Here is a 274,362-nt window from a genome sequence, read left to right on the forward strand (position 1 = left end):
TACCGGTCTGAGGAAGATAAGAGAGTTCTCCTAGCTGGGAGAAGGCCCCCTGACTCCCCTTCCAATTCACCCCCCTCCCACTGACCTCTAATTCCAGATGTTTTTGGCTTGCATTTTACACACACAAAGTGACATGCAGTGAGCACATCTTACACTCTTAAGAGGACAGTTTGGAGGTCGTTTACTTATTATGTACCCATGTAAAATCCGAATCAAGTCACAGGACATTCCCAGCAGCCCAGGAGGCTTCCGGGAACCTTCCGGTCAACACCTCCCCCGCAGAGATCGCCAGTCTACTGACGTCTCTCCATATGGGGTTCTGTCACAGGCTTCCTTGGCTTCCGGCTTCCCACCCCCTCTCTCTCCCAACTCGCTCCACCGCAAGCCCCTGCTCCTGCTGACGCCCCCCCGTTCCCGGATTAGCTTGCGGAGGTTCCCCGCAAGCCTCAGGGGTCCCTCCTTTCCATCAACGTTCTTGTCCTTCCCCAATCACCCAAATCCTGAATAAACCAACAGTCTCAGTAAAGGTGGTGCCTGCTTCCTACCGGGCTGGCACCTTAAGAAGCAGTCTGAACAGTGTAATCTCAAATGGCCACTGTGGGGCATGGCGAATCCCCAGAGGAGACTGGCCACCGGGTTGCGCCCCTCCAGCAGTTCCGGGGGGTGGGGGACAGAGGCCGCCAGGGCCTAGTCTTCTAAGATCGTTATCAGCTGATAGGCCCCGACACCATCAAGAGCTGCTCCCGCGGGGGCCCTAGGCACCCCCCTCGCCAGGTTGGATGGGTTCCGAGGCCCCGCGGCAGGTCAGGACCAGCGGCCACTCCTCCCGAGCCAAGAACCTTTTGGCTCTTAGGCGCGCGCACGCGCAGCGCGGCCCCGCGCCCCGCCCGGGCCCCTCTGCGCACGCGCGAGCCGCAATCTCGGCGACGCACTCGTCGCCCCGCCCGGCTCCTACGGCGAGCCGCGAGGCCCGATCCATCGGGAATCGCCGTGGGGCGAGGGCGGGGCGGCGCGCTGAGGTCAGCGCGGCGGTGGCCGGTCCCGCCGTGGTTGGCTGCGCCGCGCTGGCCGCGCCCTGGTTGGCTGTGGGCCGCAGGCTGGGAGGCCGACCGGGCTGGCTGGGGTCGGGGCTCGGGCGCCGGCCGGGCTTGCGCAGCGCTCTGCTTCGCGGCGCTCCAGGTCAGCGGCTGCCCGCGGGAGGGCGCGGCCGGGCGGCTGAGGGCGGGGACGGCGGGCGGGCCGCGACTCTGGGGAGGGCGGCGGCGCCGAGGGGAGGAGACCGGCCCATGGACCCGCGGGGCCCGGCGTCCCAGACTCCGTGCCGCCGGGACGGAGCCCAAGATGTCGGCCTAGGCCGGGACGCGACGAAGCGGACGGGGCGGCGACTGGACGCCGCTGCTACCGGGGCTCGCGGCCGCCTGGCCCACGAGGACTGGCCCTGACTCCTGGACGCACGGGCGGCGAGAGGCCGGCGCGTGGGGAGCGGGCCGCGCAGCACCATGTCGGCCAAGGTGCGGCTCAAGAAGCTGGAGCAGCTGCTCCTGGACGGGCCGTGGCGCAACGAGAGCGCCCTGAGCGTGGAGACGCTGCTGGACGTGCTGGTGTGTCTCTACACCGAGTGCAGCCACTCGGCTCTGCGCCGCGACAAGTATGTGGCCGAGTTCCTCGAGTGGGGTGAGTGACCTCCCTGCCCTGCCCCGGGCGTCCCGGCTCGGTCCTCTTCCCTCCGTGCCCCCCGGCCCTCGAGCCCGCGCGGGGTCTTCCCGCCCCCTCACCCTGCGCGCTGCAGTCACATCCTCCGTTCCCACTCCCCCCGCTCTCGGCCATCGCCCTGGCCGCTTCCTAGACCCACCCTCCCAGTCTGGATATCATTTCCTGCAGCGCTGCCTGGGACATCCGCCCCGCCCCCGCCTTTGGGGTCTGGAGTCAGCCTGGAGTTACCCCCTTTTCCCACCCGGGGGTCAGCCGCGTGTGCCTTTTGCACCTACTCTCCCGCCCCCCGTGGGCCGCCTGTGGACATTCCCTGGGAGCCCAGCTCCCAGAGCCCCTCCCCGGTGACAGCCTGACCACATCCCCTTAGTGTCCAGGGCCTGTATAACCCCTTTCCTGTACTACCTCCAAGAAAAATTCTAGGTTAAAAGCTTTGTTTTAAATAAAGAAAAGCAGGGCTGTGGAATGGTTCAAGTGGTAGAGTACCTGTCCAGCAAGCACGAAGCCCTGAGTTCAAACCCCAGTACCATCAAAATAAAAAAAGAAACTATCACTTAAATAAAGAAAAGCAAAGAGCAAGAGCAAATTGATAAGTTTTTTTCTTCATTGTAATCGTGCCAGACCTTATGCTATTTGGAGAGTAGCTGGGACTGCCTCTGAAAAACTTCATCTGATATTTGCAGGCTCCCTGTAGCTCATTCAGGGGGATCTATAATGGCTGTAACCATTGATCTGCTAACATATTATGCTTTGTTAGGACAAACATTCGATTAAGCTGTTTAGTGATTTTAAAGTCTTTAAGACAGGTAAAAGTGTAAGGGGAACTTTTGCCTCACCTATCCCAAGACTCAGTTCCCTCATCTGCAGGGACTAGGTAGGAAGAAGCAAGGCTCAAGAAGTCTTGACGTTCAGGCCAGACTCTGAAAATCTTATCCTTGGGTGTATTGCATCATTGGGCTAGGACTGTGTAATATTTTCTAATCTTTGGAGCTAATATTTACAGGAGGAACCAAAGAATGTGTTCCACTCTCTGCCTTCTACTCTGTCACAGTAGTGGCTACGATTTGGAATTTTGTTTACAAATTAAAACTTAAGTTGCAGTATTCATTAGAAGGCTACTGTCCCTTGCACACACACACACACTTACTCTCTCGCTCTCGCTTTTTTTTTTCCTCCTTCCCTTCCCCTCCTTTTCTCTGTCCCTTGCTCTTTAGACATGATCTGTTGGGTCAGGATTGTGTTCAGGGTGGTATGGCCACAGACTGTCTCTTGCTCTTCAGTGAGATGTTACTCCATGCTCTGGATTGCAGCCTCGAGAGGTCCCAAGCCATAGGACAGTCTGTGGTGCTTTGTTGTGTGGGGTCACCATTCTTGGGTACTAGTTTTTGGGGAACCTTTATCAGTGACAGAATTTCCATCTGGATAGTTAACTGACTCCACAGTTGCTTTGAAATCTTTGGTGCATGTTAAAATCTGGGACTTCTCAATATTGTATTGGCCATCCTTTCTTAGCATTGGATCTTGAAATCCAGACAGTTCCACGGTCAGGTTCAACTGAGTTGCATGGATATGAACAATATGACCGAGGGGAGGAAGCAGAGGGAAGATCAGTTTCACTGGTGAGGTGCGGTCCAGGTGGCCTCTGACCTGGGACTTTGTAGCACTTGGGCTGGGATGGCCCCGAAGGCTGGGATACTCTGGGCTTTACTGGAGGAAGCTCTTCTCAGCATGTGAGGTGGTTAGAGTTTTTAAGATTGGACCTTTCCAGGTCTAAACAGAAACATGCTATAATGTAGACATATTTTCAAAATTGTGTTCTGACTCTTGGAGATTACAAATAAATTACATTATTTTCTTTGCTCAGTTTGTGCAGAAGTGTAAACTTTAAATTACAGAGCAGAATGAACTTAAATATAAGGTGGCATTTTAATGAAATACTAACAAATTTAGAAGTGCTGCGTACTGTCGTGTATGATAATATATATAATACCATCGTAACACCAAAGTGGTGTGTTACTAGTTAAGATACGTGTACAATTATTGTTTAGTATTACTTGAAATTATCTAGTTATTTTGATGGGAAAGCAAAGACTGGTCTTTATAATAAAACTTTATGTAAAGCATTATTAGCTAGCCCAACTTCAAGAGGAATGACTTCTGCTCAGGGGCCATATGGAGGCTCTCAGTTTGTGTATTATTGAGCTTTTGGATTCATCACTCTGCGGTGTTTGAACCTTGGATGTATTAATTCCTGTCATGCAGAGAGGCATCCTCCCTCCACTTCTCCAGTCTTGTCAGGTATCTAATGACAACTATGTAGAATTCTGGAAACTTAAAGAGAGGAAAGCAGCTGATTCAGCCCAAATCTTGACTTTTTGGGAAATCTCTGAAGAAAAATGGAAAGTGTAAATAGTAAAAGTTTTTAAGTTTTAAAAAGAGATTATTTCTGTCTCTTACTTTCTTATTGCCACAGTGGTTGCACAGGACAGGTCATTTCAGCTTTCATAGTAAGATTTTGTCTTTAATTTCCCTTTGATTATGTTTGTAGTTTGATTGATTTCTTCTATGAAATTCTGGACCTCAAAAGTTGGAAATACTCTGCTTTGTGTGTATTTTTCTTTAAGCTATTTTTTAAAAAATATAAATTGGATATTGTTTGAAGCACAGCACATGAAACACTTTAAAATTTCCACTAGTAAGTAGCAATAACCAAATGAGGCGAATGTGCTATCTTTCCTCTTTGTTATATAAAAATGCTTTTTCATATGTTAAGCATCTTTTTCACAGCTCAAGTAGAATTGCTAGTGTCCCATATGGACCGAGCTGATGTTTGAAGTTACAGCCTGTGGCACTGGACAGGCCACAAATGGTTCTCTGCTCTGGTCTCTCTATGTGATCTGTAGGTCAGAAGGCAGGCTTGGGGTGGGGAAGACGTGCCCCAATTGGTTTCCCAATTTCCAGACCTGGCATCTTCTCTTGCCATGTGCTTCCTTGCCCTGAGTAGAACTAATCTTTCTAGCCTTCTGGTTAGTTTCCTCACTTGTGGTTTTTTCATCATCAGTGATGATGATGAAGCTCTCCTTCATGGATGTGAGTGTGCGTAGCTGTCTGTATGGGGATGCGCAGTCCTCTGTGGGAGTGGACAAGGCCACTGAATTTAATAAGTAAGGCTTAATTGTGGTGCTGACTTTCTCAATGTATATTTTAAACTCAGTGATTTCCCTGAATAATATGATTGTGGAACACAGGGACACCTTTTTTTTCCCCATAGCCCAGGTTAGCCTAGAACTCGCTATGTAGCCTGGACTGGCCTCAAACTAGTGATCCTCCTGCCTCCACGTCTTTAGTCCTGGGATTACAGGTGTGTCCTGTCCACCATACCTAGCTAGGAAACAGATCTTTTACTAAGCTCCAAATTACAGGGAAATGTTGGGATTGCATGATAAAAATTAGATTAACAATTTAGATTTTTATAAATAGCTCTTTGAGATGTACATTGACTGACTATGTCATGAGACAGGACAGTTGAAGATTAACAAGTCGGTACTTACTTTTTGTCTCCTCACACCTCTTCCTGGATAGTTGGGCTGTAAAGTGGGCAAACAGCACTGTGTATGTGAAATCTGTAAACTGAGGTTGGAGTTGAGGACAGTGTTCTCACGTCAGATGCTGCTGTGTGGGCTACCTACCTGGGAGAGTTTATACTGTGTTGTAAATTACTCCTGAGCAGAGCATTCAAGTGTGAGTTAAAGAACCCACAGTATTTCAGGGTTGGCAGGCAGCACCACTCCTGTCGCTTGTCTGTGACATCAGTGATTCGAGGTCAACAGGTGAGTAGTAGGCCTGTTAATTCCCAACTCCATTAAATGTGCTGAGATGATCCAGGCATTTCTTGGTAAAGAGCAGAGAGTATTTTCTGAGACTGATAAGTAAAGGGCTCTTGGACAATTCCAGACACAGGTTTTTACTTTTGTTTTAATCAAAAAGAAGATAATATAAAGTTAAAAGAAATTTTGAAGGAATTAAAAAAATCCCTTAAAACAGTGTAACCATGTAGTATCTTCTCAACCCCCATAGCAACTCTTTAGATCCTTTTCCACTTTTAGATTTTATTCTTGGATTCCTAGGATGTTGTGGAATGCTAAGGTTTCCTTAAATTTGTGTGAGAAGCTTTACTGATAATCTAAGTCTAAAATCACAAGTGTTTTGACAATATGAACTATTTATGGTAAATTTTTTTTTTTTTTGGTGGTGCTGGGGATCAAACCCAGGGCCCTATACTTCTGGTTCCCTATATGGTAATCTTTTGTAAGTTCTATTTGGATTTAAAATCTACCAGAAAAACTTTGTGTGTGTGTGTGTGTGTGTGTGTGTGTATGTGAATAAATTAGATACTACCTATGAGGTAAAGTTCACCCTTCACCAGCTTGGTTTTAAACAAAAACAATTATGTTTTTGGTTAGTTTTATTGATTGGTGGATAACTGTGGCAACAAAATTGTTTTTAGATTAAAATTTTCCAAAAAAGATCAATTATATAATAAGGAACTTTGGATTTTTTTTTTTTGTTGTTATTCTTAGGAAAGAATTAGAAATTCAAAGAGAAATTTGAATTGTTATGTAATTTCATTCAGATTCTGTCCTTGGGTTTCAGCCTCTTTGGAGAACATGTGGAATGTCTTCTCAGGTGATTTCCTAATGTTTTTGAACCCATGATTCCAGCAACCTACAAATGTCTGAAACATTTAGGAATTTTGAGAGATCATGTGATCCCTCTCCTCCTTTCCCCCTCCCCATATAGTACTGTCCCTTAGGTAAGCCAGTTTCTGGATATTTTTCCTAATTATTTCTGAGCAGTTAGCCTTGTAGCCATGGTATGTCTCTCCCCTCAGGACCATGGTCAGCCTCTGGCCTTCTTGCTGCTTCCTGCTTTAAAATAGCTTAGGTTTTCTTTTTTTTGTTTTTCTTCTTTGGTGGCACTGGAGTTTGAATTCGGGGCCTCATGCTTGCTAAACAGGCACTCTACCACTTGAGCCACTTTGCCAACCCTTTTTTGTGATTTTTTTTTTTTCTGAGATAGGGTCTCTCGAGCTTTTTGCAGGGGCTGGCTTTGAATCATGATCCTCTTGATCTCTGCCTCCTGAGTAGCTAGGATTACAGACATGAGCCATCAGAGCCCATCTAAAATATCTCAGTTTATTTTAGTCTTTTCTTCCCATTGCCATCAGCACTGACCTAGCAGAAGCTCTCAAGCCTTCACCTAAATGAATGTCTTTTTCATGTGAAGTGGTCAGTGCCTTGGCCGGGTTAGTTTTACACATTGCTTCTTGTTTCATCACTTCCTCTTTCAAAAACTTATACAATGGCTTCAAATTCTGTTGCCTTTTTACAATATCAGGCTTAAATCCACAGTTCACTTTTAGAATTTAAAACTGACCTAAAAAGATGTGTGTAATCTTAGTTTTAGAAGTTAATATTAACAGCATTTCTGACCATACCCTCTGGGCTGATTTCCTTTAAATACAACTCTACCTTTATTAACACACATTTTCTTAGTTTTAAAAGCCAAATAGTACTACTGAATTTATAACACAAAACAGCAGTCCCTTAGTCATCCTGCCTGCTCTGAATACTCCTGTAGACTGCCACTTTTCTCTCCTCTGTACTTAAAAAATCATTTTAAGTTAGAACCATACTTAGCTGCCAGTGATGGAGAAGAAAACCAACTTAACAGGGCCTTGCAGAAATCCACAGCTGATTTTATTGTGGTGTAAAACTGGGATGTCAGCAGTCTAGGTCTAGTGGACACCAGTTCCGAGAAGTGCTGAGGGACCTGAGCCCTTCCTGATCTCAGTCCTCATCTCCAGTGGTGGTTAGGTGGAATACATATTAGCTAGATTACCATGGAAGGTCCTAGGACATTGATGTAACTTATTTAACAATTCCTGCCTTAAATTCCATATATAGTATGGGTGTACTTTTAATTTCCGATTTTTCCATTTTAGACAAGTTTCCATTTTCTTGCTCCCTAGTGTGGAAGATAGGGCAGGACTCTTGTACATCCCGTTTCCCTGCACTGCCCCAAACATACTCGCCCCTTCCTCTCTTTTCCCAAATACATAATTTTGCTTAAATTGCTATTTACTGTTTACATTATTAGATGAATATCACAGTTAAGCTACACAGGGTACCATTAATTTGTGGTCTTTACTAAGACAGAATTTTTTTGTGCGTTATCTGCCTTTAGCTTGGTTTTTAGTGAACAGTCATGAATTTAGTCCCAGGTTTTTAAAATAGAACACCTCAATAACAGTCAAACACCTCAAGTAATCTATCACCTTTCATTTCTTCCAGAACCCACCATATTTCTGCTTCAGTTAGGCTGCTTTTTTTTGTGGTACTGGGGTTTGAACTCAGTACCTCACGCTTGCTAGGCTTGCTAGGCAGGTGCTCTACCAGTTGAATCACTCCACCAGCCCTAGTTAGGCTCTTTTTTATGTGTGCTACTGAGCAGTCATCCTCAGATTTTTTTCTCATTCTTAATGGGGATTCTTTTTGTTTCTCTCTGTTGAATTCCCCTTTCTGGATTTCATACTTTTTTCTCTAAGTGGAGTGTTTTTCCTGGTAGCTTCCTGAGAGAGTTCATCAGAGGTAAATGCTTGAGATCTGATCTAAGATGCTTTTTCTCCCCCTACACTAGGATTACAGTTTGTCTGGGTTTGGAATGCTAGGCTAGAAATAATTTTCCTCAGTTGCTCGAAAGCATGTTCTATTGCTGTCTACCTTCTGTGTTGTTGATAAAGGGAAGTCTAACACCACTGACTTCCAGAGCCTTTACCTGTGGCTTTGGGGAGTTCAGCTGATTCCCAATGTCCTTGGTGAATCTTTCTAATTGGGAGTCTTGGGTTCTTTAGCTCCAGGAAAGTTATTTTTGTATTCTTGATAAGTTCTTCTTTCCTTTCTCCATTCTTTCCTTCTTGAGTTCGTTTTTAAGATGTTGGACCTCCTGGAGCTCTGCTAATTTTCTGTTCTACATGTTTTCACTTCTTTATCTCATTCCTTCGGTTTTCTTTGTTCTGATTTTTTGGGGGGAGAAGACCTCAATTTTATCTTTCACTCTTTTTTTGTTTGATTTGGTGGTACTGGGGTTTGAACCCAGGGCCTAGGCAGACACTCTACCACTTGAGCCACCCTGCCAGCCCTGTGTTTTACTTTTTTTGGTAACATTTTAATTAACATATATTAGTTGCACAGGAGGGTTTCATTGTCACATTTCCATATATGTTTACAATGTACTTCAGTTGGATCCATCACCTCCATCATTCTCCCTCACCCTCCTCTCTCCCTATCTTCTACTCTATGTTGTGTTTTTATTTCCATGGTCATATTTTTCATTTCTAAGTGTTTATGTTCTTTGGGTTTTGTGTGTGTGTGTGTGTGTGTGTGTGTGTGTGCGCGCGTGTGCTACTGGAGTTTGAACTCAAGGCTTCATGCTTACTAGGCAGGTGTTTTACCTCTTGAGCCACATCTCCTAGCCCTTTGTGCTCTGATTATTTATTGCTTTTTTTTTTTTTTTTAAATATAGTCTTCCTTTTTGCCCAGACTGTCCTGGACAATGATCCTCCTATTTGTGCTTGCTGCTATAGCTGGGATGACAGTCATGTGCTGCCACAAACTTGTCTGACTGGCGTGGAAATGTGATCTTCCTCTTCTCTTCCTAGTAGTTAGGATTCCAGGCATGAGCCACCACACCTGATATCTTTTTAGTGTTCATTTTTATTACATCCTGTTTTTGTCTCATGAAGGCAATACTTTTTAAAAACATTTTTCTTTGTTAGTATTTTTATTGATTTATGTACACACATTTTTGTTGCCTAGACATTTTTTCCTTTTTCTTTTCTGGACAGGCATCTATGTTGCCCTGGCTGACATTGAACTCTCCTCCTGCCTCAGTATCCCAAGTAGCTGAGATTTCAGATGTATACCACCCGATCTGGTGACATATTCTTTTGTTTCTTGTGTTGTCTCTTTTGAGTTCTTTTTCTCCTGCTCCCTGCTTTTGCCCTTGGTAGAGGCTTTTCTCTGACAGCTGGTGGTTATTGACCATCTTTCTATAATTGTATGTGGGCTGATAGGAATTTTTTGTATGCGTGGGCAAACTTCCAATGCTATCTCACCTTTAGGAAATAGGGTGTGAACTCTGTTGATTTGAGGGGCAGTGCCAGAAGTTGGTAACTTGATAATGTTCTTTCTCTTGATATTGAAAGTTTCTCCAGAGAGGAATTTCCCATCTCCTGTCTGGGAGTCAGATAGGGAGTAGCTGCCAGCTTTCTGGGAAGGTGTGGTGAGGTGGAGGAGGGCAGGTGGGATGAATTGGGGTAGTGGCAGCTCTGGATGTGACTGCTTCTGCAGATGAAGCCAGTCCTATTTTTTGCCCACTGCAGGTCAGGCCTGAGAGATACCTCTGATGACCCTGAACCTTTCCTATATCCACATGCATGGTTAAGCTTCAGGCTTGCAGCTCTGCTAAATTGGATACCACTTGTCCATTTGCTTTTCCTCACTATGCAGAATTGTGTTGACATTGCCACTCTGCTATCATCCTCTGCCATTCATTCTTCAGCATCAGCAACAAGAACAGTTTTGGTGCTGGGGATAGAATTCAGGGTCTTGTGCATACTAGGCAAACGCTCTACTACTGAGCTATATCCCTAGTGCCATAAATACTTTGGAGGATTCAGGATGTGCCAGGTACTACAGAGGTGAGTGAAACAAAATTTCTGTTCTCTTAGGGTTCAGCTTGCCCTTGAAGCTCATCCCCATATAGCTTGTGTGCTCTGGTGGGGATGGGGTCTCCAGATGGTGTGTAGGTAAGGTGGTGAGTTGTGCATCTGTGACTAGAAGGTGCCCCAGCGCCTTGCTTCCTGAGATTCTGATGCATGCTCTTTCCTCCCTGTGAAGAAGGAAGAAATGAAAGTAGGGGAGTCAAGCTTGTACAAGCATTGGAGGAGACAGGGGAATGGGGTTAAGGGGCTGGGAAGGAGGGGTATTGGAAGTCTAAAAGGGTGCCTCCACTGGGTCTGCTCCTTCAGATAGCTGGGAAGGCAGGGAGGGGAGCATGAGTACTGTTTGTGCACTATATATGAATTAATTGTATCTTGACGTGATGTAGAGTGAGTTTGCTTAGTGCCAATGCTTTTGGTATGTAGGAAGAAATCAATTGAAAAGAAACAAGAACGGAACAAGAAATACTCTTGCCACTCATAATTTTCTAAAAGCATAAATAGCGGAAATGAAATATAAGGTAAATAGACCTTCCTTACCACAATACCCACAGCTATGTTTTTAAGGAGATTGCCCTGTTCATCACCCTTGTTGGTGTGAGAGAAGTGAGTTGAGATGATTGGGTTTCTCTGTCATTTTGTTTAAACAAGTTAAATCTGTGGAATTTATTCTTTAACGTACTGTATTTTTTATGTGAAATACTGTTTTTTATTGATTGTTCACTATTGAGAAGAATGTTGATTTTTGTAATTAATAGGTATGCAGCAGTCTTTAAAGTAATTTTTCCTTTTTGTCACAAATGGATGTTTTCTAACCCAAAGTATTTGAAATCAGATTGTTGAACAGCCTTTAGTGTATTAACAAGTAGCTTGCTAATGTACATTTAAAACAAATTTTGGAAATCCTTCTATCAAATATATAGAAAATATTGTCTTGTAGAAGCAAATTGGGAAGTTGCTGGGATTGCTGTATTCCAGTTTCTCTAGTGAGTTAAGGTATCAAGGATAGTATTTATATTATAAATACAAATAATGTTTGAAAAATCTCTCAGGACCAAAAGTGATACCCCTGGATATATTTCCTTTTAAATACTCAGTTTTTTGGAAAAGCAAGGTTTGTATATGAAGTTTAGATAATTCTTGTGAAATATGTTAAGAGGGTTATTGAGTGTATATATATATATATATATAGAGAGAGAGAGAGAGAGAGAGAGAGAGAGAGATAGAGAGAGAGAACATACATATTGTACATGTGTGGGGTCAAGGATGGTAGCCCATTACATGTCCAAACATGTCTTATTGTGCCCTCAATTCAGTGGTAGTCTGACTGTGTATGGACTCTAGGATCGAAATGCCTGTCTTGAAAACCCTGCCTGGTGATCATGTGGCTACCGAGATGGGCGGCTATTAGCTCCTTCTTTTTCCTGGAAAAAGATTAAAATTTTAAAGTTTTCTTCTGCTCTCTGATGTGTCTGTTTCTTTAGGGGGGTCAATATTTTGTTCACTTTGGGACTTTTCCTTCTAATTATTTTCCTTCAAAGACTGGTAACCCTTGGTTGTCCGTTTTGACATGGATTATTTAGAAAATTTTCCTACATGGTGTGCTAGTTGTCCCTAGTTAATAGTGATATTCTTGAGTATTGCTAGGTCCACAGTTGGTCAGATTTTAGAGTTTTTCATCAAAAGAAAGTATTTTGATAACTATTGGTTGTAATGTAAATAAAACTTACTAGCATTAGAGAAAAAAAACCTTACGTATTCTTACTGTCCATGTCATAGTCCCACCTACTCCCTCACCTTTTCTTAATGGTTTATTTCTTCCCTGCTATAGTAGTTCTTGTTGGTTATATTGCAAGGTTAATAAGGCTTAAAATATTACATTTATATCTTAGAGAAATATTCTTAGTAAAATGGACTTTAAACATTTTTAGAAATAAAATTTGGTATGAAGAACTTTAATGGTGGTTTCTCACTTTTCCTGAAGTGTTGCACAGCACTGCATTTGAAAGGAATTCTGAGGTAAATGTTTGGCAGTAAGAGCACCTCCACAGACCTTTGGAAAGTCAAGTCCAAAGTGTGACTGGGCCTGTGTTGTCTAGGTTTGGGAAGTGTAGATATATAGTTTATTCTGAATGCTGAAACCATTAGTCACGTTAGCTTTGCAGAGTTTGCACAGAAGTTTTACCAGCTCATAAAACTTTTATGACCCAGAAGGAACGCTAGCAATAAACAAAGGAACTCATAGCAACTATGCTGGGCACAAAGCGGATCGTCCTGCTGCGATAATGCGTCCAGTGAGAGGCTGCTGTGGGGCTTGCTGCAGGGCCTGGCAGTCCTTGGTGCTCAGCCTGTTGAGAGCATTGATAAAAGGAAACTTGTTTTCAGCAATTTCTATCATGGTACCCCATGGCATGCCTTCCTCCATTTAGATAGTAATAAAATAGATGATCCCATGTATGAAAATATCTTTGTGCCTTTTTTGTAGCGTCTTGAGATTTTCATATGTTGATTCTCTCTCTCTCCTTTTTTGTTTTTTGGTGGTACTCAGGTTTGATCTCAGGGCCTCACACTTGGTAGGCAGGTTCTCTTCCATTTGAGCCATTCTGCCAGTCCTATTTTGTATTGGGTATTTTTTGAGGTAGGGTCTCTTGAATTATTTACCCAGGCTGGCTTCAAACTATGATCCTCCTGATCTCTGCCTCCTGAGCAGTCAGGATGACAACCATGAGCCACCAGCACCCAGCTATATGTTAATATTTTTTATTTGTGTAATCAGCATTAATAAAATGACAGTAATAGGTAGAATTTCCTATTGGATTAAAAAAAAATTACTATAGAGCCAAACACGGTGGCTCATGCCTATAAAACGTAGCTATTTGAGAACTGTGGTGTGAAGCCAGCCTGGTCAAAAAGTTCATCAGACCTCATTTCAACCAACTAAAAAACAACAACAAAAAAAAACTGGGTGTGGTGGCATGGGTCAGCCATCTCAGGCTGGCCTGGGCATAAATACGAGACCCTGTTCAGAAAATAACTAAAGTGAAAAAGACCAGGGTGCGGCTCAAGTTGTAGAGTGCCTGCCTAGCATGCGTGTGAGGCCCTGAGTTCATATCCCTGTCCCCCAATTTTTTTTTATTATAAGAATTTTCAGATATGTTAAAAATGAGCAGTGTAGTATAGTGAACATCCGGTTTCAATAATTTTTGACATGTGATCAGTTGTGTTTCATTTTAATTCTCTATTTCCAAAAAGGTTCACTTTATGGAAATACTAAACACTTGCCATCTCATTAGCAGCTGTTTAGGTATATGCCTCAAGAAGACAAGAGCTTTTTTTTAAAAACAGCCCCAATAAGATTATGATGCTGAAACAAATAGCAGTACTTCCTTAGTGTCATCAAATATTTAATCATTGTTTAAATTTCTTCTTTTTTAAAAAGTTGATTTATTTTACAGGAGCCAAAACAAAGTCTGCACATAGCATTTGGCCTATATGCCTCTTAAATTTCTTTTACTCCTTCTCCCTCTTTTCCCTATTTGTAGTTTATTTGTTGAACAAATTGGATCGTTTGTCTTGCCCTCCTCACATTTTAACTAACTTCTAGTGTTTTCTAGGCTGAACAGACTTGGCATTTAACAAGTCATTTCTATACTGTTGCCAGTGTATCTGCAGGAAGTAAGCTATTTGGGGTTAAGGTGATGTAAAACAATAAGCAGTTCTGATTTTCAGAGTTAACGTCCTGGGGTATGTTCTTCTGTCAGTATCTGACCTGGCTCCAGAGCCTGTATGGGACCCATGTGGGTCTGTCAGGACTGAGGGCCTAGTAAGTCAGTTATCGCCTCCTTTTTCTACTGCCCCTGTGAGTGGGTCAAAGCCTCTGAGTTGGCTTTGGGCTGCCTCCTCCCTGGGCCCACATGTCCCATTGGCTTTTCTATGTTTGTGGGGGGCATTTTAATGAAGCTGTATGAACATCTGAAGGGTTGGTTTATGTGTCTCTACATCCTTCCCTCTTCCTTACCCCTCGTGTGACTTGGTCGGCTTTTCCTTTTAGTTTCTGAGAACTCATTACATTAGGGACATTAGCCCTCTTCTGATAGTTTTTCTTAGTTTGCTGTAGCTCCTGCTGGTGGTGTGTCCTTCTGCAGGTTGCATTGTAGGGTGCTGGAACCTATGCTCTCAAGGGTTGCTCCTGCTCTGTGTGGGTTGACTGGTGGGGTCTGCACAGAGGCCTGTGAGTTGCCTACATGGAGCTGAGTAAAATGCTACCCCCTGGATTCAGAGTAGCTTCCTCTGCCTGGGGGATTGGAAAGGGCCTCCCCCAGGCAGCACAATTGTACTGAATCTGGCCACAGAATTGACTGGCGTTTTCTGGATGAGGGGCTGTGCAGAGTGGGCTGCAGGGTCCACTACTGGAGAGTGGTGTGAGGTTCTGGACAGGACCTGGGAAGGTCTGATAGGCCAGGGTATGAGGTAAAAGTGACTGTCAGAAGACATGGAGGTAAAAGTGACTGTCAGAAGACATGGAGGCAACCCAGGATGGAAGGAGGAGTAGGGGCCATGCCTGCTTCTTAACTCCATATTTCATTAGACCAGCCCTTGTCTCCAAGATTTCTTTTGGGAGCTACTTCCCTCTCACCATCTAGACCATGTGACTTAATCAGGCCTTCCTAGACATCTCCTCCTGTGCAGTTGGGATCTTCTACAGCAGGCATATCCCTTGGGACACCTGGGGACAAGTGCTCAGGTCTCTTCTGACTGGCAGCACCCTGGGATTTTGGAGAATTCTGGGATTTTGGTTGGGTCAGCCCCTTGGGTGTCAGGTGAAGCCAGGGCATGCCAGAGGGACCAGCAGACTTCCATGCTTCAGCCCTCCCCTTCCCCAGCTTTCATTTGTAATGGGAAATTTGGGGTCAGGTGATGCTGCCTAGAGTGCCTTCCACTCTTTTTCCCAGCCCTCAGTGTCTCTTCCTAATATTGGCCAAGTGCTCATTGGAGGGCTGTAGGGCACCTTCTGGAACCTCCTGTCTGATGGAGTCACACCGATGTTTTAGCAGACCTCTGTTCCTTGCTGTATTCTCCTTTGTTCCACGGGAAGCCACTGCTGTTTGTATCTGTTGGGGCAAGGAGAGACTGCAGGCAGGTTAGAAAGCCACGATTGCTGCCTCCCTGCTGCAGGGAGTGGGGATTGGTTGGACTTCAGACTCATTCTGAGACAGCAGAGGGGACAGGAGAGATAATTTCCAGTCCCAGTGGTAGAAGCACTCCTGTGGCCTGAGGACTCTGGGAAGTAGCTTCCATGACCAGTGCTGGAGGTCCTTGCACAGGCAGGCTTTTCAGTGCAAAGAAACTGGCTTGTGGTATGTGTCTTACAGAAATGACACGGGGTACTTAATGGCAGGTCACACATATGCAATGTAAGAGCACTTCTAGAGACTCTTTAGAATTGACATTAGGGAGGACTCCGTCTTTTAAATCAGGTCTTGAGCTTTGTGGTTTTAGTTGAACTTACCCCCTGTGAGTGGAGTTGTGTACTTTTACTCTGATGTGTTTCTTGTCTAGCTCTTTGAGTCAGTGGGTCTGAGTCAGACATCTACCTGTGAGTGAGCCCAGACAGAAGGGTTGGGGCTGGAACAGCTTCCTTTGGAGAGCCTGGAGAAGCACCAAGTGTGAGTGTGTGAATGGAGCATTCTGCAAAATACCCTAGTTGTAATTTGTATTATAGATCTCTTTATTTTTACTAAAGCATTGTTTAGGGAGTAGCAGTTTGGACAGCTCTTTTTGTCTTATGGAAAGAAATGCAGATTTCACAAAGCTAGAAGCCCTTTTGCAAAATGCTAAACATTGACTAGTCTTTCCAGAAATTTTTATAATTTGCTTTTTTTTTTTTTTTTTCTCCCTTCAGTGGTAAGGATGGAACCAGGGCCTCATATATGCCAGGGAAGAGACTCACCACTGAGCTTACCTCCAGCTCCACATTTTATAATTTGGAAAGCTCTTTTCATTTGCTTGTTTTCAGGATCTTATCAATAAGCAGCTAGTGGGTAGGAATGGCTCTGTGAAATCAGAGTAACATAAAAGTTTGACATAGAAACATCTTCCTTCCTTACTATTTATCCATTTATTTGTTTGCAGATGGCATGCTAAAGGTAAAAGAGGACACTTACCCTCCTTGTCTATTTAGTGTCTGGATAATTTCCCTTTGTGTTTCACTTCCTTTATCCTGACATTTTATATTACTAAAAAAATATCAAGCACTGAGGGTTTTATTTTTAAAAAGGTATCTCAAAATGCATAGGTTCTGTTGGATGACAGGCCATTTGAAGTGGACAGCATGGCACCCAATCTGGACAAATTTATTTGTTGAGGCTGAAATAAATAGCATTTAAAATGAGTTAAGTGCTAGGCGTAGTATTGGCATGCCTGTACTCTCAGCACCAGGAGTCAGGGCCAGCCTGGGCTACGTGAGTAAAGCCATTTTTATTCCCAATATTTCTGCTCCTCAACTTTATATGCCTCCTCTTTAAGAAGGACTAGATTCTTCTGTAGATTCTTAAATGTTTTGAAAAGGCCATTTTTGCATCAGGGTCTCACTTACCAGGCAGAGGGCTTGATACTATTCGGGGAGTCCTTGGAGACAGAGCCCCAGAGGCTGAACGGGGACAGCCTGTGAAGGTAACAGGACAACAGGGCCTCCTCATGGAGAGCGGCAAGGGAGGCAGGATTGGCAGCTCCTTGTTTCTGTTTTTACAAGAAAAGTGAGTGCCTTTCTGAGTAGCTTGCTTTGTAACTTTCTCTGGTTGAGAAGCAAAATTCCTTGAAAATTAGCTGGATGCCAGAAATGATGAGTGGCTGGCTATTGCACTCATATATTCAGGTCTGGCCACTGGGGGCTGCAGTCCAGGGTTTCTTCGTAGTCTCTGGTGTCTGGCATTGGATTAGGTTCTAAAAGGGTCATGTAATTTTGATAGAAACAGTTCTTTTCCCTCCTTCCAGAGTCACTTATTCCTTGTGTAAAAATTACAGAGCTAGTCACTAACCACAGTAAAAATTTGAAGGAGTTTTGGATAAGAGATTTTACATAAAAATGATTATGGGAAACAGTTTTCCTATAATAATAGTATATCAACTCTCCAATTCAGAAAAATTAGGAGTCAGTCTTAGATAATTCAATATTGGGCTCTGGGCAGTTATTAAAAACATTGATGAAAATTGTTTTTAATGCAGGATAGCAGTTTCAGTAGACTCTTAATCCCAAGATGTAGGCTAGAATTAAAAAGAAGAAATCCTTGACATAAACCTGTTTTTCTTATTATTAGTGTCTTCCAGTTGAATGAAGGTCAGAAACAGATAAAGTCCTGTTAAGAGAGAACTCCATAAACCTCTATTCAGATAGGAGTGTCTGCCCCTCATTGTGTAGGCCATGAGCACAGAGTATTAGAATGAAGGAAGAAGAGGAGACTGAGGCAGCCGTCAAGGCAAGGGATCTCATTTCGCTCAAGGGAAGTCAGCCGGAAGGCAGCTGAGCTCATGACTACAAGTCTTTAGGGCCTGACGGGAATGGCTGCTGGAGAAGTGCTGTGGACAAGACGGGAAGGGAGGGAGCGAGGGAGGGGGACCTGATGGCTCAGAGGGGCGAGGAAGTTTCCTAGGCAAGCTTTGTAGCCCATCTTGCAAGGAGAAGTGGGCTGAGGGCAGATGTTAGCCATTCACCTGGTAAGTGTCAGCTGTAGCCAGTTGCTGTGTACTGTCCTTTGGGCAGGTGTGTGTCCCAGGAGTGGCTTTGGTGACATTCTGTGGGAGAAACAGCATTGTGATGATTGTCCAGTGAGTACGTGATTACAGCACTGGAAATAATGACTCTGCTGGTGCTTTCCAAGCCCCTGGCCCTGTGCTCATTGTGTACCTCCTTTTTCCCTTCGTGATCCTCCCAGTGGCCCTCCACCCTGGACCATCCATAATTTGCTGTTGAGGAAACTAGCTCAGATGAAGTATCTTGTGACATAGTGGGGCAGCTGGTCTAAGTCCAGCGCTTTCTCCTCCTGCTCTGTTTCTTTTTTTCAGTAATGTCTTTATTTTACTTTTTTTGATGGCACGGGGGTCCGAACTCAGGGCCTCACACCTGCTTTGCGGGCCATCTTACTACTTGAAACACTCCACCAACCTTTTTTGTGATGAGTTTTTTTGAGATGGGGTCTTGTGAACTTTTTGCCAGGGCTGACTTTGAACTGCAATCCTCTTAATCTCTGCCTCCTGAGTAGCTAGGATTATAGGCATGAGCCACTGGCGTCCAGCTCTCAGTAACATCTTTAAGCATTTCAATGCCCTTTGCCCAAAAATGACTGCATGAATCATGTACCTAAGGAGGCCCCACTGTGAATCTCCCTCTCCCAGAGGTAAGCACTCCTGTGACCCATACCACAGATTAGTTGTGCCTGTTTTTTTTTGTTGTTGTTCTTTATTACTTTTCAAGTGTACAGTTTAGTGGCTTTTAGTGTATTCATAAGCTAGTGCCTCCATCACCACCATCTAATTCTAGAGCACTTTCATCACCCCTAAAAGAAGCCGCGTACTCATGAGCAGCTGTGTCCCATTTTCCCATTTCCCCAGCCCTTGGCAACCCCTAGTCTACTTCCTGTCTATGGCTTGGCCTCCTCTGGACATTCATACAAATGGAACCATGCAATCTGTCATCATCTTTTGTGATTGGCTTCTCTCACTTAGCATGATGCTGGTTTCAAGGTTCATGCTACATCATTTTGTAGCATGTATCAATGTCTCAGTCCTCCTCATACAGACATTCCATGTTTTGTTCAGTCAGCTGATGAGAGACCACTTCCACTTTTTAGTCTTATGATTGATGCTGCTGGGAGCAGTCACGAACAAGCTTGTGGGAACATAAGTTTTCACCTCTTGCATGCACACCTATGACTGGGTCATGCAGTGGCTCTGTGCTTTGGTTGCTTTTCCATATTAAAATTTCTTTGTATATTTTTTTTCTGTTTCTCTGACTTTACTTTTTTTCTATTCTGTTAGTATTTTGAGGAACTGCCAGACTGTTTTCAAAAGCAGCTATGTCTTTTTTACCATTCCATTAGCAAGCTAACACTTGAACACTTGCTATTGTCTCATGTGCGTGCGTGTGTGTGTGTGTGTGTGTGTGTGTGTGTGTGTGTGTGTGTGTTACCACATGCTCTCAACTGCAGAGCTACATACCATCTTCTATTTGTCTTTTGATTTTGGCTTTGATTTGCATTTCCCTTGTGGCTGGTGATGTTGAGTTTTTTCATTTGCGTGTTGGCCATTTGTATACTTCCTTGGAGAAATGTTTATTCAGATCCTTTGCCCATTTTAAATTGGGATACAGTATTTGTCTTTTTATTAGTCAATTGTGAGAGGTTTTCTCATATATTCTAGATGTAAATCCCCTATCAGATATATGATTTGCAAATACTTTCTGTGACCCTGTAGATTATCTTTTTCTTTTTGTGCTTTTAGTTCAGAAATACAAAGCCAGGTATGATAGTACAAGTCTTTAATCCCAGCATTTAAGAGACTGAGGCAATCTGAGCTATATATTGAGACTCTGTTTCAAAATAAAACAGAAGATTTTTTGTTTTGTTTTTTGTTTTTGATAGTGGGATTTGAACCCAGGGCTTCAGAGTGCTCTACTACTTGAGATACAACCTCAGCCCTTTTGTTTTTGAGATAAGGTCTCACTAACTTTGCCCAGACTGGCCTGGAACTAGAAATCTTCCTGCCTTCGCATCCTGAGTAGCTGAGATTACAGGCATTCACCACCATACCCAGTCAATCTGTTTTTTTTTCTTTTTGGTATTGGTGATTGAACCCAGGGCCTTGTACATGCTAGGCAAGTGCTGAACCACTTGATCCAGTGCCCCACCACTTGATCCAGTGCTCCCAGCCCTGTGATTTTAGTTTTGATGAAGTCTAATTAGTTTATTAGTTTTTGCTTATATAACTTTGGTGCCATATTTAAAACTACCACCTAATTCAAGGTCACAAAGATTTTCTTCTAAATGTTTTAATAGTTTCAGCTGTTATGTTTAGGTCTTTGATCCATTTTGAGTTAATTTTTTTAAAAATACAGGGCGAGATAGGATCCACATTTATTCTCTTTCATGTGGCTCTCGGGTTGGTTGCCATACCATTTATTGAAGAGACTGTGTTTTCCCCATTGAGTTATTTTGGATTGTGTCTGTTTTTGTGCTTCATAAGGAATCATGTGGTGGTTTGTGTCTTGTTTCTTTAGATGTATTAGGGTTGTGTGTAGCAGTAGTTTTTGTGTATTATTTATTATGTGAGTACTGCAGATTACCCATTCTCCTATTAGGGAACATCTGGATTGATCTTAGGTTTTTACTATTACAAATAAAGCTGCTTTGAACATTCTTGTGCATGTATTTTTGTAAATGTACTCACTTGTTTCCCTTGGTATTACCTAGGATGAAATTCCTGGGTTGTAGGCTACACTTCCTTTAGCCTAAGAGCTACCTGCACAGATGTGGGAGTGGAATGGTGATAATCAGATGTTATGTTTCAGAGGAGAGTGAAAAAACTGGGGTTCGAACTCTGCCTCATCCTTGCTAGTTAGGTACTCTAACACTTGAGCCACACCTCCAGCCCCAGAAGAATTGTTTACTGGAAGACCAGTTCTCAAAGAACTTGAATATTGCGCTTGAACAGGACACTGCCTCCACTGATTGTCGGTGTCTCGGGTGATGGACTCATCGTGAAATGAGAGTACTGTTCAGAAAAATCCCAGACTCCTCTGAACTCACAGCAGCAGCACAAAAGCTTCATAATACACTCTACCAAATGACTTTGTTGAGAACAATAAGAAAATAGGGAGCTAATTTTTTCTCTGAATTTTAAAATGGAAAAATTTTAATGTCTTAGGAAATCTATATGGGAAATGAAGATAGATAACAAGGATAAAATACAAAATGTTTTTATGAACTCAGGCCTTGTGTTTCCTCAGTCTTCTTATTTCTCAGAAGGGGATAGTATCCTACAGGCATTCCAGATTAGTGTGCGACATCTCTGACACTTAACATAGATGTTCAGAAAGTGGTAGCTGTCATTAGCAATGGGGCAGATTTAATATTTATCAAGTATTTGGGATGCAACAAGTAAAATGAAAATTTAAAGTAGTAGGTCAAGCTCCTACTTTTCATGTCAAATAGGAAGGACTATCTTGTAAGTATGAATTAGTCCTCTAAGAGGCTAGAGGATATTGTATGTGGTTGGTAAAACTTCCCCAGACTACTGAAGTTAAGTTGTCTACATTTGAGTTGCCTTAATTTGCTGATGTTTTGCATACTTCTACCTTCTGTTTCTCAGTTGTAGTTTCTTTGCTAGATGCCATTTTATCAACTGTACTTTATCCTATGTCGTATGATTACTGTCACCTGGAAATGTGTTAGCAAGTCTCAGTCTTAAGGGTTGCAACCAGGAAGAGGAGGATAGCGTCACAGATATCCAGGGCCAAAACTCAGAGCTCTTCTTTGTCCTCTATCCAGCAGAGAACTCAACCTGAGGCATTCTGGGAGGAAGAGGTGCAGACAGTTCCTTCCTCACTGTCACGTCGTCCTTCCTGTCCCACAGGCCCCAGCCTGTTCTTGTGGAGGGGAGCATCTTTGTATCTATTTAGGTCAGCCCAGCCTTATGCTGGGAGAGTGAGGAATTGACTCTCCATCTCTCCTTCTGTGCTAGCACAGTGGCTAAGCTCATTTCCCACGTTGTTGATGGATGTTGTCCTGCATCAGTACTGCCTGTGTGCTGGTCCTGCTCTAGCAGTCTAAGGAACCTATCTGTAGTGACGCTTTTTGTTTTTAAGGCACCATGACTCCACATACTTAGTTCACACACAGGATTTGGAATTAGAAAGTCATCTGCAGTGTTACCTCCATTGTGTCTTGCTGAGCTAGTGAGAGGCTGTACTTTTTTTTTTTTTTGTGGTACTGGAGTTTGAACTCAGAGCCTATACCTTGAGCCACTCCACCAGTGCTTTTTTTGAGATAGGGTCTCATGAATTATTTGCTCAGGCTGGCTTTGAACTGCAATCCTCCTGATCTCTGCCTCCTGAGTAGCTAGGATTTCAGGTGTGAGCCACCAGCACCTGGCGAGAGCATAGGATCCAAGATGCCTCCATTCAATGTGTTCTGAAATCCTTTATTACCCTGTAGGTGGCTTAAGGAAACTGTGTATGTTTATGAGTATATTTTCTTTACCAAAATTAAAGCTTTTATTAAAAATTCAGTTAACGATCAGAAAAATGGATAAAAAATTAATGAGCAAAATCATTAATTTACACCAAGAAAAAAAAGTTAATCATGTCTGTACAATTACTGCTTTATTCATGGTGTGGAAATGAACTAGTGTGGGTTGGTGCAGTGGGAATAGTGTAGGTGAGCATCCCCTTAAGGGGCGCCATTCACTTACTGAGCATCTAAAGGAAACGCTGTGTTCTATTGATGGCTTACTGACACTTGAGATGCATATTTTGTAACACTTGAATTTAACATTAGGGTTCACCGTCAGCAACCAAACCATGGGCATGAACTTTCCACTTACAACCTCTGATTTGTTGGTGGACCATGACCTCCCCATACCTTGGCTCAGGTGGGTAGGTTGAGTGGGTCGAGGCCAGCACAAGTTTGGAGTGGGCTAGTACTGCCTTTATTCCAAGATAAGTGCTTTGTTTGTTTAAACATTTGGTGAAAATACTTTCAAGCGTTTGTATTTTTTTACTATAAAACTTTTCAGGGTTGTCTGTCCTCATTGATCCTGGGGGCCCCCTATTCAAAGTCTCAAACTCAGTCCCATCAGACTTGTCTCTCCCCCGCCCCCCCAAATTGCTTCTTTTGTCAAGGCTACATGGCAAAACCAGTGGGTAATTAATTCTCAGTCTTCACCTGCCTTCCAGGACAGAGTCCATACCTTGCTGGTTCTTTCTCTTTTGTCTCCTGAGTCAAAGCACCGCAGGGTTCAGACCTTGGTCTCGCCTCACTCTGCTGACTCCCTGGGTGATCCCATCCTGGCTTTTGACCTTAGTCCCCACTGCACACCAGCACCCACCCTCTACCCAGCCTCCACCACCTCCCTTCTCTGACCACTCTTCTGCATCTCAGCTGTGGGTAGTTTGGCTTCCTAGTTACCCAGGCTAGCATACTGCATGGCCAGTCCAGCAGGAAATCCTGAGGTTCTGCCTTCCAAATGCAGCTAGGACCTGATGGTTCTTACCATCCCAATGGCCTCTGTCCTGACCAGTGCCACCTTGTGATGTGTACCCCACTTCCTGCCCCCACCACAGTCCCTGTTTTCTTTTATCTGTAAAACTCACTACTTTCTGTATATTTTACATGTTCCTTCTATTGTTTCTTCTCTGTCTTACTCTACTTGACAGAGTAGAGTATATATATAAGCTCCTTGAAGGTTGACCTGTGTTCATGTACAGATCTATCTCTGTGGGCAAGTAGTACATGTTTACAATATTTGTTTAATTGATTCTGATGTATTTTAGACTGTGAAGTGCTTTTGTGTGTTATCTCATTTAAATATGTATTCATTCCACATAGACTTCAGTTAGCATATCATACATCTGTAGAGAATCATTTGCTTCATTGCCGGGACCTCATTCAGCCTTCCCATGTTCCCACTGGCTTTCTCTACATCCCCCACATGTGGTTTGTACCACACCTAAGCTGTGTGATTTGCTCTTTCAGACACGGATGCCCTTCTTCATGTCTTTGCCCTTAAAGCTGTTCCTTTCTAAACTATCCTGTGAGATACACTTGTATACATACACACACACACATACCCTCTCTTCTGTCTAATACAGGAGCAAGACTCCAGGGTTGGTTTGAAAAGTCTTGTCCTTAAAAGCTTTTTCTCTGCTTTCCCTCTATGCCTGTCCATATCTGCCCTTGAAAAAATTAACTCCCCTTCCCTTACAGCTGGTTTCCTTTCTCTTTTTCATAACAGCTTTATTAAGATAAAGTTCCCATGCCATAAAGTTCACCTGTACAGCTTATTTCTCAAAACTGGTCCTGATTCTTGGCTTGTTCATCCAGGTGCTGTGTGCCCACCCCCTCACCCCCTGGGAGGGCTCTGGATAGCAGGTAGGGCCTCATGTAGGGTTCCCAAAGGACTTAGCTGAAGGCCTGTATTCCTCAGATCAGACATTGAGGTATGTAAGAAAGTAGGGCCCCTCTCATAGGGCTGAGAAGGGACAAAGTCAAGGGCCTGTGTCCTTGGGTCACCATTAGATGACACTGTTTATAACAAAAGATGACTTGCCAGCTAGCAGGTGTCTACAGACTTTAGTGGTCCAGGTGTGCTCAGCAAAAGACTGCAGCCAGCCTCAGTTTCTATCTGCCCTCATAGCCTGGCCCTTTTAATTTCACCCTTATGGTGAATAATCACAGATGTTGAGAGAAATTTCTTCAGAATTACTGCATTTGAAGAGTGATGTAGGTGAAGAGAAGTAGGGAGATTTGTGGTTTGAAGAAAAGTAGAAAGATGATTTGAAAGGCTCTGGAAAATTGAACAGTGTTTGAAGGAACAAGAAACTGTGATTGTCTCATCCAGGAAGGAGAAGTGATCTCTGAAATCCTTTCACTCTACCATTGGGCTCTTCCTCATCCTGAAAACTTAATTGAAAGAAACAGACAGGTTAGCACATTAAGTTACAGTTTTTCTCACTGAGTTAAACTTGGGGGAATGGGTTTTCATTATAGGGTAACAGAAACCAAAGACTTTTCTTCCTTTTATCCTGGCTGGTATAATCCTAAAGGTGAGAAAGCATCTTAGGAGAAATTCAAGATCACTAGAGCTGGTCCTTGTGACAAGGGTGCATCACTCTAAGCTGGCACTTTGTTTTCCATGTACCCTCTCAGCAAGGTGAAGTGCAGCATACCTGGCCCATCCCCAGGCACTGCCCCCAGTGCCCAGGAAGGAGAAGGTGGGCCAAGGCTCCAAACATTCAGACCTTTGGAATGCTTCGGCCCTGTGGTCAAGAACCTCTGCTATCAGATCTGAGATTTGAGGGGGCTCCAGATCTGTTTTTTCATTGTCAAATGTGAATAATGATGCTGATGCTGCTGGGTAGGTGGGGACGCTACACCCTGACTCATGGCCACTCAGATGCTCTGGGCCATTTCAGTGGCACATGTGCTGGGAAATGCTACACACCCATGTGGCATTGTTTCAGCTTCGTGTGCTATTTAAGTAGTACCTGTTCTAGTAAAGAGAGGTCAGACAAGCAAAACAGCATTAAAGCTCTTGCATAGCTAGGCGGTGGTGGCTCACGCCTGTAATCATAGCTACCTAGGAGGCAGAGATCAGGAGGATCACAGTTCAGAGCCAGTCCTGGCAAATAGTTCATGAGATCCCATCTTGAAAGAAACCCTTCACAAAAAATGACTGGTGGAGTGGCTCAGGTGTAGGTTCCGAGTTCAAACCCCAATACCACACACACCAAAAAAAAAAGCTCTGGCATTAAAAATTCTACTTGCTTTAATGGTTTTGTCCCATGTTCACCAAAAGCAGTAAGGCACCAGACCTTCTTGTGTCCTTCCAGCATGACTTCAGTGACTGCCTTTGCCACACCTTGCAGGAAGGAGAAGCCTGTAAGGTTGAAAGCTGACTTTTAAGTGACCTTTTGTGTTACTAAGAGGAAATCCTACAGCTGGGCACGACAGAAGGAAAGTAGCCACCTGTGTGAAAATGTGGAGGTGGAATTGATCCAGAAGCTCTGCCATTCCTCCACACAATCACCTCAGATTCGAGCCAATGCTGAGCTCTTCTGCCTGGGGAGAAGATGGGACAGAGACCAGTGTCAGTGTGGAGGGTTAGAATGCACAAGTGGAAGCCCTGCTCCCCTAATCTAGCAGCGTCTTGGAGCCTCTGCTCACTGCAGCTGCTTATCGTAGCCCTGCTGCCTAAAGTCTGTTCCCCAAAGGAAGCTGCCCCAGGACCCGCCTGGAGCCTATTCTGTGTACATGGTGTATGGAGCTGCTTAGTGGCATCTATTCAGTGGTGCTTCAGTGTTGTCCGTGTGTGACCTGCCTTATGGAGTTTGTTTGTAACAAGGGTACCTTCTTGCTGAATTAGCTGAATTCTCTGATATGTTTGGTGATATGATTTGTTTACTTGTTAAATGTAACATAATACTAATATAACTACTCAGAAAACAAAATGTCACTCAGTAATATTGGCAGTACCTATTCAAATGAGAGCTTACTGTCTACTGGATAGTGGGCTAATTACTTTGTAGGGGGGGGTCACCTAATTGAATACTGCCAAAATCTCCTTGAGATGCTTGCCATTCTCCATTTGCACGTGAGGAAACAGTCTCCTAGAGGCCAAGTAAATATGCACAGGGGTGGAGTGGTGCTAATAACTGCTATGTAGGAGGATGCACCTTTACTTAATAGTGTGATATTGGGAGGCCTTTGCTCCCTGCCCAGCGTGCATCAGGATGACTTGGAGGACCTATTAAAACAGTTAGGCTTCTAATGCAGTAGATGTGAGATAAGACTGGATGACTGTTTCTCATAAGTTCTAGTTGCTGCTGACACCATAGCATTTGATTTGGCACTTCATTTCTAAAACCACTGATTTGTACTCAGGGTAGCTAGGATCCACTGGCCCTTGGCAGCATATCCTTTGGTTAGCAGGCAAGGAGGGCTGGCAGGTCTTGATGCTCCGGGGGAAGAGGTATTTCAGAGTGGAGAAGCCTAACTTCTAAACTCAGGTGCTTCCACTAGGTAAGAAATGCTGGTAGGGCTGCCCACCTTCTCCCAGCAGATGCTGCGATATCTGAGGAACTCACTTTGACAACCAGTGTTCTCACAGAGCAGTTGTTACAAAGACATTGTAATTTTGCTGGGCACAGTGACTCACATCTATAAATCTCAACTACTTAGGTGGCAGAGGATTATGGTTTGAGGCCAGCCTGGATACAAAGTGAGCTCCCATCTCAACGAATAAAAGCTGGGCATGGTGGTGTGTGCCCATCATCCTCTCTATGCTGAAAGCATGAATAGGAGGATTGTGGTCCAGGCTGGCACTGGCATAAATGTAAGACCCTATTAGAAAAATTCCAAAAGCAAAAAGGGTTGAGGGCATGGTTCAAGTGGTAGACCACCTTGCTTAGCAAGTGTGAGGCCTTAAGTTCAAACCCCAGTACCTCCTCCCCCCAAAAAAGACATTATAATCTTAACTAATTTAAAACTTCTCTGAGCTCCTTGATAACGATCACTTGTCCACACTTTTTTTTTTTTTTTTTTTTTTTTTTTGAGTCAGGGTTTCAGTATATAGCCCAGGCTTGCCTGGTGAGTACTGGTGAGTCTCCTGAGTACTGGGATTACACATGCGTACCACCATGCCTGGCCTGGTGCTCTCATTCCTTACTTCTGACATTCCTTTTTCTTAAATTTAGGGGCAGGCGCTGGTGGCTCATGCCTGTAATCCTAGCTACTCAGGAGGCAGAGATCAAGAGGATTATGTTTCAAAGCTAGCCCTGGGCAAATAGTTCAGGAGACCCTATCTCGAAAATAACCAACACAGAAAGGGCTGTCAAAGTGGCTCAAGTGGTAGAGTGCCTGTCTAGCAAGAGTGAGGCCCTGAGTTTAAACCCCAATGCTGCCAAAAAACAAAAAAATTTAGGATATATGTAGACAGGATGTTTCTAGTGACTCGTGGGAAAAAAAAATGGCCTGGAAACCGGCCATCTTGCTGGTGTAGCACCAGAGTGAGGTCTGTGATGAAACTTTTGCTGCATTTCTGTGACTTGTCCATATGGCACTGTTGGCTCCATCCTCCACATCACTCTGTTGTACACCCAAGGCCTCATGCATGCTAGGTAAGCACTCTACTACTGAGCTACACCTATAGCTCTTGAATTTTTAAAATTAAGACATACTTTATTCACAACAGCAGGAGCTGGCTTTATGTTGTGAAGGTCATCCACTTTGCATAGACTCTTTGCTTTGCCAAAGAACTGAAGGACAGTGTTATGTATGGCTCCAGTGACATTTGCTGTCTGGGGGTCACTGCCTCTTTGATTGGGGGCTTCAGAACATTTCAAGATGATGTGCAACAGTGAGACAATGGGATTTTATTTCAGTAATTCAGAGGAAGTTCCACCAGGTGGGAATGCATGGAGAAAAGAAATCTGTCAAAATCAAGTGAAAGCCTAGTGAAGGGCTGTGTTGCCAACCCCAAGTTCATCTGGAAACTCGCTGAGGGGTGCCTTGAGTCTGCTCATGACAGCACGCAGCTGGAATGAGGGTTTCCTGGTCTGGTGTTGACTCAGTGAAGCCTCCCCGCCCGCTACCCCACCCCAGCTGCTGGGCTTTCACTGCCTAGTTTGTAGCTGGCTTGGCTTCTGTTCAGAGTATTATAAAGGGTTTCCTTTTCAGTCCTCTAAAATCTCATATTGCTCTCAGTTAAAATTTAATGTTTGTTGTAAGCATTGCAGTCCCATCAGGCTGGACGGGAGGGTTTGCACTCAGAGAGCCTTGACTTGGATGCCAGTAGTGCTTCTTAGAAGAGTGGGTTCAGTTTCTCCAACTTGTGATTCAGGATGGGGAATTTGTAACTGCCTGCTTATGAGAGAAGGAGTTAGTACTTCGCATAAAAAAAGTCTTAGTTATTGGAACAAGTGAACACGTTTTTTGTAATTTGAGCATATTTTCCAGAAACTTTATAATGTGTGTTAATCTTCTGTAGGTATCAGTCACCAGAACTGTAAGAGTAAACCTTGTGCTGTTTTGGAACTGTAAACTCATTCTGAGATAGGGCTATGGAAGTGCTTGCTTTTCCTGCCACAGGCTGGATGAGAACCTGAGTCTCAGCCCTTTTGCTGGGTGCCACGTTGATCACCTCCCCCCACCTCTGGCCTGTGGATGCAGGCCCTTGCTGCCTGCTACCAGCTGTGCTTCCGGCTGTAGGTCCTTCTGCCTTGGGCAATAAGTATCCAGCCTGTTGTCTCTGAAGGGACCAGAGCAGAAGTGGCCATGGTGAGAAAGGGCACCCTTAGGACAGGGAGCCCATCGGGTAGAGTTGAGTCTCTCCTTCTGGTGTGTCAGTGGCTTTTGTGGTCTCTGTTTCTTCAATTCAATGTGGTTTTTGCTTTTAGTTTGTTTTTTTGTTTGTTTGTTTGTTTTTTGTTTTGGTGGTGGGAGGTGTTGGCAGTACTGGCGTTTGAACTCAGGGCCTCATGCTTGCGCTTGAGCCACACTCTCAGCCCTCAGTGTGTTTCTTGTACTGAATAATCTGCAAGACTGCCCCCATTTCCAAATGAATTGATTGTGACTACAAAACTGTGAGGCCAGAACAGTGAAGAGACAGATAGGGAGGACTGATCACTGTGAAGGCCAGAGGAAGGCTGATGGCTGGCACTGGATAGGACAAAGTAGTTGGAGAGGGCAGAATGGGCCATCTGTCCTACTTGGCTGCCTGTGGGCCACTGCACTACACATGGCCCTCCTTCCTCTGACTAGCCCTGTGATTAGCTCTCTGTCCAGCTAATCTGATTTTATTTCCTCTCTTGGTAAACAAGCAGGGGTGGGAGGTCATTAGTTCCTCATTTTATAATGATTTTCAACCAGGGATCCTTTGTCAGTGGTTACCCTTGATTGAAAAATTGATTGTCTTTTAGGGCATCAAGAGAAGTTCAGTGGGGTCTGGGTTGCAGAGGAATGGGAAGATTAGGAGAATATTTCTCCTAATAGAAGTTTAGCTAACTAAAGTCCGGTGTAATGGCACACACCTGTAAGTGGCAGCTCTTAGGAGACAGACAGGAGGATTGTGAATTTGAGGCCAGCCAGGACTACGTAGTGAGACCTTGCTTCTCTCCCTCCCATCTTCCCCAAAGATTGGTCATTTAAGGCTAAAACATTGTAAGATGTTCAGGGGTTAACCTGGTGATGGTAGATCTGCCTTCTTGGACTTTAGATACAGCGAGGAAGATAGCCAGGACAAGGTAGTTCTGTGAGTAGGGGGGCATGGGTATCTGGGAGCATCTCAGGACACCCAAGGCTGTAGCTAAAGCAGCACACCTCACTCCCATCCTAGCTGTCACTGGCCAGTCTGGCCCAGCTCTGAGCTACATGGCTGTGTACCTATCTGGGCCTTAGCACTTTGCAGGTGCCTGGTGGGTATTTGCTGATCCAGTAGCATTTAGTATTTATTGATGGAGCATAACAGCTTATTTTCCTCCTTTGCTTGTTTTTTAAGACAGGCTCTCCCTCTGTAGCATGGGGGGTGGGGCTCAAACTCACCATTCTCCTTCCCACTGGGATTACAGGTGTAAGTTACTATTCCTGGCTAAAATTTTATCTTTCTGAAATTTAAAAGTTATGTTTGGTTTTAATCTATAGTTCATTATCATCATGAGAGTTTAACAGCATTTCATGTGTTACAGCTGATCTGTTTTCCTCAAGCTGTCTATAATGTTTGCCTTCAGTGAGTCTTAGTATAAATTATGTTTAAAATAAGTCCCTTATATGTGTGTGTGCATGCATGTGTTTTGAGATAGGCCTCAAGCTCGAGATCCTCCTACTTCATCCTTCCAAGGGCTGGAATTACAAGTGTGTACCACCATGCCCAGTCCTAATGTTTTTTTGGTTGTTGTATTTTGGCTTTTCATCCACATGGTTTAAGAATGAGAAGTGTGTCTCACCCCACTGGGTGTAATTTATAAAATTTTGTGTAGCATTTTATTCTAAAGTGCATCCCAGATGCTAAGGTGATGAAGTAACATTGGCAGATTGGAAAATGGCTTTAAGTAAAACTGTGTTCTGCTTCCTCCCAGCAAACCCTGTCCTCAGTGGCTTGGCATTAGCAGTTTCTTGCCTTACCAGCTCTTACCTCTCTCCTCCCTCCCTACACAAGCTAGCATTTGATCCTTCTTTGAAAATGCAAGACAGCAATAAGTTAAAAAATAAAAATCACATTGGCCTTTTTAACCTCTCAGGCCATGTAGCAATAGCCCTCCTCCCTCCCTCCTTCCCCTCCTTCCTTCCTTCTTCCTTCTTCCTTCTTTCTCTTTCTTTTTGTGGTTTTGGGGATCAGCTATGATGTTTTGTGATTCCATTACCCTAGTCCCTCCCCTCCTCCCCACCCCAGCCTGCCTGCCATCTCTGTGCTCGTTTTGTTAAGTGCTGAGGCTAAAAGCCTAGCCAGTTCTCTTCCTAGGGACAGCAGACTCTGTTCCAAGCATATGTTGGGTGCCCAGTGCTCCTCTGCTCCAGGGCTGAGAGCCCTTCTGAGTCACCCTGGTTCTCTTGAACTGTTGGTGGTTGTATCCACTGGCCTTCCTGGCTCTTCTCACTTCCGGACTTGAACCTCAACTCTACAGTTTGTTTCCAATTAGCAACAAATGACCTTTTACAAAATATTCCAAAAATGTTTTTGAGAAAGTTTCAAACTTAGAGAAAGGTCATAGATAATAGAATAAGGAGCTCTCCTCCCCACCTATTTAAGGAAAGTTCTCATATGATACCCTTTGCCTTTGAGTACTTCATTGTGTGTTTCCTATAAACAAGGATATTCCACGTTACCTCAAAATCTGGAAGATATCCGTTGCTCCCATCTCATCTTTGGATGCCAGCCAGGTGTGCTAACCCCTCCTACTCTCCCTGGTGAGGGTCAGAGCAGAACCACTCATTGCATGACCTTGTCCGTATCCTGGGGCGTTTCCTTTTGAGCAAACAGCTCCTTAGTCTTTCTTTGACTTTCATGACCTCCACACTGTGAAGATGTGGACAGTCATTTTGAAGCATGTACCTTCAATTTGGGTTTACTTGATGTTTCTTCACGATTAGGGTCAGGCTTGTGTCTTGGGAAGGAAAACCACAGAAGTAATGCTGTGTTTTCCTTGTTACGTCCTGTTACATGATGTGCAGTTTCATTTCATCACATTACTGATGATATTCACTCCATCACTTAATTTAGGTAGTTCTTGCTATGCTTCCGTGCAGAGTGGCCCCTTTCCCTTTGTAATTGATGTTGTTTTCTTGGGTGAACTGTGAGATAATAAATACCCTATTTTTTTGCCAGGTTTAAGATTTTATTTATCGTTATCAGTACAGATTCCTCCTGGTTTCCTGTGTCATTTGTTGCATTGCATTCTGTGATAATCAGTGTATGTTTTGGTATGCCGTGTTTTCTGAGCATGTCCTTACATATACCACAGGTCACTACAGGCCCACTTTGTACTTTGCTGACCAGCTCTGGACTTGCCTGAGGGGACCTAGTTCCTTTGGTGGAGAATGGGGTTTAGAAACCAAGTTCTGGCACTGGGCGTGCTTGTTGTCTGGGTGTTGCTTCCAGGCCCTTCAGAGGACAGAGCTTGGGCCATATGTGTGTACATACCCATTTATGTCTATGCTCATTTCTGTATATATCTGGCTGGGGAAACTGTAAGTTCATGCTCACTTCCCTGTTACACTTGGTCTTAAGAAGGTGCTATAGAGAGCCAGGGAGGAGGGAGAAGGGCTTTGCTGCTTCCTATTTCTTCTTCTCGCTGTGATGCCTGGCAACACCTCATCCTGGCTGTTGCTTTCTAGTAGTAAGCAGTTGGTTCTACTTTGGGATTGTCCCCCACACTTGCTGAACTGCCTCTTTGCAGACCCTCAGAAACCCAGCATCAGCTGGCTGGCATTCCCTCCTTGTCTCATATCCAGGTCCCAGCCTTTGTAGTCAGAGGCTCCAGGACTGGCAGCACCATCGTATCCTTGGAGGCCTGTTTTCAGCTTTACACGGCCCTTGGCCAGGTGTCTCTACCCTCTTCCTGTCATCTTCCTGGTCCGAAGGGCAGTGTTTTCTGCACCTGCTGATCATCTGTAGTACCTGCTGGTGTCGTTTCTGCCTCCTGGCTGTCCCCAGTCCAAATAATGGGTTACCTCATTCTTGTTTTGATGCTGATTGATGCTGTTATTAGAAAGTTACTTTTGCCAGGTGCCAGTAATCCTAGTCAGGAGGCAGAGATCAGGAGGCTCACAGTTGCAAGCCAGCCCCAGGGAAATAGTTCCCAAGACTCTATCTCGAAAATACTCAACAAAAAAAAAAAGGGCTGGTGGAGTGGCTCAAGTGGCCTTGCAAGCATGAGACCCTGAGTTCAAACCCCAGTACCAAAAAAAAAGAAATGTCATTCTTTGTCCTTTCCACCTGCTATACCCCATCCATTTTTCTTCACTGGGCTTGGCATCTTTCTTGGTCTCCTCCTCTCAGCCCTTGTGAGGTGAGCAGGATGGTGTACCTCTGTGATTGGTCTGTCTCTTCTGGATTCAGCTAGTGCAGTCTCAGTAGGTTTTTTTTTTTTTTTTTCCAATTAGTACAGTGTTGTTATTATGGCCTCAAACTGTTTGAAAATACTGAGGGTTTTTTTTTCCGCTCCCCGGTACTGGGGCTTGAACTCAGTCCCTACACCTTGAGTCATTCCACCAGCCCCTTTTTTTTTTCCTTTTTTTATTATATTCATATGTGTGTACAATGTTTGGGTCCTTTCTCTCCCCTTCCCCCCCAACCCCTCGCTACCTGACAGAAACTATTTTGCCCTTATCTCTAGTTTTGTTGAAGAGAGAGTATAAGCAATAATAGGAAGGACCAAGGGTTTTTGCTAGTTGAGATAAGGATAGCTATACAAGGAGTTGGCTCACATTGATTTCCTGTGCATGTGTGTTACCTTCTAGGTTAATTCTTCTGGAACTAACCCTTTCTCTAGTTCCTGGTCCCCTTCTCCTATTGGCCTCAGTTGCTTTAAAGTATCTGCTTTAGTTTCTCTACGTTGAGAGCAACAAATGCTATCTAGTTTTTTGGGTGTTTTACCTATCCTCATACCTTCCTTGTGTGTTCTTGCTTTATCATGTGATCAAAGTCCAATCCCCTTGTTGTGTTTGCCCATGATCTAATTTCTACATATGAGGGAGAACATATGATTTTTGGTCTTTTGGGCCAGGCTAACCTCACTCAGAATAATGTTCTCCAATTCCATCCATTTACCAGCGAATGATAACATTTCGTTCTTCTTCATGGCTGCATAAAATTCCATTGTGTATAGATACCACATTTTCTTAATCCATTCATCAGTGGTGGGACATCTTGGCTGTTTCCATAACTTGGCTATTGTGAATAGTGCTGTAATAAACATGGGTATACAGGTGACTCTTGAGTAACGTGTGTCACAGTCTTTTGGGTATATCCCCAAGAGTGGTATTGCTGGATCATATGATAGATCAATGTTTAGATTTTTCAGAATTCTCCAAATTTTTTTCCAGAGTTGTTGTACTAGTTTACATTCCCACCAGCAGTGTACGAGGGTTCCTTTTTTCCCCACATCCTTGCCAACACCTGTTGTTAGTGGTGTTGCTAATGATGGCTATTCTAACAGGGGTGAGGTGGAATCTTAGTATGGTTTTAATTTGCATTTCCTTTATTGCTAGGGGTGGTGAGCATTTTTTCATGTGTTTTTAGGCCATGTGAATTTGTTCTTTTGAGAAAGTTCTGCTTAGTTCACTTGCCCATTTCGTTATTGGTTCATTAATTTTGGGAGAATTTAGTTTTTTGAGTCCCCTATATATTCTGGTTATCAGTCCGTTGTCTGATGTGTAGCTGGCAAATATTTTCTCCCACTCTGTGGGTGTTCTCTTCAGTTTATAGATCATTTCTTTTGTTGAGCAGAAGCTTTTTAGTTTTGTGAAGTCCCATTTATCTATGCTATCTCTTAGTTGCTGTGCTGCTGGGGTTCCATTGAGAAAGTTCTTGCCTATACCTATTAATTCCAGAGTAATTCCTACTCTTTCCTGTATCAACTTTAGAGTTTGGGGTCTGATATTAAGATTCTTGCTCCATTTTGAGTTAATCTTGGTATAGGGTGATAAACATGGATCTAGTTTCAGTTTTTTGCAGACTGCTAACCAGTTTTCCCAGCAGTTTTTGTTGAAGAGGCTGTCTTTTCTCCATCGTATATTTTTAGCGCCTTTGTCAAAGATAGGTTGGTTATAGTCATATCTGGGTCCTTTATTCTGTTTCACTGGTTTTCATGTCTGTTTTTGTGCCAATAGCAGTTTTTATTGCTATTGCTTTGTAATATAGTTTGAAGTCATGATAGTTTGGATACCTTCAGCGTTGTTCTTTTGACTGAGTATTGCCTTGGCTATTCGTGGCCTCTTGTGTTTCCATATAAATTTAACAGTAGATTTTTCAATCTCTTTGATGAATGTCATTGGAATTTTGATGGGAATTGCATTAAACATGTAGATTACTTTTGGGAGTATTGACATTTTTACTATGTTGATGCTACCAATCCATGAGCATGGGAGATCTCTCCACTTTCTATAGTCTTCCTCAATCTCTTTCTTCAGAAGTGTATAGTTTTCCTTGTAGAGGTTGTTCACATCCTTTGTTAGGTTTACACCTAGGTATTTGATTTTTTTTGAGGCTATTGTAAATGGAATTGTTTTCGTATATTCTTTCTCAGTTTGCTCATTATTAGTGTATAGAAATGCTAATGATTTTTCTATGTTGATTTTATATCCTGCTACCTTGCTATAGCTATTGATGGTGTCTAGGAGCTTTTGAGTAGAGTGTTTTGAGTCTTTAAGGTATAGAATCATATCATCTGCAAATAGGGATATTTTGACAGTTTCTTTACCTATTTGTATTCCTTTTATTCCTTCTTCTTGCCTAATTGCTCTGGCTAGGAATTCCAGTACTATGTTGAATAGGAGTGGAGATAGTGGGCATCCTTGTCTCGTTCCTGATTTTAGAGGGAATGGTTTCAGTTTTTCTCTGTTAAGTATAATGCTGGCTGTAGGTTTGTCATATATAGCTTTTATAATGTTGAGGTACTTTCCTTCTATTCCTAGTTTTCTTAGAGCTTTTATCATGAAGTGGTGTTGGATATTATCAAAGGCTTTTTCTGCATCTATTGAGATGATCAAGTGGTGTTTGTCTTTGCTTCTGTTAATGTCGTTTATTGATTTTCGTATGTTGAACCACCCCTGCATTCCTGGGATGAAGCCTACTTGGTCATGGTGAATGATCTTTTTGATGTGTTGTTGAATTCGGTTTGCCATTATTTTATTGAGGATTTTTGCATCAGTGTTCATTAAGGAGATTGGCCTATAATTCTCCACTTTGGAGGTGTCTTTGCCTGGTTTTGGGATAAGTGTAATACTGGCTTCATAAAATGTGTTAGGCAGTTTTCCTTCCCTTTCTATTTCGTGGAACAGTTTAAGGAGGGTTGGTATCAGTTCTTCTTTAAAGGTCTGATAGAATTCAGCAGAGAATCCGTCAGGTCCTGGACTTTTCTTTTTAGGGAGACTGTTTATTGCTGCTTTAATTTCATTCTGTGTTATAGTTCTATTCAGGTGATTAATTTCCTCTTGGTTCAGTTTTGGATGATCATATGTATCTAGAAATCTGTCCATTTCATTAAGATTTTCGAATTTATTTGAATATAGGTTCTCAAAGTAGTCTCTGATGATTTCCTGGACTTCCATGCTATTTGTTGTTATCTCCCCTTTTGTGTTCCTGATTTTACTAATATGGGTTTTTTCTCTCCTCATTTTAGTCAGGTTTGCCAGGGGTCTATTGATCTTATTTTTTCAAAGAACCAGCTTTTTGTTTCATTAATTCTTTGTATGGTTTTTTTTTTTTTTGGTTTCTATTTCATTGATTTCAGCTCTTATTTTTATTATTTCTCTCCTTCTATTTGTTTTGGGATTTGCTTGTTTTTGTTTTTCTAGGAGTTTGAGAATTGGGTCATTGATTTGAGATCTTTCAGCCTTTTTAATTCTACCAGCCCTTTTTTGTGTTTTGTTTTTTTTCTCTTTTTTTAGATAGGGTCATGTGAGCTATTTGCCTGGGCTGCTTTCAAAGTGTGATCCTTCTGATCTCTGCCTCCTGAGTAGCTAGGATTACAAGTGTGAGCCACTGGTGCCTGACCTGAGTTTTTTTTTTTTTTTTTTTTAACAATATTTCCCTTAGACTTTTCTTTCTGGAGCTGTTTTTGAGTGCCTTGGCTTTCATTAATGTTGATTTCCTGTTGCTTGAGTCTTGTAAGTTTTTTTGAAGTTCTTATCTTGTATTTTGTTTCTATAGTTATGTTTATCATACTGGCCCTGATAAATACACATCCACCCATTTAAGGGACAGTCCTGTTCAATGTTTTGTCAAAAGAGTAGAAAGAAAGCTTGACAAGGATGGTAGAGTAACTTTAAGACAGTGGGCATGAAAGACAGAGATGAAAGAGGGACATTGAGGTGGCAGCTTGGGTGCATGCTACTTTCTCCATCATATCTAACTTGATTCATACTGCTAATGAGTCCCAGGAAAGAGCTTTTGCCATTGTATGGATGAGGAAATCTAGTCACAGAGGATGAAGTGATTTTTCTCAGATGGCATGACTACCAAATAGTACCTTTAGGACTTGAATCTCTGAATAGAAGCCAGAGCTTTTCCATGGAGCCCCACAATGGATGTGGCCTCCTCCTGACCAAGTAGGGAGGAACAAATAGACTAGGCAAGCATCTTTAGAACATTTGACTACATGTGGATGTTAAAACTCAGGATTAAGGTCAGCACCTCATGCTATACTATACAGTAAATAACAGGTGACATAAAGGGTTAAGTGTCTTGCAAGGTATTTAGCAGAAAATAGGATTCAATATTAGATTCACAAAGGGTTGATAAGTTCTTAAGCCTTAATAAAATGGCAAAGGAGAAAAGAGGTACCTCAATTTTATTAAATCATATTATTTAAAAGTAATTTCTAGTGGAGTGTGGTGGTGCATGCCTGTAATCCCAGCTACTTCAGAGATGAAGAGAGGAGGTTCTTGAGTTTGAGGCCAGTCTGGAAAAAGTTGGTGAGATCTTATCACAAAAACATCATAAAAGGAAGGGAGTGGGGGAATACCACCATATGAATAAAACAAAAACAAAAACAAAAACATCATAAATACAAAAGGACATGAGGTGTAGAGCAGAGGCCCTGGGTTCAATCCCCAGTACCAAAAAAGGTGAAAAATGGCATAATTGATATGAAAAGAGACCATGGCATGGAGGAATGTCATTTACAACTGATGTGTCCTATGTAGCTAAAATAAAGCAGCCACCCAACCAGTAAAAAGAGCAGGATGTCAGCAGTGAGCAAATGTCAGAAGTGGATATTCAACCAAATAAGGCATACAAGTGGGTGAGGGAGAACACCTAGCCTCACCAAGCATCAAAGGAGGCAAAGCATCAGTGTATTGCGTTGCAGTGTGTTCATTTTGGAAGGCAGCTTAAGAACCATAAAATAGTGGCCTTTGTAGAGTCCTGGAATTTCACCCTAAAAATTAATTAAGTAGTAAAAAAAAAAATCAGCATGCATGAAAATGTTCATTGCAAATGTATTCATCCTAAGAAAATAATTTTTAAAATTAAACAAATGTGTTCACAAGCACATTTAAAATTTCTGGTGTGTTGACTCAGTTCATAGATCTTTTAAGTGACTATCAGGTGGTATGGAAACCTGAAAATCAAAAATAAAATAAAAATGAAACATAAGAAATATGCAAGCATTGAATATGTATAGGAGCAAGAACTGGGGTTGGAGCATGGGCAAATGAAACCGGCTCATGGTATGTTGCAGGCAGATTTTCTTTGGTTTCCATGAACGGTGCTGTATGGTCTGTGCTGCTTATGCAACAGCTAGCAAGTCTGTGAGTCTTTGGGGTTTTGTAGGAGAGTCCAGGATGCTGTGTTATGCCGTGGCTTCCGGGAGCTTTTCTGCACTTGTCCTCTGGGTGGCTTGTGGCATAGTTGATTGGGCTCTTTCTCTTTCCAAACTCCCTTTCTCTGCTGGGAAAATAGAACAAATCAAATTTGTGGTGACTGTTTTCCCCTAAAAGCTGTGTTTGTTTTACTTCCTTTAGGAATTTTAGGAATGGTTATTTTTGGTGATATTTAAAAGAAATAAAGATGATCTATAGATGACCTTAAGTTCCAGCTCAAGGGTTTTCTTTAGCCTGACGTTAAAAAAAAAAAAAAAAAATCGAGGCCTTGTGTGTGCTGTTTCCTGAGGTCTGTGACGATGGCACGCATGGCGACGGAGGGCCAGTTCATAACTCACCATCCTACAGGCACTGAGAACCTCAGTTACTCCCACCGTTGCTGAGAACAGTAAACCATAGGAATCTCACCTCAGGGGTACCAAGGCACTACTTAAGGAGAAAAAGTATAGAAATAAGATTAATAGTATGGAATTCAGTTAAAAGCCCGTAAAATGTCAGGCCACACATTTTGGGGGAGCTAATTGTAGTTGTACATGAAATGTAAGAGATAATACACTGCTGGTTTCACCATGGTAGCATTTTACAAAACTGTAGTAATGGTGAATTTTCAAAAGAGCTATATAGAACAGATAGAAATTAACATAAAACAAGTGGATTTGGGCCACTTGTGAAAATAAAGACAGGTGTAAGTGAAATAGGTAACATCTCTGCCTCTGGAACCAGACAGAATGCCTCTGGGCCTGGCTCTGCCACTCATACTGTGTCCTGGGAAGGAGGTTCCCAACTTATCTGAAAGTTTGTCTGACTGCTATAACAAATGGCCACAAACTGGGAGGCTTAAAATGGCAGAAATTTCTCACAGTTTTGGAGGCCAGCAGGTGAAAGTCAAGGTGTGGACTGGCCTTGTTTCCTCAAAGGCTCTGGGAACAACCGTCCTCATTTCTTCCAGCTGGTGATGGCTGCCTGCAGTCCCCTGGGGTTAGTGGGCTTTAGGCTGCCTCCCTCCAACCTCTGCCTTTGTCTTTATGTAGCTCTTTTCCCTTCTGCCTCTGTTTCTTTTTATAAGAACACTAGTCTTCTGGGGTTAGTATTTAACTCTGTAGTACACTATCCACCAGAAACCCGGCTCAGTTTCCTCATCTGTAAACTGTGGACCAAGAATAGAATTACTCTCAGAGTCAGTGTAAGGAGTACGTGCCTGATTGCTGTCAGAGACACCCAGTAGTTTATAAGGACCTTTGTGGATGTCCCGGGCCGCCTGAGGCACCTCTGCCTCTGCAGGTTGTCTCTTTGCTCCTCTAGCTGCCCTGTGGCTCCTGCAGTGCAGTCCAGGGCTGTCTCACTCAGTGCTCTGTGGTCATCAGTGGAGCTGTCCCTGAGGACAGGAGGGATAGCCTAACATGCCCATCAGTTGCTCTCTCAGTGGGTAGACCTTGACTTTGACCAAGGTGAACAGATTTTCACCAGGAGAATTTTTGTACATAGTTTTGGTATAATAGATAATGATGTTGTTGATAAATATCCACACTAATTAGCATAAATACAGACTTCCTAAAGCCTTTCAAGTAGTAAATATTTTTTTAAATAAGCATTTTTTTAAAAAGTATAACCTAGTGGAATGCCTCAATCAGTTAAGTTTTAAGATAGCATCAGCTTATTAGACTAAATTGTTCATCTTACTTTTTCTGTTTATAGCTAAACCATTTACACAGCTGGTGAAGGATATGCAACTTCATCGAGAGGACTTTGAAATAATCAAAGTAATTGGAAGAGGTGCTTTTGGTGAGGTAAGAGAAACTTCCCTATGTTAATTTCATCTAGATGTCCAATGCAGCAACAGCTCTTCTTACCTTCTGGGGGACCTGTTTGTTGGTATCATCTAGAGAGCTCTGGATGGGTAAAATCTGAGAGAGTGAATTAAGCGGGTAACAAAAATGAAAAGAGAAAGCTTATGATTGGTGACCAAAAATAGTTTCTAAAAGATATAAGTAAGTTTGGAAAAGTCCATTTGGTAATTGAAAAGTATCTTGGCATTTTTTTAAAAGCTGCAGAGAAGTTAAGTGAGGTTTGCTCTTGGGCTCTGCAGCTTGTTGGCCATCTGCACCACCCATGTTGGCAGTGGTCAGGTCCAGCTGGAGCAGCTTCCCAGGTCTGTACCTGTGGTAAGCCTCCACCTGAGCTCTGCTTGCTTGGGGCTGATGTTGGTTACAGAGGAAAAGCCACAAGGAAGCACTCTTGTCTCATCCCGCTGGACGTCACTGTGAAATGCTGTCGAGTGTGAAATGGCTTTTGTTGTGCCGGACTCCTGTTTTCCTATGTGCAGATGTGAAAGAAAGCAATGCAGGAGTTTAATGAGGTAGCTTCTTTGCTCTGCAGTATCATGTGACTATAGAGACTAAAGAGGGCCTATCATCTATTTCAGAAAATGTCTCAGTATTTTTTCTGAATATTTTCTTCTGCTAAAGGCACTTGATGACACCTCTACTTTATCTGCACATCTTCAGTGGGAATACACAGAAAATATTCCTAGGAAAATTTCTTAAAAACTACTAAAGTGGCCAGGTATGGTGGTACAGGCCATTAATCCCAGCTACTTGGGAGGCTAAGGCAGGAGGATCACAAGTTTGAGGCCAACCTAGGCAACATAGTGAGACCCTGCATCAAAAATAGGTAAATAAATACAAACATTGGCACAAGAAAGCTGTGTTGCTCCTGCCTGAGCATGCAGTGGTAGCTGTGTCATGCTGCATTGCTTTCTTGGAAATTACCCCAGGTCTCAAATCAGATTCCAGCTCCAATTCCTGAAATGGACCCTATGTCTCTTGTCCTCCATCTCTGCTCTATCTTCCCACCATCCCTTGTGTAAAGGGAGGGAGGTGGTCAAGTCCAGTGGCTGCTTATCACAGCTCCAGGTTTATCTCAGTACCACCCTGAATGAAAGAATCCCAACCAAATTCACTTTGCGTGGGCTAGGCCAGAAAGCTTTTTGAAAGTATTGGAATGTGTAATAGATTTTGGGTATCTGTGGGTCTGTGGTTCTAAGCACACCACTGATGAGGACAAACGGCAAATGCTTAGGACGCAGCTGTACTGCAGATGCTGGATTCATTTTTTCCCATAACACTGTCCAAGCTCTGCTGACGACATGCCGCTTTTCACCATGTAAGCACACTACATGCCCTTTTTGGCTTGGGAGGATTACCATAACTTTAATCTTGCTTTTTGGTGACCATTTGCTTTTTGGGAGGCATATTTTCACAAAATGAAAGGCAGGGAAACACTCAGCAGATGACAGAACAATTTAATCATAACTGACTGAGAGCTGCTCCACATTTGCTGAGCTGCATAATACTCACACAGGAATTTAAAATTGCTGTTTCTGAAATTTCATTTGATTTCTTTTTAGTTATTACTATTTTTTGACCATGCTTGACCAAAGCTACATGTAATATGTCCAGGAATAAAACATGCTTACTGTAATTCCATATAAGATGCACAGTTCTAGGTATGCAGTTTGCATTTTGACAAATGTCTGCAGCCTGTAACCAGCACCCCAGTCAATGCAGAGTATCTCTGCCCCCTCCCAGAAAGTTCTCACCTGTCTCTTTCCACAACCCAGGCTCTTTGATTGCCACCATTTAACAGAGACACTTGAAAAACTTGAGTTCCACATAAAGTAAAAATCTCCTAAGAGGTAAATAGTTTGTTGATGACGTAAGTGTGGTTTTTTTTGTGTGTGTGGTGAGAAGACAGAGAAAGCCTTTAACATTAAAGGCAGCTTCCATCCAGTGCACATTTTGGCTGCCTGTCTTGCTGGGGCAAAGGTGAATCCATCAAGCCCATCCAGAGAGCTGCAGCCACAGCTACACTGGCCAGAGGGTGTTTGGAGAGGGAAGAAGGGATATTGCAGGGTAGGAGGTGATAATTAAGAGGAAAAATGAGAGAAGGAAGGGAAAATTGCCATGCCAAAATAGTTTATGGTTGTTTTTAGTGCTCTTCTTTGGAAAATAATACAGTATAAAAACTCAGTATTTCATGGGTCTCAGAGAAGATGGCATGGACCAGCTTCAGGCCCTCCTAGATTAAAAGAAGCCTGTCTTTCTTGCCCAGTATTCCCCTCAAGGCTTTGCAACTTCACTTGCTTTTTTTTTTGGTGGTGTTGGGGCTCAACCCAAGGCCTCTCATGAAGGCTTTGAGCTTCTAAGCTCTTCTCCTGACATCCCCCTCCGTCATCCCTCAGTGACCTCAACACCATCCACCAGTGTCCTCCCAGGTTTCTGGGTTCAGCACCCACCTTTTCTTGCTGAACCTCTGTAACTGTCTGGCCGACCTCTTACTCACTCTCCTGAGGCACTTACCAAGCTTCCCTTCCATTTGGACTCTGTAACTAATGTCACCATCACCCCTGTAATTCCTGGCTGTTCTTGTCCTCATGTCCCTGAAATGTGCCAATTTCAGCCTCTGTCTCTGAAGGTACCTAGTAAGTCATAGAAGTGAGGACATTTGTCAGCCTTGGGAGCAGAAGTGTTGAGTTATGTTTTTATTAACATGTAATAATTGTACATATAAATGGGGCATCGTGTGGTATTTCATCTCATGTATACACTGTGTCCTGATCAAATCAAGAGTAATTAGCATTTTCTTCTCCCTATTTCTTTGGAGCCTTTAAGCTCCTTTCTCTAGCTCTTCATAAAATAATATGTTACTGAGTTAGGTCTTTCATGCCAAGCCAGAGTCTACAATATAGTCCAAGTGTGACCTGTGGCACTTAAATTGTGCACAGTGTGTAGCAAGTGCAGGAAACACAGTCACAATTAAAGCCTTCTCCTCCCCAGCATGGAAGAACATTTCCAGCTTGTTATTAAAGTGAGGTTCAGGATCTATGGGGTGTTGCCTTTTTCTGGAACACAGTGGGTTTGAAAACACCTGCTGCTTCTCCTTTGTATCTTAGTAGCAGCTCAGTCCATGGTGTTCCTGTGACAGGGATGTCCCCTGAAAGGGCAGTGCCTACTGATGTGAAGGGCCCCAGACCTGTGTCTGGGGCCCAATGGTGGCCAGGAGTGACTGGGCCTTAGATAATACCAGAGCTTACAGAAACTCTCCACTTGCAGCTGCACCAGGTGCAGCTTCTGCTGCATTGGTAAGAGAGCAGGACCCAGAGCAGCAAGCCTGGGTGGAGCTTGACTTGAATCTCGTGAGCCTAGGTACTGCCGTGCTCGCTCTTGTTCCTGGAGTGATTTTAAAAAAGCAAACACACAAAACTTCATTTGGAAACCATTTCAAAGGAATAGAGCAGCTGCATGGGTAAAATGGTTCAAAAAACAGCAGTGTCACTCTTCACCTGGTTTTGTTTTAAGTCTTTCATTTCTTCATCACATGCTTCTGTCTCCCTTTTCCTCTCCCTGGCTTGTGTGTCCATGAGATTTTTTTTCTTTTTGAAGCAGTGAAAGTAAGTTGTACCACCCTAATGCTTCAGTGACTGGTTTTGTTTTTTAATTTTTGTGGTGCTGGGAATGGAACCTAGGGTCTCAAGAATGCTAGGCGAGTGCTCTACCCCTAAGGCCCCTTCCTCACCCCAGGGACTGTTTTCTAATAGGGGCTGTGTCTTACATAACCACAGTTCATGTGTTTCAACTGAAAATGAATGGAATTTTTTTGTCTTCTTTTTCCCTCCAGCACAGGGCCAATATCACATGTTCACTTTCTCCTCATACCCTAGGGCCATTTTTTAATGTTTTGTATAATTATTTTGTATTCTTTTGCTGAACTGTCTAAATTTGGAGACTTTCAGGATGTGTCTTTGAAACAATTAAGATTGAAGTTGGGGCAGGTAAAAATTTCTGATAAACCAACAACTTTTTCTACAAATTATTTATTTTATAAGTTGATTTTGCATGTCACATTAAATTTTACTTACACATTTCACTTCTACTTTATTTGTTTATGTATTTATTTATGGTTGGACTGGGGTTTGAACCTCAGGGCTTCTTGCTTGTCAAGCAGGTACTCTACTGCTTGAGCCACACCTCCAGTTCATTTTGGAGATGAGGGTCCCGAGAACTGCTGGGGCTGGTCTCAAACCTCAGTCCTCCCAATCTAAGCCTCCCAAGTAGCTAGGATTACAGGCACAAGCCACCAGCATGCAGCTATGTGTTCTTGATATGACAAGAATTTTTCAGTGAAGGGTATATCTGTCCATGCGTTTTACCAGCCATTTTGCATGTTTTCTGGCAATAGGCTGTGCCTATTATTCCCCTCCCCCCTTTTTTTTTAATGGGACTGGGGTTTGAACTCAGGACTTCATGCTTGCAAAGCAGACTCTGTACTGTTTGCACTACACCTCCAGTCTATTTTGCTTTGGTTATTTGGGAGATGAGGTCTCAAACTATTTTCCTGGATTGGCCTTGAACCACAGTCCTCCCGATCTCAGCCTCCCACGTAATTGGGATTACAGGCATGAGCCACCAGTGCCTGGCTCCTAATATCTCTCTTCTGAGAAATTGGGTCTCTGGCAAGAGTTGTAAGTTACGGGTCTTGTTCTGAGATCCGGTTGTTCTTGTAACTTGTCTTCTTCAGAAGATCAGCTCTCCCATCCTTTTGCTGCTAGACCATTCCTGTAGTGAACACTGGTGGCTCTAAAGTGATAGTGCTTCCTTCATTAGACTCCAGAAGGGAGTGGCATTCCGGCACAGTGATGCCTGGCCCCCGCTGTGTCCTCTGCAGACATCGTTCATTCTATTTCTTTGGATTGTAGCAAGTTTCGTTACTAGTTTGTAAGCCATACATAATAAATAGGACAAGAGGCCACCATTGCAGAGCTGGCTGGGATCCTTGCAGTGTAGGGCAAGTGCCCTTGATCCTCAGCAGGCCTGGGGTCATGTCGGCAGGCTCATCTTGGAACTGCCATCACCACTAGGGAAGATGACACTGAATCACGACTGTTGGTATAGTGTAGGCTTTACCAGCGTGTGCCTGGGAGTGAGGCTACTACTTCCTGGGCTGTTAATTAGATCCCCAGCCTCCACATCTGTAAGACACAGGCTCAGTAGCCCACTGTATGGATCTGTTGTGAGGACTGAGTGAGGGGGCAGACAAATTGCTTAGCCCCACTCCTCACACATGGAACGTGCTCAGGACACTCCAGCTCTCATGGCAGCTTTGATGCTGGTCCTATATGGGATTTAGACAAGGAAGTGGTGGTTTTATCCATGACTCTTTGTTCCCAGGCTCCTATGTGCAAGGAGACACATTGCCTGCCTGCCACTGGCCACCAAAGCTTCAGAGTCACTGTCACTGCTAAGGAGTAGCCTGCAGTGCTGACATAGGCCAGCAAATGGGATTTATAGAGGGTAGAATGTGCTGTGCAATAGTGCAGTGTCATGACTGGTACTGGTAGTGACAGAAAAGTTCATTTAGGATTTAGCAGAGATTGAAAGGTCAAGAGACTTCCTGGAAGAGGTGGCATTGGAGTTGGGCCTTGAAGGACTGGCCAACAGCTGGTATGCTGACAGCTGACTATGCCTAGCACTGCTCTGAGCATGCCAAATGCGGTGATGTGGCTTGTTCTCAGCAGTCCAGAAGGCCTGTCCTGCTGTTAGCCCCTTGTGTGGTTGTCCATGGATACTGAGACCCAAAGAAGTGAGTTGCCCAAGTTACTCCAGGTCCCATACACTATCCCCTGCAAGGGCTGGCAGGGGAGTGAGAAGTGGGAACAGGCACCTCTGGATGGGAGCAGGGAAGGAATGAGAGTGAGATGGGCTCTGAGTGTGGGGAGAGCCCTGGGGAACAACAAGCAGATTTTAAACAGGTGTTCATTTTCATGAAAATCTCCAGACATAATTCCAGTAGGGGATTGTGAATCCCAAACACCCATTACTCAGTATTGAAGTTTTTGAACTGAGCCAGGTGGCACCATCCAAGTTGTATGTGGTTAAAGTCAAGTTTTGTTGCCTAAAAGGACCAATCTTTGTTTATGTAGAAAGCTTCACTTCCTGGACCACTGGTTTTCCAAGGTTCCCAGGCACTTAGGATTTCACTGTAGCAATACAATATACGAGGCTTTTGTTCTGTTAACTAAATTTTTGTTAAACTCACATTTGTGTTCCAGGTTGCTGTTGTCAAAATGAAGAGCACCGAACGAATTTATGCAATGAAAATTCTCAACAAGTGGGAGATGCTTAAGAGAGCAGAGGTGAATATGGAGTATAAAATAAATATGTAAATAAAGGTGGGATGTGTGTGAGATGAAGTAACAATGGCCTTGGGTAGACACTGCAGCCACCTCGTCAACCTGGGCCTCCGCTGTGTAGTGAGCCACTCTGCTGGCAGATTGCAGCTTTCTCCTGGCTCATTTTCCAGACCCTCTGCTTGAGTCCTCACCCTCAAGCCTACCAGCCAGGGTTTTATCTATTGCAAAGGCTAATGGAAACCTTCATGGGAGTTGTAGACATGCATTGAGGTCCTGTTCCACATGCAAAAGGATTTGCTTAGTCTGGAGCCCATTTAGGTGCAGAACTGGTTTTGTACTCCTCATAGAGGGGGTGAAGACTCTAAATGGGGGTGGCTGCTGCCTGGCAGTCTTTTTTTTTTTTTTTATTGTTGTTTTATTATTCATATGTGCATACAAGGCTTGGGTCATTTCTACCCCCTGCCCCCATCCCCTCCCTTACCACCCACTCTGTCCCCTCCCTCTCCCCCCCACCTCCTGGATACCTGGCAGAAACTATTTTGCCCTTATCTCTAATTTTGTTGAAGAGAGAATATAAGCAATAATAGGAAGGAACAAGGGTTTTTGCTGGTTGAGATAAGGATAGCTATACAGGGAATTGACTCACATTAATTTCCTGTGCGTGTGTGTTACCTTCTAGGTTAATTCTTTCTGATCTAACCTTTTCTCTAGTTCCTGGTCCCCTTTTCCTGTTGGCCTCAGTTGCTTTTGAGGTATCTGCTTTGGTTTCTCTGCGTTAAGGGCAACAAATGCTAGCTAATTTTTTAGGTGTCTTACCTATCCTCACCCCTCCCTTGTGTGCTCTCGCTTTTATAATGTGCTCAAAGTCCAATCCCCTTGTTGTGTTTGCCCTTGATCTAATGTCCACATATGAGGGAGAACATAGGATTTTTGGTCTTTTGGGCCTGCCTGGCAGTCTTGATCCCTTTGTTCTCACTATCCCCACCCTGCCAGCCCATGCTCAGCCTCTTTTCTCACCTACTGCTCAGCCGAGCAAAAGAGACTGCTGGACAAGCCCAGGCATTTCAGCCCTGTTCAGCTGCAGTTTCCTGCCTCCCTCAGAACCCTGTTCCTTCTGCCCCACCTCAGAACCAAGAAGTCTTCCTTGCTGGTGGACCTCCTGGCCTCACCCTCTCACAAAGAAGAAAGAATTTAAATCTTGAAATGTCCTAAGCTCAATAAAGAGGAGAGAGACTCTATTATATCACAGATCTCATTATCTTTAAACAGAGGTTCCACATGTGTGCATATTATAGCTCACTCCCCCCTCCCCCCCCGCCACCTCTCTTTCTCCTCCCTCCTCCCTCCTCCCTTTCTCTCTTTATGGTACTAGGTTTTGAACTCAGCTTCACACTTGCTAGGCAGGTGCTCTATTGCTTGAGCCATGCCTCCATTCACTACCCCCCCCCCCCCACTTAACCATACTGGCTAAAAATTAGCCTTTTCTCCCTGCACTCCCAGCCATAGGTCTCCATAGGAGCATCCAATTATCAGTATATATTGTTCATCATATATGCCAGTATTACTGTTCTTCAGTATACTCTGAATTTAGTCATGCTTCAGGTCAGTACGCAAGTGTGTCCCTGTACTGCCATCCACGTGACTTCTCAGCAGTGGCGTAAGACCAGGTGGCTGTGACATGGGAGGAGGCTGATCTAGTAGAGGAGTCAGGTTGTGTTGTGTGGAGTCCTGTTAGGATGCTGCAGCTGAACCCACATGTGAGAGCAGGATGATTGTAAAGTGTGGGCCATAGGAATGGCCCTTGGGGAAAGAAAGGGTACTTGCCCAGGGCTCAGAAAAGGAAAAGAACAAGCTGCTTAGCCTCTTGACTCTTGCCAAGGTCATTGGGGGGTGATGGTGCATTTGGTTCCATGTGAGGTAAGAGACCAGGCTCCATGTAGTCATGAAGGCAGGTGGCACAGTCTCGAGTCACTGTCACAGCAGGGCCCCCTGGTGTTAAGGACAACTATGCTCCGGAGGATATTTCCTCTAGTGGACACAGGCTGACTGTCTTCCCCAATCTCTCACAGACTGCTTGTTTCCGAGAAGAGCGAGACGTGCTAGTGAATGGCGACTGCCAGTGGATCACAGCACTGCACTATGCCTTCCAGGATGAGAACTACCTGGTATGTCGGGGCCACAAACTCCTACAGTCTTCCTCTCATGGTTTTCATTCCTTTATACTGTAACTAAGAAATATAAGAGTGTGAAATGGACACTTTTTAAATATATGTTCAGCTGGATAATTCTGAGGGATTCATTTTGTAGTAATCAGCAGGGAGAATTTTTTTTTTAGCAATAGACTTGTGAAAGTTTGTACGTTGTTTTTCTTTTTGTTTTTTTGCAGTACTGGACTCAGAATCTTGCATGTGCTGGGCAAGCACTCTACTGCTTGAACCACATGCCCAGCCCTTTGTTTTTATTTTTTATTTTTGAGACAGGATCTCTAACTTTGCCTGAGCTGGCAAACTATTCAGCTACCACACCCGGCTTATATGTTGTTTTTCTCTAATCACTAGTTTACTGGATTACTTTTTCCCTGAGTATATTACATTTAAATGAAGAGGGGGTTTGAAACATTTTCTAACTTGAATTGCATATAAGAAAAAGATACTAGGCTTGGTATGTAGCTCAGTGGTAGAGTGCTTGTGTAGCCTATTGCCTTGGGGTCAATCCCCAGCACCACAAAAAAAAAAAAAAAAGGAAAGAAAGAAACTGAGCTGGGCATGGTGGTGCACAGTTGTAATCCTAGCACTCAGGAGGCAGAGGAAGACACATTTTTGTTTTGTTTCAATTTTTTTTTTCAAAATATGAACTTATGCTGCTGTGTGAAATGTGAAACAAGTATTTCCAGGTGTCTAAATTCAGTCATGAATTAGGAACCCCAGTGAAGTGCCGTCTTCTATGGTGAGAATTCAGGATGGTAGGAGAAAGTGAGGGCATGGGAGCTTTATGGTGTAGGACTACAGGGACCTGCAGGCCCCCTGCTGTGAGCCAGGGTGTGTAGGAGGTCCCTTCTGTGTTGTGAGGGTGGAATGAGGCAGATGTGCTTTCTAGCACACTGCTGAGGTCTGTGCGAAGTGTGGGACTGAGTGTGGCTTCTATCCTGAGACTTGTCATGTTGGATACGTGGTTCCTGCTAGCACCCATGGAGCTAGTGAAGGTCATAATAGATGTCTAATTTAGAGTCTTGTAAAAATTAAACCTGTTTCACCACCAACTAAAAGGGTGTTGCCTTATTGTCCTAATTTATAATCCTACATTACATGACAGAAAAGAATTGTTATAGCTCTTATTCTATGCTGCTAAGTTTCTATGTGTCTGCCCTATGACCCCTTGCATTTACTTTTCTTATAAGCTTGTTTTCCAGGCAACTGTCAATTAAATTAGCATAATATGCATTTTGTTTTTGGGTTTTTTTAATGTTTTGTCACATTTTGTGATTGGTTCACTGCACATCAAGGTCACCTCTAAAGCTGAAGTTTTGATTTTTCTTTAAGATAGCCCTTTTTCCAAGATGCTTAGTCCAGTTGTTTTATCAGCCCCACATAGTAAGACTATGAGATGATCAGATCACACAGTAACCAGGAAAAAGCCTGGCACATACAAATGTTACAATGTTAAATTTTTAAGTATATACTGTTGTAAAGAATAGCTGTTAGAAAAGTCCTGTGGCTTGCAGTTATTTCTACTGGGTGAAACCGATTTCTACTGGGTGGTACTGTTCCCAATACTGATTGCTAACAAGGTAGCATATAGAAAACATAGAAAATTTTTTATGGTCACATCCACACAAATGAGAAACTACATTTTAAAAGCCTTGGTAATAACCAATTCTTTTTCCTTTCTCTTCCTTACCCCCAGCACCCCCCCCGCCCCGCCACGCACCCCTTTTTGGCAGCATTGGTGTTCTTTTTCTAATTTTTATTTATTTATTTTCTTGGCATTGGTGTCAGGGCCTTATGCTTGTTAGACAGGCATTCTACCACTTGAACCATGCCTCAGCCCTTTATGCTTTAGTTATTTTTCAGATAGGGTCTTGTACTTTTTGCCCAGGGCAATCCTCCTACCTCTGCCTCCTATATAGTTGGAATCACAGTGTAATCCACTGCTCCTGGCTTGTTCTTTGAGATGGGGTGGGTGGGGGGGTTCTTGCTAACTTTTTGCCTAGGCTGGCCTCAAACCTTCAGATCCTTCTAATCTCTGCCACCCAAGTAGTTGGGATTACAGAATGCATCACCACATCCAGCTTTGTTTTTCTTTTCAGACTTCAGGTAGACATGTAAACTGATGGAGTTCAGCTACATGTGATGCGTAGCTCCTATGACTGACTGTTCAGTACCATAGGTTCCCTCCCAACTGTGCCTATCAGCAGCTGCTGTCCTCCCTTCCTCCAGGGTATTTGTGATACCCGCCCATTGCCTCACTCTCACTACCTCTAAATACACAGCCCCTTCACCTGTCTGAACCACCTCATGGCCTCAGTAGGGAACTCAGTGGTCCCCATCATCGCCAGTGGGCCCTCCCCACAAGCTCTGACTCCCTTCCTCCTTGCTCACCAGGCTCTGATACTATCATCATGGTTCATCTCTCCAGCTGCCACATTCATTCTCCTCCCTTCTGGCCTCTTTGCACATACCCGTCAGTCTGGAACATGAGCACTGGTTGTCCCTTGGCCTCAACTCAAATGCCTTGATGGTCTGTGCTCGGTAGCCTCCTCATCACAATGCATTCTAGACGGGCTTTTTGCCTTTGGCCCTTTACACTGCTCTCCATGCTTGCTGTTGTCTGATTTCCTTCATTAATGTGAGCCCACTGAGCAGGGATCTTGTCTGGATTATACACTCCAGGGTCCCCTTCACTCAGGGGTGCCAGCAGGCTTGTTGAGAGAATGAACATGTGACCCAAAGAAGTAACTTGGCAGATGTCCACTGAGAGGCTTCTGTGTGGTGGGAGTTGGGGGAGATGTTGGAGACAGGAGAGCAGTCATCACAGAACACTGCTTTGAAGACCCTTTTGGTTGGAGAGGGGGCAGGGAATGGGCTTCAGGCTGACTTGGGGAAGGGGAGGCAGAGGTGAGAAGGCTTTGGGGAGGAGGGGACAGATAACTAAGGGGAGTCTTTCAAGCAGGACGAGAGACCTGCTGGTTAGATTTCTGTTTGAGTACAGGACCTACACACCCACACGGTCACTTTCTCAGACAGTGTTCCTTTCTTAGTGGACATTACCTGTGCAATGTTGTGTTGAAGATGGTGGCCCTGCTGTCTGTTCTAGCTCTTATCAGTTACTAGCTGGGTGACTTGGGTATGTCACCAGGGCTCCCCTGTGAAATGGGATGTGGATTGTACTTGAGGATAGGGCTGGTGTGAGAACTAACAGGTGACAGGCCTAGGTGAGGTAGCTGATGGCACAGAGCACAGTAGTCTCACAGTACATATTAGCTGTTTTTCCTTTAGGTTTATCCCCAGGCTCAGTTCACCAGACAGTGAGTGGTATTTCCTTCCTGTGTTGATGAGTTAAAAGTTAATATCCCGATGATAGTGTTCTTGTCTGAAAAAGAAATCAGCTCCTGCGGGACTGAGACCACAGTTTCCCTAGGCATTCCTAAGATTGTGTGGACCCCCAGCAGCTGAGTTGTTAACTGCCACCTGGATTCTGGCTGTGGTGGTCTTGCCTATTCTGGGTCTCTCTGACCCAGTGGGATGTCCCACTGGGTGTTCTACAGTCCCTGGGCTTCCATAGCCTGAGCCTTCTGAGTGCTGCATGGGTGAGGCCATCCTTGAGAGTAATGTTTAGGTAGGCACATCTCTTAGTCTCCAGTGGCTGGCACACAGTGGTCCTGTCACTGTCCAAATTGAAGGAATGAGCTCAAAAAATGTCTCTTCACATTGCTCCATTTTTGCAGAAGCAGGAGCTTTTCTGACTTATCTGTGGGTGAGCTCATAAATACTTCTTTCCTATTCTTGGATGACACTATCTTTCCAACAAGAGCTACTGGTGTCCTACGTGGTTTTAGATAATGCTCCTATGACACAAGGGCCTGGAGAACACAGTCCCAGAGGGTCATTGATTGTGTTCCTGCTATGGGTCACCAGCTCTTTGAGGGCTTTCTCCAGCAGCCATGCCTCCACTTGTTCTTCATCAATTAAATATATTCCTTTTTGAATTCTGCTGCCTGCAGAATTCAGTTGCAGAGCATCACTGTGCATTGGTACATTCTGTAAGGGGACATCATGGTGACAGAGGGACAGTTAAGAAGCCACTGACCCAGACTGGTGGAGTCAGATGGCTTCCAAGATGGAGGTTTGGCCTCTAATTGTCAGAGTTAGTAGTGACTAAGTAGTACATTCTCTCTACTCTCTTCCCAATTTGTAGTACTTGGTCATGGATTACTACGTGGGTGGTGATTTGCTGACACTGCTCAGTAAATTTGAAGACAAGCTTCCAGAAGACATGGCAAAATTCTACATTGGCGAAATGGTGTTGGCCATTGACTCCATCCATCAGCTACACTACGTGCACAGGTAACCACCTTCTCATGAATTATGGAAACCACATTTAACAGGTTCAAATACTCTTTGGAATTCCCAAGTCTCCCATCTAAGGGAGGCCTATAAGTGGTGAGTTTTCTCTGTGAGTGACCAAGCACAGAATGATATGTCCACAGCCGTTGTGAGCCTCAGTGCCAGATGCCCAGGAGAGGTGTCAGGCTTCCACTGCTCTGGCTGTGATGGTCTTAATCCTGACAGCTGAGCCACTTGGCCTGTCGTGTCCCTGCAGGAGCCCCTCCCCAAATGCCTGTTCCAGTCCACTGCATCTTGGCCCTCTCCTCACCCCTGCTCTTCCTGTGTCCATGCTGCCCCTCAGGGTGCCCACAGTAGGTCACCCCACACAAGGGGAGGATGGAGTGGAGGAAGAGGGAAGCAGCAGTGGGAAGGTCCTAATGGGAGGTATTGGTGGTCCTGCTGTAAAGGTGCCCTGTGGAAGGATGTGAGGCAGCCCCCCCCCGTTGCCTTCCCTGCTCCCCCTGCCATGCCCCCTCTTTGCAGGGAATCTGCTCCCTCAGGACCACAGTCCTTACTTTACATCTTAATCATTCAGAGACGAAGAGATTCAGCCTGTGGTTTATTTTGTCTTTTTTTTTTTTTTTTTCAAAAACTAGTTTCACTTTTATCAAAGTAGTTTTGTGGTAACAGTTTTTATTTATTTAATAAACATTTTTTGGCAGTACTTGAGATTGAACTCAGGACCTCATGATTGCTAGGCTCTACCATTTGAGCTGTGCCCCCAGGTCTTTTTTGCTTTAGTTGTTTTTCTGATATGGTTTCATATCTTTGCCCAGGGCTGGTCTTTGGACCATTCCTCCCATCTACACCTTTTAGCTTGACTTACAGGCACACCACCATGCCCAGCTTATTTGTTGAGATGGGGTCTCACTAACTTTTTGCCTGGGCTGGCCTCAAATCTTCATCCTCCTAATCTCCACCTCCCAAGTATCTAGGATTATAGGTGTGAGCCACCTCACTCAAAGAATTCTCTCTTTTTTTTTTTTTTTGACAGTTCTGGAGTTTGAACTCAGGACCTACTCCTTGAGCCACTCCACCAGCCCTTTTTTTGTGATGGGTTTTTTTTGACATAGTGTTCCAACCTTGATCCTCCTGATCTCTGCCTCCTGAGCAGCTAGGATTATAGGCATGAGCAGCGCTGGGGTTTGAACTCAGGAACTTGTGCTTACTAGACAAAACACTTTACCACTTGAGCCACCTTATCCCCCCGACCAAGACTTTTTGGTAATAGTTTTTAAAAGTCAAGTAGTTCTACAAGGCTTATCTTTCAAACAAACACACAACAAAAAACAGTTCCAGCCCTACCCTGCCTGGATTTCTCTTAGGCAGCCAGTGTGCTAGCTGTGCTTCCTAGGTTTGCCTTCATGTTTCTAAGTAACCATCTTATGTCGCTAATTTCTTTCTTCCCTCCCTTCCTCCCTTCTTCTTTTAGATAGCATCTATTAAAATGGAAATTTAACTCTTAGAAAATCCACCCCACACCTGCACGCAAATACTCACTCTGCCCTCTCCCACATTGTCCCAATTAAATAAAGTAACTTTTGGTGGAGTCAGTATTTGGTGTTTATAATGTAATCACTGTTTAAATATTACAGCTGAGCCTTGTGGTACATGATAGTTATACTTCGTAAGTCAATTTCTGTTTTCTCTGGAGTTAATGATATCTTGGATTTCCTATTAGCTTACTTTTCTATGTAGCTGTTACTAACTATCCCCAGATATCATGGCCTTGTTATGAAGCTGTATGCATTTAGAGGGAATGGGTAGCTCGAGTGTGGTGGGGTTTTTTCCCCCCTCAATGTCCTCTCCATCTTCTCTTCCTTTTTGCTTTGATTTTCTTTAATGTGGCACTCCTGCACTTGTCCTAGGAGTGCTTTTTGAGAGAAAAGCTGCCTCTCATGTCTTGAACTGGACACTGTTTACTGCGTGGTTTCCTTTTGCCAGGCTCATTCTTCGATTTGGTGGGACACCTCCTCCAGTGGTTTCTGGAGAAGGGGACTGATAGGGCCACCATCTTTATTCCATCCACATCCATTTTGGGGTTCATGCTGTGTGGTGTTTCAGGCTACAGGTCACCTTGCCCTGGAATTTTGGTGATGCAGCTCCTGTGAGGCCTTTATGGTCTCTGTTGCTTTGCTTTGCTCTTTGCTTGGTGGGTGGTGCTGGGATGGAAGTTAGGGCTTTGCGTGAGCTGAGCATCACTCTGCCCCTCTCCACCCTGCCCCTCCACAGCTCTGTAGCATCAGCTCAGCCTTTGTGGCCTGTCATGAGGCTCCCTAAGGGAGCATGGCAGCCACTCTGAAAGGAAAAGCTCTTCAGTCTTTCTGGGAGGAAGCTGAACCCAGGGGTGCCTATGCCTGAACCTATGACACTGTACTGCACTGCACTGGCCCAGTGGGCTCCAGGACATCAGGGGTACTGGTCTGTAGCAGTACAGCTGCTCCTTTAGGGCCAGGGTGTTTTGATGTTTTGTTTTTTTTTTTGCAGTTCTGGAATTTGAACTTAGAATCTCATGCTTGTTAGGCAGATGCTCTACCACTTAAGCCACACCTCCAGGCCTTTTTTCTGTTGGATATTTTTGAGATAGGGTCTCACTTCTTTTTTTTTTTTTTTTGGGGGGGGTGGCCTGGCCTGGCCTGGCCTCAAACTTCAGTCCTCCTGATCCCTGCCTCCCAAGTAGCTAGGAATATAGGCATGAGCCATTAGTACCTGGCCAGATCAGGAAGTTTTGGATGGAGCTTTTCTTTTTTCCTGTGTGCTCCTTACTGTGTGTGTACTTCTCTAAGCTATTGCAGTTCTTAGTTGTTGTGGGTTTTTTTGTTTGTTTGTTTGGTTTTTTTTTTTTTGTGGTGCTGAGAATCAAACCCAGAACCTCAGACTGTTACTACTGAGCTATATTCCTAGCTCTTTTGATTTTATTTTGAGATAGGGTTTTTGTTGTTGTTTGAGACAGTTGCTCAGATTGGTCTTGAATTTGTGATCCTGCTGCCTCAACCACCTGAGTATCAGGGATTGCAGGCATATCTCACCATGCCTAACTATTATCATTCTTAACTTTTAGATTTTATACTCTGTCCCAGTGATAAAATGTTGCCTAATTCAGAGTGAAGAGATAAGCATCCTTGTATTTGTCACAGGTCTTCAGGGAAATGAACTTAACCACCTTTTTAGTGGTTTATTCTTTTCTTGTTTTCTCCTAATTAGAAAATCTCCTCATTTTCTTAATTGACCATGGAGAAGCTCTGCTGTCTTTTAACCTTCAGGCATAGTAGGCATGGAATTATGTAATACAAACCCTTTTTCCTCTCAATCTCACACTATTCAGATTAAGTACAGGGATGACCCAGTCTAAAGTGGAACAAAGTCCAATTGTATAAGAAGCCAGTTTTCCCCCAGTCTCAGGCATGTTGTGGTGAAGTTGAAAACTTCATTTAGTGGGCTAAGGAGTAGCTTGGTTTTCCAGGCATGTGAATAGTTGCACTGTGAACTCATCAGCAAGTGGGCCCCACTACTGAGTGAAGTAAGCAGTGGGAAGCTGGGACCCAGGAGCACCCAGGCAGGTGTGTGCTCCCTTTCCTCAGAGGTCAGCCCCAGGAGTACTGGAAAAGCAGAGACAAGAGTGACAGATTCACTGAGTTTGGGAACATGGAACATGTTGTACAAAGGAGAACAACAGGGTACAAATTAGTAAGGGGATATTCAATGAACAAAAAGGGCCTTAGAAAACAAAATAATGAAAACTAGAAAATGAAGTAGAGGAAATTCAACTAAAATCGGAAACTGGAGTGAAAGGTAATGTGGTCAGAGTGGCTGTGGTGCTTCCTCCAGGGGGTAGCAGACTAGATGCTGAAGCCCATCCTGGGTGGCACTTGGCACCCACACCTACTGTGGAAATCAGACCCAGAACCTCCACAAGATACAGATTTGACTATTACTCAAATGGGATGAGAAGCCCTGCTCTCCAACCACCTTATTTTTGAGATAAGGTCTAGCTCTGTAGCTCAGTCTGCCTGGAACTCATGATCCTCCTGCCTCAGCCTCCTGAGTGCTGGAATTATAGGTATTTGACATCATGCTCAACTCAGGTCTCCCTTTTCAATGTATCAGAGGAAGAACTTAAAAGCAAAACCCATACAAATATTGAGAAATGACCATATAAAAATATATGTAAAGACATTTATAATTTTTTGTGATACTGGGTATTATGCTTGCTATGAAAGTGCTCTACCACTTGAGCTATAACCCTAGCCCTTTTGTTTTGCTTTATTTGTTTATTTAATTCAGAACAAGTCTGTCATGGCTATATTAAAATCAAGCAAAGTAGACGTCAAAGAATTGACAGGATGGTCACATGTTGTGGTAGAGATCAGGAGGATCATGGTTTGAGGCAGCCTGGTCAAAAAGTGTTGAGATTGCTATCTCAATCAATAAGCCCAGAGCAGTGGTGCACAACTATTCAGGAGGCTGTAGGTAGGAGGATCTTCATCTGAGGGCAAAATCGTGAGACCTAAGGGCTGGTGGAATGCCTCAAGTGGTAGAGTGCCTGCCTAGCAAATTCAAGGCCCTGAGTTCAAATCTCAGTACTGAAAAAATTTTAAAAATTGACAGGATGAAGGAGACACTGCATATTGACAAAGAGGGTCAGTTTACATGATGACATAACAATTCTAAAATATGTTTGCCCAATTACAAAGCCTTAAAATACATGAGACAAGAAGTAAATCTGAAAGAAGAGGTTTGCTTACAAGATGTCTCCCTGTCGTTCTCATTGTTGTTCTCATTGAATGGATGAATCCCAGTGTATTCATCCATTCTCCTGCAAAATGGATGGTTCCTGCCTGGCTGTTTCAAGTAGTGCTGCTGGGAACAGACTGAAACATACCTTGCTGGACATCTGGCCTTGCTTTGAGAATCAGTTGAGCCTATAAGCTTACTGTGCTGAAAGGAGGGGGAGTGCTGTGGTCGCTCCCCCTGCCTCCCAACAGCTGACAAAATGGCCTTGAGCAGCCAAATGTGCGATGTCTGCTGCACTACTTGCTACAGCTGTAGCTGTGTTCAGTTGCTCAGCCATGGTGAGCCTGCAGCATTTGGTCCCAAGTCTTCCTCAGTTCCGTGCTCCTCAGTATGTAATTCTTTGGCACTTTGCATAGACACTGCACTGTGCGATGCAGTGTGTGATGACATGAGATGAGACTGCACATTGACACATTGCATGTTCGTTTTCTGACCCTTGGCTAGTTGCAAGCCTCACGAAGGCAGGGGTAGTGCTATCTGGGTCCCAAGGTCTATGCAGAAGGTATGAGGTGGATGGAGTAACAGTGCTGCCTCATGGGTCAAGTGAGATTAAATGAGCAACCATTCCTGCTGAAGCACACATGGAGGTGCTTTACTCAGATGTCACAGTTGTTCTGGGAATGATGGTGGCATTTCCACAGTGAACCCACTGGCAAGGGCTTTGACCTACTCAGTGTGTTGCATGGAGATGGTTAACTTAATTTATTTATTTTACTAACAGAGATATTAAACCTGATAATGTCCTTTTGGATGTGAATGGTCATATCCGCCTGGCCGACTTTGGATCGTGTTTGAAGATGAATGATGATGGAACTGTAGGTATCTTTTTGGAGATTTTCCATTTGATTTTGGGTTTGATTTATAGTTAGAAAGAGGTTAAGTGAGACACGTGTAGATTAAGAAAAGAAATCCATTTAGGAGACAATAGAATTCCCTATTTAGGGAATATTTTTGGAAGTTTAAAGGTGTCTTTTTGTTTTTATGTTGACACAAGTCATGTGTATGCCTTCAGGGGAGTTGTCAGGCTCCTCAGACCCCTAGGCCAATAAAGCACAACAGCATTGCAGCATGTAAGAGGAGCTCCACTCCTGTCCTTCCTTGAAAAACCTTGTCCTGCTGCAGGGGAGGGGGTGGTGGTCACAGCCCTGTAGCTGTATCCCTACTGTGCTTGGCAGGTAGGTAGCTTCCTGCCAGTCAGGCTTGCTCTCATGAATGTTGCAGGTTTAGAAACAGAGCTTCTTGTACACAAGACGTTGTGAGCACCAGCTGACTCTCCCACTGCCAAACGGGAGGTTACCTGTCTCTGCCTGGACCCCAAGTCAGACCAGTATAGTGGCCAGGTGGCCTGTGGATGGTTGTCCCAACTCCATTCACCATCTAGTCACTTCAGTGCCATCTGCATTCTGCCCTATGGCCACAGTTGTCACTTCACTCTTGTATGTTTGAGAGGCTTTTCTCCTTTACAGCCTATACTTAAAGTGTAATATAAAATGCTTCCAAAAGCCATCAGCCTGAACTTTTCCTACTAGTGTGTTTTCAGGTAGCTCTACAGCTGGCACCAGCTGACTGTGCGGTACAGGATGCGGAGCCATTGGCTCCCTCCCTCTCCACAAGCCGGTCTTTCCTGTTATTAGAAGTCTTGACCACCTGATGACTAGTCGTTAGGTTGGTGCTGTCCTCAAATCCAGACTCCTAGTGACTATAGTGGTGTCTTTAGTTACCCTCATGCACATCACCCCATCATAGCAAGTGTTTGTTTACCCTAAGGAGCCACTAATATGCCCAGCCATCAGGCCACTCACGATGGAGCTCCTGCAAGCTAGGTGACATACTGTACAGAGCAGTAACTGTTGCACGAGGCTTGCGGAATTCCTGCTGTTCTTTCAGACTAGAGTTCTCACCTCTAGTGAGCCTGGGGTGACCCCAGGTGCCTTTTCCAGAGGTGACCCAAGAGAGTCTGGCCTCTCTCCAGACATGCCTGTGATTGCTGCCCTGGTTCCTACCTGAGCCTGTCTTACAGACACAGCAACTTCGGTGACCCCTGCTCTCCTTGTATCCTGTCTCACGTTAGCCATTCCCCTCCGCTCTTGCTTTCCTGTGATGATTGGTCCTTGCTGATGGCAGCTTTTGTGAGAGGTGCCACTGCATTTATGCACAGAGAATCTTTCTCTCTCCAAAGGTGGTGGTTACTACTCTCCAGGGCCCCTGTCCAAAAAATGCTTGAGCACCCAGATAATGCCTGGACAAATTTGCCTGTGTTCCTCCTCAGAGGCACAGAGCAGGCTGCATGCTGAGCAGCCTTAGCATTCCCTTTTTGAAATGCAACTTCCAGGCAAGACACCTCCTACACACACACCGTCTCTGTTCTAGCAAGGGACTTCTTAACAAGGATCTTTGCTGATCTGGACACATAGGGTCCCTGGACACTGGGAACAGGGACAGAGGGTGTCTGAATGCTGCCTCTGGGGCCAGAGAAATTGCCACTTGGGGCTGTGGAGGTTATTAGGTCTTGAGAGACCATTTATGCAGGGTCTTGGGCATCCAGGGAACTGTACAGTGTTTATTGCTGCAAGACAGTATTCATCTGCACTGAATTTGAATTATTAGGTGTTTTTTGTTTGTTTGTTTTTGAGATAGGGTCTCCCTGTATAGTCCAGGCTTGTCTCAAACTCATGATCTTTCTGCCTCAGCCTCCTGAATGTTGGGATTGCAGACATGTGCCACCATACTGCAGTGCATACTGCAATTATTAGGTCTTTAAGTCCTTATCATTCACTACTTTTAATTCATTTTTTGTTGCTGCTAGATTTTAGAGAAAGTGGTTAGAAATACGCAGTTAGAGATGCTATGGGGTTTTCCTTAAACATCTCTTCCTCCCCAAGGTTCAGTCCTCTGTGGCTGTGGGCACACCTGACTACATCTCACCGGAGATCCTGCAGGCCATGGAAGATGGCATGGGCAAATATGGGCCTGAATGTGACTGGTGGTCCCTAGGCGTCTGCATGTATGAGATGCTCTATGGAGAAACGCCATTTTATGCAGAGTCACTGGTGGAGACCTACGGGAAGATCATGAACCATGAAGTAAGACATCACATTCCCATGTCCTATACTTTTCAAGTACCTGGCAGAATCCTAGAGGGAGGGAGGCAAATGCAAAAGCTGATGGAGTTTAGGCCTGGTGGGGCAGAGAGGACGAGAAGAGATGGAAGAGTATAGGGTGCAGTCACCGCAGATGCTGACATTGGAGATGCGGGCCTGAGGGGAAGGGAAGCTCAAGGTGGTTTCTAGTATCTGATGGAGGGGTGAGGGGCTGGCATTTTCTGGGCTCAGACTCCCTCGAGGAGAAGCGAATTTCTGTGGAAAGACCTGGTGTCTGCATGACTGTGTGAAGCATGAGGAACCTGGGATGGTGTGAGGTGGTGGTCCATGTGGGAACCTTGGTGTGTACCTCTAGATCATTGGTTAGATGCCAGTTGCTTCTCAGGTCTGTTCTCAGAGGTCAGCCACCATAAGTGATCACAGGATGTCCCCACATAGGGGAGCCCTTAACCCTGCCTGGTCCTATTTCTTGTCTCTTTTCCTTTCTGTGCATTCTTTACTTTTATATTGTCTTCCCTATTTTCCTTGTTATTTCCTCCTTTTAATTTTTCATCTTTATTTTTCTTAGGCATGTAATTCCTCTCTCCCTCCCTTCCTTCTTTCCACCTACCTACCTACACTCTTACCTTTTTTTTCACTGAGGTTTGAACCCAGGGCCTTGCACATGCTAAGCAGACTCTCTACTACTGATTTTCACCTCCATCTCCTCCAGTACATTTTTCTAATGCCAGTTTCGCCCTCTCTAGCAGTATACATGTAGCATCCTTTTTTCTTGCCTGCTTGCACACTCTCTTGCACACGTGGACACGCACACTCTTGAACATACATGTGCCCCCAAACACATCCCAGAAATCTCGAAGTTAAGTGCTGACCCATCCTCTAGTTAGTTTCCCCCCAGTAATTTCTTATATGGGGAGCAGATTAAAATGAAAGCTGTAAATGGGTTTATATTTAACTCTGAATCAAAGCAAAAACTATATATAAACATTTTCCCCAAAGTGGAAATAGATTTTCCATTTATAAATTAGCACTTTCTATGACGATGTCCTACGATGCGCAGCGCATGCAGTAGATTGCGAACCCTCCTACACGCGTCTCAGTGATAGATGCTGAGATGGTAACAGTGAGGACTTAGTAGGTGCTAAGTCTTGTTACTGAGTACTGGCCACCTGTGGGGCACAGGCCAGGTGCTTTTTATGTACTCACTTATTTAATCTTCTAACAGCCCCGTGAAGTAGGTAGTATATATTGTTCCTTTGTGTAGATGACACAAGTGAGGCCTTGACCCTGCATGGTGGCTAAGAACTCAGGCCCACTCCATTATACAGAAGGGGTTTGTGTGTGTGTTTACACATCACATTACATACAAAGGAGGATTGTAGATACATTTATTTTTGGCATCTTTCTGTATCAACACACAGATACTTTTCTCCTGTGAATATATGTATATATTCATATATTCTGTATCTCTTTTTTGGGGGTGGAGGGAATGGCACCTAGGGTTAAACTCAGTGTTTGCTAGGCAAGCACTCTACCACTGGAACAACACCATGATCCCTTTTTATGTTGGTTATTTTTGAGATAGGTTCTCACCTTAACCCTAGGCTGATGTGGACCTTGATCTTCCTGTTTGTGCTTTCCTGTATAACTTGGAAGACAGGCATGCACCCTCATGTCCAGGTTGAGATGGAGTGTCATGAACATTTTTGCCCAGACTGGCCTCAATCTGTGATCCTCCCAACCTCCTCCTCCCAAGTAGATAGGATTATAGGTTTGAGGCACCATGCTCAGCCTTCTATATTTTTTAAAAAACGAGTTCCCTTTTGATGAGAATTTAGATAACTGCCATTTTCTTTGTCAAGATCTAATGTAATCATGAACATACTATAGACTCAGCTTCTGGACATGGACTTGCCCCAGATGCTGGCCGAATGTACTGTGAGAGGCCTGTCCATACTCTTTGCCCCTTTGATAGACAAAAATCTATCATTGTTGTAATGTACAAGCAATGTGGTGACAAATCAGTTGTGAATAAATCCAGAGAGATTAATGATTTTCTTGTTTGCCTTTCTTGAGTTAATATTCACTAGCTTTGGTTTACATTTGGTTACCATGAAATAAGGACGGTTACTTTGAAAGGAGCTGTTTTTTTTTCCATACTGTCTATACATGTTAGAGTTCTCTGACTTATGTCCTGTTGTCTGCTACTATTTGCCTCCACCCAGGAGCGATTTCAGTTCCCTTCCCATGTCACAGATGTCTCTGAAGAAGCCAAAGACCTTATTCAGAGATTAATCTGCAGCAGAGAACGCCGGCTAGGGCAGAATGGAATTGAAGACTTCAAAAAACATGCATTTTTTGAAGGTCTGAATTGGGAAAATATACGAAACCTAGAAGCACCTTATATTCCTGATGTGAGCAGTCCTTCTGACACATCCAACTTCGACGTGGATGATGATGTACTAAGAAATATTGTAAGTGTCCCTTGTTCTCGCTGTTGCTTCCCTGTGGGTCTGACAGCCAGCATTGTTAGAGCAAAGGTGTTGCTTGGCAAGTTAGTAAGTTGCAGAACTGTTCTGATTCTTGATGGATTGGCAGTTGCCGTAATGTGTACTCTAGCCTTCAGCTTGGTCCCTCATGTTCCTTTAGAAAGCACTGAGTAAAGTCATGCTCTTATGCTCTGGAACTCATCCAAAGTCTCTGCAGTTATTTCATCATGCATTCTACCTTTTCAGGTATTACTGCATGCATTTTGTATGAAAGATTCATTGCAGCCCTGTTGCCCATACTCCATAGGTGGAGTTGGGGCTTGGTTTCTGGCCAAGAGCACACAGGCCACATTTGTTTCTTTATGCAACAGGAGTTTAGAGCAATGACAGCAATAATAGATTTTGAGTTTGACCCTTGGTCCTTCCTATTACTGCTTATACTCTCTCTTCAACAAAATTAGAGATAAGGGCAAAATAGTTTCTCCCTGCTAGCGAGGGGTAAGGGAGTGGGGGGGTGGGGGTAAGGGAGGGGAAAGGGGGAGAAATGACCCAAACATTGTATGCACATATGAATAAAATAAAAATTAAAAAAAAAAAAAGATTTTGAGTTTGAAAGTCATGGGTTTCTACACTGGGTCTTGACTAGACTGTTGCCCAAATGCACAAGCCAGTACCTTTCACCATGGGAAATTTGTTTATATATATGTGCATCTCACACACACACGTGCTCTTGGCTAGAAACCAATGTAATTATGGAAGTAGGGTCTCACGAACTATTTGCCCTGACTGGCCTCAAAGTGCAATCCTCCTGATTTTAGCCTCCCAAGTAGCTAGGATTACAGGCATGAACCACCAGTGCCCAGCTCATTTTATTTTTTTATTAAAGAAAGATCCTCCACCTAAAAAATAGAGTTGAAATAAATTTATCTGTAACAGGCTACCTTTGGGTTCCGGAGCACTTTTATTTTTCAGGCTAAGAACCCGAGAGCCCCAGCATGCTCCATGTCACCACAGGGCTGCATATATACACACTGATGGTCTTTAAACACATTTATGGCTTTAAAAAGTTTGACTGCTGGGATGTAGCTCAGTAGTAGAGTGCTTGCCTGTCATGTGTAAGGCCTTGGATTTTATTCTTAGCACCACACACAAAAAACTTTGGAAAATCACTAGCCTAATCCAAGTTTGGCATCACAGTTAGTGCATCTATCCTCTTAACTACATTGTATGTATGATGAATAAGCCATGTGTGAGAAATACACATCTGCTGGTGTCAGGCTCTCTTGTAGACCCTACTATGGAATGCACGTTTCAGACCACCCAATTCTGCCCAGCGCACTCTTGCCCGCCCTTACTATAGCATTCATTTTTCTTTCTGTGTGTTTGAATGTAGATTTCACTTGTGTCATTTGTGTTCTTATGCAGGAAATATTACCTCCTGGCTCTCACACGGGCTTCTCTGGATTGCATTTGCCTTTCATCGGTTTCACGTTTACAACAGAAAGGTGTGTCTGAGTTTATCCTTCCTTAGCATCCTGGTGAGATGCACAGTTGGGAGTGGGCTTCTGTCATGTTTGTGGAGCCAAGAGGGCTGTAAGGATATTACTTGAGTACTTTTTTGTCCTTCAGAAATGCACACTTGATTACTGCAGGTGTGTATCAGGATTGGCTGATTTGTTCTATAAAGGGCAAAATAATAAATACCGTCCTGTACCGCATCACAGTGTTTGCGTCCATGACAGACCACATACTCCATCTGTGATTGCACAGTGGAGCTGAAAAAGTCCTAGTGCCTAGTGATGCATGGCCCTTATAAAGTATGAGTAAAGTAGCACAGCTCTTTTAGTCACGTGTTTGTGATGGTGCAGGTGTAAACACACCTTCTGCACTGCCAGGCATACAAAAGTAAGCACATATTGTGCACAATACTTCATACTGATAGTAAATGACTGTGTTACTAGTTAGGTACTTACTGTACTGTACCCTACTGCATTGTGGTGTGTACTTCTACTTATCAAAAGAAAACTCGCTGTACAACAGTCTGCTCCAGCGCACTGGCTGCAGCCTTGCACAGCCAACTGGTGTGAGCCCTGTCTCTGATGGCATCTTTCTCCTTGTACTTGATTTACACTCATGTTGTGAAAGTACACCCTGATAAAGTTTGCACAACACAGTCACCTAACAACACATTGCAAAGAATATGTCCCTGTTGTTAAGTGACACATGGCTATAATTTAGGTTTTGTGGTCTCTGTTGAACATTCTCCTTTCACCACCCTTTAAAAACAAAAACCATTCGTAGCTCATGAATGATACAAGAGTAGTCGACGGGTGGGATTTGGTCCACAGGCTGTAGTTTGCTAACTGCTGCCCTATTGGCCATTAATGCTGGCAAGATTTATTCTGACAAAGTCAGTGGCCACAGCAAGTTCTCACTCACGCTCAGCTGAGAGCCATTCCCCTTGAGAGCACTCAGCTTGCTTTTGAAAGGACTGTGGCTCTACTCGTATCTCCCATCAGTGGGTCCAGAATATAGTCTCCGCTGCTGTGTGACTTCTGCAGCACCAAGAGTACCCACCCATATGTGGCGCAAGTCTTACAAGTGCCAGGATGGCGTTCGTGTCTGTCACCTCTGTTCTCAGTGGGCCTCTACTATTGACTGAGATATTCTGACCCAATTTTAAAAGGAAGCTGATAAGATGAAGTTGTTCAGAAAGGACTCTTCTGCTCAAGCTGTTGGGACGTCTCTGTAGGTGTGAGGTGCAAGGTGCCCAGTACGCACGCTAGTGATAGCTGACGCCCTCTCCCCACGGAGTCATTCCAGGTGGACATGTTGACTTAGTGCTCTCACCAGTAGACTCTTAGTCTTCCTGGTACATCCCAGCTTACTGAGTGTTGGTCATACTTGCAGGTCCTGGGTCTGCCTGCCAAATTGGAATTTGCAGGATGGACCTAAGGCTTTCCTCCCTTGCTAGATGCCCCTGCAGAAACACTGGTCAGTTTATATTTTATAACAGATAATGTGTGCCCTGTGCTGTTACCAGGTTCAGCATAGGATATCAGAAACATATTCCTGATGTCACATCTCATAATAGCTAAGCAGAACTGAATAACAAATGCAACTATCCAAGAATTGTCACTGTTCAGTGATAGAACCATGTAGTGCTTCTATCTGGGCAAAGAATGGTCCCCACACACACATGTACATGGTGATGAGGTGACTGGTCCTCAGCCGTGCTGGCCAAAGTCCTGCTATGGACTGTTCAGTCTGCAGGACAAAAAGATAAACCCAAAAGGGTTGACAGTGCTCCACGTGGCACAGATAGTAAGTGGCAGAACCAGGAAGCCCTCGATGACCTGCACTACCCTGGTCACCCAACCAGGGAGCCATTGGATCCTGCTGCTCCAGGAGTCCAGCTCATTAGACAAGAGGCCTTGTTTCTGTTTTTCTAATTAAGTGTGAGTGATGACTTGGAATTAGCTTCCCACCCTCGCAGAGGCCTGTGGGGTTTTCCCTCATCTAGCTCTGAGGTGTGTCCTTTTCAAGGCATCTGCAGTGAGGAGGGCTCTTGTCTAGCTTTGGCTCCATGTACAATGAAGTCTTTTCACAGGTATTTTGTTTGCCACTTTATAAAGACTATCTCTCACCCCAGGAAGTCTTTAAATGCTAATGAAATCACAGTTGGGTCTCAGTAGATGAGAAAACCTGTTGCTTTGTTTCCCAGCTGTTTTTCTGACCGAGGCTCTCTGAAGAGCATGATGCAGTCTAACACACTAACCAAAGATGAAGATGTGCAGCGGGATTTGGAGAACAGCTTACAGATTGAAGCTTATGAGAGAAGGATACGAAGACTGGAGCAGGAGAAGCTGGAGCTGAGCCGGAAGCTGCAGGGTGAGTGCCTGGGGAGGCCTGGCGCAGGCTGCGGGGGCTGCCTTGAAAGCATGCACGACTGGCTATGCTCACACTGTGTTTCCCTCAGAGTCCACCCAGACTGTGCAGTCCCTTCATGGTTCCACACGGACCTTAGGCAACTCAAACCGAGACAAAGAAATCAAGAGGTTAAATGAAGAAATAGAACATTTAAAGAATAAAATGGCAGGTAAGTATTCTCAAAGGTACCTACTCAGTCTTTGTTCTTGGACAGTAAATCTCTTAAAAGGAAATTTTCAGAGTTGTTTTCATAAGGTAGAAAAGCAGAGAAAAGCTCAAGCTTGCCAACCTATTTAGAATTGTGGCATTTTGCCTGTATGTCTAAAATTACTTTCCCGCTTGCTTAGTTCTAAAGTTACCAACTACAGTCAATTCCTTATGCTTTCTCCATATACTCTTCTCTGTGTAGTTCTTGCATCAGCAGCCATGCCTGTTTTTCAGTGTTTTAGGCACTGGGCCTTCCGTCACCACCTTCTTTGTGGTTCCTGGTTGTTAAAGCTTCCTGAAGATTCAGCTCACTTCTAAGCCGTAGCACTTAACTCCACATGGGCTGGTTCTGTTGTCAACCCACATCTCCAAATCATACGTGGGGCCTGTCCTTGTTTCTCATTTCCCATGGGAACCCCACCACCCTGATCCAGAAAAAGGCTTGGCTTGAGTTGATTATCCACTTAGACTCTTATTGTCTAAACTGAGCTGGTGACACAGTTTACAGGGACTGAAGTAGATGGGCATATGTGTCCAACGCTCACAGTCCTTGGGGGCCAGTGATCTGAATGAAGCATAAACAGAGTGCTGAAGGCATGGCTCAAATGGTAGAGTGCCTGCCTAACAAGCGTAGGGCCTGAATTCAACCCTCAGTACTACCACAAAAAAAAAAAAAAAGTCTTTCAATGAAAAAGACATTGTGAATTGGTGGATCATTTCCTATCAGTAAGTCAGTTGGCATCAGAAGTCACTGCATAGAAGGAACACAGTTCATTTCTCTTCTGTTCAGATTCAAACAAGCTCGAGCGACAGCTGGAGGATACAGTAACACTTCGCCAGGAGCATGAGGACTCCACACACCGGCTAAAGGGCCTAGAAAAACAGTACCGCCTGGTGCGTCAGGAGAAGGAGGACCTGCACAAGGTAGTGTGGTTAGCCTATGGGAAGCTGGGTGAATTTGCAGTTTCCTTCAGCTGAGCTTTCCCAGATGCTTACACACCTCCTCAGGGCCCTCAGCATGGACCCCTGTGTTGCATGCAGATGGGTCCCTGCTGCTCCCAGCTGCTGCCCAGTCCCCAGTGTTGGCAGCAATGCTTGGGCTCTCAGGGCACCTGTGAACTTATGTGTCCTGGCTGTGTCTGGCACCTACTTTGTAGTCATCATCTTCTGTCTGCAACCCCAACCATGCAGAATGAGCAGTATCTCATCCCACTCTGAGTGAGCTGGATGAACATACCAGAGGCCTTCACCTTCCCTCTGCATTACACCCCTGTGTGGTGCTTCTGCCACCTTCTCTGAAGTAACTTCTCAGTTACATCAGGGAGCTGCAAAAGCAGTAGAATGTTCTGCTGGGTGCAATGGCTCACATCTGTAATCCCAGATACTTGGGAGGCAGAGATCAGAAGTATTGAGACTTGAGGTCAGCCCACGCAAGAATTAGCAAGACCCCCATTTCAACATGACTGGCATGATAGCACAAAAGCTCCTGTTAGCCAAGCTTCAAGAGAAGTGTAAATGGGAGGACCATGGTCCAAACCGGCCCCGGGCAAAACTGCAAAACCCTGTTAGAAAAGCAGCTAAGGCAAAAAGGGATGGGGGAGTGGCTCAAGTTGTAGAGCACCTGCCTAACAAGCATGAGGCCATATGTTCAAACTCCAGTGCCCTTCCACCAAATTAAAAATAGTAATAAAAAAGAGGTGATGTGTTCTACTAGGCACAATCCCCCCAGAATGCCTTTGTAAGTTTGATTCCAGTGGGCTTTGTCAAACTTTATGCTCAACACCAATATGTTAATGCACCAGGTTTTCTAAAATTCCTTTGTACGTCTAAGTTCTTGAACCTTTTGATTGTTACCAGTTTTCTAGAATACACAAGATATCAAGCCCGAGTTATTTCTTAAGTTCATTTGTGGTGTTTTAATACTCGTAAGTTGTCTAGGTGCATTGTGGTTACAGTAATACCTGAACTGGTCCAGAGAGGCCTGGGATGTCCTCCCCACCTTACTGCAGAGCTGCCTTGTTCTAGATTGTGTTTCTGCCAGCCTCAGACCAACAGGTGCAACAGTGACTGAACAACCGGATTTTTGACCTGCTGTGGGGAGGTAGGGCTATTAGCACAGACAGTGGCAGTGGGTCTGTCAGCACCAGTCACAGCAAGGCACGGTTATGACTTCCATTCAGAGGGATGACTTGGGAATTCATACCTTAAACTCTAGTGAATTATTTTTATGCTGTTCTTCACTTTGACTTAAATCTGAAGCATTTTCATAAACAGTAATGGGCTATATAACTTTTGGGTCAATGGTAGACTACATGTATAGTGATGGTCCCATAAAATTATATCTCCTAGTGATGTCATAGCCATCTTAGTTTGTGAAAGCTCACTCCATGGAGTTCACACAATGAAATCACCTACCAGCACATTTCTTAGAGCCTGTTCTAGTCACTCAGTGAGTGATGCATAACTCTGTGTGCTCTTTCCTGGGTCTGCTGTGCCTCAGTAATTGAGTGCCTGAGTTCATTTTTCATCCACCTTTGTGATGTGTAGATGACTTTGGGAGGAAGTAGAGATATCCTGGGAGCCAGTTGCTCTATGAGGTGTGGTGTGTGGACTTGGGGCTCAGCATCTGAGCCCAGTGAACTTCTTCTAGGCTGCCTATGTGACTGGAGGGACAGAGCAAGGGATTTTTTTCCAAGAAGGCAGGTTCTTGGATGACTACATGGCTGTAATCTGTAACCAGCATTTACATCACTTTTACCTCTTTTAATACAACAGAAGACAGCTTACGGCTTTCTAGATCTTTGCTAAGCGAATGTAAAACCTCATACTTCTTTCCCTTTCAGCAATTGGTTGAAGCTTCGGAGCGATTGAAATCCCAGACCAAAGAACTCAAAGATGCCCATCAGCAGCGAAAGCGGGCCCTGCAGGAATTCTCCGAGCTCAATGAGCGCATGGCAGAGCTCCGCTCCCAGAAGCAGAAGGTGTCCCGGCAGCTGCGGGACAAAGAGGAGGAGATGGAGGTGGCCATGCAGAAAATTGACTCCATGCGGCAGGATATCCGCAAATCCGAGAAGTTCAGGAAGGAGGTACTTTTTTAGATGTTTGAAAGATTTTATTTACTGGACTTTGGTGTGATCTTAATAAAACATCTTTGAAAGCCTCGATTGCCTTACCTAAATTACCGTAAGTGGATCTTAAATTTTATATGAAGTCAAATAAGTTGAACTGCCAGGCATTTATTTTGTAGTTCTTATTCCTCACTGTTTGTGAAATTATTATTATAATTTATTTTTGCAATTCTGTGGATAGAACCCAGAACCTCACACATTGTAGGCAAGTGCTCTACCACTGAGCCATATCCCAGCCGATATTTGTGAAATTCTTAGAAGAGATTCCTGTAGTGCTAATTTTTAAAAATTCCATCTTTAAGTAACATCTTAAATGATATTCTTTTCATGATGTGGCATGTAGTCAGTGAATATGTACCCTGTAGCCCATCCAGAAGAGATGGGAAATGGAAACACACCAGTCTCCTATCCCTGGAGTTTATGAGTTTCAAACCTTTTGGTCTCAGCACTCCTTTTATACTCTTGAAAATTATCAAGGGCCCCAAAGAGCTTTTATTGAAGTAGGTTATTACCTTACGTAGAAATGTTAAAAGAATTTTTCAATACAGTGATAAACCCATCACACGTTAACGTAAATCACACTTTTCTGAAAAGTAACTATTTAAGAAATTTAATGAGCAGGGAGACTTTTTTTGTTAACATTTGTATACTTTCTTTTGACATCTAGCAAAATAGAAAACACCTGGATTCTCTTACCTACACAGTTTGGATTAAGTATATGAAAAAAGCCTGGTGCCCATTGATAGCTATTTAGAAAGGAAGGGACCTCTGGACAAGGTTTCAGGACCCCAGGCACCCTTAGTGTCCACTGGGAGCACTGCTTTCCTGGTATCCTCAATGCTCTGCTGTTAGCAAGTGATATATTTTAAGCAATGCTTAATTTTGAGTTTTAAAATTTAGTTGATGAACCTATGAACTTGGGAAGCCTGGGTGTGCATGCTCTTGTTGCTTCCAGTTCAGGCTTTGTGTCATTTAGCCTCTAAAGACCTATTTGTTTTTTTCTTAGACTGTCTATTTTGCAACCCAAATATATATACAGCTGTAGTCAACTGTAGCTCAAGTTAGTGAAACCCTAACTTATGGGTGAAATGATATGATGCCAGGCTTTTCTTTAAAATAACCTGCAAATAGGCACATGGAGAAAACAGACTTGGCCTTCAACAAGTTGCCACCTTTCAAGGCTGCACGGGTACATGGGGCTCTTGTTACTCTCTATTTTTGAGAATGTTTTAAACTTTGATTAAAAAGATGAATCATGGCTGGGTGCTGGTGGTTCATGTCTATAATCCTGTCGACTCAGGAGTCATGTTCTACACATGTCAGAATTACTTGTTGTCTATTGGGGATGTGGCTCTGTGGCAAGAGTACTTGCCTTACATCTGCAACACCCCTAGGTTCCATCCCCAACACCAAAAAAAAAGAACTACTTGTTTTCACAAATCAGTATCCTTTCTTAAAATGTACTCTGAAATTAACCTGTTTAAGGTAGAATTTAAGCTTGTTTTATGAATACCCAGCCATTGCAGTTCGAGTAGCCCTTAGCCTTTAGCTTGAGTGGATGTGTGTAAAGACCATTCCACGCTCTGTTCCCTGAGTGGCCCTTCAGAGGGGATCTGACTATAGCAGAGGGGCTTGTTCTGCATTCATCAAAAGCGAGTTTTGCTTTTTTCTAGCTGGAAGCTCAGCTGGAGGATGCCATGGCTGAGGCCTCAAAGGAGCGCAAGCTTCGTGAGCATAGTGAGAGCTTCTGCAAGCAGATGGAGAGCGAGCTTGAGGCCCTCAAGGTAATACTGATGGAAAGCTACTGCTTGCTGGTGGGCTGTGGGGGACACCATCTATTTAACATGCTTTTTTGGGCCCAACATCACCCAGGCAACCTGAGACAGGATGCAGGGTGTGGGGAGGTGGGGGACATGGCCACTGCCTTTGCAACAGCTTTCATTTTTAAAAGCCAAGTTCATTTCTTCCCTTCCTATGTAAAAGTTTTAGGTGTGTATAGTAAGTCATGGTAAACTAGTAGCTGATACTTTCTTCATATCCTGGTTTTCTAAACTTGGCCAAGTCCAGTTCTGGAAAAGCCCCCGAAAGCCCACAACCTGCTGCTGACAGTGGCAGAGACAGGCTTGTCCACCCAGAGCCAGCCAATGGGCCAGAGGCCGAGAGGAAAGAGCAGAGGAGGCTATAGTGTAGGGCACAGGCCAGGAACCAGTGTCTGCTTAGTAGTTTGATGTGATCTCAGATGAGTGACTTCCTTCTTCTGAGCCTGGGCTTCCATATCTGTGGCATGAATATATTGGGTCTCTCTCCTTTGAATTCATATGCCTGATATGTCTGTTTCTCATTCATCTTTGCTACCACCTGGACCCAGCCATCAACAGCACTGTTTGCTAGGCCTCTGCATGCCTGTGATCAGCCCTCCCTGTCCCTTTGTTGTCAGCTCTCTGTGTCAGCATTCTCCACACAGCAGCCACATTGAGCTTGTCAGACCCATCAGAACACCATATTCCTTAACGCTCAGTGCCTCCTTGCAGTTCTCCACACCTGGACTGCGGCCTAACATGTGCTGCCACCTCAGCCAAGCAGCCTCTCCCCACACCTCCCCTACTAGCCTCACTCAGCCGTGTCAGCCTTTGCATGCCCCAGCAGATCAGCCCAATGTCCCACCTTTATGCTTGTGTCCATTACCATTTCAGTACTGTCCCAGTACTGAAAGTCCTCCTGGCCTAACATCTGGTTCACATGCCATTGCCTCAGATACCTCTCCAGTTGTACTTTGTCTTTCTATTCTTCATCATGTTGCCTTTTGCTACCACCTTGTTTTTCATTCACTGATTTGGTGACAGCTCCTCCCCCTCATGAGAACAGGGGCTTCAGTGTCACCTCAGTCACCCAGAAGGGCTTGTGACACACTGTCAGCCCTTGAAATAATGTTGCGTGAATAGATGAATAGCATAAGGTCATGGGAGAGTGTAGGAGAAAGCCTGTGGGGGCCCAGGCATCGCTTGGCACACCTCCCTGCAAGGCAGATACTTTGCCCCCAAACTGCCTTGTGGTTAGAAGGATCCCATCACCTGAATTGACTGTGCCATCTGGTGCAGTCCTGGAGCACCACCTGCTAATGAAGGCAGAGAAGTTGTGTTTGCAGGTGTCTGTACATGGTAGGGACGGAAGGACACATGACCCTGGAGGGAGGAGACAGATCTTTCAAGTTCTTTCAACTTGTATCTGCAGATGAAGCAAGGAGGCCGGGGACCAGGTGCCACATTAGAACACCAACAGGAGATCTCCAAAATAAAATCAGAGCTTGAGAAAAAAGTCTTATTCTATGAGGAGGAGTTGGTCCGACGTGAGGCCTCCCATGTGCTAGAAGTGAAAAATGTGAAAAAGGAGGTGCATGATTCAGAAAGCCATCAATTGGCCCTGCAGAAGGAAATCTTAATGTTGAAAGATAAATTAGAAAAGTCAAAACGAGAACGGTAAGCCTTTATGAGCTCCTCAGCGCTGACAATGGAAGTGTATTCCCATGCAGAAGGGCCAGCATCAGCAAAGGTGAGGACTTTTAAACCTTCTCTTTGCTTCACCTCCTCAGGCACAATGAGATGGAGGAGGCAATAGGGACGGTGAAAGACAAGTATGAACGGGAAAGAGCAATGCTATTTGATGAAAACAAGAAACTCACCGCTGAAAACGAAAAGGTGACTTGAAATATCTGAATGATTACTTCATTTGGAAGTTGTGATTTTTCATTCTTGAGCCTTTCAGAAGTTTAGTATCTGTAATAGTTGGTCTTTTATACGGAGTGTTTTCATTTACTGAGAAACTGCTACTTGAAGTCACTATTTCTGTCACTTTTAGAGTTAGACTTGAATGGGAATGTGATTTAACTTAAAGACAGTCAGAAGTCCTTATCCTGAAATTTGTTTGGAGAAATGTCCTAACAATAAGAATCTCTAGGGAAGGGGGGAGGCGGGGATCGCGGAGGCGGGGACAGGGTGGGGGTGGGGGCAGGAGGGAGAAATGACTGAAACAATGAATGCACATGTGAATAAATGAATAAAAAAAGAAGAAGAATCTCTAGAACAACTTCCAATTTCAATTACGCTGCCCATGGGAATGCCAGACTAACAAATGATGTGGTAAAATTGCTTCATTTCAGCTTTGTTCCTTTGTGGATAAACTCACAGCCCAAAATAGACAGCTGGAGGATGAGCTGCAGGACCTGGCATCCAAGAAGGAGTCGGTGGCACACTGGGAAGCTCAGATTGCAGAGATCATTCAGTGGTACGTGCAGGGCAGGACACGAGAAGCCTCTGCCTTTTGCACTGTGCTGTTTGCTGAAGTCTCACGGTTGCCTACCTGAATCCCTAGTCTGGGCAGCCATTCTGTCAGTAGTTACCACGGTGGATGAAGGTGGGGAGACCCTGCCAGCTTACTCAGGACTTGAGTTGAGCTGTTTGTACTCCTCATTCTGAATGAAACACAGGTGGAATACTTCCTAGACCAACCATACATGGGACTGCAGAGAGCCTAAGAGGGAACCGGAGACTGGGCTCCTGTGGCATAGCAGGAATTGGCTTGTAACTGGTACTCTGGCTTCCATGACACTGTCCCAAGGAAGGCAGGAAGTATTCATCTTATTTGACTCCTCTTACCAATGGTAATGCCTCCTAAAACAAGCATCTCCCCATCTAGGGTCAGTGATGAGAAAGATGCCCGGGGTTACCTTCAAGCCCTTGCTTCTAAAATGACTGAAGAGCTTGAAGCTTTGAGGAGTTCTAGTCTGGGATCCAGAACACTGGTAAGATTTCTTCCAAAACCTGCATGCTTACTACTAAAGAATTCATTAGTAGTAGTATTTTAATTATGAATGTGGCACTTAAGTACCATTCTGGAATTCCAGTGAAGAGAGAGACTTATTTGGCCAGTGAGCATTAACCCTGGTTTGAAGAGTGTGTTGTCAGCTGTCAGGAGGTGACGATTTCTAATGCCATTCACACGCTTCGCCAGTAACTGTTGACCACAAGGCTCTGTGGCATGGTCTTAAAGTAGCAGGACTGGGCTCTGCCACAGGAAGCTGTGTTTATTGACTTGCTCCTCTGTCCACTCACTCAAGAGATCTGTGTTTTGAGTGCCAGAGTATGTGGCATGCTCTGGGCTCCTTGGGGACCCAGTGCCTCCTGTCCTGTTCCTGTGTGGTGGCCCCTTGGCAGAGGCTTCTTGCCACCATTATTCTGGGACACATTCCTTTCCTTTCCCTTTCCTTCCTCTCTTCCTCCCTCCACCCCAGGTGACCTCAGACTCTTGATCCTCCTGCCTCAGCCTCCTGCGTGCTGGGGTTACAGACATGTACCATCATGTTGGGTTCTCAGTTTCTGCTTTTTAAATATATGTGTGTAAGTTACTTTGCATTTTGTGGATTCTTATTTAAAAAACAATACAGAATTATACCTAGAACTTAAATTGGTGAACCCACATTTTATTTCTCACTCTCCTGGTTGAAAGTATGTTAACCCAAAAGGGGCAGCACCTTGCCTGCCACATATGAGCCTGGAGACCTCCACCCTGGGAACCCATTGCTAGACTCCAGACCCAACTCTGATAAATGATAGCACATTGTCACTTCACTTTCTGCATTTGCACTATCAAAACTCAACACTTCTGAAAACATGGACGAGACTCAGTTCTGCAAAAGGAAGGAATGTGACCATGTTCCTTTCTCCATAATGGAAAACATTTTGGTTTTTAGATTTTATGTTGATAAATACCAATTAGAATGCTCAGAGAGTTTTTTCCATTTTTCCATTTTGTTTTGATTCCAGTTATGTTTACACAAACATGTTCATAGTCAGGCTTACCAGTACTTATGAAAAGTGTTAAATAAACTGTTCACAGTCCTCATAAAAGATGAAAGTGTTGTTATAGGTCCTTTCAACAAAACAGGGTGGTCAACAGTTCTTCATATTGAAGGGCCCACTGAATGAGAATTTTTTTCCCTTTTTTCCCTAAGAGAAGTATATTGTTTGCCCATCAGTTCTTGAAATACATCCAGTGTGTAGCTGAGTGAGAACTCACTGAGATTTTCTTGTACAGTTGTTTTATCATCATCAGTAGCATCTAGTGAGGAGTTCAACGTACGTCTCTCCCTCCTCATCCAGTCCTGATTGGCACTTGTGAAACATCTTCCTTTTGTCAGTTTTCTTCTCTCTACTGTGGGTGGGAAATGAAAAACTCTCAAGTGAAAGCTTTAAACAAAAACCCTTGGGATGGTATTTCTAGATTTCTTTTATGTCTCTTAGAGGTGCAGTACTTTGGATGGATCAATAAGAAAGCAAAAGAATGGAATCATCAAGCTAGTTTGCTTCACTTTCCTTCCCTCTTTCCAGACCATTCCATCATGCCAACCCCAGCATTTTGTTTTTATCACTTTAGTCTTAGGTAGGAATGAGTAATGATAATAATCCCTAGGATACGAAGGAGGAAAATGTTTCCAGTTACGGGATACAGTTGATGTTACCGTAGTATAGTGGAGGTTTATGAAAGCGTCCAGTGGATCCACACAGAAATTGTACCACAGAATCAGGTTTATTCTTACTTAAAAATTTAAATAGGTGTGGTAGGATAGGCCTGTAATCCCAGCACTTGAAAGGCTAGGGCAGGAGGGTCCTGAGTTTGAGGCCAGCCTGTGATACATAGTAAGACCTGGTCTCAAAAAAATACTCTGATTTTTAGAAAACTAATAAAAAAATAAAAGTTACAAAACATCAAACTAAATGCAGATCTCATGGACCTTGACGATATCTGAGGGTTATCACTAAACATAGTAAAGGTTTAAGAGTAGAGAAGAGATGAATTACTTGTTTGCATTCATTTTATTTAACAAATAAATAATTTAAAATGTATTTTGAATATTTTAACCAATGTCAAAAGGATCCACTTTGGAAAGTTCGCCGTAGTCAGAAGCTGGACATGTCTGCACGGCTGGAGTTGCAGTCTGCTCTTGAGGCGGAGATTCGCGCCAAACAGCTTGTTCAGGAGGAGCTGAGGAAGGTCAAAGACACAAACCTCTCCTTTGAAAGGTATTTTGTCCTGTGGTCTACTCCTCAGGAGAAACTGGGGCCATGTGACCTTGGGCATACACCGAACTTTCAAGCCCTTGTTTTCCCCGTGTGAGAAATTGGCACAATGGAGCTTGCTGTCTGCAGGACCACATGAGGGCAGGAAGTCAAGGTGACTTGGAAGAGCTCGAAGGAAAGTAAAGGTTCCAGCACTTAGTAGGTTCTTTATAAGGATTGGGTTGAAGGAATATACGAGTGGTCTCACCTGTGGGGAGTGCTTAACGTTCTTAAGAAATAATGTTGACCCAGGCATGGTGGCATATGCATGTAGTCCCAGAATTTGGGAGGTAGAGGCAGGAGGATCATGAGTTCAAGGCCACCCTGGGCTATATAATGAGACTCTATCTCAAAAAAAAAAAAGAAAGAAAAGAGCCAGGCATAGTAGTGCACCCTCATAATCCCAGCTACATGGAAAGTGTAGGTAGGAGGATCACAGTGATAGGAAGATCACAATCAGAGGCCAGCCCAAGGGAAAACGTGCAAGACCCTATCTGAAAAATAATTAAAGCAAAAAAGGACTTGGGGCATGACTCAAATGGTAGAGGGTTTGCCTAACTAGTGTGAGGCCCTGAGTTCAAACCCTAGAACTGCCCCCTTTCCCCCAAAAAAAGAAAAAGAATGAGGGCATGTGGGGGCTGAGCGATTGGTGGCTCTTTCCTTGTGTGCAAGGTGGATGCTTGTCTCTCCTTTGCTGGTGGTGAGATTCATGGCCACCAGTCATGAGAAGTATCTGACAGGTACCTCTGGCTGCCATTCTGTTTGTCAGCTCAGAACTTGTCTTTCTAAGCTAAAGCTAATAATATATTAAAATAGAGATTGAAGATGGTGTGCCTGTTAGGATTTTTCTCCAGCTTGAAGCAGTTACAAGAAGACCACTTTTACATGGCAAGTGACACATAATTGCCGGTTCTGCTGTTTGCAGGGGCTGTTTCATAGGCTCAAAACATGGTCTTGAACTGCAGTTCCATAGAAATTGTGCCTCTTCTGCCATGAAGGGGTGACAGGTCACTGACAGGATTCAGAGTCCCAAATCATATCAGTTAGGGGCTAAAAATATTAGTAGTAGCTGCCATCTAAATTTGCTTCCTTTGTGACAGGAACTGCTCTAAGAACTGTGTTCTGTTCAGTTATGTGACCCACCGTGAGGCAGGTGCTCTTGTTATCCTTCTTTACAGATGATGAGACCCAGGTGCAGATGTGTGGAGGTGCATCTGACCTCCTGGCCAGATGTTACCTATGGCGGCCTGGCTCTCTCTGGCCCCTCCACAAAAGCACGAAGCTCACAGGGCCCTCGCACTGGGCAGTAGTGGTGCTCCTGGTGCAGCCCAATGTTCCAGTGTGGCTTTTAGGGTTCTGACAGCTGAGGGATCTGGGCTGTATGTCCGCAGGGGACAGAGGACTCATCTGGAAGTAAGATTTGGAGTGTCAGAAGCACACCTAGGGATTCATGAGATACACCTTTCTGACTCAGGACTTTTAAAGCCACATTTGAATGTTCACAGTTAGAAACATTTGTGTTGAGTAGAAAGGGTTCCCTGAACCCTGCCATGCTTTGGCCATTCTCAGGAGCCAGAGGGAAAGCCCCGCCATTGTGCCTGGCATGCCCTGATCCATGTAGACATGGCCTTGTTGCAGTGCACTTACAACCACTTCACCTTCTATTTCAGCAAACTAAAGGATTCCGAAGCCAAAAACAGAGAATTGTTAGAAGAAATGGAAATTCTGAAGAAAAAGATGGAAGAAAAATTTAGAACAGATACTGGTAAGTTAAATCACAAATACTTGAATTATTTACATATCAGCCTTTTCTAATAAGTGGCTTTGTTTTCTTTTAGAGTTAATAGGTTTTTTTTTTTTTCAGTTATGTAAAGTACTTACATAATTCCAAGGTCAAAATTTTGAAACAATACAGATACCTTCCCCAATGTAACCACTGTTTTTTGGTTTATTCTTCCTTTGTTTTATCCTGGAAACAAAGCAAATACATATGTATAGTTATGCATTTGTGTCCCCAGGTCACACAAAAGCAGCATGCTCTGTGCTATTCTATGCTGGGGAAGTCACTAGGCCACACCCTGGGAAGCTCTTTCACGTCTGTGCTCTGCCCTGCTCTGGGTTGTGCCAACCTTTGTGGATGGTGCGGGGCTATTTCCTGCTCCTAGAAAGTGCTGCAGTGAGCCAGGCATGAAGGTACACACCTGTAATTCCAGCACTCAGGAGGTGGTCCTGGAAGTGAGGCAGGAAGATCATGACATGAGGCCAGCCCATCTCAAGGAAACAAAATCAAACAGCTGGTTATAGTGGCATATACTTATAATACTAGCACTCAGGAGGCAAAGGCAGGAGGATTGGGAGGCAGAGGCCAGCCTATTCTACGTAGTGAGACCCTCAAAAAACTAAAACAAAAGTGTGTGATTTGCTTTTTTTTTTTTTAAGTACTGGGATTTGAAATTAGGGCCTTGTAGTGTTCTACCACTTGAACCATACCCCCAACCAATATTTTATATTTTTGTCAGTGTATTTTTGGGGTAGAGTTCTAGAAGTGGAGCTGCCAGGTCAACGACTGATGGATTATCAGGGATCTCTGTACCACAGCCCATGCTGAGAGTCAGCTTCATACTTTGGGATTTTTGCCACCCCGAGTATGCGAGAAATAGCATCTACTGTAAATTCAATTTACATTCTTTACCCATGTTTTAGAATTCAGATTATTAGTCTTAAGTCTTAGGAACTTTTTATATATACTGACAGTAAAAGCCTTCTGTTTGTGATGTTAAGTTGCAGGTATTTTTCCTACTTTGACTTTGCTTATATATATATATATATTTTTTTTTTTTTTTTTCTAAAAAAAATATTTTTCTTTTTTTGCAATTTTGGGAATAGAATCCAGGGCCTTGTGCATACTAGCAAGCACTCTACCACTGAGCTACAACCCTGGCTCAGAAAGACTTTTTCTGTTTTTGTTGGTCAATTTTTAATCAGCCTTGCCTGTCTTAAGTCATAGTTACAGAACCATTCCTGATTCCTAGCTGTTCAAGGGATCATAAGTGGGCTTTTGTTCCCCTAATATGCTTGTAGGGTCTCTCTCTCGCCCCTCCCTACCTCTGTCCCTTTTTCTCCTTTTCCCTCTCTTCCCCCCCTTCTCTCTCTATCCTCTTTCATTCTTGCTTTTTTTTTTTTAATTTTTACTTCTGAGTGGAGAGATCTCCCATGCTCATGGATTGGTAGCATCAACATAGTAAAAATGTCAATACTCCCAAAAGTAATCTACATGTTTAATGCAATTCCCATCAAAAGTCCAATGACATTCATTAAAGAGATTGAAAAATCTACTGTTAAATTTATATGGAAACACAAGAGGCCACGAATAGCCAAGGCAATACTCAGTCAAAAGAACAATGCAGGAGGTATCACAATACCTGACTTCAAACTATATTACAAAGCAATAAGAATAAAAACAGCATGGTACTGGCACAAAAACAGACATGAAGACCAGTGGAACAGAACAGAGGACCCAGATATGAAGCCACACAACTATAACCAACTTATCTTTGACAAAGGAGCTAAAAATATACGATGGAGAAATAGGAGCCTTTTCAACAAAAACTGCTGGGAAAACTGGTTAGCAGTCTGCAAAAAACTGAAACTAGATCCATGTATATCACCCTATACCAAGATTAACTCAAAATGGATCAAGGATCTTAATATCAGACCACAAACTCTTAAGTTGATACAGGAAAGAGTAGGAAATACTCTGGAGTTAGTAGGTATAGGTAAGAACTTTCTCAATGAAACCCCAGCAGCACAGCAACTAAGAGATAGCATAGATAAATGGGACCTCATAAAACTAAAAAACTTCTGTTCATCAAAAGAAATGGTCTCTAAACTGAAGAGAACACCCACAGAGTGGGAGAAAATATTTGCCAGCTATACATCAGACAAAGGACTGATAACCAGAATATATAGGGAACTTAAAAAACTAAATTCTCCCAAAACTAATGAACCAATAAAGAAATGGGCAAGTGAACTAAACAGAACTTTCTCAAAAGAAGAAATTCAAATGGCCAGAAAACACATGAAAAAATGCTCACCATCTTCTAGCAATAAAGGAAATGCAAATTAAAACCATGCTAAGGTTCCACCTCACCTGTTAGAATAGCCATCATCAGCAACACCACCACCAACAGGTGTTGGCGAGGATGTGGGGAAAAAGGAACCCTCTTACACTGTTGGTGGGAATGTAGACTAGTACAACCACTCTGGAAAAAAATTTGGAGGCTACTTAAAAAGCTAGACATCAATCTACCATTTGATCCAGCAATACCACTCTTGGGGATATACCCAAAAGACTGTGACACAGGTTACTCCAGAGGCACCTGCACACCCATGTTTATTGTGGCACTATTCATAATAGCCAAGTTATGGAAACAGCCAAGATGCCCCACCACTGACGAATGGATTAAGAAAATGTGGTATCTATACACAATGGAATTCTATGCAGCCATGAAGAAGAACGACATGTTATCATTCGCTGGTAAATGGATGAAATTGGAGAACATCATTCTGAGTGAGGTTAGCCTGGCCCAAAAGACCAAAAATCGTATGTTCTCCCTCATATGTGGACATTAGATCAAGGGTAAACATAACAAGGGGATTGGACTATGAGCACATGATAAAGCAAGAGCACACAAGGGAGGGGTGAGGATAGGTAAGACACCTAAAAAATTAGCTAGCATTTGTTGCCCTCAACGCAGAGAAACTAAAGCAGATACCTTAAAAGCAACTGAGGACAATAGGAAAAGTGGAACAGGTACTAGAGAAAAGGTTAGTTCAAGAATTAACCTAGAAGGTAACACCCACGCACAGGAAATCAATGTGAGTCAATGCCCTGTATAGCTATCCTTATCTCAACCAGCAAAACCCCTTGTTCCTTCCTATTATTGCTTATACTCTCTCTACAACAAAATTAGAAATAAGGGTAAAATAGTCTCTGCTGGGTATTGAGGTGGGGGAGAGGGAGGGAGAGGAGTGGGTGGTAAGGGAGGGGGTGGGGGCAGGGGGGAGAAATGACCCAAGCCTTGTATGCACATATGAATAATAAAAAGGAAAAAAAAATTTTTACTTCTAGCAGTACTGGGGCTTGAACTCAGGGCCTCACGCTGGCTAGGCAGATCCCTCTACCACTTGAGCTACTCCACCAGCCCACTCTACCCTCTTTCCTCAGCCTCTTGAGTTGTTGGTATTACAGGTATACACCACTGTGCCTAGCTTAGTTTCACTTTTTTAAAATAAAAAATGGTTGGTCCATTTGGAATTCATTCTGATCCACAATCTGAGGAGTCTGCCCAGTTAAATCTCTCACCTTAAGCTCGTTTCCCTTCTGATTCCATTTGTGGCTCTGGTCATATGAAGTCCCTGTGGCACTGTTCTGTTTCTGAATTCTCTGTCCTATTCCATTGTTCATTGTCAAAAACTACTTGGTTCTAATCACAGTGCTTCCATGGTTCTGTTGTTGTAGCGTCACTCCTCCACCCTCCCAGCCCACCTGCCTCCTCGTTCCTAGTTTTTCTAGAGAGTCTTTCTTGAGTTTTCTTACAGGCAACCATGCTGATTCTCTTTCTCATCCTGGGAAAGGTCTCCCTGGGGTTACATCACACTTGTCATGTGTTTTGTTTTGTTGTGTTGTGTTTTTGCCACACTGGTGCTTGAACTTTGGGCCTTGTGCTTGCCAAGCAGGTACTTTAATACCACTTAAGCCATACCCCCATCTCTTATTGCTGTATTTTTCAAATAGTGTCTCACATTTATGCCTGGGGCAGCCTAGACCTCCATCTTCCTATTTATGCCTCCTGTATAGCTGGAATAACAGAAGTGTACCACTGTACCCAGCTTTTATTGGTTGAGATGTGGTCTTGTGAACTTTTTGCCCCATCTGCCCTTGAGCCACCATCTTCCCTAATCTCCACCTCCCGAGAGGCTAGGACTATAGGTATGAGCTGCTACTCCCAGCCAAGCTTATCAATTTCTTTCAGAAGAACTGAAGTCTGGACCACAAGTCTTGATATTTAACAATAAAATCAGTCTCTTTAAAATTTTTACCTGAACTATTCTCTTTCTCTTGCAGGGCTCAAACTTCCAGATTTCCAAGATTCCATCTTTGAGTATTTCAACACTGCACCTCTTGCACATGACCTAACATTTAGAGTGAGTAATTACTTTTTTTTCATAGTGATAAATGAATTTATATAATTTAGAAATGATCTACCAGTGAAGCCACAAAGATACCAGTGCATTAAAACTTGCTGTTCCTCTCAAAACTGTGCTGGCCACATAATTGACCTGGAATGTTATTTTGTGAGGTTAGAGACACTTAAAGGTATTTGAACTGCTCACAACAGAACTTTCTAATGCTCATACTAAGTGTTTGATGAAGAAAGTGCTCAATGCCTTCAGAAAAGAAGTCTACACTGGCCTCTGGCTGTGTAGTGAGTATTTTGGGCAATTTAAAAAATAAAAATAATAAAGCCATTTCTGTGACTTTCACATGGATATATTGTTCTGTCCCAGTGACTGGTGGAAAATGGTGCTAAGACCTGGCCTTAGTGACCAGTGAGCTTGTAAGCTGACCCCCCCACAGAATGAGTCCCACTTCCTCCCTCCACAGATGCAACTTCCTATAGCATTCCAGGAGGCAAGATGTTCATTCCCTCCCTGAAACAATAACATAGACTTACTCTAGCAGTCATTTGAAGCAAATGGAACAATGAAAGCAAATGATGTCATTAATGAAGCTTCAATGAGGTGCCCTTTTTGGGTTTCCAGCTTTTTATTTAGAGAATTCTGATCCTATAAGAAAGTGGAAAATACAGTATTATGAGAGTGTACACCTGGCATTTTGCTACATTTGTGCTCTTGCTATCTCTCTCTCTCTCTCTCTCTCTCTCTCTCCCTCCCTCTCTCTCTCCCTTCCCTTCTCTCTCCTTCTCTCCCCTCTCTAAATCCCATATACACATATTTATTCTTCCTGAGCTATCCGAGTGACTTGTAGGCATCTGTGACCCCAGGATATCCCAGCATTTCTTTCCTGAAGTCAAGGGTGTTCTCCCGTGGACTGCAATGTCACCATAGGGCATTTTGCACCAGTGCTGAAGTTCCATATATGTGTTTGATCCTTGTGGTCCAGGCAGAGTCCTGGACAGCTGTGGTTCCTCCTAGTTCAGGATCTACCAGAGGTCATGGGTGGCAGCTAGTCCTCAGGGCTCCCTTGATCTAGAACAGATCTCCTGCCCTCTACCCTTATGACATTGCAGAATGTCCTACACTCTGTCCCATGTTTCCTCTTGATTACATGTCGGTTGGACATTTTGTCATGAATTCTACATCAGAGATGTGCACTTTTCTGACATAGTTTCACTATTAGGGTGAGGTGGTGTCTTCTGGAATGGGCCCACTGTAAAAGGGAGTGGCCAGCAGGTAACCTAGTGGGCATCTGTCTAGCAGTAGCTTTCTTACAGGAGTTGGCTCATGAGCCATTTTGGGCACATGCCTGTTGTTCACCCATCGGAAAAATTTGGGTTTGATCAAATTGGCAATCTTTGTCCTTTCCCCCAAGTCCTCAGTTTTTAAGAAGCAAATATATTTAACCATATTTGCCCTCTCATTCTTCAATGGATTTGCTGCAATACCCCTTTCTGGTCACTGTGGTGCCAGACCTCATCAGGGTGAGGAAGAGGTAAAGATTCAAAAGACTAGTTGCGGGCTGGCAGAGTGGCTCAAGTGGTGGTCGCCTTATTGTGTTTTCTTACCAGGATTTACTGGGTGGGAAATGATGGTTTTGTTCCTCCTGTCTGTCACACCATGAACTCCCTCTCTCTTCATCTGCATCCTCTCTGGTGGCCTTTTTGGAGGAAGTAAGCAGCTGCGGTGCTGCCTCCCCTGGCCCTGTCAGCAAGCAGCACCCTAAATTCCTCAAATTGAATCTGTTTGATTAATTAACCAACTAAAGAAACTAATGGGATATTACATGACTAACGTTAAATGACTCCGTTTTCTTCTCAGTTACCAGATCGCTAATTCATTTAACATTCCTTATTTGTGGGGAATGTTTGGCTTACATTTTCTAGTTTTGATAATTATCTAATTGACCCATTCTGCCCCTAGAAAATTTGATTACAAATTCAAATACTTTGCAGTATACAGTTGTGTTTTTGCCTTCCCGTCTGAATGTGGCTCCTTACATAGCAGCCTGATTAATTGCAGCTGTGGGAAGGTGCTCACCTGATTTGGGCCTTTGGGATTCTGATACAGAATCAAAGCACAATGGTAAACTGCTCTCTGCACCCTCCTCAGCACTCTTGGGTTTAGAATGCTGCTTCCTGTGCTGATGCTGGCACCCGTTCTCAGGATTGTTGAGGGCTGTGTGTATAGCAATAGCCTGAGATAATGGAGTGCTAGTTACAAGAAGTAGCTGCTAGTGGTTTGGAGTGCAGCTTCATATCAGCTGGATGGTTGTGGGGTGCCTTTGGAGCTCCTAAGTTCCTAGAGTAAAACACTGTGTTCAGAGAAGTACACACTTGCTCATAGGCCACAGACCTCTATGGATGTTAGAAACAAGGGTAAGAAGCACTTGACTATTTGGTCTGAAGGCTGCCAATTCCAGATAGAATTACTTGTAACTAAGTCAAAGGATTAATATTCCCCAATTTCTACCTTTAAATGGCCAGGGGAGAGAAGGCGACAGAAGAGTGGGTGGTAGGAGCTCACACAGGGAGCAGTCAGATGATGCCTCACTTTGGTGATAACTGGTGGCTTGCCAGACTCCACCTACTTATGCACTCACCACTGTAGCCTTACAGTGCCAAGGACAGTAGTCCTCAGGAAAAGTAGGACAGTTATGAGTAGACTGGGGGTCATTATGAGACCTGGGGTGACTGGGATACAGGGGACCCTAGTCCTTGACAGAATGTGCTCCTCAAGTAAAGAACCTTGTCTTTTTCTTTACACAGACCAGCTCAACTAGCGATCAGGAAACACAGGCTCCAAAGCCAGAAGTGTCCCCACCAACTTCTGTGGCTGCAAGCACAGACCAGCAAGAGGTAAAGTGGTATGCCCTGTGGGTGCTCTGAGGGCCTGTGATCTGCCCCATGTCCACATGACAGATGTTGCCTTGCTGACCAGTAGCCACACTGATTCCAAGGCTGACCCACCTGTCACTGCTGAGCCACTCCCAGGCTCTTAGTCCAACCTCTTGTCTTCATAATCCTGTCAGCCCATCAGCTGGATGAGGAAGGCTTTGGCAGGTGTTTCAACAATGCAGTAAATTAAAAATGCAGAAAGTTAATTATTAATAAATTCTAGAAAGAAATAACACCAGATGGGGCCTAACAGCTAAGTTTCAGTGCTGAGACAGGATGGTGCTCACCTTACTGCACTTGTCTCCCAGGACATGGCTCGACCCCCACAGAGGCCACCTGCTGTGCCACTGCCCACCACTCAAGCCCTTGCCCTAGCTGGACCAAAGGTAAGGCCTTGCTTGTAATCTAGGTGCCTTCTGAGCTTTACAAGATGACCTTTGGGTAAATAAGCACACGTGTTACTTTTGTGTATATGGTAGGGCCCTTGTATTCTGGAGTTGAGGGTGTTCAGAATAGCATGAATTCTAGGACCTGAGTCATCACAAGTGTGTTGCAACTGGAAGCTGAGTACAGTCTCCCTTCCCTACCCCTCAACCCCCAGTTGTGTGCCATCTACAGTGGGAACCTTTCATACATCCAGTTCCTTTCACGTTTATTGTTATTTATCTGTCTGCACTTAAAGAAACATGTGGTCTGTGGGCAAGAATTTTTTCCCCAGCATAAATGGAACTATACAGAATGCGCAGTTTAAATTTTGCCTTTCTCATAAGCCCATCCTGGAGAACCTTGCACTCTGTGCATACAGCTCTGCCTTGTTTACTATACCTGCCTGGGGGTCAGTCCCCTTTTCTTGTGTATAAATATCAATGCAGACCTAAGTCTTCCAATTGTGTTCAGTCTCTGAGTGAAAGCTTAGCATTTAGCTGTACCTGTTTGTATTTTGTCTTTTTTTATTGTTGTTGGTTGCACTGGAGTTTGAACTCAAGAGTTTTAAGCTTGCTAGGCAGGTGCTCTACTGGCTCTCTCCCTGCCCACCTCCTCCATCCTCCTGGAGAGTGTCCCCTTCCCCCTTCATACATGGTCTTGCCATGTATGTCTTCCTGAACAGTCTGTCACTTTTGTTGCTGTGGGTAGGCTTTGTGAACACACTGTCCCATGCTAGCCTCATACTTCTGTCCTTGTCGGTTGCATCCTAATGTGTCTGTTTTCATGGCTGGGGACAGTGAGTCTTCCCAGACTTTTGCTATTAGGAACAGGGCTTCTGTGGACATTTCTTGCATGTGTCACTCACCTAAGGGCCACTATAGGTGACAGCCCAACCCAGACGTGGCCCGTGGCCAGTGAGCAGCACATTCCTAGAAGAGAAATAACACATTGCAGCTTTTTAAGATGACACCCAAGTTGTTTATGAAGCAGTCAAAAGCAGACTGGCCCACCTCTCCCCAGTTCCTGGTCCACCTGACTATTCTTAATGTCTCTTGCAGCCTAAAGCACACCAGTTCACCATCAAGTCTTTCTCCAGCCCCACCCAGTGCAGCCACTGCACCTCCCTGATGGTTGGACTGATCCGACAGGGCTATGCCTGTGAGGGTGAGTGTTGACTGTCACGCCAGAGGTCACCACGTGACTTTACACATGCTGCTTTGGGCATCAGTGTCTGGGCAACAGTTCTCACACAGGCTAACCATTGAAAGTGAGGTACACCTGTGGGTTATTTGGGGGCAGGCTTGTTGCAGTCCTGGATCTCTGCTGCTACTGGAGAGTACTCTGGGCAAACCACCAGGTCATCTGCTGAGAATTACTGCAAGAGTCAATGTCCATGGTCAGTATAGAAATCAGGAAAAACAAGGAAGAAAACTGTAAAATCTTCACTATCAGATTGTCAAACCATGTCTTGGTTACTGTCTTTTTGCTATGAATTTTTTTTTTTTTTTGGCTGTACTGGGGGTTGAACTCAGCCTTGTGCTTGCTAACCAGGCACTCTATTACATGAGCCCTTTTTGCCTTGTTTTTTTACTCAAGGGTCTCACTTCATGCCTGGGCCAAACTAGACTGCATCATTGGAATGACAGGCACGCACCACTGCTTCCAGCTTTTATTAGTTGAGATGGGGTCTTGAGAACTTTTTGCCCAGGCTGACCTGGAACCTTGATCCTCCTGATTTTCACCTCCCAAGTAGCTAGGATTATAGGATTGAGCCACTGTGCCCAGCCACTTAGTTATTATTTTGAAATTTTGAAAATTGTCTTGTGTTCTTGGCCCATGTTGGGATTTGACAACCTGCTCTTGTCTCCCTTGCTCAGCCCGTTCACTCATATGATGGTAACTGCCCCATTTCCTAGATGAGCACTCGGCTCACTGCCACATCCTACATCAGAGCCCAGACCTTTGCTGCTCTGAGCGCAAAGGGTAGAAGTGCTGTGCAATAACAGCTTTTCTATTTTTTTTTCAAAGAAACCATTTCTTTTGTTAGTTCTTGTTTTGTTATTTATCATAAGCCTTTTGATTAGGTGCCAAGCCCCCTGCATTGCAACCATTGCCTGGTGACTGACAGCAGGTGATTCTGGGAAGATTTGGAGACTGGCCTGTGTGGAACGAGGGAAGGCTCTAGAGGATAACAGTAAATCAAGCTGTGCACGTATGCACTCCTATTCCAAGCCCACTTCCCTGAGGGCTCTACTGTAAGGGCTTGGACAACTGATCCCACAGCCTTTGTTGGAACTGTGTTCCACAGAGTATTGTTACCATATTGGACACCAGGACTTTCCTTGATGGGGCATGGCAACTGTTACACTGCCTCTGCGGTGACTTCATAGGCCACAGATTGTGAGGTGGGGCTCTCTCTCTCTTCCAGTGTGTGCATTTGCCTGCCATGTGTCCTGCAAAGACAGTGCTCCCCAGGTGTGCCCCATTCCTCCTGAGCAGTTCAAGAGGCCTCTGGGCGTGGATGTACAGAGAGGCATAGGGACAGCCTACAAAGGTTATGTCAAGGTAGGAAGCCATCTTTCATGCCACAGCCCAGCATGGCTCACTCTCTTTGAGGTGTGGTGACCAATGACCACACCCTAGCTAGTCATAAAATAATCCTTTTGCTATATGAAGTGACCCCTTCTGGGAATGAGGCAGTCAGACCAACCACAGCACTGTTTGCATGGCCAAGGACCTGAGCACCACAGAACACTGAGATCCCCCCTGGGTGGTTCCCATGTTCCCTGCCTCCTGGGCTGGGCATCAGGTCAGTAGGATTGAAATCAGGTTCCAAAGCTAAGTGGTGTTTGTGGACCACTTGTGCTTAGAGTGTCTCCACATACCTGTCCAGCCACAGGATCTAAGATGCAGTGTGTTTGGGGGAGCACAGCTGTTTGCTGGGTTGCCCAACTTCCCCTACCTCTCCTTACCATGGGCACAACCCTCCCCAATCCTATCCCAAGCTTTCTGGGCCAGGGAAGCTTAGATATAACTTTGGCCACCAGTCTGATTGGGGGCTGAGGGAAATTGTCCCTGGGGAACCAGAACAGTCTTGTGGCAACTGGTGGCACACTGAGAGTGAGTCTGAGATAACCTGGTGGTCTACACGTCAACTACCCAGACATGTTCTGACGGGCTCTGTGGCCCAAAGGAACATGGTCACTCTGTGTCTGTAGGTTCCGAAGCCCACGGGAGTGAAAAAAGGGTGGCAGAGGGCTTATGCAGTGGTCTGTGACTGCAAGCTCTTCCTGTACGACCTGCCCGAAGGAAAGGCCACCCAGCCTGGTGTTGTGGCCAGCCAAGTCTTGGACCTGAGGTAGGTTTCGTATGTCACTGTCCTTGTTCTATGAATTTTTGTTCTGCTTATTTATCCTTAGCCAGAAGCAGTTTGGTAATTGGGTAATCATTGACGTTATTTTTATCTTTACCTCCTTAAGTATTGTTTCAAAATTTAATGAAAGCTTGGTTGTTATTTAAAATACATGATGTAACTTTCCTGCTTTGGATATTTCTGCATTAAAAAATGTGCCGTATAGGCATTTCACATAAAAATACATAACCAATAACAACCAGAAGTTACCCCAGAGAAAAACTGTGTAGCCTGTGGTCATTTGTGCCTTTCAGATACCATGAAAGTTCTCTTGTCTGTGAGCCAGGGCTTTAACTGTGTGGCCATAACCTCTGCCACATATGACATGGCTCTTTTCCCATCAGATAGCACCGTCCTGGCATCAGGTACCTCATGCAGATGGAGGCTCTGCCCTTCTCTCCACTTTCTCACAGCTAACACCTCTGGCCCTGAGTCTCCCCAATTGTAGAATGGGGATAGCAGCCCCATTGCTGATGTGGAGGGCTGCTGGGAAGGTTAGGCAGTTATCAGAGGATACACTCCATGTAGACCCTGGCACGCAGAGCTGCTGCTGCACCCATGTCAGTTCCTCATACAGGAGGGCCTGTTCTATCATCCTTTCTCTGTGCCTCATGGGAATGGCAGACCTTATAAGCAGTTGACACTTGCTCTGGCTTGGACCTGGAAACTCAGGCTCCTGTGTTCTTAGGGCTGGGGCTGCAGCAGGCACTCTCAGGACAGCCACAAGAGCACTGCTGGGTCAGAATCCCTCCACAGAGCCTGCCCTTCCCACATCCCCAGCCTGAAGGGCACCTGCTTGCATGGTCCTTCGCTGCACAAGTGTGCCCTAGCCTGGCATGAGCCCAAGTCATGAACACTGTCTGAAGGTGGAGCTAGCTTTCCCACACTGACCTCACAATGTTATGCTCCTCTTGTTCACAAGAGAATTGTGCCAAGGGCAAGACAAATGATTGATGTGGAATTTGTAACTGGGGGACAGTCCAGTGTGACATGGCAGTGTGAATCAAGGCATGGGATTTTTCTCTCAGCCATCCCCAACCATCAAGACTTCTGTTAGAGCCTCAAGTCGTCCGTTGTTTTGGTAAGGGTCAGTGTCAGTGTCTCCTGGTCCAGGAGGCAGCCAGGGGCCACCTGTGCAGCAGACAGGAGTCTGGGGTTGCCTTTTCTTGCAACCAGAATCTGAAGGATGAGGGAAAGCCTGTGTGATCTTCCCAGAGCTCTGAGTGTTTCTTTCTTGCCAGAGATGAAGAGTTTTCGGTGAGCTCAGTCCTGGCCTCAGATGTCATCCATGCAACACGCCGAGACATCCCATGTATATTTAGGGTATGAGTTTTTCTGATATGTTTTCTAATTTTTAGAGACCATTTTATTAATCACATGGTTAAAATGCAGCAGTTCTGCATGTTTTGTTGCATTGAAGCAAATATGAGTGGATGTCCCGGATGACTTCCTTGTCCACCTTCCCATCTTGCACCAGGTTCTTCATGCATGTCCCTCCTGTCATACCTTGACCCTCTTCAGCAGCAACCACACACACAACACAGCCTGTATCCCTCTTCTGGGGAACCTGCACACCAGCTTCTTTTCTAGGTACCCTCCCAACTTCAGTTGACCCCTCCCTTCTCACCCATTCTGAAGTGCCTTTTCCACCTTATCTGGCCATGGTGCCTCAGTGCTAGAGGAAGCTGCACAGTGGATTCCATGAGAACCATCCCGTTCTAGTGCTGCTCTTCCCATCATTTGCTCTTCACTAGCTGATGGAGACAGGAAGAAGTCATTTCAATGAATAGTCCTGGCTTCCCAGTGTTTGAGTTGGAACCCCCACTCCTTGAGTTAGCATTAGACACTGGGGCATTAGGAAGCATTGTGGATCAGAGAAAGACATGCACTGCCCCTCCACTGGGATTTTTTATAAACACAAACTTTAGTTGATGGCAGAACTAAGTCTGAGAGTCATTTTGTACTAAATCACATCTCTGATCAGAAATAGCCTCATATGCAATTCAGAAAATTGCCACCATCACTTGCTTAAAGTGACCATTATTTTGAAGCCACTGAAGCTTTTAGCTCCCTTAATAAGCACTTAGTGATTGCTCACAGGAAGCAGGATTTTATTGAGACCCTGTCTTCCGTGAACATGTTCTAAGACTCTACTTTTTAATTATCATAAGATTATTAAAGCAATTTTAGGCAGGCACAGTAGCTCACAACTGTAATCCTAGCTACTTGAGAGGCAAAGATAAGGAGAATTGTGGTTTGAGGCCAGTCCAGGCAAAATGTTCTGGAGACCTCATTCTACCAATAAAGAAGCTGGGCATGGTGACACATGCCTGTCATCCCCGCTATGGAGGAAGCATAAACAGGAGGAGAGAGGTCCAGGCTGGCCCCATGCATAAATGCAAGACCCTATTTGAAAAATACATAAAAACAAAAAGGGCTAGGGCATGACTCAAGCACAAGTCTCTGAGTTTAAACTCCAATACCTCTGGAAAAAAAGAGAGAGAAATGGGCAGTTACACCATAGTTTTGAAATCTGATCATGAAGGGATTTCCCAGAGCTGTGCCTGTAATTACACACCTTTCCTTTTTACTTCCCTGAGAGCCTCCTGGAACCTATGACACAACCCTCCACCTGTGACCTCTAGAGCGAGTGCTTTCTGAGGGCAGGTGCCTGCTGTGACCTGGCTCCCTGACGGCTCTGTTTGTCTTTTGTTTTCTCTCCTGAAGGTGACGTCCTCTCTCTTAGGTGCACCGTCCAAGACCAGCTCGTTGCTCATCCTGACAGAAAATGAGAATGAAAAGAGGAAGTGGGTGGGGATTCTGGAAGGTCTCCAGGCCATCCTCCACAAGAACCGGCTGAGGAACCAGGTCGTGCACATCCCACGGGAGGCCTATGATAGCACACTGCCGCTCATCAAGGCTGTCCTCGCCGCTGCCATCGTGGGTATGTCCCTGACAGGCTGAAAAGGCAGAGTATCTCAAAGGTTTCTATAACACTGTCTGAGAAGTCAAACGAAAAACTGCACACATATGAATAAAATAAAATATGTATATATCTACAACGAATTTGCAATAAACTACACAACATATTAAAAAAAAAAAGGCTGCAATTGTGTCATCCCATCCTGAATGTGGAGATAGTTTCTCCGTGTGTTTAAGAAGCAGACAACTTATGAAATGATGTATGTTGTTCCCCCCAGATGGAGACAGGATTGCCGTTGGCCTGGAAGAAGGGCTCTACGTCATAGAGCTCACCCGAGATGGTGAGTGAGCAGGCTGCAGCTCAGGTCCCACTTGGTGCTACAGTAAAGCACAGGACCAACATAGGGCCTTCAGTGCGTGCAGGGAATTCACCTGGCGCTTGGGGAGTGGCTTAGTGATGCAGTGCATGAGGCCTTGTTCCATCCTTAGCACCACAAAACTTCCTAGTACTTGGGAGGCTTAGATAGGGAAGATTGCTAGCCTATCTCCAAAATAACCAGAGCAAAATGGACTGGAGGTGTGGCTTAAGCGGTAGAGCGCCTGCTTTATAAGTGCAAAGCCTCAAACTCAAACTCCAGTCTCACCAAAAAATTAAAAAATGAAGCAAAACAAAAGAATTCGCCTGGTATGTAAATTAAGTCTCTAAATCAGAGGACTTTATAAACAAAGGGAAAGGCAAGTGGCAGAGAGAAATAATTTCTGCCAAATACGGCAGGTGTTTTGTCTTATTTCTTGAGTGTCCCTTGGCACAGTAGAGTGCCCAGACATGGTGGCTTGATGGCATCATGAGCCTGGGGACATGGTGGTGAGTTCCTTTTTAGGTCCATTGAGTGAGGAGTGAGGTGGGGTTGGGGTCAGAGCTTCCCAGGAGGACCTGCACAGTTCCTGGTGTGCTGAAGCTTTGTATAGAGATTAGTTCCTCTACATCACATTGGATATGTCACTCTTGCCAGCTAGGAAGGCAGAAGTGTACCTGCCCATCCTTGCTTCATATCCCTGGCCTAAGAGCAGAAAAGCCAAAGGCTAGAGCTACCCAAGGGCTCCAGAGCCTGGAGGAGCTATAGCAGCCAAGGGCTGCTCAGTCCCTTGAACTCCAGACCAGGACCTGCATGGTGGGGAGCCTCAGGCAGCTAGTGTCCTGGGGCTAAGTTGGGGCCCAGTGAGAGGCAAATGCTTTCCAAGAGCTCATTGTAGGGTCTTTTGAGGCTGGAGATAACATTTGTTTACCACTCACTACTCAAGATATGTTTGGTGCTAGAATATGAGCCTTGGGAGTAAGCAGCTGGAGCCATGACACTGCAGGCAGATGTGCAAATGTGGTGGGCAGAGGCGGGTCTTAGCCAGGGCGTTAGGATGGTGGACAAGATGCCTGTGTATCCATGTTACAACACTGCCTCTGAGGTGGAGGACAGCTGGGTGGGAATGTCCTCATGGGAAGGCACCGAGGGGGCACCTGGGGGCCATTTCCACCTGGTATCTAGCAGGGAACACTGAGCTGAGCTGACTCGCTGACTTTGCACTGTCACCATTGCTTTCCTCGCCATAGTGATTGTCCGCGCTGCCGACTGTAAGAAAGTGTACCAGATTGAGCCTGCACCCAAGGAGAAAATCATTGTCCTTCTCTGTGGCCGGAACCACCATGTGCACCTCTATCCGTGGTCTTCCTTTGATGGAGCAGAAGGCAACTTTGATATCAAGCTTCCAGAAACAAAAGGCTGCCAGCTCATAATGACTGCGACGCTGAGGAAGAGCTCATCTACCTGCCTGTTCGTTGCAGTGAAGCGACTGATTCTCTGCTATGAGATACAGAGAACTAAGCCTTTCCACAGAAAGCTCAGTGAGATGGTGGCTCCGGGGCACGTGCAGTGGATGGCCGTGTTCCAGGACAGGCTCTGTGTTGGCTACCCTTCTGGGTTCTCTCTGTTGAGCATCCAGGGGGACGGGCAGTCTCTCGACCTGGTAAATCCCACTGACCCCTCGCTTGCGTTCCTCTCACAGCAGTCTTTCGATGCCCTTTGTGCTGTGGAGCTCAAAAGCGAGGAGTACCTGCTTTGCTTCAGCCACATGGGACTGTACGTGGACCCTCAAGGCCGGAGGTCACGCATGCAGGAGCTCATGTGGCCTGCGGCTCCTGTCGCCTGTAGTATGTATATGTTTTTCTGTTGCCATATCCCTGTTGCTGCTTCTCACATCGACAGTCGGCATGTGTTCTATTTGCTTTGGTTTGTCTCCCAGTCCCCTAGCCAAGTTACAGCAGGACGAGAGGGGCCCACGCCTCCATGGTGCAAGTGCCCAGAGCCTTGCTCTTCCAAGCACTTCCACTGGTCTCCAGAGCCCCGAGGACAACAGTGGACTCCCTGGGCAGAAGGGCACAGTGAATAGAAGAGGGAGCTGGAATTTCTCTCTCCTGAAAAGGAAAGAGATTAATAGATAAACTTACACAACAGTGTAAACAGAGGTTTTTGGTGGCCAGGATTTTCAGGTGCAGTCTCTTGTAGGCTAGGATTTTTTTTGAAGCGCGTGGGAGCTATTCTGTTTTCACACAGTTGGGTTCGTAATTTGCTTGGTATAAGTGATTTTCTGTGTGGGAAGTCGCAGAGGCTGGGTAAGCCCGGCACTTCTAGTGTCTGGGCTCAACAGAGAGCACCTCTCAGCTTGGTTTTCAATGGCTTTTTTTTTTTTTTTTTTTTGTGGTAATGGGGGTTGAACTCAGGGCCCTGTGATTGCTAGCCAGGTGCTCTACCACTTGAACCATGCTCCGCAGCCCTTCTTATTTTAGTTACTTTTCAAAGAGGGCCCCTGGTTTTTCCCAGGCCACAGTCCTCCCGTTTATGTGACCCACATAGCTGAGATAGAATGTTAGGCACCACCACACCCAGCTATTGGTTGAAAGGGGGTCTTGCTATCTTTTTGCACAGGCTGGCCTAGAACCTTGATCTTCCCAGTCTGAGCCTTCTGAAATCTGGAATTACAGATGCAAGCCACCTCGCTAGGGTCCCAGTTGTGTTCAAGGGCCTTAGGCCTTGCAGGCCTCTATCTGGAATCTCAAGAAATCAGCTGTCAGCAGCCTACAAGGCACACCCAATTTTGACACAGCTGCTATGGGTGCTGGGGTGGAAGGTAGAGTGTAATACTTTTCCTTAATTACCTAAACTAAAACTTCTGAGCTGCCTCTTTACTGGCCCTGCCAAGCTGGCAGTGTGACCAGGGACGTGGGGGCTGACATCTGGCTGCAGAGTGGGCTGCACCATTCTGGCGCCCTCCCACATGTCCAGGCAGCTGGAGTAGCAGGCCTAGGGTGCAGGGCCAGCAGGAAGGGACAGGTCCATTGCCTCAGCGCCCTTTTCCTGGTCTTCTCTACATGGGCAGACAGTGCGGAGTTCAAGGCATGCCATCCTCACCTCTAAAACTACAGTTTTCTGCCAGATTTACAGTTGCCAAGCACTCAGATCACAGCAGTTTTATAGCCCCAGCCACAAATAACCAGCATAGACCCTGCCATCCATACCTTTCCACCCTTCATGTGTCTTTCCTGTCTGCCCTGTGCTTAACACAGAATCTAAGTCAACTTTAGAGCTGGCAGAAGATAATAAAGGAAGTTTGAAGTAGGGAGGTGCTTGCAGGAGCTAGGTGCTGGGCTGTCTCCTAGGGCAAGCCATTCCCATTCCTGTCCTTAGGAGAGGAGGCAACAGAGGTAGCTAGTCTGTCAGACTCCAAAGCCTACATTTTTCCCACCATTTTGATTCAGAGTTTTCTTTAGACATCTCAGTTTATCATTTACCACCAAATTAGAAATGAAGCCCTACATATTCAAGTAAGAGCATTTCTCAGATTCCCCCAGTGGAGAGTGATCATCTGAAAGTGAATTCAGGGCCAGCTTTTGCATGTGGCACTCAAAAAGAGGTTCACATGGTGTGTCTGAAGCATCATTTCTAAGGTGGTTTGGTGACCAGTTCTAGCATCTTGTCTACTGCCTGGACCCTTTTATCTTTCCTTTTCTCTACTCAAAAGAGAAAGGCTGATTGTGTACTGTGGTTGGAGTGTGATTGAAACATAGCAGCAGCTTTTTTAAAGTGCTTTTCCATGGATAAGGTGCAACATAAAGATTAACTTATCCTATGTGTTCTGGATTTTGTGGCCTGACCACTTCAAGTTCTGTATTTGTAAGAGGTAATACCCAGGAACTATGCCAGGGGCAGGGTAAGGTCAAATGTGTGGCAGTGTGAAGGTGTGCAGACTGCAGCCTAGCCATCAGCAGCAGCATGACTGAGGGAAAGTGGAAATCTACTGCTCTCCGTGTCTGTCTGTCATTGAGATGGGTTTCACTGCTGTCCCAAATGTGGGGGGTCCCCCTCAATCTCACATGCCCTGTGAGGTAGTGGGCCTTAGGTGCACATTTATAGTGTGCTAGGTTAATTGTCATCACCTGAAAAATTCCTTAGATCAGATGGGGAGAGGAAGATAGCACCACCCATGAAAGTGATCACCGTTGCCTGCATTGCGTATTCAGAGCAGACCACCAAAGGGACGCCCACAGCACCCTTACCGGGATGGTTCACAGGAGAGCCCTGCCCCGTATTATTAGCATGAGACACAGATGACCAGGCCTCCCCCTCCAGAGCCAAGCAGTAGCTATGGTGTCTTAAATACCTACCCAGAAATCTGATTTCTTGGCATCTCAAGAAGGAATCTGCCTCACACTGCTAAACAATTGGCCCTTACGTGGATTTCGTGTGTGTTGAGCATGAATTAATATGCTTTTGCTATAACTGTTTCTTGTAAGAGAGCTAAATGAAAAGGCAAAGTGTAAATCATCTGCAGTGTCTACACTATGCCATTTAAAACATCCATCACCTAGGCATGGAAGGAATGGGGTACATTTAAGCTTTTGATTGTGTGTGTGACCTTGAAGTGAAGATGACCTCTAACATGGGAGCTTGAGAAGAGTTTGATGATGTAAGCCCAGCAGCAGGTAGGGCTGCCTCCCCTTTGCACCTTGTCCAGGGCTAAGGTGGCCTTCGGAGCAGGAAGGCAAGGCTGGGGCTACCCCCCACTTACGTGCTTTGCTCCATCTGCGCCAGGTTGCAGCCCCACCCATGTCACGGTGTACAGCGAGTATGGCGTTGATGTCTTTGATGTGCGCACCATGGAGTGGGTGCAGACCATCGGCCTGCGGAGGGTAAGGCAATTTAGGGTGGCCTCACTCTGGGTGGCTTCCCACCCATCTGTCCTCAGCTGCGTATGACTGTCCTTCTCTGCTTCCCCACACAGATAAGACCACTGAACTCTGATGGCAGTCTCAACCTGCTTGGCTGTGAGCCTCCGCGCCTCATATACTTTAAGAGCAAGTTCTCAGGTGAGCCTCTCAGCTGGTGTGTGTTTGAGGGGCAGACCCCTGGGCTTCTCTGTGGGCCAGCTGCTAGCTTGCAGGGATGCATGACTGCTTCACTCTCCTGCAGGAGCCATCCTCAACGTGCCCGACACCTCCGACAGCAGCAAGAAGCAGATGCTCCGGACACGGAGCAAACGGCGCTTTGTCTTCAAGGTTCCAGAGGAAGAGAGGCTGCAGCAGCGGCGGTGAGGGCACCTGCTGGAAGGAAGAGGGGCTGGTGTAGAGCCAGAGGGTACTGCAGGTTCTTAATTACCAAACTGCTGCCTTTTCCCAGAGAGATGCTCAGAGATCCAGAATTGAGATCCAAAATGATATCCAATCCGACCAACTTTAACCACGTGGCCCACATGGGTCCTGGCGACGGGATGCAGGTGCTCATGGACCTGCCTCTGGTATGTTCACAGTCTGGGGAGGGGCTCCATCTGGTCCTGTGCTGGCACCCACACCTGTGCAGACCATCCCCCCACACCTGTGCAGACCATCCCCCCACACCTGTGCAGACCATCCCCGAGGCAGGGCCTCTGAGCTCGCTGCCTCTCCTGTCCTGTCCTCCTCAGTGGGCTGTGCTGACCTGCAGCACTGTCACACAGCCTGTCTCTGATGCAGCCCTTCAGTGTTTTCCAGCTAATGAGCATTAGGGCATTACCTGAGCCACTCCTGGGCTGTGGGCAGGCATCTGAGTGGAAGGTCCTGTTTCCATCTCCATCTGCCCTTCAGCTGAAGAAGGGTTTCTAACTTCTTGGTATGAGGGATAACGTGGTTTTTCTTTTCCTTATTTTAAGTGTTTTCTGTAGGATTTGACTTTTCCCCAAATTGCCATGGCCAATATTTAGCTCAAACTTAGCTCAAACTGACCAGAGGCTGTGTACAGAGGCCCTAGGTGGCCTTTGCTGACTGTCCCTGTTCATGTGCCTCCTCTCTCCCAGAGTGCAGCGCCCCCCACCCAGGAAGAGAGGTCTGGCCCCACCCCTGCGGGCCTGGCCCGGCAGCCCCCGTCCAGGAGCAAACCCTACATCTCGTGGCCCTCATCAGGTACTGAGAAAGGGTGGGTGCTGGGACAGAGACTCTGCTCTCCATTTGCTTGCTTCTTCTCCCTAAGGTAACAGCTGTGCTTGCTCCATAGGAGCGTCAGAACCAGGAGTGACCATGCCTCTGAGGAGCATGTCTGACCCTGACCAGGATCTTGACAGAGAGGTGCGGCTCACCCCAGCGAGGGAAGTGGCATGGGTACCTGCGGAGGCCTGCAGAGGACACAGTGGCTGCTGTTTAGAGAAGAATGCTTCTTAGACCCAAGAGCAGCCCCTGGCTGGAGTGCAAGCCCTTGGGTGGCCCAAAATGGGCAGCTCTGAGTGTGATAGGAAGGGAGTGCTGGCGTGCCTGTGTCTTGGGCATGTTTCTGGGCACAGCCCCAGCCCAGCATGGACATGGAATCTGACTTTGCTGCTGACTTGCTCCCTTCCCCGCCCTGGGGCTTGTCATCCTGTCCACTGCAAATCGGCCATCTTTTCAGTGAAGGGCAGCTTTCAGTTGGCAGTGTACTTCTCAGAGTCACTAGTCTGAAGTGTTTGAACTTCTTTTCTTTTTTTTTTTGGCAGTACTGGGGTTTGCACTCGGGGCCTTGGACTCGTTAGGCAGGTGCTCTACCACTTGAACCTCAGCCCTTTTTTTTTTTTTTTGCTTACTATTTTTCAAATAGGGTCTGGCACATTTTGCCCAGGCAGTTCTTAGACCTTGGTCCTTTTATCTGTACCTCCTACATAGCTGGGACTACAGGCAAGTACCACCACATCCAGCTCCTACTTGATTTTTTTGAACGAGCAGGTGAAGGTGAGGTGCAGCATCAGACTCTCTGAGTACTTCTGAGTGATGTTGCCATCACCACCACATGCCACAGTTGCTTGCTTACTCTGGTCCTGGACTGTCCACCGTCAGATTCCCCAGCTGACCCAGTGATGCCCTCCAGAGCACTCCTAAATCCAGAGTCCAGTCAAGGGACGTGTGCTGCATTCATTTGCCACATCTCCTCGGTCTTTTCTGTTTTTAATCTTTCATGGCATTGAACTTGCTCTGAAAAGAACAGCTTTTTTGCAGATTGTCCATCATCCAGGTCTTGCCTGATACTTTGAATTAGATAGAATGAAAAGTCTCTCCCGCCCTTCTTCCAGCCACCCAGTTCATGTTAGAGACAACAGAGTCAAGTATGTATGTGCACGCACTCCTACACTTTCTCCGTAGGTTGCATGAATCATGCCCCTTTCCTAAGAGCAGGAAGATCCTCTTACAATAACCACAGTCCGGCTGTCATACTGATTCAGGCACATTGCAGTTCTCACAGTTGTCCCTGCAATGTTTCCTTGAGGCAGAACATAATCAAGCATTATGTGTTAGGTCCCCTCTGTGTCTCCTCTGCTTCAGAACACTTCCTCAGCCTTTTTCTGATGTAACCATACGCACTTGCAGTGCGCACCCTCCTCTTGCAGAGTACTCCTCAGTTGGGTGACCCATGTCTCCTCATGTTCTGTATGAGGACCACTTAGCTCAGGGTGCCATGTCCCGAGACAGGCAGCACCTGTTTGCTCTGCCTTGACCTCATCGGCTCCTCTCAAACATATTTCCTAACACAGTGTAGCCCTTTTTCCTTCAGTACTGGGGGCGGGGGGTGAGGGGTGGAACCCAGGGCCTTGTATACGGTGGAGAATGCTCTTCCACAGAACTACACCCCCAGCCCCAGCAGCCACTTTAAGTTGAACTTGGTGGTGGTCACAAGGTGTATAGCCACCATGTCATCAAAACATTTTCATCACTTCAAAATGAAGCCCTGAAACACACCCACTGAGCACTTTCTCTCTACTCCTCCCTCCTCTCATCCCCTGGTAAGCACCAGTTCTCTGTCTGGGACTGGCCTGTTTTGGACATGACATATAAAAAAAGTCATGTGCCTTTTATATGTAAGTGGTTACTGGCTTTTTGTGTCTGGCCGCCTTCACTGCATAGCATTTCTGACTCCATCCACGTGTGTCATGAATAATACTCTGGCTTATGTATAGGCCACAGTTTTGTTTTTTCATGCTGCCAGTGATGGATGTTTGGACTGTTTCCATCTTTTGGCTATTGTGAGTAACGCTGCTAGGACTGTGGATGCACATGTCTTTGTTAACGTACCTGCTTTCGCTTCTTCCAGGTGTATACCTAGACGTAACTTGCAGTGTCATCGGGTAATTCTGTGTTAACTTTTTGAGGAACTACCAAATTTTAAACTCCCATCGGCAGTGTAGGGAGTGTATTTTTTTTTTAAAAAATAGCCACCCTGATGGGTGTGAAGCAGAACTTGACTGTGGCTTTGATTTTACATTTCCCTCGGGACTAATGGCGTTGAGCACCTTTTCATACGCTTGCTGGCCATTTGTATCCCTTCTCTGAAGGGTGTGTGTGTGTGTGTGTGTGTGTGTGTGTGTGTGTGTCCCTTCTCTGAAGGGGTGTGTGTGTGTGTCCCTTCTCTGAAGGGGTGTGTGTGTGTGTGTGTGTGTATCCCTTCTTTGAAGGGTGTGTGTGTGTGTGTGTGTGTGTGTGTCTGGGGACAGAACCCAGGGCCTCACACATGCTAGCAAGTGCTCTACCACTGAGCCATGTCCCCAACCCCATATCCATTTCAAAATTGGTTTATTTATTTACATATTATGACCTATCAGATACATCCTTTGCAAATATTTTAAAGATTTACTCCTATGTTTTCATCTATGGGGTTTAAGGTTTTAATGGTTATATTTAGGCTGTTAGTCTGTTTTAATTTTTGTATGTGATGTGATACAGAGGGCTAACTTCATTCTTTCGATGTAATCTACTTGTCCACTCTTGTATATAAATTTCCAGCACCATTTGCTGAGGAGTCTCTTCTTTCCCCATTGTGGTCTTGACACCCTTATTAAATCAGTTGACCTTGGGTATGAACTTATTTGTGAGTTCTCCATTCTGATCCTTTGGTTCTATCCTTTCTCAGTACCACACTGTTACTTTGTAGTGTATTTTGAAGTAATAAGCATGTGAAATGAGTCCTTCAGCATCATTTCTTTTTTAATACTGTTCTGACTCTTCTGGGATCCTTGCAATTCCAAGTAAATTTGAGGATTGGCTTTTCCATTTGTGAAAAAAGCCATTGAAATTTCAGTAGTGATTGCACTGAATCTGTAGACCACTTCGGGAGCAATACCATCCTGACAATATTAAGTCTCCCAATCCATGAACATTGGATGGGCTTCCATTATTTAAGTTTTCCTTAATTTCTTTTAGCAATGTTTTACAATTTATAGTGTGCAAATCTTTCTCCTCCTTCATTAAACTTATTCCTAGCTGTTTTATTCTTTTGGATGCTATTGTAAATGGAATTGTTTTTCTGTTTCCTTTTCAGATTATTCTTTGCTGGTGTATAGAAACACAACTGAGTTTCTTGTGTGATCCTGAACCCTACAACTGTGCTAATTCATTTAGAGTTGTGTGTGGGAGTGGGAGGGTCTTTGGAATCTTCTAGGTATAGAATCATGTCATTTGCAAGTACAGATAGTTGTACTTCTTTCCAACTTGGATATCTTTGTGTTTCTTTTTCTTGCCTAAAAGCTCTCTGGCTAGAACTTGTAGCAGCAGGAAATTTCAAAACACCCTTTTTTTGTTCTTGGTGTCAGAGGGAAAGCTTTCTCTCACCTTTGAGTGTGCTGTCAGCAGTGGGTTTTTTATAAGGCCTTTATCATGGTGAAGCTCTCCTCTGTATCTAGTGCTTCTCCATAAAAGTGGAGCTTTGAGATTTCTGGCCACATGGCTGCAATCACCTGCTTCTTCACTTTGGAGTGACGCTATTCTGTAATTATGATGGCGTCATTTCCAAGTGAGGGAGATGGTGGTTTAACGACTCCATACACAGCTTGTATAGAGTGTGTTTTCACCAAAGGAAAGAAAGTAGTTGCCTTCTGTGCTCTCCATGGACCCAGTGTACTTGGTTTTCATGTGTCCCCTTCTTTGCATTGACAGCCTGACTCTGACTCCACCAAACACTCAACTCCTTCGAACAGCTCTAACCCCAGTGGCCCGCCAAGCCCCAACTCGCCCCACCGGAGCCAGCTTCCCCTTGAAGGCCTGGAGCAGCCAGCCTGTGATTCCTGAGGCCACCAGAGCACGACCATGGGGCCAAGGAGCCGGGGAGGCCCCACCATCAGTGCCAAGACTGAGCTGACCCTCCAGTGTTGTGCAAGGATATGTAGAATCAGTTTGTAGATATGGAGATAAAAAAAAATCTTTATTATAATTATGATCAGTTTTATGCCATGTTGTTTGTGGCAGTAGACCGGATCTGTTTGTCTGCACAGCCGTGAGGCGACACTGTTCCGTTTGCACATGAAGGACCACCACACACCTCTCTCCCTCCCAGAACCACCAGGGAAGGTACGTGGGGCTCTGCCGACCAGATCCTGACCATGCCGTGAGCACTCAGCCTGCTGAGGAAGCGGACAGCTCGGCTCGGCTCGGCCTCCGTACCTAGTCTTTCCCCTATTTCCTTAGAAGCATAGGAAGTTATGTATTATGCCCAGTGTCACTGAGACAGCGAGGACAGGAGAGTGGAGTTAGTTTATGGTCTTCTCTTCATTCAGCCATTGCATGGTCAGCTGCAGAAGTGCTGACCCCCAGATGTGGACAGAGCCCCGGGACATCACTGTGTCCTGTGTGTTAGTCCATGCTGGGCCACAGCCATGAGGTGTCCCCAGCCCCCCCCCCCTGCTGTGAAGGCAGCTGTGTTCTGACTCCATGTGCTCCCGTGGCATTTTCCACCTGGGGGAGCCACACAGCAGGCGCTGGGGCACTTCCCCACCTTCCCTTCCCCGCATGGAGCCCCGTGATTAGTAGCTGTCGATCATGTAGAGACACCAACACACTCCTGCACACTGGCCCTGCCCCGTGGCGTGGTGACGTCTGCGTGTGCATTTAATCTCACCCCTGCTCACATTCTCCGTTGAGTGAGCAAGTCTGTTGTGGCCCTGTCTCATTAAAGGCTTGTGATTAACTGTGGCAGCAGATGCACTTGTCCTCTGCTCAGGATGGGCTTCCCGTGCACGTGGTGAGCGGCACTGAGGGATGTGGCGATGCCGGCTGTGCCCGCGCACGCCACACCAGCTCCTGCCTGCCCCACCTACCCTCCTGGGCCTTGTGCCGGGGCAGGCACCTGCTGGAGGTTCTGGTTTTTACTTTTTTAATGTAAGTCTAAGTCTTTGTAATTATTGAATCGTGAGAACATTTTTGAACAATTTACCTGTCAATAAAGCAGAAGACAGCAGTTTTAAAGTTTTCAGTGATTTGTCTGGATGTGATGGTGTTGCCCTGAGTGTGCCTGGCTCCTCCAGGAGGGCCCATGTTCATATGGAGAACTGCCCTGGGATTTTATTATCCAACAGGGTGGGGTTGCTAGGTGGCACAAAACCCAGGTGCTGTCCCCCTGTGGACCAGGCAGTGACTGCCTGGGTATAGGAAATCACAGGCCTATGCTTTTGAGGAGGTGAGAGAGGCACCTGTGCACTTGATTAACCTTGCTCTCCTGACCTGCTCAGTACAGGCAGCAGAAGGCAGTTCTGCCTACGCCTGACTTAGATACGGGGAGTGAACTGTATCCATAAGCAGACACACCGTTATCTTAAATCATTGGTGAGAGTGGGGGTTTTATGATTCCTTTCCTCCAAGGGAAAATGGAGTCTTGTAACCTGAAGCACGTCCTTGTTCCTGTTCAAGTATACCTAGCTGCCTACCTAAAAGTATCTTACACATCTACAATAAAATACTGATTACTAACCTAGGCAAAATTGCAAAAACGTTTACAATTTCAAAGACATCTTACCAACAAACTTAAAGATTTGCCTAATTCATGTGAACTTTATGCATCTGGGCTAATTTAAAGCTTTGTTTTAGGGCTTTTGGGGGGCCAGTACTGGGGGGGTGGTTGAACTCGGCCTTGCCCCCTTTTTTTGTGTTGGTCATGTTTGCGACAGGGTCTTGCTTTATTCCCCAGGCCAGCCTGGACCTTGATCCTATCTGTGCTTCCCCACATAGCTGGTATGACAGGCAACAGGGTGAGCAACACGCACCCAACCATCTGAGATGGGGGGAGAAGGAACTTCAGCTAGGATTCCCAGCTTGAGCCATCACACCAGGCTAATACTGATTTACAGGAACCAATCTGACACCATACAAACAATGTTTGATTGCAAACAAACACAGGACATTTGGACATAACATGCAAAGGACACAGTCAACCATGCATAAAATTAGACCAAAAAAAAAGTTTTACACCGTTAGAGTCATCACTTGCCAGGTTTTTTGTCAGATGGCTGATCCCATTGCTTCCTCCACAGCACTAAGTAATCCTTAATTCCAAACCTGCATCCAAAGGTTTGACTCAGTAGAAATGAGATAGAAAATTTATATCTCAAAGACACAGGACTTAACTAAGCACCATTGAGAGGGGCTGAGGTCAAAGCCCAGGGTAAATAAAAAAAAAAGGTCAAAAGGCGAGGCTTGTTCTTTTTCTGCACTTACGTTGCTATCTTTCTGGGGGGGGGGCGGTGAAGAAGTGGCACTTGCGACATCCTCACCACAGATTTCTTTTGCCATGAGTTTGTTTTTTTTATTATTATTCATATGTGCATACAATGCTTGGGTCATTTCTCCCCCCTGCCTCCACCCCCTCCCTTACCACCCAGTCCGCCCCCTCCCTCTCCCCCCCCACCCCCTCAATACCCAGCAGAAACTATTTTGCCCTTATCTCTAATTTTGTTGTAGAGAGAGTATAAGCAATAATAGGAAGGAACAAGGGTTTTTGCTGGTTGAGATAAGGATAGCTATACAGGGAGTTGACTCACATTGATTTCCTGTGCGTGGGTGTTACCTTCTAGGTTAATTCTTCTTGAACTAACCTTTTCTCTAGTTCCTGGTCCCCTTCTCCTATTGGCCTCAGTTGCTTTTAAGGTATCTGCTTTAGTTTCTCTGCATTGAGGAAAACAAATGCTAAGTTTTCAGGTGTCTTACCTATCCTCACCCCTCCCTTGTGTGCTCTCGCTTTTATCATGTGCTCAAAGTCCAATCCCCTTGTTGTGTTTGCCCTTGATCTAATGTCCACATATGAGGGAGAACATACGATTTTTAGTCTTTTGGGCCATGAATTTTTAAATGCTCAGCCAAAATGTCAGAAACTCAGAATCTGGAGACCTCGTTGGGGAGATCCTTCAACTTTGCTTTCTAATCAAGTGCAGCCCTGGGATGAGAAGACGCCCCCAAGCCTGACACGCCTCAAGCTCTCAGCTTTCCCCCTTCCTGCTCTGTCACATCAAAGCCAAAGAACGGGGGAGCCACAGGTCTCACAAGTTGTGCCCTGGCAAACCCTGGAGGCCCCCAGTCATGAGACTTTCCTCAACCCCAGGATTTATTACTTTCACCCCACAGATGCCCACACGCCATAGTATCAGAAAAGAGTAACCATGAAGAACCTGTTATATGAGAGCTGACAGTCCAGAGTGCAAGAAGGGAACAGGATGTAGACACATAGGTACATAGATGTATCTCGAGATCTTGATGCCAGAAAAGCTCCAGGCATTCCTCACAGAGCCACTGGCTCCCAGGTTGTCAGGAGCCCCAGGCTTGCAGGAGAGATTTCTCAGTCTCCCAGAAGTTGTAAGACCCCTGAAGACTGGAAGGCCCTCACAATGGAGATAACATTGACATCCCAGAAGTGAGACCTCAAAGGCTGGGGCAGAGGGAAATGGTCCTCACAACAGAGATATCTTATCTCCCAACCTCCGAGAAGCCAGTCTTGCAAGGGGTTGGGTGACCCAACAGTCCATGTCTTTTCAGGCAAGCATTGCTGCCTTTACAGCAGACACCAGAAACACGAGCTCGGTGTGGTGACTCAAAACGCCAGTAATACTCACATACTTGGAAGGCAGAGATGGTAGTAAGGAGACTGCAGTTTGACACCAGCCTGAACAAAAAAGTTAGCAAGACCCCCATCTCAACCAATAAGCCTGGTATAGTGGTGTACACCTGTGGTCCCAGCTCTACAGGAGGAATAGATAGGAGGAGCGTGGTCCAGGCCAGCTTAAACAAAAACAGCCCCTAAAGCAAAAAGGGCTGGGGACTCGGCTGAAGTGGTAGAGCATCTGTCTAGCCCAAGGCCCTGGGTTCAAAATGCAGGACAGCAAAAAGGAAAATACAAAATATTCTCTTCTAGGGAGAAAACTGATCAGGCCATGTCCCATCTGGGTGCCAACACCGGTACTTGATATTTTTATCATAAATTGGGTCTTTTAAACTGTCAAAATATCCCTATTTGCAGACAACATGATCCTATACCTTAAAGACCCAAAAAACTCTACTCAGAAGCTTCTAGACATCATCAATAGCTATAGCAAGGTAGCAGGACATAAAATCAACATAGAAAAATCATTAGCATTTCTATACACTAACAATGAGCAAACTGAAAAAGAATATATGAAAACAATTCCATTTACAATAGCCTCAAACAAAATCAAATACCTAGGTGTAAACCTAACAAAGGATGTGAAAGACCTCTACAAGGAAAACTATACACTTCTGAAGAAAGAGATTGAGGAAGACTATAGAAAGTGGAGAGATCTCCCATGCTCATGGATTGGTAGAATCAACATAGTAAAAATGTCGATACTCCCCAAAGTAATCTACATGTTTAATGCAATTCCCATCAAAATTCCAATGACATTCATTAAAGAGATCGAAAAATCTACCGTGAAATTTATATGGAAACACAAGAGGCCACGAATAGCCAAGGCAATACTCAGTCAAAAGAACAATGCTGGAGGTATCACAATACCTGACTTCAAACTATATTACAAAGCAATAACAATTAAAACAGCATGGTACTGGCACAAAAACAGACATGAAGACCAGTGGAACAGAATAGAGGATCCAGATATGAAGCCACACAACTATAAGCAACTTATCTTTGACAAAGGAGCTAAAAATATACGATGGAGAAATAGCAGCCTCTTCAACAAAAACTGCTAGGAAAACTGGTTAGCAGTCTGCAAAAAACTGAAACTAGATCCATGTATATCACCCTATACCAATATTAACTCAAAATGGATCAAGGATCTTAATATCAGACCCCAAACTCTAAAGTTGATACAGAAAAGAGTAGGAAATACTCTGGAGTTAGTAGGTATAGGCAAGAACTTTCTCAATGAAACCCCAGCAGCACAGCAACTAAGAGATAGCATAGATAAATGGGACCTCATAAAGCTAAAAAGCTTCTGTTCATCAAAAGAAATGGTCTCTAAACTGAAGAGAACACCTACAGAGTGGGAGAAAATATTTGCCAACTATACATCAGAGAACGGACTGATAACCAGAATATACAGGGAACTTAAAAAACTAAATTCTCCCAAAACTAATGAACCAATAAAGAAATGGGCAAGTGAACTAAACAGAACTTTCTCAAAAGAAGAAATTCAAATGGCCAAAAAACACATGAAAAAATGCTCACCATCTCTAGCAATAAAGGAAATGCAAATTAAAACCACACTAAGATTCCACCTCACCCCTGTTAGAATAGCCATCATCAGCAACACCACCAACAACAGGTGTTGGTGAGGATGCGGGGAAAAAGGAACCCTCTTACACTGTTGGTGGGAATGTAGACTAGTACAACCACTCTGGAAAAAAATTTGGAGGCTACTTAAAAAGCTAAACATTGATCTACCATTTGATCCAGCAATACCACTCTTGGGGATATACCCAAAAGACTGTGACACAGGTTACTCCAGAGGCACCTGCACACCTATGTTTACTGCGGCACTATTCACAATAGCCAAGTTATGGAAACAGCCAAGATGCCCCAGCACTGACGAATGGATTAAGAAAATGTGGTATCTATACACAATGGAATTTTATGCAGCCATGAAGAAGAACGACATGTTATCATTCGCTGGTAAATGGATGGAATTGGAGAACATCATTCTGAGTGAGGTTAGCCTGGCCCAAAAAACCAAAAATCGTATGTTCTCCCTCATATGCGGACATTAGATCAAGGGCAAACACAACAAGGGGATTGGACTTTGAGCACATGATAAAGTGAGAGCACACAAGGGAGGGGTGAGGATAGGTAAGACACCTAAAAAACTAGATAGCATTTGTTGCTCTCAACGTAGAGAAACTAAAGCAGATACTTTAAAGCAACCGAGGCCAATAGGAGAAGGGGAACAGGTACTAGAGAAAAGGTTAGTTCAAGAAGAATTAACCTAGAAGGTAACACACACGCACAGGAAATCAATGTGAGTCAATGCCCTGTATAGCTATCCTTATCTCAACCAGCAAAAACCCTTGTTCCTTCCTATTATTGCTTATACTCTCTCTTCAACAAAATTAGAAATAAGGGCAAAATAGTTTCTGCTGGGTATTGAGGGGGTGAGGGGGAGAGGGAGGGGGCGGGGTGGGTGGTAAGGGAGGGGGTGGGGGGAAGGGGGGAGAAATGACCCAAGCCTTGTATGCACATATGAACAAAATAAAAATTTTTTAAAAATTAAAAAGATAAAAAAACTGGGTGGTCTGCTTTTTCTCTTTGCTTATTTTGATTCTTGTAGCTTTTTCGCTTACACTCAGGTAAGACAGGGCTGGTGGAGTGGCTCAAGTGGTAGAGCGCCTGCTTGGCAAGCTTGAGGCCCTGAGTTCAAACCCCAGTAACAAACAACAACAAAAAGACAAAATAAAAACAGAGTAAAGCCTTTTTAAAAGTTTTTCTTATGGCACTTCAGCCAAGATTGGGGTGGGGGTGGGGTCCTTCAAATTAATGGTGATTTAATTTACAGCAGCTCCATGGCTGCTTTCAGACCTAAGAATCACCCCCCTTTAGAAATGAGAATTTAGGTTTGCCTGGCAAGTGGTGTCTTAAACTGATTAATAACTAAAAAGAAATAATTAGAAAAGTATTTCTAAAAGTAACTTCCTCAAATCAAGGAGTTCCACCCTCTTTTTTTCTTAACCATCTTTATGCCTCAGTCAAAATCTCGAGCTCACAGTAACAGGTAAAGATTTCTCTGTCTAGAGTTGGTTCTTCAAAAATAGAACAAAATTAACATGGCTTTAGACAAGAGTGGGAAGAAGAGAGCAAGCCAAATAAAATTAGAGGTGAAAAAGGACGCAGTGCAACTGATACAACAGAAATTCAAAGGATCTTAAGAGATTATTTTGAAAAGCTACACGTGGACAAGCAGGAGAACGTAGAGCATACATGGACGTACATATAACTTACCAAAATCAAACCAAAAGGATGGAAAAAAAAAAACCTGACTAGACAAGAACCAGCCATGAAAATGAACTGGAAGTAAAACATGTCCCAACAAAGAAAACCCCAGACTGGATGGCTTCACTGGTGAATTTCACCAACTTTTTTTGTTTGTTTAAGAAGATTTTACTTATTTTGATCAGAGGAAAGGACACTCTAGAGGCAACTTGTCCCCTAATCACATCTGAACTTTGGGATTCATGACTCTCGACACTGCACGCTAACACATAATGGGAAACAATGTCTCTCCACCCCCTAAGGTTGCATGTTGAAAGAATAAGCAATTCCTGGCAATGGCCAGCATTTTTACCAACCTTTCTAAAGAACAGCTATACCTCTCAAATGATTCCACAGAACTGAAAGGGAGGGAACCCTTAGAAACTCATCCTATGAAGTCAGAATTACCCTGCTTCAAAAACCTGACAAGGACGCAGCAAAAAAAAGAAAAAACCAGAAGATTGGAGGACTGGAAACAGTGGCTCCCACCTGTAATCCCAGCTCTTTGGGAGGTAGAGATTAGGAGGATCCCAGTTCTAGGCCAGCCTGGGAAAAAAGTTTGAGAGACCCCATCTCAACCAATAGCTGGGCGTGGTGGTACACACATCATCCCAGCTTTGTTGGGAAGCACAGATAGGAGGATTGTGGTCCAGGCCAGCCTGGGCATAATAAAGTGAGACCCTATCTCAAAAATAACCAGCACAAAAAAAGCTGGCAGAGTGACTCAAGGGGAGGAGCTCCTGCCTAGCAAATACAAGGATACTCGAATTCAGCCCCCAGTACCACTCCCCCAGAAAATCTTCAAGAGAATACTAGAAAATGAAATACAACAGCACGCCAGAAAAACCAAACACCGCGATCAGACTGATTTCATTCCAGGGCTGCAGGGATGGTTCGACATGAGCAAGTCGATAAATGTCATGCGTCATGCGTGTAGAATGAAGGACAAAAATTACACGATCATCTCAATAGAATTTGATAAAATTCAACATCTCTTCGTGATGAAAGCCCTGACCAAATCAGGTGGAGAAGCATTGTACCGCAGCAGAGTAAAGGCTGTGTACGACCGACCCGCAGCCAGCATCACGCCGCACGGGGAAGCTAAGAGCTTTTTCCTCCAAGACCTGGTGTGAGACCAGGTGTCCACACCCCCTGTTCTTATTTAATGTAATACTAGGAGTTTCAGCCACAGCAAGCAGGCAAAAGAAAGAAAGAAAGAAGATATGGTTCCTTTCTTAGAAAACCTAAAAAAATCTGCAGGATAATTAGGACTGATAAATGAATTCAGTAAAGTAGCAGATTACAAAATCAACACGTAAAAATCAGCTTTTCTATACACCAATAATGAGCTTAAGCCAAAGAGCCAAGGTAACCAAAAGAAAGAAAGGAAAAACACAAATTAAGAAAAGTAAAGACAAAAAGGGTGACATTACAATAGATATCACTGAAATACAGAGGATCAGGAAGGAATGTTTTGGAAACTTTTACTCCAATAAGTCGGAAAATCTGGGAGAAATGGATTTTATGTGTCTATTGCTAGACACATAAAACATACCAAAACTGAACGAAGAAGATACAAATAACTTGAACAGATCAAAAGCAATGAAATTGAAACAATAATTTTTAAAAACTCCCAACAAAAAAAGTCCAGGACCAGATAGAGTCACTGCTGAGTTCTACCAGACTTTAAAGAACTGACACCAACACTCCTCAAATTATTCCACAAAATCCACAGGGAAGCAACACTTCCGAGCTCATCCTATTACCAATATTACTCCAGTATCACTCTGATACCAAAACCAAGGAAGGCCACAACAAAAGAGGAAAATTATAATCCAAGCTCCTTGATGAACACAGATGCAAAACTCCTCAGTAAAATCCTTGCAAATTCAACAACAAATTAAAAAGATCACTCGCAATGTGGAAGGTGGCTTCATTCCGGGAATGTAAGGTTGGCTCAACATACACAACTCCATAAATGGAATACATCACAAAAAAACAAGAAGCAGCATCCACAAGAGACATCCGCACACCTGTGTCCATCAGGGCAGCATTTGTGGTTGCCAAGTATGGAATCAGCAGCTCAGCAACAGATGAATGGATTAAAAAAAAATGTGGCCTAAATACACAATGGAGTTTTACTCAGCCATAAAGAATCAGGCTGTGTGCAGTGACTCACATCTGTAATCCTAGCTACTCTGGAGTTGAAGATCAGAAGGATCACAGTGTGAGGCCAGCCCAGGCAAAAAGCTGTGTGAGCCCCATCTCAATCAATGGGTGAGCGTGGTGGTTCACACCTTTCATCCCAGCTACTTGGGGAAGCATAAATAGGAGGATCGCAGACCAGTATAAAGTGTAACTGTCTCAAAAATAACCAACACAAAAAGGGCTGGCGACTGGTTCAAGTGGTAGAGCACCTGCCTAGCAAGTACAAACTAAGGTCATGAAAGTAAAAGGGGGAGAGCACTAGGACAGGAAAGAAGGAAAGGGAAAAGAAAGAGTAACAGAGGCTGCGAAGATGTCAAAGCGCTTTGTATGAATGTGATGAAACCCATCACCACGTGACGTTTAATATGTACTGATTTAAAAAGTCTTTAAAGGAAGGGAAGTCATTGAAGCAAGGCCATTTGCAACAGCCACTGCCAAAATGAACTTAACTAAGGAAGTAAAAGGCCCTGCAGTGAAATTTACAAAATGCCCTAGAAACTGAAGCTGTCACTGACAGGTGGAATGACAATGCCAATCCATGTTCATTGACTTAATATCATTAAAGTAAATAAAATAAAATGTCCACATTGCCGAAGCGCCTGCAGAGTCAACACCAGCCCATCAAAACGCCAATTCCACGCTATACTATACCACAAAAGCCGTCCTGAGCTGCTGCAGTGCTCACGGTCAAACCCGAGCCCGACAGAGGCTAGCCTGGTCCCAGAGCAAGGGTCACACGCAAGTTTGAGAAGCCTGCCACACTAAAAGTGAACAAAACAAACTTGTGGCTCACTCCTGTAATCCTAGCTGCTTAGGAGGCTGAGATTGGGACGATCAAGGTTCGAGGCCACCCCCAGGTAGTTCAAGAAACCTCATCTCCAAAAATAATTAAAGCAAAATGAACTGGAGGTGTGGCTTTGAGTTCAAACACCAGCCCCACATACACACTAAAGAAAGGCAAAAGATCTGAATAGATATTTCTCAAAGAAGAAATATAAATGGCCAATAAGTAGATGAAAAGCTCTCAGTGTCATCAGCCATCAGGAAAACGCAAATGAAAATTGCAGTGAGATACCATCCCCCATTAGAATGGCTATTACAAAAAAAAACACAAAAAAGGCCCGCAGGAGTACGGAGAAAGGGAGCTCTTATACACTGTTAATGGCATTTACGTGTGAATCCCTATGGACACTGTGGAAGACGGTATGGAGGTCCCTCAAAAAATGACAAATACAAATACCAAGCAGATGTGGTGGCATGCTGCAGTCCCAGCATGTGGGAAGCAGAGGCAGGAGGACCATGAGTTAGAGGCCAGCCTGGGCTCTAACTCGTAGAGAGCCCGTCTTAAAGATATTTTTTCAAAATAAAACTACCAAATGACTCAGCTATCCACTTGTGGGTGTACACGCGAAGAAGAAGTGAGCATATAAAGACACCTGCACGCCCATGTTTATAGCAGCGCCATTCACAATAGGCCGGGACACGGAGTCAGCCTAGGGCACGTGGACAGATGAGTGGCTACAGAACATGTGCAATGGACACACTACAGATCATTACTCAGCCTCAAGGAAGAAACCCTGGCCTGTGCAGCGACATGGACGGAACTGGAGGACATCGTGTTAAGAGAAATAAGCCAGACACAGAAGACAGGTATTGCATGTTCCCTCCCACATGGAAACTAAAAAGAAAAAAGGCTTCAAAGTAGAAGAGGGGAGGGGACAGAGGGGAGAGGGGAAGGCGGAGGGCTGTGGCCAGTGCAGGCTGTGTGCACATATGGAAATGTCACAGCGCATCCCACTAAAGCATACAGGTAACAACTGTTATTATACTAAAGACCTCTCTGTCCAGCACTTTGTCTGCCACATGGCCCAGGAAAAAACAAAGGAAACTATAAATAATCTTTTATTTATTTATATAAATAACCTTTTTATGTTTGTTAAGTGTTTTTGCAGTACTGGGGTTTGAACTCAGGGCTTCACCATTTGCTAGGCAAGTGCTCTACCACTTGAGGCACCCCTCCAGCGCATAACTAACCTCTTAACCCACTTCTAAAAAATGTTTCCCGTTTGCATGGATTAGCCAAGCAAACCTGATCAGCAAACGGAAGACAATCTCGTTACTAAAGTCAAGATCATTTGGTGGATTTCATATCAGACAGTCCTGGCTGGAAGGTGAACACAAAAGAATTAATGTGTGAACTCTCTTCAGACTTAAAGGAGTGGTGTGTGACAAGGCTTGTAACAGCCCAGACAGCAAGGGACCTTTGTTCCCCAAATATCCAGTCCACAGACTCACAAAGAGGGCAAACAAAAATCTTAAAGTTAAGCCATGTAATAGGCCACCTCAACTTGATCCATTTTGTCAGGATACAATTTGGATTGAACTCTTTTCTATAGACAAGAATTTCTGTATTTCTGTCTCTCATGATAAAATTCTAAAATGTGTGTGCGCTTATGTGTTGCCACATGTGCTCATGTGGTACGTGTGTCTGATGGGCAAAATCCCCAAGGAATTCATTTCCGATTGGCTTACAGGTAAGTGAGCACCCACATAAACCTGAGCTGGTGAGATAAGCCATTACCCAAAGGCCTTGGTTCACGTGCCTTCAGTACATCTTTGATAAATCAACTGGTTTTAAAGTTGCTGATAAAATAAAACCAAAGACGTCTTCAGAACTGTTCGCACCCATTTCTGCTACCTGCTGGCTGGTCAGGGTTGTGTACCTGTTAGATGTCTGACATCATAAAACCGTAAGTGCACCCCAGAGTGACGTACAGATGACAGTGCCAGGCCGTGCCCCTCCCCCCACCACCCAATCAAGCCCATCGATTTCACTTTTAGGTTTTTCCTTGGCAACAAAACAACTTAAAATGATAACCATGCTTCTCTAATATCACAATTTTCAGAAGTAATCTAGGTTTAATTGTTAAAATAATAGTTAGGGCTGGGAGGGGTCTAAATTCAGTGGTGAGGCCCTGGGTTCAATCCTCAACATCAGAAAAAAACAACAGAAATGGTAGGTAGAGGTAAGTGGGATAAATATTTATAAACTTTTCATGTAATTTGAAGGCTTTTTTTTTTTCATTACTGGAGAACCCCCAGGGCCTTGCTCAAGCTAGGCAAATATTCTACTACTTGAGCACGGCCCCCCATTTGTCTGGATTTCAATACTTCTGGGCTATCCAGAAATTCATGCTCTTCCTACCTGCGCCTCTGGAGTAGCTGGGATTGTGCCAGCACACTTGACTTAATGTCTTAAAGTCATGTTGTAAAAAATAGATAGATATGCAAAACATCTGAGTTAGTTGGTGTTTTTTTGAGACAAGGGTCAAGTCTGGCCTTGAACTCACCAAACACCCCAGGCTGGCTTTAACTCTGCGACCCTGCCTCTGCCAAGTGCTATCAATTGTGGCTTTTTTTTTTTTTTTTTGTGCTATGGGCCTTGAACTGAGGGCCTTAAGATTTCTAGGCAGGTGCTCTACCTTGAGCCACTCCACTAGAGGTTTCTTTTAAAGATTATTCGAAAATGTAAATTTAAGGAAGGGAATAAAAACAAGAAAAAGGGGCTGGGTGCAGTGGCTCATGCCTGTAGTCCTAGCTACTCTGGGGGTGGAGACTGGAAGGATCACGACTTGAGGCCAGCCTGGGCAAAAAGTTTTCAAGACCCTGTCTCAAACAATAAAAAGTTGGGTGTGATGGTGCACGCCTGTCATCTCAGCTATGTAGGAAGCATAAATCGGAGGGTGGAGGTCCAGACTGGCGTGGGAATAAATGTGAGCCCCTATCTCAAAAATAACCTAATTAGGAAGGTCCATGGAATGGCTTACGTTGTAAAGGCCTGGCCTACAAGCTTGAGGCCCTAAATTTAAACAGGACTGCCAAAAAGAAAAAAAGGAAAGGAACCAGAGAGTAGGGGAGGGAGTCACGAAGGAGCCTATGGGGATGTGCTTGTAAGGAAAGGTAAAAAGAAAGAATTTCATGTGAGAAAGAATTTCGTGTGGTCAAATAAAATGTTTTTCTAAAACAGAATGACTGGATCATTTCCAAGATGGGAAAGAAGACTGGGCAAGGTCTGGGCAAATTGCAGTCTCAGCACACAGAGACTTTAGCTCTTACAGAAGGAAGTCTACATGTGATTAAGTAGGCTGCAACTTTAAAAGTTATTTACCGGGTTTCCTAAAAATCAAATGTTAATGCACCGATAAAAAACCAGAATCTAATTCTTTATGTTTAAAGCAACAAGGTTTCTTGAAACAGTGATCTCCCAGTAGAGATTTACTAAGGTTTTTATTTTAAGTCAGAAACTCATTTTCAGAATTCAGCCGTTTTCTGAGCTGTGCTTTTATCTGCTTTAGTTCTCGCTTTGCTGGGAACTCCAGCCAGCTCTGACTCTGCCGTGTCATTTGTAAGCCTGATGCTCAACACGCTTCTTTTGAAGCCCTAGATAACTCGATTCTTTGCTCTTGGTGTCTCCTGATGTCTGTGAATTACTCATGTGGCCAGACACTGTCAGGCGCTGTTCTCTTAACTACTTCTGCCATGAACACTTCCTGACTCTGAAGGCCAGTGCCTTCCCTCAGGTGCCTCCTCCCAGGGGAAGACACCTCACTGCCTGGCCCAGGTAACTGGTCTGGAAACACTGGGTTTGTGTTTTGTCAGGATAGTTTTGTGTATTGTGGTTTCTTTATTTTATTTATTTTTTTTTTGGCAGCACTGGAGTTTGAACTCAGAGCCTCACACTTGTAAGGCAGGTACTCTTACCACTTGAGTCACTCGCCAGCCCTAAATCTTCTTTATATTTATATACATTATTGATGTAATTATTGTAGACATGATGTAGAAGTTTATAGAAGTCTAGTGTCCCAACCATGCTGTCAGGCATGATTAACTTACAATGTATGCAATAAAAATAACCAAATTTCCTTGTGAATGGCTAACCTCTCAGCAAAATTTTAACCATTCTAAATATTTTGTCGTCTGGACTTCTGAGATTTCTCCAAAGGCATTCGGCATCAGATTCACAGAAAACACGTAGCAAGCGCTTTTTTTAATTAGCACGTGTTGATTGTACAAAGAGGCTTCCCAGTGGCATTTCCACATGTCCACGTCTTGTACTTTGATCAGATTTGTGACCAAAGAGCAAAGCGTTTGCTTTTTTTCTTCCTACTTGATTCCTCTAAAATTCAAAATATGTATTTTATTTTTTATGGCAATGTAGGTTTTTATTTTGCATAAACTCAATAAAAATCTGTTTTCTGTAATAGGATACGATAGGAAACATATTTAAAACACATAAAACCAGTGGCTCCAGGGACCCCAGCATCACAGAGAGTGAATAAAACTGTCAGCTCCTCGGGCCCAGGAGCCTCCAGGGACTCCGTACTTTCCACTCTGGGGAAAATGAGACTGTAACCTGGTAAATCACTTTCTTGCTGCAATTATGTAGACAATGCAAACAAATCTGATAAAACTAAATGCATTTCACAAATTGGTGTTTCCTTATCTTTGGGAAAACTAGATTTGAACTTGCTCATTGTTTCCCTGTGGTTTTCTTTCCTACCTCTAGGCTAGACCAGGTCCTAAATTCCTCAAGATCCTCCAACCCAATGCTCTCCCACAGAATCGTTAAGCGGAGACTGCTTTTCCTAAAGCCCTGTCAGCTGAAGCCGGGCAAAGTGAAGTCAATTCCAAGGGATGGTCCCTGTGTCTGACATTTGGGCCACTTCCCACCCCAGTGCCACAACCAGAGACATTGAAAATACAAACCAAATACAATAGAACAAGACTATTCAGAACAAGGCTCTTGTCTCTAAGTTTTTTCTTGCTCATGCCAGTTTTGTTTTGGGTTTTGTTTGTTTGTTTGTTTCTGTTTACAGGATAATGGTGAAGTTAAAATGTCACATGCTGCACCTGGGCTAAGCCCACTGGAGAAATTGAGACCTGGATGCATAAAATAAGAGATACAGGCTCCATGACTACAGCAGGTCTCGCCTACTTTCCCTTGGCATTTGATTTGTCTAGCTGGTGACTTGAAGCCTGGGTTCTTGGTTCAAAACTATCACACAAATCAGCTGGTTATTCTCTTGTTGGTTTGTTTTGTTTTCCCTTTTTAATTATATGTCTGTTCTATGTCAAAATTCTAATATAACTACAACTACCAAAATGATGCTGGACTATTGTTGATAGCTGACTGACTACAGGACAGACAAAATTAAACTTCACAATGGACCTTAGGTCAACTTAACCTGAGAACAACCCCTTGAACCTTTTGTGGTTCAAATGTGGATTTGACTTGACACTGATTCTTAAGTTACCAGTCACTCTTCCTTGCCCTGGGACCAGACCTGACCAGACAAACAACTGGTACAGGTCCATCCCAGCTCCAATGGACAATTAAAACTCAACTAAATGGAGGTGTGGCTCAAGCAGTAGAGTACCTGCTTTTGCAAGCATGGAGCCCTGAGTTCAAAGCCAGTTCCACCAAAAAGAAAAAAAAAAAGAACTGAAAACAAACCTCAACTGTAAGTTGCTGGGCCTAGTAGTACATACTTATAGTTATAGCTACTCAGGAGGCAGCCCAGGAGTTCAAGGCAGCTTGACTCCATTTCAAAAAAACAAACAAATGAAACTCAACTGTAGGATAACTGATCAGTGATTGCTTTTCAGAGAACAATCTTGATCCAAAAGAAGAAATATGAAAGTTGTAAGAATCAAAATAGGGTCACTTTTGTGAAGACTTAATCAAAATAAAAATAAAGCCAAGTCTTATGAAAGAGGGGAATCTCATGGTGTATGCCTGTTGACAAGAACTATGCATAAAATAGTTCTACTCATTCTGTCAGAACCATGACCTTACACAAAGGCTACCACAAACTTACACAAATACTTCAGCAAGGACCCTGCCTAACACCTGCCTGTAAACCTCTTAGTAATCCTCCCAAGGATTACTGCTTCCAAACACTTTATGTAATCCCTATTTCGCCTTCAAAAACCTCTTTTCCTCAACCTCCTTCAATACACATAGCAACACGCTAGCATTCCCAGATGGTTCTCTGGAGAATCTCTGTTATTTAGACAGACACAAGAAACACCCAGGGCTGTGGCAAGCTGCCCACTCACCCACTCTGCAAGAGGCCACCTCTCAGGGGAGGTGCTCTACACCCTGTGCAGAGGCAGTTGTGCCCCAGGGTTCCCCAGCAAAAGAGAGCAGGATCCCCAGGATGTCTGTCCACCTGACTCGCTCTGTCTCCAACCAGCCCCGCAGAGGGCCTGGACCTGAGCTGTCTGGCATGATGCGGGGTGACTACCCCACCCCTTCTTTCCCTGACAGTGTGGGTTTGTCCCTCCTCACCCCGACAGCTGTTTCCCCACAACCATGGTAGGTGCCCTCCTCCTGCTACCTAGTCCTAGCCACACTGGGTCCATTTCTGTGTAGTCTGGGGCCTTTGGTCACCCTGGGCCCACCAGCTACTTAGTGGCCCGTCTCACCCTACCCCCACAGGAGGAGGAAGGAACCCACTATCCAGCCATGTGATCCGCAAGGCCAGGACCAGCTCCCTCATCAGACAGGGACAGAAGGGTGGGCAGGGTGGTACAGATGCAGAAAATCCCTTTATTGGACAAGGCCAGCGGGTCCTTGGCTTCCACGGAGGACAGAGGAGAAGGTCAGGTTCTCAGAGTGGGTGAGAAGCCCACAGTCAGAGGCCCAGGGCCAGTACCCTCGGTGGGAGCTAGGTGGCCAACGGTGATCAGGCCTCGGCCTCGGTGCCGAAAAAGAGAGGGTTAACGAAGTAGCTGTGGCTGGCACTGCTGTCCACCTTCGAGGCTAGGCTGGTCGGCTGCACGGGAGGGGGCGGTGGGGGGGGTCACAGGATCAGAGGACGTTGGAAGCCAAGCCCTGGGGAGACACCCCCCCTCACCCCCCCACCCCCCACCCCGTGCATCTTCCCGCCCTCTCACCAGCTCCTTGTCTGCCAGGTCGAATACTGGGTTGCGGAAACCGAGAGGCATCTCTGTAGGCGCGGCCTCCTCCGGCCTCCTCCACCTGGGGACACGGACAGGTGAGGTCCCCCAGCCGCGCGACCATTCCACTGGCCACATGCCCGGGCCTGCCGCGTACCTGAGCCTCCCGGTGCGGCACAGCAGCAGCAGGGTCCCCAAGAGCGCCAGCAGCACGGCGAACGCCACGCCGCTCGCGAGCCCGGCAAGAGATCGCGGGGCGTCCTGCCCAGCGGTGGAGCTGCCCTCGACCTGCGCGTCCGACTGTCGCAAGGCGGCCGACAGGACCCCGAGGGCCTCGCCTGCAACAGAGGCGGCTCAGTGGTGCGGGCGGGGACCGCAGCACAGCACTGGGCACGGCTGGGGTAGGTCGGGGGATGGAGCGGGGAGGCGCTTACCGTGCTCGGCCACATCAGCCACCAGGGCCTGGGCCAGCCGCTCCGCCCCGCTCGTCCCGGGCTGGGTCTCCGCCAGCACCACCTGGATCTCGGTGTCCGCCCCGCGCAGCTGGGACACGCGTGACACTTTGGACACAGCCACTTGCAGCCCCTGGTTCTGGGGCTGGGGAGAGGGACGGGGTTGGTCCGGGCCTCCGCCTCTGGAGTCCGAGGGGACTTTGGGGGCAGGGACGGAGGTGGACGAGGCGGGTGCGGAGGATGGACACGTTAAGGAGGAAACCGATTGGGACTCCAGGGACCCTGCAGAGGCAGCCGGGATCGGGACGCCCCTGTCCGCTGCCCGCTCCGCCCCCATTACCAGGGCCACGAAGATGTCCAGCAGCCGCGCTCGGTACCGCTCCAGGTCAAATGTGGGACCGTGAGTCAACGACAGGATGGCTCCTGGGACAGAGGGGCCCCAGGGGTCAAAGCCCGATAGGGAAACAGGAGGAGAGCAGGCCGGGGTCAAACAGGAGGGCCCAGCAAGCGGGGCAAGCAGGACTCTCACCGCAGAGGTCGCAGCAGTGGCCCTCAGGCCGGAGGGCGTTGTGGCAAGCGGCAGGGGGACAGCGACCGCCCAGCGGCTGGAGCAGGGCCGCGCAGACCCACGGCAGCGTCTAGGGTGGGGCGCGGAGGTCAGCGCGGGGAAGCCGGGGCAGCCCGCTAAGTGCCCTCTCAGAGCCGGCCAGCGACGGGTCGCGGGCTCAGTCCCGGGGGACCCTCGCTCGATGTCCCCTGACCCCCTGAAGGCCGCGCTCACCTCCGCGTTGCCGCAGATGCAGCCCGACGGGTCGGTGCAGACCTCGGAGTCCAAGCGCAGCGTGCCCGGCCCGTGGAAGCGCAGGCGGCCCGCGGAGGACGTCAGGAAAGCGGCCAGGTCCTCGTCGCGCGTAAACGTCTGCGGGTGATCGGATGGATGACCCCAGAGCCAGCCCAACCAGGACCCGGAGAGCCTCTGAGTGCTCAGGCTAGGAGCAGCGGGAGGGAGCTCACCGCCCAGGCAAAGGTGGCGACACGGGCCCCGAGCCCTCAACCCCGCTCACCTGGCCCAGGGCCGACACGCTGTGGACGCGCGCGGGGTTGGCGCCTGAGCCGAGCTCCACGCGAAAGGAGGCGTTGGGCGGGAAGAGGACGTCGTCGTGGCGGCAGGGCACGCGCTCGGCGTCCACGGAGAAGAGGCCGCGCGCCTCGTCCCCGGAGCGCCACAGGTGCGGGTCAAGCCAGGAGAAGCGGTCGGGATTCCGGAAGACCGTGGGGGCGCCTGCGGGGCGCGCGTGCTTGAGCCACGACCGCCCTGGCCACGCCCCTCAGGGCCCACCAGGCCACGCCCCCACCCCGCCCCCGCCCCCGCGTCCCACCTGAGTTACAGTCCAGGTCCGAGCCGGCGCCTGCCGCGCTGAACCCCGCTCCCGAGGCCAGGACCAGCTCCCCGTCCAGCGGCAGGAGCTACGGGAAGCGCGGGCTGAGCCGGTGCGGCCTGGTGATCCAGGCCCGCTCCGCGCCCCCCCGGGGGAGAACCACACCGTTCCCGCCCACCGCCGCATGACCCTCAAGCGAAGGGTTCCTTCCTGGGTTGCAAAAACGAAATTTTAAAACGTCGAGAAGCCCCTGGGGAGGGCCAGAGAAGGCAGGGAGCATAAGGAGGTGATGGTGGGCCAGGGGAGTTGCCCAGTGCAGGGGCCATGAGGGCCTAACATCATCAGTAGTGGTCCACCCAGGCCCAGCCTCAAGTCCCAACCTGAGGGGATAGGGCTTGCTCTTCTGCCCTTCCCAGAGCCCTACCCCTGCCCAGACACCAACGCTGAGGGGCAGATGCATGCACGGGCCAACTGCACCCACACCTGCAGGTACAGCACTGCCAGGGCACAGGACTGCACACAGATGCCACAGAGGCATACGGGCACAGACACGATGTACCACAAGCACAATAGCACCTCAGGAACAGGGGAGGTATTACAAGAAGGAAGCATCAAACCTATGCATCTTTTTTCTTTTGGCAGTACTGGGCTTTGAACTCAGAGCCTTGCATTTGCTAGGCAGACACTGCCACTTGAGCTGCACCTCTAGCCCTAAACAGAACGCATTGATAAAAAGAAGCAGGGTTTGAGGGTGTGGCTCTATGGCAGAGCACTTTCTTAGCATGTGTGAGGTCCCGCATTCTATTCCAAGAGTCAATAATAATAATAATCATAATAGTAGCAATAATCCAAAGGGAAATATGAGTAAGAGATGAGGACCACAACAGTTGAAAAGACAAGCAGAAGCAGGTGAAATAAATGTCAGGACTGATCCACTGCAAAGCACAGGGACATAAGTGTCCATGTCCAGCTCTGCAGAAGGCAGGGGAGGACGGGGAGACCAGGAGATGAAGGAAGTGGACATCCAAGAGCCAAATTCATATAGGAGCGCTGGGGGAGGAAAGGAAATATTTGAAGACACCATGAAGATAAACTTTGCAAATTTGAAGGCAGTTGGGAAACCTTAAATTGAGTGCCAAAAAGAGGAACTGGAAAACCCACATGTAGACATAAAACCATATGTTTATATCAAAGACAAAGAGAACATTCTAATGGCTTCAGAAGGAAAGAACAGATCACCCAGGAATGGAAAGACAATTCAGATTCAGATTTCTCAGCAAGAACAATGGGCACAAGACAATAGAGCAATGGGTTTTTTGAGACATGGTCTCACTGTGTAGCCCAGGCTGTCCTCAAACCGGAAATCCTCCAGCTTCAACCCCCCAGATGCTGGGATTACAGGTGTGTACCACTACACCCAGTTTAGGAAAAGAACTTTCAATTTGGAATTTTGTATACAGTCAAACTGACATTCAAATTCAAGGGTAAAATAAAAATACCCTTAAGCCTAAAATGGTAGGGAATTATGCTCCACAAAGACCTGCCCTGCACGGGGCTCAGAAGAGTGAGAACTCTAGCTGCTGAGATCAGGAGGATCGAAGTTTGAGGCCAGTCCAAGAAAATAGCTCTTGAGACCCCATCTCCAAAATAACTAAAGTAAAATGGACTGGAGGTGTGGCTCAGGTGGTAGAGTGCCCGCTTTGCAAGTGCGAAGCCCTGAGTTCAAACCCCAGTCTCACGGAAAAGAAAAAAGAAAAAAAAAAGGGTCACAAAAAGCAGTAGAGAATTGAATAAATTAGTGGATAATTTACTAGACTTGTAATTAGTTCATCTTTTTTTTTTTTCAGTACTGGGGATTGAACCCAGGGCCTCATGCTTTCTGCTTTACCACTTGAGCCATGCTAAGCATGGCTTTTATTTTTTGTTTTGTTTTTATTTTATAAAATCCCAAGTATCTGGGATTACAGGCATGTCTACCACCGCCAAACCCCAAATGTTCTTCCAGTGAGGGTACTAAACATCCAGCCAACAATTTCTTCTCATAGAAGTTGCTATGGAAAACAGAAAAAATAAATAAATAAAGAGTGAAAATTGTCACCCCATTCTATGAAGCCAGCGTAATTTTGATTTCAAGGTTGAATTGAATGAAGAACAAGATAAGAAAAACACAGGTCCATTTAGCTTATAAATGCGGATGCAAAAAATCCTAAATAAAATATTAGTTTAACTAGAGCCAACCATGTGTTTTACAAATACTGTGTGACACCAAGAGTGAGTCTGGCTGCAGTCCACAGTCCAGAGGTGATGAAGTCCCACTGTGGGTTCACCCATGGTAGCCAAGAAGTCACCACTCTCTTTTAGGATGTTGACAGTGGGGGTGGGGGGCTCTGGGAGTGTGGGGGGGTCATACGGAAACTACCTTCCTCTCAGTTTTGCTCTGAACCTAAAACTACTCTAAGAAAAAGTCTTTAAATACTTAAACTTGATTTAAAAAACAGATAGTGACCGAGTGGACATCAGGTCCCAAGAATGCAGGAAGGGAGGAATGGGGACCATTTCGACCCCCAGGGGAGCTCCAGCAAAAGGTGGTAGAGTCCAAGGCCAGCAAGCTCAATACATTAGGACTGGGAGGCACCATGCCCTGCCCCACAGGAGAGGACTAAGAGGACACCGATCTTTCTAGGAGAGCTGGTCCTCGGGAAGGGAGGACCTTGCATTTCAATCCACGTAGCAAAAAGACACCAAAAATGTTTGATGACCTATTTATGTTGTTTTTAAAGCTGCTAGCTTTAGTAACTGAATTTCCACAATAGTCTAAAGTTTATGTGCTCCAGACCTACAGCCAACATCAACCGCAGTGGAGAAAAGCGTAGTGCTTTCACTTCACAGGGAAATGAGACAAGGATGCCCACTTCCATGGCTTACTTATCACAGAAGCAAGAAATGAAAGGAGTTAGGATTTGAAGGCAAGAGGAACAACTGTCATCACCTGCAAAAATAACCAACCAGAAAGCTGGGCATGATGGTGCATGTCTGTAATACCAGCACATGGGAGGTTGAGGTAGAAGGATCATGAGTTCGAGGTCAGCCTTGGCTATGTAGTAAGACCCTGCCTCAAAAAAACCAAAACCAAAACCCAACTATAATTTTTAAATACAGGGTACTAATCACGATAGAAACCAAACTTTGAAAGTACTTATGAACCCATCAGTCCTACCCAGGACCTCTACGGGGGACATTTTAAGACTGTGAAAGGATAGGGATGAGCAGAAATGTTTGGAGAGGCACTGTGTTCTCCAGCCAGTGACGATGCTATAAATTCCAGGGCCTTGGCGGAGGTGGCAGCTTGGTGGACCTGTTCTACAACCTCTCTGCAATAACCACATCCACAGAGATCCTTGTGACAGAACAGTGAGGGGCTGACGTTCCCAGTGGATTCCAAGATGGTCCACAGAGGTACAGTCAGAACATGGGGCTGGAAGAAGAGAACGCTCAGACCCACTTCTGCCCCAACAGTCAATGAACCAAAACCACAATGCCACAGGCCAAGGGAAGGGGGTGGTGGTGTGGGAGAGGAGGCTGGAACTGGACTCATTCCAAGGGCAAAATAAAGCAGGGCCCCTAGCTGGTGCCACAGGTGGCAAAACTGTGACTTGATGGGTATCATATAGTTGCTGGCCATTTGTGACTGAGGAGCAGAGAAAGGATTGTGCGTGTGTGTGCGTGTGCGTGTGTCACTACTGGGGATCGAACTCAAGGCCTTGCTCTTCTGCCTCTTGACCCTCTCCCCTCCCCAGTCCTTTGCTTGTAGGTTTACAGGTAGGGTCTCTCTCAGAGAGACGCCCTGGGGCGTCCTGCTTGCAAAGCAGGCGCTCTACCACTTTGAACCACACCTCCAGTCCATTTTTGCTCTGGTTATTTTCGAGGAGTCTCAAGAACTATTTGCCTCACTGGTCTATCACGTCTATCCCGATAGGCCATCGGCGCCCTGCCAGAAGGATTTCTTAAAGCACCAAGAACACAATCCTAAAACAGCGGGGTTTGTGTTTGGAAGATTAAAATGAGTTTTGTTCGCGCAGGGCACGGCAGGCCAAGTTCGCAGTGAGAAGACACTGCAACAGGCTGGGTGGAAATAGGAGATCCCGCCACCAGCAACCAGCAGGGCAAACGGCGGAGGGGAGGTGAAGGGAAGGGGAGGTAAGGAAAAGAAAAACTCCAGGGGAGGAACTCCAAAGCAGAGAAACACAACTTAAAACGCTGAAACACCTGCGCCACAACACGACGTAGGTGGCCAAAGCTGAGAGCTGGGGTCTTGAGGGAGGACCCCAGAGAGCTGAGGTCCTGAGGGTCCTGGGATCCCTGGGCACCAAGTCCTGGAGGGCGGGGAGGTGGGGACCCGCGGACTGTGGGCGCTGGGGACGAATGGAGGGACCCATACACGTGTGAGCGCTGCACCAATGGCTGGATAACGAGGAATCGTTAAGTTCCCCACGCTCTTCCAAGAGGGGTCATCTAAGTAGCCCAGGCCCAGGCGTCCACCTCCAACCTGACTCCTCCGCCGCGGGTCTCCTCCCAGCTCCGGCGCCCCTCCGGCTGAGGACGCTGCTGCCAGGCTGCCAGGGCTGGGTGCAAGTGCCAAGGCCGCAAGTGCAGCGCTGGCCTTAGAGGACCGAGGTGTCTCCCGCAAGGCCCACCACCCAGGGACTCTCCGAGCTACGCTGCTTCTTTGAAAACCAAAAGTCAAGCCAGGCTTGGTGGCTCAGGACTGCAATCCTAGCTACTCAGGAGGCAAAGATAGGGAGGATCGAAGCTCGAGGCCAGCTGGGCGAAAAGCTCAAGGAAACCCCATCTTAACCAATAAAAGCTGGGCGCGGTGGTGCGCGCCTGTCATCCCAAGCTATGCGGTCACGTGAGACCCTATTCGAAAAATAAAACACAAGGGAGAGAGGCTCAAGTGGTTGAGTGTCTGCCTACCAAGACCTCCAAGAAAAAAAGAGAACCCAAAGTCAGTAAGGGTGGCTTGGTGGTAGCTCAGCGTGCCTCCAGCACTGGGTTCCATCCCCCACAAAAGTACCCACCTGCCCTTCAAGAGGAAGTCAGGCCTGTGGCTCAGATCCTGCATCTGGGCAGAAGAGATCAAGGCCAATCGGGCACCGACCCCCCAATGGCAGCGCAGCGACAGCCCCCAGCATCCCGAGCCAGTCCCTCTCCCACGCTCTGGGGTGAGGCTCATTCCCGCAGGACCAGGACCCAGCCTGGGAGGTGGCAGCTCTGTGGAGGGTGTGAGTTCACCACGAATGCGCGTGGAGGTTCCTGGAACCTGGACAGTGATGTTGTGAGTAGGGGTCGCCCTTTCAGTAAGGGGTAAGGTTTTCACCTGCAGGCCGCACTGTGGGTCACTCCTATTCATCTCTCCTGTGCCTTCGCGTGCAGTGTCCTAGACACTGACCACGAAACATTACTGTTCTTTTGACTGTTTCCTAACCATTTAAAAATGTGAAAATCGGGGGACGGGGGCGTGGCTCAAGTGGTAGAGCGCCTGCCTTGCAAGCTCAAGACCCTGGGTTCAAACCCCAGTGCCACAAGAAAAAATGTAAAACTCATTCTTAGCTCCAACCACAGGGACTGCTTTGGCCAGTTCCTTGCTCACACATCGGGTGTCTTTCTCACGGGCTTTACCAGAGCCTTTCAGTGCATGGTGAAGCTCCAGGCACATGGAGGATGCAGAAATCCCCAAATTTAACTTTCTTTGGAACATCAGATTAAGAAAAAGGCCCCAGGGTCCTAATGGTGGCTTTCAGGCACCGGGACAGGGAAGTGCTGGGAAGGGACGAAGAGCGGGGTTTCCCCATAGCAAGCCTTACGGAAGACAGACCTGGGGTGGGGGGTGGGGGCGGGACCCGGCCATTGGCAGATGGGCAGTGCAGACGGGGAGCGCCGTCCCGCCCTCTCCCGGGACACAGCCTGGCGGGACCCCCGGGACCACGGGCCCACTCCTGCGGGGACCCAAAGCCAGGCCTGCACCGCCGCCCGGGCCGCCGCAGCCCGAGCCTCACTTACCATGTCCGAGATGGCGTGACTCTCCCGCACCAGGACTGACACCATCTGCAGGAAGAAGTGGCGTCAGCACACGTGGCAGGCGGAGCCCCCTCCCCCAGTCCGGACCTCTCCTGGCACCTTGTCCGCGGGGAACCGGACAGCGTCTCCCGCGCACGGGGTCCGGTTCTGGCTCCAGTTGGTGGCGGTATCGAAGTCGGTGTTGGGGACCCAGACTTTGTAGGCGGCCTGGGTGAGCGCTGAGGAAAGGAGTGCCGGCTTCCCTCAGGGAGGACCACAGCCCGGACGCAGACAGGGTCCCCACGGCGGCCCTGACCTGCCGACTCCTGCTTGACCTGCAGAGCCCGCTCACACGGGCCCCACTATGGGACGCTGGTCCAGGTCGTCTCCCCACCCCGCCCCCAGTTTGCCTAGTTGGAGCAGAGAGTGCCGTCCGTCAAGGACAATTTCAACCAGGGGACGGGGCAGCTCAGACCTCCTGACCGTCTTGGGGTCAGGAGGGTTTCCCAGAGGAGTCCGATCAGGGCCGGAAAGAGCTTTGGCAGGAAGCGCACCCCAGGGAGCAAAGGAGAAGGGCTGGGAGGCCAACAGGGACTGAGCTGCCGTTTTTAAAGCTCCTGGCCGCGGGATGGGGAGACTGAGGCAGGCAGCGAGCCCCGCGCTCACACGCGCGCGGTGGCACACGAGCGCAGGGGCGGCGCTCGGCTCCCACACGGTTCCGCCGGACCCCGGTCCCAGCCCGCTCCCCGGCGAGGGTCTGAGGGACCCGGTGCCGCGCGTCCCAGGCCTACCGCAGAGCTGCAGCCACAGCAGGAGCTGGCCCAGCGTGCCCATCTCGCCTAGATCCGATCCGATCCGATCCGATCCGATCCGCCCCGTGCGCCGCCCCAGGTGGAGACTTTGTCCCGCCGGACCCACGTGACCCGGCGGAGTTGGGCGGGGGGCGCCCCGCGTTACACATTTACCTCCTGACCCGCCCCGCCGACTCCGAGGCACCTTCTCAGGTCCTTCCGGCGCTGAGGACCCCAGGTGCCCAGGAAGAGGGGGTGAAAGACTGACTGCCCTGTGAGCTGGGTGTGGCGATGGCAGACAGCCCCCTTCCTTGTCCCCTACTGCGGGCCTGAACCTGGCCCGCTCATCCACTGAGGTCGGGCGTCCTCAATGCAGGCCCCTCCTGCCTCCAGACCCCGTGGGTTGCGGACACTAGTGGGATGCTGGCAGGAGGAGAGTGGATGGAGGCTATGAGTGGTCTACATGCTGGATTGTGGGCGGCCAGACATCAGTGGATGAATGGTGGAAGAGGGAGACTGAGCAGTGAGTGGCCAGCTGATGGACAAACCGATGCGGGGTGGGGGGGCCGTTAGTGACCAATGGCTGATGGTGGATGGATAGTGAGAGGTGGAGGGTGGATGTTGCTGTGTTGGCAGGTGGATGACAAAAGGATGGGGGATGGCCACTGAGAAAAATGAATGGAGGTGACAGGGATGGTGGAGGGTGGTGAGTGGCTCCTGGAGGGTAGGTGTGGAATGGCTGACGGTATTGCCAGTGATTGTGGAAAGATGGTACATGGCATCTGGATGGAGAATGGTGGGAGGGGTGGAGGTGAACATGTGAACAGTTGCTGGGTGCATGGATGGAAATGGATGACTGGACTGAGGGCGGGTGGATGGGTGAGTAGTGAATAAATGATCCGTGAATGGATAATGACTGGATGAAAATGAGTGAGTGGCTAGAAGATGATAGTGGCCAGGCCTTGGTTGAGTATGGGGTAGGTGGAGAGATGGGTCGGGGTACATGGGTGTGTTAATCGGGTGGAGGGATGCTTGGATATCTGCAACATGCACACAGGGAAGCCTGGATGGAGGGTGGAGGATGGATGTGTAGATGACGGGAGGCAGTGAGGGGAAGGTGGTAGAGGGGTGTGACAATGTATGTGGCATTTGGATGTGTGCGGGAGGGCCACTGAAGGAAGAAATACTTGGCCTAAGGCCCTCCATCGTGAGTCATCCTTCTCTCTGCTGCATCCCCACACCTCACCTGCAGACCTCCCGCCCCGCCCTTAGCCTCCAGTACTTGCAAGGAGGGAGATGCTGGCTGCTAAGGGTGCTCTGGCCTCTTTTATGCACAGGTTGGGCCCTGACTTCTCTGAGTAGGAAGGAGGAAGCCCAGCCCATGGCCACCCTTTATCCTAGTGGGGTTGCCTTCAAGCTGGACAACTGCTGTCTGTGGTCCCGCAGTTCCAGGACTGCTAGAGGGGAGGTCCGGCCCTTCCTGCTGGCTCACAGGCAGCTCCATCTTCATGCTGTAGCCTCAGTCAGAAACAAAGGAGATGTTTGGGGTCACAAGACAGTGGGCGTGGCCACTGTCTTGCTTCTTGTTGGGAAGGAGGAAGTTTTATGGACTGGGCTCTGGCTTGTCATGGCAGAGAGCTGTTTGGGCTGAGGCAGGTCCACCCCTGAGGCCTGGCCAGAGGCTGTAGCGCCTCCTGACTGGCACTGAGGGCTGGTGGGTCCAGAAGATTAGAGGAGTGGATGGCTGGTGCTTGGGGAAATGGAACCTGCTTCCATTTCCACTACTTCCCACCTGCGCTGTGTGGGGAGGGCAGTGAGGACACTTGGACAGTCAAGAAGGCTTCCTGGAAGAGGCAGTATTAAAGTGAGGCAGGAAGGACGAGGTCACAGCTGCAGCACAGTGCGGGAGGAATGGCTGCCACCAGCCATAGGTACTATGCGTTTACACAAGGTTCTCGGCTGCACACAGGTGCCCTGGCACGAGCACAAGCCTTATAAATTGGCCAGGACCCCAGTGAAAAGGCTGAGAAATGCAAAACCCTAAAGAATGAACTCTAGTAATTCTCTAGTAATTAGGAACATTCATGGCATGGCTGCTTCAGGTAAGGCTGGATCCAGAGGGTAGGTGGTGGCTGTTAGGCTGTCTTTCTGTCTTGCTGCTGGTCTGTTTTGACTTGGCCACCCTCCTGAGTTGGTTTGCTTATGTGCAAAGCCTTCTCCCCTAGTTGGCCTGAGAGCAGGATTCACCACCTTCCTGACTGGGCTATTCCAGTAACACCTCCTCAAGGTCTTCAGCGGGTTCTTATTACCAACTTTGCACCAATTGCTATAGCTGGGTTGCCCTGCTGCCTGGCCACTGAAGCTTATGGCCCACCCCTGAAGTGAGGGGCAGCATGAGTGACAGCCCTACTACCCACACGGGCTGGGGGAGGGGAGGGGCAACTGGCTTCTGACGTGTGCAGAGCAAGAGCCAGGGAAGGCTCTGAGGCAGAGGCATGAGGGGGGCTTCAAGGAATGAGGTGGTTAGGGAGGAGAATGAAGGAAGAGGAAGTGTAGGTGCGGCCAAGGTATATTGTTGGTGGTGGTTGGAGGTCCTGAGAACCTGGGAGGGGGTGAACCTAGAGAGTCTCCACTGGCTCCAATGGGCATGGACTGGTTACACCTGTCCTGGGTTCAAATGCTGTCTGAGGCCACACAATTCACTTTCCCTCTGTGTTCCATCCCTTAACCTGCAAAGTGGGTAGTAATGTCCCCCTCACAGGGCACATGTCCCCCTCACAGGGCACAGGACCATATGCCTCTTTTTCTACTGTAGGGAGGGGATGCTTTCTCCGTCTGCAGGCAGTGAAAGAGGATGACATAAGGCCACAGGTCTCTGGATCAAGGGGGAGCCAATGGCTGGAGGTCAGGAGTGCTTATTTGGACTGATGCACTCTGTCCCTTCTTGGGCAGGGTCCCAGCAAGGCTGGCTGGGCCAGGACCTGGGAGTGGATGTAACAAAGGTCATTGCTGGGGCAGAGTTCGAGGCAGTCTGTGGCTGGAAAGAGCACTGATGTCCCAGTGAGCTGCTGCTCTAGAGCGGGTCTCCATGGTGGGGCTTCACAGCATGGGCACAGCAGCACTCAGGACTCCAGAGCCTGAATCAGCTCCGTGCCTGGGCCCCAAGTTCCATGGGGGAGGTGGACACAGGTGTCCCAGCCACTGTGTGCCCCACTCCAGGGGGGCTATTGGTGCTCAGCACCCTCTGAGCTGAAGCAGCTCAGGCCAGAGGCACAGGGCCCAACAGTCACTGGTCACCACAGGGTGTTCCTCCTTGCCCATCGCAGCAGGTTCTGACACTGGCCTCACTTGGAGGTGCCAGTATGCACGAGCACACACACTGTTCACCCTGCCGCTGACCCCCAGGTGCCAGCCCTCTCCCAGCCCCACCCTCAGATCCGGCTTACAAGCTCTGTAGCTACACCCTCTGTGGCCAACCCTGGGAAGTCCTGTGGAGGAAGGGTCAGGGGCAGTGCAGTCAGTCATCTTTCCATCTTTAAATCATGCAGCTTGGGCCCAGGCTGGACCCCCAAATGGCACCACAGCATTGGCAGGATCCAGGCTCTCCTGGCCTTCCTGTCTGGGGTGACCTGCTGCTGCAGAGTCAGAGCAGGACAAGGATGGCAGCTCTCCTGCTAGATAATACAACTATTTCCAGAAAAGTGGGAACACTGGGTTTCATAGTTTGGGATTCCATCTTTCACCTGTTTGATTCTAGAATGTTCTAGCAGTGTGTCTCACAGAGCAGGTGAGCAAATCCAAGCTCTGCTGTAAGCTGCAGTGTCCTGGGCCTGAGCTCCAGTTCTGATGTTCCTCTCCAGACCTCATGATGCTTATTTAAAATGGACCCTTGAGAACAGCAGCCTGTGGCAAGGCATAGCTGGCTTCTGGTCTAGGCACCTTGCCTGCTCTGGTGTAGGAGACATGTCAGCTTCCGTATGCAGAGGCTCTTGAGTGCACCACACCTGTGACCTCCCAGGCTCCACACAAACTCCTAGTTCATTCTCTGACTCTTCAGTCCTTGGGTTCAATGGCCTGTCCTGTGTCCTGTTGTCCCTGGGCCTGAGGGAGGCAGGCCAGTGTCACAAGGCAGCCTGCCTCCTTTCCAGGCTTGGGCCAGGACCCAAAACCCATTATCAGAGCTGCACCTGTCCCCAGTAAGCAAACATAGGCTAGATGCAGCTCCTCCTGTCCCCTGCAGGACTGGTCTGGGTTCTGGCTGGGGGCAGTACACCAGTAGCCCTGGGAGGAGTGGCTGAGAACCCATTTCTCACCTGGCCTTTACTAACTGCTGGACAGCTTTCATGACTTGCCAGAGCCCGGTCTGAAGCTGCTCTGCAGTATCCCCATTGACCATGGGGTTACTGCCACTTCCTCTCTTGGAGGGCTCAGAGAATGACTCCCTGGAGGGTAAAAGAGAAGGATCTCATTTCTGAAGTCCTGGCTGTCCAGTCCTCTCAAATGGAGCTAAAAATTCCCTAGTCCCCTCAGCACACTGCTGACAGGCCCTCAGCCTGGCCCACTATAGTCACAGGCAGTGGCAACACCCATGCATTGCTAGGAGGTTGGTGTGGGGAGATGGGGGAGTGTAAGCACCATCCCATCAAGGGTGTGTGAGTTAGGGACCCCTTGAGATGAGGGGCTGGCAAGGCTGTGCCACCTTCTCTGGGGAGGGTACTAGGTGCCAGGCTGCACTGGGCTTCCTTAATGAAGTAGGGAGGGCTCCAGTTTTAGGCAAGCTCTGGCTGCCACCAGCCTGGGAATGGAGGGAGCAGTGGCCCATTGGGGGCCAGACTGGGGATGGACCAGTTCAGGCCCCTGGTGGGAGACCCCTGGAGCTTGTTCCTGGGTCTGCCCCTTTCAGCAGAGTGCTCTGGGAACCTCTTTTGGAGGCCCATGGCATCTCATCTGGACCTAGCTCTAGCTGTGCCTTGGAGGGTGAATGAGGCTGAGCAGGCGTTCAGCCACTTTAGGTGGCACCTGGAGGAAACAGGATTGGGGTGGAGGCTGAGTGGATCCTCAAGGGAGATACAAGGGTGCCAGGCCTGACTCAAAGGACTACATAGGGAGGCAGGGGGTGGTCCTGTGGTTAGAGGGGGCCCACAGCCCCAGCCTTGCACAGTAAGCACCTGAGTGCTGGTACTGGCACTGCCTTCTGGTGTCACCTTGTTTCACAAGCCTGGTGATGTCCTTCCACCTGACAGATGAGGAAGGTGGGGCTCAGAGTAGTAGGGCTGTGACTGAGCTCAGGTCTGGGACCCAGAGCAGCCTCTATTCATACCAGAAACCTGGGCCCACAACCAGCAGGAGAAGGGCCCTGGCATGCTCTGGATCAAGCCACACCCTTGACAGACAGACACCCCAGGCTCCTCAAGATCAGGTACTGCCAGGGCCACAGGCAGTACCCAGTGCACAGTGAGCAGGCAGGACTTGTCCAAGATATTCACCCACACAGGGTGTCCCAGGCAGCTATTTGGCCCAGTCACTTGTGAAAATAGCTGGAGACCCTCCTCCAGGCCCAGCTGAGAGACTGAGGTAAAAAACCAGGACTCTTAATCAGATTTATTTTCCTCTAATAAGACAGTTTAGCATTTCAAAGTTTCGCATTCTACATCTTACAAACTTTAGTTATTAGCGTTGGAAACACAAAAACATTGCAAGACCTCAAAAAACAAATAAATACCAAATAAAACCACACACGATATACAGTGAACAAAAATATAGAACATAATAATGCTATTAGGAAATCAGACATGTTGCTAACTCCTAGTAACAACATGATTATTGCTGAGCAATAACTCATACTGTCCTTGTTTTCTTAGAAGAGCAGAGGAACACAGGACACGAATCACTGGTCACAATCACTTGGACTGTCAAGATGGGTCCTCACAGCGAGCGGTTACTACAGACGGCAATTTTTAAAACAGGCAGATTAAAAATAGAGTCAAATGAGAGATTGGCCTTCTTTGGTCTTTGTTTTTGGGTAATAGAACTGAACACAACAGGCGTACCATCAGAGAAAAGAATGCAATTCTAGAAACATTCCACGATTGTCTACATGGACCTCCACACTTCCTTCCTCACAGAGATTCTCTAGAGATATTTCTTATGGAAATCCTTGGAAATAAGGCCGGCTTTTGTGTTTTCCAATTACATCATTTAGTTTTCTGTTGAAGGTTATCTTACTTGTCTAAGGGGACTAAGGTATAAAACCAATCATCACCAATCACGGGAGTGGCACAGCGATCCTGGACTTTTAACCTTTTCACAGTGAGCTCACAAGACAGACTCCAGACACGGTGCAGCAGGGAAATGAGACACAAGCTCTGCTTGGCCACTCGGGCTCCTCAACTGTATAACCAGACTCCACGTGGGTCGCTGCTTTGCCCACCTGCCTGGCAATGGCACCCAGGGCCTACCTCAACATGTGGACGATGCCCCAGGATGTTTCCAGGCCTTTGGGATGGGCTGCTGGCCTCGCCTGATGGTCCCTGATGACTTGGCTCCTTAGTAGCCAGCATCACCCAGGGTGAGACAGTAACAATGACCAGGTCACCTGCTGACACTGACCTCACCTGACCCATACTCCCATTGGCAACATTCTACTTTGGAGAAACAGAGCTACGAAGATTTGCAAACGGAAGACAGACCATGGTCTTAGGCTGGGAAGTGGATTTGGGTGACAGGCCCTCACTCACTCACTCACACACACTCAGACACAAAGGGGCCTGGGACCCTCCCAGTTCTCCCGCAGTCTCAGAAGATCTGTACCGAATGTAAAAAAAAAAAAAAAATTGTACCTTAAGCTCTGTGTGAGCCCTTTCTCATGTGCTAACTGCCTCAGGCAGAGGGAGGTGTTTGGGGGCCAAGGGCTGAGCAGGGGACAAGCAGGAAGTCTACAGTGCTTCCACCCTGCCAGGTCCAGAAATGTCTCACCAGGCACATGATGACAGCCTCACGTCGCAACAGTGTGCAGGTGGAGAAAGAAGGTGTAGGCCTGGCTGCTGGAATGGGTGTGCTCCCTGATCCCCTTTCTAGGCTGATGGGTGACCCATCGCAGGACACCACAGTTGTTCAAGAGCCTGCCCAGACACCCTCTCCTTTGCTGGGTGCTGTCCACTGGCTATCAGGATGCCTGGGCTGCCATGTGACTGCCACCAGTGTCATTAATGACAAGCCCAGGATGACAGGCATCCATTAGGATGCATGTTCCAGTCCCAAGTGACTGAGAAATTTGGGGCAGGCCGAGATGGTCTGGGGGGTGGCTGGCAACCCTATGGGACAGCACTTGACTTCCATGTCCTCAAGGAGGCCAGTTACATACAGTCTAAGGGAAGCCAATACAGCGAGAATCTTGGTGGGCAGCGGGTTTGCAGGCCCTGATGGAGGCCACCCAATGAGTGGGAGCCCCAGCACTACATACTATGGCTCTCTGGTGTCACAGGCCAAGAAGAAACTGGGATGGGGCAGAGAAAAGGAGGCAGAAGATGTCACTTGAGCAATGTCCTCATTCAGCCAACCATCTTGGTGTCACAGGGACACAGTACTAGATGGCAGAAGCTGCTCTGGGAAAGGGTAAGGGATGGAGAGAGACTAAGATGTGGGCCCTCACCACAGCCCTCTGCTTATTTGCATGGTGAGCCTGCATCAGTGTGTCCAGATTTAGCCTGGGGCTCCAGAGAGCCTGGCAGGTGGGGTGCCGGGGAGGCATTGCCTTCTGCTCCATGGGCCTTACTACAGTTCACACTCATTGCCACCTGGCCTCTTCTACACCACCAATGAACCTGGCATACTGGAAAGCCCAGCTCACTTGAGCCGATTCCAGCTCTAGTCCCAAAGAGCCAAATGAGGCCCAACCAGGACCCCCCAGCCCCCATTCTTTCTCTCTGAGCACCTAACTTTGCTGGGAATGCCTTCTAATCTGTCCTGTATAGGGGGCTGGGCCTTCAGGCCACACATGCCTGTCCAGGGAATGGCCAGAGTAAGTGTGCTATATAAGGTCAGTGGAAACAGGAAGTTGTGACAATCTCCCCTTAGAACAAAGCACTGTGTAAGTTTCTTTGAAGAAGGGGACAGTTCTGTCACTGTTAATGAGAAGTGGACACCCAAAAACACACAGTGCATGACCACCCTGTGCTTCCTGTGGCCTGGACCCCGTTGTGGGGGGAGGGCTGGCTGCTGCCAGGACACCACAGTCCAAGACTGGCCTAAGTGGCAAGCACCGAAGGGGCACAAAGGAATGCTGGGGTGAGCAGTGTGAGTCATGTACAGGCAGAATGTGCCCTGTACCTCCCAAGAGATGCATACCAGAAGTTTCTTTGCACACAAGAGGACTCACAAAGGCATGGGGTCATGTCACTGTTACACACATGTCCTCACCCCAGGGGACTGCAGTTACTTCTCTACCACATCCCACAGGAAGGGGCCTTGGTAAAGTCCCACCTATGGGAGTGGGAGTGGGGTGGGGGGGTGGAGCTTCAGCACCTCAAGGCCACACTCAAGAAAGGGACTTAACTTAAAGAAGAAAGCACTTTTTATCAGACCATAGCCTTGCTCACCCTGTTTGTATTGTGCAGACTTCAACAAGAAGGAAGTTGCAGGGATGTCCCGAGGCCAGGTGGGAACTACTGGGAGGCCCTCCCTCTTCCAGGCCTCTGGCGGAGAACTTGGGGGCAGGTGGAAGGAGTCAGGGATGCCTTCAAGGGGTCAGTGAACTCTGAAGTTTCTACAGGAAGTTTTTCCTTATGAGCAGAGATGATGCCTCCATCTGAGGCAGAACCAGAGCCACTGACTTACCCTACAGCAATCCAAGGAGAGTGGGCAGAGGCCCAGCAGATGAAGAGCTGAGGGTTCAACATGGAAAGGCATGGCAGGTGTTTGGAACCAAGGAGGCTGCTCACGGAAGCACAGGAACGGGTGTGCGAGAGGAGGGCACTTCCAGCAGGCACTAGGGCGAAGGCAAATCCAGGACAGATGGCAGCACCAGAGACACAGTGGGCCACCGGGCACCAACCCAGCTATCCCCGCATGACCATGGGGAGAGCCCAGAGGCAGGCAGTCTGAAGTGCGCAGCCCAGCTGGCCAATCGTGGGCGCGTCTTTTGGGCGAGTGGCACAGACGTGGTGGTCGTGGTTTGCACACATTGGTTTTGCCTAAGAAGCACCCGTCACGTGTAGCACCCATCAGTGTAAGAGCACCATGAAGCGTGGTGCATAGCAAAAGGGGCACAGGGGCAGGGCTCCAGGCTTCTAATCACAGTTGGACCATTGAGAGACAGTAAACAGTGAGTTGAGAGTGCTGTCTGGGCAGGTGCAGGCTGGAATGTCAGCCCGGCCACCCTTCCCAACAGGATGGTGACTCGGGGCTGCCCAATGGCCAGCCTTGGCAGGCCCCCAGAGCAGCGGTCTCTGGAATGCTCAGAGGGTTCTGCTTTAAGCTGTGTGGGCTCTAAGGGCCCAAATGGGAACATAGAGAGGCGTGGCCTCTGTTCCACGCCTGCCTCCCTTGGGATGGGGCCTAGAGTTTGGAATCTGTGGTAATTAAGCAGTGGAGGCTCAAGAAGCCGCAGATGGAGCCTGCCTTCCCCTGGCAGTTATGGAGTTGTCTGAGGGCCCTCGTAGAGACAAAGACCGAGCAGTGGAGAAACATCTGGTTAAACTATCACTTTCTAGAATCACGCTTAACACAAACCTAGTGTCAAGAAGCAGCATGTCACAACTAAGGCACATGTACCGTATGCCACCATCTCTGAGCAAAGATGTTGCTTTCGGAGATCACTAACCAAATGCAGCAGTATGACAGAATGAAGAAACACCTGCTGGGGCCTTCTGCAGCACAAGCCACCTGCCCACCCCCGGACACTGGACACTGAGACCAAAGGTCCATGCTGTCAGCAACAGAGAGCTTGTCTGAACATGGGGCAGAATTTTAAAAACCTATAGGATTTTGTTTAGAACTCCAAAGTTCAACTAATGCCCTATTTTAGGGTGAAAACAATTATAAGTCTGAAATGATGCACAGCATCCATGAGCAATGTCCCTTTCATAGTAATTTTGAAGTAGTGTCATTAACTACAACAGATATTGAAGGTTTACATTTCTAACGAGAAATAACAACAGGTTGAATATTCTCTTTCCTATCACAAGTGATAACCAGTGTTTGATAGTTGGCATTTTCTTCCAAGAAATATCAGTCTATCAACGTTTTAAAATAAAATGTTTGCAGTAACAATTATCTGTAGAACTTTAAATTAAAAAATGATTTCTGAATTTAGAGACTTTTGAAAAAAAAGACCTGGGTGTACTTCAGGGTCTTCTGACAAGCAAATTATTAAAACAGAGACCAGATGAGGCCTTAAAAATAGACAATATACTATATTTGAAACAAGATTGCACTGTTGAATTTGAGAATGAATATATCAGAACTGTTACTATTTCATAAATTCTCCTTTTACTCAACATGCTCACATGTCCAGCTATCCCCACCTTTTCTTTTTTTTTGGTGTTCAAGTTTAAGGAAGAAAAATCACGTTTCTTTTGTTTAGCATATATGTCTTCCACCTTAGTTAACTAGATCTTTAAAAATGAAAATGAAAACCTTTTCTGACAGCAATATTTACCTCGTTGAAGGATAAATAGCTCTTCAGAGTGGAGTGTGGCTAGTCTATTAGAAAACGTGTCGGGGTCTGTTTTCACGTGTGGCTCCTCCCGCCGGCCGCACATTCGCCTCTTGCTTTCACCCTTCCACAAGGTCCTTTTCTGAGCGTGAGGACCTCAGTGAAGACAGACTGGTTCAAAACCCCCCAGAGGAGTTACCTTCTGCTAAATCTACCTCCCCTTTCACTGGTCAGGGGTCAGGCAGATCCGAAGTATCCACTATGACTTTAATAAAAATTGTATCATCTTTAATATACGTCCCGTTTTCCAGAACAGTTTGGGCCACAAAGACTGGGCAGCCAGAGGCAATATTCATCTCTCCTGTGGGTTTCTTGAAGCTGCTGCTGTTGGGGTCAGGCTTGAATGCGTCTCCCAGGTGACGCCGAGAGGACCCCTGATCCATCAACATGAGCGTCACTTTCTGCTTAAATGGCCACGGCAGCAAAGCATCGTATTCCCCACGCATGATGACAAAAAACAATGACAAGTGTGTCCCCTTTCCCATTCCATCCCCATTTAGGTAGACCCTGGCACACATCTTATAGCCAAAATAGCCAGTGTAGAATGGCTGGCTGTAAAGAGACAGGGTCTTCCCCATCACAGCCTCCTGCTTCCGGCGCTTATAATCACGTATCTTCCAGATCAGCACGCCATTGTAGCTGGCAGTCTCGAGGACCTGGAACCGAAGGTCCATGTCTGCCAGGCGGATGTCGTGGACGCTCAGCATCTGGTCATGCCGGCTCAGCTGGGACTCCAGCAAACCTGCCACAGGTGAGGACAGATTTGGCGAGTGAGATGTGAGCTTCAGAGAGGTTAAGAAAGCAAACAGGCACCAGTGTCTGAACTAACAGCCACACAAAAGCCCTTGTAGCCACAGGGGGAGAACACGTGGCACAGAGTGGGACATGGCACAGGGTAGATGTGGTACAGGACTGAACCCTGCTATGGAAGGTGGGCTGTTGCAGAATGTCTACACTCGTGTTTTCTTCCCTCAACCTGGTAGCCACAGTACACGGACTGTCAGACCACGGCCTACTGAGGCGGCAACCCTCAGTGGATAGCTTAGGGCTGTCTACTCTCTTTTTCCTGTCTTCCAGCCCTGTTGCCCACAGCATCATTAGGCTCCAAGTCTAAGCTGTTCCCTTCTCTAATCCAATCCCACATGCACGACAATAATCCCATTCCTTTCCACCACTGATCCTTTCCACGCAGACAGTCACAGTGCTCATTCAGGCCCAGAGTTACGTGCCACACATCTGCTCTCTATGTCAGAAATGGCCATGCTGGGCAGGTGGGTCTTCTGCCTCCCCTGCCATGTCTACTCCTGTCCCTGGGCCTTTCGGGGTGTGGCCAGGAGCACCCTGACCAGCAGGCCATGATCACCCCTGTGTAGCTTCCACTCAGGCCGATCTTGTTGTTCACCCTGTGGCCATAGCTTCTCCTGGGGAGGACTCTGCACTCTCTGCCATGCTAGGCCTCACATGGAGGCACAAGTCTAAGCAGAAACACTCATCCATCCTGGAGGACTCTTAAGCAGGAGTGCTCTTACCTCCTCTGCACATGCATTATCTGTGACTGAAAGAGGCTGTTGTAAGGCAGCATGTGCCACTTACAGAGGAGAAAGGTGCCATAACACAAGCCTGGGATCAGCTGACCCACCTTACCCCCACCACCCTCACCTGTGTTCCGAGCTGCCTGCCCTGCACTTTTGTCCACGCTCTCCAGCTCAGTCACACGGTTCTGGAGGGACTCCACACTGCTCTTCATGCTGTCTGCTTCCTCCCAGTTCTGCCGGAAAGGACGGATCTCCTTGTCGAGCTCTTTCAGTTTCTCTGCTTGGCTGTCTATTACTCGCTTCCAGACCAAAGGTGTTAAAAAGGCAAAAACTAGTCACAACTCTCTGCAAAATGCCGTGCTGCCACCCACCAAACACAGGCTATCAAGGAATGGAGCAGTAGGCACTTACACACTGGACAAGGCCTGCCTGCCTCCTGGGAGCTCCTCTAGGATAGGAGCTTATGTTCTGCAGGGTACATAGGGAGACGTGAAACTGGAAAGATGACACATCCTTATGGAAAACAACTGAATACCACTATACAGCGTCCAGTATTCTCTGCCAGGAGTAAGCCACCAAGAAAGAGCAGTGAGGGACAGCAAGTGTTCAGATGATCAGACAAAAGGGGCCTTCCACCCAATATCACTGGCATGCCCTTGGGGCAGCAGCTCTTGCTTGCCCTGACACAGTTCCTATGTGGGCTTCCCCATCCTACACTATTCCTGGTGTCAACTGCCTGCCTGCCTGTCCCTTACAAGCCTGTATCTAGATGTCAGCCAATTCTACAAACTCTCATTTCACAACCCAGGCGTGACCTTGCCCTCACACTCCCATGTCCCCACCCTGCTGTTCTCACAGGCCAGCAGCACCTCCATGGGATCCTCAGGCTGCTACAGGCATCCCACCTAAAACCTATGTGTACCTCAGGGGCCATAGGTGCTGAGGGGTCTGCTTTCCAGAGGATAGGATGTAGGCAGAGAGGCCTACACCTTACCAAGTACAAGTCTGCAGGGAAGGTAGCCTCACATTGCTTCATTATAGGGTCTCAGGTTCGGGATTCTGATGTCATGCCCGTGTTACCCTATCTTCCATGTCCGCACTTAACCTGATGCCTGGCCCAGAACAGAGGTGCCACACTACTTCTGTGGCTAGAGAAGGCCCTGGAACTAGACCAGGTTCCAGGAAGAGGGCTCTCCCTACCCTGCCTGCCACAGGTTTGACAGCAGGAAAGGGTGCAAAGTGGGTCCTTAGGCCTGGGCAAAACCAAGGGGATCATGTCTGTGAGAACAGAGGTTTGGGGCTTCCTCCTCCTCTGGCTGGCTCCATGCTCAGGAGTGTGAGGAGGCGGGCAAGCAGAAACTGTCCACAGACACATGTGGCTGCCCATTTATTTTTTTTTTTTGCTGTACTGGGGTTTGAACTCAGGCCTACACCTTAAGCCACTCCACCAGCCCATTTTCTGTGATGCATTTTTCGAGACAGGGTCTCACTATTTGCCCGGGCTGGCTTTGAACTGCAATCCTCCTGATCTCTGCCTCCTGAGTAGCTAGGATTACAGGCGTGAGCCACTGGAGCCCAGCTTTATGCTATCTTAAATAACTCAGAAAATCTTTTTGCTGAAAAGATGAGACTGGTGCTCCCACTGTGGTAACCCATGTTTTAAAGGACTTCTGCAAAGAATCTGTATCTCTACAGCACAGGTCTTGGGGCCGAAGCAGCTGACCACTTGTTGGGTGAGGTTGTGGAGTGGCTAAGCACCTCTGAAGCAGGTAGCTGCACAGAGTGCTCAGAAGACAGCCCGGAGCCACCAACTTCACTCCTTTTAAGTCTATTTTGAACCTGTAGGTTCTGCACCTCTGTTGGATGAAGTAACAAACATGGCAGTTCTAGATTACTTTTCTGGGGCAAAGGCACAGAGCATTCCTCCTGTTCTTTCCAACAAACCTGATGGTAGCTGATGTTTAAAAGGATGATTTCTATAAAAAAAATTTCAAAAATCACCCCCTTGCCAGGTCAATGTCTCTTTATTTTAAACAAGTACACATGGCCAGATCTCATTCATGAGATCTGTTCTCTGGGAGTAAATCCTATTGGCACCTTAGTGCATGTTGAAGCAGTCTGTGGACATTCTCCCAAGCTCTCCCTACCGTGAATACCCCAAGCTAGTGAAGTGCTCATGAGCAGAGGAAACCTAAACCTGGGCTGAGATGGTTGTGGGTGCACTAAGGAATGCCTGGTTGCAGGATGGCCAGGAACGTACACATGCCACTATAAGTCTCATGCCCCTGAAGCAGAAGGAAAGGTGGACCTGAGCTGCTCCTCCTACACAGCTGGTGACATGCATGGGCCAGAGGCATGTGGCACCATGCCAAGCCACTCCTGAGCTCAAGAGCAGAACTGTGGAGTTTGACTCAGGACACTGAGTTGATGTCTGTGTCCACACCTTCTGGCACCTGGAGGTTTTCACCAGTGTCCTGAAGACAGACAGGCCAGAGCTGTACTCCTATGCCAGCCGAGGCTTCCAGCTCCACTATGATTCCAAAGGCAGAGGCTGAACTTCATGTTTCCATCCTGGCTGGCTGAGCAGGGCAGACCCTTTGTTGATGGGGGCTGCCTCAAGGAGCTCTCTACACCTTCCAGCCCTTGGTTCCTGAACTCAGGGAATTGTCTGACCTGAGTCCCTTTCTTTAAGTATGACCCAGCCTCCTTCATGATTTTCTTTTGGTGGAAAAGAGAACTGGCCCATTGTTGTTGCTTCCACAGTATTACCCCTCTGAACTCCATCACCCCTGCCAGTCTTTCTTGCTAATAGCTCATTAGTTTGTTCAATTATGAAAGTTTCTTTTTTTTTAAATCACACACAGTAATTAAACTCCACTTAAAAAGTAAAGTAAATGAAAACTTTTCCAATTGGAAAAGGCAGAAATGAAGAAAGAGACTGCATGTGAAACCTCTGACATTTTGGACAAAAGCATCTCTCCTCATTTCTGCCACAAATGAATATTCATACTCTTTGTTTTGGACATTACTACAGGTGACTTTCTAGCATAGCATTCATTTCCTTGTCCTTTCTATCAGTCCCTCTGACCCCAGGTGAAACGCAACAGGTGCACTGCAAACAGCTTAAACTGCAGTGCATATAAAGGTGGGCCATGTGATGGTCAGGTCCCTGTGGCCTTGGGCCCTCAGCAAAATGCCAGGGGCTTAGCAGGCTTATTGGTGTTTTATGATACACTGCTTAGTTTTGGCTCGATTCAATACTAATCACTTAATACAATCTAAAGTTCAATTATGTTTTTTTTTCCTGTATCTCTCTGGGCAACAACAAAGTTTAATATACGTGAAGTTTAATAAACTCTGAAATTCAGGGGACTATGATTAACCTCCAGTGTCAAAAGTGAGGAAAGGCATTCTCAACTCTGCTGTGACCTTGCATTATTAGAAACCATTTATTTTATTTTATTTTTTTGCAGTACTGATGTTTGAACTCAGGCCTACATCTTGAGCCACTCCACCAGTCCTTTTTTGTGATAGTTTGTCTTTTGAGATAGGATCTTGTGAACTATTTGCCCAAGGCTGGCTTGTAATCACAATCCTCCTGATCTCTGCCTCCTGAGTAGCTAGGATTACAGGTGTGAGCCACTGGTGCCTGGCTAAATTTTATCTTCTTGACATTTTAGGAAAACACATTGTAAGTATAAGCACCAAAAACCACTTCAGTGACATGGGTGGTTCTTCTGTGGGTGTGACACCCTGGGTATTCCTGTAATGCTGCACATGGTACAAGGATAATCAAGTAACAGTACCCAGCAGAGACTTGTGCCTATAACATAAATGAGAACAGCATTGTCATCAGGCCCATTTATATAATTATCTTGGTTCAGAGTGGCAAAAGTTTTATTTGTTGCTTTGGGGGTGCATCTGGATTACTACGGTGAAACAAAGCTCGGTAAGTGTCTATGAAAACTCAGAACAAAGCAGTTTGGCTTCATTTCAACTTTAGGAAGTGAAACTTTGTACACAAGTACTCATGAACAATATGATATCTTAAACAGTAATAAAAATAGCCTTTTCCCCCCAGTACAGTACAGGGGATGGAAGCAGGGCCTTACCCATGCTAGGCAAGTGCTCCCCAATGAACTATACCCCAACCAAAATAGCTAATTTTTAAAACACAGCCTTTAAATCTTACTTCACCCACAGTAGATGGAAACAGAAGAGAGACAGCAGGCCAGCTCCCTAGGCTGGGAACACGCTACCTGAGTCTTCACTTAAGCAAGACAGCAAGAGAAGGATCTGGGTCCTCTGTCTGCCCAGGAAGCCCTGAGGGAGACACAAGTAGCTCCTCTGCCCTCTGATCCACTCAGTTTTAGGCTGCTTACCTGTAAATGAAGTATTTTGGATTCATTATTTCGAAGCATTTCCTTTTGTCTCTCAATTTCAATTTCAAAGCTACAGATCTGATTGTGCAAACTTTGTATGCTCTTGTTTTTTTCCACACTTTCATTTTGCAGCAAGGAAACCTGAAAAAGAAATTCTTCAATTAATTTAACAAAAAGCGGTTTTGATATTTAACAACAATCATGACAGTAATTAAAAGTTCACAATATACATCTCCTACTGGCTCACTAAAAGGAATTCTAGGAGAAAAACCCATTTGCACAGAGAATGGAAGTCCTGGAGGTTAACAGGGAACCCAATAGACTGTTTTTCAAAATTTCTCCTGGTAATTAAAGTGAGGTACATGCAGCAGCTGACTGAATTTCAGAATGAATGGGATGTTTTTTTAAAAGCGTTTGCTGAAAACAAATAATTCTTTCATCAAATTAGCTTCCAAATTTTGACCAGGAAATATAGTAAGAAAGTCTTACATTTCACACTGTTTGCAGAAACACTGTGTGGGCATATACCTGAAAAATAGGTTTCACAAAGCCATCCTTGCCCTAGTAACTTCTAAGGCACCCTGACATTTTCTACTGTACTCTATTTAACTTGAAAAGTGCTAGTCCCCGGAGGGCATTCTGCTAAGTGGAATCTGCCAGGCATATACACAAGACCTAGAGTACCTCATGATCTCACTTACAAGTAGACTCTAAAAGGCTGGAATGAGAAATGGGGAGAGGGGTGCTGGAGAATAAGGAGATGGTGGTCGAGGGTACAGAGTTACAGTTAAAGGAATATGTTTTTGAGATCCACTGTATAACATGGTGACTACAGTTAATAGTAATATTACAGCCTCACTCAAAAGAACCACCTATAATTCAGCCAATCAAAGGATGGGGCTTTAAGAGAGCATTTCCAGGCCCACCTTTGACCTTTTCTTTCTGAAAAGTAATTGGTCCTGGGTGAGTATGGTAGCAGATGCCGGAAATTCCAGTTATTTGGGAGGGAGAGGTAGGAGGATCATGGCCTGAGGCCAGCCTGGACAAAAGCTAGAGACCCTACCTAAGAAACAAACTAAAAAGCAAAAAGACTGACTCAAGCTGTACAGAGTTTGCTCATGCTCGAGACCCTGAGTTCAATGCCTTGCATGGCATTGCCAAAAAAAAAAAAATCTCCCAAGGATGAATTTACCCTGAGATGAAGAGTCCAAGGGCAGAGCCCGTAGGCTTCTAACCTCACAAGGTCTCTGCAAGGGGCTCCTGACCTTGAGGAAGAGCTCCCATATACAGACAGATGTCTCTGAACACCCATCAGGATGCTGCTACTGCTCTAAAGGACCACAAGCATCCCAAAGGTCCCAAAGGTCCTGAACCCCACAACTTGCTTTTGCAGCAACAAGCTCTCTGAAGTCACCGAGGCCTGAGGACCAGGCTAGCCAAACATCACACAGGCAATGGCTTGAGATCAGCTCAACAAAACTAGATGTGTAAGAACTGATTCCTGATCCCTGGCTTAGATACAAGGTCTTTTAAGGCAAGGAGTACCTTTGGAGACAATCACCATTAGTTTAATTTTACTCAGCAAAAAATCAATTTTCTTTCCTAATATGTAAGGTTCCCAATGTCACGAACTCCTGTAATATCAACTTATAATAACATAGAAGGGGGCATCCTTGGTGCCACTCATTGGTTTTTGCCTCTTTTTAAGTTACAATTCACTCATTTCCATCTGGTAAAATTTCCAAACTCTATTCTCATACCCCTGAAAAGAGATTTTGGACAAAAAAAAATCTCAGTAGTATTTCTAAAACATCTACATTTTTTTCCTGCAACAAATCAACTATGAGCAGAAGCAACTTAGGATAATGAACATATATCATGCCAAATAAATTCTTACTACTTTCTTTCATTTAGGGATTCCCTTGTTTGAATTTATCAAAGAACCCAACTCCCTGGTGCCTGCACATTGCTGCTTTCATCCATCTCTTAAGCAGCTGCCATCTGCGTGGGGAAGTCTAGCAGCAAATGTGTGTCTAAGAGGCACAGGTAACATCTACATGGTCAATGAGAACTGGGGTCCCCACCCTTCCCATGACCCTCCATACAGAGAACATCCTTTACCTCAGCCCCTACACTGAAGGCATTGTTAATTTTCCCTTTGATTTAAGCTTTCCTAAAATATAAGAAGGGTGTTTATTTAATAAAGTCCAGATTTTATAAAGTTTTGCTTTAGTTTGATCATAAATGTGAGGACCAGTCTTTTGGAACCAACTCAAATATTCTTTTTTTTTTTTTTTTGGTAGAACTAGGGTTCGAACTCACGGTAGGCACTTGCAAAGCAGGTACTCTACTGCTTGAGCCACACCTCTAGTCCATTTTGCAGATGGGGTCTAATGAACTATTTGCCGGGGCTGGCCTCCAAACTTGATCCTCCCAATCTCAGCCTCCCAAGGAGCTAGAAATATAGGCGTGAGCCACTAGAGCCCAGCTTCTATTTTCTATTATGAGGAACAAAATTGGATAAGAGATTCCAACAGAGTAAGTCTATAATGAGAAATAAATTCTCATTTTAAGAAAATGTAAGTATCTCCATTCTTTTTTTTTTTTCATTTTTCTTTTATTATTCATATGTGCATACAAGGCTTGGTTCATTTCTCCCCCCTGCCCCCACCCCCTCCCTTACCACCCACTCCGCCCCCTCCCTCTCCCCCCCCCAATACCCAGCAGAAAGTATCTCCATTCTTGATTCAGCTTTTACTTTGGATAATCACATATCTCAGATCCACTAAACTATCATGTAACTAGCACAGTGGTGACAAAACTAATTATTAAAATGAAAGGAAGAGGCTTTTAAATGAGAAACAACAGCTGTGAGACAAGATACCCTGAGATTTTATGCATGTAATTTAAAAATGGCAGAAACAGAACACATTCTTCAAAAAGAGTGATAAAAAGACGTCTAGGTAAACCATCAATGAACTCAGAGCAGATCCTATGTGCTCATGGGAAAGTCGCCATCAGCTCAGCTATCACGAGCTTCAGTTCACTGCTGAGCAGAAAGCTCCTGCTGCACGTGTGCATGTGTACGGCACACCCCCTCTTAGTGCTTCTCAGCTTCATCTTACATGCTTACATTAGCAAACTACAGGAACATTTACAAAAGGGGAGAGTAACGCAAAGTGCTGAACAGACCAAAGTAAAGCATACCCACAGTGGGCATACGTTGAGAAACTCCTTTGAACATCAACTTAAATATTAATAATGAAAGTCAGGACTGTAAAACAGGTACACATGTGTGTGAGAGGGTGTAAGTGGGAGGGGGAGGGTGAATGAAGGAGATTAAGGTGAATGTATATGGTTGATGGACTTCATATAGCTATATGAAATAGAACAAAGAAACCTCTTGCGATTGCTTTAAGTGGGGGAGAGGAGGGGGTTGAGGGGGAAAGACGAGGCAATGTAAATAATGTACAATATAAGTCTAATCTACATAGTCACTATTAATCCCCCTGTATAATGAATATATCCTAATAAAATTTATATTAAAAAAGAACATTTACACTTAACACTTAAGCCAGGTGTGGTAGTTCCCAGCTACTTGGGAAGTAATGGCAGGAGGATCATGAGTTCAAGGTCACCCCAGGCAAAGGCAGCAAGACCCTAACTCAAAAACAAAATACAAGCTCTTGGAAGGAGACATTAAAATCTTTACAAATTTTAGAAAACTCCAACGTCACTCCCTTGACATTCCCTCCTACTATAAGTCCTCCTTTGCTGCATGTTGAATATTTAATTAAATTTGTATTTTTATAAAAGAGCTGCAATGGGAGATCCTATAGCAACTTCTTCTCTATCATTTCTTGAAGGGTTTCATCTTCTCCTCATGAAAATATGGCTCCTGAGGTGAACATCACAGAACAAACTGAACCAGGAAAGAGTGTTCTAACAGGAAGGAGCCTGACACTTGTCCACAGCCCCGAATGGGGCCTCCTGTAAACAGCAGAGACATCAGTCTGCTAGCAGTGGTTCTATCTATGTTAGTGCGTGAGATTTTCCATGTCAGCTGAAAAAAATCAATGGTGAACACATGGGATATAGCAGTGTTTTTTTCCTTCTTGTTTCTCACAGAAGACATAGTTATAAAACATTTAACACAGATAACCAGACACATCAGGAACTGGCAAATTTGTTTTGTATGGAGTCAGGCAGTAAGTACTTTGGTCAGTGCTGTCCATATGGCTCAATCTCAATGCTCCACTCTGCTGCTCAGTGCCAAAGCAGCCACAGACAATTCACCTATGTGGAAGGTGGCTGCCTTTTACAAAATGAAGTGTGGGGGGAGAATTTGGGTGTTTGACAACCTCTGCTCTAGATCAATGTTAAGATAATCATGATACAATTTAAAAAAGCACTGTATACTTGACAATTAAAAAAACAAGGAACAAACATCTGCATTTATAGGCTCAAGATCACATGAAAAGACTTTATTGATCGTCTCTTGATGCTGTTTCTTTTATCTCCAAACCATTCATTAATAACTATAAAAAGCGATTTCCTCTTTAAATAATTTGAAGAAATGATAAAACCCCACAAAAGCCAGGAGCCACATGCCGACCTTCTTCTCCAAGGAGTTGCTCCACTCCTTCAGCAAGTTGACATGCTGCACGGCAGAGCTGGCCTCATGTGCCTTGATCTGCTGGTTTGTCCCCTGTGAGAGCAAAGGCATGTCGCATTAAGACAATCACTCCATCAGAAAGACTAACATACAACTTAAAAAGTGGCACTGCATATGAAAGGGGTTTATTCATGTACAGTGACCAGGGAACTCTGGGCCTCAGAAGGCGCACTCAGGCACCAAGGCTATGGTGTTCAGATGAGGAGGCCGTGCAGAAGAGCACGCCAAGAGAAGACATTGCGATGTTGCAGAGCTAAGCTCAAGTTCATGCTCCTCCTTCCTCAAGTTCTTATCTCCAGTGGCTTCTCATCAGCATTTCACATTTGCAATATCAAGAAATTATATTTTAGTCTTTCTTGTTCCATTATAAATCATTAAAATATAAGTGGGAAATGTTCCCGAACCTGCAACAGCAGCTAGATACCACTCTAGCAGTCAGTGAACATGCAGCAAGTGGATTCTGAGTATACATTTGCTATGTATTAGCTTATTAACTCAAATACACTGCATCCAAAAAGGTGCTGCTCCTCCCCAGTCTGAGAATACTGAGAAAATTACATACAAAACATAAACAATCTACAGAGTACATAAGATGCAGACCATTTGAGAGTCAGGAATAACCACATTAAATAGTGTTTTGTATATTTAAGGAAACAATTAATACGGGAATATAATTTGTTCTGATATTAGAAAATTAAGAAGCCAGAGAAAGTATTTTCATGATCTCCAAAACATATACTCTGTACATAGAATATCCATATATATATGTTGATATAAGTGCTGCTCTATGTCAACATACATATATACATACACAAAGAGAATGAATGGCACTACGTACGACATAACAGGGGGCTCTAGCTCATCCGAGACTAAGCAAGGGAGAACTCGTTCTTACTTTCAGGTTTCCTTTCTCAGAAATGCCAGGATGCTGGGATGTCTGTACTGACTTCATAATGATATACTGATGACACATAATATATGATACTTTCATTGTAATATAGTTTGCCTTTTGGGAGTTTTAAGATTACAATAAACATTAAAATGAAAACAGTCCTAATTCACTAGCAATCAAAAATGTGTTAAAAAAAGAAAACAACAAAAACCAGACACAGGTTTCTCATGCTGTGTGTGGTGGCAGCACGCTGTTTTCTGGGGAGGTGTGGTTTCTCTACGGACTGAGCTCAGTTTGGATCTGGCCCTGGTGGGGGGTGAGAGTCAGCACAGGTGTGTAAACAAAATGCATTTACAGACACTGGTGTGTGTGATGCTTTATAGTCAAGTAGTGACACACACGATACTGAAATATGTCTAATTTGATATTCATTTATATTCAAATATTAAAATTTCCATAGAAACCCCACCATATGTCATTGCTATCTGCCCCACTCCTAGCTAGCTTTGATGTAGTAGTTCCCCTAATATACTGACTTCCCCCTCAGCAGAGTGTCCACCTGAGTCTCACCCATACCTGCTGCATGTGACTTTCTTCACCCATGCAACAGGGTGTTTCAGTTGCATGACAAAGACTAAGAGTCCAGAACCTGCATGTTAAAATGTTAATATAAAACTTTCTCTCATGGCAGAATGTCAGTGACTACGAAGGACAAATGCTGGATACTGACCTGAAAAACGCAGCCATAGCGCTTAAAACTACAGGTGCTGGGGGCATTGACACACTCTGACAAGTGTGCACTCAACTGCAACGGGAAAGAGACGTGAGTTGTGGCACAAACGTTTGCATGAAAATGTTCAAACATACCAGGGCACAGAGAGCATCTGGGCTTTCCTGTTAAGAAGGGCACTTGTCAGCTACAGATGTGTACATCATCCTCTTGTCACACTTAGAGGCAGTAAATATACAGTTTCATCACGTGTACACACACACACCAATATACAGAAATACATTTACTACATCTACTGTAACATTTCTTAAATTTGCAGTTTCTCTAGAACAAATTGTTCAAAATGTGACATGCCATCTGAAGTGCCAGAATTTGAAGAAAAAAAAAAAAAAGGAAAAAAAAATGTAAACTGAAATGCACATTTAAAGACTATAAACAAAAAGTGCATGAAACACACACATAAAAAAAATAGAAAGCATTCGGGATGCAACTGGGTCACATACCTACCTAATAAACAGTGCACAAAAATCGATCTACTTTCAAAGCAAGCTCACAGAATACACCATTACTTGTAATACTCAGGATAATTAGAGATGAGTTTTTCCTTCGTATGAAAAGACTTTTCCCTGGCATGGCCAGAAACTCACAAGAGATTTCAAAAACCTCTACGGCCATTTTAAAACATGAATCTTATGTTGTCTTCTCTAATTGATACAAGGAAAGTTAGGCGTGGAAACATACAACTAATCCCACAATGAAAACTCCTCTCATTCAGCTCCAATGTTGGTGAGGCAGCAAATAAAAATCACTTACAATGCCCCAGAAGAGAGAAGGAAACTAAAAAATCCTGTATTTTAAAGACATAGAATTATGTACTAGGATAATACAACTGCAGGCCTGCAATGTACTTTCAGTATGTCACCTGCCTTGCCCCCAGAGCCTACATAATATGACAGGGTACAGCTAGGATTAGAACTTCTTCTCAGTCTACCAGAGTCAAGGTAGTCATTCTTCTAGGCTGGTATTTATTTATTTATTTAATTTATACATATGTTTGTGGTGGTACTAGGTTTTGGACTCAGGGCTTTACACTTGCTAGACAGGTGCTCTACAACTTGAGCCACTCCATCAGCCCTGTTTGTGTTGAGCATTTTCGAGATAGGATCTTGCACACACTATTTGCCCAGGCTGGCTTCGAACCATGATCTTCCTGATCTCTATGTCCCAAATAACTAGGGATTATAGGAATGAGCCACTAACACCTGGTTACACTGATATTTAGAACAGAGGAAAAAATGGATTCCTGGCCTCCCTAGCTCTCTGGCCCTGCTGAAATAGCCCAGAAAGAGACCTATGTGGGACAATGACCTGAGGGACCTCTGAAGCCTCTGACACAGCTACCTTTGAGAATGGTCTGTAAGCAACCCAGAGTTGTGGTAGTTAAGGATCAGCAGCCTAACATGCTTGCTGTTTCCCTGAACCTGGCCAGGAAGTCCTGGGTGAGACCTGGAAGAAAGCACCCAAAGGTCCCTATCAAGTGGTGGGCATGGAACCTCACGAAGATGGCACCTAGCAAAGTCAACTTAAAATTTTAAAACAACATTCTTTCAACACCATTACTATGGTCACAAATCTAACTAGATAACACGTCCAATGCTAAATAAGGAAAGATCACATTTGACATGTTTTTTGAGTGTACTACTACTATAAACTCAAGTGTCCTGCCTTTTCCTAACCTAGTTTTACTACAGTATTCTCCGAGCCCTATAGAATTTTAGGAGTCTCAGAATAGAGGCAAGAGTAACCTACAGCCCAACAGATCCTTTCACTAGAAACCAAGAGAAGTGCAGGTTTAAAGGTTTCATTTTGAAATAAAAATAACTCAAAGGCAATACAGAGGCAACTTCTAATTGTAAACCAGAAATTTCAGAAAGGTCTGAAATTTTAGAGTGTTTTTAAGATCCTGGAAATTATTTCAACAGTACAGACTCTTCACACACTAACTTTAACAGAAGGATTGTCCAGTTGTGGAAATAATTTACAAGCACTTCTGCTAGCTGCTCCCAGAGATCTCTGTCACCAGGCAAGTCCTGGGAGTATGTAATTCCAGCAAGCATGGCTCTGAGGGTCCTCTCTGGCCCAAAGCTCACAAAAGCCTTCTTGCTTAGTAAGGATATACATGGCTGCCCTCCTCCCAATATCCATTGGGAAGATTTCAGGTTGTTGGAAAAGGTAGAGGTGAGCAGGCACCTCAGATAAGAGCCTCTAAAGGCTCAGCAAGCACAGTGGCTCGAGGTCAGGTCACATTCAAAATGTTAAGAATATTTGGAATTTTTCCATCAGAGTATCCATCTCAGTCAAGTGAAGCTAATGCCTGTTTCAAAAAAAGTGCTGAGGCCTGTGGGATCCACAGCCTCTGAGTATCCCCTGCATGTTCCCTTAAGGCAGCAGTGAAAACCCCTGAAATACGGGAACCCCCTCAATCTTCCACAAATATTTCCTACCAGAAACACCTCTACCTAGTGAGGTAGTCAAAATGGTTCTGGAGTAAATAAGTTAATTCATTTCTGAGATAATCTTACAGTAATTCACTAAAGTGTCACCTTTACTTGCATTGTAGATAAAGTATTCCCATTTTCTCAATTTTTAATTTTTTTTTTTTTTTGGTGGTACTGGGGTTTGAACTCAGGGCCTCACACTTCCTAAGCAGGCATTCTACCACTTGAGCCATGCCCTGGGCTCCCATTTTCCCAATTCTTAACAATATTTTTAGCCCTGAATTTACCTTTTTGTAGCTTTTTGTTGCTTGCTTTTAATTTCCAAAAAATTCATGTCATTTTTATTTGTTTTTCTGCCATTATTGCCATCATGAACTACGAAAACATTAGACTTCAGCCATTCATTCAGAAGAGTGGAGGCTACAAGATGCTAGTCCTGAGGACTTTACAAGCTCCCTATAGGGCCCTATCTATGCCTTACCTCGCTCCTCAGAAGAGTCTGAACGCTGCACTTGTGAGGGCAGGACACCACGACACAGGGACACTCGGTGTCTTCATGTTTCTACAGAGAAAAAGGAAGTGTGTAAACTTTGAAACACATTGTCTGTTTTCCTTCAGTCCCCACCGACATGCCCATGTAGACTAAAAGGAAGCTTTGCTCACTGTCCTCAGTTCCTTAAGCTACAACACTCACATTATAACTGGCTGAGTGGTGAAACCACTCTGTGGTTGAGTGGTGAGAGTGAGTGTCTCAGGTATTCAGGACATCGAGTCAGATCCAAGTAGGTAGGCAACTTGTACAGAACACTGCTGGCAGACGCATCCTAACAATAGCTCCCTTAGCAGTGTCCCCAACATCTTCGCTGCTGTTGGTTCACAGGGCACTTGGTTATGCACGCTCAGAGGGTTCTCCTCTGGCCTAGCAGTGCACAATCTGGATAGGATGCTTCTCAAATATGTGAAATAGCATAAACTACTAAGAATTTAAAGTATCATCCTGAAATCTTATCTAGATTACCTTCAGTGCACGGGTATACAGACACATTTTGTTTTAGCCCTTCTCTGAATGGTATCAATTTCATCTTTGTAGAGGCCAGGGGATGGTGACTATTAAAATTAGTGTTGGGACACCTACTGAACAGCTGGTCACAAGCATGTGCTGGACACCTGTCCAGTGCATCTGTTCACAAGCAAAGCAAGGACAGCAAACCCAAAGGTCCTGGAAAGCATCATGATCTACAACAAAAGCAGTGCCAGAGATGGACATGCCAGTGAAATAACCACTGAGCAAGTAGGACCCTCAGCAGAATTCTCCCCTGTGGCCCTGGGACACTTCCAGGTCTCATCAGGTTTTCTGGTTCTCTTTTGACCTCAACAGAGACACTGCTATTTAGGTAGATGAGTGGAAGACAGTACTACTTAGTCTCAGTCTGATGAGGCGGGTACAAAGGTGAAAGATAGTGGCCCATGTGAGGAAATCAAGTGCTCAGAAAACAGGGTGCTCCACTCTGAGGAAGGCCTGGGTCAGGCACTGGGCTTAGCCTTGTTTTGTGTATTTTTAAGACCGCTGACCCTCTCTATGTACACAGCGGGTCTGCAGTTCAGACAATCTATATGGTACAGGCCCACAGAGCCCAGGGAGGACAAGTCCACTGCCATTAAGTGGACTTCAAGCTGACCATTAAGACTGGACAGGACACATCTGACCATAGGTCTCCCTCAGGGGTGACACTGCAGTGGGACCCCAGCATATGGGGCATACCCAGATCCAGAATTCCCAGGAACCACAAAGTCAAGGCTTTGTGCATTTCAATGGGAAAACTCTAGCAAGTGGCCTCATCTCTCTGAACTCTGAACACTCATCTGTAAACAGGGAGTGATCAGATCTCTCTCCTAAGGGTGCTGAGGGCTAAATAAGCCTCAAGTTTACTTTAGCTGAGTGTTGACTGAAATACCCCATAGGCTCCACAGCTGCTTCACCTCCTTCCTGAACCCGTGTACTCCCACAGTCATTAACCTGGATGGACTGTGGCTGCTGCCCAGGTCAGCTCAAGGACAGTGGAGAGGGATGCCTGGGGTGGTGCCGGGAGAGAGTTAAGGAAAACAAAGCTTAGGGAGGAGTGTGTGAGGCCAGGAGGGCAGGGCAGGAGGTAAGACTGGGGAGGTCAGGAGGACAAAACAATCAGGATATTTGTAAGGCCAAAACAATCAAAACCTATGCAAGGATGTCTGACTGGTAAGTTTCTCACAGCAGGTTTTGTAGTTATCAAAGGGTACGTACAAAAGATATTTTAAATTGGATTTGGATAGATGTTGCCATATTGCCCTCTAATAACCGAGTTATTAGAGGGTAATCTTTATTTCCACTCTCTTGAGAATACAAGTTCCTACACCTTTGTCAATTCTATCAACCTTTCACTATCTGACAATCTGGTAGGTGAAAATACAATGTAGTGGGACCTGTAATTCTCAGGTAATATGTGGCTAAGCATATTTTTTTATATTTATTAATCACTGATATTTCTTTATCATATGAATTACCTTTTCAGGGTTTCTGCCACAGTAGTGGATTGAATAGTGTCTAATTAGAATATAAATTATGTCCATTCGGGACCTCAAAATGGGACCCTTATTTGGAAACAGGGTCTTTGTAGGTGTAATCCACACTGGATTAGGACAGGCATTAAATCTGACAACTGACATCCTTAGAAGAGGCAAGGACTTGCTCAGGGAGACAGCATGTGAATATGGAGGCACAGTTGGAGTGGTACAGCTGTAAGCCAAGGGCTGCTAACAACCAGAAGAATCTAGAAGAGTCACGAAGTAGTCTCCCTCAGAGCTTGCAGAGGGATCATGGCACTGCCAACACCTTGATTTCAGATTTCTAGACTCAGAATGATGACAGAATAAATTTCTGTCATGTTGAACCATCAACTATGGAACTCTAACAGGTTCTTAAACTGCTTTTGCTAAAGAGCACTAACTCCTTAGTTGGGTCCATGAATTAACTAAAAACAGAAAAACTGAGCACCCCTGCCTCCATTTTTGTGTCTGTCTTTGCTCTGAGTCACTCACCTTGTAGGTCATCTTGGAATGTAGGAAGAACAGGACTGATTGATAACATGTTTACAAGGAGGGATGGAGGAAACTGCCCCAATGAAAAGGAACAGCACAGCCTCCTCAGGACAGCCCACCAGAGAGGCAACAATGACTTGTTCATTCTAACCAGATTGGTCTCCTCAAGTAATGATAATGATAATGATTTCTCCTGAACCTCTCCCAAAACCAGAACTGAGGTAATAATCCACCAGGCCACACTGTGACTGGGACTGTTTAGTTATGCTTATCTCTTATCCCCTGCCCTAATTCTTTTTCTATTTAAATATGTCTATGCCCCCCCAAAGATGGGTTAAAGTGCTTATTTTGACTCTTTCCACAGCTGCCTGCCCATGTTATGAAACCTTTCTAGGTGTGCAAGAATAAAGACATGAGTGTGCACCTGCTATACCAGTGACAGGAACTGAGCATGCACCAGCTTTGCAGGACCAGGACATGAGAGCAAGGGAGAGGACACACAAGCAGTGACTTCAAACACTCATGCTTGTTAAAGCTGTTACAGGCTTGAGACATATTGTACTATCAACACTGTTAACATGGTTTACAAACAGTCTTCATCACAAGAGCATACTGAGCTTCACATAGAATACTGATTTTTCTAACTCAGGTTTCAAACTTGCTAGTTACATTCTATGTCTAAGCACCTATTGTCCTCCTCCCTTCTTCACTTGACAAATTCAAGACCCAGATCAAATCAAACACTGCCTCCTCACTAGTCTTCCCCAACCCCACCAGGTGAATTAATCCTTCCTTGTTGGTACTTTATTCATATTTTGGTCACAGTACACTACAGTGAACTTAATTGTGTACTTGGCTATCACCCTCATCAGACTATAAATGGAAGGAGAGAGATTGCAAAGCACTCATGTGCATACTGAGTAACGACTATAGGGTCAGGGGCCTGGGAGGCACTCCACTGGCACTTTGTGAATCTATGCTCCAAGCTTCACATGGCCAGTTATTTATATGGTGTTTAAATGAGAGGCTCTACAATTCTTTCTCAAGTGAAAATTAACTGAATTCTACTCTGCAAATAATTAATTTTGGGGGTCACACCTGTAATTACAGCTACTCAGAAGATGGAGGCAGGAGGATCCCAAGTTGGAAGCCAACAAAGAAAAAGTTAGCGAGACCCTGTCTCAAATAGGAAATAAATACTAGGCACTGGTGGCTCACGCCTGTAATCCTAGCTACTTGGGAGGCAGAGATCAGAAGGACCATGGTTTGAAGCTAGCCTGGGCAAATAGCTCCCAAGACCCTATCTTGAAACTTCCCAACACAAAAAAGGGCTGGTGGAGTGGTCCAAGTGTGAGGACCTGAGTTCAAACCCGGTATGACCAAAAAAGAAAAATACCAAAAAAAAAAAAAAAGGTGTGGCTCAAGTGGTCCAGCTGCTTAGTACACACGAGGCCCTGGGTTCTATATCCAGTACTCCAAAAAAATTGATTTTTGCAAGAAGCAAAGTGTAATTTTGACAGCAATATGTTAACACGTGTAAGGCCTGGAGTATTATTCATTAGTGTCTTGCTCCCTGCACGTAACTGGAGGAATTATAAATGATAACAAATGCTATTGCTATTTCCCAAAGGGGAGAGCACAGTTCTTAAAAAGTTCTTAGTAACTGCTATTGTGTATAGTATCCTAGAGGGAAAAGATTTCCCCATTAAAGAGAGTCTCCAACCCATGTTGGTGATAGGAAGTGAGGTAAAACAAATGGTAAAGGGGAACATATTTCATTTCACAGGGAAAATTTTGGGAAGGAGACTTTCCCTAAATTGTAATCATTAAGTGCTCTGGAATGTATACCAGGAACTCAATGATGGCCCTCACATGCTGGCTGCATTCCCACAGTCTCCTCCCCTTTGATGACTCCACTAGTCACCAAGTATAGCCCCACCTGCCTCCCAGGCTCTCCAGATCCCTGTCCCATCCTTATTTTCACCTCTCTCAGCAATCTGGAAGTATCCCATGCCCAGATCTCTATGAACTCTGGCCTTCCTCGCCTCTGGTTCCAGTTTCTTAGTCACAGGACTACCAGTTCATATATGCATGTGGCCTAGACTGCTTCCCTTCCCCATTCTCCCCAGCCTGTTATCCTCATGAAGCCCCACCTTGGCAGGATACCCTGGTTCATCCAGCTGCTTGTCATAGTACTGGCATCATCTTTAACTCATACTCTGTTCAGCCATCAGCTAATCTCACTGCCATACCTTCACGATGGATCCCAGTATGACAGCTCCTCCTCCTTCTGCCCACCCTGCCTCCCCACCTCGAGGCTTACAGGGTGTTAACCTCATCTTCCAGCTGCCCCACTACCATCACATTTCCCTGTATTCTACAAGGTTCCCCTGTGGGCCCTCTATGCAAATCACCCTGAAGTCAACCTGACTCCTCCTTCTCTGACACCAGGTGATTTTTTTTATATCTCTTAGGAGCACCTGACACTATTTGTGAATTATTTCTTCCCACTAGAAGGTAACATTCCAAGGAAGCCCAAGCCCTGGAAGGGCATCACACACAGTGGGTATACAGCAAGGATTTGCTCAATAAATGGACTGTTTTTAAGGTTTGTTCTCCACCCTCAACATCTCTCCTTTCCTCTTTCATTTACACAGATGTGATATGATTCTAACATATATACAGTACAGAACCATGCCAAAATGACTGAGAGAGGAAAACATTTCAAATCCTCATTTCTCTCCAAAACAGCTGCACTTAAACACTGCAGGATAAATTAGCCTGCTGTAAGTGATGGTTATGTCATACAGCTGTGAAAAGATAAGCACTCCATCAAAATTTTGAGCCCATTCTCTGGGACAAGTTACAAATTCTACCTTTTCTGAATAATCATTCTTCATTTTTTTGATACCCCAAATGATATTCAATCAAGGCAATGGAAAATGTTAATTATATAAATCAAACAGGCAAAACAAATACAGCTTTACACTGAAAGAAAGTTAGATGAAAATTGCTATTTAGTTTCATCTTTCTCTTTATTCCTGTTAGAATCCTCACTTAAAAGCTGCTCTGTGGAGGAACACATGGCATCTCACTGGGCAGAAGGGTGATGGGTGAGCAATACTGCACCTGCAGTGTGATCATTGGGACTTGGCTCTTGCAGTGGCTACACGTGGCCTCACGGTATTTACAGGCCTTTTCCACGTGATCCCGCAGGTCTTTTCTCAATACTTTTTCTTTGCAGTCAGCTCGCACACAGGGAAGCTCCTCAAACTGGCACTCATTTTTTAGGTGCACCTGTAGAACAAACCACTCAAAGTTCTTAACTAGCACAAAAGTGAAGTCTCAGATGTTAGATTCCAAAACCTCTATGCAATGAGATCCTACAGAATGTTGCTAATCTGATGTTAGAGCAGCTCCTCAGCACAGAGTGGCAAGCACACCACACGTGTGCTGCATCAGTGGTTACTGCGAACAAGGGGCTAAGCCAATGCTTTCTCCTGGATAAAGAGACTAAGGAATTTCATTTTATTCCAATTTTGATATCCTCTCAGGATAAAATATGATACCAATAAAGCCAACTCAGATTTCTCTCTATTCTAACTAGGGTGTATGCCAATGATGTCATGAAAGTGACACTGCACATCTGGGGATAGTACTACTTTACTGCAATGGCTGTGTTTTGAAAGAATACAGCAAATATGGCCTTAAGGTGCCAGATCATCCTGGCCAGGTAGTCAGCTGCATGAGGTGAGGGACCTATATTTCTTAATGTAAAAGCTTCCAGTGCCACCTGGGTACTTACCAGCAGATGTCCCAGTGTTAACTGCTCTGCACAACCTCTGCTTTCATTCCGACAATAGATCTGAAGAGCCAGGATCTCTCTCTTGCAACAATTATCCTTAAACACCTGAAATAGAAAGATAGTTACTTTAGAGGATTAGTACATCTTAATCTCCACATGCTGCTATTTTGGACAAGGCAAAACCACTTTAAAAATTCATGAGAGCAACGCTTAAGTGGACCTAGGAAAGCATTAAGGACCATCTTAATTTCTACAAGGAGAATGAAGGAGCTGTCCCCACTAAGAGATACAACTTAAATCATATAACCTTAACTACTAACTATCTTTTATTAGATAAACCAAAAACAAGTGGATTACACTGAATTAGTGAAGATCACTTTGGAGTATCCATGCTTCAGGAGCGCTGACATAACCTCAGGGTAAGGGTGTCGCAGGCCTAAGCTCTCTGGAGACACAGGAAACAACACTGAGCAGGTGGCCATGGGGAGTGCACCTTCTACCAAAGGGATCACTCTCACCAAACACTTGCTAGAGTGGGACAATTTATAAAACATTTATTTTGGTTTCTTCTCCTGAGGTTATGCTTACAACTCATTTTTCACCAAAAAAGAAGATTTTAAAGATTTAGCAAATGGGAAGTTAATAATGAAATGTTTCTTCTTGAAAATGAAAACCTGCCTGCTTTTAATTTTATTTTCCCTTGAAGATGAGTACTCTTGCTCTAACAATACAGTCTACAGCATCTTAGTCCTCAGGCATTTGTGAGAAACTTCCATCTGTTTAATGCTCTTTGACAGAGAAAAACAGGGCCCTTAATACGCCTTTCCCAATTCCACAGGAAGAGATGGAATTAGCAGCTATCAAGTTAAAAATAAGTTAATATGGAGACAGACCTAATCCCTTCATAAATACAAGTTTTAAAGGTCAAGAGTTAAGATACAAGTGTCAACAAAACAGCTATTTTTATTGGGGAAGAAATAAGCTGCTTTTTTGAACTACCAAATTCCTTACATTAACAGTACAGACAAAAAAACACTTATTGAAAACAGAAGAATAACAAAAGTATAGAACTTAAGAGCTGATAAGGTCCTCAGATTATTTACTCCAAATGTCCCTTTTCTAGATGAGAAACCTGAGGCCCCTATCACTCAGCGACAGCGGGGAATGTCTGGGTCTCCTGGGTCCCCATGGCTTCACTCTGTTTATGAGGATCCATGGCTTTGGTTTTAGTCCATTTTATTAATAATTCTTCAACAAAACTAATCATTTTTTTCCTCAGCTATCAATGTAATCGAAAAATGTGGATAATTCTGAATAATTAAAGAGACACTAAAAAACACACCTTAGCTTGAGATTTCAACTTTGCCCCTTTAGGTCAGTTCTGCTTGTCAAACATATGTGAAGCGGGTAATTCACTACCATACTAAACTAAGGAGTGGGGTTGGACCATTTTTTTCCTTCCTTCCTTCCTTCCTCCCTTCCTCCCTCCCTCCCTCCCTCCTTCCTTCTTTTCTTCTTCCCTCCCTCCATCCCTCCATCCCTCCCTCCCTCTCTCTCTTTCCTTTCTTTTGTGTGTGTGTGTACTGGAGTTTTAACTCAGGGCTTTATGCTTACTAGGCAGGCAGTCTACCTCTTGAGCCTTGCCTCCATCTCTTTTTGCTCTGGTTATTTTTGAGATAGGGTCTCACTTTTTACCCAGGACAGCCTAGACTACGATCCTCCCATTTTACGCTTTCTGCTGTTGCTGAGATGGCAGTGCATACCACCATGAAATGGGGGTCTCATAGACTCTTCTCCCCCATGCTGGTCTGGAACCACAATCCTCCCAATCTCAGTCTCCCACATAGCTAGGATGACAGGCACATGCCACCATGCCCTACTATTGGTTAAGATGGGTCTTGTGAACTTTTTGCTTGGGTGACTTGATCCATGACCTTCCAATCTCAGTCTCCCAAGCAGCTGATTGTAGGTGTGAGCTACTGGTGCCTGGCTTGATTAGTTTTTCTTGCAATAACTACCTGGACTCTTAAGCAGAAAGTCAATGGTAAGAAAAAGCACACAGAGGGTTGGCCAACTCTATCTCTAAACCTTCCAGAGTAGGTTGTCAGATGCTCTTGTTCCCAGCAGTCCAGGGCCACCTGCTGCCAGCAGCCTTACATGGCTGTCCCCACCTGAGCTGCTCTAACCAACAGACCCAACACCTGCAAGAGCTTTAAACAGGAAAACCCCAGAGCAAGAATCTTACTGCACAATTTAATTACCTACATTAAAAAAACTGTTAGGTTCATTAATCAAAATATTGGAACCACACACATTTTTATTGATGTTTAAGTACTTTAACAATGAGCCATTTCAAACTACGACTGTGTCTGGCAGAGTTTAGCAGTGCATGGATAGCCACCTGTTGGACACAGCATGAGAGGGGATCAGGCTCCAGGAAGAAGCTGGTCTGTGAGCCTGGGTGGCCATTCACACCTTAAGTGTGCAGTGATATCCATGGGCTTTAGCTGGCCAAACATGGGGAAAGAAGAGGGGAGTTCATTCAAGTCTAATGACTTCAAGACACTGGGGGGGGGAAAGAACAAATTCAAATGGACACCTGAAACTAGCAAGTTTAAAGGTTTACATTCTTGTGAAATAACTGAATATAAACTGTTGAGCATACAGACCTAGGAAGACAGCAGTGACCTGACTGCAGACAGTCCCTGCCACAGACAGACACCTTAGCAATTCACTTACACTAGCTCCTTTACTCCTTACACACCCTGGAGTGAGGGGTTGGTTCTTAGCAGATGGTATAGTACTGGTATGGGTAAGGGGATGGGCTCAGAGGGCAAAGTGCCTTGCAGGAATTATACAGTTGAGGACCACCAAGTGAACATTACTCCCATCCCCCAAGTCTGCCCACATGCTCTACTGGCATGTGTTGGGTCTTGGCACCTGCTGCACCAACTGTCAAAACCAAGATAAAACAAATTCCAAAACACTGAATCCAAGCTACATGAAGAGTACTACCCAGTGTAAAACACTGGACAAAAGAATGTATTGAAAAATCAAGAATACCTTGTCTGGAGAAATGACCCAAACATTGTATGCACATATGAATTAAAAAAAAAAAGAATACCTTGTCTTTAATGATGCTTTCTTGACACGCAGTACACTTTGGACTGGAGGAACTGAAGGAAACAAGAAACCATGTTAGAGCAGCAGTCCCTCTCTCCAGGTTCTCCGCACACAGAGCAAGTTCCCTTGAACCTTGAGCCAGGCCTGTCCCAGCTCATGACAACAGACGGAGCTTTGGGATGCCACAGAGGATCTGATTTAAATATGGAGCCACAGGAGAAAGGTCTAAATTATTTTTAAATGGCAATTTTCAAAAGGAAGCTAGTAAGTACAATAGCTTAGTTCAGTTCCACTTAAAATCCCTCTCAATGAACATGAAAATGACATGTCCTACCAGAAGCCACTCTAGCTACTGGCATCTGGAAGCATCCAGATGCTCTTGTCTTTGGCTACAGCCAATACATCCTCCATAGTGAATTTTTTTCACTGTGTATCAAAAGGCCAATGGCCTCTCTCCATGTACTTCTCTTGGGCCAAAGGTATGGTCAGCTCCAGGTCCCATGCTAGGGGAAATCAGGGGCCGAGCCCATTGTGCCATCACTGAGCTCAACTCACACTGTCTCACCCTCAAGTGGGCAGAGCAGATTCGGCTATTTGGGCCAAATGGATAAGCTCATAACAGGAAGACTGGGGTTGAGATGAAGGCAGATAATAGATAGGTAGGAAAGCTGGCTCCTGTGCTCACACCTGGAGCAGCCAAAGTGGGAGTGGCCAGTAGGGAGAAGGAGCTGAGTGTGCTCCCAGGCTGATGTGTTCTGAGGGCAGCAACCATGTGGAGTGCATCCTGCAGTGACTCCAGTGCCCAGCACAAAGTCTGGCAAATATACAACACCTAAAGGATGAGTAAGATGCTTTCTTGGCCAATGCTATTCCTGCTGTCCAACTCCAGCCTGCCTTTGTAATCACCCAATGGTGTCGATACTTGGCTGATGAGGGCTGCCATGGTTTTGGTGCATGTTCTATGTGCACCTGCTTCATTAGCACGCAGACTGGATTCTGCTCAGGGGAACCCGCCTTAACTGTGTGCTGACCCTGACCTCCCACCACCTGGACCAGCAGAGCTCTTATAACTTAATGAGTGGTTCTTACCAGCTGGTGTGCATCTCCTACACAGAACCATGAGCTCCTTGAGCAGAACACAGCAACAGAGGCAGAGGACACCATGGTTTCATGGTAAAGGGAGGCTTCATGGGAGAGGCTTGAGGGAGGCAACCATGAGTGGGGGTGAGAGGCAGGGTACACAAAGCCTCAGTAAGCTCACGCATGGAATCCTACTCCCAAACAACCTTCTAAGCTGGGCTCTGAGACTTTTGTTCACTTCCTCAGGGACTGAAGCCTCCAAGATTTACTTTTTTTTTTTCTTGTGGTACTGGGGTTTGAACTCAGGGGCTACACCTTGAGCCACTCCACCAGCTCTTTTTGGTGAAGGGCTTTTTTTTAAGATAAGGTCTCACAAACTATTTACCCAGGCTGACTTTGAATCGTGATCCTCCTGATCTCTGCCTCCTGAGTAGATAGGATTACAGGCATGAGCGACTAGCACTCGGCTCAAGCTTTACTTTTGAGGGGAAAAAGTAAGAAGTGGTGGGAGGGTGAGGACAGGCACAGCAGGCCAGGTCTGATGGCCATGGGGTGTGTGACACCCACCTCAGCAGAGCAGTCATGCAGCTCTCACAGAACCGGTGCCCACACTCAGTCTGCTTTGGGTTGCACAGCACCAGGCGACACTTCTCACACTTGTACTTGTCCTCCACAGTCTTCACGAACTTCTCCTTGTAGCCTCCCTGGTCAGGGACGAACACGGACCCAGCACTACGGTCAGGCTGCAGCTTTAGTGGCGGGTTAGGCTGCAGTGTGCCAGCAGAGTCCATCTTTTTACTCGACTCCATTTTTGGAAAAAGAAATTCTGCCAGGAGAAAAATAACAATAAATAAACAGAGCGCCATCCCATCATCACCCAGTGCAAAGTTGTAAAAAACATAGTTTTGGAAAAGCAAAAGTGACTGAGTGACATGCTATCTTTCATATGTTTTAAAACAGCATGAGGTAATCTTTCCCGACTACACTATGTGATGGGAACAAGACATGACCAAATAGCTTCCCTCCTTCTATTTTACCCAAATGCTACTGTTAATGTTACATTCAAAATACTTTCTAAAAGGTATACTTAATAAACCATTTTCAAGGTTCTTTAAAATATACATAAATACTTTGCTGTGTTATAACTTCAAATTTTCAGCCAAAGCAATAACCATTCTCAGCCAATTTTATTCCTAGTTAACTTCTTGACATGATGCTGAGTGGTCCTGTCATACCACAGTACTACTTGTAGTCAGGCCTGAGGCCAGAATAGGACCAACAGCAACACGTGCTGCAAACAACATGTTTCTAGACCACTCATGAAAAAGCACTAGGACAGCATGCCTACACAACCCCAGGCACTTGTTTCTGTCTTCTACGCTCATTTTACCAAGCCTTGAATCACCCTGACACAGCAATGCATGCAGAGCCATGGCTGGCAGGGTGCTGTCACACTAAGCCTGTGAAGAACACAGAATGAAGGCTCCCTTCATATGAGTCTGAGGTCTAGGCAGGTATCAAGGTGCCCAGGGATAGCAGAGGGATACTGGACTGGACAGAATCTTCTGTGCCTGTGGGCAAGCTCTGTCACACACCAAGTACAAGTTTCTTTGTAAGGACGGTAAGGTGAATACTTGTAAAAATAAGCCACAAAGATTCTAGCCTGGGCAGCTCTGAGGTCAAGTAAATAAAAATATGTAAGAATATAAAGCAGTTAAATAATGTTCTGGAGGTGTGGGTCAAACAGTAGAGTACCTGCTTTGCCAGTGCCTGTGAAGTCCTGAGTTCAAACTCTAGTCCTACCATTAAAAAAAAAAAAAAACATGCCAGGTGCTGGTGGCTCACACCTATAATCCTAACTACGTTGCAGGCTGAGATCAGGAGGATCACAGTTCAAGGACAGTCCAGGCAAATAGTTTGTGAGACACCCCCCTTCCCAATTTCCAAAACAACCAGAGTAAATAGACTGGAGGTGTGGTTGAAGTGGCATACTTCCCGCTCTGCAAGCACAAAGCCCTGAGTTCAAACCCCACTCTCTTTTTTCTTATTTATTTATAATAGCTGTGCTGGGGGTACATTGTGACATTTGCAAAAGTTTTTATAATATATCATAGTTGCACTCATCCCCTTCATCATTCTCCTTTATCTCCCCTCCCCCCCATTCCTGGAATAATTTCAACAGGTCTCATTTTTCCACTCACATGTATGTGTAAACAATATTTGCACCATATTCACCCTCTCCCAACATCCTCCCCATCCCACTGGTACCAACCCCCCCAGACAGGAGCTGTTCTACCCTTCTGTTCTTAGTTTTTGTTAAAAAAATAAAAAAAGACATTTTTGTTTGTTTAAAATAGCTACATTGATTTCCTTGTGACATTTTCCATGTATATATGTATTATAACCCTAACTGGTTCATCTCTTCTATTTTTCTCCTTTCTACCTTAGTCTCCTTATGATGATTTCAACAGATTTAAAAATCCTATATTCATTCTTGTATGGAAGTATATCAACCATATTCACCTTCTTTACTTCTTTTACCCTCCCTCTCTTGTATGTGACCTCTCCTTAGAGTGACCTGTTTTCCATGATACTGTATGTATTTGTGTTAGGTCTGTATTCCACATATGAGAGAAAACATGCAGCCTTTGGCTTTCTGAACCTGACTAACTTCACTTAAGATGATGTTCTCCAGTTCCATCCATTTACGTACAAATGACAAAATTTCATTCTTCTTTATGGCTGAATAAAATTACACTGCATACAAATACCACATTTTCTTAATCCACTCATCAGTAGTGGGGCATCTTGGCTGTTTCCATAGCTTAGCTATTGTGAATAATGCTGCAATAAACATGCGGGTGCAGGTGCCTCTGTTGTAACCTGACTCACATTCCTTCAGGTATATCCCTAGGAATGGTACTGCTGGATCATATGGCAGTTGTATTTTTAGTTTTTTGAGAAGCCTCCATACTGTTTTCCATAGTGGTTATACTAATTTACATTCCCACCAACAGTGTATAAGGGTTCCTTTTCCCCCACATCCTCACCAACATTTGTTGCTTGTGTTCTTGACAACTGTCATTCTTAACAGGAGTGAGGTGGAATTTTAATGTGGTTTTGATTTGCATTTCCTTTATGGCCAGGGATGTTAAGCATTTCTTCATTGTTTTTTTTAAAGCCATTTTGACTTCTTCCTTTGCAAAAGCTCTATTCAGTTCATTTGCCCATTTCTTCATTGGGTCATTGATTTTTTGAGAGTTTAGTTTTTTGAGCTTCCTGTGTATTCTGATTATTAATCCTTTGTCAGATGTATAGCTGGCAAAGATTTTCTTCCATTCTGTGGGCTGCCTCTTCAATCTGGTGACCGTTTCTTTTGCTGTGCAGAGCTTTTTAGTTTCATGTAGTCCTAGTTATCCATCCGTTCTCTTAGTTGCTAAGTCTTTTGGGTACTATTTAGGAAGTTATTGCCTATGCCTGTAAGTTCCAGCATATTCTCTGCTCTTTCCTGCACTAGCTTCAAAGTTTCAGGTCTTATATACAGGTCCTTAATCCACTTTGAGTTGATACTTGTACAGGGTGAAAGACATGGATCTTGTTTCAGTTTTCTGCATACAGAGATCCAGTTTTCCCAGCAACATTTGTTGAAGAGGCTTGTCTTTTCTCCATGTTTTGGGCATCTTTGTCAAAAAATCAGGTGGATGTAGCTGTTTGGATTCATACCCGCGTCTTCTATTTTGTTCCATTGGTCTAGTAAGGACAATTCTAAAGTGAACTTTCTTGAACACGTATTTTTGCACATTCTGGCAAGTGCATAGCAACAGAGCTGTGGGTCAAATATGATGTGCATTTTAAAATATTAGTGGTATTGCCCATGTGTCTTTTAAGAAGGAGATGCCTGCACTTCCTCCAATGTCTACTACTATTGAATACTATCTTAAGCCTTGCTCAAGTCACCCTGTGACATTTCCTGCTTTTCCTCCGCGGCAACCATGTTTTTCTGGAGTGTATTACTGGCCACACTGTTGTCCCAAATGCCAGGATTCTCTTGTGAATTCTCATCCCATGGGGCTCTGTGAACAGGATTCAGGCTCAGAATGCTCTTCTGTCGCTACTGACCTTTCTGCACCACGTGAACAAACTTCTTCAGCTTCAGCACAGCAGAAGCTTGCCAAACCAATCACTTTTTATTTTAATACCTATGCTGGCCAAGGGTCTACAAGGTACATAGCTCTGAGCCTACCACATCAAAGAACACAGGAAAGAAGGAGACTGTCCTTGCCCTCAGAGAGCTTTGAGGGAACTGTGAGGGTGGTAAGGATAAGCAGTATTCAGAAGTCAAAAACTGAGTTTGAGAAACACCAAGCTGGATCTACAAAGAGTTGACAGGTCTTCAAAACACAAGGCTCTCAAATATCCTGGGGTATCCTGAGGCTTCTGGAGTTGGATAGTGGCAGAACTCCAACTCCAGCAGAGGAAGAGAGAAGCCTCGCAGACACCCACTGGCAGTGGTTATGGAGTGGAATCTGGGGTTGGGGTTTCTGGAGAGATGACATCACTGCAGATGAGAATCGATGGCTGAATAGGACATGGCCCCACACGGAGAAGGGAGCTAGTAGAGGTGGTATCTGGCATGAGTATCCCTTCCTGTGGGCAAGCATTTATGCTCTGAGCCTCACTCTGTCATGGGAAAAGTAGATGCTACACCTAATTCTCATAGAATTATCAGGCATTAGTGAGATAACACAAATATATCATCCCTCTGTAAACCCTGTGGGATACATCTTCATGCTAACTGGGGCCAGGAAGTTTGACAGGAATGGGGTTAGCTTCTCATCTCAAAGCCTTTCTTCTAAAAGCTCCTTCAAGGCCAGCCTGGGCTACATAGTGAGACCTTGTCCAAAAAAGTCTCTTCTCTGCAGTTAGGCAAGAAAAATAAAAGGCATCAATATTGGAAAAGAAAAGAGGAAAACTATTTCTACTTTCAGATGACATGTTCTTATATAGAGAAAAATCCCCAGAAACCAAACAAAATCTAGTTGAACTAACAAATTTGTTTAGCATAATTATAAGCTACAGTGTTAAATATATAAAAATCAATGGTAATTCTACATACTAGCTATGGACAATCTGAAAATGAAATTAAGGAAAACAATCCAACCATGGCGAGGCACACTTGTAATCCCAGCTACCTGGGAGGTAGAGGCAAGAGGATCAAGACTTTGAGGCCAGCCTGGGAAAGTTAGCAAGACCCTATCTCAAAAACAAAAAGTAAAGGGCTCAGTGGCAGAGTGCTTGACTACCATGTACAAGACCCTGGATTCCATCCCCAGTATGGGAGAGGAAGGCAACAAAAAATAATCCATTCTGAGTAGAATCAAAAAAAAAAAAACCAGGAATATTGGGATATAATAAAAGATGCGCACACTGCCAAGCTCTGTGGCAGAAACACTGCTTCAAGGATCAGCCCTTGCCTAGAAAGCACAAGACCCTGAGTTTAGTCGCCCGTACTGCTTCCCCCAAACAAAGTTTTTTAAAAAAAGAATTTTGTTTTCACAAAAGAAAAAGAGAAGAGGGGAGGAGGAGGGAGAGGGGAGGGAGAGGAGAGAAAAAAGAAAAGACTGCTTCAGGCAGGACAGGTAGTGAGTTTTAAGATCCCCGGCTGGGATCCTTTCCTACCTTTCAAAAAAATGTATTAGGTTGTATCTGACACAATAATCATGTGCAAGACTTGCACAATATGAAGTGAGAGCAGGAAATGAACCCAGAGCCTGCAGCGGCATCAGTCATTTCCCACCTGTGTTTTCCGCTCGCCCATCCTCCCACTGCTCTCCAAAGGCAAACATCACCTGAACTCTGCACTTATAGTTCTACTATACATATCTCTTCTTAAACATTATACTTTTGCCTATTTTTGAACTTTATAAATGTGGTATCTTGGTAGAAGCAATGTGTATTTATGTATGAAAATGGAACAAGGAGATCTGTTGAAACTGTTTTAAGAAGGGGAGGGGGTTGGGGGAGAGGGATGAAGGGGATGAGTCTAAGACATACAGGAAGCATTTTTGTAAATGTCATAATGTACCCCCAGTACAACTACAACATGCTAATAAACAAATAAGAGAAAAATACATACATACATAAATGTAATAAAGCCCATGTACCTATAATAAATAAATAGATAGATAGATAAATAAATAAATAAGTATCTTATTGTGCATGGTCCTCTGCCTTGTCACCAGCACTATAAATATTCCTCCATGTTTTCTGTGTATAGATAGACTTTACTTTTGCTGGTATATTAATAGTGTACTTATCCACTTCTTATCACACTGTCTCCAGTTTTTGCTACTATCAACAGTCTGCTCTGAATACTGGTGGTTTTTTTGGGGCACCTGGACAAACTTCTCTAGGGCATATACCCTTGATCATGATACCGGGGATGAGCAAATACAGCCTGTGGGTCAAATCTAGCCAGCAGCATAGTTCTGTAAGGCCCTGAACTAAGATTGCTTTATAGGTTTGTTTGTTTGTTTGATTGATTGATTGATTTTAGTGTTTTGAGACATGAGTCTCACTTTGTAGTTCAGGCTGGCTTTGAACTCATGATAACTCTCCCAAGTGCTAGGATTACAAGTATGCACCAGCACACCTGCTTTTTAGATTTTTAAGTATAAAAAAACCAAAATAAAGACTATGTGATAGAGAGTATTTTCCTCTTGCCCACAGAAAGAGTATGCCATCCCTCCCTGGACTCTTGCTCCTCGGAAGCACAGAGGAACTACTGGTAAGTAGGTTGTACAAATGGCCAGTTTTATTTTTTTTTTTTCAGGTACAGTGCTAAACATTTATTTTTTTTTTCATTTTTCTTTTATTATTCATATGTGCATACAAGGCTTGGTTTATTTCTCCCCCCTGCCCCCACCCCCTCCCTTACCACCCACTCCACCCCCTCCCGCTCCCCCCCTCAATACCCAGCAGAAACTATTTTGCCCTTATCTCTAATTTTGTTGTAGAGAGAGTATAAGCAATAATAGGAAGGAACAAGGGGTTTTGCTGGTTGAGATAAGGATAGCTATACAGGGCATTGACTCACATTGATTTCCTGTGCGTGTAAATGGCCAGTTTTATAATAGAGGTCCTTAGTGCTCTCCTGCACATGTACTGACCCCAGCAGCCCTAGACTGTCTGTTAATCCATATCCCTACCAACACTTGGAGTAATCAGATCTCCCAGTTTCTATTTTTTCCCTGTAGTACCGGAGTTTGAACTCAGGGCCTCACGCTGCTAGGCAGGTACTCTTCCACTTGAGCCACTCTGCCAGCAGATCTCCCAGTTTCTGCCAGTCTGAGTGGTTTACCTCTGCTCACATACTACAATAATCAAGAGGTGGGTTGACCTCATAGGACAGGGCCCTGGGTTCAACCCTTAGCACCTCAAAAATTAAACATAAAATAAAAAAGCATGGAAGCAGTGGACAGCAGTTCAAGGTCCAATTCAGTTCTGACAGTATGAGACTGCTGAAGGCTTAGTCCCCAAGACTGACCCTTCAGATGCTGATCATAAGCCCCAGGTGGTTTTACCATGCTACTGACTGACAGGCTATAAACTGGGCTTCCCACAACCTTCTCCTCAGGTTCAGTTAATTTGCTGGAGCAGCTCACAGAACTCAGGGAAACAGTTACTGGTTTTATTATAAAGGACATTATAGAGGTGTGGGGGAAATGGCACTAGCTTATATGCCCTCTCTGGGTGTGCTATCCTCCAGGAATCTCCCTGTGGTCAGTTATCTGTAAGCTTTCTCTAAAACCTGGTGCTTTGCTTATTAGGGTTTTTGTTTGTTTAATGGAGGCTTCATTATATATGTATGACTGATTAAATCACTGGCCATTGTTGATCAACTTAACTTTCAGCCCCTTTCCCCTCCCTGGAAATTAGGGGTAGGGCTGAAAAGCCCAACCCTCTAATCTTGCTTTGAGCTTTCCAGTGACCAGCCCCTATCCTGAAGCTACCTAGGGGCTACCAGCCATCAGTCAACTCAGTAGCAAATAAAGTTATTCTCTGCCTGGGTGGTAGCACTCACTTGTAATCTCAGCACCAGGGAGGCTGAGGCAGGAGGATCCTGTGCTCAAGGCTAGACTGCACTACTTAGTGCCTCAAGAAAAAAAAACAAAACCAAAACGAAGCACCCCCAAACCCTCAATTCTGATCCTTAATAATATTCTATTATATACCTTAATTTATACTTAGCCATGTCCTATTCTTAAACATTTCATGTCAGTTTTTCCTTATTATAAATAATACATGAGCAGGCTGGACTGTATTTTTTAACAAGGAATGACGTTCTGATTCATGTAAAAACATGGATGAAATGTGAAAACTTACACTGACGAGATAAGCCAGATATGATGTCACATGAACCCATTCATGTGAAATGTACAGAACAGGTAAACCCACAGAAACAGAAAGCAGACTGTGGTTGCCAGTAATCAAGGGGAGGGATGCCAGGGAAGAATGGCTTAAGGAATACAAGGCTTCCTTCTGAGGGGATGAAAATGTTTTGGAATGAGACTGAGGGTGTGCTTGTACCTCACTGTAAATATGCTAAGTGCCATTCAACTGTTTACTTTAAAATGACTTACTTTAAATTATGTGAATTTCACCTCAATTAAAAAATTGTTGTTACAAAAGAAACTCACTATAACCACTTTACCACCACTAGAAAGACTAAAATTTTTAAATTAAAAAAAAAAAAAAAACCCAAAAACGAACAATTGTCAAGTGTTGATGAGAATATGGAGAAACTGGAACTTTCATCACTGATTGCGGGAGTGTAAAATGGTGTAGCTGCTGTGGAAACAGTGTGGCAGGTCCTCAAGAAGTGATACATAGGGGTACCTCCTGGCCCAGGATTCTACTCCTCCATATGTATGCAAGAGAACTGAGAGAATGTGTTCACAGGAAGGTCAGTGCACAAGTGTTCCTAAGTAGCACAGCTCATAACAGCCACAAAGAAGAAACAGCCCTTATGTCCACCAAATAGTGAACAGAGAAACAAAATGCATTATTATATACACAATGGAATATTATTTGGCCATAAAAGGAATAAGGAATGAGGTACAGAGGCATGCTTCAACATGGGATGAACCTTGAAAACCTTAAGCTAAGTGAGAAAAGTAAGAAGCAAAAGGTCACATACTGAATGACCTAGAACTACTGTTCTAGACTATTTATATGAACTGTCTAGAATAGAAAAACTCATGGAGAGCTCACAGTAGTTGCTAGGAGATGGGGCCAAGAGAGAATGGGGAGCAACTGCTTCATAAGTATGGATGGGATGTAGTGTTCTGAAATTATACAGTAGTAATGGTTCCATAACAACTGTGAATATACTCAAAGCCACCTAACTGTATATTTTAAATAGTTCAAATTTCATGTTATGTGAATTTCCACTTCAGTTTTTTAAATGTAAAAAAAGATTCTTTTAAAAAAAATCTGAGTGGGTGAGACATCCAGATACCCCTTCTCAATGCATATAGCCTGGTAACCACTCCCTACTACTACGGAACTAAGAAAATGGCGAACACGCTGGGCCTGGTGCAACACGTTGTTTGTCTCTACTGAGAAAACAACAAGTTTCCTATTGCTGCATTTTAATAGGAATGTTTAAGGTGGAGAAGACTAAAGATATTAGAAATCAATGAAAAACAAACTTTGTGTGGGTGTCTGAAAACTGAGCCCAGAGAAATACAAGAAACAAGTGGTGAAGTGGATAGCTGCCATTGTGTATCACACTGCGCTGACGGCTGGTGCAGCGTATGGATGCACATCCACCCACCCCAGCCATTCTTGTTCCTGTAAGTTCAGCTCCAAAAGAAAGATCACGTTCAAAGACCTCCAAACTAAAAACCAGTGTAAAAAAGAAAGTTCCTAAAATTAAAAGGCTATTTTTTAAATAGTATCTGTGATGATAATTTCTAACCTTGACTATATCTGGTTGCTTGAGCTGTGCTAGGGACAGGCCAGTCCCTAGAAGCAGCAAGAAACAGCAGTCACATCTTTGGAATTTCTGCCAAACAGAAAACTATGGAAACTTTGATTAGATTTTTTATTTAAACATAAATACATTTCACTTACTTACACATGGGCATAGAAATAAAGTGTACTTCTGTCCTAAAATTTAGGTGCAGCAATTACATCTGGGCATGATGGCTCACACCTGTAATTCTAGCTACCGAGATGAAGAGGATCGCAGTTTGAGGCCACCCTGGGCAAAATATTCAAAAGACCCCATCTCAACCAATGTCTGGGTATGATGGTGTGCACCTGTCATTCCAGCTAGGTGGGAAACACAAATAGAAGGATTGTGGTTCAGGCCAAATTGGGCATACAGTGAGACCCTACCTTAAAAATAACCAATGTAGAAAGGGTTGGTGGAGTGCTCAAGTGGTAGAGCACCTGCCTAGCAAGCACAAGGTCCTGAGTTCAACCCTCAGTACCACACACACACACAAAAAGATGTAGCAATTATAAGTTAATGACATTCTACAATTTTATAATTATTGTGTTGATGAAGAAAAATTACACGAAGTCAGTCAAATGAATTAATGCTGATGCTTGAGGCACTTGCCAACTAACATGTAACAGTCTGATTTGGGGTTACAATGTCCAGAGACTGATCACATGGGCCTCTGGGTAGGGTTGTCAAGTCACAGATGCAATAGGAATTCAAGGCCACTGCCATGGACTTGAGGCATGGCTCAAATGGTAGAGCGCCTGCTTTGCAAGCGTGAAGACCTGAGTTCAAGGCCACTGCCAGTAGCTCACCTACCCACCCTCATGGGCATCAAGTGAGAAAAGACCATTTGCTTCCAACACACAAAGAAACATTCACTGCTGAATAGTAGTGAATGTTTGGATCCACAAAGCAAAGGAGTGCAAAGAGAAGTGCAGAGCCACTTAAGCATAGGCTGAGGACCTGAAGAGGAGCCAAGAGCGAAAGCAGCAGCCCTGGAGCTGATGTTCTACAGCGTCTGGCATTCAGAGTTCCAGAACTGATTAATGCAGTTTCCTTCAAGCAGAATTATTACTCCATTGATTATTTACTGTTTGCTACATTTTTAAGTTTGAATTTATTGCATTTTGAGGCTTTATTTTACCCAAATGAAAGACATCTCTGATTTTTTTAAGCAAACAGTGTCATCAAGTTTAGTTTCTAGTTAGCTGCTCCGGAAGCCCTGGCTTAGCTACATGTAGAAGCACAGTGGATACAGTCCTATGACTTCTTTTCTCTCCTCAAGCACTGTGATTATGCTCCCTGCTTCTGTAATTTAAGTTGATCTACACTTTAATTTTGGAGATTAGAAACTGGAAACAAAAGTTCATCTGCTGACAAAAGGGTGTTCCAAGAACTGGAAAGCCCGGGGAAAACCAAAAAAGGGAAACATCAGATAAACAAAGAAAGGCTCCCAGCAGCAAGAAAGAACGAAATGGCACACATGTAGAAAACAAGCTCCACATCAAGTCCTGCAGGGAAATCAGAAGTGTCACCCAAGTGATGCCAATAATAAAGGGGCAGGGAGAAGATCACAAACACACAGGTGTGCTTATGATGAGGACATTCTCTGCAAACCCATATTTACACATGCCAAATGCTCCACTGTGGGAAAGGGTCCCTGGCCAACACACCAGAGGAGAGGAGAGGAGACTAGACTAGTCCAAACAAATAAGCGGCACATAACCACTTATTAAAAGCCCTGTTAAAAGAGGGAGTGAGAGAGAGACACAGACCAACACACCCCAGCTGACAGTTGGAAAAGAACTTGATAAACATAGGATAAAGTGTGGTCTTACACCCTCCAAGAAAGTAAGTACCACTTGAGGCCCGACATTGGTAGTATCACTTGGTTCATAGGATTGAGGAGTTTTAAAAGCTTTGGTCATCCCTTACTGTGTGCAGACTTGTGCCTCTTCTAGTCATAGCTGGAGTCCTGCCATTTGAATAGAAAGGAGGACATGGAGCCCAGGGTTTAGTCCACCTAATAGGCCTCCCAAAAGCAGGCCACAACTTTTCAAGGGGGTTTACACCTGTTCAACTAGGTGGGAGGTCCTGGATTTTGGAGAGCTGCAGGTATGCTGTGTGGTTCACTGTCCTGGAGCATCAATTCTACTTGAAGATGGATATGAAAAACATAAATGTTTTTTAAAGATGCAGTCATCATCTAACTAATATTCATTCATCTTTCATGGACCCACAAGCTACATCTTTAAGTCTGTAAATTTCCTTAACTATACTTCTCTCATCTTTCAAGTTTAGCCATAAGAAAGAAGCACAAGAAATTTTTCAGAAGAATAAAGTTTTTATTTTGTAAACACTAATGTATTAAACTTACTATATATTAGAGCAAATATATAGATTTTATTTGAATTGTATATATGAATTAGATGTTACTAGTTGATTTTTTTTCATTATGCTAGGGGTATGAACAGATCAACTGGTTACCCCAATATTACAGCCAACATAGTCCAAGAGACCATTTCTCCCCAAGTCTGTGTTATACATTATTGTGTGGAGTCTGTACTTTTGCGATTCTTAAGGCTGTTAGTGAAATGGGATGAGTGCCCTTGCTTCCTGTGGCAATAAAGATTTTGTGTGTCATCAAAAAAAAAAAAAAAGTAAAATGCACAAAACATGGCCCAATTAAGGAATAGTTTATAAGTGTTTATATCAAAGTTCAGAATAAAACATGAGATATCAGAAAACATTGGTTCTCATCTCAATGCTCCTTCCAGGCTCTTTCACAAACTGCCCCCATTTCTACTGGGGTTTAAAGCTGATGTTCAGGTCTAGTCTAGTAAATCCTCTTTTCTCTGAACACTCATGCTGAGTAGTATTATGTCCTCTGAGGGCATGAGTTCTCAGGAAAGAGGATGCACATGCACATACATGCATGCACACATACATGCACACTGAAAATGAAAAGGTAAAAATTTTACAAATTAGATATTTTTAGTTAACATGGTAAAGAGATTAGGAATGGAAGTGAGAGTTCTGACAATATATATATATATTCTTTTGTGGTACTGAGGTTTAAACTCAGCGTCTTACACCTTGAGCCACTCTGCCAGCCCTTTTCTGTGATGAGTTTTTTCAAGATAGGGTCTTGCGAACTATTTGCCAAGGCTGGCTTCAAACCACAATCCTCCTGATCTCTGCCTCCTGAAGCTAGGTGTGAGCCACTGGAGCCAGACTTTTGAAAATATTTTATTTGACTTAGAACCCTGAAAAGTTCTACAAACTTATAAATAAAATTAAAAAGAAAGTCTTCTTAAAATTAAAAGTAAAATAAGCATATCTAACTGTGTAATCAGTTGATGGTACAGTGAGGAACTAGTTCCCGGGACTTAATGGCAACAATTTGGAAGTATATCCCTAGGTATATACTCCCAGAACAAAGGAACTGCAGAAAATCACAGGCTGATTTCAGCGATCATATTATTGGTGATATACTGGTATTGTTATTTAAAACAATCACATACATTTCGCAGGTTAAAACAACTGAGTAAGTTGTTAGGAACCAAGACTTTCAGCCTAAGAGGAAAAAGACAAATATAAAATCAAAGAAGTAGAAGCCAGATTCTCTGAATTTGAAATGAAAATCAGTATGAACACACGATGTATTTTCACTTTAAGAGTGCATTTCCAAGACCAGGCCTGGTAGTAAATACCTATAATCCCAGCACTCATGAGGAAGAGGCAGGAGAACTATGAGTTTGAGAACAGCATGGGCTACAAAGTGAGTACTTCAAGGCTAGTCTGAACTATAAAGCAACACCCTCTCTCTCAAAAAAAGTGTATTTACTAATTTTTCATCCAAAAGGACTAGAAATAATCACCAGTCCTGCAGCAATAAGTGTCCCTAGGCATAGATTGGGGTCTCAAGGCACTAGAGTTGCTTAGAGAAACAGGCACTTCCAGTTCTGGGGCAGAACAGGTACAAGTCATCTTCCCAGATCAGAAAGCAAGCAGGGCAGGCTACTGGGCATGTCAAATTACTGAGAACAAATTCCAGGAGCATGTATAACTTGAGCATCTGCAAGAATAACTGGGATGGGCTGGCAGAGTAGTTCATGTGCTAGAGTGCCTGCCTAGCAAGTGTGAGGCTCTCTGAGTTCAAGCCTGGTACCGCCAAAAAACAAAACAAAACAAACCACTAGCATCTGTAAGAATAACTGGAATGGATTAAAACATACATTTCAATTCATGAGTTTACAATGATATTTAACACAATCATTTGTTACCTTTGGAGTGGCCAAAGAAACATCTTGTTGATAATTGACATAAATAGATAAACAATCAGGCATTTATTTATCCTGCATTTCCTAGTTGAACTGTCCCTTAAGGTAATCAAATATCTAGTAAAGGAAATATTGACATATTTCAGAAATATTTCAGTTAATCAAGAAAGAGTATGACAAAACTAGAATCCACCATTCTGAAACCTCTAGCGACCCTGAGTCCAGGCACTGAACACTACTGGCCTCCAGGGCCATGAGCAGGCCCTGTGCCTCTTGCACATCTCCTGGTGCCTGTGCTGAGGGCTGAGTGGGTGCCAGGTCAAGCCTCTGGATACTCCCACCACTCACAGGAAATCGAGGTGGACGCACATGTTCAATGCAAAGGGCCAAAGCCAGGCAAGGAAACCTCTGACTACAGGATCACCAGCATGGCCAGCCAGCATTTCCTTTTGGAAATGGTAGGGAAGAGGACTGCAAGGATTCAAAGAGACTACTCTGGGATGCACTGTTTGGACCCTGACGTAGACTCAAAAAAAAAACTGGGACTGTTTGGGAAAAATGAATGGTACCGTGCTGATACTGTGATTATAAATGAAATTTTAATTACAATTTTCTTGGTACTTTTTTATTTATCAAAAATAGCTATGTATTAAATCTTGCTTTGGATACAAATACTTCAAAACACTTTTTATATTCATTTTAATATTCTAACATGTTAAAGGATTCTTAATTTCAAGTATAAAATTCCACTTAATCACAAATTAGAGAGGAAAACAAAGGGTGTTTTGTTTCCTTTCAAATTCCTAGAGAAAGACGGTTAAGGAGCAAACAGTTCACAAATCAAAAGATGCAGACCTGGGTGAGGCAGGCATCCACCCCAGCTGCCATTACAGCCGTTCCTGCAATGGGCACTCTTTTTCAGAAGTGCAGAACTGAAGCTCTCAGAGAGTGGGCCTTTAAAGAGGCAAGCTGCAGGCCTCTACTCCTGGTTTTCAAACTCATTAAATTAAATCATTTCTGAGCCACAGGGATCCTGTCTGCTATTCTCAGAACTTCAAGGTGGTTTTCGAATGCTGAGAGATAAGGTCAGACAGAAACCAAAACACAGCACCAGTACAAGATTCTCAAAAACATCTGCTGAAGAAGGAAACTGCTAAAGCCCAAAATGAGTAAGGTCAGGATGCTTTGGAATTAGGTTATTTTTATGCAAAGCAAAAAAGCAGCAGCTAAAGAAAGAAACCTATGTACATTAAAAATTCCTACGACATACCTGTGTATCATATGCTGTAAGGAGATTTATGGAAACTTGATCAGGGAGAAGCAGGCTTCCACAAAGAAAGAAGCAAAGCACTGCCAACCTTTTCCTTCAAGTAATGGAGTGGAGCCCCTTACCTAAGAAGCAAGAGTAATGCTTAGTCAACTCTCATCTGGAAAACTTTCAAAGTTTTAAAAAACAGAATTCTTAAAATGTCCATTTCTATAAAATGATAAAGAAGTTTAAGATAAACATTTTTAACCACTCTCTATGCACATATGCTGTGACTTTTCTACATTTTTTGAGTAGGGTATGCATTATAAAGTCTTATTCTTTTTTTTACTTTTAAAGTCCTTTAATCATAAAGTACTACACACAGATAGAAAAGTACAGGAAGCATGTATGCAAGGCCCTCAGGCTGTTACATGGACAGTAGTCCAGCTACTACCTAGGCCAGGGAATGGGGGATCGTGAAACTCCACAGACTGGATGCCTCTCTCTGACACCAACCCCTCCACATCCTCTAAGGAACTACTACATGAGTAGTAGTAGGGCTGAGGAGCCCTAATATACACTATGGGTTCTTTTTTTTTTTTTTGCTTGCTTCTTAATTTTATGTAAATAGAATCATATTATATATTCTTTTGTCTTTTTTTAATCATTGTTCAACATTGTTGTTGCTATAGATATAGTTTATTTTCCTCATGTTGACATTCCATTGTGTAAATATACCATAATTTAGTTATTCATTCTTCTGTTTCCTGGGCAATTTCTGCTTTGGAGCAAATATGGACACTATTAAGATCTTTCTGGTATAGCTACCTCAAGCACATAGCTATATATTTCTCTGCATATATACCTAGAAGAGTAATTGCTAAATTATTGGAGAAGTGAATAATTCAATTTTTGCAATAAAGTCAAACTATTTCCCAAAGTAGCTATAATAATTTGCACTCCCAGTAGAAGGGTACAGGAGAATTTCTGTTGCTCAACTTTTTCAACAAACTTGTCAGACTTTTTGTTGCTGTTGTTGTTGTGGTACTGGGGTTTGAACTCAGGGCCTCACGCTTGCTAGGCAGGTGCTCTACCACTTGAGCCACCCTGCCACCCCACTGTCAGACTTTTTAAATTCCTGCTAACTAAATAGCTGTATAGTAGTAGCCTAACAATTTTTTTATACAGAATTTTATAGTTGTTTTGAATAAAGGCTTTATGAGGTTTTAGACAATTGCTGCCATGGAAATTTAATTTGGCAACCAAGCATTCGTCCACTTTTACCATGGCTCCTGCACCCTGATTTCTCACTAGGTATTAACTCCCTACTCTGAGCTTACCAGCTTCCAGACACTAATGCCAGGCTCTGAACCCAGGGAAGCATGTAACTCGGGCCTGTCCAATCAGCTTCCCTGGCCAGAGTTGGTTTACCACTCTGAACACACAACTCAGGTCAGAATTAATGAAGATTTTACTTCTCATTCTGGAACTGAAAGAGACTCTCACTCTTTCCTAAAGAGCTTGAACATGAACACACAGAAGTTTGCAGCTGATGCTGCTGCCTGCCAACTGTGAGTGAAGAGTATTCTTGAGGATAGCAATCATAGAGGCGAATACAGGGAGAGAGCCTGACTCAGCTGGGGCATCTTGAGTCAGCCCAGCTGGTCAACAAGTTGCTTTTTCACTTATAACAGTTAAGGGCAAGTTGTCTTAAAATTACATTAGGAGGACTGGGACACAGCTCAGGTGGCAGAGCACCAGCTGGGCACATGCAAGACCCTGAGCTTAAAAGGAATGGGGAAGGATTACATCAACAGGAGGCCCCATTGATACAATTTCATGTTTGAATGTTTGAAACACAGGTTTAATCTTGTACTCAAGAAAAACTGTCTAGATCAATTAAGGTAATAGATGGTAATACATGTATGCATGTATACACACATTCCCAATATCCATTCATTCACATTTTTGTAAATCTAAATTTTTTTATTTGAGACAGCATCTCACTATGTAGCCCAGGCTGGCCTCAAACTCACAATCCTCCAGCCTTGGCCTCCCAAGTGCTAGGATTGCAGGTGTGCAACACCACATCTAGCCTTTTGGTTTTTTTTAGCTGTTTTATTTTGTTTTTTTAAATTTTATTTTATCAGTTTTACATTTACTTACGTGTATATATTATTTGAGCCACTCCTCCCCTCCCCCCACAATCCAGCTTTTAATCTGTGTTTTTAATGGTTATAGGGATAAAGTCTTCTATTTTTAAATTACATTTACTAAGAAATTACATTTTCTAAGAAATTTATCTAGGTCATCTAAGTTTTCAAATTTATTGGCATGATGCTATTTCTAATATCATTATGATTTTTTACAGGCTACTGAAATCCAGTGTTTCCTCTTTTTTCCTTTCATTTCATGTATTACTTATACCCCTCCTTTTTCCCCTCTTATCAGTTTTATCGAAGGTTTGTCAATTTTTAGCAGACTTTTCAAAAAACTGGTTTTTGCTTTTATTGATCTTTTCTATTATGAATTTTGATTTATTCCACTCCTGTCTTCATTATTTTCTTTCATTTCTTTTGCACATTTTAAAACTATTCTTTGCCTAATCTCCAGGCTTTCTACTTTTCTAAGACTATAAATCTCCCTGAGTACAGCTTTGACTACATTCTACATGTTTTGATATACAGTATTTTCATTATCATTCTCTTTAAAAATACCTTCAAACTTCCCATTATACCTTCTGTAATCATGAATCATATAAATGAATTTATTTTTAAACTCTTGAAATTTTGTAATTACTTTTTGTCCCAATTTATAGTTTAATTCTACAAAAGTCATATATTGGGATCTGTATTATAACAGTGCTCTGAAATTTATTAAGACTTGCACTATGGTCTGAGACTGGTCAGATTTTATAAATGTCTTTTGCATGCTTGAAAAAGAAATTAAATGTTGCTAATTTTAAATGTTATGTTCTACATGTGTACTTCAGACCAAGGCTACTGATGCTATTTAAAACATCCAAGCTTACAGATTTTGTCTGTTTGTTCAATCAATTTCTGAGATGTGATGAAATCGTCACTGTAATTATTCATGTGTCTACTTTTTTTAGAACTTATGCCAATCTCTGCTTTGTATATTCTGACACTATACTATGTTTATCCAAATAACTGTTATGATTCCCTTTTGCATTAAAACTTTTATCATTACAAACTGTGGTAGACTATATGTCCACCAAAATCATGCCTCTACTTCCTGAGCACATGGCTACATTCTATTGCCCAGGCTCCTCTGTAGTTAAGTTTGGTTATATGAGCTGAGCTCTTCCTAATGAAATGTAAGCATAAGTACTGTAATAACAGCACCTTGAGGCCTGTGTATGGAGCACCCTGAGGCTCCAACACTTTACATATAACCAAACATAAGTTTGGTTATATGAGCTGAGCTCTTCCTAATGAAATGTAAGCATAAGTACTGTAATAACAGCACCTTGAGGCCTGTGTATGGAGCACCCTGAGGCTCCAACACTTGCATGATTCTCCATACCTTTTCTTCCCCAACTGCAGAGGATCCGTAGAGTATCCCAAGGTCCTAAGAGATGGTAGAGTCCTAAGGTGGAAGAAACTTGAATCCCCAAATGTCAGCTAGGACAACCTGCACTGGTTTGAGCAGGAAACAAATGTGTTAACAAGCTAGTAAGACGTTTAGGCTTTTGTCACAGAAACTGAAGTTACTCATCCTCTGACATGAAATGACCCTCATCTACAGTACTGCCTCTGCCCTAAAGTATATTTTGTCTGATCCTATACAGTCTTGTGTTTGGTTAGTAGTTACATAGTTTATTTTTCTTCACCACTTTATTTTCAACATTTCTGAACCCTTATGTAAATAGCATGTACTTAGATTTCTTATAACTCCAATTTGATACCTTTGTCTTTTTGTTGTTTGTTTTTTGAGACAGGGTCTTATTATGTAGCATAGGCTCCTCTGCCTCAGCCTCCGAAATGTTGGGATAGCAGGTGTGTGCCACTATGCCAGGCCCCAAAGTTTTCTTCCTAACTAAAAACTGTATGGTATTAAATTTAGTGAGGAAACAAAGGAAATGTTCCCCTTCCTTTCCAAGCATAAAGTTAAACCTCCATGCCAGTTAGCTCCCAGGCATTAAATGACTCTTCAAAATCACTCATCTTTATTAAAGGTGATATATGGGCTGGTTTTAAACAAATCATACATTGGAAGCCTTGTTCTACATTAATATTATAATCAATTTTTAGAGAGCAAATCTGAAAGCAGGAAATGACTTGTTAAACTTGTAGATGCAATTTGTAATAAGCCATATCAACCATGATGACAAATGATAAAAACACTCAGACATTTTCAGAAGAAAAAGGAAAACCTTGTTGTAGGATCTATGGGTTCTGAGATGAGGCTCTAAGCCAATCAAGACTCCTGTATTCTGAGCAGGTAACCACAGGTGGGCTGGAAGGAAGAGCATCCCTTGAAAGGGCAGCAGGTAGCCCTGGGCCATAGAGGCTGGGCAGGCCAGGTGCACACAGGAGCACCAGAGAGGAGAGCCTCAAGAAGTTGAACACAACTGAGGCTCTTACATCCACAACCAGGGTCTTTAACTGTAGAATATTGAAGAGGCATCTCTTCAAGGTGTGGCATACCCAAGCCCCATCCTAACCCTTTCTTTCAAACTGGCTTAACTCAGCTGAGTGCTGGTGGCTCTTGCCTGTAATCCTAGCTGCTCAGGAGGCAGAGATCAGGAGGATCATGGTTTGAAGCCAGCCCCGGCAAATAAATCGAAAGACCCTATCTCGAAAAAACCCATCACAAAAAAGAGCTGGTGGAGTGGTTCAAAGTTTAGGCCCTGAGTTCAAGTACCAGTACCGCAAAAAAAAAAAAAAAAAAAAAGGCTTAAGTCAGCAGCTGTGTTGGGAGACATAGTTTCAATGCTCAGAAAACAATACCCCACAATCTGGTGCTCTGATGTGCTGGTGCTTTAAACTGAAGGACACAGGGAGCTGCACAAACTGCCTTAAGAGCAAGTTTCTCCCCAAGAAGTGATTCATAGAAACCGGAATTCTTCTTCCCAAGGCAGGTCACAGAAACTAGAAATGCTACTCTAACCTTCCCCCATTCTGTGTAGGAGCTGGCAATAAAGAATTTTCTGTCCTACCTTTCCTGATAGCAGCTCATAAAACCCTCATTCCATAGGGAGTCCTGCCCTTTGCTGGGAGGGAAGAAATGCTGCAGAGGCCAAGATGAATCTGAACAGACAGGCCTTGATGTGTTTCAGTCAGTCTATTACTATCAGATCAGAGACATCTGTCCAATCTCATTTCTACATTGGTGCCCATTGTTCATTAAACCTAAGCATCAAAATAAACAGTTTCACTGGGCATGGTGGTATACTCCTATAATCTCAGCACTTGGGAACAGGAAGATACTGAGTTTGCCTGCATAGCAAGATCCTGTCTCCAAAAAAAAAGGTGGGGGGGGACAGGGGAGCCAGGTGCCAGTGGCTCAAGCCTGTAATCCCAGCTACCTGGGAGGCTGAGATTGGGAGGGTCAAGGTTGGAGCCAGCTCAGGCAAATTGTTCACGAGAATCCCTATCTCCAAAATAACCAGAGCAAAATGGACCAGAGGTGTGGCTCAAGCAGTAGAGCTCCTGCTTTGCAAGTGCAAAGCTCTGAGTTCAAACCCTAGTCCCACCAAAAAATGAACAAAACAAAACAAAACCAAGGAAAACAAAAAAGGAAAGAAAAGCAAAACAAGACAGCTTCTCCTGGGTCTTTGGGTCTTCATTTCCTAAGGATCCCGTCATAAATAAACTTGTTATGTTTTTCACTTGTTAAGCTGTTTTTTTGTTACAAATGTATCAGCCATGACCCTTAGTGACAAGTGAGGAAAGCAGGCATCCTACAGCTGAACACAGGCTGCCAGGAGTACACAGAAAGGATGCAGATCCCAATGTGAAGGTCTGGAGACCCTCACAAAGATTTCTAATTCATAAATTTGCCTGTGAAATGCTATTTTGTAACACACACAGGGCTTATTTATCCAAGTGTGAAAACTATCATTTTTAATTGAATATCTTTTTTTATAAGATACTATCCTCCTTCGACTAATGTAATTTTTCTCCCTCTAAGCCAAAAACAATTTTAATGAGATTATGCTACTGAATTCATTTTTAGTGTATCACACATGCAACTGTCACACAACGGTAGAAACACAGAACTGGTCCAAGACCTTTCCTATCTGACACTTTATACAGAAAGCATGCTGACCTCTGATCCAGGCCAGTAGCAGCCTTTTCCTCTTTGGACTTTTTTTTTAAATGAAACTGGGTCTCATTATGACATTTTCATACATATATACAATACACTTCCACCATCATATTTACTCCTCCCTTGCCTGTCCCCCTGTGTACACCCACTGGTCCCTCCTCCAAGAGTGCCCCTTTCACGTTCATGACTTTTTGTTTGTTTTTAGATCTAGATTCCACATATGAGAGAAAACGTATGGTATATGTCTTTCTGAGTTTGTCTTCTCTTAACACGATCTCCAGTCCCATCCATTTTCCTGTAAATGATACTCCATTTTTCTTTATGGTTGATTAAAACTCCGTTTTGTGTATATATACCATAATTTCCTTATCTATTCATCTGTTGATAGACACCTATGCTGATTCAATAAACTTGGCTTGTGAACAGTGCTGCTGTAAACATAGGTGTACATGTGTCTCTATTGTATGCTGACTGATTCCTCCTGATATATATGCAAGAGTGGGATAGTAGGGTCATATGATAGTTCTACTTTTAGTTTTTTGAGAACCTCCATACTCATTTCCAGTGACTGGACTAATTTACCTTCTTACCAACAGTGTGAAAGAGTTCCTTTTTGCCTCCCACATCCTTGCCAGAGAAAACACAACTTAAAATTCATCTCTCACCAGAAGCGGGTGGCTCATACTTGTAATCCTAGTTACTCAGGAGGCAGAAATTAGGAGGATTAAGGTTCAAAGCCAGCCTGGGCAAATAGTCCATGAGACCCTATCTCAAAAAAAGGGCTGTTGGAGTGGCTCAAGGTGTAGGCCCTGAGTTCAAACCCCAGTACTACAAAAAAAAAAAAAAAATAAATAAATAAAGTTCACCTCTCACCAGGGCCTCAATATGAACCCCTGGGACTCACATAACTGATGCCCCAGAAGGGCTGCAGCCAAAGTCACCTGCAACTTTCAGGTTTTCAACTTCACTCTTCAACTTGATTCATGACTAGTGGACTCAAGACATATGTGAGCACAGTTCTACATAGTGTACAGTGATCCTAATCTTTCACTTTTGTTTGTTGCTGAATAAATTAAGAGTCTATCATTTCAAGCTGATAAAAATATTCTAAAATTAGATAGCAGTGATGTTTTCCAACTGTAAATACACTAAAAACTCTGAATAACATGGTAGAGGTTATGGTATGCAAATTACCTTGAAGTTATCAAAAAACATAAAATTTAAAAATGCCTGATTATGAACGGCAACAGGCTCTTTCCTCCTCAGTCTGGCCCACAGTGCACAGCACCAGCACCATGCATCTGTGGAACCCTCCACTCTGTGGATCAGAATCTCAACATGAAACTGTCATCAGTGTCATAGAACCTCGTATGTTATCAGTGAAGAACTCTTCATTGAAAAAAATGCCTGATTATCAAAAAGTACCAACTCCTGGTGCTTTCTATCTCTAGTGTTACTGAAAATCCATATCTAATATTGGCAAATGAAACACTAAGGATTTTGGTAACTATGCTATATAATAAATGACTCCAAAATGTAGTATAATAAACTACCACTTGTTCTATTCCCTGGCTTTGTAGTTTGGGGCTCTGGACAGGGCACAGAAAGAGGGAAAGTCTCTGCTTCAGTATCTGGTGTCTCAGCTGGAAGGAAGGAAAGCTGGAATCAGCTGAAGAGGCCATTCACTCACATGCCAAGTGTCTGTGTACTGCAGGTGTTGCCATTTGGTCTTCCCATGTACACTGGATGCCTCCAGCATGGTAAGTGGCTTTCCCCAGAGCAAGTATCCTCAAAAGAGAAGCCAGGCAAAACTGTACGCTTCTTAAGACTTAGCTTGGAAGTCACATAGCATCCCTCTGCCAGGCTAAGGGTGAGGCAGGCTAACTGGAGAGGAACCCTTCATCAAAATCCGAGGTAAGACGACCATGCAACCTTCAAAAAATGGTTGATCAAGAGATTCAATGTAATTCCAAAGAATGGAAAAGCAATTATGCCATGAAAGATGGCATTATGTGTTGTAATAAATAAAATTTGAAGAGCAAAAAAAAAAAAAAATATCCGAGGTAAGACTATGTAGTGTGGGAAATATTACTGAGGACATTTAGGAAAATGCAATTTGTCACCCTAAGTGAGCTACAATAAAACCTCAATCTTGGACTAGGTGTGGCTCAAGTAGTAGGGCACCTGCTTTGTAAGCATGAAGCCCCAGTCTCTCTCTCTCTCTCTCTCTCTCTCTCTCTCTCTCTCACACACATACACACACACACACACACACACCCTCAATCTTCTTTGAAGACTAGAAAATTATATAAACCAGGATAAACCAGAATCTAACTAGACAACCAATTTGCATTTCAGCCCTTGTAAACTAAGTTTTTGTTACTTGTGATAAGTAAGTTGTAACTTGTAAGCTGAACCTGTGATCACTATGTTGTCCTGCCTTCCTAAAAGCAGTATCATGATGCTGATCTAAAGGTGATGGATGAATTAGGGCTATCTGGGTGACTGAGGGACACTGCAGCTGCTCTGCAGAATACAGAATACCACAGACAGGTAGACATCTGTCTGTTAAATCAGGATTTATCTGGACACTCTACATCACACTCTGGTGTGCATGGCTTTCTCATTTTAGCATGAGGCCTAATGGTCAGAATGTTTAAAATTCTTAATTAGGGGGCTCTAAAAGATAAATAAATAAATAACATGAGAGAGCTCTAAAAGTTAGAGGCCTTTATTATGATAGGCCTCCTCTGACAAAAAGAAAATAAAAAATAATGAACTGAGAGCAAACCTTGTTTGTCAGGAAAGTGATCCTCAGGAGAAGAGAGAGCCAGGAGCCAAGTTTCTGGTCCTAGATCTGGTTTCTGACTTGCTTTGGGACCTTAACCAAGTGGCATAACTTCTTTGGGCCTCAGTTTCCTCATCTGTAAAATAAAGAGATAGAATTAGACAAAGATTCTTTTCTTTTTTTTTTTCCTGGTACTGGGTTTTGAACTCAGGGTCTCACACTTGTTAGGCAGGCACTCTACCGCTAGAGCCATGACCGCGCCCTTTTTGCTTTAGTTATTTTTCAGATGATCTCGGGGTTTTGCCCAGGCCTGGCCTTGGACTAACATCCTCCTACCTATGGCTCCCACCTAGCTGGGATTATAGGTACGAGCCACCACACCTGGCCTAGACAAAGATTCTTATCTGAGGTCTATAAGTAAGCCTCAGCAATATACCCACTAATATACACCTAAAAGATTAGCATACCTTCAAGTTTACAGTTTAAACTATATGATCCCAATGTTCACCAACAAAGAGTATGAATTCCACACAAATATGAAAATATCCCCAGAGGCTGGCTGAGCCCTCTCTCAGGAGCCAGTCTTGGCAGTCATTATCACCCTTGAGGTTCCAGGCCTCTGACCTCAGGCAACTTAAAAGACATTTCACCCCAGTGCAATCAAGATTTCAATGTGTATATATTTGAAAATAGCACAAAGAAACCCATCAAAAACTGTTAAAAAGGAGGGGAAAAGTGGGAGGTGGCTAAGGAGTAATGTGGATAGGATGAATTTTATCAAAGTATAATATATGCATGTTGTAAACATCACAATGAAACCCCATTGTATAATTAATTTATGCTAATAAATTTTTAAAAGATTCAATATAGCTTAAATGCACAATGGGTACTGGTTTCAGAGAAACAATGCTACAAATATTTTCAATGAACAGAAAACAATCCTTTGACAATGAAGACAATAGACCCTTGTGCATTATTTTCATGTTAAACATTTAGAGCGTGAGTCTTTTTAACTTAGGTCTCCCTCCCCAGAACCAACCATGATGACATCCTGGACACAAACAGGCAGGGCTGCCTCCAAGGAAGTCAGGCTCTCTGGAGTTTGGGTGCGCTCCTGGAAAGCAGCTCTTCAGCTGGACAGAAAGCTCCAGCAGGACCACATCAGCACATGGCACTGCAACCACACTGGGGCATCAGGTATAGCCAGCCCTAGGGAGGCTCAGAAATGCCAGCCCCATAGTCCATGACCCACCAATTGAAGTGGTGACATATTGCACACAAACCTGAAGCTAAAAACCATCTCTCAACCATAGTCTGCTGCCAGGAACCAAGAGACAAGGCAGACGTCACCAGAGAAAAAACTGAGCTGAATGGCCAACTCTGGTAAGCAAACAGAAAGGATATGATTCACATGGAAAACCAAATTTATTTACACTAATCATGAATGCAGGCTCTCAGCTGGAAAATCTCACTTAAAATGCCAGAAGGTTCAGAACCCATTCACAAGCTTTTCAAAATGCATGCAGTTGCCATGGTAACTCTGGCATTATATTTTTTGGCACTGGACGTGTAGAATTACCACCCATAATACATTTAATACAGTTCATAGCAAAATAAATCTGAGCTCAGACTCTTGCTCACCCTCTTAGATAAACAAAAAGAACCGGTTGGAGGTAGTACCCCACGCACCCCAGGGAGAAGCACAGAGGTATACACTTGGCAAAATGCTCACCCAAAGGTACAGTAAGAACTAAGGGAATTGAACTTCATCATCCATTGACATATGGTTGAAACTTTGTAAAAATGAAATGTTTGACACCAGATTAAAGAAATTGTCATTGTTTAAATGAAACAAATAGATTATACTCTATATCTCTGAAATTCACCTCTATTAAAATAGTCAAAGAAAAGGCAGATCCCTTCAAAGAACATCTTTAATAATTCACTTAGAGGACATTTGTCCACACTAAATAAGATAATTCTTCAAATGTCAAAATAATCATTAACAAGAAATAAAGTTTTATTTCTTAGGTTCAGAAGAGATCTGTACTCAATCATAATTCTTTGACCTGGGATAGTCCTAAACATTTAAAATATATGTATGATTTTTAAAGTCCCTTACCTTTGTATAATCCGCCATTTGAACAGAGGGATAAAGACAAAATCACCACGCACAAACTGCAAAGGCATCTTCAACTACACATTCCCAGGAAAGCCCACTGCACCATTAAGTCAAGGCTGCTGCAGGACGAGACTCTGTGCTAGCCATGGCTTCACACAATTGTCTGCCTGCATCTGATCACTGAACTGCAGGTCCAGGGGGGAGTGTTACCTCCATCAGCTCCTCCTTCAGATCACAGGCAGCAGTGTGAAGGAGAGCAAAAGATTCCACCACCAGTGGTTTCCATATTTACCGGGACTTTGGTAACCGCTGCATTGCAGTCTTTCTGAAAGCTACCAACCTCAGAAGCAAAAGCGCAGGAGAGAGACTCCCTGGCAGGGGAAGCTGCCTTTGGAATCATGTAGGTTTTTAAAGGACATTTTTTAAATGTCACAAACTCCTGGGAGCATTTCTGGATTTCTAACCTGTTTCCTAGCTGTTGACCGGTTTGTGATTTTTACTAGGAGATGGCTGTGACAGCTGATTGTGCTGGGTGAGAATGCTGAGATGGATAAAATGTGCATTATGACACACTCATTAATGCTCAAGCACTCCCTGTGAGAATACTGCACATCTGCTGCCTAACTCCAGCTTCAAAGCCCCTGCTGAGGAGCTCCTGGGAATGAACCATGACTCTCAACACCTCTCAATACAGAAAATGCAAGCACAGTCAGCATGTCTAGCTCCTGTGTGGGCAGGAACCATCTAGACACCTAGCTACGTCTACTGTGGTAAAAACCATTACGTGGTCAGAGCACTTGAAATATTAAACCACTGTCCATACAACCAAATTCAGAAAGAGACTTCTGAAATAGCATGCTCACTAAATGGCCTTCGCTCCTCATTCATTCAATACATTTAGTGGGCACTCCCCACATGCTGTATGTAAAAGGGAATGTGAATAAGAAAAAGTTCACAGTCATGGCAGTTGCAGGTCCTCTAGTGAGAAGATGAATAGAGAATTAGTCATTCCAAGCATGAGGACAAGTACTATGGACAAGGCCAGCACACTGTGGGAGGAGCAGCTAGAGCTATTCTAAAGATCCAGGCAGGGGTTAGGATAAGGTCCTACAAGGAAGGAAGAGTTGATGGGCAATAAAGGATGTGGACTGGGCTGGGCAAATGGAGGGATGAGGGAAAACATCAGAGACAGCTGTGCATACTCCTCAGTGTGTCTAAGGGAGTCCTCACAAGGGTGTACCAGCTCTCTTCTGGCTATCCAAGGCATGAGTCCACCTGGCCTGTAAGGCAGCCCTGCACTCTCACAACTGAGGGATACCTGAGTGCCTCATCCCTGAGTCACACACTTGCCCAAGGCACATGGGAGTCAAGTGAAGGTGCCAGGATCTGAAGCTGGTGGCAGTTCTATGCCCAGCTATCCCACCACATTGCCCAACAGGTAAAGCTGGTTTCTGGTGATTCTAGCCTCTGGCAGGGATTACTGTCTAGGGAGTAATACATCTGGTCCAGATGTATTTTCTTTTACCCTGCATTAGTGCCCAACTAGACACTGAACATGTACTAGGTAAAGGACTGGATGAATTAATACACTAATTAAGAACTATAGTGATGTGAGATGATCTCTAGCATCCCTGAGATTCCATGCTGTTCTCTTTGTTGAGAACAACCCTTCTTTGCCTTCCCTGTCTACCCAACTCTGCTTCACACCTTAGGTTCTGGAAGCTTCTTCTCCAGGAAGTCTTCAATAGCTCTCTTTCCACCCCAGCACAAGGCCCCTCGCTCTGGGCTCCCATCATACCGAGGGGTTACCACATTATGTTAAAGTGACAGCTCCATATGTGCATGTCTAAGGCACTACTGTTGCAGCTGAATTCACAGAAGACATGTATAGCCACCCACCCCAGTCCTCCTCTCCCTTTCCCCACAGCCCCCGAACTCATTTGTTTCCTGCCAGGCAGCTCCCAGTATCATCCCCACTTTGCAGACAGGGAGGCTGAGGCACAGAAGAGCTAAGTTACTGCTCAAGAAGGTTGGGCAGAGTCAGGATCCATACCCAGGCCCTGGTCTCCATTGGTCACCTCCTACCCTCTTATCTCCTGCTTTCTGAGGCATGCACAAGGGCTCACTGACACAGACTGGGAAAGATGGTGCTGACCTCATGGGACAGGGATGGATGGGAGTTATGGAAAATTTATGGATATTCTGCAATATTCCAAACCCCATCTCTCCTTTCTAGGGTGAGATATGAATAAACGAATAATGACATTTTAGCCAACAATGGACTGTCTATAGGACCCATAACATTATATTACCTAGTGCCATCAGGCACTCTATCAGGTTCCAACCATGACATAGTCACCTAATGACACATTTCTCTGAAGGCATCCCCATTGTTTCCAGATGCATACTGTACATTAGACAAAACTAGATGCACTTAGTGTAAAGTCCTGACTGACTGGGAAAATCTCACAGCATGTAGTGAATAAGCAGAGAAGAAACACAGAGGAGCATAAAAAAAATTTCTTTTTCTCATCTCTGTGCTTTATAGATTCACTACAGCAGTTTAAAAGCCTCAGAAGAACTTTTATCAGATGCCACTGGGCAAATTCAGGTGCCACCCTGGGCATTCCTCACAGAAGTTCCAACAGAACTTCACCTTTCAAGTCAGGGATCAAGGCCAGTTCCCTGTGGCAGTCTCCCTCCCACCAGCCACAGGCTGCTATAGCATGGTAATGAAACTTTCCCACTGAACTTGATGTAGCCAGACCCTATGCTATCTATGGCTTGAGTGGGCTTTCCCACAGGGCTTTGAGGGGCGTGCAAGTGTCTTACATCAAGACTCTTGTACGTCCTGGAACAGCCGACGCCTAGAGAGGTAGAGTTGACAGCTGAACAGGCACGCAGTGCATGTAGGTGGAGAGGCTTGCAGAGGACACAAGCTGCTCCCAGGGTGCTAGAGGACCAGAGGAGGAGCTCACCATGCACCCTTTGAACGACCTTTCAGCTTGATCATCTAAAAGCCAAGCACAGGGAAGTTCACTGCACAGGTGCCAGGGTGGCTTCCTGCTTCTGTACTCTGCAGATGAGGAGGTGGTGAAATCAACAGAGAAATAAATTTCCAAGTATACCAGTGGTACTCAAGCAGCCAACCAATCCCTCCCTCTCAGAATCCCAAGTGCATGGTCCAAGAAAGGAACCAGACCTATACTACAAATCTTACGGAGGTGACTTGATTTTCAACTGAGGCTCCCACAAGGACAAGCTATCTCAATGTGCTAGGCACAACTGTTACAAAATACTGCCTCAAAGCACTCAGTAATTTTTCAAGCTTAACTCAGTTTAAATATGAGGAGAGACTTAAAGGGCTATCACCATTAATCAGAAAGACCAGGGCAAAACCTGCCCCTTTATTAAAAAGCAGTAATGAAATTAATCATCTAAGTCAGGCAAATTAGCTAATATTATTAATGCACATTTACATGGGTTTGATGCAAATTGTTAAAACATCTCTGTATGTTTCATTTGAACACTTAACAAAATGCTAAAGAGCACCACTCCTACCCTAAAGTACTTATCACTTCAAAAACACAAGCCAGTCACCAAAATTAACATGAAAAAAAGGCAATGCAGTGAAGGGAAGGCACACAATCATTCAGTCACTCAGTGCAGCAGCGGCTGAAGAACAAAAGATGTCCTAAGAGGAAGAGGAAAAAAGGAGCCAAATTTAAAACACAGACACAATTTAATTGACTTGGGTATATAATTACCTGCCAAAAATCTAACCGTTAGATACTTATTTGATAAGACCAGTTCATGACCATCCGCTATCATTTGTCTCAGCAAAGAACAATGTAATTCTGTTTGTTTCTGAGCAACAGAGGGTCCCAGGGGCTTCAAGCATGAAAAAGGAAGTTACGGATCACCATCACCATCAAAGGTCAAGCAAACCTCAGTTTCAAGTAGCCTCTTTACAAACATAAATGGGAACCTGAAGACAGTAAGTAAAAGCTGCATCAAAAGCTTATATATGGCTAGTAGAGTGCCTCAAGCTGTGAGCACCTGCCTAGCAAGCATGAGGCCCCGAGTTCAAACCCCAGGGCTGCCAAAAAAAGTTATATAAACTTGTAAATGCATACCCAAGAAAAATGAAAACATATATCCACATGAAAACTTATACATTAATATTCACAGCAATATGAGTTGTAACAGAAAAAAAGCAACAACAACCTAGTAATGCACTGGTGACTACATGAATTGTGGTACATCCACACAATGGAATAATAGTGGATATTAACAAGGAACCATCAACTAATATGTGCTACACATGGATGAAGCTTGAAAACATGATAAGGTAAAGAGGCTGGTCACACGAATGGATTAAGAAAATGTGGTATCTATACACAATGGAATTTTATGCAGCCATGAAGAAGAACGATATGTTATCATTAGCTGGTAAATGGATGGAATTGGAGAACATCATTCTGAGTGAGGTTAGCCTGGCTCAAAAAACCAAAAATCGTATGTTCTCCCTCATATGTGGACATTAGATCAAGGGCAAACACAACAAGGGGATTGGACTATGAGCACGTGATAAAAGCGAGAGCACACAAGGGAGGGGTTGAGGATAGGTAAGACACCTAAAAAACTAGCTAGCATTTGTTGCCCTTAACACAGAGAAACTAAAGCAGATACCTTAAAGCAACTGAGGCCAATAGGAAAAGGGGAACAGGTACTAGAGAAAAGGTTAGATCAAAAAGAATTAACCTAGAAGGTAACACCCATGCACAGGACATCAATGTGAGTCAATGCCCTGTATAGCTATACTTATCTCAACCAGCAAAAACCCTTGTTCCTTCCTATTATTGCTTATACTCTCTCTACAACAAAATTAGAAATAAGGGCAAAATAGTTTCTGCTGGGTATTGAGGGCGGGGAGAGAGAGGGGGCGGAGTGGGTGGTAAGGGAGGGGGTGGGGGCAGGGGGGAGAAATGAACCAAGCCTTGTATGCACATATGAATAATAAAAGAAAAATGAAAAAAAAAAAAAAGGAGGCTGGTCACAAAAGACAATATGACTCTATGTAAATGTCCAGAAATGAACTGGATACTTTCAGTAAACAAATGAGATGTGGTTATCTCAATAAAGTATTACTTTTTAAAAAAGCAGACACAATCAGGCCAAACAACTTAATGAGATGTAAGGGCTGGAAGCATGGCTCAAGTCTCAAGTGATAGAGCACCTGCCTGGCAAGCCCAAAGCCCTGAGTCAAACCCCAGTACCAACCAAAAGAATTTAAATAAATACTTCATAAGATAAAGCTCACCTACCCAATTAAAAATCAAAACAAAACAAAACAGGAAAACAGCACTAGCTTCCCCCTCACACCCCCGCCCTCTTCTTTATTGGTGCTGAGGATCAAATCCAGGGCCTCACATATGCTAGGCAAGCGCTCTACCAAAGAGCTCCATCCCACCTCTACATGTTTTTACTATGTCCAAATATGCATTAATTTGGGGTTATACCTTCAAAAATTTAAATAAGGTTCTCACTGTTCAAAACAATTCATAATTGTTTTGATAATATCCCCTCCCAAATCTTAAGGGCTCAGATTTTTTTTTTTCGGGGTACTGGGAGTTGAACTCAGTGCCTCTGGCTTGTTAGGCAAGCACTCTGCCACTTGAGTCACACACTCAGCCCTTTTTACTCTAGCTGTTTTTCAAACAGGGTTTCCAGTTTTTGCCCAGGCCAGCCAACATCTTGATTCTCTTATTTATGCCTACCATGCCCAGCTTTATTGGTTGAGATGGGGATCTCATTAATTTGTATCCAGAGCTGACCTTGAATTGCAATTCTCAGAATCTCTGTCTCCCAAGTAGCTTGAGTCAATGGGCCCAGCCTAAAAGTTCAGCAATTTTTTTTAAAGAAAAAATTGATCTTAACTTTAAAATATAAGTTGCATATGTATGTCAATGTAGCAACTTTAAACATGATGGAGAAGTAGTACAATGGTATCAACACTTTCCAAAATAAACATTCATTTGCCAGCAGTGGTGGTCCAGTCCTGTAAGCCTATCACTCAGGAGTCTGAGGCAGGAGGACTAGGAGTTCAAGGCCAATTTGAGCTACAGATCTTGTCTCAAAAAAAAAAAAAAAAAAAAAACCAAAAAAACAAGAGCCAGGTTCAGTGGCTCAAATCTATAGTCCCAGCCACTATGGAGGCAGAGATCAGGAGGACTGAAGTTCGAAGTCAGCCCTGGCAAAAATTTAGGGAGACCCCCATCTCAACATATAAGCTGGTGTGATGGCAGGAGGTAGAAAGAGGAGGTAAGAGGATCAGGGTCTGAAGCTGGCTCTTGAAAAAAACCAGAGCCCCTACCTGAAAAATAACTAAAGCAAAAAAAAGAAAGAAAAAGAAAAGGGTTAAAGGGCTGGGACATGGCTCACATGGTACAGTGCCTGCCTAGCAAGCACAAGGCCCTGAATTCAAACTCCAGTACTGTCAAGCAAAAAAACACGGCTGGGTGTGGTAGGACATGCCTGAAATCCTAGTTACTGGTGAGACCCGAGAATGATTGTGGTTCAAGGTTACCCCAGGCAAAGTTAACATCCTATCTGAAAAAAACAAAAACCAAACAAACAAAAACTGAAAACAAAAGGCCTGAGGACATGGCTGAAGTGGCAGAGCACCTGCCTTGCAAGCTCAATGCCCTGGTTTCAATCCCCAATACTACCAAAAAAAAGAAAGAGAGAAAGAAAAAAAAAAAAAATCAATTTGCTTGGTTCTGTCTACTATAAGATAAATATAAGCACCTAGATTTTTAAAACCCAGAAATATTTATAAGCCTTCAGTTTAAAAAAAAAAAAACCTCAACATAAAATTCATGAGAACCAAAATAAACCTGTGCATAAAATAAAGAAACATTATAACAAAACTATGTCCTCTAAACCTAACTAAAACTCCCACCTCGTTCCCACTGCCATTCATCCATCTAAGTTTTCAACAATCCATCTCGCAGAAAGTACCTAGGTCAGAGTGCTAATCTAAGTACAGTTCTGTAACTGGATGAAATTGTCATCACAATGTATTTCTATTTTCCGCAGGAAGACAATCACAATTCACAATGAGTCAGCCAGTGTGTGAAATATTTTACATAATGGGAAAATTATATTATGACCCAAAAGTTCAGTGTGTTCTCATTAAGTTACCAGAAATGACAGACGTGAAGATACTTCTGTTCACTGAATCAAAATCAAGAAAAGAAACTACTTTAGTTATGCACATGTTTTCGGTCTGACAGACCTAATTTTTTTTAATGCTACTATTTCTATTTACTCAGATTGGTAAATTAATAGCTTAAATATTAAATAAAGAAAACTTGCATGCTGGTAATATAAATAATTTAAACTTGACCTAGACAGTATGTCACTTGCTACCTATGTAGCTAAGTAAAATAAAAAGTAGAGAGGGGGTTTCTGTATGGCAAAATGGTTTTTCCAAAATTATACCAGCTAAAGTATTGATAGAGCTTTCTTACTGTGCTTCACTACAAAAAATGTATTTCTGTAGAACATCTCATAAAGTTACAATCCTTTTAAGCATTTCCTCTCTTGCTACATTCACTGTTATTTTAATCCAATAAAAAAAGGTTTAAGTAATTAAAACACAGTAGACTTTCTATTAGAACCTTTTTTAAAAGCCCTGTCTTCTAAAGGCCACACTTGCAAACTGACATGTTTATACATACAATACAGATGGAAACATTACAAACTTTATAGTCTATCAATGCACACATACTTTAAAAAGTCAAATATTTCCAGTTCCATGGACATCATACGTCTATAGCAAAAGTAAAACCACTGGGCATTTCTTACTTTATCAGCTGGTTCCCAGAAAAGGGTAACTGTTAGACACAAGAAGGGAGTCTTTTTTTTTAACTTTGTTAATAAACTATTTGCAAATATTAACCACAAAACCATGGATGATGCCTTCTTGTTCTAGCATTATTACTCACTTATAAAGCCCAAAAAATGTTTTGAAGATTTTGCAATGCAAACGCTATTTTAACTATTTTAAAATGTATCTCAAGAGACCATTCTCATAAGTCTTTCTTTTACAAAATCTGAAAAACTGAAAGTGTATTCTAATAGTGTCATGGCTTATTAAACCTTAAGTAAGGCACCATGGACAAAAATAATTCTAAATTAAAAGAATAATCTTTTATACACATTTTCAGATGGGTTATCAAAGACCACAAAAATCTTTAGAAATAATAGAAATAATGCAGTGACATCTACTTTAAAATACACTATCTCACCTATATTCCTTTTAGATGCTTGAAGTGTGCGTATTTAGGCATGTTTGAATATCAGCACTTCGTTCTCTAATTTTAAAAGGAAGACTTTCTTGCAACCATGAAATTAAGCCTATTTTCAAAAGGCAGGACCGTGGCAAAAAGCAGGTACATTTTTAAATCTTAAAGGCATCTATCGACAAAAAATGTGTCTTAAAAACATTAAAATGAAACTATATTCATTGCATTTAAAAGTCAGAAAAATGCATATGGCCCCCTCTTCATGCTGAGTGCCTGCTAACAAGTCCAGTCCAGCTGGGGCCTCAGACAGCTCCTCTCAGCAGAAGGGAACAGAGGTACAGAGGGCCAGAAATTGAGGACAGCACCCCACACCTTGAACACTACACTGACCCTGGTCTCTATACCTTTAACCCCTCAGCTGGTCCCAAGGACCAGGAGAAATCAAAACAGCTGCTTCTTACATCCTGCAGGCAACATGGTTGGCACTGCTGACAGTAAAGAATGAAGCTGATTAACATATATTACCTCAACTTATCTTTTGTGTATGTGTGGTAAAAACATTTAAGATCTACTCTTTAGTGATTTTAAATATACATTGTTATTAACTATGGTCATGGATGAACCAGGAGAACATTATGCTAAGTGAAATCTGCCAGGCATAGAAAGACAAACACTGTATGATCTAACTTATGTGTGGAACCTAAAAAACTGAATTCCTAGAAGCAAAGGGTAGAATGGTGGTTACCACAGGCTTGGGGAGAGAAAGGATGTTAGTCAAAGGGTACAAAGTTTCAATTAGAGTTAGGATTTGATTCAGTGTGACAGAAAACAAAGGGCTACTTAACCTAGTCAGGCATATAAACTACCAATTATAAAATCAAACTCCCTCCGGGCCTCAGCCATCTGAGCTGCCAACAAGAACAAGACCTCTGCTTTCTCAAATGCTTCCATGGGTGACTCAAACTGTCCACAGTACTATCTACTTTGAACTTTTTTTTTTGGAGACAAGATCTCACTATGTAGCCCAGACTGGCCTTGAACTGGAAATCCTCCTGCCTCAGCCTCCTGAGGGCTGGAATTACAGGTATGCACCGCCACACCCTGGCTAGGTTGAAGAACTAATGGTGGGAGAGACTTAATAATTGAACAGAAAGAAAAAAAGCAAGCAATGTGATAAAGAGGCACAAAGCCAAGCAGTTTAACTATTGTCAACGCTGGCTAATAGCACTACACTCAGCTCACCCAAACAGCCCTGCCAGAACTGAGAGGCTCAGAGTAGTTGTTAACTGTTGTAAGAACACAGCAAAAGGGTCACTGAAATGTCCCTAGAGGACACTGCACTCAAGAGCCCACACGGGCCCTGCCTCCTCCAAATATTTACTTCTGAAAAGGGCAGAAATCCCTACCCTCCCTTTCTGCTTGCTGTACCCCACAGCTTCCCATGCAGGCCTTCCCCAGTGCGGAATGAAGTGGCTTGCCAAACAACTACTAAGATGCACAAATGGAGGGATATTTGGAGCAGCTGCAAAAGTTCTATTAGGGATAACAAAATGGGTAAGTGAATGTCAAACTCTTCAAGGTTAAATACTCACGTGGGTGAGATTTAACAAGACAACAGACTACAAAAATGAAGTGGCTTCTCAAACTTTTCCATCAAAGTACCCCAAAGGCACAGGAAAGAGAACCAGGAGGGAAGACACTTTGAAGCAACTCAATTTATGTCAAGTCTTATGTTTTGTATTAAAAATTCATGCACATTTTACATTAACTCTGAAACTTATCCTTCAACACCCCTCCCCCTTATCTTGCCCTGATCTTTTAGAAACAAAGGCAATCTACTGCTGAATGGAAAACTTGTCTGCCTACTCTGGAGCCACCTCTTGAGGTGTTATGAGTCCTCTCTCCACTCTGCCACTGGATCACAGTCCTCTTCTCTCAACCTCTCTCTTGGACCCCTTCCTCCAGTGCACAAGGAAGTGGTAGTCCCCAACTACCCCACCTCCTATCATTCTGTGCACTTTAGAGCAAAGTCTTTGAAGTGGTTAACGCACACCCCACCCATCCTGAAAACTCTCACCCACCATGCCTACTGATACCTCTTGCTGAGATCCAGAGACCTCCACATTACCAAGTCAACACACATTAATGGTGTTGAATAATGGTCAACACACACTTGCTTGATGTACAAATACTTTTCCTAACTCCAAAATGTAACCAGCCCCACCCCACACTCCTGTAATTTTCAGACTGGTATATTCAATTACCAACTCAACATCTTGAGCATCCAAAAGGCACCTATAATTTAGCAAGTCCAACACAATTAACTGTCGCTGACTCCTTCCCTGCGATCAACCTCTAACAATCTGTGGCTCAGTAAACTGTATCATTCACAATTGCTCAGGTCATGAAGGTACCCCCTTCCTCACTCATCCCCATCCAATCCATCAGCAAAAGACTGTCACAGCTCCCCCTTCAAAATACTTCCCAAATCCAATCACTTCTCACCACATCCCAGCCACACTGGCCTCTCTGTTCTGCTTAAAGCATGCCAAGCATACTCCACTTCAAGGTCTCCCTACATCCTGATGTCTCTGCCTAAAACATGCTGCTTCCAGTCTTCACATGGCTCCTTTTCCCTGGACTCCCTCAGTCCCTACTCAAATGCCACCTGCTCAGAAAGACCCTCCCCTCACTAGCAAATGTACAGGAAAGGACTCAGCCGACCCCTGGCCATAGCCTGTGTCTTTTTCCTTCCTAATACTACTCTTTGGCATTAACTGATAAAAGCACTGGTCTGTTGATCGTCCCTTTCTTCCACTGAAATACCAACTTCAAAAGGGCCAGAATTTGGATTCACTCACCAATGTGTTCATTCCTAACCTTTGGAAAAAAGTCAACTTTTCATGGGGTACTCAGTATTTGTTGAGTGAATCTAATCACAGCCTTATTTTAAAACCTAATTTTTTATTAAAATGAAAACATTTATTCATTCAACAACTTTCTAACACAAGGGTTGGCATGGCCTTAGACTGAGAAGTAAGAAACATTTATGCAGCCTGTCCTGGCAGCAGTCACAGATGTGCATGAAGACCTGGCTCAGGGTTACTCAGCACAGCACTGTGTAACAAAGAGAAAACTGGAAACAATCCAAGTGGCCAACAATAAAGAACTGAATCAAGAAACTCTGACACAATCACATAACCATTACATAACCAACCATGCTATGGAGAAATATCTGTCCAACAGAAGTATCAGAATCATAATTTTAGATCTTCTAGTAGCAACTACCAAAAAGGAAAAAGAAACAGGTAAGATTACTTAATGTATATCATTTAACACAATATAAAATTTTATCATTTCTTTTTTTTTTTTGAGACAGGATTTCTCAAAAAAAAGTCAGCTCAGGCTGACTTCGAAGTCATAATCTTCCTGCCTCAGCTTCCCAAAAGCTGGGAGGCTGGTAAGCCACCACACCCAGCAACAATTTTTGATACTGAGTACATACTGAAATGATAAAATTTGATCCAGGCATGGTGCAGAACACATGTAATCCCAAAACTTGTGAAGCTGAGGCAGCAGAAAAGTTTAAGGCCAGTCTGGGCTGCATAGTGAGACTCTGTCTCAAAAAACAAGCAAAGTAGTTATTCTGAGATACTTTGCCTCCTTTTTTTCACGCTAAGTCTTCAAAACCCTAGTTTACAGTATATACTTCATGACACATCAAAATATGAGCTGGCCACATTTCTGGTGCTCACTAGCCATTCTGGCTCATGACCACTGTGTTAGGAGAACACAATTACCAACTCAGGAAGAGGAAAATGTTCATGATATAAATGAAAGAAACAAGTTTTTCAGAAACTGATAAACTGATCCTAAAACTCACATGAAAATGCAAAGGCCACAAGAGAGACAAAACAATCTTGAAACAGAAGAATTTGGACTCCCATTTGTCAATATCAAAACTTATTTCAAAGCTCAGGAATCAAAATAAGACTGGCATAAGGATAGACATATACATCAACACAGTAGGATTTAGGATCCATAAATAAACTCTTACATTTATGGTCAACTGATTTTTTTATGGCCAATTAATTTTTGCAAGGACATCAAGACCACTGAATAGAGAACAAATAATAAAAACTGAATATCCATATGCAAAAAAATAAACAAAACCCCTACCTTATACCATATACAAAAAGTAACTTAAAATAGGTAACAGAATAAAAGAAAGAACTGAAAGTGTGTAACTCCTGGAAGAAAACAGGTTTAAATCTTCATGTCCTTGAATGAGGAAATGGTTTCTTAGACATGACACTAAAAAGCCAACTAATCGAAGGAAAAAATCAGATAAGCTAGACTTCATCAAAATTAAAAGGTTTTGGCTAGGCATGGTGGCAGCAGTAGAGTGCTTGCTTGGTATGTGCAAGGCTCTGGGTTTGATTCCCAGCACCACCAAAGAAAAAAAAATGATAAAAACTTTTATGTATCAAAGGACACCATCAAGAAAATAACAACCCACAGAATGGGGGAAAGTATTTGCAAATTATGTATCTGACAAATATATCTAGAACATGTAAAGAACTCATAACTCAATAATAAAAAGATGAACAATCCAATTTTAAAATGGGCAAATGATTTGAACATTTTTTCCACTGAAGATATGTAAATAGTCAATAAGCAGATGACAGATGCCCTATGTCAGCATTAACTAGGCAAATACAAATTAAAGCCACAATGGACCTCTAGAACAGAAAAGGACAATGACTAGTGTTGGGAAAGATGCAAAAGAAACTGGGATTCCAATACAGTGCTGATGGGAATGTAAAATACATCTGCTGCTTTGAAAAACCTGGCAGTTTCTCAAAATGTTAAACATAGAATTAACATTTGATCTAACTATACACACAACAAAATCAAAAATTCATGCTCACAAAACTTGTACAGACCTATTCCTAACAGCATTATTTATGTTATCCAAAAGGATGCTCGAGTGCCAGTGGCTCACACTTATAACCCTTGCTATTAAGGAGCCAAGATCAGGAAAATCGCAGCTGGAAGCCAGCGGGGGTGAACAGTTCATGAGACCCTATCTTGAAAATACCCGACAGAAAAAATAACTAGATGAGTGGCTCAAGTGGTAGAGCATCTGCCTAGTGAGGCCCACAGTTTAAACCCTGGTACCACCAAAAAGGGAACACAACTCAGAGTCTACTAACTTATGAATGGATAAACAAAATGTAGCCCTACTCATACAATGGAAGACTATGTGCCTATAAAATGAAATGAAGTGATGATATAGGTGGCAACATGGCTGAACCTTGAAAACATTATGCTAGGTGACAAAGAGACCAGTCATAAAAGGCCACATATTATATGATTCTATTTATGTGAAATTTCCAGACATTCAACAGGCACAAAAAGGATTTAGTGGCACCTAAGGCTAGAGGAGAGGAAAGTGGGAAATGATGACTAATGATTGGTGGGTTTCCTTCAGAGATAATGAAAATCCTACAATACTGAATTTAATTTAATTCTAAAATACTGAAATTAAAGTTCTAAAATTAGTGGTAAGATGCAAAACTTTTTTTGCGTGGGGGAGGGGGCAGGGTTTCACAATGTGGCCAGGCTGGTCTAGAACTTGCTGTGGAGCTCAGGTGGGGCTTGGAGCTTGAGATCCTCCTGCCTCGCCTCCTAACGCTGGGATTATAGGTATAACGTGCATCACTATGGCGGGTGCAAAACCCTTCAATATACTAAAAACACTGAATTGTACACTTTAAAATGGTGAATTATATATCTGAATTATACCTCAAAGCAAATTACAAAATAGTATTAATTACACAGAATAATTCTATTTTCATAAAATGAAATTGTATGTATGCCCCAAAGGCAGTTGAGGTAAGTATTTAGTACAATTCCATATCTGAAGCTTTAATCAACCAAGGATTGAAAGTAATCAGAGAAAAATCTCACCTGAACTGAACATGCTGTCATTATTCCTTAAATGACAGAATGTGACAACTACTAAAGTAGCACTTACGCTGTATTGGGTGTCAACTGTAATCTAAAGATGATTTAAGTACAAAGGAGACTGCAGACAGGTTCTATGCAAACACTGCATTTATATGAGATTTGAGCATCACGGACTCCGGTATCTGAGGGGGTCCTGAAACCAGTTTCCTGTAGATACAGAGGAACAACTGCAACTGAGTACTTAGGATTTTAAGTATTTGTTTTAATCAACTTTTTTTTCTGGTGGTAGTGGGATTTGAATTCAGGACTTCACAAGCTTGTTAGACAGATGCTCTACCGCTTGAACCATGCCTCCAGGCATTTTTAACATCTTTTGACTTCCCTATTTAAAAGTTTTTTCCTTGTGACTGAATGGACACTGATTTTTTAATTAAAAAGGGTGGTTTTTAAAATTAAAAATTACTTAAGTATATTCTCACTTTTATAAAAATGCCTAAGATTGTACCCCCCAAAAAAAGATAAATGATGACCAAAATATTAATGGTGGTGCATTTTCTAAATATTCTGCCATAAACACATTGAACAAGACATTAAAACATAACCCTTGGCAGGACACTGACATCCTGGTATGGGGGTAGGGGAATGTGGCTCTTGGAAAGCTGAACAAGATAGGGCCAGTGTAAGCAGATTTGAAGAGTGGTCTATAGGAACTTACATGTTCCCAGCTAGCCCCCAAAGGTACCAATCCCCTAGGGCAAGGTTTCCTGGGGGTAGGGAGACAGAGTCACACTCAGTCCCACTGAAAGACATCACTGTGTCATTAGACTATGACAACTCTTAGGGGTAAGGTGGGGAAGGAGCCCCCAGATGAAAAAAGTGCCAGCCAGGCACCCAGCCTCCCAGCCTCGTCTAACTCCTCAGAGATGGCCCTGATGCAGGCAAGGTCTTTCTGAAGGGTTCAGGTTGGAAAGGAACTGTTGTTTGGAACCTCTTTAGTCCATCTTAGTAACTTCAGATCAAGTGAAGAATTAAACTGAGAAACTACAATGAAGGCCTTCATTACCAAAGTTGAGTTCTGACCACTCTAAAAAAAAAAAACCCATCCTTCCCTGTTGGTGAGGATTCAGGGAAGGTGGAAAGAACCCACCATTGGCTCATTGGCTCAGGAAAACACAAACAGAAAGCAGCACCAAGCTCCACAGGGCGAGCGACAGGGCACAGCAGTCTAGCACCCCACAACTACTAATGCAACTTCACTGCAATTCTCATGTGGTGGTCATATTGACTGACAAGAGATTCAAAGACTGCATACCAAAATATTAATGGTGCAGGGAAAATGAGGAAAGTCATTTTCTTTATTTTTCTTTCCTGTGTTTTATGAAGTCTGTCCTGGCAACAGTCACAGGTGTGCATAGAGACCCAGCTCAAGATCACTCACACTTAAAAAGTCAGGTGACACACAGAGTAAGGATACCTCTACCCATTGTTCTCCAGGGAGACTCTCTTCTCCAGATCAGTGACTGTACATGTTCTGCCTACAGAAACAGCCTGCCACTGGGAATCCAGACCATTCACTGGAGTCAGGGCGTCTTTTCTTCAAGTCACCTCTGAAAGAACAAGCACACCAAGGCGCTGACTCTGTGATGGGAATGCTCCACACAGAGGGTGAAAAGCAGAAGCACAGTCACTTACTTCAGGAATATTTCCATCCTCTAGATTCTTTCAAGCTCCTCACTATAAGAGGACTCCAAAGATGTCTGCTGCTGACCAGAAAATGCAAACAATTATAATAAGTATGGGCAAATCTCCAGGCCTACACAAGAATTCTGGACCCACCTGCACATCAAATACCACAGAGTCTGGGGCCTGAAAAGTTGGCTTACAAGTTCCAGACAGCATGTCTCAGAAAAAAATCAAATGTGGGTATCAACTCTAATTATGACACTGATCTCCTCTTAGTCAAAAGCTCCTGATGGCATGGAGCTCAGACATGCTGGTACTTAACACAGGCTCAGACCACTGCTCTTGCCTCTTCCCAGTCCCACCACATACTTGGCCCAAAGCATTGCCATAGGTCACTGCATTTGATCCAGTTGGATCTGTTCCCCCTGCCCGCCACAATAACACCCCACCACAATTCTGCTGCCCTGAAGATCCAAAGGTTATTTTGTAAAACTCCTGCTCCAACGTTAGATTTTTTTTGCAAAGCATTCCCCAACCCTTTAAGGCAAGAGTTGTTAAGCATTTTTCTGCAAAGGGCCAAATAGTAATTATTTTAGGCTTCACATACCATATGTGGTCTCCACCACTTATTTTTTGCTATTTTTACAACCCTTTAAAAATATAAAAAACATTCTTAAACCTGCAGTTTGCCAATTCGTTTTAGACACCACTACTCCCACACTGGGCTCTGAGATCTCTAATTTTGTTACTATCAGGATTACTGATGCTATTATTCTACTACACTTCTGTGTTCTTTCACTTTGTCTAACAGTTCACACTATCTGCAAGTCTTCCCCATCTCCACCCAGGAGACTGACTATATGTTCTTTGAAGGCAAGAAAAATCTATTAGTATATTCCATAGCACCTATGGGTAACAATAATACAAATAAAGTACTCTGTCCATGAATCTTTTAAATTGAGCACCTTTAAATGGAGTATACTGAATGTTAAATGCTTATTTAAATATTTTTCATCACAAGCAGCTGAAGAACTTGTTCCAGTTTAAGCAAATACCTAAGATCTTCTTGAGCATGTGAAGACAGTCTGGAGTCAGATGGCATGAACTTCCTCAGTTTAATTTAAACTAGATGAACTTCCAAGATGATAAGCACTTTCCTTCCAATATTTGTTCTAGTCCACAAACTCCTTAAAATTCTGTGCTGTCAAACATATGATTACAAGGATTAAAACTAATCTTGACTTGGTATACATTGAGTTCCCAAAAGACACTGTAAGTTTAAAAAAAAACAGGCCAGGCATGGTGGCTCTGGGTCACAGAAGTCAGGAGGATCCTAGAGGTCAGGAAGATCAAAGCCCAAGCCTGGCCCAGACAAAAATCTTGAGACCCTACCTGAAGCAAAAAGGCTGGGGACCTGGCTCAAGTGGTAGAGCACTTTCCTAGCAACCAAGAGGCCCTGAGTTCAAACCCCAGCACAGTGAAAAAAAAAAAAGTCAATCTCATCAATGAGATCAAAATTAGGACCAGAATCAGGACTAGAATTTTTCTAGAAACAGCAATCAGCCATTAGATTGAAGGGACATATTCTTCCTCTGTAGGAACATGTATCATTAGTACTTCCAGATCCTTACTTCTTATGCAATGGGTCTGCATCTAGTATCTGCCTCCAAGAAAAATTTCCAAATTTCTCACCAAATCATCTTAAATAATGTCTCAGATAGTTCCATCTCTCTAAGATCAACTCAGAGTCTCTCTGAGGTGGTCCTTTTTCTATATTTATTTTCCATTTTAAAACTTCAGAGCACTCCAGCATCAACCTGTAGCAAATAAGGAACAAAGCCAAAAGGATCTTACATTCTGCTTATCCAAAACACTGACCCGAATAAATACACCATTACTAAATACAAACCCCTGGACTATGCATTCTTCCATAACTAACTAAGACTTCATGCATCTCAGCCATGACTTAGGGATCAGTAGAGCATACAAGTGCACTGCCTCAACTTCCTTCCAGCACCAATTTGCATTCTGGAGTAACGCCAAAGCAGTGGCGCAAGTTTTCCATTTCCTTTTTTTGGTAATGAGAAATGTAAAGCACCATGCTTTACTTCAAAAGCTTTCTAACAACATCAATATGTGGCTCTCTTTCTGAAGACAGGGTGGACTACAGGCCAGCTGTATGGTTCAAAGAACTCCCCAGGAGGTGCAGTCACTGCCCTCACCTCTCACAACTTAGGCCTCAGTTCCTTTCATACTCCAAAAGGTGAGGAAAAAATAGCTGACAGAAAAAATCCCCTATGCAAAAACCCCAACTCTGCGGGAAGGAGGGTGGGTCCCTGTGAATCATACCCTCCTCCTCTACGCAAAAGGCAGCACAGGTGAATGGTTTCTCATCTGAAGAGGCCAACAGCAAGAGACACAGAGGTGAGGGTCTGTGGGATACTTGCAGGAAACAGGACAGCAGGACTTGGTGGAGATACAGGCCCACTGCAGGAAGGGGGCAAAGCCACAGGCAGGGCAGGAAACCATTCAGAGAAGAATGAATGAAACCTTCTAGGCAGGAGGGCTGCTACATGGAGGGAATGAAATGAAACTGGTATGAAGTGGAGAGACCAGCTGGGATACCAGGATGGCAGAAGGGCTGACCTGGGCTGGGGATCACAGGTATGCGAGAAGCAGGATAACAACTGAGCACCAAAGACCACATATGAGGGAAGGAGAGGGGCCAATGAATGTCCCCCCTCCCCCGTTTTCTGGCTTAGCAACTTCCTGGCAGTAGAGAGGAAACAAGAATAATAGATGGAGATTAAGTAGAAAACACCAAGTAGCCTCAGTGGGCCTGATCACTCCCTCTCTGCGCTTTTGGACAAATCATTTTCTGGTGATATTTTTAATCCTCAAGTCATTTAATGACTAGCAGGTCTTGGTCAATTAGCTCCTCTCAGACCAGCTATACAAGGTGTTCTACTCATGACCTGTCCCCAGCTCCACCAATCCCCCCACCCTCCACTCTTCTAAAACCAGCAGATAGATGTCCTGTCCCCAGGCTCTGCCCTAGAACACAGGCTTCATGACAGCAGGCAGCTGGCCACTTGATTTCCTGCATGTCGTGGCACTGAGAGGTAGTGCCTGGCACATGCTGAGACCTCAGTTAATAGCTGTTCAATAAATACATAGATCCAAAGCCAAAGCTCAGAAAGTGGTCCGAGTTTAAGACATAAATTTGGGGAACTTGGGATCCACAGTTGGAAAATTACTTTTTTTTCCTAATGGTATCTACTCAACAATTCCCATTCTGCTAACCAAACTTTTGCTGTAAATTATAGTATCTTAGAAAGGATTTATCCAGATGGGCTCAATGAAAGGATTTATCCAGATGAGCTCAATGGGCACCTGAGTTTTTGTCTCAAGCACTCTGACCTCCCAGTTCCTTCTGCTGATTTTAATACATACTCCTGGGTAGAACCTCACTGTAGGATATTTTTAATCCTTAAGTCATTTAGTGACTAAAGACTGAATACCTGTAGAAAGCACTTTACCTCATAAAAATTAGTCAAACATTCACTAGAAATCAAGAAAAAGATATCTCTGAGCAAGTCCTATTGGCACTGTTGATATTTGGGGCCATAAAACTCTGTTGGAGGGGTGGACAGCTGGAACTGTAGTGTGTTTATAGCATCCTTGGCCTCTCACTAGCTGCTAAGAGCATCCTCCCCCACACCACCACCAATGTAGAAAGTTCCCCAACACTGCAAGTACTCCTTGAGGTACAAGATTAGTCCTGCCTCTGGATGAGAACCAGTCCTAAACCAAATGGTTTTTTACATAACTGTAAACAATGGAACAGGGGCCCATTCCATTCACTTTTAAATACTCCTTTAAAATAGCCTGAACTACCATCCTCTGGTGAAACTGAAAGTATGTATATACACAAGTCATCCCGCTAAGGTAGTAACCTAGACATAAAGAAATGCTCACATTTCCACCAGAGAGTGGGTCTAAACATGAGAGCCTGTGGAAGAGGTGCTTCACACTCCAGGTGAAGGAATACCTTACCCAGCCTCTTCACTTCCATGGGATGAAGACCTCCAAGTGAACCCTTAGGCTGATCACAGCCCTTTAAGGAAGGCACACAGGAAACACAGCCCCGAAGATTACTCCTTCCATGGGTAAATCTGGGTGGGATCACAGATGTGTCTGAATTCAGGGTCCCTGGTACTCCCTGGTGCCCAACACATCAGCTGAGAGGAGAGTCCAATGATAGTCATGAGCAGATATAACTTCAGTCTAAGCAGCATCCCTGAGGAGGGCTTCTCCACAGTGAGTGGTGAATTTCTACTCAAGGGAGATGACTTGAGCACCCAGGATCCATGGGCCATCTCATGTGGGCACTCTCTTCTGTTCTTGTTTTCATGAGCACCAGCTCTTCAGAAAAGCCACTATCTCCTACACACGTTAAATCACTTGACATTTGTAATTTCGGATGCTCACTTCAGGTTGCCACAGAGTTTTTGAGGTCTTAACTTTTCCTCCCCAACCCAATGTAAGAATAATCACACAAAAAACAAACACCCAGTAAATCTCCTGGCCTTCCAGACTCCGCCTTGATGAGACCAGTCATGGTGGAATACAGACTGAAGTTTCTGGTAATGCTACCAAAACTAGTTATCAATTATCTAAAATTATCTAAGCAAAGGGGCACGAAATACCCATGTAGAACAAACATTCCCTTAAGAACCAGAAGGAAAACTACAGACAAGTAACTGAGAGATTAAAGAAGTATCAATCTCAATGCATTTTTCTATGCCCAAGGAAAGTCAAAATCTTTCCTGGTGCTTGACAAAGAACACTGAAACATAAGGGAGCCACAGAGATAAATGGTACATTTTCTAAAATTCATATGAATTTTAGATAACAGAAGCCACAGAACCATGTATTAAGAACAGGTTACTTCAGAATGCTATATTTTCAGCCCTCTGACAGGCCACAGGTCACACGTCCACTCTCTTCTGTCACTGGAGGGGGTCACAATGGAAAGTTTGGGACACACTGATAGTAATCTTCTACACAATAAAAATGTTCTCATTAGGGCCGAGCACAGTGGTTCACACCTGTAAATCTCAGGTACTGGAAAGGCAGAGACTGGAAGGATCGAGGTCTAAGGCCAACCCATGCAAGAAGTTGGCGAGACCTCATCTCAACAAATAAACCAGGCTATAAAAAAGTGAGCTATAAAAAAGGCCACAGGTGGAAGGACTTCAGTCTGAGCCCAGTCCTGGGCAAAACAGAGACCTTACCTGAAAAATAACTAAAAACAAAGAGGGCTGGGGATGTGGCTCAAGTGGTGAGACCTATCTAGGTATCTCAAGGCCCAGAATCTAAAAACTCCAATACTAAAACACAGAAAAAAGAAACAGTTTTGATATTTGCCAAGATCAGTCATGGAACAAAGGAATCTAAAGAACACTCCAGAAAATTGAGGATTCCAAGCCTCATCAGAGAAAAATCTCCAAGGGGTGGGGTCTGTTTATAAAAACAGATACAAGTATCTCTGAATTTTCAGTCAACCTCATATGGTCACCTCTTCAAAGGAATTCTGAAAGAATTAAGTCTGTGCATGTCTTCATAGTACATGCAGGAGTCATTAGATGCTCATAAAGGAAAGGACAGAGGCTGAGAGGGACTGGAGACCACTCATTCTATAAGTAAGCCAGGCCCATTGACTCCAGTTCTTAGCCCCAGTCCCAACCGCAGCAAGAATATTTGACTTCTGGCCCCAAGTAAGTCACTTAGCCTCCATTATTTCCTGATAACAGAAGGCTACCAGATTTTGTTAAGCACTTACCTTAACAAAATCTTCATCTTACCCCTCTAGAAGGTGGGTATTACTACCCCTATTTCTAAATAAGGAAACTAAGACACAAGAGGTAAAGTAACTTGCCCAAGACCTGTGGTCACTTGGTAGTCTGCATCCAGCATTCCCGCTTTTTTAAAATTTTTTTTGGTGGTACTGGGATTTGTGTAGTACTATGTGCTTTGCTAGGCACTAGACAGGTACGCTACCCCTTAAACCACTCCTCCAAGCCCTTTTTGCTCTGGTTACTTTTGAGATAGGGTCTTGCTTTCTGTCTGGACACAGTCCTCCCATTTTTAGGCTTCCTGCCATAGCTGGGATGACAAGCATGCACCACCATGCCCAGATTATTCTGTTGAGATGGGGTCTCATGAGCTCTTTGTACAGGCTGGCCTAGAACCGTGATCTTCCCAATTTCAACCTCCCAAATCGCTAGGACAGCATTCCCACTCTCAACCACCACACTACACTGCCTCTCTGGACCTTCCCAGACCTACATCATCTGGATGGAAAGAAAAACAAGTAGTTGAGGCCAGCATTCCAATGGGCTATAATTCTAAGACACACTGGCGTTTAGTGCCCAATAAGAATGTCATCTCAGAGATATGCAAGTGGTCTTACTGTGCATAGTCATTTTAAAAAATTGGGATTTTAATCCTTCCAGAACAGTGTCTGGGGGCTATCTTCCCTTAGCGAATCAGAGAACAGGAAGCCAATCTGGAAAATGACTGAAAGGGAAATGGCTCAAGTGGTTAATAGAAAGCAAGTACTATGCATGTCAGGAAGGTCCTGGTACTGAGCGCTACAAAAGGTACGCATGGAAATCTGGTTTTTGATACTTCATCTTGGCCCCACTTTGAAATTCAATAAAATCAAATTTAAAAAAAAAAAGAATCCCATCTCAGCCTGGTGTGGTGGTGCACACCTGTGATCCCAGCACTCTGAAGGCTGAAGCAGGAAGATTTTGAGTTCAAAGCCAGCCAAGGTCAGTTCACAGAATCTAAAACCATTCCTGAAAACTGAAGATTCCAAGTCTGGTAGAGAAAAATCAGGAAGGAGTTGGGTCTGTTTGCAACTCCATCAAAAAACAACAAAAATCCCATCTTCTCTATAAAAAACTCACCAGAAAGCCAGGCCAAGAATATTAGCCACCTTCTAATATAACTTCTCTTGCCCTGAAATGATTTCCCTTTAAAAAAACAAACAAAAAAGCCCCAATCTGTTCACTTCTTTGTGTGTTCTCTTTATAGAACTAGTTTCTCTTTGTTGACAGGAACCATGTCATGTACATTTTTACTCTCCATGACATCCACCCCAGTGACTGCACAGAGCAGATGGATATCCATTTGAAGGTTCAACTTATTTCTGACTTTTATGCAGTACTGGGATTTGAACTCAGGGCCTCACACTGGCTAGGCAGGTGCTCTACCACTTGAGATGTGGCTCCAGTCCTTTACTTCTGATTTATAGAAAATACTGAATTATCTGCAGGATAAAGCCTGGCCTACCAAATATAAAGGTGCTGGGAAGACAAAAGAACCAAATGGGGACAGTATACACACACAAATGGAGGAATTATAAGAGCATTAATAACTGCATTGATTGGGTGCCTTCTAACTGCCCAGGTTCACATTCATTAAAACATATTCACATGGCACATACTACCCCCACCTATAACCTGGGTATGTATAGAACCAGTCTCATCCAAAACCAAGGCCAGATGTGTTTCAGAGTTCAGAATTTTTTGGATTTTTAGGAAAGAAATATTGTCTGTTTACAATGTATACTACCTAACATTCCCAGGGAAGTCTGGGACAGCACCCATGAGAAAACACTTAGAAGTCTTCAGTGAAATACAGAAATAGTCATATAAGTGGAGTAAATATTATAAATATCTTGAAGTTTAAGTCACGTGGCATAAACTATGACATAATCATTCCATTTTCAGAAGTTCTGGGGTTTCAAAGCTGTGACTGAGGAGCTGGGCACCTCTATTATCACACTCATTTTATGAACAAGGGCCCAGGCTCAGGAAGGTCAGTAATTTGCTCAAGTTCATGCAAGCTGGAAAAAAAGGAAGGGAGGGAGGCAGGGTTTGTCTTTCCTACCCAAAAGCTGTATGGTGCTTCTGACACTTGAGTGTAAAGACAATCACCTCACACCCTGCTGAGCACGGACTGCATTTCTCAGGCACTGCACCAGAGGATCTCAGCTCTGGCTGGGCGTCAGCATTGCCATGGAAGCTCTTTAAAGAGCTGGGGTGGGGGGCGGGGGGTGGGTTTTTTTTTTTTTTTTTTTTTTTGAGACAGGGTCTCTTTATGTAGCCCAAGCTCGTCTCCAACTCACTATGCAACCCTGTGGTCTCAAATTCATGATCCTGGCTTCACTTCCTGAATTCTAGGATTACAGGTATACTTGACCATGACTGACTTAAAGAGGCATTAAACTTGCATTTCTGGGGTCATGGTTAATAGAAGTGACCTGGGTTAGGACCTCCCATTTTGTAGCTGTTTCTAAGAGTTTTAATGTGCATCCAGGATTCAAAATCACTTGAGAAATAAGTCACTAGTGAGGGAAGACTCTGAGAAGGCAGATCGCAAGCCCTATGAGGAGTTCCACCTGAAATCCCTACTTTCCATCAAAGAAGTCTGGGAGGCTTCGGACAAGGACTGCCAAGTGTTATGAAATTCCTAGGGTTGGAACACCCCACCATCCAAGACTCTATGGACCATAAGCATTTTTCTCTCTCTTGAATCCAATAAAATCTTAGACATACCACACTAAAGAACAAGTTCTTGTGGACAACCACATAAATGTGAAAACAAGAAAAAAATACTGCTGGCAGTTGACAGTAACAAAAATAGTCAACAAAAGATTATGAGAAAAGAAGTTCTAACACGTGCTATTGCTACATCATGGGTGTGAGTGGCACCTGCACACACTGATGAAAATAAAGATTTTTAAATTGTACTCATGAAATCTGAAGATTAAAAGGGACATTAAGGTCATCCAGCCTGTTCCTCCCACTGTGTAAACTCTAACTTCTCCAATGTCTAGTAACTGACGGGGCCTTCCAAACGGCTAATCTGCCCCCAGTGTCATCACTCAAACTCTTCATTCTGTTTGCAGTACTCCAAATTAGCCATCGTGTCCCACACCCAGTCTCAGGTCATTCCTGCCATAACCTCCATGTGCTCTAGTCCAGTTCCCTCCCTGATGCTGGTTCTCTGGGGAAGCTCATTTGGAAAAATCCCTCACATAGTATGAACAATAGAATCCCATTCTGACCTAAGCATTACCTTGCTAGCTTACTCATCTTGTTGTGATCTACCGCTTCATTTCTGTTCTAATACCTCTTGCACAAAGCACAATGTTCTGAATTAAAATTAGCAGGCTGAGTTTCTTGAGAATATATGTCTTACATACACCTCAGCGCTTTAATAATATCACTGGCATCCATGAAGTGATTTACAAAGGTTTGCTGAACTAAACTGAATTTGATCAGTGCTCATTTAAATGTTGTTTTTCCTTTCATACTTAGGACAAACAAGTATGAAGTACCTAAGCTTAACTGGGCACACAAGCATATGCTGAATGGTAAACGTTTGGTAGCTATATCCTGTCTTCGCTTTCTAAGCAGAAAATAAAAGTTCTTTTAACCTTAAATGCCATTTTTCATTTTTATGGTAAATTCATTTATGGTGAGTTCATTTTATTTTCATACTAATGGTGACATTCATCTAGACATATCATACTAAAGGCCAAGTCCTGGTGCCCTTGCAAGGAAATGGAAGTTTCCACATTTGTGACTTGTCCAAGATCACAAAGACAGCTAGGAAGGAAGGATGTTGGTTCCTGACTCTCCTTGATTCTTGTTCTTTCATCACAGGGTCTCTGCAGACAGGAGGTCATTAGTCCCTTTCCCCTTCCCCCTCCAGCCTCTGCTCCAGACACTCTCATGCATCCAACACTGCAAACAGCTCAGTAAGGGGTTCCTTAGAATTGTCACACCTAGAGGGACAGAAGGCCAAAGTTTTAGGAGCCATTAGCTATTGTATGCAGAGTTGGAATCTCCATGAAGACACCTCTCAAATAGCTTTTTTCAGGTTGAACCATACCATCACGGTTCACTCCAAGCATAAGTGACTAAACATGAAACAGTTCCTAAGAACCCTGTGACAAAAGGAAAGGTGACTGTATTAATTCATCTTAAGACAAGACAACACTTTTTTTTGTAAGAACCAGAACACAGAAAGGAGATAGGCTAAGGGCATGTTGTTAACTATGTGAAATGCTGCTGTCCTTCCCCAGCCCTAAATGCTCATTACCCTCCTTCAGTTCCCATGCTGGTCAACCCCAGGCCATGGTCACCTGTATCATGGCCTAGAGAACCCTAACGGTAATGGCGAACAAAAGTTTCTTTCAATACTGAAAGAAGCCTGCCCAGGTTTCTGCTGAAGTTTCCACTTTAGAAGTTCACAGAAAGTAATTATTTGTCCCTTATGATATGCCAAAGACCAGCAAACTTCTGAAATTCAACCAAAGGACAGAATGAAAAGCAAGCACTCTTATTCAAAATATACATATATAACCTTACTGTGGCCAGAGACCTTAGACCATGTAGAGCAGAAATTCTTGACCTCAGGAGTCATGGGAAGGTAAGCAACAGCACTCACAGCTCCCTGCAATTAAAGGCATCAGGCATTCTGGGGTGTTAAACACTGAAAGTAGCACACACTCCTCACTCATGCCTTTCATATTGAATGTTGGGTACCCAGGAATGACTTGCTTGGGAAACATAGGGCTGGGTGGTTTCCCAGCAAGGAATGCTAGGGTTCTTTGTGCAGCTGCAGCAAAGGGCACCACAGAACACAGGCAGATATGACTCCTCCTCATTAATCCCAACATGCTGTGGTTCCACTGACTTCTTGTTTCATTATTTAAATTCACTCCCTCACTCCCTCATGACCTCATCACTTTTGCTCTTGCTCAGTGTTGAAACAATCAGCAGAGACAGGCTGAGAAGCAGGATCACAGAAAATGAGATTTCCATGTGAGAGCTAATGCACACCCACCTCTGCACATGCAGTCCACACTCCTACACACAAACAGCTCAAGTTTACTCTAACAAATCTCTAGGGGTTTACTAGGGTGACCCAGGTAACAGATAGGAATTTGGAACATGTAGGGTCACTAATATTTTCTCAATGAAGCTTTTTTTTTTTTAAAAGAACGGAGAAATATACATTTAAACTCTAATACTCTTCAAGATGAAAGAGAAGGTTTCAAGTAATTTGGCCCCCTACACGCCCCCCCCCCCCCCCCCCGTACTGGCATTTGAACTCAGGGCTTCGTGCTTGACAGGCAGGCAACCTGCCACTCAAGTAATGCTTCCAGCCATCAAGTAACTAGAAACTAACTAGAAAGTAAAATTTAGGGACCCATGTTTTACTTGAAAAACTCTTGATCACATTCTTATGCTTTGATCACCAATAGATGACCAAAGATAGCTACTAAGACAAAACAAAACAAAACAAAACAAAAGATAGCTACTAAGCTAGGCATGGTGGTACACCCTGTATTTCTAGCACTCTGGAAGTAGAAGCAAGAAGACCTCAAGTTTGAGGCCAGCCTGGGCTACACAGAAAGAACCTGTCTCAAAAAAGAAAAAATAAGATACCTTCTGATTAATAAGACATGTATTTTATAGAGCAATTACCATTTCATGAGTGGATATATTCTACAAGTTTATTCAAAAATTCTTCATCCAGAACACAGAAAACATTTTCTCACAAAGAATGGGCAACATACAACAGGTGAGGCTTCCATTTCAAAAGAGTATCTAAGAGCTGGCAGCATGGCTGAAGTGGCAGAGCAGCTGCCAAGCAAGTGCTATGCCCTCAGTTCAAGCTCCAATACAGACAAAAGAAAAAAAGAAAGAAAGTATATCTGACTTATACCACTGAAAGCACTCTAGAGTCTAACCACCATACACATAGTGATTAAAAATGGTCACAAACCTTTGACACTCTCCACAAGAGGAGGGAGGACCTATGATCTCTCCCTTCAACTCTGGAAGGGCTATGTGGCTTCTCAGTCCAAGAGAACAAGGCAGGAGTAATGCTACACTGATTTCTAAGGTCAGGCTTAATAGATAAGTGCTTCCACTTCCTCTCCTAGAACACCCGCTCTAGGAGTCCTGAGCAGCTATGCAAGTCCAGCTACCCAAGCAAAGAAGCCACCTGCAAATGTCCTGAGACAACATGGAAAAAGAAGCGACTGAACCTGGCCTTCCAACCACCCAGGCATGTGAGTGCAATCATCTTGGACCCTCAAGACCAGACCAGCCACCAGATAAATATTAGTGAGTGACCTCAGTCAATGTCACCTGGAACAGAAGGACCACCCAGGCATGTTCTGCTTGATCAGCCCTCAAAATCATGAAATACAACCAACAGTTTGTTCTAAAGTTGCTGGTATATAGGGTAGTTTGTTACTCAGCAGTCACTACCCAGAATAATCTGAAGCTTTTTCAGGAAATGAAAGAAGCACATCTGTCCTCCAGCCCAGGCATCAAGAAGAGAGTTCCCTTCCTAATTCTCCACTTGTGGACACAGGATGATGGACATAGTGTCAGCCCTGATTTTCCCCAGCTATAAGCCATTAGAGGAAGCTCCTACAGCATGCATGTGTATTGGGAAATTGAGCTATGTGGTATCATCATGTCTGTCTCAAAACCCTCCTAGAATTTTCTCTATACTCTGAGTTAGGGAAGGACAAGTAACAAAATTCTCAAGAAATATGATGTACCGTCAAAATACAGGTGGTACACCTTGATAACAATGCCAAAGATACCACAAGAACTACAGACCAATATTCCTTAGACACAAAAATCCTCAACAAAATAGTAACAAACAATCCCATAACACATTAGGATTCCATACCATGACAAAGTGAGATTTATCAGAGGAATGCAAGGATGATTCAACACACAAAAAAACCCAATCATTATAATATAGCACATTAATTAAACAAAGGGGGAAAACATCCGCTCATTTCAAGTAACAAAAAAGACTTGACAAAATTCAACAGCCTTTTATGGTTTAAAAAAAAAACTCAACAAACTAGGACTCGAAGGAAATCACTGAACTACTTCCCCAGCTCTCACAGCTAATTTCATAAAAACCAGTGACAGACTAAAAGCTTCCTCTAAGATTAGGAACAATACAAGGACACTCACTTCCACTACTGCTATTCATCATTGTACTGAATGTTCTAGATAGAGTAATTAGGAAAGAAAAAGAAATGAAAGGCATTCAAGTTGGAATGAAGAGGTTATACTATCTCTATTTGCAAGCACCATGATTCTATCTAAAGAATATCCTACAGAACCCACGAAATAACTGCTAGCAGTAATAGGAACTCAGCATAGTTGTAAGGCACCAGACCAATACAGAAAAAATCTGTTGTTCCTAAACATCAACAATTCAAAAACGAAAAATTTAGAAAATTATTCTATGGACAGTAGAATCCACAAGAACAAAACACCTACAAAAAAAGTTATCCAAAGAGGTGAGTGATGTATACACTGAAACTATACAATATTGCCAAAGAAGTTAAAGAAGAGGCTGGAAGTATGACTCACTGGTAGAGTGACTGACTGCCTAGCATTTTTGAGGACCTGAGTCCAATCCTCAGCATTGCAAAATCAAAACAAAAAATGAGAAAGAAAAAACCCAACACACCAAAGAAAGAAATGAAAGATGACATAAACAAATGGGAAAACATCCCATATTCATGGACTGGAAAACCCAATGTTCAAAGCAAACTACAGATTCAATGTGATTTCTAATAGAAATTCCTGTGACCTTTTTGCAGAAGAGAGAAGCTAACCTTCTAATTCACATGACACTTCAAGGGGTCCAGAAGAGCCAAAATTATATTGGAAAGGAAAAAACAAAATTGGTAGACTAACATTTCCCAAGCTTACTACTTCAAAACTTACTACAAAGCTACAGTAATCAAAGCAGTGTGGCGCTTACAAATCAACTAGAACTGAGAGTCCAAAAAGAAATGCAAATATCTATGCCCAATTTATTTTCAACAAGGGCTTTCAAGAGGGAAAGAACAGTCTCTTCAAACAATAATTGAATAACCATCAACAAAAGAATAAAGTGGGAATTCCTATCTCCCACCATACACAAAGAGTAACTTGCAATAGATCAAAGACAGTAAAGGTCAGAACTAAAGCTATAAAACTCTTAGAAGAAAACATGGTGGGAAATCTTCATGACCTGAGATTTGACAGTAGATTCTTAAGTATGCCACCAAAACCATAAGTAACAAAAAAGAAAAGGACTTCAATTAAAAACTTTTGTGCAAAGAACATTATTAAGAAAATGTGCAAAAATCACTTGCTTAGCAAGTGTGAGGACTTGAGAACAATCCCCAGTACTGCCAAAAAAGTGTGTGGGAGAAAATGTTTAAAAATCATATTTCTAATAAAGGTTCAATACCCAGAATATACAAAGAATGCTTATAACAGAATGCTTATAACTCAAGAAAAGCAGCTCCCCCCACAAAAAAAGGAAAAATTCAACTAAAACACAGGCAAAGGGCTTAAATAGACCTTCAAAAAAAAAAACACACCCAAAACAAACACACAACAAGCACATACAAAGACATTCTTAGAACCATTGGACATCATGGAATTACAAATCAAAACCACAATGAGATACCACTCACGCCCACTAGAACAGCTTTTATCAGAAAAACACAAGTGTCAATGAAGATATACAGAAAGTGGAACACTACTAGTGGGAATAAATTAAACACAGGTTTACAATATCATCAGCATTTCCACTCTTAGTATATACCCAAGAGAAAGGAAAACACCCATCTACACAAACCGATACACAAGCATTCATAGCGTCATTATTCACGTTAGTAAAAAAGGTTGAAAATACAAACGCCCATGAACAGATGACCTGATAAACCATGGTATATAAAAACAAGAGATTATTGCTCAGTCATAAAAAGGAGTAAAATACTAATTCATGCTACAAGTTGGATGTGCCTCACAAACATACTAAGTGAAAGAAAGCATACACGACAGGTCACATATTGCATGAACCCACTTAGATGATTTATCAAGAACAGGTAAATCCACAGACAGAAAGATTAGTCAAGAGGTGGGAAGGGGAATGATAGTGAGTACTCAATGAGTTGTGGTGATGAAAAAGTTTTGGAAGTAGAGAGCTGGTGGTTAAGCAACATTAATGGTTCATTGTATGTTATGTGAATTCTGTCTCAATAAGGAAATGCTAGACTTATTAATTCATTTATACAAATATTTGAGTACATGTGTTAAGGTGATAAATAAACACCTTCTATTACAAAGGAAAAAAGCAAGCTAAGAAGCCATACAGAGCATGGGCTAGGTTCATTAGTATGTTCAGGGAAGACCCTCTGAAGAGACAAAATCTGAACAGAGACCTGAATGAATTAGAGAACAGTATTCCTGCTAAATAATGGAAGAAAAGAAGAGGGCTATTTAAAGTTATCAAAATTCATAACATGGAAAAATTGAGTTTTTTTGATGGTACTGAGGTTTGAACTCAGGGCTTCAACGCTTGCTAGGCAGGTGCTCCACCACTTGAGCCACTACTCTAGCCCTTTTTTATTTTTTGCGACAGGGTCTTACCCTGTAGCCCAGGCTGGCCTTGAACTTGCAATCCTCCTGCCTCAGCCTCCCAAGCACTAGAACTACAGCTCACATTACAATACGTCCAGCTCAAGATCACAGTAAACCAGTAAGCTGGGCATGTGGTCCCAGCTCCATCAGAGGCTGTGTAAGAGGACCATACACCTGGGCAAAAATATAAACCCCACCTAAAAAAATAACCTAAAGCAAAAAGGGCTAGAGGCATGGCTCAAGCAGTCTACCCCTTAAGCTCAAACCTCTAGAAACCAAAAAACAGGAGGCACTGATTTTGGTTCCTAGACCATTTATCCTTACAAAGCAGGTGCTCTACCGCTTGGGCTATACATCCAGTCCATTTTGCTCTGGTGATTTTGGAGATGGGGATCTCTCAAACTATTTGCCTGGGCTGGCCTCAAACCTCAATCCTCCTGATCTCGGCCTCACAAGTAGCTAGGACTACAGACATGAGCCACAATATCTAGCTTGACTTTTTTTTTTTTTTGAGACAAAGACTCACTTTATAACCCAGACCAACCTCAAATTCACATATAGCCCAGACTAGCCTTGAACTCTTCACCCTCCTGTCTGCCTCCTAAGTGTTAAGATGACCATGTGTGCTGTGCATACTACCCCTCTGGCAAAAATTAACACTTCTCATATGTCAATTTCTCATAATTCTCTCACATTTTCACTTTTTTTTTTTTTTTTTTGCAGTACTGGGGCTTGAACTCAGGGCCTACATCTTAAGCCACTCCAACAATACTTTTTTGTGATGGATATTTTCAAGATTGGGTCTTGAGAACTATTTGCTGGGGCTGGCTTTGAACAGCAATCCTCTTGAGTAGGTATTACAAGTGTGAGTCACCGGCATCCGGCACCTTTTCACTTTTAATCCTCACAATTACTTTTCCATTATGGTAAAATATACACAAAATTTACCATCTTGATATTCTATATATAGTCTTTTTTTGGTTTTTTTTTGTGGGTTTTTTTGTTTTGTTTTGCTTTGTTTTGGTGGTACTGGGGGTTTGAACTCAGGGCCTCATGCTTGCTAGGTAGGTGCTCTACCACTTCAGCCACTCCACCACCCCAAAATTTACCATCTTAAGTATACAGTTCAGTGGTATTTAAACACATTCATAATGTGCAACCATCACCACTATCCGTGTCCAGAACTCCACAGGTTTAGAGAGGATACATAACTTAATACTATAGTTAGCTAAAGGAAGAACAAGAATTCAAACCAGGTCTGACTCCTTCCTTACATAAACTGTCATTTTTACTGAGCACATCTCAGGCCACACTGTGGAAAGAGAAAGAATGAGATGACCCAATCCTTAAGAAGTAAGTTATCTTCAGGAGGCAGAGATCAGGAGGATCGTGGTTTGAAGCCAGCCGGGGCAAATAGTTTGTGAGACTCTATCTTGAAAAACCCTTCAAAAAAAGGGCTGGTGGAATGGTTCAAGGTGTAGGCCTAAATTCAAACCCCAGTACCACAAAACAAAACAAAACAAAAAAAAAAAGAAGTCAATCGTCTCAACCCCAGAGACCCATCCCAGATACACCAGAACATCCCTTAACCTAGAGAAAGCAGGAAAGGCTCTAGAGACCACAAAACCCTTGCTGTTCATACTACTGCCTCTACTCTACAAGGGCCCAACTTGTCTAAGAACCAAAAATGTACTCACCCCAGGGACTCTGTGACCTCTGTATTGAGCTGTATCCCATGAATTCACAACCCTCCCTGCAACAGGAACAGATGACCATGAAACAAGCCCCACACCTCTGCTTCAGCAATCACAGGCCCTTCTTGGTTTCAAGTTCAAAAACTACAGTGTTCTAGCAGAGAAGCCACATAAAATCTCCAAAATAGCCAAAAACATCATTTCCCTGCTAATCGTGGAGAGGGCTTTCTTGCCTTTAACTTAATATTCTCATAAGCAATCTGTAGTTATAATTAAATTAAGATGAATGGGTGCTGGGTTGTAACCATTATGCTCTCTACAGAGTGACCAGGCCTCAGGGGTTTGTTCACCACTAACAAGCTGTTTGTAAAACCCTGTAAAGACATAATGACTAAATACTTTCATTATTACTAGACTACCAGTTTAAACATAAATTAAGAGAGATAAAGAGGAAAGAAAACAGATTAGTAAATCAGGTTAGGGACCAGCTACTCAGCAAGATATAAGCAACATCTGAACCACGGGAGTAAAGAATATCCTAACTGAATTTTTTCCCCCAGTGCTGGCGATAGAACCAAGGGCCTTATACATGGCAGGCAAAGGCCATACTACTAAGCTACATCCCTCGGCCTTAACTGGATTTGTTACAGGATACTAAATGCAATGGTACTGCTCTTAGAAACTAACCCACACCATAAGGCACTGGCTAGAGAAATAAACCTAAGCTAATATAAGTAAAACAGATGCTGGAAGAAAAGGAAAGGCTACATTTCTGCTGGAACAACATGTGATTTGTTTTAAAGCACTATATAGGAACAAAACTGAAGTCTAGACTCAGAAAGCAAAACCAAAAGCCTAGAATCTGAACAAAGTCTAAAACTCGATTGTGATTCAGTTTAAATTGCCCACAAAGCAGTGGTGAAAACATGATATTTCTAGAGTTCAACAGGCCTGCCACTTTTCCTTTTCCTCTCCTGTAACATGAGTAATTCCTACCTCAATAGGTGGCCAATTGCCTTTCCCTGTGCCCTTTTCTCTGAACAACAGCCATGGGACCACTGTAGACTCCCAGGCCCTCTGACTGCAACTCCACCAGCCTGTGCCTCCCCTTCACTTCTGCTTACTTGATCAGGGCTCATGTGTGCAAACTGGACAGCACCCCCACAATTCCATGGCACCTACCACATTGCGCTATATCCAAATTCTTCTTCATGACATGGAAGTTCCTTGAGCACTGGAATCATACAGCTTTAGTAACCAGCATAGCTCCTGGCACATAGTAAATTCTCAAAAAATAAAGAAAGAAAGAAAGAAAGAATAAAAGTATGTTGAGTGAGGTTGAGTATCTCTTCTCTGAAACACTTGGGACCAGAAGTATTTCAGATTGCTGATTTTTTAATATTTGCATATATATATATACACACACACATCCCAGGTCTAACCATGAAAGTCATTTATGTTTCATTTATATCTTATAAACATAAGGTAATTTTATACAATATTTAATGCACCTAAAATATATTTAGCCTGCGACCTGTCATATGAGGTCAGGTGTGGAATTTCCACTTGTGGTGTCACATTGATGCTCAGAAAGTTTGAAATTTAAGAGCATTTTGGATTTTTGATTTTTGGATGAGGAATGTTCAACCTGTAATTCCCAATTATACCTAGCTGGAATTAGAAGTCAAACAACTTCCCTGGGATAAATCCTGGGAACATGAAAAATGCAGGAAGGAAAAAAAAAACCTACTCTGGGTGAAGAGTCCTGCTCTGTCATTACCTGACTTGGGAGAGCCACATACCTAGGCACTTGAAGTCCCAGCTACCTCCCGTGTCAAATGAGGGGACTCAGCAGGGGAGCATCTACAGTCACTATCAATGAGCTCTGGTATGTATGCTTATATTCTGAGATGGTGATATTCTTACTCTACTACCTCTCAATCCCCACTGCTATGAAAATTGCCATCTGTCAACTGCTTTATCATCTGCCCCATTCATAACATACAAGTGATGTCTATCTTACAGATGGGGAACCAATTCAGAGGCCAAGCACACTGTTCTAGGTCATTCCCAGCAAAGCACAGAGGGCAGGACTTCAGATCCTCAAAGCTTCATCCTCTACCATACCTATGTATCTAAGCTAGAGAGGAGACAGCCCCAGAGGCACAAGGTGGGATCCCAAGGAACCCAATGGGTGTTCAATAAATATAATGCATCTTTTGGAGATCTAAGTGAACTAAAAGATTGGTGACAAGGGGTGTTTATAGTAAAACAGACAAGGGGTGTTTATAGTAAAACAGACATATTACAAAGTACAATGTAAAAGTTACATTAAATTTTAAGGTAAAACTTAAGTGGGCTTACTCTCACTCTCACTGAAGGGAAAGACTCACAGGAAAACTTTCTGAAACCTATACACTAAAATCACTCTATAATAATGTTTCAAAGAGTAGACTACATTAATCTAAAAAGCAGAGAATTTAATTTCCAGTAGAAAGGTATGACTTCTGGACATTATGGGCAAGGAAGGATTCAAGAGAACTAGTTCCCCTGTTCTTCAAGAAAGTTGTTACAGTGTCAAATGAAGTTCCCAACTTGTCCCCCTCCAGGAGAATAGTCAAGGGAGGCACTAGAAGCCTATCCAAATGTGGACACAGACTCCAAGCCAACATGGAACACTGTAGCCTCAACTTTGCCTCTTCTCCCTCCCCAACCTGAAGAATCTGGACACAAACACTAACCAAGCTCACTTACCTTGTGCCTGGCCCTTGCAGGAAGGAAGAAAGGCCCGACAAGCACCTCACTGCCCCATGTGCATGCCGGCCTCCTAACGAGCATTCACCTTCCTGGGTAAAAGCTAACCTCTGAAAACCTTCATCAAGAGCTGGGGGTAATGCTCAAACCTCAGTACCACAAAAAAAGTAAAAATAAATAAATAAAAAATCACAACTCACTGAGTGGGGTGGATAACATGTCTGTAATCCCTATACTCAGGAGACTGAGGCAGGAGGCTGAGGCATGATGGAGAGTCCCAGGCCAGCCTGGGTTACATAATAAGACCCTGCCTTAAAATGGAATGTTCAGATAGCTCTATAATCTTGTTCACATGACCGTAGAACCTGGAAAAGTTGCTGCTGCTACTGATGCCTAGCAGACTGCTATTTGATAGGTCTACACATATTTATGTAACTATAAATATATATATATACACACACATAATTTGATTTTTTGCAGTCAGCTTTAGAAGTATTCTAATTTACCATGATGAACTTGCATTGTACAGAAATTAGTAGTCATATTAGTCTAGAAGTTAAACTTATTTTTTTTTCCATTTGAATGGAGTTAACACACTATATTAAACATGTAAGGTCTTTTCTATGTGGGCTTGATAATAGACACTAATATTCTCTAAATAATGGAAAGAATTATCATGACTCAGAGACACATTTCATCACTTTAACACTTACGACATCACCCTACGTGGTTAACCGACTTAGCTTTTCTCTCCAGCTAAAGATACCACGATCCTAATAAATATGCTTGTATGGTTTTGCTTTAGAAGCAGTGTTTCAACTGGAAGGAAATCAGTATATCACAAGAGCACATCTTTCTCAGTAGAATGGCCACATGAGAGGTTACCAAATAACATTCATTCATTCATTCATTCATTCAAGTTAGATGGTGCTAGGGTTTGAACTCAGGCCCTCAAGAAAGCATCCTACCACTTAAGGTATACCTCCAGTCCTTTTTTTTAGAGGTCTCACCTTTTGCCCAGCTGGCCTCAGGCTGCAATCCTCCTACCTACATCCTCCCACATAGCTGGGCTGACAGGTGTGCACCACCACACTCAGTTTTGTTGAGATGGGGGAGGTCTCACTAACTTTTTGCCCAGGCTGGCCTCAAACCACAATTCTCCCCATCTCTGCCTCCCAAGTAGCTGGGACAGCAAATATGAGCCACCACACCCAGCTTATGTATTTTTTTTAATTATTAAAATCAGTATGGAACAAATCCTAGAAAACGTAAATCATGAAATGAAATGTTGGGCCCAATGTTCTGTTCTTGAGAGTTAAAGAGACTCAGGTCAGATAAGCAAGGAAGACAGAGCAGTAGGTTTGAGAAAAAGGACATTTAACATTTACACACCTCTCACCACTGCCACCTTTTGAGATTTTCTACCTACAAAGAGAGCAGCGGTATGCTGCCACCCAGGCTGGGGTCCACTGCTCTGTTCCCCTCCACAGACCATACCATTCACAGTCAGACCACCAAACTCACTTGGGCTCCTGGTCACAAAAGGGCCTGGCAAGAGCCAGACAACACTTGAAACTTCTCATCTGCCAACCCACAGGCCAGCTCCGTATGTATGGGAGAAGAACAAATTGACAGCAAATTGTCAGATCTCATCTAATCAAAACAAAATGGGGAGGAGAAACCCTTATTGCCATTATCAGGGCCCTAAAAGTAGGCCCAGAGGCCTCCTAACACTGGAGCTCAACTCCATGCCCTTCCCAGAAGTCCACCCTAACTAGCCTAGCCAGACAAGAGCTTTTGTCTTCTCTTATGGCGAATACCCACTGTACTTTCAGTTACCCACACGAACCACTATTCATTCCATTTTATGCCTTTCTCAGTTCTTCCTGGGTTTTTACTCTTCAGCTCTAACCAGTCAGCTCCCTGAGGACAGGATAACCACTTTTCATTTTTCTTCACCCTTCTTGCCGCCAGCTCCTGTCCTAGTCTCAGTCAGATCTTTGTTGGGTTCTGGCATCTCCCATCACTGTGCACAGGGCCAAGATGCCCCAGATTTCTGCAGATCACACCTTAAAAACAAGTACTATGTCTCGCTCATCCTAGCATAGTAACCAGAATATTATGGGAACTTAGGCCACATTAATTGAACAGTAATTAAATGAGAAAAAGACTCCAAAGTCCTAGTTAATTATCTGCTTATCTGAAGGAACACAGAATTCAGTAAGAATTCCTGGAAGGCACAGAAACCAACAGTCACCTGCATATGTGACATCCCACTACCTGCCAGTTGACCCCAAATTGTCTGCAGGGACCATCAAGTTTTGCCACAAAAAGGTTTCATGCGAAATGACAGGAATAACACCTTCTCCTTCCAAGGTTGGTCTGTCTTCCTCCATTCTTTCCTGTAACAGTGTTGTGCATAACTTAATAAAGCTTTCCAGAATGAAAAGGGCATTTTGTATTTTTGTTGTGAATAGGAATTACATGTTTGTCTTTAGTAGACTCCTTTGGGAGCACACCAATCCTCAACTACCTCTCTCTACCACCCTTGTGTTCGCAGGACTCTTGGCTTCCCACTCTCTGGCTCTATTCCTCCTGCCCAAGGCCAAGCATTATCCCCACATTCAGGCCTGGCTGCCTCTCTCTGGTCACCTTCCAAATTCCCTAGTCTCACCTTCTTTCTCACTGTAGCTCTCTTTCCAGTTTCCCTCTGTATCTGAAATCAGTTATTGCGACACACACACCAAAGAAAAAAATAAAAAAGCAAGGTGTAGAAGAGCACACCTATTCTACCAGCTGCTCAGGAGGCAGAGATCAGGAGGAAGCTGGTTTGAGGACAGCCTGAGCAAAAAATTATTAAGACCCCCATCTCAACCAATAAGGTGGGCATGATGGTACATACCTGTCATCCCAGCTACACAGGAGGCATAACAGGAGACTGAGGTCCAGGCCAACTGGGCAAAAACTTGAGCTCTTATTCAAAAAATAACGGCCAGGCGCTGGGGCACCTGTAATTCTAGCTACTCAAGAGACAGAGATCAGGAGGATCGCAGTTTGAAGCCAGCCCAGGGAAATAGTTCAGAGACCCTACCTCGAAAAAACCTATCACAAAAAAAAAAAAAAAAAACTGGTGGAGTGGCTCAAGGTGTAGGCCCTGAGTTCAAGCCCTAGTACTAGCAAAGCAAAAAACAAAACAAAAAAAAACCTAAAGCAAAAGGCTGGGTGATTGGGTCAAGTGGTAGAGCACCTGCTTAACAAGCACAAGGCCCTAAGTTCAAACCCTCATACTGCAAAAAAGCACATAAGGGTCCTGAGAATCAACACTGAGGGTCTTAGTCATGAGACTCCCCTGTTAATAGTTCTGGAATTGACCACTGAGAGGAAATTCAGCTATTGCATAATATCTGGTAGGTTAGATCAGAGTTGCCATACAAGATGAGAAAATGAGATGGACATATTTATTGCTTTCCTTTGTGTGCTTGAGCTAGTTCAGGTTTGCAGCACCACAGTGACAGTTTTCTTTCTTGAATACAGCTTCAGCATCAGAAGAAAGGACTGTAAAGGAGTGATAAATCATTCTCATCTTTTGGCTGACTAGCACATCTATTTTGACAATAAGCTCAGAAAGTCTGAGAAATTTAAGTTATTCTAGCAGAAGTGTTTAGAGAAAAACCCAAACTCAAGGGAAAACAAGAAGAAGCAGCCCAGATATTTCAGTTAAATGAAGGACTTTCTTTAAAACACCAAGAGGAGGGAGATTTTGGTGGTATTAGCAGAAACAATCGGCCACTATTGCCTGTTTCCAATGGAATGTCTTTGCAGCCTTCTCACTGAGTGAGGCCATCTTATTAACTCCAAAAGAATGGATTACATCCAAGAAAAATAATTGGTCTTCTTTTCTCTCACAGAAAAATTCACATGAATGTCTTTTTTTTAAATGCTGGAATTCTCCCTGGCCAGCTCTCTGCTTTCTTGGCATCTGCATTGTGACAGCTGGAACAGATGGCGTCTGGCTGAGACACCTTACATCTTAAACCTTATCCTTGATAAGGTCTGATCTTAACCAGTGATGCGGGAATCCAAGGTCTGTCAGGGTTTCCATCATGAGCACCTACTCATACGGATTTCCGACCTCATAGGATATTTTCCAGTTTTCAAACTGATAAGGCTTACTTTTGCTTTGGCCAAAGAATTTTCACCTTTAGACTAATTCTTAATATTTAAAATGTCACCACACGGTGAAAAGAGACCCATTTCCTCTCATTTGAATAAAGGATGGTTGTACACTAGTTTGCCAGACGTCCTACATATGATGCAGTCTTTTCAACAGGCCATTTTCCAAGACCTGGAAGGCAGAAGATTTTAAGCCCGCTGATGGATCGCCTGGCCATTTCTTCAAAGAAGGGCTTTAGAGACACACACAGATGACAGGAAAGAGTATTTCCAAAGGCTTCACCGGAGTGCATTCACACAAAATGCTGGGGAGGAACAGAATGGCTCCTCTCCACTTGTGTGCTGTGAATGCAAATGAGGAAGGCTACCAGGCTCTTCGATGTAGCCTCTATGACTCCACAAAAATAAATGGCTGGATAACAGGACACACACACAGACACACACGCGCGCACACACCCCGAGCTCATCTGGACACGGATGATTCAGTCTCAACACGAAATGAACTCGCTTCTTAACCGACCACGATCTGAAGGCGTCCTTACATTTCGGAGCACGTCCACCACACTTTGCTCATTTCCATTTTGTGGCCTCATGGAATGAAAGGTAAAGGTTTATCTTCCGCGCACGGTTCTCTCCCAAGGTCTATACACACGCAGCCGGCGTCCCCAGACGGGGTGACAGTGGGAAACGTGGCGAGCCCTACGCGGGCGCCGCGGGGACGTGGCAGAGCGGAGCGGGGCGCACCCGCCTCCTCCGGCCCACCGTGACCTTAGGGGCGCCCGAGGGTGGCGGGGTGCCTCCGCCCCAGCCCCCCGGCGTCCTCAGTGCTGAATCAGCCATTCCTCTGCAGACGGATGACTCAGGATAAACTTTTCAATAATGGCTAAAAACCCACCTCCGCCAGCAAACGAGCGCGCTCGTCTATGCGGACGCCCTGACTCTGCCGTTCCTCACCCCTCAAGAGAGCCGGGCCCTGCGGCAGAGGCCGACTTCTCCGCGCCCCCAGGGGCGGGCACTCGAGAAAGGAGGCCTCGGCGCCCCGTTTCCTGCACAGCTGCGACACCCCGGCCCCTCGGGCCCGGAGCGGCCTCGGGGACAAAGTTTCCAAAGTTGAAGCATCTGGGCGGGCGGGCCGGGCTGGGCACAGGGCGAGGCGGCGGGCGGGCGGGCTGGGCCTGCGCCGCGCCGAGCCGGGTCGCCGCCGCCGAGGGCGCGGGAGCGGCGCCGAGAAGGAGCCGGGCCGCCTGGGCCCGCCCGCCGCATCCCTCGCCGCGTCCCTCCCGTCCGTCCGCCCGCCCGCCGCCCGCGCGGCCCTTACCCCGCGGTCCACCCGCTCGGCCGGCTCACGGGCGCCGGACGCGTCCTCCGCCGCCGTCCGCAGCGTCCTGCTCCCCGGGCAGCCCCATGTCGGGGGGCGGGGAAGGGCCGGCGGCCGCCGCCGCCGCCGCCGCCGCCGGCTGGAAAGTCCCTGCTGGGCTGCAACCCGGCTCGCGCACGCGGCGGCCGCCGCGCCGCCTCACGCACCCTCGCGCTGGCACTTCCTCTCGCGCGCTGGAAATCCCCGCCGGCAGCCGGCGCGCGCCCCGGCGCGCCCTCCCGCCGCCCCGCCCCCGCCGCCGCCGCCGCCGCCGCCGCCGCGGCTCGCGCGCGTGGGACGGCAGAGCTGCGAGCACCCGGCCCCCGCGCCACCCCGCCAACCCCCGCCCCCCCCCCCCCGCGCGCGTCCGCACGCACGCGCGCCCGCCCGTAGCCCGTTGCTAAGGGCCTTCGGCTCCGCGCTCGCCGCCGGCCTTAGCAACGACAGCGCGGGAGGGCCCTCCCACTTCTTACCCCCCCTCCCTCTTCCCCCTCCCTCCCCCGCCACTCCCCCCCCCTCCCGCCCGGGGCCCAGCTCCTCTCCCTGCCCGCCGCGCCCCCGCCGGCCCGGGCTCCGCGCTGCCCCGCCCCTGTACGCGTCCCCGCCTTTCCCCGTCAAAAAAAAAAAAAAAACCACGCAGGTCGCGTGGGGCCCAGAGGGGCGAGTTCCCTGTGCCCGCCAGCTCACCAGGCAGCGGCCCCCTTACACTCGGTCACGCGCCCACCCGTAATGGTAGACAGATACAATGCTCATGGGCACCCACAAACCCACGTGCAGTGGACACTCCTAGTGTCGCATGCTCTCTGCACACGCACGACAGTACACGGACACGCAGATGTGCTCCCAGGCACGCAGATCCCACACCAACACACTGTCTTCACACATACTTGTCCTCTAGACACACCCACCGACACGCATGTCCCCCACACGCACAGGTGGGGTCGCGGGGGTGCCACCTTGGCCCTGTTCTCGCGGGGGGGGGGTAGGGTCCTAAGGTTTGGCTGGAGTTCCTCCCTGGATCCCCCACACCCAGGAAGCTGGATCTGGTCCAGTGTGGACAGAGTAGCCAGTTCGTCACCAAGCCCCCAGAGCTCCTAGCTGACCTGGGCACCCCTCTCCTCTGGGCCAGGAGCATTCATTTCTCCAGGCTTCCTACCCTCAATTATCAAGGATCCACCAATGCTTCTCTCCAACAACGTCCCCCAGCCCTGCCCACCCAGCGGATGAGGGCCTGTCCCCTCCTGGCTCCAGGCCACTGAGGAGCAAGGCCATCAAGGTACAAGTCAGCTGAGAAGACAGAATGCACTTTCTATGAGGATTCCTAGGCTCGTAAGGATTCCTAGGCCTTAAGTGTGGCCAGCTTAAGCCAACCTTGTGTTTCTCCAGTGACTCATGTGAGTGGAGGAGGCAGGAAGTCCAGCATCTCCCGGGCCTCTTCCTCCGTAGAATTTTCCAGAACCCCAAATAGTCTGACCTCTCATCTCTGCCCGTATTATTAGCCCAACAGGTGCCTGTTCTGCAGCCACTGGCAGAAGGGCCTTGCTAATTAGGCTCAAGCAGACCAGTGGTGCCCCTTTCTGGGTCACAGGACACAGCTCTTTTAGTTCAGACAGAAGACATGGTAGGGTGACAGGTCAGCCTCCTCCATCCCAGTCACGTGGACTTTTGGGCTGTGATTGAGCCCTAGACCTCAGACGGGCTCTCCTTTCCCCTCGTGGGTGTCTCTTGCTCTGTGTTGGAAGTTGTAATGACCTTGACGTCACAAGACTCAGAGTCTCAACTCTGGGTCCCAGTCTCTTCCATCGCCGGCCTCCAAGGCCTCTGCTATTTGCCCGCTCCTCCCAGGTCCCCAGCCCTGCTCAAGCTGCTGTGCTGGCACGCCATGGGACCAGGTGTCTACTCCCACCTGCCGCCTTACCTTACACTATATATATATATATATATATATATATATACACACACACACACACACACAGACACACACACACACACACACAGACACAAGGGAACTACCAAAATCAGGAAAGACTCGCTTCTCTGGGCTGGACTGTTTTGAGTTATTTAAAAGTAAGCCACAGGGCAGCAGGTTCAAACACCCATCGGCGAGATTTTCTATGGTTCCTTGGCTCTTTTTATTCTCTGCCAAAGCACTAGTGAGCCACGTTCAGATTAAGGTTTGATGCACTGGAGTTGAGCCCTCTGCTGGTGAGACCCGCTCCTGTTCTCTCTCTCTCTCTCTCTTCTCTTCTCTTTTCTCTTCTCTCTCTCTCTCTCTCTCTCTCTCTCTCTCTCTCTCTCTCTCTCTCTCTCTCTCTCTCTCTCTCTCTCTCCCCCCCCCCACCTCCCCAACTCCTCTTTTTCTTCTCTAATTGAGCAGTTCCGAAACCTCTCCTTTAGCGGGGGGTTGGAGGGGGACAGCACAAAGAAGTTTGCCCCAAACAGGGCCACCCGTTTGGGGGCGGGCGTTCTGGCCGCTGCAGCTCTCGCTGCTTGGCAGCAGTGATGGGCGGCAAGAAGAGCCAATCACAACGCTCCCCTTGGGGCATTTCAAAGGCAGAGCTCGCTGTTCCCTATGGCAACCAGGAACAACACGCTGACTGGTCTCCGGACAAAGAAATTTCTAGCAGGGATTTATGTAGCATGACAGGTTCCGTTTGCTGTGTTTTGGGGAGAAGTGCATGCAGATATTAGAGTGACTCACCTAAATGCAGCAGCCCAGACAGCCAATTGTTTTGTTTTTCAGGGAAGAGGAAAAAGTATTTGTTATATAGTGTTAGGGGCTTCAGGCCCGCCCTGAATATGACGACCAGTGCCTCAAGTGACAGCTCCCCATATAGAAACCACCTGCCCCTGTTGGTCTAACGTGGGCTGAAATGAGCTGACAACGTCCCTCTCACTAAAACATCACACCAGAGGGACGCGTGACAAAATCACAGTACTTGTTGTAGCAAGTGGCTTCTAAACACATCAGTGACAATACTTAATCCCAAACATGTGATGGATTCTAATCTTTTACATGTATTTATTATACAGGGTCTCACTATGTAGCATAGGTTGGCCTTGAATTCAAGATCCTCCTGCCTCAGCTTCTCAAGCGCTGGTATTATAGACATGAGCCATGGTGCCTGGATTTATTTTATTATTTATTTATTTATTTAATGTACTGGGGTTTTGAACTCAGGGTCTTACACTTGTCAGCCAGGCACTTTACCACTTGAGCCACTCCCCCAGTATTTTATGCTTTCATTTTTCTTCAAATAGGGTCTCGAACAGGCCAAGCTATTTATGCCTCTTGAGTAGCTGGGGTGAAAGACATGTGCCACCATGCCCAGATTTTATTGATTGAGATGGAGTCTTGCAAATTTTTGCTGGGACTGGCTTCCAACCTTGATCCTCCGACCCCTGCCTCCCTAGCTAGGATTATAGATATGAACCAACACACCTGGCTTCCTTTGTTTTTTTTAATGCTGGTCATGACCCACTAAATTTACTGTTGATTTGTAACTGGAAGTTCACAGGCACTACTGTCAAGGGAACTGATGATGATGGTGGAAGGGGTAGCAGGATTTGGGATGGTCATGAGCAAAGTACCCCTCACTGTCCAGAGGCTCTAGTCCCCCAATCCTGCCCAGTCCTGCCCTCAGTGGACCCTGGCACAGCAGATATGTAGAAAGCTGCTGACACCTCTCTGACAGAGCAGTTGAAAAGAAGTGCAGAGGAAACAGGATGTGAGAAGACAGCACAGGTGAAAGAGTGAGAGTACACATGTTGCCCAGTCCTGTGTGCATGACAAGGAGACAAAGACAAATGGTAAGAGGCTTAGGGAACTGGCCACATAAAAAGTTCCAGTTTTCTCTTGCCTCTGTGTATCCTTTTAGGCAACACATCCAGGATTATGTGCACACATGCATGTACACACACCACATGCACAATCTCGGGCACTTCTGAAATCCTACAAGAGAACATGAGTCTTGGGTGTAGTCAGCATATGAATACTGGCAGCTTTGATGGGAGCTCCACACCACATAAGGCCAGATGGAAGCAACTTCTCCCACCTCCCTCTGTTCATTGGTGCATTCTGTCAAGACCTGCCTGCTGAACACCACCCCTTCCCAGTACTGTTAGCATGACGTCCAAGAAGTGCCTGTCCCTTTGAGCTTAACTTCTAGTGGGTAGAAATAAAAAATGAATCACGAGCAGAGCTGTGGAGAGATCAAGGGCAGAAAAGAGGAGAGGAGGCCTGAGCAAGAAATCTGGCAATATGGCAGTTAGGGCGCTATTCGAGTATGGACCTGATGGAGAGAGTTAGAGTGCCAGCAGGAAGAGCACAGGCAAAGGCCCTGAGGTCACTGAGCATTCCAGAAAGCTGATGTAGCTAGAGCTGGGGAATAGGGGGTCACAGAAGAAGGGGGATCAGAGGAAGAGCTGGGGATGCAGGTCCTTGCAGGTCATGGACAGGACTTTGGTTTTCCTCTGAGATGGAGGGAGGGGTCACTGAAAAGTTTGATTGACAGCTTGTTATTAAACCAACCTTATACTTGATCTTCATTTTCCTCTAGCCAGCAAACATAAACAGGCAAATTGGAGTGACAATGGAACATTATCTTGTGTCATAAACAGAGACCACAGCTGATGATGCTCAGCTCTAGCAAGTGAGAACTGCAGGGGTACAGGTAGGCATTCAGGTGAGGGCCAGCACCTGAACAGACATCCAAGTGTTCAGAAAGGAGATGAATTTCCCAACCAGAAACCAAGTCAGAGAGGAGAAAGGGGGCAGCCCCCTTTGCCTGGAGGCTGTCCCAGTGGCATTCTTTCCCCATGGTGGATGTTGAATCTGCCTTAGCTATCTGGTTTTTAAATGGCTATGTGTTAGGGTTTGAGTTTAAACTGCAAGTGCCATGAAGATGAGTCCAGTGGTTTTTAGGAAGTCCATTTCAGACACAAGGTAGGGAGCAGGACCGTGAGCCCAGACAGCTCTGCCACGACTCCATTATCCCAAAGAGCAGCTTTTGCCAAGCTGTCTCAGTGGCCTCATCCCCAGGAAGAGGGGGCCATGGTGGTCAAAATAGGTTTTATGATGCCCCCTTGCTCTCCTGCTCTGCCACTGGCCTCCAGGAGCCTTGGTCAACACATGCTGATGGCCTCCTCAGGACTTTTGCCATGGACCAAGCCCCCAAAATATCATGGTCGAGCACACCCCAGGAAAGATAAAGCAGGAGAATTCTAGTCCAGGAATTGAAAAAGCAGAAGTCAACCCTGACTACCAATGAGACCTTAGGAGGGTACTCAGCCTCCTCGTCCAGGTTTCCCCTTCTTGCAGAGTAGAAACCTACTGCCCACCCCACCTCATGGAGCTGCCACGGGAACACTCACTGGTGAGGACCCAGTGGCTCCGATGTCCCTCTGGTCTGTGAAACCCAGCAGAGAGGCACCACAACACTCACAGCTGACCTGTGACCACGGCTTCCCTTCCCATGTTGACTTCAGGTGTTCAAGATCCATTGCCATGGGTAAAAATCACATCCACCCTAAAAGGACTAAAATAACACCAGGGCTGGGCCTAATGCTTTCCTTTCTCACTTGCAGAGTCACCCTTACCAAGTTCCACTGACAATGGCTGAAAAGCCTTTTCCAAGAAATTGATGGTCCTTGGACCTCCAATTCAGATATGAAAAGTGTCAGAACTGCACCAGGCCGGTCACTGGTTGCCACCACCAAACACACAGCACCTTCCAAACTTCAGATTGCCATCCATCCATAGGTCCTAAGTCAGTTGAGAGGACGTGGTCAACACTTTGTTTTGGTGGAGTGGTACTGGGGTTTGAACTCAGGGTCTCACACTTGCTAGGCAAGTGCTCTACACTTGAGCTACTCTGCTAACCCTTTTTTGTGTTGGGTATCAAGACAGGGTCTCACAGACTATTTTCCTAGACTGGCTTCGAACCACATTCCTCCTGATCTGAGTAGCTGGTGTGAGTCACCAGCGCCGAGCTACCGACACCTTTCTTTTTATAAAAAATAAAATATAAAACAGACTTCTTCACACCGATTAACTGTTGGTAGTTTTGTAGAATCTTTACTTTGGTTCTGATGTGACTGTAGAGCTACATCTGTGCATCCAGAGGTGAAATGTATTTCTCACCTGTGAAGAAGTTTGCAAGTCACCACACGGATGGTGACACAACACAGCTGTCATGATAAAGCATGGTGGCTTAAAAGCTTTTGCTCACATCTACCAGCACATTTCTTGCAAAACAGAAGTTCCATCTGCCCTAGGTGAAATACTCATCTGAATTAGTGAGGTTTGTCATATTCAAAAAGTAGATTGAGCGCTGTAGTTCACACATATAATCCTAACTACAGGAAGATCGTGGCCAGTTGCGGGGGTTGGGAGGGAATGTGTTCAGAGACTGCCTCTCAATCAATAAAAAGCTGGGCTTGGTGTTTGTGCCTGCCATTCCAGCTAGGAAGGAAGCATAAATAGCAGAACTGTGGTCCAAGCTAGCCTGAGCATGAACAAGAGACCCTATATAAAAAATAACCAAAGCAAAAAAGGCTGGGGACATGACTCAAGTGGTAGAGTGCCTGCCTAACAAGGGCAAAGGCCTGAGCTCAGACCCCAACACTGCAAAAAATAAAATAAATAAATAAGATGGGGGTCAACTAATGAGCACGTGTGGTCTTGATCAGAGGGCTCACAGCTCTGCCAAAAGGCTATGGGTCCCTCCACCAGTTCCCTCTCTCCAGAATGTTTCACTGCCTGGACAGTGGGGAGGCTGTCATCACTGTCTGTGGTGGAAAATCCTGGGCAGCCCCCCAGAACATTTGGCTAGATGATGATGTGTGAATGAATGGGTGGATGGACAGACAGACGGATGAGTGGGTTATCCAACCCTTGCCAAATCTCTTCTAACCAGGTTCACTTCATTTCACAATCAGCAGCTGTCTGCACAGGTCTCTGACCTGGCCTGGGCTAGGGGCTGGGGCCAGCTCTGGAATTTCCATGAGAAAGGCGGATTAGTCAGTTTTTCTATCTCCAAGAACACTTTACCACAGAGTGGGGAAGTTTTAAAGTAAAAAAGGTTAATTTTGGCTCACTATTCTAGAAGTGCAAGGCTGAGGGGTCGCATCTGGTGTTGACCTTGCAGGCAGAGTCCCACGGTGGCAAAGGACAACCCACAGCAAGAGACAGGGAGCCTGGTTGGGGGTGGGGGGGTCCCTGCTGGTCTCTCTCTCCCTCCTCTTATAAAGCCACCAGGATTCAATCATGGGGACTCCACCCTGATGACTTTAATCCTAGTCACCTGCCAAAGGCCTCACTGTAGTTGGGTTAAGTTTCCACCCTCTTAATGCCTCACATGGAGGTTAATTTTCACTACACAAATCCTGAGGGGATTCACTCAGACCATTATCCCAATGGAACCCAGAGGCTCATGCTGGGGCTGCAAGTCTGGCAGAGTCCGTACACCTCGTCTTGCCTTCCCATTGCTGTAAGGAGCATGATTTGGAGAGGATTGAGGGAGCTGTTGAAAATCAGGGGTCTTTGGCCACTTCTTTGCCTCATCACTGAGCATAGTAGACACAAAAGACACCAGAGGCCAGGCTGTTACCAAGACCGAACAGGAATCCTGTGCGTTACCATAATGACCAGCTATATGTTCTCCCCACCCAGGGGACATCAGGGGCAGCCCAGTTGTCTCTATGTCTTATTTTTCACTCTAATAAACTGAATTTCAACTAGAACTCCCAAATTCTGGAACATTTGGGGGCCCTGAGAGTAAGCAGAGACTAGGTCAATGGGAAGGGACCAGGTCCAGCCCGTCCTTCCTAGAGCTGGGTCTGTGGAAGCCCCTCCCTAGGTGTGCAGTGCAGCTCTTGCAGAGCTGAGGGACAGGGTTTCCAACCTAGAACCCTGAAGGGATCTAAGGAGCCCCCTAAATGCCAGGTCTGCTCTGTGCTGCAAAGCTGCAGAAAGTCAGAGGAATCACAAATTCAGTTCTTGTTATCTTTCTGGGGCTGGTCAATTTCCTGAGACCTTCAGTTCAGCACATAATGGCAAGACAGGTGGTTTTTCATAGCCACCAAGTTTGAATTTCCCTCTATTAATTTTCTACAGGGACCCAAGCAAGGCCATTCCACAGGGGCACCCTCACAGCGCTCTGGTGCTGATGCTTGAATGACAGGGCAAGAGCTCCTTTATGTAAATCCTCCCCATCCTTGAAATTAGCCTGTATGTAAATAACCTCACCTCATCACTTTACCAGTTAGCTGAGCACCAGCGCCATCCAACTCCAGAAGCTGAGTACAGTGGACTGCTGTAAGGAACATTAGGACACTGCCAAAGGGACCAAGGACTGGCCTGGGCATCCCTGGGACCTCTGTAGCCCAGGACCCAGGTGTTGGTTACGTTCCTGCACCTGCACTGCCTTACTTCCCCTCTTCCAGAGGACAATGATAGGCAATGCCTGTTTGCAAGTTCCACCCCTCATGAAGTTGCTAGCAGAGGTGAGACCCTGCCAGGTGATGAAGCCTGGGGTGGCTGCCCCCACAGGTCAGTCACAGGAAATGGCTTTTCCTCCCTTGCTGTTTCTTTTTGAGCGTGGGGCAAACTAAAAAATTTCCCCGCAGATGGTTAAGGAACCAAAATTGGGTGCTCTAACTTTGGTTTGGGGATTTTGCTCTTTGGACAGGCACTTCATTCTGCAACTCCAAATGCAGAAATTGTGCCACTAGTGCCCCGGAACCAAGGCTCCTTGAGCAGTCACTTCCAGGTCACCCCCAAAAAGAATGTCATGGGTTTCTGAGCGTCCTGACTCTGTTCTTTCTGGGTGCCCTCTTAAATCCCCAAGGTAGCTAGATTGTGAACCTTGATGTTCCTGCCCACAGTGGTAGATGTGACCTATCTGGATACCCAAAAGTCAGCAAAAGTTAGAACAGGATAGGTGAAAAATGTCCAGGTTGTCCAGAGTGTGGGTTCCATTTTTTTTCTCCATCTTTAAGCACAATTAAGATTCATTTTGCTCTAAGATCCATCAAAAAATAACCTCCACTTGTGTTTTTGAAATATTCCTTCACCACTCACAATGTTCACTGGACAATTAAAGAACAGGATCTCTTGTGAGGCTGTTCTATTTGTAAACCCCAAAGAGCTGCCAGCTGGCTTGGGGGTGTTCACTGCAGCCTTTCTAATGTGAGCCCCACTAAGACTGAACAGTGGCCACCTTTGTTGGTGCACCTCACCCCCTGCCTTAATTTCACTCCCCTCCAAGCTTCACGACCCCTGGCCTGAACCACACAGACAGCCACAAGCTTACTGGAATCCTCAGAATCGTGTGTTCTGGGGTTTTCTGTCCCTGAACAGGGATCCAGCTTCCAGAGGGTTCTCAAAGGACCTGAAACCCTAAAATGCAATAGAATCTCTGACATTTGATCAGGGAAAAAGAAAAAAGATCACCTAAACATAGAACTCCTAATATTTTTCATAATTAGGCAAAATCCAGTAGCATCTTTGTAGCTCTTTGCATGGAAGCTGGGATAATTTCAAAATCACTGGAATTTTCCCAAAGCCATTCCCTGCTGTCACTACCACAGAGTTGCCCTCACCTTGAAGAAGGGCCGGTCTTTTGTACCCACAACTAGCCAGCAATAGGCTGTGAACAATCCACCCGGGCAGAGAGGAAGGGTATGGCTGGGGCCATAGCTCCCACCAGCAACAGCAACTCTCTGGAGGTGGACTGGTGGCTGCTAACACTCTTGGTAGCTCCCATAAATGTGGCCCAGGTGGCTTGTTGTAGGGTACAGAATGGCCACAGTGTCCTCCTCTCTCATCCATGAACTTCTGCATGTGACTTTGTTCTCCCTTCTACCAAGGGGAGTCCATGCCCCCCTCCTTAATCAGCACTCCTTGCTTTGGCCAATCACACATCAACAAATATGATGCACTCAGAGGCTTGAAAAGTGCTATGCATTGGAATATCCTCTCTTATGGCAATGGGAACTCTGAGCATTGGAATAAGCCAACCCTGGCCTTCTGGGGTCTTGGTGAGTGAGAATGTAGAGGTCCTGGCCAGCCACCTAAACCTGGCAGAAATCTACATTGACCTTCTTGACCACCCATCCCCAGTGGAGTGACTGAGGAGCCAGGTGGACCAGTGACTGCCCACGTGGGCTGTCTAAACCCCCAACTCACAAAACCAAGAGTCAGTCAATGGTTGCTATTTAAGCCACTTTCTGAGTTGCTTATTACACAGCAAAGCCTGGTGGTCTGGAGGCCTGCTTATGCTTACCCTTGACAACTGCACAGATGGACCTAGTCATTGCCTACTGACTCTCTGACCTTGCTCCTCGTGCTAGCCTATGGAGATGTCCCCACTCCCATAGGTGAGTCTATGGTCGGATAGAGTCTCTAGGGCTCTGAAGATTCTGGAGGCAAGTGGGAACTGGCTCCCGGGGAATTCCTAGAGAAGCCTGGAACCCCCCACCTTGGGGGTCTAACTTCTGAGCTCCTAGACTTTGAGTCTGAATGAAGGACAGAGTAATCAGATCATCTTTCCATTTGCAACAGTTCCAAATTAGAGCCTGCTGGGAGGTTTGGGGAATGTCAATCTGCCCCTTGCAAAACATTTTTTGGGCCTCTTGGGCAAAGATTTCAGTATTAAATATTAAGATCTTACTATGATTAAATTCTCACCAGGCTTGGGGAAAGAGCTGTAACTACATTTCAATGACATTTGAAGGGATTTAGTGATTTTTTTTCCATTAATTTTTTTTCTTAATGTCAAGGGTATATATCTTTCTTTCACGACTCAGCCTATGGCAAGTTTTAGATTTAAAAAGCCCCATCAATGGACTTGGGAGACCAAGAAGGGGAGCTAAAATCTACAATTCAGAAATTATGAAACTGCTAAACTTTCAGTTAATTCAAAACCCGTCTCAGTGGAAAATGGGAGTTTTCCATGCATAATCTAGGAGTGCTGGTTTAGAATTGCAACTGAAATGAACCTTGTAAGAAATCTTGCTCTTTGAATAAAATGATGAAGCTCAGATCAAAGGCACTGACCAGCAGTCAGCTCTCATTATAGAAAACACCGACAGAGGACAACAGTTCAGTTGTTAAGAGGCAGGCAAGCCAGGTCCTACTTCTCTCCTTCCCAACCCATCTCCCTCTTCCTCGGCTGGGTCTCACAGCCAAGCAAGCATGCAGAAAATACTGTTTTCAATTTTATGGTGCAATGAAGTTTGTAGTAAATATTTATTAGCCATTTAGTAAATACAATTAAATTTCTGGCTGATCTTGCATGGCTCTTATTAGAATCACCTAAGACTTACTTTCAGGTCTAAGAGAAAACAATAGAACAAAGTGGTAGAGGGATTATAGAGCAAAGGAAAAATGAGTGAGGATTCCAGCAGGAGGGGATGTCTTCCTGTCCTGGGCAGTAAAGGGCCTGTTCAAGGGCACCAAACACCAGGACAGATGCCCACATCTTGTCCCTGCTCTGCCCTCTGTGGGAAGGCACCATCATACCTCCCCTGCACAGATGTCAAGGAACCTTGGTTCCTTCCCCAGGGTAGGCAGGTAACTGCTCTGCACTGTGTGAATCCATTCAGGCTCCTTGTCATTGAGACCAACACAGAGCAGGCCTTTGACCAAGTCCAGACATTACAGCCCAGACCACAGACCAACTCCCAACTCCCTCCTTGGTATAGAGCTCTGGGCACTCTGACCCCACCTTAAATATGGGTGCCCTTTCACCTTGTCAAAGTGACTTCTGCCCAGTGATTCCACTCCTGGATATCTGCTCAAGAAGACGAAAACATGTGCCCACACACAATCATGTACACACAATCAAGCTCAGAGCTGCACTATTCATATCAGCCAAACAGGAACAACTAAATGTCCATCTGCGAGAGTCATCTGTACCACAGAATAGTATCTGACAAAAAAAGGAATGAAACACTGACACAGGCTAAAACATTGTATGGTTACATTGTAGGAAATGTTCTGAATAGGCAAATTCACAGGTGGGAGACTGATAAGGCACACAAGATTTCTTTTTGGGGTAATGAACTTGTTTTGAAATTGACTGTGATGGTAGTAATGAGCAACCTCGGAAACCTACTAACAACTGCTGAATCCTACACTTCAAAATATTGCATTTTATGGAATGGGAAAGTTGTCAGAATCAAAATGGAGTCATTTTTGTCAGTCTCTAACCAAAAATATAAATAAAGCCAGAAGGTTTACAAAGAAGATTGTATGCACGATTGCATAACAAGAACTATTCCCCAAAACTCTACCCTAACCTCCACCTTGCACAAATGCAACCACAATCTTCCACAAAAGTATTTCTGCAAGGGCATCTGCCCAACAATTACTGCTTAACCTTGGACGGATGCTGCCCTTGTTATTGATCATCATAGCCAAGCATTGTTGTTTCAAAACATCTGCAGCAATCCTTCTCATCCTGCCTCAAAAACCTCTGCTTGCCCCTGCCTCCTTGCACGCGCCCATAGTTCACTGTGCACTTGGGATGCGCACCAGTGTTCGGCCCTTCCCAGGGAAATAGCGGTGTTTTTTGGAGAATCTCTCTCTCGCTGTTATTTAGTTGACATTAATTACATTCAGGTTTTTTTTAAAGGACTTGCAGCTGGGTGTGGGTGGCAGTGTAAACTTTGGGTGACACTTCCAGCCCCACTGCTGCCAGCCGTGGGAACTTGTGTGACTTACCCAGGCTCCTTGGCGCTTCTGCCCAGCTCTGGGACGGGCAGCTGGAGCACGCATGAGGATTAAGTGGGCTCCTATGAGTCGTGCTTGGCAAGAGCTCCACTAGGTCCCTTGGTGTTTTAAGCAAGACCATGTGAATTTCTCTCTGACAGAGGAGTACCTCCTGGAGGTAGCAGCCATACACAGCTGGACTTAGGGCCAGAACAGGAATGGAGCCTAGCTCCTGACAGTCCACACTGGAGCAGTCATCTCTGGACATAGGATGGCATGGGGTAGCCTCTGGCAACACTCAAAGGACTGTCTTCCAGTTTCTGGAAGCTTCTAAAAAGTACCTTTTCCTACTAGGACCTCAGGCTGACCCAGGCTCTAACAGAGCACAGCAGCAGTTGAAGGTCTAACCATGGCAGGTTAGAAGTAGCTCTTTTATGAAGGCCTCTGGCAGAACAAGCAAGGGGACACTGGGACAGATTCCCAGTCCCACATTTAGTGGTTACTAACCTCTCCTTCCTTGCTGACAGAGCTCAATGTTGTTTTGAGGTTCAGACTTTGTTCTGGATGCCTCAGGGATAGGCTCTGATTGGCTAAGCCAACAGTTTTCCTAGCCAATAATTGGGCAAGTGTAGGTCATGTGATCCAATCCTATCCAATGAGATGTGAGAGGATGGCTGTTAAGGAATGCTGAGAAAGCCCCCTTGGCAGAGAAAAAAGACACAAAAGCAAAGATGGCCTCTGTTTTGCCACTAATGGGTGGGTCTGCAAGTGACACCCAGAGTCATATCTACCAAGGGCGCAAAGCAAAAATGTGAGAGAATTTCTCTTCAAGATGTTACTGAAGCAGTTGAAAACCATTTGCAATAGAAATGTAACCATATATGCAAATGTCTGTCAGAATTCTTCAGAAAGGTATTATTTTTTAAAAATGCCATTGAGGGGCCAAATTGGTCAGCATGGAGCTGCCCTTCCTAGGGAAAGGTGCACACACCTTCCTTATCACTTAAGGTAGTTCTCAGGTTTCTTTCACATAGCTGAAATCACCTTAGTAGACAAGTACAGGGAGCCTCATCCATACTGATTGGAGAGCTCACCTGTGTACTGTGTGTTAGCGTTCCCTCACATAACAAATGCCAAAACTAATCAGTCCTAACAAAAAAAGCATTTTCTCTGTAGTGTTAGAGATTTCAGCTCATGATCAGTTGGTCATGTTGCTTTGGGCCTGTGGCACAGCACGGCAAGAGCACATGGCAGAGCAAAACCACTCACCTCATGACTGGAAGGAAAAGTCCAGGGCCCCATGATCCCCTTTGAGAGCTTGCTCCCAATGACCTGAGAACCTCCCAGTAGGCCCACCTTGTAAAGGTTCTACCACCTCCTAATAGCACTACACTGGGGACCCAAACCTTTACCACATGGTCCTCTGAGGGACACTTAAGATCCAAACGATAGCATAGGGTGTCTGATGTCACACGAGGATGCAAGTAGGCATGTCTTCCAAGTGGGTTTCTAACTAAGCTGTTTGGTTATTTACTCCTGGAACACACTCATTTCCAGCAAGTGCTTGCAGAGTGTGTATCACCTCAGTCTCTGACTGAGATGGGGGTTCTGCCCTAGGACAGGTTGCTAGAAAGGCATAAAAGCCCCTTGTCTGTATGAGAATTTGGTTATAGTTGGTGACTTTTTCCTTGACTCCAAACAAGAGAATGTTAGAATCTACACGCCTCAGTTTTTTCTCAGAAGGTCTTCTGAGAGGCCTGAGAGCCCTTAGCCAGTGCCACATTCTTCTTCCCAAAGGGTCCCTTGGGTGGAGGACCCCAAAGAGATGTGGGGCATAGGGTGGGGGAGCTCAGAAATGGGTGCTTTTAGGGAAAAGTCATGGAGCTGAGCAGAGATGGAAAAGCCCCCCAACCCACTGTGGACCTTAACATCTGGAAGCCTGGTAGGTCCTCAGGGCCCTAGGTTTCACTTAGTTTCCATGAGTCTGAGCAAATCAGGGGACCAGAGGTAAACTCCAGTAGCGTGCACAGCTAGTACACATGCATCACTTAATTTGGGATAGTAAAAATAACCCAAACTCAACTTCTCCCCCGAGGAGCTGAAATCCCCCAGTCTTAGAGTGGGGTGAAGTTTTGTGAGAGTGAAATGAAGCCGGCTTGGGGGGGGGGGCGGGTGCAGTTTCCAGGTCTTTTTAGGCAGGCTCTTGAGTTTAGACCACTGCATTCACCTCTGCCTCAGTTTCCCCATTCTCAGCTGTCATTAGAATTCCTCCTTGTGGTCATTTCATCCAAGGATTGGCTCTCACCCTTGAACTCAAGGCTCCAAATGGGGCAAATGAAGTCTTCAACACATTTGAGCCACTGCTTTCTGCTCCCTCACACTCCAAGTTCACGGTCCTCCCACCCCAGCTGCTGCTCTGCCTTTCCAGCAGAGATTTATAAAGATTTAATAGCTGAGGACTGTAATGAGAGCTCAGATTATTAAGACCTCATTTCTCTTTGAAAATATCTCATGAAGAATTCTCTTACATAATTAAAACTAAATTCCACCTATCAAAATAAATGAAAAGGGCTGTTTGGCTCTGGTGTCCTTAGGTGACTCCCAAGGGCCACCAGCTCTTTTCTGTGCTCTCTGTCACCAGACTGACTTATATGTCCTGGGCTTTCTAAATTCATTTTCTCTGAGAACAGTACTGCTCTTGCTAACACTGGCCAAATAACTGAACTTCGTACTATATCACCGACTTGCTGATCCACAGACAGGTCAAAAACAAACAAACAAAAAAACAACCCACATTGGTCCATCCCAAAATAAGGGTTTATATATATTCTGAGAATGTGGCTTCATCTATACTTAGGATGTGGACATCAGTCTCTCTGGGCAAGTGAGCTCATCGTCTCCAAAAGTCAGAGCTGGGAGCATCTGTTGCAGACATCGCCAGGCAGCTCTTGGTGTCAGGGTCCTCTGGGTGGATCCCATTTTGGTCTCTGCAATTTGTGGCAAGAGTGGAGGTGAACTGTGGGGTGAACCTATTTGTGATGAATGACAGGGAGAAAGGAAGAAAGATTGAGCAAGCCCAATCAATTCAACAGCCTTTTCTTTGCATGTTCTCTGCATAGATATGTGTTGCACCTCCCATGCACTCTGGAAGTTTGGTTATGAACTTTCCTTATGAGAGACTGTACCCCTGCTGCACTCTGAATGCTGCCGTTCATCCCACACTTCCCAGGGTCCTCCTGGCTGCCAGGTAGGCACTGGATAGCTACAATATAGGGATCTTTGCAAATCTCGCTGACAATTGTGCACTGAAACCATCCTAAAATTGTACAACTGCAGTAGATGCTTCTGAGGATCAGCAGGACGAAGACTGCTAAGCGCCCTTCCAGGCAGACCTGTGAGGTTAGACAGGTGGCACACTGCACAAGGGCAGACATTTAAGAGGCTAGCGTTCTCAGAACCACATACAACAACTAATTGATGTAGTATGGTCACTTTTTGTCACATGGATCAAAGTGTCATTAAGAAGAGGTGCCCCTTTCTAATTCATATCTACGAGCTGTGAGGTCTGGCAGGAACAAAGCTACATTTGTCAAAGGGAGATTGCACGTAAAAACCTCAGACAAAACCACGTGTCTGGAGTGCCCAGAACCCTCCAGGTGGCAGCTGGGGAGCGTCAGGGAGTGAGCAGCAGAGGCTGGGTATGGAAACAGGGCTGGCATCGGAGAAGGGCCAGGGCCTGGGAAGCAGCAGAACCCGTGAAGTGGGACAGGTGGGGTGCAGGAGGGACCCAGAACAGAGCTGGGTCTCTGGTAGGGGTTCCCAAAGGTGAAGCCTGGTGCAGGGGTCTGTCTGTGGAGCCAAGGCTTGGGGAGGCTAGGGGAGATCTGGGATGATGGTTGGGACCCCAGCATCCTCAGACAAACTCTGGCCCTCTAGCTTCCCCTGCCTTTCCCCTTACTCCATTACCCCACTCATTTCTAGCCTCCCGCCTTGCTCCCCCTGGCCACAGCACAGCTTTAGGACACCACAGAACAGCAAAAACACAGTGTGGAACACAGAAGATTCCTCACAGACTCATCTGTGCTCTCAGCCTCTGACAACCCTGTAACTTACTCCAAGGGTCCCAATAAGTCCCCAGAGAGCCCTACGCCCTCCTTGTCCCCCTCCAGCCAGTTGTTCTTCCCCCCCACCATCCCCTATGGACTGGGGCTAGTTTTTACAGCCTGCTGCTGGCAGGCAGGTGTTCCATATCCTATGGTTGCTTTTGTGTCCTGACAGTGAGAGGCCTGGTCCCTCAGTCACCAAGCTTTGGGCAGACTGGGCTCAGGCTGGAGGAGGAGACTCCCTGCAGGGCCCGTATGGCATGGGCCTGGATTGTTTAAGGATTTTGTTGACATTTAACTTCTTGACTTTCTTATCACTGGTCACTGGTGCCCAGTCATTGTCTCCTGCTTTCCCAGAGGCTGTGTTGTTGAAAGACCACACACTGCTCTCTCTGTTGCTGTGCTACACTCGATTTCTGCACAGCTATGCCAGACAGTGTGCGATGGGAAGCAGGTCCTGTCTCAGGCCCACGCTAGCAAAGGAGTTACTGATTCTTAGAGTCCTAGGTTTCTCTGAAGTCAGAAAGACCCTTGCAGCATCAATGCTGGGGGCATTCTTGTAGCAGGGCAGCCTCAGTCCAGCCTAGGAGCTGCTGGTAGGTACCCAGCCTCCTGCCTTCTCATGGGCTGTGCTGAGATGCCTGCTGTATCATTCTTTAGGGCTCCCAACAGGACTGAGCCCCAGGTGTCCATGGATGTGCCACGCCATCACCACGCTGCAGGGGCTCATCTAGTCTTGGATCATCTGTCCAATCAACGGCTTGCACCAGGTCCTGTTTCTTAGGGCACTCAGCCAGCCTGTGACTTCATTCCTCACCTGGAAAGTGGTCTAAGAAGAAGCTGTGTAACCATAGGGTATGCATGGAGCTGGGAGGGGGGTTTTTAGGCGCAGGCTGTGAACTCAGGACTGGCCCCCACACACACTGCACAGGGCTCAGCAAACACAGAAGTGGCCAGCAAACACTGGAGTAAGGACAGAAAGGAGCTGAGAAACGCCACGGTGCTCAAACTGGCTGTTAGGACTTGCAGATTCCTGGGTATTATTGTCTATAGATTGGAGGTGTCGTTGTTGTTGATTTGTTGATTACTATTTGCTTCTTCTGGGTTTGCACCACCACAAATATTCATATATTTCAGACCACACTTCCTGCTGTTTCCTGTCTTAATCCAGGCAAACCCAGACTGTTCTGCCTGCGCGCGTGCACCATGCCTCACTGTCGCAGGAAGCTGGATAATGGATGAGAGAGGGCCCTGCCCCCACCTGCTCTGGGAAAACAAACAGAACGATTACCCAGAAAGACTGTGCCAGGCGGGAGGGTAGCAGCCCAGAGATGTCAGCTCCCAGAAGGTTCAGAAAGCCAAGGCACTGTGATTGGGCCCCCTCCCTGCAGGCGCCACTGAGGACACAGGGATGGGAGGCTACGCACCACTGTCCTTTCCCCTCCCCAGGGTCCAGACTCTGGGATTAGCTCCTGCAAGATGTTGCTGGATTCTTTCAGTACACCATGAAACAGTGACACATTAAGGATCATATGCAGAGCGGGGGATTAAGAGCTGTCCTAATACAGGCTTGCTCTACACCCAGCTGGCCCAGAGCCTGGCTCTTGCCCTGCATGGTGTGGGGTGCCTGGAGGGCCAGCTGCTCCCTTGCCATTGCAATGGTGGTGGTGGCAGAGGAGGTGGGGGAGGAGGGTGCAGAGACTCGAGGCTCCTGTACCAGGCCCTGCTATTCTGAGTGCTGATTCTGGAGGTCTGCAGCTCCCAAAGGAGGCCTGGGCTAGACCTGCACACTGGCTCTACAGAGCAGGTGCTGAATGGAGAGGATTGGCAGGGATAAGACATACGCTGCCAGTTTCTGATGCAGGAGAGATGCTGCAGGAAGTTCCTGATTCTCCTCCAGCCCTTGCAGGGACAGGTGACAGCCCCAGGGCCTGTGCTGGGAAGGAGAGGCAATACCCTCCAGGGCCGTCTCAGGTTTGGCAGACTGGGTGGAAGTATTTACAGCAGCCTTGGGGCTGAAGGTCCTAAAAATAGCGAGGCCTTGTCCCCTGAACCCATTCCACCTGGTTACCCAGCAAGTGGTAGGATAGGAATAGGCAGTCAAACCCCAGAGAGGTGGGTATGGGGTGCCCATCTCCTGGGGGAGAGGATGTCTAGGGGTCAGACAACAAACCAAGCAAAGAACTCTGGATCCTGGAGCTGAGTGGCTAGGGGAATGAGGAAGGGTCAGGCCACTGTGTGACCTGAGAACCTAAGCATAACCAAAGGAGAGGCCATGCAGGCTCAAGGGTCCACCATGGGTCCAGCAGTCCTAGTGGCCCTCGCACAGTACCTCAGCCTCCAAAGCCAGGGCAACAGCCTCATCTGGGCATTGCTGTTGTATGTCCAGGCTGAGCCCTTTAACTTCCCAGCAGCCTCCTCGCTTGCACCCTGAGCCCCATGCATCTGGCCTCACAGTGCCAAGAAGGTGGCTGTTGCAGAAAGCAGGGCCTGGACTGGCCCAAGGCTCCTGGGTGACCAGAAGACCCCTCATTTCCAGGGCAGGAGTGGGGGAAAGTGGGCATTAGCTGGCCTTGGGAAGGGGCTAGACACAAGCACTCTGATCCTAAGCACAGAAGACACAAAGCCAGACTCTGCATAAGGCCCCAAGGCCAGCCAGTGTCCCCCCCCGACACACACACAAACTGATGAGAACAGGTGAAGCCTGCTAGACTTTTAATTCCAAACTTCTTGGAAGTGACATGCTCTGCTGGCTAAAAAGATTCAGTCACCAAAATACAGCCACCAGGGCGCCAGACATCTGGGTAGAGACGCGGACCACACTCTTGGACATGGAGATCATGTTTTCAAATATCACCCTCGTGACTGTTCCCAGCATGGCCAGAGTTTGCACAGGGCTTTGTGCTGTGTCTTCCTTTGCACTTCAGTTTCCAGGCCTGGAGTCAGACCCCACAGCACCTGGTGACAGCATGCAAGGTGGGAAGCACGGGCTGGGGTGTCCATCATCAGGAGGAGCAGATAAGATGGTAAGATGACCAAGAGGCTAATTTGGAGACTAAGCCTGTGGCTGCAGCCCAACCCTCCCCCCTACTGAGCTGTTTTCCCTCCAACACACCAAGCATCCACTGAGCACTCATGGAGGGACCACGCACATTGGTGTTTGTATGCTGGGGTCACAGAAGCCAAAAAACTCCTTGCATGACAGAACTGTCCATAGGTGGAAGCCCTGGTCCTGCTCTTCCGTCATCAGGTGCAGGGCACCTGAGCACAAGACCCTGGCTTGAGGCCGAGGAGATGAGACAGGATCGGGGGAGGGCTGGGTGCCCACCTGACTTGTGTGGGACGGATCCTCTCTGAAACTCTGCTCCCCTCTCTGTGACATTCTGACATCTTGGCAGGGCTGAGCATAGAGCTGGCACGCCCTGATTCTGGGCAGACTGCTGCTCCCACATCCCCATGGGCCTCTCTCTGCCCAGGCTGGATGGCTTGCCAGGCATAAAGCCCTTCCCTCCCTCCCTCCCTCCAGTGCCCTTGCCCTGCATCAGGCCCTCTGAGCAGACTGTGAGGCCCTGGCAGCTCTCTCCCAGTACCGAGCTAGTTTCCCTCCTGGTGTCCTCTGTGTGCTTTGCTGCTGTTGGGAGGTGTCTGCGTGGGGCAAGGGCCAAGGCCTGGGCAGATGCCCATCTCTCAGAGCCCTTGGCTTCTAGCTCAGTGTCACTGCTCACTTGCTTTCTCCTTCCCTGATGCACAGGAAACTCTGATAGAGTGTGTGTGTGTGTGTGTGTGTGTGTGTGTGTGTGTGTGTGTGTCAGGGTGGGGGTGGGGTTCAAGAGCATTGCCTCCCTGGCAGGCCCAGAGCACCTCCCTGTAAGTCACAGTCAGCTCAACCTTGTAGGACTCCTGTCCTCTCCCTGTCTCTCCTTTGCTCACAGTTGCCCCCAGCATCCCAGGGATCCTCAAGGAGGCAGCTGGGCAAGGTTTCTGAAATCCCAGAACCTTCTAGAGAGCCCAGTCTCCTTCTCTAATTAAGCAGGTTTAATTCCCGTTAGCTCTCCAGGATCCCCTAGAGAGCTGTCCTGTGTGACCACCTCCCACTGAAGCCCCCTACCCAACCTCAGCACCCTCTCTGCACATCCAAAAACGGGCTGCCAATGCCTGGGACTAAACAGGGTCCCCTAGGTGTGAGCAGAAAACAGAGGAGTGCACAGGGACACAGAGTGCAGTGATTACTGGAAGGAAGGCAGGATGGGCAGCCTAGCCTCACCCGATGGTCCTGCCCCTCTGTGTTAAGGGACCACCAGCCCTTGCGAGTGGACAGAGGGATTTGTCCCCAACCTTCTCCCGGGCTAAGATGAAGTCCCAGGGATCCCTTTCCTCTCCCAGGAGACTTCTCAAAGCATCTTCTTGGGGATTTGCCAGAAAGTTCTGGGAGTAAGTAATGGTCCAAATGTCCCTGTCCCTAACCCCAGCTCTCGATACCTCTTCAGTCACGTGGCAGGTCACCAGCCCAGCCAGTCTCCATGTCCACACTCCCAGCCAGGCAGATCCCTGGCACTCAAAACACCTCTCTGTAGGAGCCACTCCAAACCCAGCCCAGGGAACAGTAGGGGACAATATCTCCAATTGGCATGTGGCTGGGCAGAGGAGCACTAATCTGTCCACCCCTGCCTGGGCCTCCAGAGAGACCCTCCCAGAGCAGGACCTTCTCCTCCCACCACACACACACCATGAGGATGAGTGAGGTGAGGCCCAAGGTCCCTCATCCTCTGATCACTCCCTCTGGAACTCAAGGCCCCACGAGGCTCTGCCTGCAGTGGCACAGATGGGCACTGGTGCCACCCTCCAAGCCCTGGCTTAGGCTGTGTCTCCTCCTTCCCCTGGACACCCTCCCCTGTCCTTTTCACTCTGGGTCTGACAGCCTTGGAGGTCCAGTGATTCTGCAATCTGCAGGCCCTGTGCCCACCCAGCCAATGAAAAGCTGCACAGCACTGCTGGCTCCAGAGACAGAGGGGTCTCAGAGGCCCACAGAGGACCCACCCGAGTCCTGATGGGTGTTCACGCATGCGTGTGTGTGTGTGGAGGGGGGGATTCCTGTGAAGTAGACCCTCCAGGGTCTGGAGTCTCCTGGATCTGGGTTCAATGCCACTTATGTCACATGCTTGCTGAAGAATTTAGGACTGGTAATTAACTTCCCCAACCCCTATCTCATCAGCAGATGGGGGAGACACCAGCTGTGGAGAGGATGGAACCCTGTGATGTAATTTACATAAGTTGCTGGGTGGCTCAGAGGGGAGTGCAAAGAAAAGCCAGGAGCAGGAACCATGCTGGCCAGGCGTCAAGGCCCTGGTGGTATGGTGAAGCTCTGGTGTCTAGCCTCAGTGGTGGAGTGGGTGCAGGCTGCAGTGTCTGTGCCTGGCAGCCAAGGCGGCCATGGTCTATGGGAGCACTCCTTGGCTCCCATGTAGGGGCTGCTCCCAGCAGTGGGGCTCTCTGGCCTGGTCTTCCAGCCCTCTCTATATTGTTAGTGACTTATTTATCTGTTCTAGCAATACCCAGGGAGAAGTGTGAAATCGTCAACAACCTATGGATCAGTTCCTTCCTCCCTTTGTTCTGATAGTCTTTGCTATATGTATTTTGAAGCTCTGTTACATCTTTCTGATGAAATGACCCTTTTATTGTTACGAATCTTCCCTCTTTGTCTCTAGAATTTTCTCCAGAAGCCCATTTTGTGAAGCACTAACATGGCCGGCCCAGTTCTCTTAGGTTCAATGTTTGTGCATAAATCTTTCTCCACACTTTCTCTTTCCGTGTATCTGTACCTTAGTATTTAAAGCAGGTGCCTTATAGATAACATACAGCTGGACCTGGCTTTAAAAAAAATGTATTCTGACAATTTTTTTTTGTTGTTGTTGTGGTGGTGGTGGAATCAAACCCCACGGCTTTGTGCATGCTAGGCAAGCACTGTACCTGTACTGCTGAGCTGCATCCCCAGCCTTTCCTATGTAGCCCTGCCTGGCCTCGAACTTAGGATCCTCCTGCCTCTGCTTCCCAAGTGCTGGGATTTCAGGTGTGCACCACCATGCCTGACTTAGAATTTTTACCTTTTAGTGGTATGTTCCTCCCATCTACACGGAATTCTAGCTGTAACTCGGTGAGATTCAGGTCTGTATTTCACTAATTTTGTCTCATCTCTGTTGTTTCTGCTGCTGCTCATTTCCTACCTTCTTTTGTGTTGACATAGTAATTTTTTTCGTATCCTATTAGGTGTGTCTATGTATATGTTTAGTAATGGTTCCAGAGTAAGATATGCATTTGAATTTATCCCAGTTTACTTAGAATTAGTGTTGAATTGGGTCAGGTGAAATACAGCAACTGTGTTTTCATTGTCCTTGATGCTGTGGTGCTCATGGGTGACATTTATATGTTGTACACACAGGACAGCACTATTAGCTTTACTTTAGTGATGTCTTTTTTTTGGGGAGAGGGTAGAACTGGGGTTTGAACTCAGGGCTTCACATTTGCCAGGCAGGCGCTCTACACGTTGAGCCACTCCACCAGCCATTTTTTTGTGATGGGTTTTTTCCAGATAGGGTCTCATGGAACTATTTGCCCTGCTGACTTCGAACTGCGATCCTCCTGAGCAGCTTGGATTACAGGTGTGAGCCACTGGCACCCGGAGTAGTGATGTCTTTTATAGAAACAAAAACTAGAGGTGAATATATAATGTGCCAGCTATCTGCTCCAGGCCTCTCATCTCAAATCTGCCCTTTTCTGTCCTGTTTTGCACAACGGAGCTGGAGCTGCTCTCATTTCTTTGCCTGCAGGAGCAATGTCAGGCGTTGCCGATAGAGGGCAGTGGAGGGACACTGCGGTCCCAATCAGGGACGGGCCTCCCTCCACCCGTGTGCACAGCTGCCCGCAGCTTGCGGGAGGCCCACCGAGCTCCGACTGCCACGAGGCTCTTGGCGACCCAGGGACTCACTCACTTCCTGTGAGCCAGCCTCAGCCTCCACCTGTCAAGTGGCAGCCACCTCCTCTTCTAAAGGTCAATTCCCTCCTCATTTATTCTCCGGGAGCCCTGGCTGTGGGACCTGTTCTCTGCGTTTGCTCATCCTTTACCCACGTTGGTTGCTAACCATCGTTTTACCAGTTTATAATCTTGGTTAAAATCACCCTGTAAATGACGTCCGAGCGCAGTGTCTCCTTCTGGAGGGATCCTGGCTGGCCGATCTGGTCTTCTGTACTTACCCACAGATCTGCTACATCCGGAGTCAGCCATTCTTAGACGCCATCCGGGCGTCTCCCTTCACCAGAGCAACCCACTTAGCACTTTTTATGGAGAAGAGCTGCTGGCGACAGATTCTCAGTTTTTGTGTCTAGAAAAAGTCCTTATTTTGTCTCTATTTTGAAGAATACTTTCACTGGAGTCAAAGCTCTGGCTTGGAAGGTTTTGTTTGTTTTTTGGTGGGACTGGGGTTTGAACTCAGGGCAGGCAAAGCAGGTGCTCTACCCACTTGAGCCACACCTCCAGTCCATTTTGCTCTGATTAATTTGGAGATGGGGGGGGTCTCAAAACTATTTTCAGGGCTGACCTTGAACCAAGATCCTCTTGATCTCAGTTTCCCAAGTAGCTAGAATTGCAGATGTGAGCTGCCAGGGCCCAGCCAATAAACAGTGTTGATCACTGTAGCTTTACCAGAACTCATCATAGAGTTTGAGTCCTCTAACTTTGTCTTTTTCAAAATATCATGGTTATTTTAGACCTTAAATTTCCACACACATTTGAGAATTATAAATTTCTAAAATGAAAACCTGGTAATACCAACTGTTGATGAGGGTGGGAATGAGCTGAACTTTCCAACATCGCTGGAAGTCAAATATCACAGCCTCTTTGGAGAATTGCTTGGCAGTTTTCTTAGAAAGTTAAATGTACACTTACCCCCAGGTATTAATACCCGTAGGTAATTTATCCAAACAAAATGGAAATATTTGTTCATAAAAGACTTCTATGAGAGTTTTTATTACATTATTTATAATATTCAACAATTGACAAGAACCCAAACCTCCATTATCAGGTGACAGATAAGGGAAGTATTTTATACAATGGCAGAGTATACAGCAAGAAAAAGGAACATTGCTAATATAATCTTTAAAAAAAAACCAACTATGCTGAGCCAAGCGCTGGTGGCTCATGCCTATAATCTTAGCAACTCAGGAGGCAGAGATAGGGAGGATCAAGGTTTGAAGTCAGCCCCGGCAAATAGTTTTGTGAGACTCTATCTTGAAAAACCCTTCATAGAAAAGGTCTCGTGGAGTGGCTCAAGGTGTAGGCCCTGAGTTCAAGCCTCAGTACTGCAAAAACAAAACAAAACAAAACACATGCTGAGCAAGGAAGCCAGACACAAAATGTGACACACTGAGTTAGTGGTCCCAGTATTCAGGAATTGGAGGCAGAAGATGGTGAGTTCAAGGCCAGCCCCAGCAAAGTTAGTGAGACCCTATCTCAAAAACAAAATTAAAAAGGTTTTAAGAAGGACTGGGGGCATACGTCAAGTGCAGTATGCTTGCTAGGCAGTGTACCATGCACACCAAAAAAAAGATGGCTGATGGCATGATTCTGGTTGTGATATTCTAGAGCAGACAAAAATGCCCTCCAGTGACAAACAGCAGTTCAGAGGTGGTCTGGAGCTTGGGACGTGAAGGACTGGCAGCTTTTGCAGGTGACAGATCTGCTCAGTATCTTGATTGCAGTGGTGACAATGCTGTGGTAGACATCTGTCAAAACTCACTTATGCGAAACCCCATCACAAGAAGAGAAACCCTCCTGTCACTAGCACTATTTGTAGCAGGCCTGGCAAATCCAGTAATCTTTGACAGCTATCCAGAAAAAATTAAAAGGAATTCCAAAAGCCAAAAACAAACTAACAATAACAAAAAAATAGATCAATCAAATAAACAAAAAACGGTTTGAAGCATCAGTGAAAGCTTCAAAACCAGACTCTGACATGGCTGGGAGGATCAGAATGGGCATTTCAAATGACAGAGTGAAGGTGAAAAGTCTGACATGCACCAGAGGGAAAGGACACACCTTCCAGAAAGAAGCGTGAGCACAAGACTCACGTGGACCTAACCTCAGAAGCCAAAGTGGAGAGTAAGATGACATCACTAAAGTGCTGGATTCAATCATACCCTGAAAATTATCCGGCAGAAGGGAAGGAGAAATAAAGACAAAACGAAAATTTGAGGGAATTTGTTGCCAATATACCTGCCTTGCAAGAAATAGGAAAAGCCACTCTTTACAGAGAAGGAAACTTACACTGAATAGAAACTCAGATCTCCATAAAGATAGGAAAAGTGTCAGAGAGGGAATAAGTGAGAGTAAAGGAAAAACTTTTATTTTTCTTTATTATTTTATTTTTTCTTGTGGAGCCATGGTCTTGCTGTGTAGCCCAGGCTCACCTAAAACTCAAATCCTCCTGCTTCAGCCTCCTGAGTACTAGGATTATAGGTGTTCAATACCACACCTGGCTTCCTTATTCCTTTTTTTTTTTGGCAGTATTGGGTTTGAACTCAAGGCCTCACAATTGCTAGGCAGGTATTTTAATACTTGTGCCACTCCACCAGCCCCTGGCTTCCTTATTCTTAAGAAGAGAGAAATTTGCTCAAAATGATAATAGCACCAATATATTTGGTTATGTGTATGTGTGTATATATATATATATATACATCTAGGTATGTATACATACTTATGTATAGGCAAAACAAAGGACAGCAATGGTATAAGGAATGAAAGAATTAGGATGACTTTTTATTATAAGGCACTCAGCCTACATGTGAAGTGGTTAGTATTGTTTGAAAGTGGACATGGATTAAGTATAAAAATATATATCAAACACTGGGCCAAACACTAAAAAATAAAACTAGTACAATTGATATAATAAGAGAGAAGACAGAATGGAGTCATACAAAATGCTCAAAAATCACAAGAGGCAAGAAAAGAGTAGAGGAAAAACACATGAAGAACAAGAGTCACAAATAGAAAACAGTAACAAATTAAATGAAGTACACTTTGAACATCAATAGTGTAAATGTGCCAATTAAAAGACATTGTCAGAGTGGATCAAAAAACAAGACCCATACATGAAACCCACACTAAATATAGAGAGACATAAATTTACTGCACTTGATCTTAGCCAAAAGGCTAAGAGGGGATAAAGTGATAAAGAAACAAATGAATTTAAAGTAGACCATGCTAACACTAGTGGAAAGAAAGCTGGAGTAGTCATCGGACATTGGACAGAGCAGATTTCAGAGCAAGGATGAAGAAAAGCATCACACACTCAGGAAGGGGCCGCTTCCCCCAAACACGTAACACTCTCTAACATGTGCACACTAGAAAAGAGCCTGGGCAGCACGAGCAGAACTGATAGATCCAATGTTACAGTCGCAAATTCAACACCCTGACCGGGGATGAGGGACCAGTCTCATTCCTCTGAACGTGGACAGAGACTGCTCCTCCCCATGGCGGGCTCTAGGCACTATTGGTTGGACAGATTTACTACTGGGCTATTCTGAAAACATCCCGCGTGTGCTGGAGAGGAACGTGCCATCCAGGAAGGAATGCACCTGCGGAATGTTCTGTATTTATCTGTTAGGGCCATTTGGTCTGCAGTGTGGTTCAAGTTAGCCATTTCCTTACTGATTTTTCTGTCTGCATGATCTGACAACATGTTGCAAAAGTCTCCTATTCTATTGTCTTGCTGTTTCTCCCCTCATTTTAATATTTGCTTTATAATTTAGGTGATCCAGTGTTGGATGCATATATTTACATCTTTATAGCCTAATGCTGAATCTTCTTTATCATTATACAACCATAGTTAATGATCTTTGTCTCTTTGAAAAGAGTTTATGACTTACAGTCTATTTCATCTGATGAAAGCATAGCAACTCCTGCTCTATTTTGGTGGCACGGAATGTCTTAAGTAAGTCTATATATATATATATATATATATATTTTTTTTTTTTTTTGGTGGGACTGGGATTGGAACTCAGGGCCTCGAGCTTGCTAAGCAGGCGCTCTACCACTTGAGCCACTCCACCAGGTTTTTTTTGCTTTATTTCTTGGACAGTGTTTTGCATTTTGCCCACAGATAGTCTTGGCTCCTGAGCCTCCTACTTATTCCTCCTAAGTAGTTAAAACTGCAAGATGAATTACCAGGCCTGGCTTATTTGTTGAGATGGGGTTTTAATAACTTCTTGCCCAGCTGGCCTTGGACCAAGATTCTCCTGCTTTTCACTTCCTGAGTAGCGGAGTGGCATGAGCCACTGAACCAGCCCTGACTGAAGAATTTAATCCATTTCTAGTATTTCTTACCATTAGCAATTTGTTAATGATTGTCCGTTTTGTAGTTTGTTTACTTCTCTCTTCCTCTCATTCTTTCTTTGGGATTTTCTTTTTTGTTGTTTTATTTTTTGGCAGTATAGGAGTTTGAAGTCAGGGCTTACATACTTGCTAGGCAGGTGCTTTACTGCTTGAGCCACTCCTCCAGCCCATTTTGCTCTGGTTATTTTTGAGATAGGGTCTCACTTTTTGCCCAGACTAGCCTGGAATTCAATCTTCCTATTTTTGCTTCCCAGAGTAGCTGGGATGACAGGCGCCACCATACCCAGCTTTTTCTGTTGAGACAAGAGTGTCACAAACTTTTTGCCCAGGCTAGTCTCAAACTCAAGACCCTCCTGCTCCTGCCACCCGAGTACTGACATTACAGGTGTGCACTGCTATACCTGATGAGTTTTTTCTTTTTATCTTTTGTCTATCTACTAGGTTTTTTTCTTCATGGTTGCCATGAGGGATACATAAATCTTTTATGATTATGACAGTCTATTTTAAGTTGATAACAAGTTCAGTTCAATTGCATGTGAAGCTGTACAAATTTTACTTCTCCTGACACATTTTGTTAATGTTACAATATACATATTTTTGTGTTATATATCATTAACGTATTATTTAAGCTATCGCACAGTATAAATGCTTTTGCTGGGTACAGTGACTCATGCCTGTAGTCATAGGTACTTGAGAGACTGAGATCAGAAGGAGTGAGGTTGGAGGCCAGCCCAGGCAAATAGTTTGAGAGACCCCATCTTGCCCAATAGCTGGGCACAATGGTACATGTCTGTCATCCTGATTACATGGGAAAGCACAAACAGGAGGATCAAGGTCCAGGCCAGCCTGGACATAAGGCTAGACCCTATCTCAAAATAGCCAGTGCAAAAAAGGCTGGTGGAGTGGCTCAAGCAATAGAGCAGGTGCTTGGCAAGTGCAAGGACCTGACTTCAAAGCCCCGTACTATCAAAAAGAAACCTGGTGTTTGTGTATGTGAGTGAGGGGTGAGGGGTGAGGGGTGAGGGTGAGGGGTGAGGGTGAGGGGTGAGGGTGAGGGTGTGTATTCTGCCCTTTGTCTGCTGTCTCTGTGGGGCACAGTGATAATAGGGAATCTACATACAAGAAGCCTGTACCTTCCTCTCAGTTTTGCTGTGAACTTTGCAGTAGCTCTAAAAACAGGAAAATGTGAAAATGGGGGCATTTTATTGAGTGTAAAATCACTTTCTTTTTCTCTTCTTTTTTTTGAATCAGGGCGTTCTTGAGTTCAAACCCCTCGAGCCATGCTTCCAGTCCATTTTGCTCTGGTGGTCTTAGAGATGAGGTCTCATGAACAATTTGCCCAGCTGGCCTTGGATTTTGTTTATCCTCATCTTAACCTCCCATGCAACTAGGGTTACAGGTGTGAGCCGCTGGTGTCTGGCATTTCCTTACACTTGAAAGGTGAAGGACACCGTGTTGCACCCATGCAATGTCTGTGGATACTCGGGTTGCTTCCACATTTTAGCTGTTATAAATAACGCTGCTGTTAACGTGGGTGTAAAAATACTTCTTCGAGACTACTTTGGATCCTTCTGAATGTAGCCAGGTGCAGTGGTACACGCCTATAGTCCTGGCTACTTGAGAGGCAGAGGCAGGAGGACCACTTGAGCCCAGGATTTTAGGGCCAGCCTGGGAAACATAGGGAGTTTCCATCTTTACAAAAATCCTTCTGAGTACATCCCTAGAAGTGGAAATGCTAGATTATATCTTAATTATATATATATATATTTGAAGAACTGTCATACTGTTTTCCATCGCTACTGGCTCATTTTAACATTATGGCTGACAACTTTTACTTAGGTTTTACTTATGTTTGTTGAATTTCTTTTGGCAGTCCTGAGATTTGAACTCAGGGCAAGTCCTGTACCAATTTGGTTTTTCAAGTAGGGTCTTGTGCTACTTTTTCCAGGGCCTGAGATCCTCCTATATCTGCCTCCTGAGTTGCTGGGTTTACAGGCATGCACCACACCTGGTGTAGTTTATGCACTTCTGATGTTGTGTACCCGGAGACAGCATCCTGTTGGGGGGGTCAATCCCACAAATTCTTGTGGATTCCCCCCTTCAGATTCCTGTCACAAGACTGAGCCTCTGGAACTCCTCATCAGCTAATTGTAAACTGGGGCTTTCCTGACACTCTCCTTAGGGCAATTAATTTGGTAGCTGGCTCACAGAACAGAGGGAAACACTGTTTACTAAAGGAATACACACACACACACACACACACACACACACATATGTGGGACTGGGTTTGAACTCAGCGTTTTGTGCTTGCAAAGCAGGTGCTCTACCGCCTGAGACACACCTCTAGTCCACAAAGAATATTTTCAAGAATGCAAGTGAATGGTCATAAGAGATACACAGTGCAAGGTCTGGAGGAGTCCCACGCCCGGACACCTGACCCGTGGAGTCGGGGTGCAGTCCTCTCCTGGCATGTAGACGGATTCCTGTTCACCCACACAGAAAATCCCTGAACTCAGTCCTTCGGGTTTTCAGAGGCCTTGTTATGTCAGGATGGTTCATGAAATCATTGACCACTAGAGAGGAGCTCAGCCTTTCCTGGAGGTGAGGGGTGGGGCCAAGGCCGGCCTCAAACTTGTGATCTTCCTGTCTCCACCTCCTGATGGCTGGGATTGCCGACTTCCACCGCCATGCCCAGCTTTGCCCGTTTTTGAAAGACTCTGTTCCTCTACACTTCCTCCCCTATCCCTTTCCTTTCCTTTTTTTTTTTTTTTTGAGGCAGCATCTTATGATGTTAACCCAGGCTGGCCTGACGTCCTTATGTAGTTCAGGCTGGCTTCAGACTGGCGATCCCCCTGCCTCAGCCTCCTGAGTAACTGGGATTACAGTCATGCTGCAACATGTCTGGCTTCTTTTCCATTCTTGATGTCACAGAATTACATCATTGTATGTTTGTGTGTTGAAAAGCATGAGCTAGTAATTTTTTTAAAATGCATCCATCTTTTAAAATTATATAGAAAAATTATGGAGTTAAAAAACAAACTTACAATAATATTTTTACATTAATAATTAAAAAATTTCATCTGATGTCATGTAGAAACAAAAAGTGGAGTCACAAACAGTTGTTACAATTAACAGTAGCTTTAACATTTGGCCATATATTCACTTTTTTTTTTCTTTGTGGTAGTGGGGTTTTGAACTCAGGTTCTTCACCTTGAGCTGCTCCTCCAGCCCTTTTTGGTAAAGGGATTTTGCAACATAGGGTCTCACAAACTATTTGCCCTGGCTGGCTTCAAACTGTGATCCTCCTGATCTCTGTCACCAGAGTAGACAGGATTACAGGCATGAGCCACCCAGCGCCTGGCTACATACTTACTTTTACTGAAGTCATCCTTTCTGCACACAGCTTTGAGTTAAGGATTTCCTTCTGTTTAACCCTGCAGGACTCCCATAGCAGGGTCCCTTTTATTTATCTGAGAATGTTTTACTTTCTCGGTTGACAGGTTTTATTTATTTATTTATTTTGTTGGTACTGGGCTTTGAACTCAGGGCTTTAGGCTTGCGAGGCACTTGTTCTACACTTTTATTTTTTTCTCTTAGCACTTTGACTGTATCAGTCCACTGCTTTCTGCCTCCGAAGTTCTAGCGGGAATATGCTGGCAATCTTTTGTAGAAATCTGTGTGAGTGCAGTCGAGGCTCGGCCTGTGTGATGACGCCTGGGCCTGGATCTTGAGTTCATGCTATTCAGAGCTCGTCCATCTTCTTGAATGTTTACATTCTTGTCTTTCCTCAAATTCAGGGCATCATGGGCCATTATTTCTCCAAATAGCACGCTGCCTGAGTCCTCCTCCTGAGTCTCCCACAGTGTGCGTGCTTGTCCATTGACTGTACCACAGGTGCCGAAGCTCTGCTCACTTTCTGTCCCCTTCCTCTCTCTTCGTGTTCTTCTCATTCTTTCTTGTGACTCTTCGAATCTGCCTTTGAATCCCTCCAGTGAATTTTTCAATTATTTTACTTTTGAGCAGTAGAATTTCCTTTTGGTTTCTTTTCAGTTTTTCTTGTCTCTGTTGATATTTCATGTGGTTCAAGTTTGCTTGAGTTTTTTAAAAGATATGTCTTCCTTTCATTCTTTGAAAATTTTTTTTTATTTTGGCATCAGGGCTTGAACTCAGTGCTTCACACTTGCTAGGTAGGCGCTCTACCACTCTGCCAGCACTTAGAGCTTTGAACATCTGTAAGAAAATTGGTCAGTAATCTTTGTCAAGTAGGCCCGCCATCTTGACTTTCTCAGGGACATTTCTGCTTTCTTCCCTTTGGGAACGAGTCATGACTTACCTTTCCTTTGTATATCTCGGGATTTTATTTTGGCTGAAAATCAGTCATCTAGTCACGTGGTAATTGTGGTAGTCAGACACCCCCGCTCCCTGGGATGGTTGTTTCAGTTTAGTTTTGATTCTTGTAGGCCGCGTCCATGCTGGAGGTCAGCCTGAGGAGCAAACTTAATGCCTTTTCTGAATCTGTCTTTCCTGGGGAATACACAATTTCTAATTTCTTACCTATATGTAGTTGCTTTTGAATGTTTTGTCTATATTTTTGGCTTTGAAAAAGAGAAAGATAAAAATAAAGGTGTGTGAGGGGGATTAAAAAGAGGCACTGCCCTTTAAGTGCCTTGAAAGTTGGGCAGCCCAAAGTGATGTGTGCTGTGTGTGTGGTGTGTGCTGTGTGTGTGTGTGGTGTATGGTGTGTGTGTGGTGTGTGGTGTATGGTGTGTGTGTGGTGTGTGGTGTGTGTGTGTGTGTGGTGTATGGTGTGTGTGGTGTGTGTGTGGTGTATGGTGTGTGTGTGGTGTGTGTGTGGTGTATGGTGTGTGTGGTGTGTGTGTGGTGTATGGTGTGTGTGGTGTGTGTGTGTGGTGTATGGTGTGTGTGGTGTGTGTGTGTGGTGTATGGTGTGTGTGGTGTATGGTGTGTGTGGTGTGTGTGTGTGGTGTGTGTGTGGTGTATGGTGTGTGTGTGGTGTAAGGTGTGTGTGTGTGGTGTGTGTGTGTGGTGTATGGTGTGTGTGTGGTGTGGTGTAAGGTGTGTGTGGTGTGTGTGTGTGGTGTATGGTGTGTGGGGTGTGGTGTGTGTGTGTGTGGTGTATGGTGTGGGTGTGTTGTAGTGTATGGTGTGTGTGGTGTGTATGGTGTGTGTGGTGTGGTGTATGGTGTGTGTGTGGTGTGGTGTATGGTGTGTGTGGTGTATGGTGTGTGTGGTGTGTGTGTGGTGTGGGGTATGGTGTGTGTGTGGTGTATGGTGTGTGTGTGTGTGTGGTGTGTGGTGTGTGTATGGTGTGTGTGGTGTGTGTGTGGTGTGTGGTGTGTGTGTGGTGTATGGTGTGTGTGGTGTGTGTATGGTGTGTGTGGTGTGTGTGTGGTGTGTGGTGTGTGTGTGGTGTGTGGTGTGTGTGTGTGTGGTGTGGTGTGTGTGTGTGTGTGGTGTGTGGTGTGTGTGTGGTGTATGGTGTGTGTGGTGTATGGTGTGGTGTGTGTGGTGTGGTGTGTGGTGTATGGTGTGGTGTATAGTGTGTGTGGTGTATGGTGTGGTTTGTGGTGTGTGTGTGGTGTGTTGTGTGGTGTGGTGTATGGTATGGTGTGTGTGTGTGGTATGTGTGTGGTGTGTGGTGTGTGGTCTGTGTGGTGTGGTGTGTATGTGGTGTATGGTATGGTGTGTGGTGTGTGGTGTGGTGTGTGTGTGGTGTATGGTATGGTGTGTGTAGTATTTGGTGTGTGGTGTGAGTGTGTGGTATGTGCTAGGAAGTGTGAGTGTGTGTGTGGTGTTGGCTGCTCATCTCTGTATCTACACTTTCATTATCAGGAAAAGCAACTTGCCACTGAAACACAGATGGTTACACCACATAGATCTTGCTAGTGTGATGCGGTCTAGGACAGGGACAGATTCCTGGGGCTTACTTATCCCACCGTGTTCCCAGAATCCCAAGGCACAGTTTTCCTGTGAAAACTGTGTGGTGGGTTCAGGTCCTGCTTGATCCGTTCCCACTTTCTTCCCTCTGATGGTTTTAGGAGCATCTAATGCTCTATGACTAGGTCCATTTCTCAGTCAGGTGAGATTGGCAATTGTCTAACTCTCTGGTAAGCGTTAGCTGGACTTCTAGAAAGAGTACCTTTTCCCCTCAATGCTTTGCTTATCGTGAAATAGTGTTACAGGAAAGTTGGATACATGTGTGATGTCCTCTAATCTCCAGCGATGACTGGTGGGGTTTGACACATCATCACAAGCCTCTGAACGCTTACACTTGCTGTGTCTCTCACTCACTGTTCTTTTGATGGCAAACTGTTCTCCAGGGTAATGGGGAGTCCTTCGTGTTGGCTCCTGAGTCTTTCAGACAAGATCTCATAATTTCAGGTGCTTCCTTGATCTCTGGCGCAAGATTCCCAGGCTCCTCTCGCACACTTCCTCCCACACCTTGATCCAGGGACTTCTCCAAAAGGCCCTCATCTTTTCAGTGGGAAACGGCATTAGAGCCACAACCTGGGCTGAGGTGGGAATGCAGAGAAGGCCAGGTCCACATCCCGACCTGGGCCATGCTGCTCCCACTGGGACCGGGACCTACCTGCTAGCCCTGAGTTCGTGGCTCACACCCAGGGCCATCCTTCCCACGAGATAGCCTAGGCCCTGTGCACTGCTACACATACCAAGTGCTGAAACCTGGCTCACGGGTGGAGTAAGCTAGGCTCACTCTCTTGAAGTGAAACCAATGGCTACTGACAAAGCCTTCCTGGCCTCTACACAGGGAAGGAGTCTCTGGGCTGAGAGGGGAGGAGGCCTGAGGTTGTAATCTGGCTCATTCTAGCACCCCAGGCCTTTATAGTCATGCCAGTTTATCAACCGAGACAGGAAGCTTCCATTTCTGTCTTCTCCCCTGGAATTCAAGGTTCTTATCTTGCTTATCACTTTCCAGCGCTAACATGCAGGGGCTGTAAAAATACTTGTCGATAACTAGCTGAGTCCAAGGGACAGTTCCTGTTCCCGAGAAGATGTGCAGCAACTTGAATGGCTCACCTGAGCTCACACTGCAGGGAAGGGATGGCGGCTACCCTAGGCTGTGGCTGGCTGCCTCTAAGATCCCACTTACTGCCCTGGAACTGGCTGCCAGGAGTGCTTATTCTGAATCTCCTTAATGAAAAAGGCATTCAACCAACAGGACCCAGATGCAGTTCTCTAAGGAGCTATTGAGAGTGCAGCCTCTACCCCCAGTAGCTGTGCCCAGTTCATTACATCCCGGAGTCCTGGGACCTGGCCTGTGATGTCAGAGGTGCAGTTCCAAGGAGCAGCTGGTGAGTATTGCACAAGGGACTCTTTCTACCTCAAAGAGCAGAGGCAGGGATGCCCAGTCTCAGAGGTGGGAGCTAACACTTCCTGTCCACCAGGCTGAAGCTTCTTTCAAGAGACCTGTGACCTTGTCTCTAAGGGCTGTGCATCCAGGCAGCACCCAAGTCCAAGTGCCCAGCCCTTTCTGCAGCCTGAACTTTGTCACAAGTTTCTGGGTCCCACTCCTCTCCAACTGCCTTAGCCATCTGTCACTGTGCAGCAAACACCACAAACTTACTCACTCAATCCTGAGGACTGACTATCTGAACTAGGCTCAGCATGGGAGGTCTCGTGATGGCCTTGCTTGGCTCATTCACGTGGCCTCCCAGTGGCTTTGCACTCAAGTCTGGTTTGCAGTAGCTGTTGGCCTGGCCACTTGTCTCCAGCAGGTTGTTCTAAGCTTCTTCACAGGTGGCCAGAGTTCTTGGCAGCAAGAGCAGGCAAACCAAACCCTAATGTCCAAGTCATCTTGTGAAGATTCTGCTGATCAAACCATGTCCATGGCCCAGCCAGGAGTAGCGGGGACTATGGTTTCAATATGTCTTGAGTGTGATCCCCCAAAAGGTTCATGTGTGGGAAGCTTGGTCTCCAGTGTGTGGGAAGTGGTAGGGACCTATCAGGAAGTTCTTGGGTCAGTGGGAGCCCTGTCCTCAGAAGGGATTAAGGTAGTGCTTGTGGACGCTGAGTTAGTTTTCTGTTATAAAAAGTTGGCTTCACCTAGCTCTCTTGGACTTCCTGCATTGGTGATGAGATCTCTTTCCTAGAGAGGCATCAGAGAGATGATGTCATCAGAGCAACCTGCAGTTAAGAGACAGACTAGGGCCAAATTCCATGCTGGTTTTCCTGAGAAGGCTATCTGCTGGCACAGGCTCTCTGGTGCAGCCCCAGGCCTCACAGTGTTGATGGCACTCACTAGGTTCTGGACTCAGTGTACCAGGCAGCACAAGAGCCAGGGCTCACACCGTGGGAAAGAAGGGACCTGTGGGATGATTGAAGAAGGCCAAGGTGGGAAATGGGTAGTGAGCAACCTTTTAGCCTCAAGCTACGGAGAGGTGGGATAGGAATCCTCAGGCCATGGCTGAAGGAGGGTGGGTCAGTAGGTTGTCCACCCTGGGAACCATGCAGGCTACTGGGTATGTGCTCTGCCATTTGTTTCTGTTATGCTGTGCTGCCCTCATCAGAGGCCCAGAACAATGTGCCAAAATAGTATCTTTACTTCATAAATAACCCGTGTCAGGTATTTGGTTGTAGTAACGCAAAGCTGACTCAGTGACAACAAAATTAAATAATGCATGTTTGGTTCTTAGGAGTAAGGTAACCTTCAATAAATTACGAATTATTACTGAAGAAAACCCACATATATAATTTGCTATTACAGTATGGCATACTTGTTGCCAAATTAATTAAATTAAGTGCCATGAACTACCTCAAATAACTGCTGCACAAAGTCTTTGTAGGACCAGGAGGCCCCCTTGCATCTCCCTGGGGCTGAAAGCTAGCAAACAAAGGTCAGGGTGCTCACGAAAGAAAGATAGGAATGGCCCATGTGTGCTCAGACTGAAGGTAAAGGGATTTGTAATGCAGACTAAAGCTGGAGCTTTTGGGGAAAGGTTCAGCCCACACAGGGTCTCTTGATCCTCAGTCAAATCCACTCTCCCAGCTAGGCCAGCAGGGACAGCCTGAGGAGAGGAAGTCTTTGGAACAGGATGGGATGGCCTGAATGTGCAGCTCCAGCTTGCAATGGGATGTGGCTTCTCAAGGTCTTTACAGAAGAAACAAATATTCAGTAGGCATTTCCCATGGGTGGGGAACCAGGTTTGTGCACGGGTCACAAGAAACACATGACAGTTTAACCTCGCAGGTGGGATGATCAGGAGACAAGAGTCCCACTCCTCCCATGTAAAGCCAGGGTCTGCTGGGCATCCCCATCTGATTAGCTGCCACTCCCTCACCTGTCCTCTCCTCCACTGCACCATTCAGGGACTGCCCACAAGGCATCACAGGCCTCACCATGGGGGATGGGCGAAGTGGGGACAATGAGTGATGGATGGGAGATGGAGGATCTAGAACCCCACACATTCAACTCTACAATCACTAGATCTTTTATTTGAATTTATTTTCCTAGCATTTTGGCAGTGGGTATCTGAATAGCAAATAGCTCAATAGACAGCAGAGCAGGCAGAAGGGCCTGCAAACCTCAAACTCCAAGTGAGCCCTCTACATGCACAGGAATGAACTGGGAGCTGTGAATCCACTCCTGGGGAGTCAATCATCAGCCACAGTGGCCAAGGGCCAGCAGTTGTATTTCCCCCTCAATGCACCAATTGTCAACTCCTTTAACCAGCACTTATGTGCATATTCTTTCCAGCTCTGGGTACCAATGGGGAAAGTGACAGTCTTGACCTCAAGAAATCCACAGACCAGTGGGCTGAAAGTAGAGCTTATACACCACCTGTTAAAATGCTCAGTAAGCACACTGTTAGGGAGGGTGTGTGTACAGGAAGTGGCCTGGTTCCAGGAGATGGGAGGAGAAAGTGAGACAGCCTCCATGGAAGGCAAATGAATGGTATCAGATACAAAAAATGAAGAGACTTTCCAAGCCAGAGATTCCAGTCCTAGATGTTGATCTTACAGTGAGTGCACCTTT

At 45.0% G+C, this 274,362-nt stretch overlaps 3 protein-coding genes and 2 pseudogenes across 14 annotated transcripts; 1 reads left to right on the top strand and 4 right to left on the bottom strand.

Annotated features, from left to right (window-relative positions):
• The first annotated feature begins 1,241 nt into the window (after positions 1-1,241).
• Cdc42bpb (CDC42 binding protein kinase beta) lies at positions 1,242-106,519 on the top strand. Its single transcript, XM_020167364.2, has 37 exons — positions 1,242-1,674; positions 40,996-41,087; positions 47,408-47,491; positions 49,558-49,653; positions 53,903-54,051; positions 59,609-59,702; positions 61,770-61,970; positions 64,214-64,462; positions 65,903-65,982; positions 68,202-68,368; positions 68,457-68,576; positions 69,405-69,538; positions 71,458-71,700; positions 73,416-73,526; positions 74,974-75,218; positions 75,332-75,437; positions 75,899-76,023; positions 76,435-76,540; positions 78,670-78,818; positions 80,525-80,619; positions 84,982-85,061; positions 87,863-87,952; positions 88,300-88,377; positions 89,476-89,581; positions 90,846-90,982; positions 91,636-91,775; positions 93,071-93,152; positions 94,557-94,773; positions 95,030-95,092; positions 96,358-96,954; positions 99,893-99,990; positions 100,083-100,167; positions 100,271-100,388; positions 100,478-100,595; positions 101,130-101,235; positions 101,327-101,397; positions 105,223-106,519. Exons 1-37 carry the CDS (start codon positions 1,500-1,502, stop codon positions 105,352-105,354), a joined length of 5,139 nt encoding a protein of 1,712 aa, XP_020022953.1. The 5' UTR covers positions 1,242-1,499; the 3' UTR covers positions 105,355-106,519.
• Positions 51,247-51,360, bottom strand: LOC141422256 (small nucleolar RNA SNORA32; annotated as a pseudogene).
• Positions 106,520-122,343: 15,824 nt separating the features above from the next.
• Amn (amnion associated transmembrane protein) lies at positions 122,344-131,550 on the bottom strand. The gene is made up of 12 exons (XM_020167362.2): positions 131,393-131,550; positions 130,722-130,840; positions 130,605-130,649; positions 124,545-124,632; positions 124,230-124,447; positions 123,947-124,084; positions 123,695-123,803; positions 123,506-123,588; positions 123,148-123,310; positions 122,871-123,051; positions 122,711-122,795; positions 122,344-122,589 (listed from the first exon to the last, which is right to left on the bottom strand). The coding sequence occupies exons 1-12, from the start codon at positions 131,433-131,435 to the stop codon at positions 122,500-122,502; spliced, it is 1,362 nt and encodes a 453-aa protein (XP_020022951.2). The 5' UTR covers positions 131,436-131,550; the 3' UTR covers positions 122,344-122,499.
• Positions 131,551-136,978: 5,428 nt separating this feature from the next.
• Positions 136,979-236,260, bottom strand: Traf3 (TNF receptor associated factor 3). Of its 12 annotated transcripts, XM_074067109.1 has the most exons (16): positions 236,108-236,231; positions 229,045-229,148; positions 227,866-227,921; positions 192,534-192,666; positions 186,995-187,107; positions 183,470-183,591; positions 168,469-168,727; positions 166,823-166,874; positions 163,699-163,803; positions 163,023-163,190; positions 157,300-157,380; positions 154,321-154,395; positions 152,639-152,731; positions 148,024-148,164; positions 143,766-143,940; positions 136,979-142,848 (listed from the first exon to the last, which is right to left on the bottom strand). In XM_074067109.1, the coding sequence occupies exons 7-16, from the start codon at positions 168,708-168,710 to the stop codon at positions 142,277-142,279; spliced, it is 1,704 nt and encodes a 567-aa protein (XP_073923210.1). In that variant the 5' UTR covers positions 168,711-168,727; positions 183,470-183,591; positions 186,995-187,107; positions 192,534-192,666; positions 227,866-227,921; positions 229,045-229,148; positions 236,108-236,231; the 3' UTR covers positions 136,979-142,276. The 12 variants fall into 12 exon arrangements, with proteins under 12 accessions (XP_073923210.1, XP_073923211.1, XP_073923209.1 ...); XM_074067110.1 differs by lacking the exons at positions 227,866-227,921; positions 229,045-229,148 and adding an exon at positions 191,433-191,674 and having other exon boundaries at positions 236,108-236,260; XM_074067108.1 differs by lacking the exon at positions 236,108-236,231 and having other exon boundaries at positions 229,045-235,224.
• A 26,761-nt stretch (positions 236,261-263,021) lies between these two features.
• LOC141421952 (U2 spliceosomal RNA) lies at positions 263,022-263,177 on the bottom strand (annotated as a pseudogene).
• Between the last annotated feature and the right edge of the window lie 11,185 nt (positions 263,178-274,362).

This window comes from Castor canadensis, chromosome 3 (genome assembly GCF_047511655.1).
Source record: "Castor canadensis chromosome 3, mCasCan1.hap1v2, whole genome shotgun sequence".
Taxonomy (NCBI): domain Eukaryota; kingdom Metazoa; phylum Chordata; class Mammalia; order Rodentia; family Castoridae; genus Castor; species Castor canadensis.

What these genes read in the sequence shown, in the direction of transcription:
- Traf3 (XM_020167369.2), bottom strand. Translation starts at nt 168,710, where the DNA reads ATGGAGTCGAGTAAAAAGATGGACTCTGCTGGCACACTGCAGCCTAAC. An exon ending in TGCATGACTGCTCTGCTGAG is followed by an intron (nt 166,875 to 168,468) that starts GTGGGTGTCACA and finishes TGTTTCCTTCAG; the next exon opens with TTCCTCCAGTCCAAAGTGTA. An exon ending in TAACACTGGGACATCTGCTG is followed by an intron (nt 163,191 to 163,698) that starts GTAAGTACCCAG and finishes TTTGTTCTACAG; the next exon opens with GTGCACCTAAAAAATGAGTG.
- Cdc42bpb (XM_020167364.2), top strand. Translation starts at nt 1,500, where the DNA reads ATGTCGGCCAAGGTGCGGCTCAAGAAGCTGGAGCAGCTGCTCCTGGAC. An exon ending in ACAAACCTCTCCTTTGAAAG is followed by an intron (nt 78,819 to 80,524) that starts GTATTTTGTCCT and finishes CTTCTATTTCAG; the next exon opens with CAAACTAAAGGATTCCGAAG. An exon ending in AGCCAAGTCTTGGACCTGAG is followed by an intron (nt 91,776 to 93,070) that starts GTAGGTTTCGTA and finishes CTTTCTTGCCAG; the next exon opens with AGATGAAGAGTTTTCGGTGA.
- Amn (XM_020167362.2), bottom strand. Translation starts at nt 131,435, where the DNA reads ATGGGCACGCTGGGCCAGCTCCTGCTGTGGCTGCAGCTCTGCG. An exon ending in GCTGTGGCTGCAGCTCTGCG is followed by an intron (nt 130,841 to 131,392) that starts GTAGGCCTGGGA and finishes TCCTTTCCTCAG; the next exon opens with CGCTCACCCAGGCCGCCTAC. An exon ending in GCATCTGCGGCAACGCGGAG is followed by an intron (nt 123,804 to 123,946) that starts GTGAGCGCGGCC and finishes GCCCCACCCTAG; the next exon opens with ACGCTGCCGTGGGTCTGCGC.